General features: G+C 40.1%; 34 protein-coding genes across 83 annotated transcripts in view; 18 read left to right on the top strand and 16 right to left on the bottom strand.

Annotated features, from left to right (window-relative positions):
- The window catches only part of LOC133840876 (arginine-glutamic acid dipeptide repeats protein), a 23,837-nt gene extending 5,025 nt beyond the window's left edge, over positions 1 to 18,812 (top strand). For 7 of the 20 annotated variants that reach the window (XM_062273014.1, XM_062273013.1, XM_062273011.1 and 4 more), the window contains 14 exons: positions 7,863 to 7,994; positions 9,085 to 9,318; positions 9,388 to 14,515; positions 14,578 to 14,701; positions 14,764 to 14,908; positions 14,975 to 15,135; positions 15,270 to 15,329; positions 15,581 to 15,664; positions 15,730 to 15,847; positions 16,361 to 16,460; positions 16,567 to 16,661; positions 16,714 to 16,766; positions 16,993 to 17,384; positions 17,515 to 18,812. In XM_062273014.1, the coding sequence (XP_062128998.1) occupies positions 7,932 to 7,994; positions 9,085 to 9,318; positions 9,388 to 14,515; positions 14,578 to 14,701; positions 14,764 to 14,908; positions 14,975 to 15,135; positions 15,270 to 15,329; positions 15,581 to 15,664; positions 15,730 to 15,847; positions 16,361 to 16,460; positions 16,567 to 16,661; positions 16,714 to 16,766; positions 16,993 to 17,008 (6,381 nt within the window). In that variant the 5' untranslated portion in view covers positions 7,863 to 7,931 and the 3' untranslated portion in view covers positions 17,009 to 17,384; positions 17,515 to 18,812. Of the gene's footprint in view, positions 1 to 7,862; positions 7,995 to 9,084; positions 9,319 to 9,387; positions 14,516 to 14,577; positions 14,702 to 14,763; positions 14,909 to 14,974; positions 15,136 to 15,269; positions 15,330 to 15,580; positions 15,665 to 15,729; positions 15,848 to 16,360; positions 16,461 to 16,566; positions 16,662 to 16,713; positions 16,767 to 16,992; positions 17,385 to 17,514 lie in introns of those variants that run through there. The other 13 variants (XM_062273020.1, XM_062273018.1, XM_062273027.1 and 10 more) reach the window with 13 other exon arrangements.
- LOC133840884 (carbonic anhydrase 7-like) lies at positions 18,374 to 21,304 on the bottom strand. Its single transcript, XM_062273040.1, has 4 exons — positions 20,910 to 21,304; positions 20,369 to 20,835; positions 20,079 to 20,309; positions 18,374 to 20,023 (listed from the first exon to the last, which is right to left on the bottom strand). The coding sequence occupies exons 1-4, from the start codon at positions 20,965 to 20,967 to the stop codon at positions 19,790 to 19,792; spliced, it is 990 nt and encodes a 329-aa protein (XP_062129024.1). The 5' UTR covers positions 20,968 to 21,304; the 3' UTR covers positions 18,374 to 19,789.
- A 2,262-nt stretch (positions 21,305 to 23,566) lies between these two features.
- LOC133845162 (carbonic anhydrase 1-like) lies at positions 23,567 to 25,865 on the bottom strand. Of its 2 annotated transcripts, XM_062279531.1 has the most exons (4): positions 25,665 to 25,863; positions 24,427 to 24,890; positions 24,146 to 24,373; positions 23,571 to 24,091 (listed from the first exon to the last, which is right to left on the bottom strand). In XM_062279531.1, the coding sequence occupies exons 1-4, from the start codon at positions 25,699 to 25,701 to the stop codon at positions 23,834 to 23,836; spliced, it is 987 nt and encodes a 328-aa protein (XP_062135515.1). In that variant the 5' UTR covers positions 25,702 to 25,863; the 3' UTR covers positions 23,571 to 23,833. The 2 variants fall into 2 exon arrangements, with proteins under 2 accessions (XP_062135514.1, XP_062135515.1); XM_062279530.1 differs by having other exon boundaries at positions 23,567 to 24,373; positions 25,665 to 25,865.
- A 2,008-nt stretch (positions 25,866 to 27,873) lies between these two features.
- LOC133840057 (carbonic anhydrase 1-like) lies at positions 27,874 to 28,958 on the bottom strand. Its single transcript, XM_062271712.1, has 3 exons — positions 28,441 to 28,958; positions 28,160 to 28,387; positions 27,874 to 28,110 (listed from the first exon to the last, which is right to left on the bottom strand). Exons 1-3 carry the CDS (start codon positions 28,831 to 28,833, stop codon positions 27,874 to 27,876), a joined length of 858 nt encoding a protein of 285 aa, XP_062127696.1. The 5' UTR covers positions 28,834 to 28,958.
- Positions 28,959 to 30,876: 1,918 nt separating this feature from the next.
- On the bottom strand, positions 30,877 to 35,438 carry LOC133843096 (carbonic anhydrase 2). Its single transcript, XM_062276488.1, has 4 exons — positions 35,199 to 35,438; positions 32,086 to 32,552; positions 31,658 to 31,885; positions 30,877 to 31,595 (listed from the first exon to the last, which is right to left on the bottom strand). The coding sequence occupies exons 1-4, from the start codon at positions 35,236 to 35,238 to the stop codon at positions 31,326 to 31,328; spliced, it is 1,005 nt and encodes a 334-aa protein (XP_062132472.1). The 5' UTR covers positions 35,239 to 35,438; the 3' UTR covers positions 30,877 to 31,325.
- Positions 35,439 to 38,772: 3,334 nt separating this feature from the next.
- On the top strand, positions 38,773 to 50,811 carry LOC133840880 (opsin, ultraviolet-sensitive). Its single transcript, XM_062273034.1, has 4 exons — positions 38,773 to 39,618; positions 46,613 to 47,139; positions 47,915 to 48,231; positions 48,292 to 50,811. The coding sequence occupies exons 2-4, from the start codon at positions 46,883 to 46,885 to the stop codon at positions 49,173 to 49,175; spliced, it is 1,458 nt and encodes a 485-aa protein (XP_062129018.1). The 5' UTR covers positions 38,773 to 39,618; positions 46,613 to 46,882; the 3' UTR covers positions 49,176 to 50,811.
- A 519-nt stretch (positions 50,812 to 51,330) lies between these two features.
- On the top strand, positions 51,331 to 59,646 carry LOC133840886 (uncharacterized). Of its 2 annotated transcripts, none has more exons than XM_062273044.1 (3): positions 51,331 to 51,682; positions 56,477 to 57,060; positions 57,122 to 57,445. In XM_062273044.1, the coding sequence occupies exons 2-3, from the start codon at positions 56,626 to 56,628 to the stop codon at positions 57,221 to 57,223; spliced, it is 537 nt and encodes a 178-aa protein (XP_062129028.1). In that variant the 5' UTR covers positions 51,331 to 51,682; positions 56,477 to 56,625; the 3' UTR covers positions 57,224 to 57,445. The 2 variants fall into 2 exon arrangements, with proteins under 2 accessions (XP_062129028.1, XP_062129027.1); XM_062273043.1 differs by lacking the exon at positions 57,122 to 57,445 and adding an exon at positions 57,974 to 59,646 and having other exon boundaries at positions 51,345 to 51,682.
- A 63-nt stretch (positions 59,647 to 59,709) lies between these two features.
- Positions 59,710 to 70,374, bottom strand: LOC133840878 (neurexin-4). 3 transcript variants are annotated; one of them, XM_062273030.1, is made up of 12 exons: positions 69,896 to 70,374; positions 67,771 to 67,887; positions 64,437 to 64,633; positions 64,154 to 64,295; positions 62,918 to 64,096; positions 62,726 to 62,851; positions 62,462 to 62,665; positions 61,474 to 62,403; positions 61,235 to 61,414; positions 60,833 to 61,177; positions 60,636 to 60,773; positions 59,710 to 60,574 (listed from the first exon to the last, which is right to left on the bottom strand). In XM_062273030.1, the coding sequence occupies exons 1-12, from the start codon at positions 69,990 to 69,992 to the stop codon at positions 60,384 to 60,386; spliced, it is 3,846 nt and encodes a 1,281-aa protein (XP_062129014.1). In that variant the 5' UTR covers positions 69,993 to 70,374; the 3' UTR covers positions 59,710 to 60,383. The 3 variants fall into 3 exon arrangements, with proteins under 3 accessions (XP_062129014.1, XP_062129013.1, XP_062129015.1); XM_062273029.1 differs by lacking the exon at positions 64,437 to 64,633 and adding an exon at positions 64,919 to 65,115 and having other exon boundaries at positions 69,896 to 70,373; XM_062273031.1 differs by lacking the exons at positions 67,771 to 67,887; positions 69,896 to 70,374 and adding an exon at positions 64,919 to 65,057.
- On the bottom strand, positions 66,176 to 67,568 carry LOC133840885 (L-aminoadipate-semialdehyde dehydrogenase-phosphopantetheinyl transferase). Its single transcript, XM_062273042.1, has one exon. It carries the CDS (start codon positions 67,419 to 67,421, stop codon positions 66,540 to 66,542), a length of 882 nt encoding a protein of 293 aa, XP_062129026.1. The 5' UTR covers positions 67,422 to 67,568; the 3' UTR covers positions 66,176 to 66,539.
- A 442-nt stretch (positions 70,375 to 70,816) lies between the features above and the next one.
- LOC133840879 (eukaryotic translation initiation factor 3 subunit L) lies at positions 70,817 to 73,027 on the top strand. The gene is made up of 4 exons (XM_062273033.1): positions 70,817 to 71,031; positions 71,177 to 71,655; positions 71,720 to 72,692; positions 72,755 to 73,027. Exons 1-4 carry the CDS (start codon positions 71,002 to 71,004, stop codon positions 72,887 to 72,889), a joined length of 1,617 nt encoding a protein of 538 aa, XP_062129017.1. The 5' UTR covers positions 70,817 to 71,001; the 3' UTR covers positions 72,890 to 73,027.
- A 102-nt stretch (positions 73,028 to 73,129) lies between these two features.
- Positions 73,130 to 77,604, bottom strand: LOC133840881 (rho GTPase-activating protein 68F). 3 transcript variants are annotated; one of them, XM_062273035.1, is made up of 6 exons: positions 77,477 to 77,604; positions 76,380 to 76,474; positions 75,156 to 75,284; positions 75,029 to 75,064; positions 74,769 to 74,967; positions 73,130 to 74,712 (listed from the first exon to the last, which is right to left on the bottom strand). In XM_062273035.1, the coding sequence occupies exons 2-6, from the start codon at positions 76,414 to 76,416 to the stop codon at positions 73,692 to 73,694; spliced, it is 1,422 nt and encodes a 473-aa protein (XP_062129019.1). In that variant the 5' UTR covers positions 76,417 to 76,474; positions 77,477 to 77,604; the 3' UTR covers positions 73,130 to 73,691. The 3 variants fall into 3 exon arrangements, with proteins under 3 accessions (XP_062129019.1, XP_062129020.1, XP_062129021.1); XM_062273036.1 differs by having other exon boundaries at positions 75,029 to 75,061; XM_062273037.1 differs by lacking the exon at positions 77,477 to 77,604 and adding an exon at positions 75,378 to 75,424.
- Positions 77,605 to 78,014: 410 nt separating this feature from the next.
- LOC133840887 (NADH dehydrogenase [ubiquinone] 1 beta subcomplex subunit 5, mitochondrial) lies at positions 78,015 to 79,051 on the top strand. The gene is made up of 4 exons (XM_062273045.1): positions 78,015 to 78,183; positions 78,282 to 78,511; positions 78,573 to 78,679; positions 78,742 to 79,051. The coding sequence occupies exons 1-4, from the start codon at positions 78,099 to 78,101 to the stop codon at positions 78,878 to 78,880; spliced, it is 561 nt and encodes a 186-aa protein (XP_062129029.1). The 5' UTR covers positions 78,015 to 78,098; the 3' UTR covers positions 78,881 to 79,051.
- LOC133840889 (autophagy protein 12-like) lies at positions 78,364 to 79,651 on the bottom strand. The gene is made up of 3 exons (XM_062273047.1): positions 79,440 to 79,651; positions 79,241 to 79,377; positions 78,364 to 79,182 (listed from the first exon to the last, which is right to left on the bottom strand). Exons 1-3 carry the CDS (start codon positions 79,522 to 79,524, stop codon positions 79,060 to 79,062), a joined length of 345 nt encoding a protein of 114 aa, XP_062129031.1. The 5' UTR covers positions 79,525 to 79,651; the 3' UTR covers positions 78,364 to 79,059.
- A 272-nt stretch (positions 79,652 to 79,923) lies between these two features.
- LOC133845776 (protein KRI1 homolog) lies at positions 79,924 to 83,120 on the top strand. The gene is made up of 4 exons (XM_062280337.1): positions 79,924 to 80,117; positions 80,175 to 81,661; positions 81,721 to 81,884; positions 81,946 to 83,120. Exons 1-4 carry the CDS (start codon positions 80,000 to 80,002, stop codon positions 82,802 to 82,804), a joined length of 2,628 nt encoding a protein of 875 aa, XP_062136321.1. The 5' UTR covers positions 79,924 to 79,999; the 3' UTR covers positions 82,805 to 83,120.
- A 183-nt stretch (positions 83,121 to 83,303) lies between these two features.
- LOC133845779 (differentially expressed in FDCP 8 homolog) lies at positions 83,304 to 84,860 on the bottom strand. Its single transcript, XM_062280341.1, has 2 exons — positions 84,087 to 84,860; positions 83,304 to 84,031 (listed from the first exon to the last, which is right to left on the bottom strand). Exons 1-2 carry the CDS (start codon positions 84,784 to 84,786, stop codon positions 83,304 to 83,306), a joined length of 1,428 nt encoding a protein of 475 aa, XP_062136325.1. The 5' UTR covers positions 84,787 to 84,860.
- Positions 84,861 to 85,182: 322 nt separating this feature from the next.
- LOC133845777 (zinc transporter foi) lies at positions 85,183 to 95,993 on the top strand. 2 transcript variants are annotated; one of them, XM_062280338.1, is made up of 6 exons: positions 85,183 to 85,699; positions 92,519 to 93,130; positions 93,199 to 93,535; positions 93,601 to 93,770; positions 93,834 to 94,877; positions 94,939 to 95,993. In XM_062280338.1, exons 2-6 carry the CDS (start codon positions 92,720 to 92,722, stop codon positions 95,107 to 95,109), a joined length of 2,133 nt encoding a protein of 710 aa, XP_062136322.1. In that variant the 5' UTR covers positions 85,183 to 85,699; positions 92,519 to 92,719; the 3' UTR covers positions 95,110 to 95,993. The 2 variants fall into 2 exon arrangements, with proteins under 2 accessions (XP_062136322.1, XP_062136323.1); XM_062280339.1 differs by lacking the exon at positions 85,183 to 85,699 and adding an exon at positions 88,809 to 88,853.
- Positions 95,994 to 97,172: 1,179 nt separating this feature from the next.
- LOC133845778 (protein ERGIC-53) lies at positions 97,173 to 100,193 on the top strand. The gene is made up of 5 exons (XM_062280340.1): positions 97,173 to 97,415; positions 97,662 to 98,383; positions 98,537 to 99,030; positions 99,093 to 99,218; positions 99,291 to 100,193. The coding sequence occupies exons 1-5, from the start codon at positions 97,208 to 97,210 to the stop codon at positions 99,325 to 99,327; spliced, it is 1,587 nt and encodes a 528-aa protein (XP_062136324.1). The 5' UTR covers positions 97,173 to 97,207; the 3' UTR covers positions 99,328 to 100,193.
- Positions 100,194 to 109,863: 9,670 nt separating this feature from the next.
- LOC133845653 (talin-2) lies at positions 109,864 to 146,184 on the top strand. Of its 7 annotated transcripts, none has more exons than XM_062280156.1 (17): positions 109,864 to 109,964; positions 124,138 to 124,344; positions 132,132 to 132,378; positions 132,446 to 132,844; positions 132,911 to 133,102; positions 133,166 to 133,244; positions 133,306 to 133,809; positions 133,873 to 133,961; positions 134,540 to 134,628; positions 134,911 to 135,027; positions 135,318 to 139,908; positions 139,967 to 140,157; positions 142,437 to 142,553; positions 142,616 to 143,131; positions 143,549 to 144,220; positions 144,425 to 145,038; positions 145,102 to 146,184. In XM_062280156.1, the coding sequence occupies exons 3-17, from the start codon at positions 132,243 to 132,245 to the stop codon at positions 145,361 to 145,363; spliced, it is 8,568 nt and encodes a 2,855-aa protein (XP_062136140.1). In that variant the 5' UTR covers positions 109,864 to 109,964; positions 124,138 to 124,344; positions 132,132 to 132,242; the 3' UTR covers positions 145,364 to 146,184. The 7 variants fall into 7 exon arrangements, 6 of the variants coding, with proteins under 6 accessions (XP_062136140.1, XP_062136144.1, XP_062136143.1 ...); XM_062280159.1 differs by lacking the exons at positions 109,864 to 109,964; positions 134,540 to 134,628 and adding exons at positions 112,547 to 112,715; positions 134,816 to 134,841 and having other exon boundaries at positions 145,105 to 146,184; XM_062280158.1 differs by lacking the exons at positions 109,864 to 109,964; positions 134,540 to 134,628 and adding exons at positions 112,547 to 112,715; positions 134,816 to 134,841.
- Positions 146,185 to 146,613: 429 nt separating this feature from the next.
- Positions 146,614 to 172,487, bottom strand: LOC133844862 (isovaleryl-CoA dehydrogenase, mitochondrial). Its single transcript, XM_062279137.1, has 4 exons — positions 172,356 to 172,487; positions 147,932 to 148,173; positions 147,749 to 147,874; positions 146,614 to 147,672 (listed from the first exon to the last, which is right to left on the bottom strand). Exons 1-4 carry the CDS (start codon positions 172,434 to 172,436, stop codon positions 146,751 to 146,753), a joined length of 1,371 nt encoding a protein of 456 aa, XP_062135121.1. The 5' UTR covers positions 172,437 to 172,487; the 3' UTR covers positions 146,614 to 146,750.
- LOC133844861 (uncharacterized) lies at positions 150,594 to 172,290 on the top strand. The gene is given in 10 exon segments (XM_062279136.1): positions 150,594 to 150,941; positions 151,474 to 151,607; positions 153,802 to 153,921; positions 158,124 to 159,166; positions 159,228 to 160,738; positions 165,669 to 167,652; positions 167,654 to 167,674; positions 167,839 to 168,050; positions 168,150 to 168,422; positions 168,778 to 172,290. Coding segments are annotated over 9 exon segments (7,890 nt in total). The 5' UTR covers positions 150,594 to 150,941; positions 151,474 to 151,504; the 3' UTR covers positions 171,401 to 172,290.
- LOC133844863 (negative elongation factor E) lies at positions 171,430 to 173,587 on the bottom strand. Its single transcript, XM_062279138.1, has 3 exons — positions 173,396 to 173,587; positions 172,646 to 173,333; positions 171,430 to 172,584 (listed from the first exon to the last, which is right to left on the bottom strand). The coding sequence occupies exons 1-3, from the start codon at positions 173,474 to 173,476 to the stop codon at positions 172,508 to 172,510; spliced, it is 846 nt and encodes a 281-aa protein (XP_062135122.1). The 5' UTR covers positions 173,477 to 173,587; the 3' UTR covers positions 171,430 to 172,507.
- Positions 173,588 to 174,644: 1,057 nt separating this feature from the next.
- Positions 174,645 to 175,774, top strand: LOC133840331 (large ribosomal subunit protein eL14; the record flags this gene model as incomplete). Its single annotated transcript, XM_062272103.1, has 3 exons — positions 174,645 to 174,785; positions 175,036 to 175,230; positions 175,472 to 175,774. Coding segments are annotated over 3 exons (537 nt in total), but the record flags the coding sequence as incomplete, so codon positions are not given.
- LOC133840329 (LETM1 domain-containing protein 1) lies at positions 175,470 to 177,608 on the bottom strand. Of its 2 annotated transcripts, none has more exons than XM_062272102.1 (4): positions 177,354 to 177,608; positions 176,661 to 177,284; positions 176,310 to 176,598; positions 175,470 to 176,253 (listed from the first exon to the last, which is right to left on the bottom strand). In XM_062272102.1, exons 1-4 carry the CDS (start codon positions 177,437 to 177,439, stop codon positions 175,900 to 175,902), a joined length of 1,353 nt encoding a protein of 450 aa, XP_062128086.1. In that variant the 5' UTR covers positions 177,440 to 177,608; the 3' UTR covers positions 175,470 to 175,899. The 2 variants fall into 2 exon arrangements, with proteins under 2 accessions (XP_062128086.1, XP_062128085.1); XM_062272101.1 differs by having other exon boundaries at positions 176,661 to 177,287; positions 177,354 to 177,606.
- Positions 177,609 to 180,090: 2,482 nt separating this feature from the next.
- On the top strand, positions 180,091 to 184,367 carry LOC133840328 (uncharacterized). Its single transcript, XM_062272100.1, is given in 5 exon segments — positions 180,091 to 180,402; positions 181,265 to 181,426; positions 181,736 to 181,931; positions 182,078 to 182,273; positions 182,334 to 184,367. Coding segments are annotated over 5 exon segments (1,479 nt in total). The 5' UTR covers positions 180,091 to 180,210; the 3' UTR covers positions 183,067 to 184,367.
- On the top strand, positions 184,274 to 186,282 carry LOC133840327 (cytosol aminopeptidase-like). The gene is made up of 2 exons (XM_062272099.1): positions 184,274 to 185,933; positions 185,986 to 186,282. Exons 1-2 carry the CDS (start codon positions 184,434 to 184,436, stop codon positions 186,124 to 186,126), a joined length of 1,641 nt encoding a protein of 546 aa, XP_062128083.1. The 5' UTR covers positions 184,274 to 184,433; the 3' UTR covers positions 186,127 to 186,282.
- A 392-nt stretch (positions 186,283 to 186,674) lies between these two features.
- On the top strand, positions 186,675 to 188,723 carry LOC133846048 (cytosol aminopeptidase). The gene is made up of 2 exons (XM_062280757.1): positions 186,675 to 188,362; positions 188,417 to 188,723. The coding sequence occupies exons 1-2, from the start codon at positions 186,860 to 186,862 to the stop codon at positions 188,555 to 188,557; spliced, it is 1,644 nt and encodes a 547-aa protein (XP_062136741.1). The 5' UTR covers positions 186,675 to 186,859; the 3' UTR covers positions 188,558 to 188,723.
- On the bottom strand, positions 186,795 to 190,571 carry LOC133846051 (TBC1 domain family member 13). The gene is made up of 5 exons (XM_062280771.1): positions 190,396 to 190,571; positions 190,256 to 190,329; positions 189,728 to 190,191; positions 189,046 to 189,569; positions 186,795 to 188,989 (listed from the first exon to the last, which is right to left on the bottom strand). Exons 1-5 carry the CDS (start codon positions 190,413 to 190,415, stop codon positions 188,875 to 188,877), a joined length of 1,197 nt encoding a protein of 398 aa, XP_062136755.1. The 5' UTR covers positions 190,416 to 190,571; the 3' UTR covers positions 186,795 to 188,874.
- A 414-nt stretch (positions 190,572 to 190,985) lies between these two features.
- Positions 190,986 to 205,368, top strand: LOC133846049 (PDZ and LIM domain protein 3). Of its 12 annotated transcripts, none has more exons than XM_062280758.1 (9): positions 190,986 to 191,189; positions 193,754 to 193,902; positions 193,966 to 194,272; positions 200,872 to 201,072; positions 201,137 to 201,216; positions 201,749 to 201,820; positions 203,766 to 203,925; positions 204,666 to 204,704; positions 204,772 to 205,368. In XM_062280758.1, exons 1-9 carry the CDS (start codon positions 191,001 to 191,003, stop codon positions 204,856 to 204,858), a joined length of 1,284 nt encoding a protein of 427 aa, XP_062136742.1. In that variant the 5' UTR covers positions 190,986 to 191,000; the 3' UTR covers positions 204,859 to 205,368. The 12 variants fall into 12 exon arrangements, with proteins under 12 accessions (XP_062136742.1, XP_062136743.1, XP_062136747.1 ...); XM_062280760.1 differs by lacking the exon at positions 190,986 to 191,189 and adding an exon at positions 192,683 to 193,026; XM_062280759.1 differs by lacking the exon at positions 201,749 to 201,820 and having other exon boundaries at positions 190,988 to 191,189.
- On the bottom strand, positions 197,647 to 200,215 carry LOC133846047 (cell division control protein 6 homolog). The gene is given in 3 exon segments (XM_062280756.1): positions 197,647 to 198,527; positions 198,586 to 199,744; positions 199,746 to 200,215. Coding segments are annotated over 3 exon segments (1,914 nt in total). The 5' UTR covers positions 200,082 to 200,215; the 3' UTR covers positions 197,647 to 198,108.
- A 2,109-nt stretch (positions 205,369 to 207,477) lies between the features above and the next one.
- Positions 207,478 to 211,020, top strand: LOC133844464 (putative mediator of RNA polymerase II transcription subunit 26). Its single transcript, XM_062278466.1, has 3 exons — positions 207,478 to 207,912; positions 208,188 to 208,361; positions 210,426 to 211,020. The coding sequence occupies exons 1-3, from the start codon at positions 207,607 to 207,609 to the stop codon at positions 210,771 to 210,773; spliced, it is 828 nt and encodes a 275-aa protein (XP_062134450.1). The 5' UTR covers positions 207,478 to 207,606; the 3' UTR covers positions 210,774 to 211,020.
- Positions 211,021 to 212,926: 1,906 nt separating this feature from the next.
- LOC133844294 (uncharacterized) lies at positions 212,927 to 214,146 on the bottom strand. The gene is made up of 3 exons (XM_062278212.1): positions 213,382 to 214,146; positions 213,194 to 213,314; positions 212,927 to 213,128 (listed from the first exon to the last, which is right to left on the bottom strand). The coding sequence occupies exons 1-3, from the start codon at positions 214,098 to 214,100 to the stop codon at positions 213,060 to 213,062; spliced, it is 909 nt and encodes a 302-aa protein (XP_062134196.1). The 5' UTR covers positions 214,101 to 214,146; the 3' UTR covers positions 212,927 to 213,059.
- A 553-nt stretch (positions 214,147 to 214,699) lies between these two features.
- Positions 214,700 to 219,059, top strand: LOC133843008 (peroxisomal targeting signal 2 receptor). 6 transcript variants are annotated; one of them, XM_062276348.1, is made up of 4 exons: positions 214,700 to 214,813; positions 217,505 to 217,617; positions 217,783 to 218,526; positions 218,587 to 219,058. In XM_062276348.1, the coding sequence occupies exons 2-4, from the start codon at positions 217,526 to 217,528 to the stop codon at positions 218,744 to 218,746; spliced, it is 996 nt and encodes a 331-aa protein (XP_062132332.1). In that variant the 5' UTR covers positions 214,700 to 214,813; positions 217,505 to 217,525; the 3' UTR covers positions 218,747 to 219,058. The 6 variants fall into 6 exon arrangements, with proteins under 6 accessions (XP_062132332.1, XP_062132338.1, XP_062132336.1 ...); XM_062276354.1 differs by lacking the exon at positions 218,587 to 219,058 and having other exon boundaries at positions 217,783 to 218,166; positions 218,286 to 218,418; XM_062276352.1 differs by lacking the exon at positions 218,587 to 219,058 and having other exon boundaries at positions 217,783 to 218,202; positions 218,286 to 218,364.
- Positions 214,815 to 216,575, bottom strand: LOC133843007 (phosrestin-1). Its single transcript, XM_062276347.1, has 3 exons — positions 215,592 to 216,575; positions 215,339 to 215,533; positions 214,815 to 215,279 (listed from the first exon to the last, which is right to left on the bottom strand). The coding sequence occupies exons 1-3, from the start codon at positions 216,445 to 216,447 to the stop codon at positions 215,125 to 215,127; spliced, it is 1,206 nt and encodes a 401-aa protein (XP_062132331.1). The 5' UTR covers positions 216,448 to 216,575; the 3' UTR covers positions 214,815 to 215,124.
- A 30,681-nt stretch (positions 219,060 to 249,740) lies between the features above and the next one.
- Positions 249,741 to 253,829, top strand: LOC133841653 (protein hairy). The gene is made up of 3 exons (XM_062274282.1): positions 249,741 to 250,336; positions 251,570 to 251,665; positions 251,959 to 253,829. The coding sequence occupies exons 1-3, from the start codon at positions 250,238 to 250,240 to the stop codon at positions 252,841 to 252,843; spliced, it is 1,080 nt and encodes a 359-aa protein (XP_062130266.1). The 5' UTR covers positions 249,741 to 250,237; the 3' UTR covers positions 252,844 to 253,829.
- Positions 253,830 to 279,401: the final 25,572 nt, after the last annotated feature.

The raw sequence follows: 279,401 nt of genomic DNA, 5'->3' as shown, positions 1-279,401 counted from the left end.
GACCCATAAACACTTGAAAAGACCCAACAACAACAACAATAACAACTACAATAGGGAACAAGAGAGCTAAGAAAGGGCAAGCGGTCTCTTTTTACATGCCCTTATTCTTCGTGTGTATATTGCCTTCCCCTTCCCTTCCATTCGATACGTTATGAGCGCCCCTTCCGTTTTGGGCAAACGGGCGACATAAGTAACACGAAACAATTTCCAAATGAAGCGCGGATAAGCCGCAAAATCCTTAAAATACTCGATAAAATTACATAAAACTAATCGCACAAGCACACGCACACAACCAAATCGCACACACAGACACAGTGAAGAAGATAAAGCGAGAGAGTGAGAGAGAGGAGAGAATTGGCTGTATGACTAGCTGACTGGCTCTGCGATGAATGTGGCTGGGACAGACAAACGGACAGACAGAGAGACAGACAGACATGCAGAGAATGATGAAGGTATCTACACCGACAATCTGTTTAACAACTTCATGAGCAGCAAATCCAACAAATCGTATAAACGACACAACGACGATGGCGATGACGACGATGACGATGACGCTGACGATGGCAATGTGGAGAGACGAACGACAGCGAACGAAGCGAGCTTCGGCTTGCAAACATCGGGCAGACGAACCAGCCCCAAATGTGATGCACACACAACAACACAGGTTAAGCACTCTGGGCAGCGGCGAGTGGAGAGTGAAGAGGGGAGACGAAGCGACGAAGTTGTTGTAGAGTCGTCGTGGGTCGTTTATTTGGTTGTGTGTTTGGTTTCGGTTTGGCTTTTTGGAGCGCCGCAGTAGTCTCTGAATAGATGCTCAATCGTTCGGTTGAATGAAGAGCAGCAACAGCAGCCGTATGCGATGGAGTATTGATGATGCGAGATGCGAACGATGTGACGGAGAGGGGAGAGTGAGGAGGGAGAGCGGCACTACTATGAATGGAGGGAATGTGGCATAATGTTCTTGTTGATGTTGAGTAATGGGCATAACAACTGTAAGCTGCCTGCACTCGAAAATCTTCAGTTGCCCTCACTTACTCACACACTCGCACACACGCACACACACTGTGATTTCCATGTGGCCCCCCAAAAGAAAAGAGAAATTTGTTGGGTTATTTATTTTTGTTAGCATGGGGTTAAACGCACGATATGCCAGCCAGCAAGTTGAGTGCTCCAATGATGTCTAACTGCCTCCGTCCCGTCCCGTTGCTTCTCCTCCTCTATCTCTCTTTCGACTTTTAGCCAGCTACTCGTCCTCCGTTTTTGCTTTGTTTCATACGTTTTTTGACTTTTCGGACGTCTGTTTTGATTTGTTGTGAAAATTTGGCTTTCACAACAAACATACGCTCTGTGCCAGATGCTATATACATACATACATACGAGTGTATTTATGTGTGTGTGTGTGTGTGTGTGAGTGCCGTTGACTGGCCTCGGGGCACTTTCAGGTGCCTACAAACATTTAATGGGGTTTCCGCACTTGACACCACACAGAAAACTGCCCAGACATTCCAAGCTATTGAGCTCTTTATCTACAAAACTCTCGCTCTCTCTCTCTCTCTATCTAACTGTCTCTAGTTAACTCGAAGCTATTTGAGTGGAGTAGGGAAAGAGTATTATGCATATAATGCGCTTAAAGATTTAGCTACAGCTTCCCAGAAATGTTTGGAATTTATTGGGAAATTAATTTCAATCAAGCAAAACGTCAAAATAAATTAATGATAAATACTTTGAGCTATTTTAAAATATTAGGTTGGCCAAAAAGTCTTGCGGTATTTCCGATAGGTGTCTTTGCAAGCGCGTAGTTCTAGTTCTATTTATCGAATCGGTTCATGCGATACCTTTTTGGAAAGCTCTTTTCCCGCGCTAACACGTGTTTGATTTATTGTTGTTTGTCTTGAGTCGTTCGTGAGTTATAGCGTCACAAACATGGAGCAAAATAAAGAGAAAATACGGCATATTTTACAGTACTACTACGATAAAGGCAAAAATGCAACTCATGCTGCCAATAAAATTTGTGCAGTTTATGGACCCGATACAGTTTCCATTTCCACCGCACAACGATGGTTTCAACGTTTTCGTTCTGGTGCGGAGGTGGTCGAAGATGCGCCACGGTCCGGAAGGCCTGTCGTCGAAAATTGCGATAAAATCGCCGAATTGATCGAAAGAGATCGGCATAGTAGCACCCGTAGCATCGGCCAAGAGCTTGGCATGAGTCATCAAACCGTTTTAAACCATTTGAAGAAGCTTGGATTAAAAAAAAAGCTAGATGTATGGGTGCCACACGACTTGATGCAAAAAAACATTTTTGGCCGTATGGATGCATGCGAATCGCTTCTGAATCGCAACAAAATCGACCCGTTTTTGAAGCGGATGGTGACTGGCGATGAAAAGTGGATCACTTACGATAACGTGAAGCGCAAACGGTCGTGGTCGAAAAGCGGTGAAGCTGCCCAGACGGTGGCCAAGCCTGGATTGACGGCCAGGGAGGTTCTTCTGTGTGTTTGGTGGGATTGGCAGGAATCATCCACTATGAGCTGCTCCCTATGGCCAAACGCTCAATTCGGACCTGTACTTAACCGCTTGAATGCAGCACTCATGCAGAAGAGTCCATCTTTGATCAACAGAGGCCGAATTGTCTTCCATCAGGACAACGCCAGGCCACACACATCTTTGGTGACGCGCCAGAAGCTCCGGGAGCTCGGATGGGAGGTTCTTTTGCATCCACCGTATAGTCCGGATCTCGCACCAAGTGATTACCACCTATTTCTGTCCATGGCGAACGACCTTGGTAGTCGGAAATTGGCCACAAGAGAGTCCTGTGAAAATTGGCTCTCCGAGTTTTTTGCCAATAGAAAAGCGAGCTTCTATAAGAGGGGCATTATGAAGTTGGCATCTCGTTGGGAACTCGTCATCGAACAAAACGGCGCATATTTGACTTAAATCGCATTATTCTAACCAATTTTATGAACAATTGAAAATTCAATAAAAATACCGCAAGACTTTTTGGCCAACCTAATATCTATAAATTGTTGTAGCAATGTTTCGACGAGAAAAGATTAAAGCAACGAAACGATTTATCAACAACATTTTCTCAGTTCATCTAAGAATGTTTTGCTGGGAATTTATTTTGCTGTAGCTTAAAGGGGTTCATTATTAATGGATTAAAATATTCATAAATTGTGAGAGAGAACTGAACGGGCAATATTTCAATGAATACAAATTGTTGGAAAAGTTGAATTTGATTACTAAGCAACATTTTTTTAAAAATGTTAATCAATGTACCATTGGTTAATCACACTTTGAAATATTTAATGTATTTTAGAATAAATCAACATTATTTGGTTTAACACAATTCTAATAATAGTATAATACTATAATGATATTTTTCTAAAGACAAAATGACTTGATTGACAGAAGTTATTGGGGAAAACGTAATTTATTCATCAAAGCTTTATAGATATTTAGGTTTTACTCTTGAATAGTCCGCAGTAATTTTTGAATAAGTGCAACTAACTCTAAAAAATAAATTCTAGTGAAAAATGTTTCGAAATCGTGGAATTATAAATTAAATTTCATAATGCAAACCACAAATTAGATAGCTTTGGTCGCACATTTATTGATTGGAGGGTCGCAACAGCTTAATTGTAATGCACAGTATTAATGACCCACTTGGTGTTGACCTTTTGGCCAAATGGAGGCAAACAAAAGTGTTTACACATTTGCATTGCGTTAGCGCATTTAATATTCGTCTACCTGACTGTCTCATGACCCATGCAATGAGTTGGCTGGGTGACTGGCTCAGAGTGCCCAGTAGATTATTAACATCCAGTTAATAACCACCCTAATGTTGTACAGTTGTGTGGCGGCGCATTCATCAGCGACCGCCGAGCAAGCTAGCTAGCGAGGCATTTTAAGTTGTCTGCTGCTCTTATTAACGCCGCATTTCTCGTTTGCTGCTGCTGCTGACGTTCGCTCGTTTGCTGCTGCTGTTGTAGTTGTTGTTGTTGTTGTTGTTGTAGGCTATTTGTCAGTCAATTAGTCAGCTTATTGGCAAGCGATGATTGCAGAGAGAAAAAACAAGCTAAATACAAGCACAAACAGGGGCCAGAGCCGAGCCACCCAACCCCACACACACACACATACACACTTACGCACACATCGACTGACTGACGACGACAACCGACAGCTTTTCCATTTCAAAATTACGCTCACACAGCTACAGCTACAGCCACAACTACAGATACAGATACATTTACAGATACAAGATACATACACACAACCACACTCGAGGGAACGTGTGTGCGTCGACGTCGCCGTCGTCGTCGTCGTTTAGCCGCGTGCGTACACACAATTTTCCGCTACTCATGATACAAATTGTTTATTGGGATTTCCTCTTGCCATCGCCGTCGTCGTCGTCGTCGTCGTGCTGCTTTGCTAAGTTTTATTTTCATTTACATTTCTCGTTTTGTTTCTTTTTATGTTTATGGGCTGTTTAGAAAACAATTTGCGGCACCACCAGCCCCACACTCTTGCTCCCCCTCCTCGTTCCGTCTCTCTCTCTCACTCTCCATTTTTCTCTTTCACACGCACGCTATATACAGCGTACATATCTATCTGCTTTGGGATTATGTGCGTGTATTTTGTAAGTTGATAAAGCGCGTGTTGACATTAATCGAGGGAACGCGCCGTTTGAAATTGACAGCGTTATTGGCCTTAAATTTTGTTTGGCCTCAGACCAGCGATGCGACCAGACCCAACCAGACCCGAACCGATCCGACCAGCAACCACTGACCATAGACTCCAGCTACATTTGGCGGCTGTGCTGACTCACAGAGTGCAGAGCTCGGGCACTCGAAACTGGCCAACACAGTTTGGTCACGTACCCACAGCGATGTACAGAGCAATAACAACAACAACAGCAGCAGCAACAACATCAACTGTAACAGCAACAGCAACCAACGCCCCATCATCGAGCTGTTGCTGCTGCCATAATTTGTGGTCTTTTACTGTGAAATGTTGTATGTGTGTGCGAATGTGTGTGTGTGTTGTTGCAGCCGCCGCTCTGCTCTGCTGTTTGCCCATTGTTGTTGTGCCGCAACCTCAGCGCAGGGCATTATGATACGGCTATTAATACATACAAACACACACACGCAGTAAATGCAAAAAGGGAAGAAAGGAAGAGGGGCGAAAAAGGGGAAGGAAAGGGAAGGGAGACTGTATCCCGAAGGCGACGGCATCACTTTTTTGGTGGTGGCAAAAATGTTCGAGCCTTTCATTTTGCCTTTTTAGATTTTATGGCTTTTGTGCGTTACAACGGCGCTTTTTGTAGTACATTTGTTTTATAACAGCCACCGCAGAAGCAGCAGCAACATCAGCAGCTACAGCAGTAGCACCACTCGTCCAGACCGCGAGGGGTCGTTGTAGTCGAGCAGCAGCAGCAGCGGGAGGGGAGAGAGAGGGGAGGTAGGACTGTGCACACACAGCTTAGCACATTGCTCGCAGTTATTACACAATTTTCCCCAAAGCGCCAGCAGCCACTTGGGCCATTCGGCGTGTGCCCTGCAAACGAACAGCAAGCAACAGAAAGTGAGAGAGAGAGAAAACACGATAGAAAGAGCGAGCGAGAGAGAGGTCGCAGTGTGGCTCACCTTCTGTTTATATGAAATTTTTCCACTCACGACTTGGCTCCCTTTGCCTCATCGGCTTGCCTCACCAAGCCTTGCCTTGGTTTGCTTTGCCTCGTAAAAAAGTTGCTAACCAAGCAAGAGCAAGCCAAAGCCAAAGCCATGCCAAAACAGCCGTTGAGTATACCCAAGCCCAAACAACCAACAAGCCAGGCAGGCAGACAGCCAGAGTCCGACAGTTGGCCAACGCCAACCAGGCCAGGCTAAGTCGGTGTTGCTGCTGATGTCGCTGATAAGTGTTGGAGCCCCCCAAACGCAGCCAGTCGAGCGTTGCACAGTGGAGAAAACTCAATTGGTTAATTACATACTAAATCACACTTGTACTTTACAACCACTGCAAAGTTGTTAAAATGAGAAGGAGGATGAAACATTACAAGCTTGAATAGTAAAGGCAGAAATGCAGTAAAAAATATATGTGATTTGAATATAATTAGTGTGTAAATATTTCTTGCAACGTTATCTTACTAAATTAGAGAATGCTGAAATATAAATATAAATGACATTTAAAATTAATGTATCTTAAATAAATTTCTATATTTAATTCCTTAGTGTTGATAATAGAAAACTTTGTTAGAATAAACGGAAAACAAGAGTAGTAAAAATAAAAATAATACAGTCCAATTTTGTAAAATATGTTAAAGAAAATACAAAGTTAGAAATATAAAGCATATACGTTTTTTTTAGAGGAAAAGTATTTACTATCAGATGATTTAAAATTAAAGATTATATTTAGTATTCGAACACAAATATTACATTTAGAAATACTATAATGATGATTGATAAAACTTTTAGTATTTGAGTTATATATATTTTTCCTATTAAATCTAGTATTAAATACTACATTTGATTATACAGACTTCGTCTCCTTTATTAGAGTTGTATTCCTCATATCATTTTAACAAATTGTTTGCACCTCAAAATGCAATTTAAATAGCTTATCGACCACTGTGAAGCTCAGGCAGCACTCCGTGCAGTCGTGGCCACAGTCCAGGAGTCCGTTCGTGCGACGAGACCCCCGACGCCTTGTCGTCGTCGCCGTCAGTCATTTAGGCGGCGTGTCGTGCCTTATTGAGTGTAAATCTGTCGACAATATTTCCCTTTTTCCTTTTCCTTTTTTTTTTGCGTTTTGTGCAGTATATGTATGTATTTTTTTTTGCGCCTGAGCAAAGCCGAGTCGAGCCGTAATGCTTTTTTATTTGCGTCGGCATCGCTGCTGCTGCATTTAATTAATTGATTTTAATTGCCATAATTTGTGTGTCGTTGCCACACAACCGCAACCGCCGGCATTCGATTTCATTCACTGTGTGTGTATGTGAGAGAGTGCGTGTGTAACTGTGTTTGTGTGGTTGTCATTGTATTGGCGATGTGATATTGATTCGTAAGCAAATTTAATGATAATTCCCCTGCTGCATGTTTGTCTCGCAGCGCTGCTGCTGCTGCTCGTTACAGTTATTCGCCGAGTTACTTGAGCGGAAAATCTGTTTACAGCTGCACGCACACTTGAGAGGCAGCCGAAGAAAAAGCACAAGCTGAATCTGTACTTCATTCAGTTCCCCCTCTTCGGTCGCCCTGCCTGCCTGCCTGACGAACGTATTATAGCATATGTACGAGTGTGTTTACGATTAAGTGTCCAGGTAGTAACTTCATAGCCTCATCTTTCATTCCTCCCCTATTTCACAGACTGGCACATTATCCATGACCTTTTATTCATACGCTCACCGAGTAAATATACTGCGTGTGTCCGTCCCTCCGTCTGTCTGTCCGTCCGCATGTTTTTATGCAAATTAGTCGCTGAGTTGGGAATATATCTCGGTGAAACTTGGTAGGGATATTTCTTATTGATAAAGCTGACACATATTTAAGTGCGGTTCGAATGCATTTACTATTTTTTGATGATTTTATAGATTTAAGTGCATTTCAACTTTATCCTTCGATTGCTCTCTTTGAATGCAATTACAACTTATATTGCATTTAATATATTTAAATAATATTGAGACGAGAGTATTTAAACTTCCTCGTAACGATGGCACATTTTCATTCTTATTTATTTATTTAAATGTTAAATATTTACGCTTTTTTACCTGTCATGTTTGATTGCCTTATTGTTTCTCTTTTGTCCTTCGACCTTTCGCTGCAATCACTCATGAGTTTCTTTGTCTTTTTTCTTGGTATTTTTTGCAGTTGAATTTTCATATCATAGCGGGCATAAAAAGGCTTAACACTGGACCGGAAGCGTGTTTTTAAAGGGTGATGGCGGCCTCCACTCAAGGAGAAATACGAGTGGGTCCCGGCCACCAGGTAAACGATGTCTATGTACGTACATAACTCTCACAATTCAGAAATTCAGCTCACGGTAACAAAATAAAAAAAATGCAAATGAAAAAAGTAACCAACGTTTTTCTTTTTGTATTGTAATCGTAATGTTGCAAATTCTAATTGTAGTCCACCCCTCCCAGAGTCCTCCCTTCCTCTTCCTTCTTTACCTTTTTAATTGAGTTAAAACAAAGCTCTAAATGTTTTCCCTAGTTGTCCATGAGAGGAGTAATTGAATTAAATACTTTTGTGCAAATATCATAAATAATTAATTATTGAATGTGTCATTGACAAGAGTAGTGAATAATTTAATACCTCTTCAATGCAGCTTCCTGCTGCATTTTGTTGCTGTAATAGCTTTAATTAAATTACAATTAATTGTCAGTTGCGATAATTGAATACTTTACGCAAACAAGTTTAACTATTATTTCTATTGATCAACTTCTCTCAATGTGGACAACTGTGTTTTCAATCGTTGATTTGTAGTTTGTTAATCGAATAATAACCAACCGTTTTGTAAATAATACAACAATTGGCCTATCATCGTTTGTGTAACTAACGAGTAGCGTATCATTTGCAACCTTTTGAAGTAATTTTCCCGATTCCTCAACCCAACTCGAATCGAATTCCTATTCGCAATTTGCAGGGCTTTGCGGTCAAATTGTTTACATGACCGAAAGTCCTCCGCAAATTGACTCTTTATCCTGAATTCCCAAATTCCTGAACTCCTGAACGTCTCCTTTGCTCCCAAACACATACACGCACACCTTACATTAAATACATTGTTCATACATTTCATGCATTAGTTGTTAAGTTGTGTGTATCTTGTTGTATATCGTTGTGACACCAGACAAACTGCACAAAACACACTCGGCGTATACATAATCTACGTTGTATGGCTTGCTGTGTGTAGTCACTGTTTTGTGTCTTGTGTTCTGTGTGCGTGTGTGTGAGTGTGTGAACTAAACTAATCCAAAGAAAGAAAAGTGAAAAAAGAAAGATTTGATGCGATGATGTTTGGTGTGTTTGAGTTTTTTTTTATCAACTAATACCGCAACTTCTTCTGTCTTGTCTTGTCCTGTGACTGAAGGCAAAACTGCCCGATTATAATCCAATCTCAAGCTTCCCCGTTGACAAGGAAACCGATGAACGTGAACTAGAGGAAACAAGATGGAGTCCAGGCGTTGTGGCCGATGGCGACTTGTTAATGTTTCTGCGTGCCGCACGCTCCATGGCTGCATTTCAAGGAATGTGTGATGGCGGTTTAGAAGACGGTTGTTTGGCTGCCAGTCGCGACGACACAACAATTAACGCACTCGACGTGGTGAGTAACCACCCTCAATTATAACATTTAACTCGATGTTAATCCTATTATTACATTACTTTTTTATAGCTACACGATTCTGGCTACGATCCAGGCAAAGCTCTACAAGCGCTCGTAAAGTGCCCCGTTTCGAAGGGCATAGACAAGAAGTGGACCGAGGACGAAACGAAAAAGTTCATCAAGGGTCTTCGCCAGTTTGGCAAAAATTTCTTCAGGATCCACAAGGACCTGTTGCCGCACAAGGACACACCGGAGCTGGTCGAATTCTACTATCTGTGGAAGAAGACGCCCGGCGCCAACAACAATCGCCCCCATCGGCGACGCAGACAGAGCGCATTGCGTCGCAATCGTGTCACGCGCGCCAATAATAGCACACCTCCCAAAAAGGAGGACACCCCGGAACCACAAGCTGCGACGACGGCGACGGCGGCGGCGTCGGCTGCAGACACGGCTGCGAGTCGCTCATCGCCCGCTGTCTCCAAGGAGGAGAACAGTTCTCTCACCGAGGACGACGCCAGCGAGTGTGACAGTGATTCGAGTCTGACTAACAAAAGGGATGAATCACCCTCTAGGATGAGGACGCGTAATAAACAACAGAATAACAATAACAACAACAACAGCAGCAGCGCCAGCAATGCAACCGGTGGTGGTGGCGTTGGCGGTGGAGGAGGTGCCTCCGCTGCTGCTGCAGCTGCCGCTTCGGTTAATGCCTCTGGCAACACTGGCAGCGGCGGCAAGGATCAATCCTCGGGTGGCGCTGGCAATGCCAACAGCAGTTCGGTAGCCAACGGCAAACGGCCCAAGCGTGGCTCTGAGACCCCAGACGCAGCGGCAGCCGCCTCGGTCGATAGTCCCAAGACGCCAACCAAGAGCGTGGCGGAGGGATCGAGCAATAAGCGCAAGGGCGGCAAACAGGATACGCCGAACAAGAAGAAGCGCACCGAAACGGAGACGAACAGTAGCAGCGAGCAGACGAACAACAGCAACGACGACAACGCCATCAAGGACACCATCAAGCAACGCAAGCGTCCCGACAGTCCGGTCGAGAGCATGAACTCCGATTCACGTCCGGATTCGGTGCTCGACGATGGCGAATCGAATACAACGGACACGGACGGACGCACAGCGGAGCAGCAGTCCAGCAAGGATGGCAAAGAGCTTAACTGCAAGGAGGAGAGCGCTGTGACGTTGACGGGCGAGTTGGATGCTAAGTCAGAGCTGAACGAGAAACCAATCAAAATGGAAACATCCTGCGCCGACGACAGCAAAGACACCATCAAGAACATGGACGAGGAGACGAATATTCAGGCGCCGACCAGCATTCAACCGCTCAGCTTGAAGCCCACACATGTTGATGGGCTGATGAAGGAGTCCAGTTCCTTGGAGGCGCCACCAGTGATCGCCGCTGTGGCGCCCATTGCCATGAAGGTGCCCACAATTGCCACCGTTGAGGCGTTAAATGCGTCTGTGGATCGTGATCGCAAGGAGGCCATCGAGAAGATGGACATTTGCGAGAGCGATGCCGCGCGTGATCCCGAGCTGCTCAAGAAGCTTGCCAGTATAAAGCAGGAAGCGTCACCTCAACAACAACAGCAGCAACAGTTGCAGCAGCAGCAACAACAGCAGCAGCAACTGCAACAACAACAGCAGCAGCAACAACAACAGCAACAACAGTTGCCCATTGTGCCGCCCGTCTCGGCAGCAGCGGGACCACTGCAGGAGCCCGTCTACATAAAGAAGGAACCAATGGAGGACTCCATGGACGCCACATGCAATCAAAACAGCAACGAGCCCCAAGATCTCAAGGTGAAAATTGAAATCAAAAACGAGGATCACAAGATCAACACCAGCGGCATGCCGCCCACCAGCTCAGCACCGCCGCTGCCCAATTCCCAGCTGGTTGGACTGCACCACAGTTCCGCCGATGCCCTCGGCGCTGAGCCGCTGCATCTGCAGCACTTGCAACATGGTCCACCACCACAGGCGCCGCCTGGCTACCTCATTGAGGGGCAATTGAAGTACGGGCCGCCGGGTTCGGCGCCGCCACAGCCGCCGCCGCAGCTGCACAGTGATCCGAGCAGCGCAGGACCGCCAGTGCCGCCCCAAAAGTATCCTGGCGATATGGAGCTGAAGTACAACGAGGCCGCCGTCAAGTTTGAGGCCAGCGGCAAGTTTGCGCCACAGGAACTCAAGTATCCGGTGCCGCCTCCGCTGGACGCCCTGAAGTACAGCCAAGAGATGCAGGCAGCAGCTGCTGCAGCGGCCGCTGTGGGCAAGTACGATATGAAGTACATGATCGAGCAGCAAGGCAAGTATCCGGTGGAATTGGCGCCACCCAAACCTGGCTACCAGGAGGCCCTCAAGATACCCGACGTCAAGCCGGGCTTTGGCCACTTGCCGCACAACATTGGCTCGCCCTTAGACGGCAGTGGTCCTGGGCCGGGACACAAATATGCACCCGCCGGCCAGCCTGGTCCGCCAGGCCCTCTGGATCCGCAGCAACAGCCACCAGGAGCGACGCCGCCACCAACGATTGCCATGCCCAAGCCGCACTATCAGCACGATGTCCAAACACCGCCACTGGGACGACCCTTTGAGCCAGCCGGCCTTATGCTCAAGTACGGTGATCCGTTGGCAGCCAAATATGGGCCGCCACAGCCGCAGGATTTGAAGTATCCCATGCCACCCGTTTCCGCTGCCGGCGGCGAGAATTTGATCAAATCTTCGCCGTATGGTCCGCCGCCAGAGAGTCCCATTGATGCATCGGCACGCTCGACACCTGGCCAGGATAGCCAGGGCAGCAATAGCAACAGCAACTCGCAGCCACCGACGTCACAGTCGCAAGCGCAAACGCAGCCACAGCAATTCCAGTCGCCACATCCGTCGCCGCATATGCCTTCGCCCGCTGGCGGCGGCCTGCCACCCGGCATGCATCCACAAAATCTCATCTCCCCGCACGGTCACGGACCACCGCCGCCCAATACATCCGGCGCTGGTCCCGCCCCCCAGCCGCAGCCGCCGACATCGCTCCATCAACCGGTGGGAGGCAGCTCGGTGCCGGGCCAGGGACCGCCCAGCCTGCAGCATGGTCTGCCCCCAGGCGGTCCAGTTGGTGTGCCGCACTCGCAGATGTCCTCGATTGCCTCCTCGCTACCGGGCGCGCTCTCGTCGCTGGGCGCACCCACGCTCTCGACGATGGCACCTTCGCATCCCATGCACCCGCATATGCATCCACATCAGCATCCGCATCTGCAAACGCTACAGTCGCTGCATCGTCCACATCCCGATCTGCCGCCCGCGATGCATCCGCATGCACCGATGCCAATGTCGCTGCAGGCCCCAGGACCGCCGCCACCGCACAGTCATGCACATCCCTTGGCGCCCGCGCATGCCCAACCATCACAAGTGGGTCCGGGACCCGGCGGTCCTGGCCCAGCGGGCACAGTGCGCACGCCATCGCCGGCTCAGCAACAGCAGCCGCCGCCACGCAGTCTGCACGAGCCGCCGCCTACGTCTCGGGAACCGCCTTCATCGCACACATCGACGGCGCCATCGATGGCCAGCGCTGTGAACTCGGGGCCAGGCCAAGGACCCGGACCGGGTCCGGGACCAGGACCATTGCCGCATCAGTCACCGCATGCGCATCGCACATCGCCGCTGCCCGGTCTCGCGCATCCGGCTGGCCTCATCGGTCATCCCATGGCCATACATCCGCATTTGCCGCACCTACCGCCAGGTCATCCGGCGCACGCAGCTTTGGCGCATCCCGGTCACCATCTGCTCTCGCATTCAATAGCCGGTCTGAGTCATGGCGGTGGTCCCATTGCTTTACTTGCGGGTCCGGGCGGTTTGAGTGGCTTGCCGGAGTCGGCGCTGAGTCGCCGCACGCCGCCCAGTCATTTGTCGCATCCACATGCTTCGTCGGCACCCACAACGCCTCACTCGGCGGCCATCTCGACGAGCATGGCGCTGACCACCACACCCAGCACGGTGCCATCGTCCGCTTTCAGTCGCGCCAGTCCCAGCGTTCAACTCACAAGCGGCTCCGCTCCCGGAGGTCCTGGTGGACCCGGTGGCAGCAACAGCAGCACACCGAACAACTCCTCCTCCGCCGCGGCAGCTGCTGCGGCCGCTGCAGCAGCGCATCGTGCTGCCTCGCCAGCATCGAGTGTAGGCAGCCTGAGTCGTCAGAGTCCGCTGCATCCGGTGCCGCAGTCCCCGCTGAGTCATCATCCCTCATCGTCAGCGCTGTCCGCTGCAGCGGCCGCTGTGGCCGAGCGAGATCGCCATGCGCTACTGCGTCAGCAGTCGCCGCACATGACCCCTCCGCCGGTGTCAAGTGCCTCCGGTCTGATGGCCAGTCCGCTGAGCAAAATGTACGCACCGCAGCCGGGTCAACGTGGTCTGGGTACCTCGCCGCCGCCGCATCTGCGTCCCGGCGCATCACCGCCAGTTATACGCCATCCACAGATGCCGCTGCCATTGCCACTAATTGCGCCGGGCGGTGGCATACCCCAGATTGGTGTGCATCCTGGACAGTCGCCGTATCCGCATCCTTTGCTGCACCCCTCGGTCTTCTACTCGCCACACCATCATAATCCATTCAACTCGCCCTACGGCTATCCGGCCTACGGACCCAGCTTCCCCACCTACATGAAACCGCCACCGCCAGCCGGTCCCCTTGATCCGGCTGCCGTCATGGCTGCCCATCATGCTGGTCTGCCCGGTCCGCCGCCCCAAGCGCGTCAGGATGAGCAGAATGCCGCCGCCGCAGCAGCTGTGGCTGCGGAGAAGCAGCATTCAGCAGCAGTGGCAGCGGCCGCAGCAGCAGCGGCACAGCAACAACAGCAGCACAAACCCCCTCAGCAGCCGCAGCAACAACAGCAGCAGCAGTCGCAAGCACAGCAGCCAGGAGGTCCGCCACAGAACAAGCCGCCCACGCCAAAGACGCCACAAGGCCCGGGTGGCGTGGGTGTTGGTCTGGGAGGTCCTGGCACGCCTACTGGTCTACCGCCTGGTGCATATCCAGGTGCGCATATGCCGGGTTATCCACCGCCACCGCATCCGTCGCCGTTTGCGCCGCAGGATGGACAGCCGCATGGCCTCAAGCCAACCTCGCACATGGATGCGCTGCGTGCCCATGCGCATTCTGCCAATTCGGCGGGTCTGGGCGGTGGACATCATCCAACCGAGCCATGTAAGAGTAGAGAACTCGATAAACTCTTAGGAGTATCTTTTAATATAACTCTTTTCTTATAGTGCCCATTGACATTGAGCCGGATCCGGAGCCAGAGATACCCAGCCCCACACACAATATACCGCGAGGTCCCAGTCCCGAGGCCAAGCCCGACGACACCGAATGTCATCGCTCGCAGTCGGCCATGTATGTCAAAAGTTCCCCTATAACTTAAGGAATTATCTAAACATTTTTTGTTTTGCTTGCAGCTTTGTGCGTCATATTGATCGTGGCGACTATAACTCGTGCACGCGTACGGATTTGATCTTCAAGCCGGTAACGGACTCCAAGCTGGCGCGCAAACGCGAGGAACGCGATCGCAAACTGGCTGAAAAGGAGCGTGAGCGACGTCAAGTGAGACACAACAATAATAAGCTTAACTTGAATAAACTTTACCAACAATATTTCACTTTTTCTTAGCAGCAGCAACAACAGCAGCAGCAGCAACAACAACAGCAGGCCGCAGCCGCACAACAAGCAGCGCAACAAGCCAAGCTCAAAGCGGAACTGAAGCCACCATATGCGGATACGCCCGCCTTGCGTCAGCTGTCGGAATACGCGCGTCCACATGTCGCCTTCAGGTGAGTGCACTTTCTAAGTTGTTTTGCGATAATATTACTTTCGATTTGTAGTCAATTTTTGTTGTTTAGTAGTTAACACAAAGTTGTGATTATGTCGCGTACTGTATTTGTAATAATTTCCATTTCGATTTCAGTCCTGTTGAGCAGATGGTGCCTTATCATCATCCAATGAGCCCCATGTATAGCAGAGAGAGGTACAGTACCTAGTACAAGCCTGCCAAAATCCTCATCTCAGCACAAAAACCACAAACACTCATTTCTCATCTCCTAAGCCTAACTAACAACCAAACTGTATTTGCCTTATAATTTGCGCACATTTTAGTTTCTTAACCACATTCGCTTCTTATTTGCCTTGCCCGTAACCAACTCCTCGACAAAATGCATCATTATCCATTCTTCTAGTTTGACAACTTTTATTTATATATTGTCATTCAACTAATTGCAGAGAATTGGAGGAGATCAAGAACGCACAAGCGGCCGCAGCGAGTCAATCGCGACTGGATCCGCACTGGATGGAATACTACAGACGGTAAGCAAAAGTCAAATAACTAAACTTTAAAGTATCCTAATTTCGTGTTCACCTCTATTTTACAGCGGCATACATCCCTCGCAATTCCCGCTGTATGCAAACCCGGCGATTTCACAAATGGAACGTGAGCGTTTGGGCATACCGCCGCCACATCATGTGGGCATGGATCCGGGCGAGCATATGGTGCGTATCACATGTCAGCATGGCAACTTCTACTCATTGTACACCAAAACTCGAAAGACTCCAAAACTCATATTCACAAAATCAATCGTATTTGGAAACAAACAAACCAACAAATCGAAACATCTTTGCACAAAAAAAAACTCATTTGTCTATTTGTCAGCTCAAATTAACAACAAATCGAATAGAATCTCAATCATGTGTCCATGTCCAAAAAGCACGTGTGCCTAACCACACTGCATCCTGCATCTAATTAATAATATCTGGAGGTGCAACTAACCCCCGCCTCCATCAAAGCCAAATGCCATTTCAAAACAAGTCGGTGCTCGTTCGCTCGTTCGTTTTTGTTGCCATTTCTAACACGCATCTTATCTCCACTACTCAACATCAAATTTTCCGCATTTATCCACTTAACCAAATGTCGCTCAGCTGTCGCAAGCTGTGGCTCCATAATCCTCAAAAGTCAAGGCACCACTGGCTCTTTTGAAACTATCTACGATATTCAATAATTTTCAGATACGATTGACGAGAGAATATCATGCACACTCTCATACTCATTTACATTTGCCTTTGCATCCACAGCCGCAACCACCGGAGGCCGGTTTCCAACTGCCACGTGAGTTTGTATAACCATTGCGTCGCATTGCCAACAAAATAAAACTAATCAAAAATGCATTTGTTCTATTTCTATTTTTATTACTTGTTCAACCCAAACAATGCAGCGAATGTTGGTCAATATCCACGGCCAAATATGCTTATACCTAGGGAGCCGCATTCGGATGTTTTGCTGAGGATGTCCTATGCAGATCAACTACAGGTTTCCCAAATCCCAATTCATCAATCCTAATTGATTAATTACATATATACAGTATTTACAGGCCGCCGAATTTCAACGTCAATCGCTGCACGAGCAATACTTCAGGTGAGCATTCACATTCAGAGAAGATGAAAACAGAAACAAATGAAAAAACGAACAACGACAACAGTCATCAAGAACAACAGTCACATCATCTGGCTCTCATCTGCTCGCTCCATCTGTATTTTTGTCTTTGTGACTTTTGTTTTGTGTCGTGTTTATTGTTTTCTCTTTATGTTGTTGTGTATTTTTGTGTTTTGTATTTGTATCACACCCACTTCTCTCTCCCCAGACAACGGCCCAGATAAGTGGACTAAAGAGTGCTTAAAAAGAAAGAGAGAGACAGTAACTGGCAGGCAGGCAGGCTAACAGCAATTGTAGAATTCAATCCCCAAGCAACTGAACAAAGACAAAATACTCTTGGCGTGTCAACTGAGAGGAAAATGCTTTGTGTGTGATTTTTGTGTTCAAACGTTTACATTTTGCTTTTCTACTGCAAACCACCAAAACATCAACATCAACTACTACTACAACAACAACAGCAACAAAAAAGAACAATTAAATAAGCACATATTATAAACCAAAACAAGAAGCAACAAAAACAACAATAATAATGTGTATCCCCAGGCTATGTAACTAGCAACTTTAAGTTGCGCAACGCTTTGTCCAGTTTATGTGTAAAAAGTTAGTACTCTTTTGTGTCTTACATGTTTTGAATTTTCTTGTTTTGTTTGCATTTCTCATCCATTTCGCATTCATAACTCTTTCTATTCTCATACAAAATATGCTGATATCCATGTTCTTGTTTCGACAGAAATCAGCTGCGTTAAACAAAGCCTGGAAACTCTGCAGCTAAAAAACAAACAAAATCCTCTTACTGACAAGGAATCAAAATAAGCAAAAACAAAATGATGACAACCTGATGAAGAAGATATATAAGAAACTAAATGAAACAAGCAAACAAAACATGATGGTCGCAATATTTTAAGTATCGTCTTTATAGTGTATAGTGTTAACAGATGTAAACAAAATGAAAAGCGTGTTAATTATCGTTTAAGCTTACGAGAATTGATGATTAAGGCAAATGGAACAAAATCAACAACAACAACAAAACTTAGCACACAAATTTTTTAAGGTTTTCAATGTGCATAATGTGCAACACACACATTTTCAGATTGTAGCACCACTTTGACTAAATAATAAGCTCTATTCAAATCAAATTAACTAGACACACTTGCAATTAGCTGAAAAAACAAGAGCAAAACCAAAACACACAATAAGAAAACCTTGTTAGAAACATTGCAAGGACCTTTAGTATATATTTATGTATATGCCGTAGAGTTTTATGCTATCACTTCCTCAATCCGGAAGATAGAACAATGCGCCTTTTTCCAGACCAACACACGGCCCTGTATAATGGGGCTCGTTCGAGCTCTTAATTGTCGCTACCTATAAACTATATAACTGAAACAGTAACTAATTTGGCATGTATGTATATGTAATTTAAAGTTATTATACTTCCAGCCACAATTGAACTATATATATATATATTTATATTTTGTAATATTAGTACGCTTGCTGCTTATCCTGGAGTTTTTAAACCTTTTTTCTTGTGTTGGCTTTCTCGCTTTGCTTACTTACTACTCATTATTTATTATTTTTGCTATAACTAGAGTATTATAACTATTATCGAAGGAATCCAAGCAACAAAAACATGTTTGTATAAAAAAGAAAACTAAAAAATAACAAATTATTAGAGAATAAGTGATAAATTTAAATATGTGAATTATGAATGCGGTTTTCAAAGCAAACACAAAAAAAAAAACAAAGCGAGCAAGTAATTTGTAGAAATCGTCCCCCCAAAAAAAAAAAAATTCAATCCATGTACTATATTTACATATATGAAGAGAGAAGGCAGCCCCCGCATTTGTAGCAGCTGCAGTTTTTCGAGTGCTTAATTTATATTATTAGTAATTTATACACAACATATTATATAATAATGATTCGATGAGATGCATGCATTATAATACAAATTAATAAATCTATATGTCAATGACAAGGATTCTATTAACCATAGGGCCAATAAAAAGAAAAACAAAAACACAGAAAAAATGAAACCCACACATACACTGCGAAAATATAAAATATATTTAAAAGCGTGCATTATACTATAAAATGAATTAAATATTTTTAAATACAATTTTTTAATTTCACATTTTGAATATACGCATTGCATTATAGTATATATTGATACATATAAACATTATATATATAAATATAATTATACTGCGTTTATTGTAGAATTTTGCGAGCATATTTAAAATACAAACAAAACAAAAAATTAAACAAAATGAAAAAGCTGAAAACCAAGCACACAAACAAATAAACAACTTGCGCCACATCATTTGGCACAGTTATCGGTTAAGATGTAAGATTGTAAAGTGAAAATCCAGGCGTACATATTTATATATACATATACATAAAAGGTAAAAAGAAAACAAAAGTAACACATGCAGCTATATATGCATCTGATAAATATATAGTATATATATATATATTTCACACAAAAACAAAGCATATACAGAATTCGATGATAATGATAATACAAAAATAAATTATTAAAAACCTGTAAAAACTAAGTAAAGCAAAATAAAATTAGTTACATTAGTTACAAATCCAAGCAACGTTCATTCAAATGGAAACTTCTTATTTTGATTCCAAAGATTTTGATTTATTCTAATATATTGGAAGGTAAGATAAAATCCTTAAAACTCGTTCTGTAGCTGATTATTTGTTTATTTGAAAAGCACACGAAAGACTATTTAAAGATAGATGCAATAACATAAATTAACAAATACTTTTACAAACAGCGAAGTGTTTAATTTAAAATATTATTATTACTTAGTTTCCTTAAACCGTTAATGTTCACATCTAGTATTTAGTATTGATTTAAGTTCCACAACGAAAAGGACACCATAAAATAGCCGTACAAGTCCACAGGCTGCGACAAGGCTTAATTAAAATGTGAAGCATGCGAGCAATGCCTTTAACGCAAACAAAGTATGATGCGGTCTGCATCGCTATACCAATTAAAAGTCTACCAAAATATGGCCTTTTAGCAGCGCGGGCATGCTGATGCCCAGTAGGATAATCACATTTAAAGAGCTAGTCAAGGGAGCTGCACTAGGTGGAGGCATCCAGTTCGTTTGTAGATTGTCCTTGGGCACATTTTCGTAAATTAAGCGATCATTGAGCTTTTGAATTGGACGGAAATTGTTCTTCAAGTGCTCATCGCTGGCGGTGAGGTTGCGAAAGAGATTTAGCTGTGAGAGGAACATAATGAATTATATTACATTTTAAGAACTCAGTTGTGCTCACCTGGTACTCCGATATGTATATAGCATCTTGATAATCAATCCAGAGCACTTCCTCTGAACAAGGTGGCGTTGTCAACGAACCAATGTAGCTATAATATCTTGTTGAGTACGTTGAGAGAAACTTCCACAGCGGCAGAGGTTCTACCAAGTTTTTCGAGCTGTCTTTTCCTCTGATAAGGGATAACATCTCCACAAATTCGCCATAATAGGGATTCAATGGCTTTTCAACCACCTAAATTAAATGTTGATCAGTTTTCAGCATCATTTATAGTACATAATTATTCTTTTTACCTTAAAGAAGAAAGCTAATACCACAACGCCTTGTTCTTGATCTAATGCGCTGGTCAAATCTGAGTATTTTAGACTACGCATCACCACATGTAGCTCAGCGGGATATCGTTGATTGTTGATCATATCCTCACTACCGAGTGTATCGTTCTCTCCCCAATGGAAATGGAACTGCTCGAACTGATAAACAGCATCTATTATCAGAGGTCCGCCACTTAGACGCGGTTCTTTGCCTTCTGTGAAGTTCATTGTGACTAGCACAGTGTGTCCATTGTTGGTCAAGGTTACTGACTTGGGCCGTAAATCGAAGTTGTAGTAATTAATTTCAGGATATTCCATCTTTATAACTTCCATTTTATTAATATTAATTGGACTTTGGTGCTTTCCATTGCATTGTTCGTAATATCTTGCCCAAGTTCCGGGTCCTCGGTGGACTCCATAGCCAAAATCTGCAGCGATGGTAGCAGCAGCTGCAATATGAGATAACATATAAGTAATGTGCTTATTGTTTTGATTTATTCTTAGGAGTTCAATTATTATTTACCACAAACTAATAATAACATTACAGCTCTCCAGGCCATTGCAAATCGGAGCTTCCACATTTGATCTAATAAATCTTTTGACTAAGACTATCTTCGTGTTTTCAAGTCTGAAGCTAAGCAACAACTGTGACTGCAATTCAAATGGCTAATCAAAAAGCAAGCTTGCATATGACATAAATTGATTTTAAGCTCAATCACAGCTGTGCTCTAAGCGCTGCTTATTCCCAATGGACACATTAAACAAATAAATTGTTACAGTAAGTATGTTTTAAATAACGATTTTTAGATTGAGTGCATGCAGATAAAAGACATGACATCACTTTAATTGGGGATTTATATAAAAAAAAACTAATAAAATTCGGTTTAAGTGGCCCAGGAATGAACAGCTGATCGTAGCCTAAATTATCGAAGGCTACGCTTAAAATACTCGATATTTACATAGGAACATAAATCAAGCTCGATTCTAATTTTAGAAGAAAGATCAGCTGAAAACCCCAAACGAGAAACGTCATTTTAATATTTATGTAAATACTCGCATAGCGACAAAAAGTATCTAGTATCTATTTAAAAAAAAAAAATAATAAAAAACCCAATAAAAAATGTCAACAGAATAATGTAAAGTAGATCCACTTTAGTCTAATGAGATTGCGTTTCTCATTTTGTTGATAATAACTAATTGTGAGAAAAATATCTGTGGTGAGCATCGGTACTTAGTTAAATTTAATGGCTTTTCATTTGTTTTCACTGCAGATATTTATCTGCAAAGCAATTGAACGTACATTTTAGTAAATTGTGTTTCCATAATAGTTGAAGCTGATTAGGGGATATTATTTTCTACAATATTCTTAATGCTGTCTGGATGCAAATTGCTCAGAGTATTCACTGAAAAAATACAAATTTTTATAATAAAGAACATTTTTCATAAAAATTGTGATCCTAAAATGATACTCCCTTAAAAATAAATTCTTTAAGCTGTGGAACATTAGTGTGAAAAATGCCGAATTCTCAAAATAAGACCTAAAATACTAGATTTATGTTACAACATAATGTTATCTATTGAAATTTGTAAATGTTTTTATATAGCTTTGAGTGTTTTCGTTCATAGTAAAGTTCTTAACATGAAGATTTGTTTACTAGCATTACGATTTTAATGCTTTGAAGCAAGCAGTGTTGCCAGAGTCACTTTTTTCCCGTCAAAACTGTTTTTTTTGCAAATGACTTTTTCTAGAAAAAATTGCAAACAGCGGACAGCGGGAATTTTGGTTTTTTTTGTAGCTGTTCTGTCGATGCTTGCGAACATTTTTAGTGATAAATCGATTGTATAGTGTAGTTAAGCAATGTCAAAGAACATGCCAATTCTTATCGTAGCGTCACTAAAGGCAAAAGGACGACACGGATGACAGTTACTGCAAATGTACAATCACCACAAAACTCTCTGATTTGCGCGCCAATGTTTTAACCAAAAAGCATAAAAGTGCTAGGAACGGCTTTATGTAAACAAACAAAATAGATTTTGTAACTTTGATGGTCAAGACGATGGAGCTAGAAGCAGTGCTATATCTTTTTTGTGGCAGAGCATATATTGTTGGCTCAATTGGATCATTTAGGAAACCTAGTCGTTAAATAATTTGAAGACAACAGCGCTATTTATTTTTCTACTCGTTGTTTTCTACTTAAAATGAAAATACATTTTATTCTAAATCAAAACTGGATGAACATATGACAATAAAAATGAGAAGAATGAGGATAGTTTTAATGAAATTCTCCAAATATTGTGAGTATTAGAGCAGCTGCTGTACAAATTCTATACATATGTTTCAATATTTGTAAGCTCACCCTGTGAAAAATATAGAGAATCCAATGCATGATACAATTATACAAGGTAGTCCCGTCGGAAAAAAGCTTTCGTCAGTGCGCATTCGTATTTCGACGCAAGAGGTTGTCTGCGGACGAATTTTTTAGCGCAATTAACCCTTGTGCAAAATGACATTTTGCAATGTATGCCGTAGATACGGATAGAATTAAAACATTTAGAGATTTAGAGAATTATCATATATATTATTAATGTTGTTCATAAACATCTCACATTTAAAAAATATGTCAATTAGACATTAATATTAGCTTCAAAATATGTAAATATTAATATCATCGTCTAAGGGTTAACGCGCATTTCATTGCCGTCTCGTTCACACTACCACGCTGTGCCTCTTTCACTCGCACTCATTGCTAACATAGACAGGGTACCAGCTTTTTTCCGACGGGACTACCTTGTATTATTGTATCATGATCCAATGAATTGAAAAATCAGCTTTTTTATTGCATTTTTTTCTAATTTTTCAGCTTTTTTTGCATCGTTCTTTCCGTCAAAAACAGCTTTTATTTCTCAACAAACTTTGGCAACACTGCTTTGCAGCACCAAAATTCTTAGTACCAAGACCAAAATCTTGATTTTAGAATTTGTTTTCAATGTAGTATTTACTTGACGCTTGAAAAGAATTACTCTACTATTAAGTGTACGATTTCGTATGATATATATGTTAATAATAATAAAATATTAGTTAGTAGTTAATAAAAGTAAATATATTTTTCGAAAAAATCATTAGTTATTAATATACCAATTTTAAACGTAAATAATATATTATTTATAACTGCATTTAAATATTTTATAGTTATCCCAAAAACGTGCTCCCAATATTTACAGCTAGACTTAAATATTGTTTAAAATTTAATATCTCATCCTCTTTCATTTATTAGTCAAAGAAATAAATATTCTCATGATTTGAGCATAAATCAATATGGGCAATAATAAATTAAATATCATAAATAACATAACATACAAGTGTACAGATTTGTATCAATAAATCAACATGTCTCCAACAGAGCCACGAACGAGACACATGTTTTGTACACAAATTGCATTGCTTAATTAATACTGTGAGCAAAGATGCAATGAATTTATTACAAATGTGGCTAGGAGGAAAACTTTCCCCTTTCCACCAAAGCATAAATTTGTATAAGCTGCGTTTGCGACATCCACAAAAGGAATTGCGCTATATCCAACTTTAGCATAACTCGGAATTGGAGGAGCATTCTCATAGATAATACGATCATTAATTGGCTGAGGTGGACGATAATTGTTCTTCAGATGATCGTCACGAGCAGTAAGCTCTCGAAATTTATTTAGCTGCAATGAAAACGAATAAGTCTTGAGTTGAGTATGAATTCGATTTGGAGTAACCTGTTGCTCTGATATGTAAATGGGTTCCTGGTAATCTATCCAAATGACTTTTTCGGCACAAGGAGGCGTTGTCAAGGATCCATTGTAGCTATAAAAGTTAATGAGATTCATTGAAATGAAAGAGCTGAGTGGCAACGGAGTTTCCAAGTCTGCTGACATGCCCTTGCGACTAATCGTTGACAGCTTCTCCACAAATTCTGCATAATCCCCATTATCATCGCTGCTCAACTAAAACTTAAACTTTCAATAAAACATAGTGAATTATATTACAATTATATAACCTTGAAAAAGAAAGCTAGTACAGCAAGGCCATGATCCTGACCCAAGGCGCTTTTAAAGTCTTCGTAGTCCAAACTCCTTATAACAACATGCAGCTCGGCGGGAAATGCACGATCGTTGACCAAATCCTCACTGCCAACTGTATCATTGGCTCCCCAATGAAAGTGAAACTGCTCGAATTGATAGGATGAATTGCGTGCCAATGGACCGCCTTTGATGCGTGGTTCTCTGCCCTTCTCAAAGTTCATGGTAACCAGCACTGTGTGTCCATTGTTGGCCATGTGCACACGATTGGGAGTAACATCAATATTGGTATACTCAATATCGGGAAATTCTTTAACCTCCACGCTCAGCACATCGATGTCAATTGGACTCTGGAATTTGCCACTGCAACGCTTGTAATTTTCTGCCCAATGTTCTGGTCCATGTTGGCCTCCATAACCAAAATCCTGACCAGCAACAAGTACTGAAAAATAAAATTGAATTGAAATTTCCTGTAATTATATTATTTTCTATTTTGTCAGCTGATTCTGTTATCAACTTTTGTTACGAACAGACTTTACACTAATTTTCACTGTTGTCATTTCTGCAATTAGCATTGATTTAACAATTTGCCTATAAAATTATCTCATTATCTAGTAATGTATTTCTTTGTCTGTTAATTAGTAAACAACTCAGTTGGCTGGCAAAGCCTGAAATGACATATGGCTCTGCAGATGGGCCCAACAAAACAATACGTAGTTGGTTTAAATTGCAAATTAGCTAACTGCTGGCAAAATTCAGTCTGGGATTGCTTTGCAATCATAGAAATTAATTGTGTCGAAAACTAAGCTTTGGGATTTTATGTTAAAATTAATTTATCAATTTGTATGTTGGCTATTGATTCTTGTACATTCTAAGCTGCAAACATTTTCAATTGTTTTATTTACAGAATATTTATAATTTAACAAACGAAAATTTCTTATTACAAAAATGAATAATTTCTTTACTACGTTCAGAAAATATTTCTTTTTTTTTTTCTTTATGAATATTATTATAAAAAATTATATCTGCTTTACTACTTTCAGAAAATTATTTATTTTGTAGTAAAGATTTCTTAGACATTGCTTAAATATTTACTAGGTTGTCTGGGCCAATAGAAAACATCTGTTTGTTAATAATAAACATAATATTTACTCTTATAACTAATCAGTTTCCAAACAATATTGAGTAATGACATAATATGTGAACTCTTACTTACCACAACATAAAATGAAAGCCAAAGTTGCTATTTGCATTATGTCAAACAGTCGGAGATTCAAGCGACAACTTTACGTTATTTTGTGATGAGAATCTTTGTAATAACCCGCAAAGTAAACCAAAATGACAAACTAAGATAATGTCAGCAAATGTCAAGCTATTAGTGTTAACTCACCAAATGCGGTCGTAAAACTGCGGTCAGCTTTTACAAGCTGCAAGTCTTATAGACATCTCTTACCTGGTTTGCATGCAACTGAAACTCACATTTCGACGTCATCATAGGGAATTGTAAATTCAGATTGTCATAGAGTACAAAAATATATATTTACATACTCAGCGTATACGTTATATATGCGCGTATATGTGATGCAATTACGGAGAAGTTATTTACGCTTTGAGCATTACTGGCTTTACTCTCTCATTTAATCAGCTTAACGTTAATGAAGCTTATCGAATATGTGTTGCAATAGAACTTATGCCTAATTAAATGCCAAAATTAAAAATGTTTTAGGGAACTTTTTGTAATACTTAGCTAGCATTTTTATTTGCAGACAAATTTCTCTACAGAAAGTAACTCAATAAAAAATAACTTTTTGTATTGAATTTTAAATTTTTTTATACAAATAAATGAGAGTTTAAAAGAAAATTGTATTGACTGGCTACCAACGATTCCAAATAACGGAAATCACACCATTTAGCTAATGACCAATGGACTTTGTGTACAAAACATGTGTTGTATCAGTTTATCTATAAGTCGGTCAGTGGGTTATTAGAACTATCAAAACTATTTTAGTTTGATGACAGTGTATCTTATCTTCAGTGGCACACTCAGAATGATTACATTTTGTATTTATACAAAAAAAAAATGAGAGGGGAATTACAGCCCAAACTGAATGTGTAATATTTTAAAGTACGAGTACTAGCAATATTAATTTTTTAGATTAAGTTGAATCGATAGGAGCTGAACATATTTGGTTTCTGTATTGCATTTACTTTATATATAGTTGAATACTTCATGATTTATAGTAGATTGATATATCATTTATCTAAAGATAATTTTTAAAGACATTAAACTTTATAATAACCAGTTTTATTTGTCTTGGGGGATTTCTAAAACTTTGTACTACTTAAATCCCGTGACTATTGATAGCCTCGTAACACAGTTCAATCAAAAGATACTTGTACTATCAACACTCTAAAATTTATAAATTAACAATAACCTTGCAGATAGAAAGACTTTACTTTTTATTTATTTATTGAAGTTTCGAACAGCTGACGACGTAACAATACTTTACTTATCTTATAAATCAAAAGGCACATAAATAAAAATGTAACATTATATCAAAATCTTAAATGTAATACATAAATGCAGCATAAATTATTATGCTTAAAGCACCACACTTACTTTTGATGCTTAAAGTGTTAATCGTAGTCGACACGCAAGTTTTTGGGGAACTCGGTCAAGTTGCGAGTCCCGCCAAAAGAGCAAACAATGCTCAGGTGGGTAAATTACAAGGCTTAATTAAAATTGTTGAGCATGCGAGGCATGCATATAAAGCAAAACCAAATCGCGATGCAGCGTGGTGGTGCGGCAAACGATGCAAATTAAAAGCCACTGAAATATTGGCCTTGAGCAACAGCAGCAAAGCAACAGGAGGCTACAACAGGCAAAGCAGAAAGTTGCCCAGTTAAAGTTTTGGCATTCGTTTGGCATCAAACGAATTGGGAATTTGTTGTGAGGCGGATTGATTTTTAATAGTTTGTAATGTTTGCTATATTAAATAATTTATTTGAAATACATATTAAAAACTATCGTTATTTGATGTCTGTTTATTAATATTAATTATCTGGCAGAATTGACCACGTGCTACACTATTTATGAACATAAACTGAAACAATTTCAAAAATAAGTAAAGGGATGGATTAACACTGATTTTAGGAACTTTTTTGTTTTACGATAATATTTATGTATAAATTCGATAATTTTTTGATATGCGTACAAATTCATCCATTTTTTTAAATTATTTTAAAACAGAAACGTACTTCCAAAAACATTATTAGCTGTAATTGAAGTGGTAATCAACTGCTATATGATTCATCTTTACTCAATATGAAAAATGGTTGATGAAAATGTTTTTTTCATTTTAGATGGTGTATATGTATATTCTTATATAGTCCACAAAAGTGAATTCAAGTAAGTTTATATATTTTCAGCGAGTAAGCAAAGCATTAATTACAAAGCTCACTAGAAAATGAACCAGTCCCTTAGATACATTGCATGAGCTTCTATTTGGGGCACTTGTAGCGGGATTAGTTTGGGTGCCTTTCATAAATTCTGGCATTGCGGGTGAATTCGCATAGATAATGCGATCGTTGATTCGCCGAGTTGTAGGATAATTGTTCTTCAAATGATCCTCATTAGCAGTCAGCTCGCGAAATTGATTCAGCTGTAAAGTAAATAAATAAGTAAGCATTAATTTAAATCAGTTTACTCACTTGTCTCTGTGATATAGATATAGGATCCCAAAAATCTATCCAGATGACTTTCTCAGCACAAGGTGGCATTGTTAAAGATCCTGTATAGCTATAATAATTGAGTAGATTCCATGGAAGGATTTTCCTTAAGGACACAGGTTTCGCCAAATCGGCTGGCATTCCTTTGCGACTAATCGTCGACAATTTCTGCATAAATTCTTCAAGATAAGTATGATCCATTTCAGAAATCTAAAAATACAAATTCAAGTAAAATTATAAGTATTAATAAAGCTTCAACTTACCTTAAAATAGAAACCCATTACTGCAATGCCATTATCATAGCCTAAAGCTGTTTTATAATCCTTGAAGTCGATACTCCTAAAAATCAAATGCAATTCAACAGGAAACTCATGCCCACTGCCAAATGTTCCATTGGCTCCCCATTGAAATTGCATTTCTTCGAATTGATAGGATGAATTGCGTTCCAATGGACCGCCTCTCATGCGTGGTTCTCTGCCCATCTCAAAATTCATTCTGACCACCACAGAATGTCCATTGTTCGACATGTGAACACGTTCGGGAGTTATATCAATGTTGAAATAGTGAAGCTCTGGAAACTCTTTAGGTTCCGAGTTTAGTTCATCGACATCCATGGGATTCTGCAACTTGCCACTGCATTGTTGAGTATCTTTCATCGGATAATCTGTTTCAGCCTGACTGTCATAATCAGAAACTTGGCCAGAAACAAGACCTTTAAGTGGAAATTCGTTTTAAAAATATTATTATTAATTATACAAAAACAAATCAGAAAATACTCTTGGTATTAAGCCAAAATTAATTTAGTCAACTGTTTGTGCTGTCAATTCCTATTATGAATAGTCATCAGATTTATGTCATATGCAACTTGTTAAATCAGCTTTTATGGCATTTCACAATTAGCATATAGAATTATTTTATAATCACTAAAGCGCTTTGGTGTGCTATAGATGCTAATAAATTGAAAATATTTCAGTTGAATTATTAAGCTCAAAATGACAGATGGGTAAATACAGAAATTTAGATATGCTAGATAGACAAAAAAACCATATTGGCGCAATTCATGTTAAAAACATCGCTTTTGGGGGCTTATAAATTACATTAGATATTAATTTAAATATTTGATTGGTAGTAGAAATTCTTGTAATAAAAACTAGAAAAATACTGCAATATTTATACTTAATTGGATTAATTTTCTCCCAAAACCTGTTTTCCAATATTCGACAAAATTAAAAAAGTATAACTAAAAAGAGGCTATTTATTGCTAACTCCGTTTAATCATTTTGCAGACCACATGTGTATCGTATACACTTATAGTTACTTACCACAATACAAGAGGAAAACCAGATCATCGACTTGCATAATGTCAAAAAGTCACAACCAAAAATGAACTTAAATTTCATTTATTCAAGTCAAATCTTAGTGCCCACAAATTAGATTGAACTAACAACTGAGCTGAGCAATGTCAACAAAATGTCAACCGATTAGTGTTAACCCATCAAATGTAGTCACAAAACTGTGGTCAGCATTCACCAGCTGTCAAGACTTATAGACAACTCTCACCTGGTTTGCATGCAACTGAAACTTGCATTTCGACGTCATCGTGGGCAATTGTAAATGTAAATTGTCACATAGTTTATTTAGCCACACGGTTTTGATGCACTTAGAGAGAAGCAAATTTCGATATTGAGCTTTAGTTACTCAGTTCTCTACATTTCGGTTTAGTGAGCTTAAATCTAGTGAAACTTTGTAGTATTATTTTAGACTGTGTATTTATTGTGAATAGTTCTAAACTTGAACTTAAACTTGTTCAGTAACAATTTGTAAGCTCCATATCTTAAGATGTAACAACAATTATTGTTCATTCTTGATTTAATTTCTCGGCATATCGATTTGTAAGCACGTAAAATTAATACATCATTTTAATAAGTTTATATTCCACAAAAATAGTAAAGCGTATTTTATCTTCCGCTCCCAGAATTGAAATTCAAATAGCTTTAACTTATTGAATTATTAATAATGTGCATGTTGAAAATATAAAGAATTGGCTTGAGGGTTACAACTATAATTAAATATCTATTAAACGGACAAGCACAGTTCCATAATTGATGTCTAGGTGTCCACCCAAAAGAGTTAATTATATATGAAAATAATGGTCGCCATAAAAATTATTTGTCTGTCTGCTTAATAGATTGGAGTCTGCTTAATAGATTTGTTCACTAAAGGAAGGTTCACTGTACATATCACAAAACGGATATCAGAGAATCTAGGAAATATCCTCCATTGCTTATATAATAAGTTAATCCGCTGTTTTAGTATGATTACAATGTGTTCTTCTGGTTATTTAGTGCCTGGAAAATACTCAGGCTGATAAATTATAAAACAATACTCACAACGTTATTAATTTCCCTGAAGCTCAAAGCATTTCTCTGTATAACTTTATAACTATAACTTCAACAACTTACTTCAAATTTGTTATGTTTGCTTAAAATCAATTGAATCTACCATTTCTAATATCAACAGTTAGCCAAACTTGACAATGACCTGCTCAACAATTTTGTTTTGATTCTTTGATTATTTAAGTTTTGCACTCAAAGTCTATAACAAGTCCTGTTGATAAGAAGCTGTCACAACTCTGACCATACTAAAAGAACTTTTATTATCAGCGCTGTAAATTAATGATATAATAATAACCTTGCAGATTGAGAGGCTTTGATTTATATTTGTTTATTGATAGTCAACTATACGTAACAAGAAATCGACTTTACTTATCTTATAAATCACATGGTGCACTAGCATAATGATTACCATACATAATACAAAACTTATTGGATGGGTATACAAATTCAAAAGAGTACCATAAATAGTTAGGCTTATATATAAAACATAAATAATTTGAATTGGGTGTCAAGTGCAGCTGCAGCCTAATTTATAAAGTGCCACATTTACTTCTGATGTTTAAGCGCAGTTTTTTCGGTCAAATAAGCAGAACAATGCTCAGGTAGGTAAATTACGCGGCTTAATTAAAATGTTGAGCGATGCGAGCAATGCGTTTAACACACACACAAAAACAATTCGCGTTGCCGTCTGGGCTTGGCTTTGGGTCTTTACCCGCCGTTGGGTCATGACTTTGGCCTCACCTTAAACGGGTCTAATTAAGCAGCTCTGTAACAGATTCCTGGAACAACAGCAGCAGCAGACTATAAGCGGAGCCTAAGAGTGCTGCGAGACTTCCATCAACTGAGGTGGCAGCATTGTTTTTGTTTGGATTGTACTCTGGCATCTTGCCCCAACGACTATTCGAGTGATCAAATTCAATGGGATTTTGTTGGTAAACGGTGCGATTGTTCAGCGGTTGAGTTGGACGGAAATTATTCTTCAAGTGGTCATCGTTGGCAGTCAGCAGACGGAAATGTTGCAGCTGTAAAGTAAATATAGGAATATAGTTTCATATATGATATAAGAAGTGGGAAGAAAACTCACCTGGTCTTCGGAGATGTCAATGGGTTCGTGGAAATCCACCCAGACCACCTCTTCGGCACACGGCGGCGTTGTCAACGAGCCCACGTAGCTATAAAAATTAACCGGATCCTTGGATACATAACTCATTAAAGGCAGCGGGTTTGACAAGTCAATGGTTTGACCTTTGCGGCTTATGTTCGCCAACGACCTGGTGAACTCGGCATAGCTAGCGCTGCCAACGTTTTTGATCTATAAATATACAAATACCACAAATTAGTTTAAGTTACACAGAGAGTAAAATTATGTTCTAACAAAGACTTTTTATAGAATAATGATTTTGATACATGAATTTAACTACTGGTTTAAAATTGAAAAACTAGAAAAAGAAAAATTTAAATTTATGAATGTTTTTTTTTCCTCGGAAAATAATATAAAATCTTAAGACTTACCCTAAAGAAGTACGCCAATACAGCAATGCCATGATCCTGACCCAGCGCGCTATTAAAGTCTGGATAGTCGAGATTGCGCACCACCAAATGCATTTCAGCCGGATAGGCTTTGTTGTTAATGGTATCCTCACTGCCCACGGTATCGTTCTCTCCCCAATGGAAGTGAAACTGCTCGAACTGATAGTAAGCCTGTCGCTCCAAAGGTCCGCCACGGACACGAGGTTCCTTGCCCTTAGCGAAGCTCATTTTGACCAGCACCGTGTGTCCATTGTTGGTCACCGAGACGCTTTCGGGCGTCGAATCAAAGTTGATGTACTCCAAATCGGGATAATCACGCTTGACCACATTCAGATCATCGATGTTGATGGGACTTTGGTATTTGCCGCTGCAACGTTTGTATTCATCGCCCCAATGTTCCGGTCCGTCTTGGCCTCTATAGCCAAAATCTTGGCCAGAGACTGCGACAACTGCAAATGGAAATGATCAATGTGTCTGTCTGATTAAACGTGCTAATTGCTTGGACAATTGGTGTCACTGATATCGACGCCGATGATGACGGCGATGATGTTGAGTGACATCCAGCTAAAAAACAAATATTTGCCGACACTCCCGCGATTAATTTAGCGCCTATTTTTGGTACCACTAAAAATAGTCGTCAGAGACTGCCTAAATGTTAAGCTATCAGTTTTTGCTATCAATTTGTCAGCTGATTCTTGTTGTTTGCCACTAATTGATAATTGGCGTGTCGCATCGTAGGTCAAGCATTTGATTAGCATTAATTACGCATTGATTACGCAACAATTATCGAGTAAAGTTCACAAGTGTTAAACGCTCATAATAACGCTCTGAACTTTAATGAACTTCCTCTATTTACTTTGCGTTTGCTTTTGCTATACAACAATGTCATCAATTGTCTTGTCAGGCATTAACCTTATTTCTGACTAGAAGTCAATAAATATTACAGGCGAAAATTGGTAAATTTATGTGTTGCACAGCTTAAATTCTCTGACCAATATAAATAAATTATTGTCAGTGTGAAATATATATTGTCTGGTTGTGCAATTTATTATTAAATTACTTGTAGAAGCCGGAGTCGAACAAAAGTTAACGAATTTTAATCACAACTCGTAACAATTTGCATTCAAAATGTGAATGTGAGCTAATAGAACTTTTGAACTACGTATTCTTTAAGCACAATACAAAATACTATGTTGTGTTTAAGCGATTATCTAATTATATTAATTTTGTAAAATTATCTCACTTATTGAAACACTTGCTAATGCCATAAATTTGAAATAATTGAAGCGCAGCTAATTTATGTCACACCACAAGTGAGAATGGAATAGCTTAAAAACTCGAATATAAGATATTCTATAAAAAATGTAAGCGTATTAAAGCTGATATATATTGTACTGTATTAATTATTTACTTACATTTTCTTAATGAAATCTCATATATTGTACTACATATATTGCTTAATCATTTTTTTTTTAATATAATATTGAGTATTAAATCTATACGAAACAATACTGCTTATTTTGAGTACTAGCAACTTTTTAGTTAGAAATGTATCTTAAGTTTATATTACCCTAATTTCAGTTAATACCCTACACAATTCAAGCTGCTCAGGCAAACTTTTCTACAACAATTGTCTACTCTATAATAGAGTAAAGTTGGGTATAAACCCAATTGTAGCAGGGACAATAAAATAAACAGTTTAGCTAACTAAACACGCAAAATACACTTCTTTGTGAGCATTGGAGGGTAATTCCAAAGCATTTAGCTATTGTATTATTAATTTGTAAATGAGTCAAATTTTATAAGTGGATAACAAGACAATCATTTGGTGGTTTTTTTGTATTTATTTAAAGCAAAAGATTTCCGGTTAACCATACGCTATAAATATCGCTCTTTGAGTTGAGTTGAGTGACTGGAAGCGTCTGGCTCATGGCATGAGACATGAGACATGAGACGTGGGACGTGACATGATTGGATGAGTAATCAAAAGAACTCAACAGAAGTAACTATCAGCTGACCTATTTGTATTTTGTATTTAATCGTAAAGCAACCAACGTGGACAGCATGTCTGTCTGCTTTCTGTGTATAGGTTTGGGCCAGACAGACATGTTATGGACGTGTTTTTGATTTTTCAGTGAGATAATCAACCTGTTTTTATTAGACGTGTGTCGTGTCAAGGACAAATGAATGAAACTCGACATGAAAGAACCTTTCAGAGTGGTTGAACATTTCACACAATCTTCCTGTGATTGAAGTTGTCATTTATGACTAATTACTGCTATGCAAATTTTGTATAAAATATATTTAAGTTAGCAGCCACATATTCTATTTTATTTGACAGATAAATTTTAACTGCTTGAATTTATTTATATAATTTAATTTACGCATTCTAATTTGAATGAACTTAAAAATTATAATAAAATCACTTCTAATAAAAAAAAAATTGATGAGTTACACACAGCTAAGTTTGGGTGTGAAACAATTTAATTTAAATGTATTTAAACAAAATTTAAAACAATATCACTCGAGAGGAAAACTGGGAATTCAACTCAGATAAGTACCAAAAAATTCAATTAAAAAAAACTTCACTTTGTATCAAATTATTATTGAATTTAAGAAACTCTATTTTTAAATGGCTTAATAAAATTTAATAATATCACTAAAGAAAAATTTTTTTAAAAATTTCCTGCAAATTTCTTCTGGGTTTAAAACTATCTAATATAAATCAATAAAAACAAATATAGATTGTGAGAAATATCCGGTAAAATACACTCAGATTAGTTTGGGTACAAAAAAAAATAAATTTAAAAAAAAATGAATTCATTTGTAATGAATATAAATTTCGCGAAGATTGGCTACAACAAACATAAAACTAATAAAAAAGATAATAGTCTCACTCGTAACCAATAAAGAAGGAAAACTACTGAAATTGGATTGCACGTTTTGCAATAGTAATTAATAATGAAAACGTCTATAGGGTAATTTAAACTAGTGATATAACTTGTAAACTGGTACTAGACAATGTATTTGCACTCAATAAAATTTATCTTATCACAGCACTTCGATGCAATTTAATCCTCGCAATTGTTGCTCACCACAGGCCAAAATCAATGCCAGCACACGAAGATTCCACATGTTGAGAGCGCGCACAGATCAACCCACAGCTATAGCGATCACACTTTCCAAACGTAACTAAACTGTGTTAAGTTAAGGAACTACCGACCACTTTACAAATCTGTGCTTGGCTGGGAATTTGTGTCGTCGTACACTACGTATGTATATCGTCGGTGTTCACCCGCCAAATGCGGTCGCACAACTGCGGTTGAGGGCCGCCTGCTGTCGCGACTTATATCAATTTTAGCTTTTTTTTGCCAAAGGTGGCGTTTGCTTGTTTTTGTGGTGGCTGGCTGTCGACTAAAATTCAATTCAATTGAAACTTAAATAAGACCCCAGACCCATGCCCAAGCCCTTACTAGCATTATTGAAGCGACATCGACGACATCGATAACGACATTGGCCTCAGGCTGTTGGCATACGCAATGCGAACCATATTGTCAATGGTCAGCTGTGGAAATTTTTACTAGAGCTGCGCTAAACAGTGACTTTCTAAATGTCACGCTAACTTAAAAACAATGACTAAAGGGTAAACTTTTATAAAGCATAGCAAATTTAACAACCGTTTACTGCAAAACAAAGCAAATGTTTTTTGACTCATAGAAGTGCTACACGGAAATTAATGTGAAACTAATAGAAATTCCTTTAAAAATCACTTCCTAATCAATCACAGTTTATGCATATTTAACGCATCTCTAGCGTAAACCGTTACTTCGAAAACTTGTCAATGAGTAATTTATGTGCGGGCTGCAAATGTAAGCTAACTGGCTAAACACTGCTTGCAGTCACTGTCAAGGCAGTTGTTGAGTGAACTGAAAGTTCTTTAAAATCGTTTCCTAATCAATCACAGTCTATTAATATTTAACGCATCTCTAACGTAAATAGTTACATTGACAAGTTTTGACTAAGCAATTTGTGTGCGTGCTGCAAATGAAAGCTGATTGGTTGCACACTGCTTGCACTCACTGTTGAGTGACATGAAATCTCTTGACGAAATACCAACTAAACGGTGTTTATCTAGAAGGGCGATCAAACCCTATTAGATGCTGTCTGAGACACGTTCTTATCTCCATGGAATACTTAGTCTGATTGCCGTATACATATTTATCTTTTGATATCGTTGCTGCAATTGAGAACAAGCAACGTCATTGGCACTCGACTTGCAGTAATAAAACAAAACATTTCCATTATATTTAGCAGCAAACTCCCCTATGATTTAATATGGTTGTGCTATTAAAGTGAGTAAGCCAAGTGGCTTTGGGGTCAATTATAGATTCGAGACTTAATTGCTTGGCGCACAAACAAAGACGCAATTGCAGAAAACAAAAAGTCAAGAGAATGGTAATTAGTTGTTTTTTCAAGAATATGTTATGATGAAGTTTTCGGGGAGTTTTTGAATTTTGGTAAATTATACCAAAAAACCTAACTTGACGTCATCGAAGGTAACTGACAGTGACGCATCGTCTGGGACTTTCTCAAGCTCTGAAGCAGATTCGATGAATGGAAACTTTACGCATTTTTATACCCCGGTACTCAAAGGTTAACAGGGTATTATAACTTTGTGTGCAGTAAGTCTGTGCAACAGGCAAAAGAGTCGATCGTCCGTCTGTCTGACTGTCTATCCGTTTGTTGGTCTGTCTGTCGACTCGTCTGTCTGTCCGTCTGACCGTCTGGCAAAAAACAGCCGCAATCGGGTCTTAGTTGCTTTGGCATATTTTGTACTCAATGGTATATTTTAAATGTTACTGTATATTGATATTCCAAATGTAACCTTCCGTATATTTTATTATTTTATCAGTATTTTAATAAAGTATATTTTGAGAACTCTTTTGCTTTTATTTAAAATAGGTAGCGGGTATCTCACAGTCGAGCACTCTCGAATGTAGCTTTCTTACTTGTTTTTCTTTATTTTTTGGGGGGAATCTTGTTTGTCTTGAAACTGTCTTATTTACATAGCCGCCTAAGCAGATGTGTGTAAAGCAGTGCTCCGAACTCAACTTTCAAACAGTCCAAACAGTTATATAATTGTCTAACATTTATGTTTCGGAGACCTTCGAGTCATCTTCTGCTGAAAAGCACTTACGCTAACTTATCTGTGATAGAACGCTTATATTGTGGTAGCAAAAGGTAGTAGAACACAACTTGGTAGCAGCTCTTCATGTTCTTCCAAGTCACTAATTACTTTGTGTGGTTAATGGTAATGGCAAGGTGAAGAGTAAGTGCTTTCTGCTTGCGCTACAACCAGAAAAATTACACCAACACTCATAATTCGTATGTGAATAAAGCTTAGATGTACGCAAACACTCACATTTATACACATAAATAAAATTGTCGCTTAGTTTTTAAAAGCTGCACAAAGCGAAACTTTTAATTTTCGTCTGGCCAGACAACAAAGCAACAAAAAAAATAAAAATGCGATGCGAACGCACAATGTGAAAGGTGAAAAGAATGCAAATTTGAAACTAAAACATATTCAGCTTGTATACAATTTTATGTTTACCATTCACACAATTTAAATATATGTTATTTTGATCAATTTTTTGTTTGCCATGCAGACATTTCAAATAAATTTCATTTTGACCAATTTTAGTGGTTATTCATTTGAAAAAAAATGCTATTGAGGTTTAAAATTGTACATTTTATGAATTTTCGAAATATGAAAAATGGGTTGTGGCTTCAATTACACGTTTTTGTAATTTGAAATACTTTTTACTCTTTCAATTTTTATGGACAAATTTTTACTATGCAATTTAAAGAATATTTTCATTAAATTAATTCAGCGATTTAAATCTTGTAATTTATTTCTTTGGCTTTATAAGGTATGAATATTTTATTTATGATCATATTAAGTTTCTAAATCGTGCAGAATTCAAAACTTTTTCAGAAAAATTTCAAACAAAAACCTTTAAAATTACATTAATATAACAAATACTTTCTAAAATGTTAAAAAACGGAAAACAATTATTATCCTACAATAAATATTTATGACCACATTAAGTTTCTAAATCGATCAGAACTCAAAACTTTATTCAGAAAAATCTCCAAACAACATGATTAGAATTCAGATATATTTACTTTAAAATTAAAATGTCAAGAACGAAAAGCATTTATTACTATCCTATTAAATTGTTGTAAACGTCGCGAACGGAAAACTTTTATTTCGCCGGTTAATCAATCAACATCAGTAATTATCAGACCTGTTTACTTTACGATGCTGATGATGGAAGGGGGTATATTAATTCGACGATGAATTCCCACTTCACAGCTTGTGAATGAATTGCAGAAATCAAAGCGTCAATTAAACATCCAATTAAACAACCAATTAAACACTCAATTAAACTGAGCTAGTGAAAACAAGAAATCCAACGCCAACACTACAGACTACAGGGTATTTCTTGGCAAAACCAATTTCAACTATTGTTCAGTTATTTGTTTTTAATTAAAGTGCAGCAGCCAATAAGTGCGGCAAGCTTTGCTCAATTTGCGCCTATTGAATGCCATGCAATGTTTCAATGTGGCAAACACAAACCCGATAACCAGAGTCAGTGTAGGGACTCGTGTGTGGCTAGACGTGATGTTGTAAACTGCACAAATAATTCAAAATTACGTTGAAAATGATATAGAAATTCGTCGTGAATGTGGTAAAGTCGGAAATGCAAAGTGCAGAACTCAATTGCGGCTGAACGTGGCACGTATGTGGTGGCATGAAAACAGGACGACGACCAACTAAGTTGGGGCATGTCCTACTTAACCAGTCTAAGCGGATATTTAGTACGCCAGCGCCGAAAGGCGATTCGAGTTCAAGTGCCGACCAAAAGTCGCTTTTAATGAATTCCGAAAGAATAACCATAAAAACCAATAATAACAAAACAGACTCATTAACAAGCCAGCCTTCATCCTGTGGCATACTAAAGACTCAACGCTGCTACCATTTAAGAGCAGCAGAGCACAGAGAGAGAGCAAGAGTGAAAGTCTCACTCTCTCTTAGAGAGCAAACTTTGCAGCTGTGCAGCATCGGAAAACACACAGAAGTAAGCAACAATTTTCATTGATAAAAATGCTGGCAGCTGTGTCCTGTGCTTCAGTCGTACGCGAACCTTCAGACAGTCTCAGTCCCCAGTGTCAGTGGCAATTGCTCCTCAGACCCCAACACAAACTATAGTTTTTTGGCGCCGAGTTGAATCGCGGAATTTCCAATTAACATTGCGTATACGCCGAGTTAAACGTTAAAGCCATTGTGAACAATCAAATCAAAGCATAATTGCTCAAATTGTGTAATATTTGGCATCATTTCGCAAAAATCTGTGAATTAAAAATAAAAACTCTTGCGTTCCATTGGCGCCACTTAACTTTTGCTTTACTGGAAACTTCAAATGAGTTGTTGACGCCAAAGTCACACAGGTAAATAGTTGAGCAAAAACTGACCAGCAAAGAAAAAACACACTCATATCTTATATTTGAGAGAAATGTGCACAAAATTGTTTTTCAACTTTTCGAGTAAAATGTGTTTTATTGCAATTTGAAATCAGCTTTTAAAATTTAGTTCATAGTTAAGAGGCAGATATATAATATTTAATATTGACTAGCAAAACTAATGAGAAAACTTTCTAAATAGTCAGTAACCACACTTTTAAAATTCTAATAAGCTCCTTAAATTGCAAATTTAGATCAATGCATAACCTCTGAAATAAAATATATATTAAATATTGAATATTGGTTGTCATAAACTAATGGGAAAACTTTCTAAATTCAAATTTCATTTATGAAATTCATATTCTGCCTGCCTTGCGCCTTAAATTATAAATTTAAATCAATGCTGCCCATCTTTTTAAAATATGTTTTCATTAAACGAATTCTTGTATCAGAACTTTGTTACTTCCGCAATGCTGATTGCATACAATTTATGGCCATATTTACAGAAAAATGCCAAAAGGAAATGGCAAAGAAAAAATATCTATATGCACATATATGAATAGCAATTGACCAATAGCTAGAGAAAAATAAAAACAACTTTAACTGATGACCCTTGATATGATATAATTTGTTTTTGCTATGGCAGCTGAATCTCTTGATTGAATGTCTTTTCCTTTGATTCAATTTTGTAGTTGCCAAAATAAAAATTTCTTGCAACTTTGCCAAAAACTTTAAATTGTTGCAGATAAAATGGGTTATTGTCTATGACCTAAGTAAATAATACACATTTTTGTTGTGGCATTCAATGTAAGCTGCTTAAATTGTGCAGAAGACAAAACGTGTCCGGAATTTGTTAAAAAGACTAAACGGAAAGTAACCATTTGTGATGCGGGACAACAGACAACACAAAAAAATAAAGAACTGCCTCTACCTTTTGTCTGACTGACTGTCACACCTGAGTGGCTGGCTGTGCTTTGTGGCATTTATCAAGTTCTCGTAAACACGAGTCCTTGCATCAGTCAAGCGTACTGCATCAAGTGGCCGGCCGGCTTGGGGAACTGACTTGATGCCCTCAAGCAGTTAGCTCTTAGTTGCTAGCTGTTGGCCTTCAAGCAACTGAGACCTCTCCGGCCTGGCCTGGAGTACACTCCTCTTTCCCACCACATACTTGTGACCAACACACATGTGATCCATATGCTAGCGACAGATGATACTTCAGCTGCGACAACTACTTATGCTGGGGTTGCAATAGTAATGCATTCAAGCTTTTGTATCTTAAAGATTGCCGAGGCGAACTAGCGTTAAAGAGGCGATGAATGAAACTGCAAAGCAGTTATCTTTTCAATACTTTTGCATTTAGGCCTGCACTCGGTAAGTGGCTGTGGCCTTGAGCCACAACGGCGACACGTTTAAGTGGCGATGGCGATGGCGAGGGCGTTGTTCTGAGCCTCTGATGACTGACTGCATAAATTGTCGCACATAAGTGAAAAATAGTGCAATGAAAACTAGTGCAAGCATAAATCAATATAGTAAATCCAAGAATCATGAGCCACCAAGCTCGGTCCTGTTGCCTAGCGCAAAAAGTGGCATATTACATGCAGTGCCAACCAACATTATTGGCCTTAGCTCAGCACAACTGACTGCACACACGGCTAAGCACACATCTACATACACACTCGCACACACACACACACTCATCCATTGATGGTCATGCTTGTGCGACTATTCGCTTTGCGACTGTCTGCGTTTTGTGTGTAGTGAAAATTCGATTTAAAAAGCATAATGTTCACTTCAAATTACTTATGAATACATTTGTGCACTCGCTCCATAAAAGCACTTCTCACTTTGGGGCTGCCTTTAACATCCGTATATTCACACTCACATTCACATTTATTTTTCTGTTTTTTTTTTTCGTATTTTTTTATTAAAGCCATCAACAAATGGCTGACAACTGGTAACATAACTGGGCTGGAAAATATGAGGCAAAAAGCGAAACCTTCTCAGAATTTTTGATGAAAACAAAAGCCTAGCTGCTGAGTCCCCCTCTTTCTCTCTCTTTCCCTCCATCTATCTCGCTCTGCTGGTGGTTTTGTTAATCAACGTGCTTTTCCATGCAGAATCCTCGCAATTTGTTAGTTTCCATTGCAACTTTTTGCTAATATTTCCCAAAAGCTTGGCAAAAAATTTACTAAAAATATATTCTTAATTTATTCTTTCTGCACCTTTGTTAACTGTGAATTTATGTGCACATTAAAGCTGACTTTATTATATTACAAACCTCACAGCCCGAGTTTCAAACTACTAAATAGTCCCAAAATTAGTTGACAATGAAGCAAGAGTGTCGGTTAAGCTCTATTATATGTATGTTATGGTAGAACATCTAAATGAATTGCGGTTCCCTTTATTGACGAAGCTTGAAAGAGCTTAATTTGCAATTTAAAGAATTTTTAATCGTTTTTGGTATCCTTAAAATGAATGAAAACACAATTCTTACAAAGGTTAAACCTCGTAAATTAGTTTTATGTAAATAAACTTTTTGAAAATAAATAAAAACGATCAATTCTCATTACTACTCTCAGTACAAAAACTTTATATTTTTATTTAAACAAATACAACAAAAGATATATTTAAAAAAAAAAATCGAATTGCCTTGCCTAAATCAAATTCAAAGGTAGTTTATTTTTACCAGAAGTTGCAACACCTTTGCCATAAAATGACATCTGCTATTGGAATGCACCATTAATTCATTTTGTCATTCAATTTGTATTTCGATTTTTTTTTTTAAACGCTCCACAACAAATGAAATATTCAACTTGAAAAATTCGTAAATTTAATGCATTTAAAAGTCAGCACACTTTTTATAACATGTGAATCAGCAAAACCAAGATTTTTTATATTTCTTTTATTAAGTGTACACATAAAAAAAAGTAGTAAAAAGGAGAAAAAATTAAAATTGACAAGAGGAGCAAAAACGGTAGAAAAACAGCAAATGGCAAAATGGCAGAGGCGAAAGAAATTGAAACGTTATTTAAACAAATAATTGTTGCATGCTTTTAGGCGCGCATTTTTGTAATTTCCGCTGTCTCACACTTTACTCAATTCCGTTTCGTTTCCACCCGACGCCCAGTGAAGTGTGCAAGTGCAATTTAATTGTTTCTGTTTCGGCAGCCGAAAGCGTTCCGTTCTCTCTCCATCTCTTTTTCCTGTGGTTGGCTAGTGCCGTTTTCATTTTATGATTTAATTATGAGTGCAGCTGCAGCCCTTCAACTATTATTGTTAGCAAAGTGAAATACTTTGTATGAGTTAAAAACTAGCCAAAGCAGATTGCTTTCAATATGTGTGTCCAAATGCATTCGAATAGCAAATGATGTGCATAATGTAATATTTTAGAAATGCCATTACATTGCTTTAGCCTTGGCCATAGACTTCCAAGAAATTCATACAAAAAGAATATACAAGATGCATGGTAACAAACCAAATCGTGCTACAGTTTGTGATTCCAAATAAAAGTGTTTGCTTCACAATTCGGTTGAAATGCAAATGGACATAAGAGGATCACGTTGGGGTGAAAAGTAATTGGATGTCGACTTGCCAACGAAGGGCGAAGATAAGATGAAAGGGACTTCCTTTGGAGCCCTTCTTCTGAATCACACTCAGCAAGCAGCAGCAGCAGTGGCCATTGTCAATGCTGACAATTGCGATTAAAGTAATTGATGAGTTTTATTAGCCCAAAGTGAATTTTGTTTGCAAACAATGGTGGGTAATCAAACTAAGACTTTGTTGAAATACTAATTGAGAACCACACTTAAAAATTCGTGAAAAGATTAAAGTTTTCCTCCATTTAGTAAAACTAGCGCTTTCGTGTGCGCAAAAGTATTCGAATCAATATCAAATAATCCTTAAGGGAAGAACATTTGCAAGTACATAAATTCCAATTAGTTTTCACTACTTACACAACACTATTTTAAAGAAGGATCTAAAACTATTGATATAAATTATTATTGCATAAGTACTTAATTTTATTTTCAGTAGAATATTAAATGTAAATTAAAAATAATTTTAGCAACACTAGCCTTGAAATATTTTATTAAAATGTATTTGATTTGAATTACACTAGAAAATCAACTTAATTTAAAAACAATTGTTGCATACTAAGCTTTAAGTACTATCTTAAACTAATGACATAAATTTTCATTCCAAAAATATTTAATTTGATATCAACTTAATTTAAAAACAATTATTTCTTTCTAGCTTGAAGTTTAACTCGTGAACTCGTGATATAAATAAATTTGATTTCTTAAGTTATTAAAATAAATATTTGTTTCAAAGGAATTTAATTTGATTTCATTTAAAACCTATTTTTTTAATTATCTTAAACAATTGACATAAATATTTCGATTTATTTAATTTAATTTGCACTAGAATATTTTTCAAATACATTATTCCATTTGAACCTCATTACTGTTGACATTCGTAATGCCTGTTTTGTTGTCAGGCCATTCGCATAGTGATGTCAGTGAATAATTGGTCCATAAATTGTCACAGAGCTCAGAGCTCAAAAGGCAATGGCACAAAGAAGTCAGGAACAAACAAATTTGAATGCCAACAAACTGCATTTTGTACTCTCTCTCTCTCTCTGTGAACAAAAGCAGGAAAAGCGCTTTTGCCTTATGTCGTGCGTGGAGTCCATTGACAAAACTGAAAACTCAAATTGGCATTGGCCAATTAGTGCCAATTAAAGTGGCGGCAAAACAGTTGAGTAATAAATAAAACGAGCAGCTTGTCAAGAGAGCAAGAAAGCAAGAGACGTACTCCTACTTTACCTCAAAATTCATGGGGAACAAAGCGAGGCGCCACTTGGCTTGTAAATAAATATAATAAGATGACGCTTCTGTGTGTGTGTGTGTGTGTGTGTGCATGGAATGGCCTCTGGGCCACTTTCGCTGCTGAAGCAGTTTGTGTTGATGCAGTTGTTGCTGCTGCTGTGCAGTGCCACGACTATTACAACTACGTTTACAGCTGTTGCTTTTCCTCAAGAAAGTTTTCTTCGCTGTCCCCTCCTCATACTTGACTTGTCTACTTGTCTTGCCAAGAAGTTATCCTACGATGCCAAGTGCGGCTTATGTTTGAGTTGCTGTTGCTCTTGGAGTTTTGCTGCTTCCAGTTTGCAGTTTGCGTTTGGGTTTGTGTATATATTTCTGTTTGTGTTTGTATTCAAAAGCACTTACGGCCCTATGACGACTCGGATGCGGTCCGGCTTCAAGTTATTTAATAAGCAATTAAGTAGATTTAATTAAAACCGTTCGTTGCGCTAACCATTTGCATAATCAAAGGACCAAACCGAGACACTCGATAAGTGTTAAATGAGGAAATCATCTCTTAAGCAAGCGTGCATCACCGCAATGTCGACACATTGATTTCGATTTAACAGCAACAACTAAGTGAATTCATCCCAAGACAAGCTGCTAATGTAACAAAGCATTTGCATAAATCGTAGTGTTAATAAATAATCATGTGTAATTAAACGCAAATCGTATTACATTTACATTCAAATGTACGAGACTCACACAGTGTTTGAAAATTCAATTAAATCTAATCTAAATTTAATAAAGCAATTTCATGAAAGTAAAGTAAATACACCAAAGTAATGCAGGTCAATTGAATCTTAAACTAATAAAACACTTTCTACTTTTCTTGAAAGTTTTCAAAGTTTAACAAGTAAAAAAGCTGAGATACCAGATACCCATTTTAAATAAAAGCAAAACAGTTTGGTATCATTCTTAAAATACCAAATAAATATACCACAAAAATACTAAAATGTGCCATATGCTATATTTGGTATATTGATATTATAATATACCACAAAGTACAAAATATACCAGATTAACTTCCAACGCAACTAAGACCTGAAGTAAGTTGGCTTTTTTCCTATTCAAATGAAATAACTTTTACAATTTTCCAAATTTTTATAAATATAATATTACAGTATATTTTATATGTAGTGTGAGGCAGAAATCGAGATTCTTTATTAAACTATGCTTGTTAGTCAACTTTTTTTGATTCGCGGAGGTGGGCGTGGCAAAAGTCTAAAATAAAAAATTAGTGCAAACATAACCATTTTCTATCTTTTATATTCTCTGAGATCTAAATGTTCATTCATATGGACGGACATACAGACACAAGTCTTTATTAAAATTCTACCAAACATATTTTGCACTTACATTGAATTTTTTTATAATTTTCTGAATTATTGAGTTATTTGTCAAAAGTTATCAATTGGTGCAAAAACCCATTTATAATATTCATTGAAATATAAATGGAAATTTTACTTAACAAGGGAAATTTTCTTGCAATCTTTTTATTTAATTTGATTCCTACGAATGCGCATTATTTTAAATGCATATGACACTTGCACCTTAATTGCTTTTTATTTGTAAATATCATTTCAAATATTGACATTTAAAATTATATTTAATAAATGCATAAAATAAATACTTTTTGCATTGTAAAATTTGAGTGCACAAATCGAATAAAATATTGATTTTATTCATACCTCAAATATATTATTCACAACTAAAGCCTAATGGCTTATATTAAAGCCACAACTATTTGGACTTAAACACAACTACCGTTGGCCAAGTTGTTGAACAATGTTATTATTTTCACATTGCTTGTAATAATAAACTTTTTCTATTCATACCTTTTCCACCTGCTGGCTAGACCGCAAAAAGTTATGATTCGTTTATGTAAGCCAAAGCAGAAAGTTTGATTAAGTGTTAAGTGCGCTGCAGGATGAAAATGCGTTTAACTTGAATGCGAAGCTCTTTGTGGATAGAAGACAAATTCCTCGCTATTCGCTTAGATAACTCTTTAATCGAATTAGTTTTGCAGACTGTGCTTGAAATTACATTAGAACTAAAGAATGTCGTAAAATGAAATTAGTCAATTAAATGAAACTGCATTTTCATCTGTATTTTTTCAGTCGAATCGAATCGGAATTAATGAAAAGAGCCATCCATGACAATAGCCAAAGACAACATGCCAATGTTGATGCGCCAGGTTGCTGGACAGCATTACCAATTGCGGTAAATAAATAAAGCAGGTAAAGCAACCTTCAGGTGCAAGTCACGTGGCACGCCCAAACAGCAGACGCAACTGGGCAACCGTTTTGAGCCATTTCGACGGCCGTAAATTTTGGCAAAGCGACAGCGTTAATAGCGAGGCAAAGACGATCAGACGACTCCCACGAAGCATGGAGGCCATCATGTCAACATTGCCCACTTTAACAACAAACGAGGGCAGTCTGTGGATATCCAGCGCTCTCTCCGAAGTGTTGCACAGCAGCAGTCACGGTGCCACGGAGAACGCAACGCTTGCCGCTGCTGCAGCTGCCACAACAACAGTGGCTGCTGCGGCTGCTGTGGCAGCAACAGCATCAACAGTGGCAGACGCTGGTAAAGTCCATGACAAGCATCCACATCCAGTGAATGACAATGACACAGACTTGAGGTGAGTGTGGAATCATGTACGAATACGAATACGAATGCGAGCTTTTCCAGCTGGCTGCAGCAATTCAATTTCCCCATTTTTCGTTGTGGGTTGAAACATTTTGACTTTGGGGAAGCAGCAAAACCAGAAATAGTAGCAATTTGCTTGCTCCGAACAAGAAATTTGACAGCTTTAGTCGAGAATGTTTAACTGAGGAATACTCTAATATATGTGACTACAGTTTTCTTATTTCGAGTTCTAATGTACTATTTTGTTTAGTAAGTAACTTCAGTATTTCAAAAGTCAGCGTGATGAAATTTTGGCACTAAAAAAATTGTCGAACTTCAAATATTTCCCCTATTGTTGATTTTCTTTGAAATTAACATAAAACAACTTTGAAGAAATCATTCTTCCCTTCGTTTTTTTTTTGTTCTTTATTCGAAGTTTTTAGTAAACAGTACTTTCAATAGGGCAAGATATGCCGTAAAAATTCAAAAGTTCATGAGCATATTCTTGAAATCAATCAATTTATTTATATTTTTGCATTAATTACAAAAGTAAGAAGTAGGCAGTTTTAAAATTTTGTAGCTCTAGCACTTTTATTCGTTGAGATTGTCAGGTTTACCCATGCGGACAGGCAGAAAGACGGATAGCGATGTTATCGATTTTTGGATTTTTCTCTGAAGTGTTGATTTTCTAAGAAATGCTTCTAACAGCGTTTATCCCTGCACTGTTAGTTTTCTACGAAAAGGAAATAAACCGACTTTCCGAAATATCTTCATCCATTTTCTTTCAGTTCGTATCCCGGCTATATACACTATCGCGACAAGTATGATGTGAGCTATATAGCCAAAGTGAATCCCTTTTGGCTGCAGTTTGAGCCACCGCACACGAGCACCTTCTACATCATGGCCGGACTTTATTGCCTCATCTCCGTCGTGGGCTGTTTTGGCAATGCATTTGTCATCTTTATGTTTGGCAGTCGCAAGTCTCTGCGCACGCCGGCTAATATCCTTGTGATGAATCTGGCCATTTGTGACTTCCTGATGCTGGTCAAGTGTCCCATTGCCATTTACAACAACCTACAAGAGGGTCCAGCATTGGGCGATACAGGTAAATTTGCAAAAGCAAATTTTTAATCTTTGTTATTGAATTACAAATGATCTTCTGCAGCCTGTCGGATTTATGGTTTCGTCGGTGGCTTGAGCGGCACTTGCGCCATTGGCACACTCACAGCCATTGCGTTGGATCGATACAACGTTGTGGTGCATCCGCTGCAGCCGCTGCGTCGCTACTCTCGTCTCCGCTCCTATGTGATCATCATACTCATCTGGTGCTACAGTTTTCTGTTTGCTGTGATGCCAGCTCTGGATGTGGGACTCTCCGTGTATGTCCCCGAAGGTTATCTGACCACCTGCAGCTTTGACTATCTCAACAAGGAGACGCCGGCGCGCATCTTTATGGCACTGTTCTTTATGGCCGCCTATTGCATACCGCTCACTTCTATAGTCTATTCTTACTTCTACATCCTGAAAGTGGTCTTCACCGCCAATCGCATTCAATCGAGCAAGGACAAGGCCAAGACCGAGCAGAAACTCACGTTCATTGTGGCTGCCATCATTGGCTTGTGGTTCGTCGCCTGGTCGCCGTATGCCATCGTTGCGATGATGGGTGTCTTTGGCCTGGAGCAGCACATCACTCCACTGGGATCCATGATACCAGCGCTCTTCTGCAAGACAGCCGCCTGTGTCGATCCCTATCTGTATGCGGCCACGCATCCAAGATTTCGCGTCGAGGTTCGCATGCTCTTCTATGGACGTGGAGTGCTTAGACGAATGTCAACTACACGCTCTTCGTATATGACACGTTCCCGCTCCTCGTTCACACATCGTTTGCGTCCCGCTCCAGCTGAATGTGAGACGGCACGCAATGAGCCCTACATGTTGAACAACAATCTGATGATGGTGCCCGAGGAGACCGAGGAGAATGAGGAAATTATCGTTGTGGCGGAGATAAACAATGCAAATCGCATCGAGATGGAGCAGAGTAAGTTTTAAATTAGATATTTAAGGAACGAAAAAAGAGTGTTAGGGAAACGTGATACAATGTTGAAAAGTATTGAGCTTAGGTCAAGTACAAAATGTTTGTAAATAACTTAGTTATTACTATATTGAAATGTATCTGCAAAATAAATAAACTTTCCCCTAAAGAATCTTGCAACATATCTAAAATCGTAAGTAAACGCCAATTAAATGCAATTTGGCATTTCCAACATTATTTCGCTTTCCGTTGAATGTTCCAATTAAATAAGAATACAAAAAAGAAATAAGATACATTTGCTATTGTATTTTCCACAATTGAATGTCTCGATTATGTATTATTGTTGTGCTCACCTGAAGCATAATTATGGCTGAATACAATATATGTCTGTATGTACTTGAGATACTTATGTAGTTGGCACAAGCAAAATGTCAAGAGAGAAAGCGAAAAAGAAGCTTAAGAAAATATACGTAAATCGTCAAGTGAGTAGCACTAGATTTATAGTTATTATGCGAGAAATGTATCTTGTAGATACGTCATTTGTAATTTCAGGGAAAATAACAAGAATTGAGGACAAATTCGTATGAATAAATACTTAATCGTATTTGCATAAATCTCTGTCACAATATGAATTCATCTCATTTCATAATTGAAATCCTTTCTAACAAATAAGCCTATTGACATTTTGATGTGCAAACGCATCAAATCGAATTAAATCAACAAAACTAAGCTATTTACGACTACAACTAAAAATAATAATATAATATTTATACACAAATTTCTATTTATGAAAGCTAAATTTCTTGACATTATTGTTGTGCTCATTCCATTTTGTATACTGATTGTGTCTATGTTAAACTTTGTTGATCGCATTGCGGAGGGAACTTGACCGTACCCAAAAGAGTACTTGTACCTAACACAAAACAGAAAAAAATAAAAAGAAAAACCAAAGCATATATATTATAAAACCCAGAGCTATGCCAAATAATAAATTTTAATATTTATAAGTGCAAGTATCATACGAATTTATACTCTTTAAGTGTTTTGTGCTCTTAATTATCTGTATATAAATGTCAATAAAAAAAATAAATGTAAATACATATAAATATATGTATATTCTGTGTTTGTTAAACAAAGCAACATTCATAACAATAGAACAATAGTAAAATATACATGCTAAAAGAGACCTGGAAAAATTCTAATTGCAAATGTAAAAGCAAATTAAAGCTAAGTCGATGTCTAAATACTCTTAAAATAATTTTACAAACTACATTAAAATTTGAAAAACTATAAATATGTTTTTGCTTCATTGTCAAAATTAAGCAGCAAACTTGAAAACATTTGTTAGTTAAAAATATTTCCATGAAATTACACCAAGTGTAAGTAGCATATTTGCTTAAGTTCTAATTTGTCACTCAAAACAAAGGAAAAGCATGATGAAAAGCTACAGCGCAAAATGTTGTGGCCAAAGAAAAACAATGTGAAATCCAAATACAAAAGTAAAGCAAAGAGAACAACTTAATTAACATAGTATTTAAAATGCACTGTCGGCAACATTGCAATTATAATTTAAGTATTTTTTTGTAACTTTGTTTAAACTTATTTATACTATTTACAAATGTAACTAATGCATTATTGTTTTCAACGTGAGTAATAAAAATAAAAATGTGTAACACTTTGTAACATTAAAAGAAGACTTTGTAACTGAATTCCCATTTATTTAAATGGTAAGTAAGCTAAAGTAATTTCGTGGTAATTAATTAGCAGAAAACACTTAAGACTAAGCGTTACCATGGCTAAAAACACACACGGGACAAAGTTGTTGGCTTCAACAGGTGCAAAGCGCGCCAAGAAAATAGTTGTGAAAAACTGACTCGCAAAAAAAGAAAACAAACCATATATGTAAATACTCTATCTATGTATTTGGCCTTTCACTTGACGCTGTCTATGCAATCGCCGTTTGCCTGACCGGCAGCAACAGTGCGTATACTTAATACCGTCAACGAATAATTGCATTTCCCTTTTCAGCCCAGCATTTCCCAGTATTTTATACAGAGAGAGAGAGAGAGAGAGAACAGTTGCTAAAGAGAGAGCAGCTGCGGAAGTTAGGGTGTCATCAGCTGAGAGCTGCGCGCCCAGTATTTTGTTGTTGTTAGAATCCATTGGCCAGACAACGGCAACAGCAACAGAAACGGCAAACGACGCCGGCGCCGGCGCTAGCCATGGCCGATGGGTTTTCGCAGTCATCGTCGTCGACGCCGTCGTCGAAGTCGAAGCATCGTGCTCAAGTCAAGAGCAGCAAAATCACACGCAGCCAGCATAACAAAAATTTCAGTCGGCTTTTTCACGACGCGCCCGCGGTTGTTATTCAAACCAGAGCAGAAGTTTTTTTGCCTGTTCACATATTAAATTGCATCGCTTTGGCCTGTTATTTAATTTGCAAAATATAATTCAATAAAAACTAATTGTGCAATAAGTAAAGTAAAATGTGTGGCAACTAAAGAGAAAAGCGTGGCAAAGGAATGTAAGTGTTTGCCTCTTCCAAAGTGTGTGTATGTGTTGTGGGTGCCAGCATCCCATTCAAAGATTGAGCTCAGTGGGTGTCATATATATATGTATATACATAGTTGTTACTGTAACCCAAACTCCGTTTTGTTTTTTTGGTAACTTAATTTTATTTCGATTTTTCAATGTGTGTACCCGCATTTTTGTTGCCCTTTTATGCGTTGTATTGCTATTGCCTTCGTACAGACGCTTCACCGGCTTCCGATTGCGTCTCTCTGGTTCATTGTACTTGTGTACTTGTGCGCAGGATGCAGTGCTCACTCGGTCCGAGCAGCGGCAATGGCAACGGCAACGGCAGCAGCTGAAAGCAATTTGCCATCAACAACAGCGACATTGACAGCGTTACAATTGTATTGCATTTGCTGCTGATAGTTTGTATATGGACTTTGTATAGATGTGGCTAAGTGATAGACTGTGTCTGTGTGTAAATGTGTGTGGGAGTGTAAGTGTATGTGTGTTGGAGAGTGTGTGTGTGTGGGAGTGTAAGAGTGTGTGTTAGTAACTGAGTGTGTCTGAGGCGCCGTATCGTGATTGAAGGCTGAATAAATATTGACCAAACAAACGTCATGCATAGGCAGTGGCAAATATTCTTATTGCCAGCGATTTATCTCAATATAAACGTCGAACACTCGCACACACACACTTACATACACGTGCTCGTTATGCGAGTGGGTGTCGTGTGCCGAGCTCATCATTCAATGCATGCTTAATATCTCATTTGCGAACGACACGCGTCGTATACGTAATATTGTTGCATATCAAGGCAGGCCGGCTTTAATGCTCGGACTCTTAAATGTTGCATATACTCGTATGTAAATCAAAAACACTTTTATGGCCGCTCCAGCAGGAGCAGCAAGCAAACAACAACAATAAGCCGCTGGCGCCGAGACAAAGCGTCTGGCGTGCTAGAAGGAATCAACAACAACAACAATAACAACGACAGCAGCTGGCAACGACAATTGAAGAAGACACAAATGAGCATGCAAAGAACAGAACTCAATGGCAAACAACCAACACACACACACACAGTGCCTAGACACACCCAGTGCCCAGACATTAACAAGCCCAGCGGGCGCAGTGGGCGTGAATGTCACCCTCGCACATTACACATACGACACGTTGCCTTTGCCGTTGCCATCGCAGTGGCACGTTGCCTACAATGCAAGTCAAGTGATGGGCGCGTTGACTGTTGACGGTTTTACTGTCACGAGCATAATTATTATTGTTGTTGTTGTTGGGGCTGCAGGAGGTGTTTGTTTACATGAAGCCTTTAGAGAAATTGTGACTGCGTGCGAGATTGAGAGAAGGGTTTTGTGTCCTAATGCTCAAGCTTCACGACATCGCACAACGATGTCACACACAGCTCAGACATTTTGCATTTTATATGCATTTTGTGTAAGTAGCACAAAGTTTAATTCGATAGCTTGGCAAACAAAACTTGAGGGAGTAATACGACTATGTGGCATGAACTCGCGAACATCTTGATAGCCGGTTAGTGAATTGCCAATGGAGTGTTTATAGAACACTGCGAAAAATACTTCAAACTGATTGCACTAAATAGTAGGAATGCTCTAAAAAGAGTTGGCTAAAGTTGAAAAGAATTTGATTACAAACTTTGACAAATAGTATCAAAATCAACTTTTTAGTATCAAAATCAAAAATTTAAAACGCCAACTGCAATGGGGTCCTAGTTGCTTTGTCTGCCAATCTTGTATATTTGTACTTTATGGTATATTGAGAATGTATTTTTGGTATATTTGAATATTTTTTTTTAATTTTTGGTAAGTTCAATTGGTATATTTTAAGAATAATACCGCACTTTTGGGCTTTTATTTTCTTTCTTTTATTAACTTGCTGTTAATTTCTAAGAATAACATAAATTTTTCTGTTTGTACTCAGGAATACCTAATACATCGAATTAATTTTTTTTATATTTTTTTATATATATCATATGCAATTATTTATTTAATGATGCTATATAATCATACTCATAATTCTCAATCACATCAGTGTTAGCAATATTTTTAAATGTACTTTTATTTTTTGTTCCACAACTATAAGAATTACTATTCATTTTTTATACTTGTGTATATTTTTGCGTCAGAACCCAAAGCTTATATATTATTTACTATAAACTTCAATAGTTCACCATTATTTGCACATTGAGCCTTTTAGATACATAGTTCAACGGAATATGCATTTCAATTTCAAACCATCTACATTCTATAATATTGTATCACTCATCAATGCGCTAAGTAATTTTCCCTGTTCACTCTATTGACTATCTCGTTCATCGTGCATTTACCACTTGCCACAAACACACAGACAGTGAACCCTGAAGTAATGTGGTATCATTAGAGCTTTGGAAATCCAGCTGCGGTTATTGGATTTCGATGGCGGCTAACATTTTAACATAATAGGCATCGACAGATAATGCCTGAAGCAGACGCGGTGTGCAATTTCCATACAAATGGAAAATATTTCGCGGCATAAAATGAAATTGAGGCTGATTTAAATTAAATATTTCAAGCACTTTACTTTCATGCCCAACTAAGTTTCCGTTCTCGATTCGGTGAATGTTAATTTGTTGGTTGCGGTAGATTTTTTGTTGTTCTGTTTGCTTGCTCCCGCATTTCATAACTTAAACACCAACAGAAAAAAGTCTTCATTGAAGAACCATGACGTCAATGTGCACGTTGCGTTTGTTTTTGTTTGTGTTTTAATTTTTTTGTAGTTGTGGCGCAACAGCAAAACAAATCGAAATACTTTTTTTCAACTAGCAGCTGCAGATTCAGATTCAGATATAGCGGCATCAGCATTAATTAAACTGACGCCCAACTGTTCGGACTGTGCGGCAGGGACTGGGCCAACACTTGTGTACATTTTTATTCCTGTTACCCCTAGGGTAGAAGAGTATTATAACTTTGTGCCTAGAGGAAGTGTATGTAACAGGCAGGTACAATTTGGTTGTAATCGAGTACAAATTATAGAAGTTTTTCAAAAAAATGCTTTTGAATGTCAAAAACGACTACTGCAATCAGTAAATTTTGTACTATATACCCTTTGGAATATTTAAGTATTTTTAGTATTTTATTAAGTATATTTTTAGATTATGGTTTTAGTGGTGTTTGGTTCTATATGTTAAATTTTGAATATAGTTCTACATTGATATACCGAATACTAATTCGGTACATATTAATATTTTTTGTATATTTACTTAGTATATTATGTTTTTGAGTGTATTACTATATCGATATACCAAATATAGTCTTTGGTATATTTTAGTAAATTTTGTATATTCATTTGATATATTTATAGAACATTGTATTAGTATTGGGTAGCAGGTATCTCACAGTCGAGTACACTCGACTGTAGATTTTTTTGCTTGTTTTTCGTGTGCCTCCTCAACTATGATATTCTTGCCTCAAATCGTTGCCCGCACCCTTTTGGAACAATGCTGCAGCAGCCACAAGCCGTTGCAGTTGGCATCGTCCACATTGTGAGGCACTAATGACCGCACGTTTGACGTCGCTTGTGTCTTTCTTTTTTTGTCTTTTAATTTTTTTTTGGCAGCCAGGCCAGGAGGATCGTCGTCAGTGTGAAATGCATGCTGGTTGTGTCTCACTGTTCATGTTCTGCCAGCGTATGAATTTATAATTGCTTCAATTCTTCAGCCCAGTGACAACACTCTCGGCCTCCGAGTTACCTATGTATACTCTATATAAACGAGCTACGAGTACCGTATAGTATTCGAATTTGTACTCACACTTATGAATTGGAATACTCAAGCACTTTTTGTGCCAAAATGGTGAGGTTTATTTATATACGAGAACATATATAGACCATATTTCGACAATTGAAATGCGCTGATTGTTAATGTTCTGTGCGCTCTTCTGTTTATTTTCATAAGTAGAGCAAATGTTTGACGAGTAAACAGCAACAATTTTATGAAAGCCATTCAAAAAGAAATTGCAACATTTATTTTTTTTTTACTTTTCATTTTTCATGTTTGGAAAATGAAGAATGTAGCTAGTAATTACCTTTGATTGCAATCAATTTGTTATTTCACTTTAAGGTGCAGCTCTTTGAAGCATGCAAGGAAATCAGACATAAAAATAGAATATAAACAAGCAATTGAATATTTGAGACTACTATTTTTAGTTAAACACGTATCGTTGGGCTAATCGAAATGTGTGGAATCTAAACTGAATGTTGAATGTTGAAAAATTGAAAGTTATCCATTATGAGATTATTTTTTAAATGACAAAGAAACCCCGAAAAATTGAATTGAATAAAGACATCTGAAATTACTATCTGTAACTTTAATTTTATAAAGCCAACTTCAATCAGATATTGCTATTGAATCCATCAATTTCGAAGGCTTTTTGAGTTAAGTAAAATAAGAATTATAGTTTAGTTCAATCAATCGAGATCCGAATTAACTTATATCGTATACTTGTTTGTATGTATTTACGTCAGAAAAGTCTACAACTCAACTGTGATATATACTATATAATATTTTAATACAAGGGAAGACTTAAATGAATATCTGATAAATTTATAGATTTATAAATTAATCATTTTTTATATTTTGCCCGAAAAAATTTGTCAATAACTAAAGTTTTAATGAAGCAATAACATAGTTTTTGAATGAAATCCGTTTCATATTTATTTCTAAATATTTACATAGTTTTTGAATGAAATCCTTTTTACATTTATTTCTAAATATTTACTATCCATTTTCCAATTGCAGTTTTAAGCTGTTGTTGAGCATGGACTAAGAAGGATTACCAGCACAGCAGGACATTGCCAGGCGACAAGTGAAGGCCATACACACAAAGCGCCAGACTACATCTCACAGACAGTTCAATTCAAGTTGAACATTGACAGCAGGAGAACAAGATGTTTGATGCAACCTGGTTGCCCACCGCTTGCGGCTCATTGGCGCCCGCATTGCTGCCACCGGCTCACATGGTCATCTTGTGGTACTTTTGGGAGAACTATTCACGCTATGTGGACCGACATTTCTGCAGTTGCTCATGCTGGGACACGGTGTTCAAGGGTCCCTACGAGTCGGGAGTGGCCGCCTACAAGCACATGTACTTCAATGCCACGCCCAACAGCTTCAAGATGTGGATACTCACAGTGTTTGCCGTCATTGCGTTCTACGAGTGCATCAAACGTCTGATTGCCCTGATCCTACAACAACGTGTGCGCTACTCGATGTTGTTCCTCTTCCTGTTGTCCATCTTCTCGCATTACTATGCCTGGTGGGCGTACATCAACTATTACAACGATGACTACTACAAACAATGGAATCACCAGCTCTTCTTCACGGTAAGTTTCACCTGCTTCACATGTGTATGTCTGTGGACAGTGGCCATCCATAATTTATTAGCAAAGTTCAGTTGAGTTGAAAATGCCGATGCTTAAAACTTGCACAATATGCGCCGTGTTCATGTTCGTGTTCGAACTTAAACTTTGCCCATCCGATGCTTAACTCGTGCTTCACGTGCAACGTCACTTCTAAACTTGCAACGCCTCCACACGGCCACAACGATTACGAGCACTCAAGATATATTTAAGGATAAGTCATGCGCCTCTGCTGTTTCTGCTGGCCGTGTAAAATTTGTTAAATGGCCAAGGCGAAAGTTTCGAGAGGTCTAAACTGAAAACTTTTGACCACGTTAATGAGCGACTGCAATCGGCAATCGACCAACGGATCAAGTGCACTTCATGGGAATCCCAAGTGGCCAACGTAAAAGCACAACAAAAATCGAGAACAAAAATCATTGACTAACAATCTATGCTCTAATTCGATAGTTTTTTATTGTAATTCAACTTTAATTATTAATTTCATTTGAAGCTACATCTAGGGCAAAAAATGATTGACAACAATTTTTATCTAAGACAGAAAATTATATTTATGTAGTTATTATGTATTATATTTTAAATAATTTTGATTCGAATCCAAATTGAATTTTATTTAGTCTTTAAGGGAAAGAAAATCTTATAGCAAAATTTCCACACACAGAAAATTAATTTTTGAATTCAAATTTTTTCTATCTTTAAAATCTTTTTTGATAGTAAGCTGAAAAAAACATAAGGGAACTCAAAATTCGAGCATCAGTACTAATCGTGTTTGTCAATATAATTCTTAAGTGCAATTGAATTCCATAATATTATATAGCCATTATAAATTTTCAATTTGTTTACTACCTTACTGACTCCTTCGCTCTACTCCTTTCAGATAACAGAGTTGTTCTCCACTGTGCTGGTGATGCATCTGGCTAACACCACGAATGTGGTGAAGCCCAAGAAAGTGTTCTGCATCGTGGGCATCGCTTTGTTGCACATACTCGCCGGCAGCTTCGATCAGTTCTTTCTGAATGTGGTGCGTGGAGAGGGAGCAGCTCATCAAGTGGTGCGTGATATTGGCTTTATGTTTCCGGATCTATTGCATTTGTTTGTGCCCCTTTGGCTGCTGCGCAAGGCACGCAAAGAGAACTTTGCCACACGTCCCTTCAACCGAGACCGAAAGCTGCATCGCGATATTGTGGCCATGTTGTGCATGGTGTCGATCATGTTTGGGATCTGCTCGATTTTGTGAGAACGAATTCTGATGGGCGCCCACGAGGAGATGTATGGCAAGATAAAGCCCGCCCAAGATACCGCCTTGATGCTGCTCAATCGCTATCGCATGCTGGCGAACAACAATGTGCACAACTAAACAACGAGAACGAGAACCCGAACTGTGGACAATATAAGCTACACTACTTGGCAAGTCAGTAAGTGTGTGGAGCGCTAAAACACGCTCTAATTGCTTCTCATTTCATTGTTGCTTAGCGATTTTTGACGATTTGTGATAGTTTATCATTTTTGGGTCAAAAAAAAGTATAGAGAAAAAGAATATCCAAAGCATATATACTAAGTAGTATCAACTAAATACTAATCAAAGTACATAATCAATATGGCAAAAAATTGTTGGCTTCCATTTGTAGTAACGTTGACCGAAGCTCTCTAACTGTTAAAACATATCCAAAAATCCCCAAAAACACAATGGCACTAGGCACAATTAGCAGATGATAGCATTATCCATCTTTAACGAACGAACGCTGGCTGGGTGCAGCTAAACAATCAGTAAAAAATAAAACGAAAACGATTATCGAACATTTGAAAATACTTAAAAAATAAGTACAATGAATGAATAATTAGCATAAGCTATGGCAACCGGCATAAATACGTATTGAATAACGACCTCAACTCGACATACTCAACATATATAGAACACATAGTATATTGCCAAGTATTTGCATATTTTGTAACCCACCCAGTGTTATTTCTACATACATATAACATTTAGTATCTTAGCGTTAGATGCGATTTAGACTGTTGTTGGATAATATAGTATTATTATACACAGACACGAACCGAAATATTCCAGTACCATAGTAGAGAAGAAAACGTAATAAATCTAAATAAATTACAACAAATCATAATAAACGAATACCCGTAGTAATCAAAACTAGCGTTAAACGATATTGTTATACATATTATAAATAAACTACATGGAATAGCCTATAAAAAAGAACACAAAACAAAATTATGTATACACCCATACACACACAAATACATATACAAAAACATTTACATATATTTTTAGTATACAACATTATATTAAATAAACATTAAGAGACTGAAAAAAAAGAGAACAATCATCAAGTAGTTCTAATATTTAACCATTCATCCGGTAAGTTCATAAAACAATTCCACTCGTCGTCTTGTATTTATAATTAATTTTATTGAAATTTGAAAATTCTTTATTATTATGTCAGTGACTGTGTAAACACACAGTGTATAGATGTTTTTGCAGTAGTTCTATCCATATATACATATGTTATAAAGTATATTTCAAATATGCAATTGCATTTTCCAAAAATACAATTCGTTTTTGTTTTTGTTTTACTAAATGTTTAAAACTTAGCATTTTATTGTACTACACAAAATGATTCACTTGATTTGTTTCAATCATGTTTGTGTTTTTATATTCTTTTTTTTTTGTAAATTAGAAGACATTTGAAATGATTTACATTATACAATATATAGAGGAGAGGAGAGAAGTGTGTGAACATCGTATTAATTATAATGGAATGTTGTCGCTTATGTGGTACACATTCACAAATACACATAAACGTATTTGGCTGGATTTGACCGAGCACTTAAAAGTACAATCGTAACTTAATTTGGTAAACAAAATTGTGTATAAAAGTTAACTAAACAAAAATGGACGGTTTTGGATGACTATTGAGAGTTTCAAAAGATTCGAGTTACACAAATTAAAATAAAATGCCATAAAACAACAAAAATCAAAGGTTACAGATACGTCACGGTAAGTGTTCATATGTAATAATTTTAGCAACCAATTGTCAACCAAATTTAAAGCAAAAAACTTGCCCAAAATCATTGGCAGTGTGTGTGTACGTGTGTGCGTGGAGAAAGCCTTTTGATCATCTATAATATTTATATCCTAATTCGTTTGATTGAAAGTGTATAGAAAATTTTGTTTGTTTTTTTTTTGGGTTTTTGTGAGTTATGCTGCTGTTGTTTGTTTAAGGCAATTGATTTTCAACAAAATGGCGGATCTTCGTTTTGGTTGATATTTAGATGAAAATCTCCGTACGCTTCCTGACCTGGTGACCCGTGGTTGAGTGGAGCACAGCATCATCGGGGTCATCAGCACCATCGGCGCCATTATCCTCATGCGTCAGATAATCTCCTTTGTGACGGTGCAAGTAGCGACCGATGAGGAAGAACATCAGACACAGCAGCAGGAAAAGTATTGCGAGTAAGACTATAAGTAAGAAAATGTGTATTAGAAAGGAATTCATATAAAGAACAACATAAATACTTACATGCCAGCAGCACCGAGTTCACTTCGTTGTATGCCTTGCGCAACTTCTCCTCATCCACCAAAGGTGGTGGGCGAGTTTCTATTTCAATGGGCGGATGCGTTACCGGCTCCACGCCGCAGAAGTCTTCAGTCAAATTTGCTAGAAGACAAACACGAAATTGAAGTAAAGTATTTATAATTCAATTGGGAATCACTTACTGCCCAGTGACTTGACATTGTTGGGAGGATTCTGCTGGAACATCAGTTTGAGCGGATAGATATCATCGAATTGCACGCGTGACACACAACCCACAAAACCATCCGTCATTGACAAGTTCTTGCCAATGTACATGTATTGAATGTTATTGAACTGCGCATCCGCTGAAGCCTTAATGTCAAAGTGATACTCAACGGGCTCGTAGTTGTCCACTTGCAGCACCACCGTTGACCCGCTGTTCTTGCGCATGAAACGCACGTCGTGGTATTGACCTAAGCCGAAATGCTTTTTGGGGAATATAATTTCCTGCCGCTCGAAACCAAAGTCAAAGACACAGCGCAAATGACCTGAAATAAACAATATTTTAATGCAAAGGTAAATAAATAATAGCTTAATCAAGTTACCTGAATTGGAAATCTGTATGGTCAAATATTCGCCAGTCAGATTCGAGGTGAAGCCCAGCAGGAAACCCTTGGGTATGGTGGTGGTGAATCCCACGCGAATGTTCTCGGCTATTGTGGAGCGGAAGGAGCCCTCAAACTCATAGCGAATAATCGAAGCGGAACGCAAGTTGACGCCAATTTCTGCAAAGAAGACAAACAGTTTATTAACTTCCCAAAGTGTTGGCAATGTCGTTACTTACCATCTGCACAAATGGGTCCCTTAAAGGCGCTCCAACGGCAGTCACAGCTATAGCCATCGTAACGTTCAATACAGGTGCCGTTGTTGAGGCAAGGACTCGACTCGCAACGACCCACGCAACCCGTGCTAATGCCGTACAAGCCACGCTTAGAATAGTCCTTCAGATCCACCATTTTTCCATTAAGCAACAGAGCACGAATGCAACCCACATATCCATCACGATACTCTGTGGTAGCGCCAATAACCAGATCTGAGGTCAAATGCAGAGCACGTACTGGGCCTGGGGGTTCACGCACTTCCGCCTTGATCGAGCCATCGACAACCAGACGCGCCTCCTTACGATTGCGCTCCACGCTCACCGTATGCCAGTTGTTATCATTCAGATGATAGCTGGTGCCCACATTAACACCAAGTGGACCGCTGCCAGCTTGGTATTGGAATTGTAGTTTGTTGCCGCCATTCAAGCTCAGCTTGATGTAATCGGTGGGTCCGGTGGCGTGGAAGATGACAGCGTTCTCTTGTGTGGTGCGGAATTCCAAGTAAATATCACCCGAATGTCCCATGTCAAACGGCGGCAGATTAATCGAAGCATCGGCAATGCGGAACGTAACAACGTTGCTAAACAAATCGTCGCCTTCACAGCGCATGGGTCCCAAAGTGTACCGACCATACTTCTCATCAAGCGGCGTGCCAGTGTCACCAAATTTAACTGCACGCACCGGCAAATGTTCCTTTTCACGAATGTCACCGCCATCCTCAGTCCACTCTAAGCTATTGGAATCACAGTTGCACCACTTGGTGGGATCATTACATTTGCCCAGAATACCGCATTCGCATTTACGGGAACCGGGCAAGGCGCCTGCCCAGTAATCCATGGGTTGATTGTTACGCGAGATCCACCAGGCGAATGGACGGAAGTTGCCAGCCTCAGCTATAGAGATGAAAGTGTTAACAAGGTGATAAATGCATTCACTGAACTAACTGCTTACAAGGTGAGTTGAAAAGACGCGAGGAATGACAAGAATAGCTCAGACGCTGCCAGCAGCTGTGTGAGCGATTTAGCAACGCTTCGATCTGCAGCTGATTGGCATCGTACATAATTGACTGCGCAAAGGAGCCCGGCTCCTGGAAGCCGTCCACAGTGGTTGTGTGCTCTTGACTGTGACTCAGCGTGGTGATGACGCGTCCATCAGCTGCAAAAGAAAGTGATAATTAATTTTCTGCTGGCTCAAACTATAGAGGGCGACACTTACAATAGAACTCGCAGGTAACAGGGAAAGGTTCCAGCGGACCGCTGCCATCCACATCGATGTTGAGGTTGACGCGCTGCTGCACATGCTGCACATTCTTCAAAGCCTGACAGGACAATGGATTGTTGGCTGTAAAGCGAAAGAAAAGCAATGAGTTGGCATATAAATTAAAAGGTATTTTTTGTGACAACTTACAGGTGTGACAGACAGCGCCAGCATAGCCAGTATGCGCACAGTCGCAGAAGAACTCCATGCTGTTCTGATGACAGACACCCTTGTGCTGGCACGGATTGGGATTACAGCGATCAATCATCTGGCAGGCATCGACCACAACTTCATCGCCACAACAGACCTCTTCGCCCTGCACCCAATCCTGGGGCAACTTGTAGTTGCCATCCACCGAAATCAGACGCATGCAGCCCACAAAACCATTTCGATCTAAGCCGCCAGCAATGTAATACAAACTTCCCGTAGCAATCTGTATATTCTTGGTCGTTGTCATAGGCCGTTGATCGATGTTGATAATCAAACGATTGCGTTCGATCGAAAGCACAAATGAATGCCATTTGCCATCATTGAACTGATCTTCATAGTTGTCGAGTATAATTCGTGGCCTGTCCTTCATACTCAAATCGATTTTAACCTTGCCAAACTCCAAAAAGACTTTAACATAGCCGCCCGAATAGAATTCATGCTGCACCATGACGCCCGTCTCCTCGTAGGTGCGGAAATAGAACGACACATTCAAACGCTGCGAGTTCTCATAGCCCTTTAGCTTGACAAACGAGCCACGCGTCGTGAAGGTAACTGGATAATTTGAGGGCGACGGGCAGGCAAACAGACTGTTCACTTTGGTGTACAAATGGGCTTCGTTCAGCTCGTAGCTGTCCTTCATGACGCGAATAAAGTTGGTCGAGTTGAAGTAAATATTCTCCAAGCAGCCCGAAAAGTTCTGCTGCACTATGAGACCCTCCTGCACATTGGGCACACCGCCCAAATACAGCTGCTGATTGAGATTCAAGCGTGTATAATCACCACTAATGCGACTACGAACAATGACACGATCCACGGAAAAGATAATGTCCTGTTTGTTACGCGAAACGACAACATCGTGCCACACATTGTCATCCAGCAGACTGCCCACTGAAAGCGATGCCATCGAGTTGGTTCCCAGTTTCACATTCATCACCATCTTATTGTCCTTCAGCTGCAGCGCATAGTAATCGCCTTGACTACCGCGTGAATACATCATAATGCCATTCGCAAAGGCTGTTTTGAAACGGAAGCGTATGGACTCGCGCAACGATGCAATGGCATGTTCCTTCAGCTCATAACGCACCAGGCCAGTGCCATTGAAGTAAAGGTTCTCCGCAACTGCCAGAAGAATATTAATATTAGTAATTTATCTTGTAAAATGTACCCTGAACTTACTGTATTCACAGCCGTAGAGCTCGACACGCATTGAGATGCGATCGTGCCAGCGTGTAGGATTTATGCGCACCCATTGTGCAATGATGGGCACTTCAAAGATATTGTAGTGTATGTTATTGCCATCAGAGTTGCCCTTGAACATCTGCACAATACGTAAAATTACATTAGTATACAGATAAAAAAATTACAGATTTGTAATGCTGTCACCATGCAGTGAGTTTTAGTTATGCATTTTGAATTAGTTACTGCTTTTAATCTATATTGTTAGGATTAGTCACAATACCTGCGGCTCACTCGTGGGATTAACATACGAGCGCCAATATTCGCCATCATCCGAGTACTGAACGATATACTCCGTGACAAACTCATCGGTGTGCATGCGTCCCATGGTGGCGATCTTGCGCACCATGATCGCCTCGCCCAGATCGAGTGTTAGAAAGTGATTATAGGTATTCTCGACGGGCGTCCAAGCAGAGTTACCTGCACCGGGTGCAATTTAGTTGTATAGAGGTTAGAATTCAAGAAAGATTGTGTGTGATAATCAAGCATTAACTATTAGTTACCAAATAAATGAATACATAAAACATGCCGTAAACCAAGAAAAAAGTAAAATAAAGCTCAAGCCAAAATACAAATAAAATAAAATGTTAATAAAAATCATAATCTTTTGCTCAGTTTTGTAACCAGATGAACCACCACCACATTTAGATGACATTTGTACACTGGGAGGATTAGAGATTGGGCGGGTGGTTGAGTCTCTCTTACCTTTACGTTGCCGCCGGGCTCTTTATAGTCGGCAAATTCGAGGTCTGTGATGCCGTAGCTAATGGTATATTCGGTCACATACTCATTGCTGTGCGGTCGTCCTTGCAGCGCAATGTGCGTGACATTCCTCACCAGACCCAAATCAATAATCAGACGCTGATCAAAGTCCGAGTGCTTGGCTGACCAAGAGGTGCCAGCTAATAACCATTTAGTAAGTCAAGTCATCGGGGGTGGGTTGTTGGGTTGTCGGTTGGTTGGGGCAGTAAAAATTAATGATAATTTAAAAATCAAAATAAAAACAAAATAAAAATTGCCAACTCGATTAGCTACAGACAAAATGTTGGGCAACCAACAATAAATATAGCAATATAAATTGCCGCCTGCCCGCCAATTAAGAGAACATAATTTAAGACCATTTTCGTTTGACAGCTGCAAGTGGTACAGAGCGAATATAACAAGCAAAGGTCCTTCAATCGATTGTCAAGCAAGGGGTGAGATCAACCCCTCGCACAAAATTCGCAAAATGCAGCAGACTGCAGTGGGAAAAATGGTTTAGGGGTGAGCCAAAGAAAAATACCAAAAGTGCTGGTGTTAACACTAAATGGACATGGCACACGGACTGAGCATAAACAATTGCCACAGTCGGATTTTCTCCTCTGTTCCATTGTTTCCATTAATGGGCCCGGTGTGTCCAAAGACTGTGTGAATTATATTGTGTGTGTTTGTGTATGTGTGTATATTCTGGATCGTCGAGGATTATAGTTTGAATTGAGTTGAATTGCGCTCAAACTTGGGTTCAATGCCATCATCAAACTTGCCATCGACAAAACATTGGTAAACAATTCCGAAAAACGAGGCGAAACACAACCAAAATACACTGAGTATAACTGCCTAACAAATCGCTACCCTTGACGGTTCTCTATGCTCCCTCCTGCTATTTAACAAACACAGTTGTCTGGCCCATGTCTGGGGTCCATTACAAGAGCGGGCCATGAGCGCCTACATTTCTGGGTTTATTGCCTTTTAATCATATTTCCGGCTTACGTCTCTTCTAGCTTCCTTTTTCCTTGCTTTGTTATTTTTAGCAAGCAAATCAAAATTTATGCCGACAGCTGCATGGAGCTTCATCGTAAAGCAGCAGTGAGCTATCACAAATTCATGTTTACCAGGGCTGAAAGTCGTTACTAAAAGGTAAACTCAATGAACCAGTTCAGAATTTAAAGGGATTTATACATAATTAAATAGCATTAATGTTACTTGAAAAATAACATCCCTAGTTGAACACCTTTTAAAAATCGATAATAGGCAATAAATAATAAAATTAGAAATATTTATTCTACAATGGTAAATATTTTAAAATGCAATCAATTTTACAGGTTTATATTTAACTTCGGAAATAAACCTTGCATTCTAAAAAAAAACCCTTCAAGTAAAGAAACTTCGTTAAGCTTACGGGCTCAAAGCCTTGAACCGAACCCAACCCAACCAAAAACTTCCTCGTTTTGCAGCCCTGATAGTTACACTAGCTGTTGCTACTCGTCATTTTTGCTTATCGTTTATGTAAAGAGATTTATTACAGTATCAAAGATTATGCTAATTTCTATATGCTATTGTTTCTGTGCTAGGAATGTCGTTTCTGCGGCTTCAGCAGCGCCTGTTTGCAGTATTCCACCACCTCAGGCTGCTCAGCAATTGCACTTGGCTCTATCAGATCCTGGAAAGGCACAAACTCAAAGCGCGCATTCTCGTGCGGCAAACAATTGCGAAACGCAATTGCCGCACAGTATTTGTGTGCGATTAAATGCTCCTCAAAGTGCCATTGCGTCATGGGTGTGCCGTTGCAACGCAACGTGGTGGCGCACAGTGGGGAGACGGCCTCCTCCAGTGGATGCGTGGTGTCCACGGCAAAGCTTATCTTTTCGAGATCGACAGTAATGCCCACGCCCAGTTCCTTGACGTAGGCCTCCTTGAGGCACCAGTGACGCATGAATGCCTTGAGCTGTGCCCCCTCCGTGTGCTGTGGTCGCCCAATGTAGCTCCACTCCTGGGGCGAGAATTTGCTCTGCATGAGGCGAAAGAATTCTGCCAATGGCTTACCGCCACTATACTCGATCTTCATAACATCTGTGCCAATGCCAAACTCAGCGTCATCCCGACTGCCTCGAATACCCGCTAATAGCACCAGGCTGCCCTGATGCGAGACATTAAAGCTGAGCGTTGAGCTGTTATCCTTGGCGGACTTGGATGGCACCCAATATGGCTTGCCACGCACATCACGCTCAAAGTGCACTTGATGATACGGCTCGTTGGTGCACGTGCTCACAAATTTGCGCATTAGCAGACGGCCAATCAGCGAGGACAGAAAGTCATCGATGAAATGAAATTTCATCAGGCGTGTCCGCTCCTCGATTTGTATGGCAGCCACCGCATGCGTCAGCTGTGGCAGAGTTGGCGTCCATGTGTTCAAATCGAATGCCCAACGTGTGCAGATGTGTTTGTTCATTTGGATTGTTGTTGTGTGTGCTTGTCGTTTGCAAACTATTTTACGTATTTCTTTAACATTCCGTTTTTTTCGCTTAATCAACTAATTTGCTAATACGCTGCTGCTTCTTCTCGCTTGGTGTCATTCAGCATAAAGCAGCGACAAAAGTTTTGTGACGAGTTAGCAGGGCTTGTTAGCGAGTAGAGCTGTCAACGAGCTTTGCAGAATAATTTTAAACAATATGGCGGCTAAGGGGAGCTTATTACGCAAATTACTAAACTAATCAAAACAACTCAAATAAGTAAGAGTAACAAGTAAAAAAGAAAAATAACTCAACAAACACTCAAAAATAATAAAAAATTGCACTCACCATTTAAACGCGCTTTGTCCGGACCACGTTCGGTTAAAGACGAAGTGGCCGTTAAAACGGCACGCTCCATCAGCGGCTGGTTGCATTCGTAATCGGAAAAGTAATCGCTGAAAGAATCTGCAAAAACAATAAAGCAAGAAAGATATAATCAGTAAAAAAGTAAACCGCAAGTCTGACCTAAATGTTCAAAAATAAGCACAAGTTTACATATATAAACTGTCACAGGCGTAAATAAATTAAGTTGAAAAATTCCAAAACAAAAACAAAAGTTTTACGCTTTGGACAGCAGCCAATACAGTTCGAGTCGCCTCGTATATAAAGATTTTCAATTATAAATTTTGAGTGGCATTCATTATATTCAGGGTGCGCAAAGTCCTTGGTTTTTTTATGAGCAATAAATAAGGGCTTCGAAAGGATAAACATACGGCATTTGTCTGTCGCTATTGCAGTGCAATCTGTTATCGGACTGATTGTTTGTGTGTAAACACTGTTGGTCGCCATGACATTATTATTATTATTATGCGACTGCATGCAGTAGAAAAGTGCCCACTTAGACAGACGCAGAAAGAAGCGGCAAGGCGTGATAACAGGTCCCCGGAAATCCTCGCCTCCACAACAATTGTCTGTCGTCCCACGACAACATCCCCCCAAAAAGGGGTTGGCGTCGCTGTCGCCTTTGTGGGTGCAGTTTATATGTAAACAGTAACAACAAAAACAACCCTTAGCAAGCAGGAGACAGACTAGCAAAGTTCATGTGCACTTGGAAGTTCAACCAGTGACTTAAAGGGGCGCAAAAATGTAGCAGATTAGTAAAAGTCAATCTAGATATACCGCTGCACCTATACATATATACCATATAGTATATATATGTACGCCCAACCCAATTTAGATGTCCTGTGACAGGTACCTGAAATGGAATGAGTTCTAACATAAACAACTGAAACACGCACGACATTTGATTTTGAAAAATAATCAATAGTCAAGCAAGCATGTAGTTTGAACTAGTTTCTTGATAACTCAACTAAAATCCAAGAAATACAATTTACTTTTTCTGCTATATAAATCGACAAATTACACGCAATTTCAGCAGCTTTTATTACTATACTTGGCAATCACAATGTAGTTTTTTTGAACAAGACAAGTATGTACTACACACGAAAATACATTGGAAATGTATAATAAAACAAAAAGAAAATGAGAAAACAAATCTGGCTAATGTTCTCAATGAAATAAATATGACGTGACCGATTTTGAAAAGTAATTTCCGCCTCTCCCCTGAAATTGTGAAGTGCGGATGATTTGCGCCTTGGCCAAGAAATAATTATAAGCATTGGAAATAAATTAGCAAAAGAGTCTTGCGGTCCAGCTGTCCGCTATCTGTCTGTCTGTCCAGCTCTTTCATGGCAATGAAAAGCGATGAACAATTTTTCGGTGGAAATTGTTTATTTTTAGTCATAAAAATGTTTGCATATGAACTTTCAATGTTTACTGTTGCACACAGCGTAAAATTATTCGTTTGGAACCCCAAACGTAACATTTCAAAATATTTGCTCATTTTGTTTGGTTGACATATGGAGCAGGAAGACACGTGTAAAATGATTTTTATGGCATTGCATATCATTCAAATTATTCAATATGCAATATGTTCTTTTTCCCCGCATGCGCATTGCAGCTGCCGGAATCAAAATATATGCCGGCAACAGCAAACAAAATAAGCAGCCAATTTGAATTTTCTACTAACTCCCAATAAGTTCCCAAAAACGAACGAGTAGTAAAAAAGGCGTTGTTTGTTGAGTTTTGTTTTGCCAACGCTGTTCGTAAGCAGTGTTTGGATCTCGTGAGCGCCAGAGAGACCGAGAGAGAAGAATTAGGGAGTAGCGAGCGCGATCGTCATATTTACAGAGCAAGAGAGCCGCAAACACGCACACACTGACAGTGTGGGAGAGTTGAGTTATAAACGAAGAACAAACACAAAAAAGACGAGGAAAATGACGAGTCTTCTCGAGCAACGTTTGGGGAACACGCCCTAAACTTGGCTTAATCTAATTCTACATTTTTACACAAAAAAACTGATGATTTTGGGACAAAATCTTTATAAATCTTATATTTAGTGGAATTTTATTACCTGCTCGTGCAACTCCCACGTTGTTGCTGCCCAGCAGTAGCAAACAGCAGCAAATGGAAGAAATTGTTAAAGTCGTCGCTTTTATGGCTTGTCTCATTTTGCTCTTATTTCGTACACACAAATCAGCCGTAACAATGATTTAAAGAGACATTTATAATTTATTTCACAGATCTAACTAGCCACAATAGGTTAAAACACTTATTCCAACTGCTGCAGACAAAAAGTCCACAACAGCGGGCAACTTTTTGTTTTGCCAACCCCGCGGCACTCTGGCGTCGTCAACGTGAACACCAAACGAATTTTATTATTTAAAACGGACTATTATCAATGAAAACGCCTATATCGAAAGAATTACACTCGAACACACGCACTAGTAACTGCAGCGCCTGCTGCACGTTCGATTATTACAAAAAAATACAATAATTAACTCTTCTGCGGGTTTCGATGACACACACACGTCTGTCTCGTTCGTTTAATTTTATGTTATGGATGTTTTTAGCTTCGAAAAACTTTACAGTTCCAGACACTGTTATTAACAGCGAGTGATGAATGTGCTCTGCAATGGCTGTTACTTTTAAAAGTGCATTCAAGTTTTGTAATATATTTTAATCTATAGCAAAATATACAACAAAAAATAAAAATGTTATCTAGTAATTAGGCCATTTAAATGCGGCATAAGATATTCACAAACTTAGTAAAGCTTGGTTTTGAACTAGCCGCTGTTAATTCTCTCCAAAGGGCATTAACAGTGCCATATTGAGCCGATATGGATTACTCACATCTAATATTAAAAAGCATAAGATGTCTTGTATCTTCAATGACATAAATTTCAAAATACAAAATAATATAAATCGGTATTTATCTAGTTTTATTTAAAATTTCATTCAATATAAATATTATTGCAAATTAAAGTAGGGAATAGCATCTATCCACAATACGTTTGCACTTTTGCGTTAACGTAGCGCATATTCGCTTCACTTATACTCAGTTGCGCTTACGTTACGCTCCCTTTCTGCTACGCCAGAAAAATTTGTTGGCGTGTTTTGTCAGACGTTGCAAAGTATTTCGCATTTTGTGGACCAGCAAGAGTTATTTAAATTGCCAAAATGTACGGTGGTGAAGACTTTGATAATTCGGTGAGTGTACACAAATTGCATTCAACACCGCTTGCGAAAATTGTGCGAAATCACATCCGGGCAACATAGTAAAAACATAACCCAACTTTTGTTTGTGTTTCGCTGCCGTCAACAACAAAATAAAATGATTTTACCAATTTTGCAGGACTTTTACGATGATTACGCGCACACCGGTGATCCGCAATTGGATCTGGAGTACGAGCGTAGCTACTACGCAAACCGCATGCCCGAGAATGTCAAGTACTTTCTCATGAACTTCTGTCAGGCGATTAAGGAGGGGAATCTCTATGACATACAGAACATGTATGAGAATACATTCCCGCAAATCAGTGATCATCATTTCGATAAGACGGCATGGCCCGAGGAGCAGGAGGTGGGCGCCATTGTGGACAACGATAAGGTGTTTCTGATTTTGTACAAGGAGTTGTACTATCGTCACATCCATGCGCGCATTCCTGGTGGCCCTAAGTTGGAACAACGTATCAATTCGTTCTTCAACTACTGTGATTTCTTCAATCTAATCATTTCGGCCCAGAATCCTGTGATGCTTGAGTTGCCCGACATCTGGCTGTGGGAGTTGGTCGATGAGTTTGTCTATCAGTTCCAGAACTTTGCGCAATACCGGTGAGTATATCAAGATTATGTGGTCATCAAGTCGAACTTAACGTTTTTCTATTCACCGCGCCAGTGCTCGTCTGACGGACAAATCGCAGGATGAGATTCAGCAGCTGTGCGTGAATCACAGCAACGTATGGAGTATTCTCTGCATTCTCAATGTGCTGCACTCGCTCGTGGACATCTCCAACATCAAGAAGCAGTTGGAGGCCATCTCGCAAGGCGTGGATCCCCAGACAGTTGCCGGTGATTTTGGCAAACTGGGCTTCTACAAGATGCTTGGCTATTTCTCGCTTGTCGGTCTACTGCGCGTCCATTCGCTGCTGGGCGATTACTATCAGGCCATTAAGGTGCTGGAACCCATTGAGATCCACAAGAAATCTGCCTACTCGCATATACCCGCCTGCCAGATCTCCACATCGTACTATGTGGGTTTCGCTTATATGATGATGCGTCGCTATGCCGACGCCATTCGCACTTTCTCCGACATCCTGCTGTACATTCAGCGCACCAAGCAGCTGTACAGCACCCGCTCGTACCAGAACGATCAGATCAACAAGCAGGCGGAGCAGATGTATCATTTGCTGGCCATTTGCTTGGTGCTACATCCGCAGTGCATTGACGAGTCCATTCAGCAGGTGTTGCGCGAGAAGAACTATCACGATGCCATGTTCAAGATGCAGTGCGGTGATCTGGATGTCTTCAAATCGTTCTTTGTGTTCGCCTGCCCACGATTTGTGAGCCCTTGCCCCCCGGCGGCCGATGCGCCCATGGAGGACTATGTCAAGGATCCCATGGAGCATCAGTTGCTGGTCTTTATGGATGAAGTGCGCCAGCAAAAGGATCTGCCCACCACCCGCTCGTATCTGAAGTTGTACACCACATTGCCGCTAACCAAACTCGCTTCCTTCATCGATCCCAATGCCAGCGAGGATGACGTGTCCAAGCTGCTTATTCGTTTGCTCTGCTTCAAGCACAAGATGCGCAATCTGGTCTGGAGCAAGGGACCCAGTGGCCTCGAGGGCACCTTCAAGTCTGGTTCTGAGGTGAGTTGCAAATTTAAATAACCTGAAGAATTAAAGACTAATTTGTTTACTTGACATTGCAGCTCGATTTCTACATTGATGATGACATGATCCATATTGCTGACACAAAGGTTTCGCATCGTTATGGCGACTTCTTTGTGCGTAAGATAATGAAATTCAATGACCTAAACCGCAAGCTGAAAAACATCAACATTTAAACCTAGAAAGCAACAGTACACAACTATATTGTAATCGTTCTCTAACTAATTAATATTTTCCAATTTGGACTCCATTTGTTTTGATACCAATAAAAAAACACAAAATGCGTCGCAAGCGCAGCGAGAGGTCGAAACAAATATGTGAATAATTCTTATTACTCATAAATACTTTTTAAGGTTTCATCAATGGCAGAATTTAAAACAAGTTGTCCGATTATTAAGATTTTAACATGTACTTTATTTTTGTTTTTTTTGTTTAACAATACCGTTTTGTTATATAAAATTTGTATTACTATAAGGAAATTCAATAATCTACACTTATCATGTTTTGTGAATTTTCTACAAAACCCAATTAGATGCCGCTTACATTTAGTGTTTTTTTTTTTGTGTTTTTAGTTTTGGAATGTGCGTTTCGTATAAATAACATTTTATCGCATCATATTCGTTTCTTAGTTTTCCTTTTTTTTATATATATAAAACAAAGTACAAATTTCTTTGGTAAATTAACAATTGTTTGCATGAAATGAGTTATAGGGTTGAGATACAGAGTACAGAATACAGTTAAAAGAAAATGGTGACAAAGATCAGAGATAGTGGAGAAGAAAGAACCTTACATACAGTATTACAAGGCGTTAAATAAAAGAGAGTAAATTGTTGTTGTAACTTAAGATTAATACACTTTATACACGAAAGAACGCTTGCGCTTTTTTCACTGTGCTCCACTTAGCGGGCTTAAAGGCTAAACACTTAATGGAAACAATTTACAAATTACGGACTTGATTGTGGTGGTATTAAGGATTGGTTAATCGACGGTCACCGTGCGCTGATTGACATCGATCAGATAGATGGCTTTGTGATTCTGCAGCACAAAGTCAACAAATGCATTAATCGGTGCAATCTCATCCAGGGATGTGTTATTGCGACCGGACCACAAGAAGTTCGGACCAAACACAATTGCCAAATTCGATGAGGTCATTTTGTTGAGGTCCGCACAGTCGACGACTCGCACCAGAAAGTCCACAATATACTTGAACAGTTCATAGTTCTCCTCGGGCAGTTTTTCGCGTATCAGCTGGGTGACATTGCGCGAACGCTCCTCTTTGGGCCAGTCCAGAAACTTAGTGACATCATCGTACAGGTCAAATGTTAACAACGGTTCGGCCAGATCACGTAGGAAACTTTTGAGCAGACCCGCAATAACATGCACATTCACATCGCTGAGATCCACGTCCTCGCCACGATTGACACGCTCCTTAAGCGCCATAATCTCAGAGTGATTGCCAGAGCGTCGAAAGATGCCTTCCGTATCGATGACACCAGTGATCGAGAGCGAGTCCACGCACTTGCGCACAATTGGCGGTATCGAGTTGAGGCATGGACTGTGCATAACGATAAATTTCAAGGGCACACCAAACTGCATCGTTGTCCGCCCATTGGGGGTTGCTGATGCTGATGCGGCTGCTGGATTCGCACGATTGCGACTTGGATTCAGTTTATCGTCGAAATCGCAAATGGTGTCGGGCAGCTTGAGCTTGTTCAGGCCCAGCGCCTGACGCAGCTCATCGAGGCTGGAGATGTACACTAGCTTTTTGCGAAACTTGTCGCTGATAAAGGGGCTAAAGAAGTTCCAGATGACGCGTATAAACCACGTCGGATGCACCACATACAGCGTCTTAAGATTCTTGCGAAAATTACGATCCAGCTCTTTATAGGAATTCCACAAGAATTGCGCCGATGGCTTGTTATCCTCTTTAAGTCCCTGATGGAAATAGACGAGTATATAATCGTTCTCCACAAAGGGTTCAATCTCTTTGATAACTTCTCTGTAAAGAAAATCATTTAATTGTTGATCTTAAAGTAGACAATTGCTTGAAGTTACCGCACAAAGCCTTCCAGCTGGGATTTTTCTGGAAAACGCGATGCGTAAATGCCGAAAATGTGACGTCCTTGCTTGTCAGTGCCCAGGAAATCACATTTATTTTGCTTGAGAACCGATGGAGTGTTCTCCGACTGTTCGCGCAATTCCTCGAAATCGTCCTCTAATGGATTGTTGGGTTCTTCGTTCTCAAGATCGGAATCTGAATAACAATTACAACATAATTAGCCACATATACAGAAACGTCTCCACACTTTACTTACCATCGGCTAGCACAAAATCACCAACCATAACATCTTCTATGAACAAGAAAAATCAAGTGTTTAGTCATTCAACGTTTTCATTATATGCAAATAATAATAATGGTAATGTAGTAATTGTAATTCTTACTCTCAAGTGGTGCTGAGGTCAACAGCTCTGTATCATCAAACTCCAGCTTTGGTTCGCAGTCATGCAAATCGGATAGACTTGGCAGAGGATCCGATTCCGAGTTCTCCACAATTGAGCTAATGGCGGGCCCTTTATTGTGCATGTGTAAGAGAATACAATTTATTAATTTCTTAAGATTTTTTTTGGAAACAATTGGTCAGAATTTCAAAGAGTCAATCTTACAAGTAATGCTTTTCACTTAAGTAGTAGTAGAGTAGTATTTTGACGGCCTTAGGCAACAAGTTAGTTCGGATTTGTTTTTTGTGTGTATTTTGTTTGTTTGAGTAAGTGAATAAAACATGAATCAGAATCAGAAAGAATTTGATGAGTTATCGGGCTTAAAACGTAATCGTCGTTTCTTATCGAATTTCGAATTAATTTTATATATTTACATAGAGATTTATAAATAGAAATAGAGAGCAAGATGAAACGAGCGCAAACGAACGAACGAGCGAGCGAAACAGAGAGAGAGATAAAGAGTGAATTTATACCATATATGTACATTGTAAATAGTTATTTTATAAACCACACAACAATCACAAAAAAGTTTAACAACAAACAGCAGCTACTGCAAAAATGTACAAAAAAAAAAAAATTGAAATAGGTTAACGATTTTTACAATTTTATTTTATTCATTTTAGTTTTAAAGACCGGTTTCTCATGATTAAGTTAAAGCGAGAGTTAAATTTATATCACAGTTACAAGCAATACGATTTTCTCAATTTCAAATCAGTAATCTGATACCCGATAACATTATTATCATCTCATTGAGCTGACAAATTGTTAGATGTACGGTTTTTTTTAAAGGTTAACTTAGAGTTAAGTTAAAACCGTTGAGAAAATAAAATTCTTTATTCCCACGAGGAGAAACCGGACCTTAATAAAGTAGTTTTTATTTACAAAGGGAAGGGGAATCACCAAAATAGGCATACTTTTTTTATTTTGTTGTTACGTTTTGAATTGAGGTTAGTAGAGCGCAACTTGGGGGCAGTTAATTGTTAGTCTACAGCAAGGCAAGAAAATTGGTTACAGTTACGTTTAAACGATTTAATTCTTAAGCGAGGCGCAAAAGCATTCAACAAAACATATATTTTTTAAGATATAGCTACACTAACGAAAATAACGGTCATTTAAGACAGTGGATCTCTTTGTTTGTGTGTTTTCATCGTGTTTTTTAGCTCTTACCTGGCAAACGCGCTGGAAAACGTGAATTGGCATCCATCGCCCTAGGAAACGAATGAGTCGCTGCTGTTGCCTGATAAAAAAAACGACGACGACAGCTGTAAAACAAAAATAAAATTACATTAGCCAAATACAAAGAAAACTACAGAACTTTCGATGACGTCACATTTCACTTTGACTTTGACAACAACAAGAGGAAGAACGTTCCCCAAAGCAAGCTTATTTTCTTGTTCTTCCTTATCGCGGCTGCTGTCGCTATTGATGATGTTGATGAACGCTGATTCACATACTCCAACGTTTATCGCTAATGCGCCACAACAACAACAAAGGCAGAACAGGAATTGCGCGCAGTAGCGATTTATTTACATTGAATAAGCAATAGGTTATTTCTTGCTGCCATCGACAGCGACGTCGACATCGGACACGGCAATTGGTAAAGTTCAAGTCAAGCCGAGGCCGAAGCTAAACACTTGCACGCAACGCGCGCGCAGAGGTGGAGAAGAAGTAGGAGGGGGCAGGAGGAGAATGGCGGCGACGCCTACGCCCACCACCAAAACAAACTACAGTATTTGCATATATACACATACATACAACACACACGTAGCTGTTTACAGTGAATGTCAAATTGCTGTTTAAAAGTTGAGCTTGCTTAGTTATCTTTGATTTTTACCACACACTCATTCTATTTATGACTTGTTTTATTATTTATCGAAAGCCTGAGTCCCCCCACACATTGTTGTCACTTTTAATATGGTTACATTATGTGCATACTACATACATATACATAAAATATTTTTAATACATGAAGAAGGATGAATTGTTTTTTCTTTTCCACTCACTAATATACTAAGTAATAATATAAGACAGTGTCAGCGGTGCAAATAGAATTTTCATCATGGAACTGCGCATTTACTCGAGAATTGCCAAACAGACATATTGTATTATTTACTTTATTTTTGTCAATGAGCTTTTTATCAGCAGCAACAGCGCAACGGTGTTTTTGCCGTTTGGGTACCACAAAACTTCTGCAGTCTTGTTTAAAATATTATAATGTTCAATTACACAATTTATTGCTGTCACTTTTCACATATGTTATTTACCTATGTGCCCTTCAGCTCTTTCACTATTCTACAAAACAAATTACGTTAAAATCTTTTTTGTACGCTAGACGAAAAAAACTTTGTGATTAATTTTGCATCAGTGTGACCGCAAGCTGGAACTTCAAATATAATTTTTTACTGCGAACATATGACAAATTGAAGTATTTTTATTATCGTTGTTAAAACTGCGAGCTTTTCAGCAGCACCACTTTTTTGTTTATTTTGCGCATATTATTTTACTATGCTAAATAAGATTTCAAGAACATTAAAATATAAAAAACTGTTTTATTGAGTAACGGAAAAATAAAAACCACTGCAGTATTTTGCTCCTCAATTACGCCAGTGCTGCCCAACTCCTATGGGTGCCAATGAATGGACTATAATAAAATAATACCAATATTAATACATTTTTAATATTTTTAACATCCATATTGCATTTTTAAATGTTATAATTTTCTTTTTCCTCGTCTGTCATTATTACTAAAAACGATCACATATTCGATATGTGTCATCGAATGTTACTATGAAACAAAACAAAAAACATTCGCCAGCCCTGGACTGACCGACTGTTCACGTTATTTAGGCAAAAATCAGAAATTGCTTAAATTTTGTATAAATAAAAATGGTTGGTTGGAGCCGTTTGCTATTGCCAGCGGCGCAGGTCGTCAAAAATCGTGCAGTGATGCTAACACCCGAGTGCCGAAGCGGTAAGCATAAGTAATGGGTTTACCAAAACAAACAGTAAACAGACTTGTTCCACATTACGCAACCGTAAATTCAATACATATCCTTCAATTACTTGCAGCGCTGCAGCAGCAAGTGCGTCGCATGGGCGGTGATCATGGACATCATCACATGACCATCAAGCCATCGCGCTTCCAATGGGACAAATTCAAGGATCTGTTGCACTTTTACGTAATGATTGGCGTCATTCCGATCACAGCTCTCGTCTTCTACGCCAACGTCTTTGTTGGACCCGCGCAGCTCGCTGAGACGCCCGCCGACTACGAGCCCAAGCACTGGGAATACGAGAGGGTACGACCATGGGTGATCAATCAGTTAGACACCGATAATAATGTGTCCTTTTCTTTTGTAGAACCCAATCACTCGTTTTATTGCACGCTACATTTTGAGCTCCCAGCAACAGGAATACGAGAAGGCGTGTCACAATCTCTTCGAGGAGAACGAGAAGGCACAAATTCGGTAAATAAATAAGTAGAATTCTTTCTTGATAGACTATTAATATCAATCTACTTTCTCTTAAGTCTCCTCGAGGAAGAGGTGCGTCGTAAGATGTCCGAACGCAACGATTATCAGGCCTATTATTATCGCCCAACAGTTGCTAAATATCACAGGGTTTCCAAGGAGGCGGCTGAAGAACTGGAAGCTCTGCGCGGCGACTAATTCAAATTATATTTGTTATTATTTTGCAAATATGGTCGTTTAATGAGACTTGCAACGGGGCGTAAAATAAAAGTTGTGAAAATTTATAAGGTTTTCACTGCATACAATTAAATAACATAAACATTAACGCATAGTAGAAATAATAAATACTTAAAAATGATGTTATCCAAATATCGATTTTAGCCCCACGCCTGATTCTTGCAATAGTAAAGAACCAATTTGCCATTGGTGCCGTGACAATCATATAGATTCTTTATGATCTGATCTGGAGCAGGCGCAAATGTTTGATTCACATACAGAAACTGCTTAAGGAGATATAAGTTAATACATAGTATAGAGCATAGAATATTTACTGCTTACGATTTGCTCATTTTGATCAAGCTTTAGATATTTGTGTATAAACTTTTGTATCCAGCTAACAGTCTTGTTGGGATCCACCGTCCACGTGCGCTTCTTGATGATGGGCACATTTCCCGTGGCATTTAGCAGAACACATACTTAAGGCAAGAACATAAACAATCAATTAGCTAAATAATCTAATCATATGCGATTTTCTTACTTTTGGCTGCGTCTTTGTCATTGGGCGTTGTGGAGGTAATCGATGTTGTGTTGGCAGCAGACTGTGTTTCCTCAGTGTCCGTCATAGTAGTTGTTCTTGGAATGTTTAGTAAATCACGCTAAATGTGCTTTATTTTGTAAATAAATTATCTCCGCATTTGGTGCAAAACCTTTGTTGTATTTCTCTGCGAGGGATGCACGCTTGTTCCGAAATAAATACAATTATGTTGTTGGTATATTGAACAAGTTCGGTTCGTAGCAGCACAAATAAATACACTAACTAAACTTACCAATGGTAAGTTACCATTCGTTCTAGGAAATATATTTTGGAATACATACGCAAGTTTTTAGCTTAAATAAAGTTATCAAGTATAATAAATAAATATGCCGTAGTTCTGAAACTAATAGCAGTATTATGAGTCAGTTCAGCAGTAATTTAAACACTTGTAGCTAAAAATACCAAAACATGAAGGTTTGTATTTTTAGAAATTGAGTTTGCGGTTACACTACATCAACCACACGTGCAGTTTTATTGTTTAAAACGGTGCAAGTGATTTAATAATGAATAACAATCTTTTTGATGGATCTGACGAGGATGCAGATGATCTGCAGATATCGACAAATCAGGACTATGCCAAGACATACAACAGCTTGCGCAAGAAAGAGTTGCTGCAGAAATGTAAACCAAACAATTAATGTTTCTATGCAATGAACTCAAATTAAATTGTTTTTGCAGATAAAGATCGAGGCCTAGATGTCTCCGAATCGGAGTTGGATAGTGACAGTGAGTCTTCTGAAGAGGAAGAAGTCGATGTTAAGTTTGATCAAGAGTTCTTTAAGACGCTAGCATCGTTGAAGAGCAAAGATCCCAAAATCTATGATAAAGAAACACGTTTCTTTAATGACGACGAAAGTGAAGCCGATGATGATGAAGAGGAAGGAGCAGCAAAAAAAAAGTCAAGCAAGGCCAAGCCGGTAACACTAAAGGACTATGAACGCAAGGTAATTCTCGAGCACAACGGCAAATTTGAGAGTTCCGATGATGAGCCAGAAGAACGCGCCCAGTCTCCGACCGCTGTGGAGGAAGAGCGTCGCCTAAAGGCCGAGTTTAGGAACGTAATGAACCAAGAAGACGATGGCGAAGACGAGGAATTCGGTGGCATCTTCAAGAAGCGCACAAAAACTAAAGCACAAACCGATGCCGAAGAAGCAGACTTTGCAAAATGGCTGGCGGGAAAGCAGGCGGATGCCGAAATCGAGGCGAGTGCCAAGCAACAGTTGGCGCCGCTCAAGCAGTACTGGAATAGCAGCAAGTTAACGCAAGGCGAGAGCTTTCTGCGTGATTACATCTTGAACAAAGGATACGCAAACACAGATGCCTCAGAGATTCCTACGTACGATGAGATTGTGGGTGATACGGCGCCTCTGTCCGATGACGAGCAGGAGCTAGAGAAGCAAGCAGAGTTTGAACAGAAGTACAACTTCCGTTTCGAGGAGCCAGATGCGGAGTTTCTGAAGCGTTATCCCCGTACCATTGAGCAATCGATTCGTCGCACCGACGACAAGCGTAAGGAGAAGCGCAAAGAGCTCAAGGAGCGCAAGCAGCAGGAGAAGGAGCAGAAGATGAAGGAGCTGGATCTCATCAAGGACATGCGACGTAAGGAGATTGAGGAGAAAATACGTAAATTGAAAGCAGTGACGGGCAACGATGAACTCGGTTTTAAGGACGATGAACTCGAGGAGGATTTCGATCCTGAGGCGCACGATCGACGCATGCAGGAGCTGTTTAACGATGACTACTACAATGTAGACGAGGGCGAAGAGAAGCCCGAGTGTCCGTCGGACATTGAAGAACTCGCACTTGAGGACTGGGATAACTATGATCCTGGGCAGCATCATGAGTACGATGATGATGACGCACATTGCGAGGACGATAACTTTAACATGGACTGTGATTACGATCCGGCCGCAGCGAAGCAGCAGATGCAGCAGGAGCTTATCGAGAGCTCGCGTGGTCGCAAAGGTCGCAAAGGCAGACGCAATAAATTCATGGAAATGATTCAGGCTGAGAAGCCAGTGTTTAATCCCGAAGATGAGCAGACCTACGGCGACTACATTGATGAATACTATCAGCTGGACTACGAGGACATTGTGGGCGATCAACCATGTCGCTTCAAATACGTGGAGACGACACCCAACGATTTTGGTCTAACCATCGAGGAGGTAACTAAAAACTTGTTTAAACTTTTGTTAAGCATTTACTAAGGCCTATTCTATTTTAGATACTGCTAGCTAAGAATAAGGAACTGAATCAATGGGCTAGTTTAAAAAAGGCAGTGCAGAATCGTCCGGATTATGTGGAGAAAAAAGAGCAACGTCTGTACAAAATGAAGGCCAAGAACGAGGATCTCAAGCGCAAGATCTTCAAGAGCTTGTACGGCGATGGGTGAGTGGAGTTGGCAACGATTTCAATTGCTTTTTGCTTTAATTTTGTTTTGCTATTTTAGCTCTGATGATGAGGAAAAGACAGAGGAACAAGCTACAACGCAGCTGGTTACAAATGAGCCGCCAGCTGCTCCAGTGGTGGAACAAACTCCCGCAGAGCCGCTGTCTAAATCCAAAAGGAAGCGTCTCAAGCGCAAGGCAGCTGCAGCAGCTGGAGCAAGTGCAACAGTCACAAGTACAGCAACTACGGCAAGCGCAACAGACACAACAAGCGAAGCACCCACTTCAATCGAAGCAGCCACTTCCAACAAACCTGATGCATCAACTGAAGCAGCTGCGACAACGAATGGAAATAAGGAACAGAAGAAACCAGCACAAAAGTCGCCTAAGCCAGCAATGAAACAGAATGAACTAAAGAAAAATACGCCAGCCAAGCCGGCAAAACAACCGAGTTCGCCATCGAAAGCTGCACCGCCGCCAGCGAAGAAGCAAAAGCTGGAAGTAACAGAGCAAAGTGGACAAAAGGATTCGGGCAAAACGAACGCCAATAATCCGTTTGCCAAACAGAAATATCCACAAAGCATCGAACCCTTAAAGGCAAAAGGTGGCCAAAGAAATGGAAGGAAACCAAATGCAACAGCTGGCCAACCATTTAACAAACAAAATAGGCAAAAGCCAGCTGGAGTGGGAGCTAAAGGAGGCGCAAGTACTGGAGCAAATCCCTTCAAGAAATCTGACTTTAAGGCAAATGGACCACGTGAAGGCGGCGACTTTAAAACGCGACCCAAACGCGATTTCAAAGGCAAAGCCAAGTCGAATAATGCCAATCCTAATGGCATTACGGACGATCGCCTCAAGGCTTACGGCATTAATCCACGGAAATTCCACAATCGCCAAAAGTATGGCAAGAAGGAGCAGTAAGATTGGCAGAGAATTGTAATATTATTATTAACATATTTAATGCGAATCGGTCTTATGTACATAAAATATTAAAAACAAATTTTCACACAGTTATGAGTTTTGAAAAACAGTTAGAAAATTGCAGTCGAGTGTGCTCGACTATGCCCGCTAACTTTTTTAGAGAAGTTAAAAACATTTAATGAGTTGTTGCCTCGATTGTAAATCCTAAAGATATTTTAGGTATGTCTTTCCTTGTGTTTTTAAATTCCATGAAGCATTACTTAGCTTTTAATCGATTTAAAGAAGAAATCCATGCTTTCTAGTTTGCAGATCAAATTCTTAAAAAAAAAAATATCACTTTAGTAGCTTCCAAAGGCTGGTTAACAACTTAAATGCCTTTAGCTCTTATAGTCTCAGAGATCTAGGCGTTTATACAGGACGACAGGCAAGCAGACGGACAGCACAAAACACTCTTCTTTCTTAAAGAGTAGCGGGTATAAAAACAAATTAATCGAGTGGTCTAATCGATTTCTGTTGCCTGTTCTGCATCAGCGGAATCGGAGTTGGCAACGTCATCGTCCTCCTGCCTGCTCGTAGCACGATCCAACTGCAGTCGACGCTCCTGGATGCGCACGCATTTGGGGCAGATCATATTCTTGCGGGTCAAGCAGACGCGATGGTAAATCGAGTTGCATTGATCGCACTTGATGCAACCGTCGTCAAAGGGAAATATCACCTCGTTGTTGCTGCAAATCTCACAGATGTACGCCTTGGCCAGGCACATGTCACAACTACGAATATGTGAGTTAAACACCTTAAAGACTCCTTGCAGAAACTCAGCCAAGGCGCCCGATTCCGCCTGGATGAGATCACGCAATGAATAGAATTCATTGGATTGTGCTAAATGCCGACGACCGCCCAGCTGTTGCTCCACTAGCTTCTGTTCCACGGCCAGCTTGCAGGCGGCCAAATAGTGTCGCATGTGCACCAAGTTCTGACGCAGTTTCTTGACGGCGCACAGCTTCTCGAGGAACACAAACAGCTTTGGATTCTCCTCTTCCAAACGTATCAACGGTTTGTTGAGGAAGAGTTGTATCTCCTGTAAGGCGGTGCGTGAGACACGACGTGGTGTGAAGTCCCAGTTATGTACGATGCGGGCGGGCACAATAAAGTTATCGTTCCAATGGCACGAGGGGCAATAGTAGAGACCTCGATAATCACAGAGACGCGGCTCTATCCAGGAGTTCTCTGCAAGCAAGGCATGTTAATATGTTTACTAGTGAAGTGACTCATTGATACTCACTGAAATTGAGCAGCGTGGAACACTCGGCGCACTTGTAACGCTGCTCCGATAGTCCAATCTCTGGACAGATTTCGGCGATGGGATATTGACGCTCCGAAACAAGTACATGAGCGCACACACGCTGCACACTGTCGATGCACTTCTGATGCACCAAATAGCCGCAATCACTGCAGATGTACGCAGCCTGCACAACTCTCCAGATGATCCCGGTGCAGTGATCGCAATAGAAACGTTTGGCTGCTGCCTGTAAACGATTACGTGCGCTGGGATGATGGGGCACAAAGTGATGACCGACCACAGATTTAATGGCATTCATTACGACCACATCGTCCATGTTGTTAGCCAGCGTCTGTGCCTCCTCCAGCTCCTGCAGCGAATAGCGCAAGTCAACCAGATGTCGCACCAGCCAACGACGCTCTTCGCTACATTCATCGCTCAGCAGCACAAGATCACGGCAGTGAGCAATAGCCGCCTGTAGATCCTGTATGTTGGCATCTGAAGTGAAGATCAGGCGCCACTGTTCCTTCACCAGCGAAGCGGGAATGGGCAACGCCTTGTAATCCGTGTGTTGCGGAGCGCTTTCCTCAGACCCCGATGTCGACTGTGGATGCAGATAACTTGACGCTGTTGATGTACTTTCATTCACAAATTGCGCCACTGCCCCGGGTAAGCTAGTGAGACTCTCGCGCCAGGAGCTCATCTTAATTATTTCGATCTGTTTACAAATTAGTTTTTTGCGTCTTCTTTGTTTGGCACTGAATCAGTGTTGCCATAAATATTTTGGACGAAAATAATATTAAAATTAAAAGTTAAAATGTAAAAAAGTAAAAATAATTATTTCAAATTTTATTTTACATTTATTTTTTCTTATACTGTGTTTTTTATTTACATACATAAATTTAGTTGTTATATTTAGTTATTAATACTCTTCATATGGCGCATTTTCCAATTTTGAAATGCGTACTGTAAATGTTAAATAACATGTGACTGCCAATGTTAGTTTAACATAGCTCTTTTGCGCTCTCACGCATCTTTCTCTCTCGTAGTTTCGATTGCCATGTGAATGGCATTATATAAGAAGAAGCAGTCATATTTTTTTTATAATTGCGAATTTTTTGTTGGAGCGTGCGTGCAATGTTGTACTAAGTCGGCATTTATTATTAACTATTTTATATACTGCGGTGGTGTTAATTAACGCGTATCGCCAATCAATTATTAGAGCCTGTCAGCCAAAGGAATTGTGTGTGCGCGATCAACGTGTGTTTTTGGTGCTATTTTCGTGCGGGATTTTCCTCTCATTTCTCCACCATCACATTCACATTGCCCGCCCTGTTTGTCGCAGACGCCGCTAAATGTTAAATTTTATGTGAAGAAAGAAAGATTATTATTTGTTGCTGCGCAATCAACACTAAACCAATCTCGCGTTATCAGTGGTCAATGTATTGCATCCGCATCCCCCACATCTGCAACCGCCTTCAACTTGGAACATCAATAATAACGGCAACAATCGTTCATTGTTCGCTTACAATTGCAATAATTTTGGGAATTGATAATACAAATATATGAAGTAGAAATCAGCTTTAATACGAAGCATTAAACATAGGGCGACACAGGTGAGTTTCATACATAAATCAAGCTGCTGCTGCAGTCGACCGCATTTTTCTGCAAGCATGTGAGTGAGTGTGAGTGTGTGGGTGTATGAGAGGCTACATGTGTGAGTGAATATCTCGTGTGTCGGTCGTGTGTTTGTGTGTGTGTGTGAGTGCTTGTTGATATGCTGCTGCTCTGCTACTAACTTTTGGTTAGATTACGTTGTGCTGTGATTCTCTTTTTCGCACCAATAATAATGACAGCAGCAGCTCAGTAGCATGTGCAGCCGACACTATAGCAGCCTCATTCCCCATTCCCATTCCTCTTCCATTCATCACTTATGCATGTATTTATAGCGCTCGGTCGCAGTCCATGTGCGATGGATTTTTTTGCCTCTTTCTGACACTTTAACGTACCGTATGTGTGTGTTTGTGTGTGTATGTATTTCACATGTGTATAAGTTTAGACAACTTTTTATTCGATACATTTTGATTTGTTCTCAAATATATAATTCACACTTTTGAGGCCAACACTCAAAATATTCGTTTAATTGGTAGATAAAAAAAAGAAAACATGTATAAATATAGTATCTAAATAACTGTATTTATTTGTGTATCTTATCATAGATTATTTCACTAATTTGGTAATGTTTTTGTTGCGTGGGCGCTTAATAAAATTCATCCACACACACACACACACACGCAGACATTTGGACATATGTATATAGCCTACATACACAAACAAATATAGAATATGTAGGTGCTTATCGACAATGACACATATATGGTATCAACATGTGTTTTTCGTTTCGTTCCTTTTTCAAAGCAATAACAAAAACAACAAAATAATGATTGTACTAGTTTGTGCATTTAATAGAGTTTGGCTTTTATCAATTGGCAATGGTTATGGTCCGGTATAAACAATTGGCCATACGATGCAGCGAATTCATTTATTCTACGACACGTATTTAAAAGTGCCAGCTCTTATCTATTAGTATTTCTCTCACACTCCAGCATGCGTTTGAATGCAACCTGTTATCTACAATATATACATATGTACGTATGTGTGTTGCTCTCTTTCTCGCTCTCTTTCCCACTTTTGCTCCTCGTTCAGAATGAGGAAGCATAGCATTGGCAAGGCGATGATTACCGCACCGATTATTTATCGTTAGCCCTTCGATTACATGTTGTGTGTGCGTGCTTACAGTGGGTCATAGTTTATTTTGTACAGTTTGACTAATTACCCACGCGAACGTTAAATAAATTACTTCGCTTGCTTCTACCTGCATTCGCCATTTTGTTACACAATTCCCCGAAAATTGTCAAAGTACGAAATGTGCTGTGTTTCACTGTAAGCACTCGTAAATCTCGTTATATTAGTTTAGTAGTATATGAGAATGTTCGACAGTAGCATATTAAACTACTATAGACCATCGTAATTCACTTGTTTGTCATGAGTACAGCGTCGTCGACAACGGACATGGGAAGGTCACAATTAGCTGACAGCCATGTTGGAGACGTGACTCTGAAACCGGCAAAAACTATGCTTGTCAAACCCTTTGCTTTGTGTGAAATTCAGAATTTCACATCTCCACATGTTCTCGACTTGGTCACATGATGTTGATGACGAATTCAGTCAACGAGCTGAAATTTCATGTTGAACTCTCCATTTACTTCAGTTTCTTTATTTTTGCCTCAATGTGGCGTGTCAGCGGCTTTACTTTGAGCCCTGAGGCGAAACGATAACGATGAAGCTATGGCGGACATTTTGAATGTGCTGCGAGCATGTGTGCGTAGTTATGTGTGTGTGTGTAGTTATCGCTGGCGAAGCTTTACGTATGAAATTTCAGTTTTGGAGAATGCCAAATTGGAGATTCAACGATAAAGCATGAGTCAGCACTGGGGTTTATTGGCATTTCGGTCGGAGGTTTTGTTTCGGTTTAGCTTCGTGTGCAAAATTTGGAGGTATTTCGTCAGCACAACTGAGATCAACATAAATCTTCACAAAACTGGTATATGGAACCTAGACGCATACATAGGAGAATGTACTTGTAAACCTGCCACAAGACGATGTTCTGTTTGAGATAAAAATATTTGATAAAAGTCTGCAAATAAACATTATTATATACTTAAACAAATTGGAAGCCGTTGCGAATAGTTGTCTTTGCTTGTTTATTTGATTTTTCTATTTATTAAACAGCATTCTGAAACTCTTTTATGTGATTAACAAAAAAATATTGCTCTTAGATAGCAATAATGGTGATGTGGCAATCTAGCATAGACATAACTTAAATACATATATGCAAATAAATAATATGATTAAATTGTTAAAGGATGGTATAATAATGGAATCTGATTATGTAAGATAAGTTTGTAATTCGTATTTCTAGAATGGTAAAAAGCTTTGCAATCCTGTTTTAAAAATTGTTATTTCTAACTTTCATTCAACATAAGATCATTCATAAAACCTGGATCCTTGAAATCTACTGTCCAAGGACAGATTTACAAACTTATTACTTAAGTAACTAATGATGAAATTAGCATTTAATCCTTAAATGATTGTAACTCAATTAAAGAATAAAATAAATATTAAAACAGGAAATTCTTTTATCATAAACAACAGATATACCAAGGTTTTGAGCAATTAATATACTTCTTGTAATCAGAAAAAGTTTTCTGTCGTTTTTTTTTGCTTTGAATAGCTTTTCCTATCATCGAAAAGTAGCTTGATAAAACCTTTCGCTTTCAAGTAAACGTTTAAATCATCATATTTTCCGAATTAAGTCGACAGCGCATCAAAGTCGAAGAGACAGATTACATAATGGGTTACAATGTGTATCGGACCTCAGCACTTTTCAATATAACTATAGCTTTTAAACTTTTTACGATGATCGTTGAGTATCGCCCTGAGTAAAGTGTCCAGCGATGGGCGCCACGCCCCACGTTCCAGATACGATACTATGGATGGAAGATTATCGCATTGAACTGGGCGCGACGACACCTTTGTAACAGATCGACAAACACAACCCACACAGCAACAGCAGCAACAACAACAGCAATTACAACAAAATATAATTCAAAAGTTGACTATAAAAACAAACTGAAAGCAACGCGCGTTGTTCAGTTTTAGTTGTGTTGTGCTGTGCTCAGGTGGAAAGCGCGTCCGAAGCTCATCGAGGTGGGTGGAAGTTAATGGTACTATATATTCGATATAGTACACTGCTGCATTTAATCTCCATAAGTTCACTGAAACGTGTAATACATAAAACAAAAATTAACTGCTTAAAATTACTGATAAAACTAACTGCAAAAAATGCGATAACGATTTGTGTGTTTTTGAGTATTTTTTTTAATGTAGCATTGAGTTCAATTCAAAGGCTACCGCAAAGTGCACGCAAAGTATAGGCAGTTTTTCGCTCAGTGTTTTATTATGTGTGATTTCATGAGAATCATGCAAACTGAATTTAAATGAGGCTTGATTACAAATACAAAAACGATTGGCGGTCAGCACTTGACCAATTGACTGAGTTGTTGTCTTGATTGGGAACGACAAATTGAGGAATTGCAAGAGCACAAAAAATAACCGCAAATAACAACAAAAAGGGCAGTAAGAAAAAAAAGATATGTTTCTAAAATAAATTTTCGGGTGAGATTTTTGCATATCGGGCAAGATTTTGATTGATTTTTATTGTCAGATAATTAAGTGTTATTGATTGAATTGAACTGCAAGCAAGAAAAGTGTTGTCAAAGTCGGTTTGACTTGACTTGGCAACAAGTGCCGTGTGTCGTGTCAACCTTTCACCTTCAGGGAGGCGTGTCCTTGCCAATATGTTGAAAGTGCAATGCCAATGGCAGGCACCGCCCACTTCCTGTGTGACCTTCACGCGCCCAACTTTATGCAACACCACGCGGCAACTGCCACGCGGCAAGCAAAACGATGACGTTTCGCTTTTATTAGGTCGATGATAGCCTGGCTCACAATTGCGTAGGTTCCCGCTCTCTTTGTACCTTCATCAACGGTATTTGCCACCCACACACGCCCCCTTCTTGTGCTTCATGTGTCATAAATATTTGTACCCAAAGTTTTATCAATAATTGGTTTCGCCCGTTTTGCTCGTTTGCTGCAGGAATAGAAATTCAAAACTAATTGCCCGGTAGCTCGCTTGTTCACTCAGTGCGCAATTGCGAAATTGTTCAAATCAAAAAACTAACAACAACAACAACAACCACAACAAGTGCAATAACAAAGCAATTTGCAGTTCGGTTTTTAAGGGGCACGTTGCTTGTTTGTTGTCTTTCACTTTTGCCACGCGCCATTTGCGGTTGCAGCGGCAACTGGTGACGTCGTGGTTTCCACAACTTAACTAACTATATATATCTGCAATGGTATAATATACGACACCCGCGTGGTATCATTTTACGTAATCTCTGCAATGGTAATTAGCTTTTCTAACGACTTCTTACGACTTCTTGCCTTCAAGAATCACAAATATCGGGCACAAATGTATTTTTAATTGTTGTTTGAAGTGTGCGATTAGTGTGCAAATTAACTATATAATAAGATATCGATAAGTAACGTGAGTTCACTTTAAGTGTTAAATAAATAAATGACAATAATTGATTAAACAACAACATATTTAAGGCAAGCGCCCAAGCTACTGCGATTTCTATATAAACATTTAAAAGGAAACTATCTCTTTCAAAGCTGCCTCAACTGTTTATAAATTGCGCCCATTGAGAAGCAATAAAAGCGGGTATTGTTTGTTTGTGAAAGAGTGTGTAACGAAGAGCCGCTTCTTATCTATTATAGTGTTTAATTGTGACCTGCATCAAGTGTCATAAAGTGGTTTATGTGATGTCCGTCTGACTGTCCGTCCAGCTGTACTAACGCATTTATCGTAGTGTTCATACAAACTAAAATCTTATAATTTGGTATGTGGGTATCTAGGTTTTAAACGTAGCTTGAATATATTTATTTGCTATAAGAACTCACGTCTGCTTCTTCTTCTGGATATTTGATATAATAAGTGTTTGGATTACTTAAATTTAAAAATATAATTAATATTGAAATTAAACTTAAGAAGAATTTAAACAAAATTCGACCATAAAACTATGGAACTACTATTATGCTAGGAAATAAAATAAATAAATGTGTAAACTTGAAAAAACTAATTAATAAATATAATTAGGCTTAAAATAAAACTGAAATCAATATGGCACAAAATTCAATAGTACATTTTTAAAGATTCTAGTAAATAAAATCTATAAAATTATTTTATTTATTATTTAGTGATTAGAAAGTTGATCAAGATTTTTATTTTGAATCTGTATGAGTGGTTATTAAATTGATAGTCTTTTTGAATTATTAATTTTCCGAACTACACCTGGCCCTCGCTTTAAAACGGACTCTTTTAGCACGAACTCGGTCTTACACGGTTACAAATTTGCTCTCATCCCCCTTTTAATACGCTAAAAACCTCGTTCTTAAACGATTTTTAATAAGGAGCCACCAAAATTAGAAAAAATGTTGAAGCAAACTGCCTTAAGCTATAAATGCCACCAAATGCATTTCAAACTTGATATGCATATAATCGCATATGATCTCCTTACTTTTTAACATTTTTAAGTTTCTATAAAGATTAACCTGTTAAATTATTATATGAAGCAACTTTTTTAACTAAATACCAACTTTTAGTTTTGAAAATATGAACGTTATGCATTTATTAAAGGCATATGCATTAATAACTTTTGGTTAATTTTGAACAAATGTATGTATGTATTAATAAAAACATACCAAATTTGAACAATAAAAAAATATTTTTGCTGCCAATTTTGCGAATCCATGTTTCGCTTAACACGATTTCGTTTAACAGGAAGATTTCTAGGAACGAAACACCCGTGTTAAGCGAGGGCCAAGTGTATATTTTTAACATGAAATATGTATATTTTGGTATATATGTTAATAGGAGAGTTATTAAAGACATACTTTTGAGTGGTAAAAAAGTGTACTTACGGGTCTTAGTTGTTTGGCTGACAATCTGGTATATTTTGTACTTAAAATATAGTACTACATAAATATACCAAATTTAACACTTGGTATATTTAAATATTTTTGCGGCATTTTAATTTGGTATATTTTTAAGAATAATACCGCACTGTTTAACTTTTATTCAAAATGCAGGGTATCACACAGTCGAGCACACTCGACTGTAGCTCTCTTACTTGTTTTATGATTTATTAATAATTGAACTGATTTAAAGCTGTGGAGTTCTAATAAAGCCAAGCCAATTATGAATGCTACTTGCTGTCCCACACGGAATTAGAACAAAATAAGCGGAGCTTATAAAGCAAGCAATTTTACACCTACTTTAAACTGATTGATTGACTGCTGCTTGTTACCTCTCCGCTTTTGCTGCTGCTGACCAAAAAGAAACGACGACCAACAAGAAATGCAATCGAAACGCGCCTTTTATGGGTCATCTCGAAACCCGGCCCCATCGAGTGTGTGTGTGCCAAAACAAACTGTGACCATATTGGGGAGGCAGAGAGCGAGAGAGAAGCACAGCGATCAAGTGGCCGCCAAATGAACTTGAACTTCCGCCCGCTGTCAGTGTTTTGTTATTATTGTCTCGTTGTTTATTTATTTATTTGTGTTGTATACAGCATTTAGTTATGCAATCGTATATATGCTTGTAATTGCGATCGAGGCACATGCGTAATGAGTGTGGGGGTTTTACACACACGTCCAAATGTGTCCCATACAACAACATCGACAAGCACACGCTTCACTGAGCCGGCCAAAAGTTTGCTAATTCCGTTTCGCCGTTTTCGTTTCATTTGCAGATCCAACAAAGCGCGCGAATTGATGAATATATAATGAGCAGATCGTGGCACAACAAAACTATACTATAAAGCCAACACCAACCCAAAACGACAGCCGTAGGCAGTAGTAGAAACTGAAGCTGAGGCTGACACAGAGGATCGAACAAGGTTTTTGATTGAGTGTGTGTTGAGAGAGCGAACGATCGCGTGAACCGTGTCGAGATGGCACGTCACATTATGGCCGTGTGTGTGGTGTGTCTGCTGTGCGCACAGCGGCTGCACTGTCAGGATCACATCGAGGATCTGCTGGCCACACAACGCACCGAAGAGCAGTTGAATGCGCGACTGATTTATGGCACGCTGAATCCCTCCAGTGAAATAACCACCGATCAACGGCAACTGGCCGACGAGGATGATACGCAAAACTACAGCACAAGTCCGCCCTACAGGAGACACAAACGTCATGCCGGCCATGAACACGAACATGGCCAGTCCGCCGCCCACAAACATGTCCCGCAAATCACGGAGTACTTTTTGCAGCAACTGATGCCGCAGCAAGTGCTCAACGCCAGCAGTTTCCAAAGCCTGTTGCAGCAACTGGGATTGCAGCAACTTATCAACAGTAATGGCACCGTAAGTACAACAGGAAAATGTAAAAGTTTAATAACTTTACTAATTGCAATTGCATTCAAAACTTTCAGTGCGTGGCAGCCGAACATCTGGTGCATCATGTGCAACCGCATCGTCCTGGTCATCACAGTGAAACAGCTGCTGAGCAGCCGCTGCTGTTGACCAACTGCACACTGTCACCAAATGGAACCAACACAAACGTAGCCTGCGCACCATTAGACATCGCCACGGAGACAACGACTGCGACACCGAAAGCACCACACTATGAGCTCAACGAACAAGACTTGCTGCATCTGTGTCCGGTGCTGTTGCACGGACTGACTAGCAACAGCGGTGGCTGCATAGAGCCAGCGGTTCTGGCTGAGATTGACACCACCGAGCTGGAGCAGAAGGGCGACATCTTATATGGTAAGTAGTTAAACTACATATATATTAACAATTTATATTAAAACTAATTTGCGTTGCTTTTGCAGTGTGGATTTATGCCTTTCTGACGGTGTTTGCCTGCGGCTTACTAGGCCTGGTGGGCGTGGCCATTATACCATTTATGGGATCTCGCTATTACAAGCACATAATACAGTATCTGGTGTCATTAGCTGTGGGCACCATGACGGGCGATGCGCTGCTGCATCTGCTGCCGCATGTAAGTGAAATTTTGTATAGTGTAAACCACTTTCCTAACTCAAATTTTCTTTCTCCTTTTTAGTCTCTTGCTGGCCAGGACGAGCACGGCATGATCATGAAGGGTCTGGGCTGCTTGGGCGGCATTATTTTCTTCTACGTGACGGAGCATGCGCTGACCATGATATCCGAGTGGCGCAAGAGCGTCGAGAAGAAGGAGACAAAGAAGCCATCACGCGCTAAAGTTATGCGTGATCCTGACTCATCGGTGAACAATTCAGTGGCCGGCGACAAGATGTGCAAGCAAAAGTATAGCTCGTATCCGTATTGCTACGATGAGATCACCATGAACAACAAGCAGGATGTGTGGATGCATTTGCCCGATGAGGGAACACCATCGGCAGCAATTGCAGCAGCTGCGGCAGCAGGCGCTGGTGGCGATGCAGCGTCTGGTGAGTGCAGCAATCGGCGCTGCGACAAGGCGGCAGACAACGAAGGCTCAAGTGAGGCGGCAGCAGCGGCGCAATCGTTGCTCTCCACTTCGCACAACAACTATGCTGAGATGAATAACCATCACCACAATCACAACCACAACAATCATCAGCAGCAGCATCAGCATCATCAGGACAGCAGCAATACAGTGACCACAGAACTGGATAGCAACACAACAACCACGGCAAATGGAGGCAAAGATAAGAACGATCATGTAACAGTAATTTTGCGAGAACATGAATCCTCCCATCATGGACACAGCCATCGTCATGGACACGTGCACTCGCCGCCGGATACGCTCAGCGCTGTTGCCTGGATGATTATTATGGGCGATGGCCTGCATAACTTCACCGATGGCATGGCCATTGGTGCCGCTTTTGCCGAGAATATTGCCGGTGGCTTCTCCACCTCGCTGGCCGTTTTTTGTCACGAATTGCCGCATGAACTGGGCGACTTTGCCATCCTTATGAAGGCGGGCATGTCGGTGAAATCGGCTGTGTACTACAATCTTTTGACTGGTGTGCTTAGTTTCATTGGCATGATCTTTGGCATTGTGTTTGGACAGTCGCAGGATGTGGCTAAATGGATGTTTGCTGTCGCCGCCGGTCTTTTCATCTACATTGCTCTGGTCGATATGGTGAGTAGCTGGAGCTTGCTCAGAATTGAAGAGATTTATTAATTTTTTGTGTGTTTTGCAGATGCCTGAGATATCGGCTGCTCACAAGTCGCTGACACAGTTCATGCTGCAAATACTGGGCATGCTCAGCGGTGTGGTCATTATGCTGCTCATCGCCTTGTATGAGGGACAATTGATGAACGCCTTTGGCACTGGACCAGCAGGTGCAGCGCACCACCAGCATGTCCACTAAAAAGAACGGCAACTAAGGAGAAAAAAATGTGAAAGGAAAAACAAATCAACAAAAAACACTTCGGCTGAGAATCTTGTGGCGTATTATGTGTCTTTCGATTATAGGTTTTTATAGCATTAATTTTTGTATAATTGTAGTAGTTATGTTATATTATTTACCTCAGCCTCACTCACACACACGTATACACCTGTAACACAACCGCGCCACAACTTACACAGAGATCGCATCCAAATAAGAGTCGCATTTGTTAAACAGTTTATGAAACACACACACTCACACGATTTGTTAACTGCCACCTAAAGCATTGTCAGCAAATTGATTTTGTTCCTAATTCTCTCACCCAATTTGCTTTCGTTTTAGCATCAGTTCAATTAACATACAAATCTAACACACAACCTTACACTTATTTAATGTAAGTAAGAAACGTCAATGTGCATAAGCTATAAAGTGATTATGAATTTAATAACCATAAAGAAAAAGCAACTGATGAATTTGCTTTCAACAACAAATAACAACCGCAACAATTAGAGAAAACAACAATTTTGAAAAAGAAAAACTTGCACTGATCAAGAGATATGATAGATAGGTTTAAGAGCAGCTCGTATGTATGTTTGCATATGTACATGGAAAACAATCTTACATTTATGAATTGCGATTCAATAATCGTAGTGTATATGTATATAAACAACAATTATATATACAGATAATTTTTTGTATTGTATTTCACGTAGACCGTAGGGTGTGCACGTTTATTTCACAGACGTCACACGATCACAACTTAAAAGAGGATAATAAGGAGAACTATAAAACTATAAAATAACGTAAACGAAAGAAAACCAAATTAATTCAAATCTACACTGCACTCTTTCATACACCCCCGAAAAGGAAAACCATTAATGACTTCTTTTGGCAGTACTTAACATCATGTACTACTTACTGTTTGCAGTCAACCACATTATTGGAACTTAATTTATTATTATTATTATATCGTAGTACGATTAATTAAGGCATGCTCATATTACCTCCTTTTTGGCACCTACGTTTAATTATGATTTTTTGTAATAAACAAGGTTTATAAATATACAAATACACATATGTAGAACCTATATATGTTTTTTGCTATCAGAGCGATTTTGTGTTTTATTCTTTGTTTTAAGACTCGCACGCACACTCCACTAAAACAACACACACACTCTGAACTAAATGTAAGTGATTGTGATTAAAATTGAGTAACTAACATTTGTAAAATGATATGAACCCCCCGGAAAGACTATCAACTGGTGGAGAAGGAGGATTTTAGGAGGATAAAGCAGTATCACCCACATAAGCTGAGCAAACTAACAATACTACTTATGTTGTAATGCCCCACACACTATATATGTATATGCTAACGAGGCAATAAAACCTATTTAATTAGACTCTAAGCTCTACACAACTATACGACACAACATACTATGATGATGATATGAACGTAAAGATAACATTTTTGGAAAAAACAAACTACTTTGGTGATATCAAGCAAAAGGCAATTGAAAACGAAATAAAATGTACGAGTACTATAAATAAATAATAAACTTAAGTCTATGCGCTAGAGCCTGAAATGCATACAATACATTCTTTAAATAACAATTATCGGGCTCTAGTTTGCACTTTCACGAATATGCTATATTTTTAGTTACATTTTCTTACCGTATAACGTGAACCACTCTTTTAGAACATCAGAATAAATGTTTCCACTTCATACGACTTCATAAAAAAAATAAACAATTCTTTTAAATGTTGCGCGCGCAGTGTTGGGAACAGCGTGACCATAAGTTCAGAAAAATACCGAAAATGTACAATGGTCTGCCTTGCATGGGTACATTTTATTAAGCGGCGGAACTATTCTAGAAATTATAAATTATTGCTGATGTTCTACTTTTTGATATCCAGTTTTTATTAAAACAGAAATGGACCCTATAAAATATAAATTTAATATATTTAATAAATGGCCACACTTTCGATAACAGCCTCTTCTTTATTTAACGGCATCTTGACAACCCTTGCTATGTTATTGGTAGAAAAGGCCAACAATAGTCGCGCTGTCAAACTGTGAAAGATGCAAGCGACCGGGTCGAAATTACTGCTGCCAACGATTTGCAAATTCCTGGCCATATTCTGCATAATTGTACAAGCAAACTATGTGGCGGCCAACGTGAATCCCAGTGCCATTGGTGTGCATAGACGGTTCGAGTACAAGTACTCGTTTAAGCCGCCATATTTGGCACAAAAAGACGGCACCGTACCGTTTTGGGAATACGGTGGAAGTAAGTAACGAAGCGGGGAGATGGGGGGACAAGCTCCACGTCAGTTGTTTTGGCCGTCTCTAGTGGCAGTTAAACGAGTGCGAGCAAGACGGCATGCGAGGCCAGCATCAGCAAAACGCTGAGTGAAACAACTTGACACAAAATCGCTCAACACAAAATTGTACACGCAGGCACTTTGTTATTGAAATGCAAATCAACTAAAAACTTAACTTAACGCCAACCAACTGTTGCTCGCAACAATTTCAGATGCCATCGCTAGTGCAGAAAGTGTACGCGTGGCGCCTTCATTGCGCTCCCAGAAGGGCGCCATCTGGACCAAATCCCAAACAAACTTTGACTGGTGGGATGTGGAGATTGTGTTCCGTGTAACGGGACGTGGACGCATTGGTGCCGATGGTCTGGCCTTCTGGTATACAACCGAGAAGGGTGACTACAATGGCCCGGTGTTTGGCTCGTCGGATCGCTGGAACGGCTTGGCCATCATCTTTGATTCGTTCGATAATGATAACAAGCACAATAATCCTTACATCAGCGCTGTGCTCAACGATGGCACCAAGCAGTACGATCATACGAACGATGGCACCACGCAACTGCTGAGCGGCTGTCTCAGGGATTTCCGTAACAAACCATTCCCAACGCGTGCCCGCATCGAATACTACAACAATGTGCTCACCGTGCTCATCCACAATGGCATGACGAACAACAACGATGACTACGAGATGTGTCTGCGTGCTGACGGCGTTCAGCTGCCCAAGAACGGTTACTTTGGCATCTCAGCCGCCACTGGCGGTTTGGCCGATGATCACGATGTATTCCATTTCCTGACCACATCGCTGCATGCAGCTGGTCAGGTGCAAGAGCCACCGAAGGTTGACAACCAGGAGAAGCTGACGCAGGAGTACAAGGAGTATCAGGAGAAACTGGAGAAGCAGAAGCAGGAGTACAAAAAGGAGCATCCCGATGAAGCGGTAAGAATATCACGACAGGAAACGTGCCAAGTTGTTATCGCAACGCTTGTGTAATCCACGCTGACATTTAATTTGTGCTGTCGTTATCTGACACCGCTGATAATGCGTATGATTTAAAACAGTTTTACCCTTTTGTGGCACTCTATTTTGCAGCACAAAGACGAAGAAGAGTGGGAAGAATTCTACGAGTCGGAGAATCAACGCGAACTGCGTCAAATCTGGCAGGGACAAAGTCAGATCGCTGAGCATCTGCGTGAATTATCGCGCAAGGTGGACGAGATCATTGGCCGCCAGGAGAACACGTTGTCACTCGTGTCGCGTGGCTTTGCTGCCTCTGCTGGCCAAGCGCTGCCACCTCCAGCGGCTGGACAAGTGCCCGTTCAACAGTTGCCCGCTGTCACAGGCGCTGTGACTAGACAAGATGTGGATTTGCTTATTGCCAATCAGAATGTATTGCTGAGCACCATACGCGAAATTCGTCAGCTGGCGGGTGATATCAATGTGCGCACTGATAACATACAAATCAATCAGAAGAATGCGCCTACGGCCCAAATTCAATCGACGGGCTACGATGTACAAACGCTGATCGCTGAGATGCGCGATGGCATGAATCAGGTCAAGCAGGGCATTTCCCATGTGGGTCAAAGGTGAGTTCATTATGAATTAGGCAACACAACTATATTTAATACATTTGTTTTTTGCCATACAGATTGGGCATGCCTCAGGGTTCGGCGCAGACAGCTCCTTGCCCCACCGGCAGCTGCGTGGGTGTCACGTTGTTCCTAAGCGTAACCGTTGTGCAACTGCTGCTAGTATTTATCTACAATATATTCAAGTAAGTGGTGACAGTAACATCCATCTTCATTTGAAGTTGATCGTTAATCATCATCAATTTGTTGTATTTCAGAAACCGCAGCGAGGCGCAAGCGAAAAAGTTCTACTAAGCTTTAAAGCTTAGTCAACCAATTGGCAACACAACAATGCACTCACACATATATACACACATGCAACATACACACACTAAAACACACACCTGACTAGGCAGCAACTAAATTTAGTTGAAATGAAATACTTAAGACTTCAGCGTAGTTTGCTCTACAATATTGTATAATTGTTTTTTACGTAGACCTAATTGATTTCTCCCTTGTAATCGATCGTGTGACTTAAACTGAAATGAAAGTGAACAATTAATCTGATCAATGCAGCAACAAAAAAACAAAAAAAGCGAAACAAAAGCCTCATGACAAAAGCCACAAGACAAATAATGTTTGCAGTTGTAGTTCAACTAAATAGAGTCTATTATTATTTCTACTTATGTGTATGTTAACCATCATCCCAAGCATCTTGTTTTTTCGGTCTACTCTCAAAAACTGTGCATATCATCAATGTACAGAACATGAACTATGAACTCTGCATTTCACTAAAAAAAAAAAGAAACAAAAATGTAAAATCTAATGATAATGCATAATGAATTCCGTAAATTTAGCAAATAATAAATACTTGTATGTTTTTTTATACGTTACATCGAGCTAGAGCGTCTGAGTCTTCAAGTTAAATTGGCTTCAAGATCTTCCAGACAAAAAAAAGATAGATAGAAAAAAACACCAAGATAAAAAATCCCATTTCATGTGCTGTACAATAGACGCGACACATTAAACAAGTTTTTCAGCTTTTGTTATTAGCATGAAATTTAATTTAACATATGTGATGAATTTCTCACACTTTGTATGTGTAGTTTTTGTTTTTCTTCGCATAGACGTTTTATACTGAATATTATATAATAATTATACATAATAATATAAAAGGAAAAGCGTGTTTTTATATGTTCCATTCCAGTCTCAATGTTTAAAATGAAAAATATTAAAAACAATTTATAGAAAACAAATTTGAAAATATTAAAACAATGTGTTTTATTGTTGGTTTTTAAAGATTTTATTAAATTTCCTATGACCCTCAAATACCCTTCTTTAAGGATTTTGGGGGAAGTAATAGCAAAAGAAACAATCGCTGTTCCCCTCGACAATGCGACAAAAATGGCGCCAGCGTGGCGACATTGCAACATCGCCAAGAGGAAAGAGAATCCAAAAAGTTTGCCCATAAAATGTTACTGCCATTGGTTGGGTATTTGTGGACAGGCATCAAGAGGAGGTCTGGGTGAGCTCCTTTTACCCAACCGAGCACAAAAAAACCCCAGTCAAAAGATAAATGGACAGAAGCCAACAGCAGTCGCGGTAAAGTTATAAATTTTGTTTTCGTTCCTCGGGTTTGGGTTGCGAGTCTGGTTGGATGGATGCTGCTGCCGCCTGCCAAGTATATAGAGCCATCTCTTATGTAACCCCAACTGGGTATTATGTACAAGGAAACGCTGACATTGCGCAGGACCAGTAAAATGTTTGCCCCTGGCCGGGGGAGTTGAATGGCTGTTATGTTTTTATAACAGCCAATCGGCATCAGGCATACAAAATGGCTGCGTTTTGTTTTCGGGGGAATCTGCTGAAGCAATCTAATATAACTACAACAATTAAAGGCTTTAAGTTATTTGAATTCGTTGATCAAATTGTCGAGTTAAACTAAAAAGTTATGGGACAAATATAAAACCCACACAATTTGACTTTTAAATTTGCACATTAGAAACTTTTACGCTTACATTAAACTACTTACAAATTGCAAATGCCTCCATGCCTACAAAAAAAGAAGAAATATGTATTCTAAAGCATTTAAACGTAAATTTATCTAGCAAAATTAGTAGCTATTAATTGATTTAAAGTATACAAAATAATCAGAAGATTCACAACAAATGATAAATAAATTACTATTTAAGGCAATTTCAGTTTTTAAATGTTTATAATTTTATTACTTTGTTAATTATATATATTAATTATAGTGTAAAAGTGCTGACAAAGCAACCATATCAGACTTGATTACATTTTGTATGTTTTTGGGGGAGAGTTTTAAATTTAAAATCATGAAACCTTAACGAATGTATTGAACCAAAATTTAGTTAAATAAAATATAAGCCAAAAGTTTTCTAAAATATTTATCACAAAGAACCCAAATTACTTAAAATATAATAACAAAAATATGTGTATATTTTAAGTTATGAGAAAATAATACACACATTCTGAATATATCAATTTTATTATTTAAAAAATTAAGTATGTTTAGTATTTTGTTTTGGCAGATTTTAAAACTATTGGTTAGTTCCAATTTTACTAATTTTAAACTTGACTTCTGCATTTAGTACGAATATCGTTCATCTTTAATCTTAATGTCAAACTAAGGCATCAATTTCCAATCGTTCCCCCTACTTATTTGAAGTTTGGCTTTAATAATCCATAGCGCATATTTACACATCTGTGGAATTTGTCGTTCACCACAATCCATTAGTAAATGAAATTCATAAATCCCTAGCATTGAGTGAGGACAATTTGCAACATTTGCCCAGCATTTGCGAAAAAAAGATATAAAAACCCAAGTCAAAGTGATGTTACTACAATGTTACGGGGTGGATGACTGTTCAGTAATATAAATGGGTGCTAAGTGATTCTCCTCTATATCCGCATCCATATCCATATCCTGCATCCTTTCGCGACGACAATGGACGAGGCAGCGTGACAAATGTTGCGTAAACAAATGGATTACATTGCAATGGGATATGGGTAGCATTTCCTCGGGCCCAAATACATGATAATGAATCACAAATTTCCATAACTGTCATACGATCCCCACCAGCACATCTGGATTAAAGCAACATTGTCAATTATCGGCAACTGGATTCAATTTGCTTTTCTCAATTAGCTAATAACTTCCGACGAAATAAGAGTTTTGATTGTTTCTAAAAATATGCTTCTTAAAAATGCAATTCAAATTGTACTTAAATTTATCTATCCTGGGAGAATTACTTCTGCCGATATTAGAGTCTTGATTATTTCGAAAAATATTTTTAAGATGTATTCCCTGAAAGAAGAGTAGCTGATATTATATTATTTATTTATTTCTTTCTTAATACTTTCCATAATAAAGGAATTGATATTCTGTATTTATTCCGCCAAATATGTTAATAAGCTGTCTTTCTAATCTATTTTAATAAGAATATTCGTCTAATAAAATTTATTTAAAATAAATGTATTAAAGGCTCTAACTTTCATAATAATTTTTTATAATTTGATAACTTCTATAACATTTTCCAGATCAGTGTCTTTAGAGATAAACGCAGAAAATATTATACATTTTCTTCTTAGCTTCATTATTTAAAAGCAAACATTGTAATGGTATCATATAAATGAATAAATAAATAAACTATAAAGTCTGTCTGCCAGGCTGTCTACATTAATTTGTTGATGATGATGACAATGCGTTATAGCTGGATTAAAACTAATTCCAAACCTTAACATTGTAATCGTTGAAAACATACATGAAACTATTTAAAGTGAAAATATATTTTGAGTGGCAGCAAAGTTCCCGAAATGTTGATAAGACTAAATTGTTTGATAAGGATGGTGAGTGCAGAATTAAATGGGCTTTGACAAGGTGATGGATGAACCTTTAAGTCTCAAACTATATAAATAAATACTTTATCGCAATTTCATAAATTAAATTTTATTTGAATTCTGTTGCTATTGTTATGCAGAGAAATTACTGAAATATTTGAGTTAATTTCTATTTCTCTAACTGCTTGTTTAGATAATATTGTACTTTATCGCTAAATATTTGTATGTTTAAAAAATTTGGGTAAGTTTTTTGCGAAGCAAGGCTAACCCGCTTAAGATAAGGAAAGCTTAAGTGTTTCATTTAATTTCAGGTTTTATTTTCTTGCTGATTAAGTTAACAGTTAAACATATGAATACAATTTTTACCAGGAATACATTTTTAAGAAATTGCTGCTGCATTTTTTGATGATTAAATATTGCTAAAACAATTGTAAAATGTTTTTTTTTTCAAATACTTAAATTTTCAAAAGTATTTTAATTGTTGTATAGCCTTAGTTTTGCAATGGAATATTGAAAGAAAGAAATTCCCGTCAGATGTTTAATGTTTGTGCAAATGCTTTAGTTTCCCATGCCATTATGTCGCGGAATCGGGTAAATAACAAAGGATAGCCCATTAGATACGAGCACAAGTGACGGTATCGTTGCCAAGGAAGAAAAATCACCCATCCCATCCGACCCTTTGTGACTTTTGCGAAAAACCAGAACAAAACCATCGTAGCTGGATAATATTTTGCGCTTTTTGGTATGACGAATCCACATGTCACACTCTGCACTTTCCTACATGGAATTCCATTCTCATTCCCATTTCGATCTCTTTCCCCTGCTCTTACATCCGTTTAGCGGGCAATCAAGCGTGTAGTGCAATTCAATAAGAGCACAGTGGATAGAAAAATCTGAGGATGGGACGACGAGAGGATGGCGGATGGCGGCTGACGGCGGCGGCGACTTGGAGAACTTTATCAACACCCATGTCGGCATTAGTTTTGTTTACAAACTTTCCGTTGCCTTTTTGACAGCCATTGGCAGCGGCTGTGCTCGGGGTGGCATCGAAATTGGAGTCGGGGTCGGAGAGAGAACTGTCAGGGGTTGGCCTGCTCGACTGGATTTTTATTTATGACCACTTAAATCGAAGCGCAAACTACAGAGAATTGCAAACACATTGCATCTACATAAATATGCAATTGCGGGCATGTGAAAATGTTTCGGACAAACTCCCGCTGATAAATGATGAAAAAATTAAAAATAAATACGCGAGTGGCAGATAGATAGATACATGCGGAAGGCCAGACATCAACCCCCAGGTTGACAGTGGGACCCCTTCAAGCATTTTCAGATGACAGCTCCCGATAATGGTGACATCAATTTGAAACTCAATTGAGCTTGCTGCTGTTGTTGTTGCTGTTGTTGTCGATGTTGTTGCTACAAGTTGTTATTCCTTGATAAATGCTGCGCTATCAGCGACGTTTATCGTTGAGGGCCTTTTGACTGGGTGCGACAAGCCAGCGAGTTGGAAACTCTCCTCTCCGCCCACTAGGTAATGAGTCCCCATTCCTCCTGTCTGCCTCTCGGTCTGCTTGGGCCAACCACATGTGAGCTGAGCTCAGCTCTGGGGCGTTGCAAGTAGTTACATGTTAAATGCTTGCTTAATTGCTGCGACCGGTCAGATAAATGGCACAAAGATAGCCGCAAACCCGGTTAAGATGAACTCAGATACTAGTCAGATGTATCATACTATTATGAAAAGTAATGTCTTGTTCCATGGTTCCAAGTATTGTATTGTTGTAAGACAGGCTCAATAACAAATTTTAAGCGTTAAGCAACAAAGTAATGAAGTTAGCTTGACTACGCAATATCCTAAGTCAGCATTCTTCATTTTATTTGCTAGCTATTACAATTTTCTAGGATCGAACGCTTTTGTATATACTGATAGATATGGAAATCTATAAGGAATCCATCAAAGTTTAAAGAATATTAAGCCGATATGTTTAGAGGTATTTTAAGCTAAAAACTGAATTTTAGACATGCAAAACATGTTTAGAAAAATAACGAAAATAATGAGATATCACTTATTATTACTATCCACACTTACTCCAAAGGCTTACAAAGAGAATTGAAGTGGGAAAAATATACATATAAAATTACGTAAACTATGATGTGTAACAACTTTAGCACGTCCATAATGAATCAGCCTCCTAGCTCTTAAAATGTATGTTCATGGTTAAGTCTGTGAATCAGACAGTCAGAGTAAAAACTTTGTTTATACAAATAATTAATCAGCTTCGTAGGTTTTGCCTTTTCACCAAGAATCATTTGGGTGAATCACTCTTACAGGATGAAAATCTTTATAAATAGTACGTAGATAATGAATCAGCCTCCTTGCTCTTACCGTCAAAAGTCAAGTCAGTGAATTAGTCACTTTGTGAATAGAGGGTTCTTTTTCAGATTTTAAAATTCCTAGCCATTTAACTGATGAAGAATTTACAAATATTTCTTAATTTCTTTAAGGTTCTGAATTGTCTCTCAATTCGTGGAACAAACAATTCCACAAAACTATGGTAGAATACCCTTTATGGTCCATTAATGGGTATGCTCATACAAACGAGCACATTTGCATAGGAGCATAAAAAATGTGATTATATTGAAGAAAATAAAAATTTATGAAAAGCCATTAAGTGGCGTTGGAAAAACAAGCTAACTACTACAAATTGCTGGCCGTCGTTCCAGCTCAGCTCTACCCTGCACCCTTCTCCTCTACTCTCTACAGCCCTTACTTACTTTACCCCCTTAGAAAGTGAACTTTTTTGTGAGGCCGCAAAATTATTATGATAGCTGTGCTTGATCCCAGGCAGAATGCGAAAGAGGAAGAGAGGGCGAGAGTGAGCGTTCAGTTATGCGCATTATGATGGGCACACTTCATAACTCTAAAATCTTCTAAACCCTTGGCTCGACTCAAATCGACGTCTGGGTCGTAAAAAGGAAAAAGTGAAATGCCTCGGAACAATGGGAGAAACGACCAAGAACTTATGCAATGTCACTGTCTGGCTCACGGTCATGGAAGAGCACAATTTTAATTGATGACAATTTCATTAAAATTTTGCGCAGAAGGCTGGGCAGGCTGCAAACGTATACTGGAGCAATAAAAAATCAAGTAAACAAGCTAGACAAGCGTGGGCGATTGTCAACACACCGCACACCGCTCTAGATCCATGCTGATGAGGCGATTGCTCGGATTTTGGGGAGAAAACTGGAGTGAACGAAGCGTGAAGGATGCAAAAAGTTAATCGCTCAGGCGGTCGGACACACGCTTCAAGCTTTACACTTTGTAGCGGGATCTGGACAGATGTGTTAATGTCTCTCGCATCGAGTGCCGGCTGGGGTATTTTTTATTGCCCTGTTCTCAGAGTGTTGGCCACCACAGCCACAGGATGCTCTCTCGGTGTGTGCTCTGGCCAAAGTCTGTTCGCAATAAGTAAATTGCGTAAATTTATAGCTGCGTAAATTGTTTAATGACTCAACACACAGTCTATTTATCCGGGCCTTGGCATGCGCTGACATGGTCTAATGGCTGTTGAGGTCGGGCAATTGTGACTGGCTTTGGATAGGATTCTGAGCGACAAGTGCTGCAAATAGTGCATGTCGAACTATAAAATCGAACGCCTTTCAAATGGCCTCGTATGCAATTAAATAAGGAATTAAACGGTCCTTACTATAGAAAAACTTCAGACATGAGAAAAGAGTCGTAAATCTATAACTTGAACATTTTATATTCATTTTAAAATTCCATGGGATAAATCCCATATTCATAAATCTTATTCATTGAATAAGAAGTTTTCTGGGATAAAATGAAATAAATATATATTGCGAAAATATCAATATCTACTATATAACATATTTCGTTCAAATATGAAATGAAATACTAAATTAAAAGTCATTCAATATCTGCAATATAACATATTAGGTTGGCCAAAAAGTCTTGCGGTATTTCCGATAGGTGTCTTTGCAAGCGCGTAGTTCTAGTTCTATTTATCGAATCGGTTCATGCGATACCTTTTTGGAAAGCTCTTTTCCCGCGCTAACACGTGTTTGATTTATTGTTGTTTGTCTTGAGTCGTTCGTGAGTTATAGCGTCACAAACATGGAGCAAAATAAAGAGAAAATACGGCATATTTTACAGTACTACTACGATAAAGGCAAAAATGCAACTCATGCTGCCAATAAAATTTGTGCAGTTTATGGACCCGATACAGTTTCCATTTCCACCGCACAACGATGGTTTCAACGTTTTCGTTCTGGTGCGGAGGTGGTCGAAGATGCGCCACGGTCCGGAAGGCCTGTCGTCGAAAATTGCGATAAAATCGCCGAATTGATCGAAAGAGATCGGCATAGTAGCACCCGTAGCATCGGCCAAGAGCTTGGCATGAGTCATCAAACCGTTTTAAACCATTTGAAGAAGCTTGGATTAAAAAGCTAGATGTATGGGTGCCACACGACTTGACGCAAAAAAACATTTTTGGCCGTATGGATGCATGCGAATCGCTTCTGAATCGCAACAAAATCGACCCGTTTTTGAAGCGGATGGTGACTGGCGATGAAAAGTGGATCACTTACGATAACGTGAAGCGCAAACGGTCGTGGTCGAAAAGCGGTGTAGCTGCCCAGACGGTGGCCAAGCTTGGATTGACGGCCAGGAAGGTTCTTCTGTGTGTTTGGTGGGATTGGCAGGGAATCATCCACTATGAGCTGCTCTCCTATGGCCAAACGCTCAATTCGGACCTGTACTGCCAACAACTGGACCGCTTGAATGCAGCACTCAAGCAGAAGAGGCCATCTTTGGTCAACAGAGGCCGAATTGTCTTCCATCAGGACAACGCCAGGCCACACACATCTTTGGTGACGCGCCAGAAGCTCCGGGAGTTCGGATGGGAGGTTCTATTGCATCCACCGTATAGTCCGGATCTCGCACCAAGTGATTACCACCTATTTCTGTCCATGGCGAACGACCTTGGTAGTCGGAAATTGGCCACAAGAGAGTCATGTTCTTTTAGGAAAACCGACGAGAAAAATCAGTCCAAACATATTTCTTTTATTCGGCTAAAATACAACTTTATTTAATTGAAAATACTGCTATAATGTATGTATGTTATATATAATTGTTTAGAATTTCGAGTAATTACTATAAAAATACACATATATGGGTTTTTGTTAATAAATGTATTCTTTATTTAGGTTTGTTAAAAAAATATTAAATAAATAAATTTAGAGCCTTAAAAAGAATAATTTTTGCCTACTTCTAGAATACTCATTAATTGCATTAAAATTAAATTGGAGTATTCATCATCAGATTTCATATCGCAAATTCAAGCATTTTCCGGTGCTTTAATGATATTAATTATTATGTATTTTCTTAACGAGTCTCTCTAGTGCAATAACAAATAGTGTGGACAATTGGTAACTTGAAATGCAGGCGGCGCAATTAGATGGTCATAAATCTTGCAATGGCCAACGAAAAAACCCTTAAGTTTTGGTTGATAAAATGCCTAAATTATCGCAGCTATGCAACGAGGAAGATATATGGGCACAATTCGAGCACTTTTAACCCATTAGCCAACCGGAAGATCACTCAATTAGTGCTGTTGTTGGTCAGTGTCCCAAGTGGGTCACTTGAAAGTCCACATGAGAAGAGAGGAAAGGCTTTCTGCTTTCGGCTTTCTCTTGGTTTTGCTGTTGTGCCAACAAAGTGACATAAATCTTTTGTGCGCCGTCAGAAACTCAACCGGAACTAAAGCGATGACGCAGCAGGACCTCTTTCTATACAACATGCATACGAGTACGAGTCACATGTCGATGGGTTGGCCAGTCATAACAGAACGCATGCATGCCCTGAGATTTATTGGCAGGAGGGCGCGCGAACGATGAACGTCGTTCGTTTGGGTGATTGTCTATATATTTGTCGCATCTTCGATATGGGATCACAACTGAAATCGGCCAGAATTCGACATCGATGCCGGATGCACAAAACGACAGGCGTTCGATTGAAATTAATTGAATTTGCGCCCTACATGAAAGCTAGCAAGCGCGACTACAACTTGACTTGTCTTCTTGGATGGACGATGGCATCGACCATATACCATGTACTTCCATGGCTTGCTTCCTGTTTATGCTCGAGATGTTTTCTAGCATAAATTACGCATATGATATGGGTGGAAAATAATCGCAGTAGTAACGTTGTCGTCTCAGTTGTCGGCGTTGTCGAAAAACAGGAACATTAAATTTATTTTTATTTCTGCCAAAACTGCCTTCAGCCTTCAGCCATCAGCCAACCCCCAATGGGAAAAACAACAACAAAACATGAATGAACAACACTAAGCGCTTAGTGAAATTCGCTCCTTCCATTCTTGATTTGTCGCACGATATGCGGTCCGTTGAGTTTTTCGCCAAACTCATGAATTTTCCTTATTTTTATGATTTCTATTACATGTATTTTTGCTTGGCCAAGATTTTAGTTTTTGTTTTGGCATTGAAGCGATTGCTATCATCTATTTCGTTACATTTTGGGGGGGTTGAATGTGTGCCCGGTAAATGAATACACAGAGCTATAGCTAGCTGACTTTTAACGGCGTGGCAGCCAAAAGCACAGACTCATGCCGGAAGTGCTGATCGCTGGCAACAGCTAAGCCAGGAAAGGCAGACAAATTTATCACACAGCCATGTGGGGGTGCGTACCAACGTCTTGGACATATCCATTAATCATGCTCTTTCGGTGTGACTTTCAACAACAAGCCAACAGCCGCCAAGTATTAGAACAATAAAAATCTTTAAGTTATGCAACAATTTAAATTCTCCTTCGTACCATTAATTAAATTTGGCGCCTAGCGTCCACCTGCGCAAGCAGCAGTGCGCACTTATCGAACTATCGGACTGCGAGTTCATCGCAACAAGCAGTAGGAGTATCGATATGAACATGTGTGCGTTTGGGTCAGTGTTGCACTGCAAGTATCGATAACCGCGACTCACTCTATCGCCCTGTTTTATTGTGTTATTTTATTTATACGTTTTTAACTATCTTCACACCTGATTTTCAACACAATTCTGTAAGTTTAACATAATTAAGTCATCCAAGTGTCGTGTGCAATACAAGAAATCTTGAATTTCGTGTTCGGTGCAAGCAAACAAAGCGAGTGCAAATTCAGCTGCAAAACTTGTGTTGTTGTTGTTGCTGCTGATGATGATGATGGTTGCTCCCTCTTTTGGGGTGGTCAAGCGGCGGGCCCAGTGTTCCCTTTTTTTTTTGTATTTCTATATTTGTTATGGTGGTCACGCGAATTGTGACCCGTTTCATTGGCGCCTCCCAGCCATTTAATGCGTTTAAGCAACCAGCTGGAGTTGCCAGTTGTCCGAAGCAGCCGCTGTCATTGCCACCCGCATGCCGCCTGCAACTGTGTGTGTGTATTAGTATGCGTGTGTTTGTGTGTGATAGTATGTGTGTGCTTGAGTGTTTATTGTTATGTTTGGCGTACGCTTTATGCTAATTAAGTGCAACTTTACATTTTGCGAGGCAACATTGTCAAGTAGTAAAGTCTCTCCCTGTTTGACTGCGGCAACAATAAAATACTCTTCTCTGCATGTAATTCAATTAACACTAAGTGAGCCTACGTCCTGTCGCTTAACCCCTTGACGACCAAGAGTGTCTCGTGACTTTAACCTTGATAACAATTGAGTTGAGCACCGCAAATCATTAAAAAGATATTTTTACTATCCACAAATTTGGAGTTTGCTTCTGTTGCTTTAAAATGGTATGTAAAGAAACTTTAGTTTGCTTTTAAAACGTTTCTATTTACACTTTCACTTAGCAGGAAGCGCGTAGATGGTCTTTAAATTGTTTGAGACTTGAAGATATTGAGTTAAGACACAGTATTTTGAGCTACAGTTTCAGATTACCCTTAGAAATGTTATAAAATTTTTATAAAGTGAAATAATTTCTAAAAGATGAGTGGAGAAATCGAATAAATTATGGTCATTTAAAAAAATTCAAAGTTCTTAAGAAGTCTTATTAAATATAAAATAATTCCAATTATTTAAAAAACTTCAATGTTAATTTCCGGAAAATTCGAATTCAGAGTATTGGCATTTATATGTCTTCAATTATACACAATAAATCAATACCTTAACCAGTTCTCTCGGAGCGTCCGATAAATAATCACAAATAAGTCTACCAATCACAAAATAACGAAAACAAATCAATATTTAAACAATATTCGTAAAAGTAAATGCGGGCAAATAAATTTATAAAATACATTTTCAGTTTTTGTCTGAAATGGATTCGAAATGTATTTCTGGAGCATTATTTAATTTACGCCAGGCAACAAACTCAGAACTCATATTGTATCAACATTATTGTTGTTTCAATTGTTCATGTTGGTTTGCTTCTTGACTTGTTTATCGCCTGCGCGCCGAGTGATTGAAAAGCCCACGAAGAACGTTCCATATGATTATAACGCGCAGCAGACGATAAGATAAGTCAACGTCTTCAGTAGTATATACTACTCATAAAGTACTATACTATATTATGAATGCCTTTCTGACTTCTCACCACTATCAAGAGGAGCGTCAACTGATTAAGATGTTCCCGCTGCCCGATGACACTGCGAATTGCTTTAATTAACTGCAATTGCAACCCTAAGATAAAAATCCCGTTCTCTAGCTCCCGATGTTGAACGCGTGTGCAACTCCCGCTGCTTTAAAGATTTCACTTTTTCAATTGTTAAAAAAACAGCAGGAGGGCAAAACGCAAAGGCAAAAGGCGCAAGCATTTTGTCAGTCAGTCAAGCAAACTGGGCATCATCAATTGCCTAATGACTGTGTCAATAATTGAGCATAATTGAAAAACAAGGGGCGTCGTCAACATTCAGAGCGTCGTCATCAGCCTCCCAAACGAACTGTAAAGAAACTCGTTTATGTATTTTTTTTGTTGCTCATTTGCTTACACACTTTTTTGTCGGAGCGCATTTAAGTGTATATATATTTAAACTAAGTACGTAATGCATACAAGAATGCATGGAGCTCAGCTCAATTTATTGCCTACAAAAGTGTCGACAGTGCGTTCTAATATGTTTTCTGCCCGGCTCCCTAACAATGCTATTTGTTTGTTTGTTTATTTTTCCAGCTAATTTTAAAGTGACTCAACACTTCTGTGTCGTGGGTTAAGCGGCAAGCTGTGACTATTCATTCAACTTCCATTTCCACTTCCACTTTGTCGCTTCCTCAGTTTGCGTCTTGCAATAAATTTGTAAAACAAAAGAGTAACAACAACAAAAACAATTGGCCATTGCCTGAAGAAATTAGTCATCACGACATTCGTTGTGTTTGCTGCTATTGTTGTTGTTGTTGTCATGCACCCACTGGCATGGGTCCATCACCTTGTCTTTGGCGCTCTTTTCAGCACTCACTCTCTCTCTCTCTTGCTCTCTTTGGCACTCTCTCCGGTTGCCTACTTTTTGTTTTGTTTACATTTGCTTGCCATGGCGATCGAGCTCCAAAGAGCGAGATGAGCGTAGCAGGTGCCGTGAGAGAGTGAGAGCACGAGACCGAGAGAGAGAGCACTTTTGGGGGCTCTCTGAGCCGCTTGCGTTCGGCGCAAGTTGTAGGCGCACGACTCAGTTGAGTTTTAACCGTCGTCGGTGCCGATTCGTGCCGTGGCCGATATCGATAACTACAAAATACGAATACATACATACAAATATATATATAATTTGTGTTGTGCGGGTGTGTGCGTGCGATATTCAAGTTCACATATCAAAAAGCAATAAATAAATTTAAAACGCCAGAAAATTTTTAGCAAAAAGGTATAAATACATACGAAGTATATACGCTGTATGCTGCGCCAGTTATCGTATATGTATGTGTGTGTGTGCGAGCATATGTATATGCGAATGTGTTTGTGTGCTGCGGCCTTTGCGTGTATTAGTGCGTGACATATGGCGTTATTTTTACGGATAAAAAGCAAACAACAGCCACACAAATAGGCAAATTAATTGTGTAATCTCTGCTACTGCAACTTCATTCATTCAACATGCGGCTCCCACGCGCGACCCCCGTGTTCAGCGCCTGCGCAGCAGTCACATAAAAAAAACACCCAAACCCAAAAAAACAAAAGTTGCAAAAAGCTTGCGAGTCCTTTGCCTTTCTAATCAAATTTTGTAGCAGCGCAAAAGTGTTTTTATTTTTTTTCGTCAAAAGTTAAAAACAACCAGAGAATTACCTCATCGCTTGTGCGCGCTGTTGACGGCGACGCCGACGCAACCGCTGACGTAGCTTCTCTGCCCCTGACTTTATATTAGTGTTATTTTCATTCTATATTTCTGCTATACGTATGATTTATGTGTGTGTGAGTGTGTGTGTTTTGTATGCTGCGCTGCCAGCTTGTTTGCGTAGCCAGCTGCTACTGTGGTTCTCTACACGTCTCTGCCCCCCTACTCCCCCCACTCTGCTGACCGCTTTTTATATTTCATGAAAAAAAAACTATGTATCTTTGAAGATACCTGCGACGACATTTGTTTTATTTGTAAGTTGAATTGTTATTTTTTTCGTCTTGTTTTTATTTGCATTTCAATCTGGCTGCGCTCGTTTCGAGCTTTTTGTCATAATCCATTAGCCACTCACTGTTTGCTGCCCGCAGTCGCAGTTGACTTTGACGTCGACGTCGCAGTTTACGTTTTTTTTTTGTGTGTTGCTTTCCACACGTTGTTTTGTTTGATCGTTTGGCGAAATTCGCTTTGTTGCTTTTTGTTTTGTTTTGTGGGCGTATTTCGGATTTCAATTTTTGTATTCCCTATTATCATCTGTGTCGCTCTCTCACTCGATTGTGTTTTTGTTATTTTTGCTTTATTCAGTTTGCGGTCGTCTGCATCTCTTCTTCTGTCCACAAAAGAGCTTTTGACCTTATTTGAGAGCTTCGTTTGCTTGGCTTTGCTTTTGCGTTTGCTTTGGTTTTATGGTATGTGCGCCACATAAACAAATCAGACATAAAGAAATCAAAGCTCATTTTCACTCCATGCCATCGCTCTCAAATTGTCGCGCTCTCGAATTGTTTTGTCGCTTGTGTGGGCTTAACTTGGACTTGGACGTGGTCGTTGCGGTTGTTGTAGTTGTTGTTGTCTTTGTTGTAGTTGCATCCGTTCCACACACAAACAAACACACACACACACACACTCAATAAATTCATTCAGTAACAGACTTAATGCAAATGACAAGTCTACTCAGATTTGTAACTTGGCCGATTGACAAAGTTTCTTTAGTGGGCGTTTGTTACGCATTAATCGGTTTTTTTTTTCTATTTTTTTGCATACATTCATTAATTGACTCGACTCCATGCGGTTTCCATTCATTCCGTTTTTCCCCCCTGCTGTCCCCTCCCAAAAAAAATTGAGTTGTCGCACAACTTTCGAATTATTTTCGCGGTTAAGCCGCACTTTATTTAACGCGATTTAATGGAGATTTTAATTAATTGAAGATTTACATGCGTAATACAGTTGACGTTTTCTCCTCATCCCAAAACGAGTTGATTTAAAAGCTTTTAGCTGCGATTTTGTTTTAGATAAATTTCAATAATTGGGTCAAGAGAACTACATACAAAATTCCGAAATTATTACATTAATTTCGAAATGATTTACACAGATTTTTCGAAAAACTGTTGACAGTTGTTGGAACTGCATAAATGAAACCGAAAAAAAAGAACGAAACAAATGTTTGCCTCATGTTTCAAGCTCAATTAAAACAAATTAAGCAAGAAATTTGTAACGTTGTGTGTGTGTGTATTGGTGGAATATCAAAATTCAGTGCTCCAAATGCTCGAACAGCAATAACAACAAAAACAACAACAACAATTATAAAAACAACAGTGTTGTAGACGAGGCAATAACAATTAAGTACAAAAATAACAACTGTGTGTGCTCTATTTTTTTAACGCCTCAGCATTTTCATTTGTGCAGTGCACAAACTACACAAACACACACATATGCACATACATGAATGTTTACATATTTATGCAGATGTATGTATATCTGTACATAGATACAGATACAGCTATAGATACAGATACAGATACTTGGGCCGCCTTTCAAACTGCTGCCGCACACATGTTTCATTCTTTTGAGAAACAACAACCCAAACACAAAATTCAAAACTCACAACAGCAATAGCAACAGCAAAAAAAACAAGTCAAGTTGCACTACTCAAGAGTGATAGACTTAAAGATACTGCGTATTTAAGAATTAGATTGGATATCTACACAATAATAGCATCAAAGATACAAGAAACATGAAAATTTCCAAGAATTATAGTAATATAACAAAAGAAAAACCTATAAATTAAAAAAAAAAAAATACCTATAAATTGTGGTATGTAGAATTATGGTATATTTAAAAGACAATAGTATGAAGATTTGATTTAAGAGATATAGATATATAAGTTTAAAAAAGAAAGCTAATAAAATGTTTGTGATAAGAATGGAAATAGATTTTGATAGTGTTCTCTAAATAAATTATGTAATATAGTGCTTTTATATGCTATAAAACGTGCAGTTTTTACCACTATTATTTATGACAAGATTTCAATTGACTAAAGAAGCATCGATTGAACTTTGAAATAATAGATAAATCTTAAATAATTTTTCAAATTGCTACTCAAGTTTCAGCTTTAATTAATATGCTCTATTCTACAAACTTCAAAGGGTATCCAAAAAAAAAAGCGCAAAATGCCCAAAAATACGAGTTTAATATGAGCCATAACCAGAATCAGAGCAACAACAACAACCATTTGAGTTTTTCCTATTGAGTTCGATAGGCTTTTGCCATATTACGGCATAGAGTCAGACAGACAGAAACAAACACATTTGTAGCTATGCATATTTATATATAGTTTATTGTTTTGGAATGTTTCTTAATTACGCGGAACTCAAGTGGCAAGTGGAGGTGGCTGCCATTGAAGCGTGCCCCGCTGTTGCAGGCGAACCAGAAAAAAAAACAAGAAAAAAAAAATAATATTACAAAAGCAAAGCGAAATCAAATCGATGCAAGTGGGCGACCTCAATGGAATTTCAAGCATTTCCTTTTTGACTTCGAATTCCGTTTTCTCAAGACGAAGTCCAATTTTGATGATTCCTCTGACCATTTTGCACACTGTGCTCAAAGAAGAGTCAGACGCTTGTTCGCTTAGTCATCGAATTGTGTGTGGAGAAAGAGGGAGAGAGAGATAGAGGGAGAACAAGAGGAAGCCATGTGGACTATTGCTTCCCTCTGGCTTGATAAGGACGATTATAATTATTATTATACATACTTGCTTTATTTATTAATGTGTGCTCATATGCATTTGCCCGTCGTCTTCTCTATATATAGAGAGAAACAACGTCGCTTGTCTTTCTCTGCGTCACAAAGTCGCAGTCGCTTGTCAGTTGTCGCCTTGTGGGGGAAAAAATACGCGAATGAATGAAAAGATTTATGCAAAACGAGTTTGGCGATGTGCATTTTTATTTTGATTATTTACTCACAGTTACTCACAAAATTATACGTGCACATAAGCATTCGAATTTATATTTATATTTATATTTGTTTTCTTTATCTGTCTTTTATCTGTTGACAATGTTTTACCCACAAAAGGGGTTCGGCTGGACGTAAAACCTTTGCTTAATTACGTCACTCTTCCGATTAACGAGATAGCTCAACTGTCGCTTCACTTCGAATTGCTTATTTACTGCAAATATTTTTCGCACAGTGGGCAGTCGGAACGCTCTGTGTATTCGAGTAATCGAGTAAACTGATATGCTGCAAATGTTTTTTTTGGCTTCTGAGATTGTCTTTTTGTTTATGAAAATTGTCAAATTGCTTGTTGGGTTCTTTTGAGCTAGAATGCTTTATCAGGAATCCAAACGCAGTGTTCTATTAGATTTGATTGGCAAATTTTGCTCAAGTTGTACCAGAAATGTATTCTTATCTTTATACAGATAGTATTTATTAAAAGAAACTTTTGTAGACGTCTTCCCTCTAATACTGCTGGGTTCAACAAAGCTATTCATTTTTTAATGTTAATCTATTATTAAACAATTATGCCATTACGCTGCCAAGATCGATTTTTAGCTTCTGTGAATTGTTTTGTGTTGTTCCAATTATTAAACACATATTTTCTGTTACTATATGACACATTTTTGAAATCCTGTATAATAGCAATTTGTTGGTACACTTTAATAAACATTATTATTCATTTAAAATTTGAAAGTGAAATTGGCGAAAGTCACGTTAAAACTTTGTTTTTAAGTTAATTTATTATATCAAAATGAAATGGATCGATTCACTTTATATTTTTGTTATAATTCCTTATATAACAAGTGAGAAAGCTACATGAGAAATACCCACTACCCATTTTGAATAAAAGCAAAAATATGCCGAATTGATATACAAAAAATACTAAAATATACCGAATGATATGTTTGGTATATCGATATACATACATTTTCTATCGACACAAAGTTATAATACCTTTTTACACTATGGGTAGCGGGTATAAAAATGTCATGAAATATTTTTTAATTTGAAAGTCAATTAAGTTCTCAGCCCAAATTGTTGTTTAACATTTGCAGATTGTTATAAACTTTGCAAATAATTAACATACCATTTAGATGCATGTTCATATCACATTCATCTTTCTGCGTTAATCAAATTAATTTTGAGTCAATAAGAATTGTTTGAGGTCATCTTTCGCTTAGCGATTTCCAGTTCTATTTGCATAAAATTGCTTAATCAAATTAAGTTCTATTCGGTAATAATCTTCAGCAGATTGTTGTCAGTTCTTGAAACAATTGTCAAATGTTTTAATCAGCTGCTGATTATACCTAAACTTTTAATCAGCGATCCCAACTAATTCTAGTGCCTTCTTAATGCTATCAATTTCAATCAAATTAAGCAACACTCAAGTTGAGTACGATAAACTGAGACGCTACCGCACCCAAAAGCGGGAATGGAATGTGTATCTTGAGTCCCTCCTAAAGTGAGTTGATATCTACAATACGATGAGAATTCGCTCGTCCATTCTCATGGCGTGTTCATTGGCAGTTATCGCTAGTTTTCTCGCCTGGCCTTGGGTGGGTGGGGTTTTTTCTTTTCCCTTTGCACAGTTGTTTGTTGTTAATCAATGAACAGGTTTTATGTGTAAAAAGTGTATTTCGCATTTAATGTCTTTATTCGCATTTAGTTTATGGATGCAATGTGGCATTCTCTCCGTTGAGTACTTCTACGCAAATCGCATGCCAAACTCAACTCGGCAACTCGGGAGCCGCCCCAGGGCTATGTATATAAATTGAGTATATATATCTCTGTGTATATACATATATGCGCTGTCTCTTTTGGCACTCACTTGTGCGAAAATCCATTGGAGCCCGACTGGCGGGAGCCTAATTTTTTTTCTTCTCTCTGCGTTGCCAACGACTGAGGAGGAGCAAGAGAAGGAGGTGGCGAAGCACTTTGCTTGGAGTGGCGAGGCGCTTGGCAGCCAATCATAAAATTGCTTGGCAAATGTCTCTTGGCTGGCAACTCGGGGAAAGCATTTGCCATTTGCTTGGCTTGGCCGTGGGAAATGCAAACTCAAGGCTGAACATTTATCTATTGCTGCATAAGTGCGGCTTAATTAAAGTTAATCAGATCGAGGAAAGGATTAAAACACACACACACACTCGATGAATGCCCTTTTAATTAGCTCGAACTGATGTCTATCTGTTGACATAATTTGTCCACATTATGTGTGGCAACCACCTTGATGCAGGCTAATTGAAAATTACAAGCTACTCAACCACCCACACACACTTCTACACACACACACACTCAGTCAATGGGTACATCCCCCTTTTGGGAACGTCATTCGATTTGATTTGTTTGTTTGCTTTTGTTTGCTGTTTATTTATTGTGTATTTTGTTACTTTTAATGCATCTTTTATCTGGATTTTGCCATCAATAAGCCGCAGAGAGAGAGCCAATGGATGCTCATTGTTGCTGCTCCGTTGTTGCCGTTGCCATTGCCAGCGACTGATAGTGATACAAAATTTGTGCCCCATTGTGTGGCAGACAACGAAGAGTTGCCCGAGTGACGACATTCGACGTCTTGTTTACTCAAATTACAGCTGGGGTTATCGACGCTGCCCATCCACAAAGTGCCTGCCACATTCCCAACCTCCCAAAGCCAAAGTTCGCTTGGGTCCCGGCTTGTCTAGTTGACCCGACCACACACTTGTTCTCTCCCCCTATCCTCTCTCTTAACTCTTGCTCTTATTTGGCTAAGCATTTGGGTTTTATTTATCTCGTGCTCTACTTTGCTTTATAATTTGCATTTCGTTCGAGAATCCCGGCGAAATTTTATCTGCAATGCATACAGAAGAGTAATTTTAATGGTAAACTTTTTTTTTGTTATTGTGATCAGCTGCTGCTGTGGATCGTGAGTTGATTGACCTGTAAAGAGAGCGAGAGACGAACTTTACAACGGTAATCTAAGTATGCGTTTTATTTTTCGTTGTTTTCTCAAAAGTTATCAGAGAACTGCGATAAGGCAAGTTGTGTTCAGGGAATGCGATACTTTCTTCAAAATGAAAACGTGCTGTCAAGTGCGCTGATATGAGACACGATACATTTCTTAATGAAAACAACTTTTAGAACACTGCAGTGGAGAGTGATTGAATGTGAAATTCTTTAGGGAACTGCAATTTATGAAAAAAAGATATTTGTGCTTTACCAAATTTTATACCCGCTACAGTATTTATGATTACTGAAAATTTTGTTGCAATGAGATTACAATTATAGAAGTTATTTTAGAAATAATTTTATGTGGTACAAAAAAACAATAAAACCGAAATTCGGTCTTGGATGCTTTTGATGACAATCTGATATATTTTCTATGGTATATTTTGAATTTAGTACTACATCGATATACCAATATAGCCTTCGGTATTTTTAATATTTTGTTGTATGAATTTGGTATATATGTAGAATATGGTTTTATTGACAAGCACAATCGACTGTAGTTGTCTTAATAGTTTTTATTTTTTTTTTTGTTTTTATAAATTTATTTTTTTAATTTTTACTGACTCAATAAAAGAAGGACACGTAAAAAAGGTATGACTACATTAAATTTTATATTAAAGAAGTCTGTATTCCTAATATTAAGTCTGCAGCTTTTATGAACTCTGAGATCGATGGGTTTATACAATCGGACAGACGGACCTAAGAACTTTGTGCCAATTTTAAAACAACAACAACTACATATATCTGTACATATTCCTTTCTTATAGATACCTACACTTATAGATAAATACTCTTATATACATTTTGTATTATTCGCCAACCGCTTTCCTTAACAGGTTGCCACTTAAGTACCCAACGCCAACCTTGAGTTCCCTCTGTCATGACACATTTTAGCTAATGATTTTTGGGTTACAATTAGACCCAAAGCAAAGCAATTCAGTCAGTGCCCGGCAATTTCCGCTGACATCAATTGTATTTAAACGCTACGCAACATCATCATCATCGTAATCATCAGCATTCGGGCGCAACTAATAATCAACGAGCGAGTTGAGTCTATGGTCGGACCATCTGGCTTCTAGCATTTGGGACCTCTAAACTGAGTCGCCTCAATAAACGAGAAACATATCTAAAAATTGTGCGATGACTCATTCGCGTAAAAATCAAATTAAAGACCACCCCAACCTCTCTATCTGGCAAAAAGCAAATCGTCGTCAGACGTTGCTCATATATATAATCTTCTACAATTTGTTTTTCGTATGGAAAGGGGAAGGGGATGAGTTGAGGAGATCTCTTTCGAGATGTGCCCCTGGTATTACACAAACGATTCACCGAAAGTTTACGTCGTCTCTCACACCTTTCACTGCTGTTGACTTTGCCGGTGTTCTGATCTTGCCTCCTTAACCTCCTCCCCCTCTTGCTTTTCTTTTGCTGCGTTCTATTTTCACACTGCCATGAAAATTGTGACAGCAGTGGGCGGGGCTGCTTTTCTTTCATTGATGCGCCCAACGCTTCAATTTGGAAAATCCATTTTGGATCTACTCACACATTCGATTTATGCTACGCTCTTCGAATTATGCTTTGTTTACCTTGAAAATTTCGACTCGATTTTGGTGTGTGTATTTTTAGTAAATGTATCTCTACCTATAAAGCTTCAGTGTGTAATATATCTATATGCATTGTAGATATATAGAGAATATTACGTCTGGCTTTTATGTGCTGTGTGCTGCGTGTTGTTTTGGGTTTAATTAAAATCTCTGGGGTTTGCGGATTCTCAATTTTTCAACACATTTGACATTGTATTTTCTTGTCGTGTCTTCTATTTTTTATGTGAATTTTTATTTGTATTTCTTTTTATATTTTGTTCGTGATTTATCTTGTGCTGGGTGATTTATTTTATTGCGTCGACAGCTTTTGGTTTTAGAAAACCGCTTTGAAATAATGACAAAAAGACAACTGCAGAAAATTAAAATCATTATTTTATTCCCTCGTCACGAACTTTTGAAACTTAAAAGAGAAAAAAATAACATTTTCAAAATTGATTTTGCTCAATAGAGAGGTTAAAATTATATTTATTGCGTTTCCTATCTTTAAGTGGCTTAATTATTTTAATCAGCATAAAGCTTCTTAAAAAGCTCTTTCTCTCTGGATTTAATTTTATGATTTTTTCGTGTTTGTAGGCGATGGTGGAGAATTAATTATCAATTTGCATGATAGCTTGAAGCCTTTCAAATGAATATGAACAAATTGGAAAGTTCAACACACTCTTCAAAAATTTAAATCAATTTGTGAGCTGTTTTAATTATAGAAAATCGGTTTAAGTTGGTCTTTTCATCGCTATTAATAATTAATCTTTTTTTGATATCTTCAGTCTGACAACTAATTAAAGAGTTTTTTTTATGTTTTATTCTTAATTATAAAAGACGACCAGTTTCCGGATGATTCATTTCCCAGATTTCTTTATTCTTTCAATGCAATTCCAACTGCATCTGATTTTAAATTGAGTTCCTGACATTCCAAAGTTGCTTTAATCAAGCTGCTTAAAGCGTCTCAGTTACGCTTTAATTGAGCTTTCTGATGTCTGTTGTCGCTTGTCAAGATGGGCAATCAACTGTTTAGATATACAAAGTACTTTATTGCTATCCAATTATGCTGAACCCTGCCCACGGATCGCCAGTACGTGCTCCAGCGCCTAGCCAGACGACGACGACGACGTCGATGATTGTGAGAATCGTGCCAAGGTCTCAGATTGTGTTCGCTTTAACTACGTGCCGTTATCGGGGCATAAGAACAGAGTTTGCCATCATCATCGCGATGCGATGGGCCCAAAACAACAATCGGCCTACAATCAGCGGGCCAATTCGACGACCAGCCAAACAACTTGTCGAGTGCAACGGCAACTTGCCACCTTCTACACCTCCTCCTCCTCCTCCTTCACCTTTGCCGCCTACTCGATGCAACAAGCCGCGCTCTCAATTGGTCGCATTTTCGCTTTCAGGTGGCCGCCGCCAACGTTGTTGCCACTTTGAGATCGTTGCCTTCACCCACGCGACAAAACAAAAATGCTGGCACTCGAGTTTAGATTGCGGCTCTGCATTTGGAATGCACCTGCTGTGGCAAGGGAATCACTGGGCTGGGCTGAGCTCGTTACTAAATATGTCATTGGTACTCAGACAATCTTAATTGTCTCGCTTATTAGACTAAAGGGGTATAATAAAGAGATAGGCAAGAAAATTTGAAATTTAACAAGCAGAAGAAAGCATTTCGACTTCATAAAGTTAATTTTACATTTTTGTGATATTTCAGAAAACCAATTAAATCATATTAGTAGATTTATTTGTTGTATATTCCCTCAACTAGATCTTGGATACTGCTAATAAAACTGGGTCCACTATTTCTGAGTATTGCACATATAAAAAACTCAATTTATAACTTGCTTACGCCCTCTCTTTATTTTTAACCCATGCGGCAATAATTTAAAGCTGCTGCGCGCAACGAGTTTAGTATATTATTACACCACAAATACTCTAAAATTGTTCTATAAGAAAAAACATTAACCGAACAAAAGGAAAACATATACAAGTATTGTATTTCTTATCAGACTTTTATGGTTATTTGTAATAACAAGTATTTAAGGAACAATTTTTATTAAATTAATTGTATTTACAATTATTGTTTCAAATATTGAGTAATAAATTAATGTCATTGTGACATTAAAAATTTACTATTTTATATTTAAAATGAAATATATCAAATTTCTTCAATAATTTCGATAACTATGCAATAGTAAGAACTTTTATTTATTTTATACCGTTAACAAATTCTATCTCACGCAAAGATATTTTGTTTTGGTATTAAAAAACAGTATTTTTGGTATTTACTGTGTAGCTAGTATATCAAACTTAAGCACATTTGTCTAAAGCTTTAAGGAGCAGTATTTTTGGAATTAAAAAAAAACTAACAGTTAGTATATCAAATTTTATCACTACAACATAATTAATTTATTCTGTTAAAAAATTCTGGATAAATCAAACATATTTTGGTTTGGTATAAAGGAACAGTAGTCTTGGTATTTCCAAAATACTGAGTATATCAAACTTCAACACATTCTATAACTTTCTCACTTGTCTTCACCTATTTGTTTGCTGTCTTGTTAATGGACAGAGCAGAGCAGAGTTGCAGTTGAAGTTGAAGTTGCAAGCAGAAAGACAACAAACACAGCAAACACAACCGCAGCCGCAACCGCATTCTTGGCCAGCTGCAATGGCTCCTGGTTGGCCCCTTTTTGGTCAGCAGCGTGTTACACGCTTTTGTTCAGCTTTTGGGCTTTTGGGTGTTGATTGATTTTTATATAAACATAGAAAACCCGCATGCGGATCGTGCGCTAATGGAAAAGTCTGGTGCCACATTCTTCAGTATGTGGCAACAACTGAAGTTTGATGCAGTTGCAACAGCAGCAGCAGAGAGTTTCTTGCTGTCTTCTTGGTGGCATTAACCACAATGCCAAGCAAATTGCCATATATGTGCATGCCGCATGGATTCTTGTAGCTGTTGCAACTGCAACTGCAACTTCTTCTGTGGAGGTCGCGTATTTGCTAATATGGAAAATGAAAACAGGAAAAATGCGTTGAGTTTTCCCGGCTGCTGTTGAAAGATTTATATTACCAAGTATTCATACTGATGCTCTCTTCTGCTCACTTTTTATTTACAGATTTCTTAAACAAATACTAAAACGACAACTGCAACATCAACAACAACAACGAAGGAAAACACACATAATAAACAACGACAACAATTAGCACGAAAACTTTCTAAAAACGCATAAATCATTTATTTATCAACTACTAAAAACCAACTGCATCACCGACCAAATTTGATTCATCGAAACTGGCGCTGTTTTCGGCAACTGCGAATTGAGGTGAGTGAAAATTCTAAACACATTTTAGGGGTGGGAAGGAAAATTGAGAAATTTATTCAAAACAAATGATTCAATCACTCTACGCAGCAGTTTATAAACATTCTTTGCTGATGACTGCATAAACATAATAATATTCTTTAGGTTCCATAAAATGCACACAACTAAAAGTTGTTTAAAAAAGTTTACGACTTTTTCTCCCTCCCTCCCCACTAACTAACTTATTGGGCTGTTAAACTACCTAAGATGTAGTTTGATTAACGACTGACTAACTACCGAATAGCCCAAGGCTATAAAAGGAGGGAAAAATGGTCGGGCTTTTGGGTTTTAATAGCACTTTGGGAACAGCGCAGAAAGTGGTTAACAAAATGATGAATCACTTTGAAATTATGGATTTTGGAAAAGAAGAATATATGATTTGAAAGAATTCAAGTTGCTTTTTGTACGTGATTCACAAGCATGGAGTATGTGATGCATATGATTAAGAGATTTGATATCCATCAATTAATATGAATCATATAGAAATGGAATATGATTTTAATAATTTCTGGTTGCGTGCTTTTGGTTTAAGATATTTAAATGTATGCAATCTTCAGTTCTAGAGAAATAATCTTCTTAGAAATTAAATAGAGTTGATAGTAGATTAATATTGAATTGATATATTATACATTGAAGTGTATATATTTTATTTAGATATACATATGTATTTAAATTCGCAGTTTTTGTATCATATATTAACCAAACCTTTCCATACAATTAAAAGGATTAAAGCTGATTTCTATTTACAACCATTTAAAGGTATTCAATCTTCAGTAAACATAGTTTTTGAGTTATAAAAAACAATCTGTTAAGAAACATTCATGAATAATTAATAGACAGCTTCATACATTTTCATTTGTTGTTAAATTTCTTTAAATTTTCTAGACATTGAAGTTCATCCCGATATTAAAGGTTTGAATACGATTTATTAATGGAAGGAACTCTAAATTATGTATTTGAATAAATTAAATCTGAACAAAATACAATTTAATACTTAGGAAACCTTCACGATTTATTATTACACAACTTTAGATATTTGCCTTTCTTACTCTTTCTTCATCGAGTTCATCTCGATATTAAAAGATTGAATACGTTTTATTTATGGAAATCCAACTAAACCGAGTTTCAATTTAATTTCTTGAGCATCAGCATCTTTTCTAAATTCCAGTTTCTTCTCTCATTATGTAACAACTTAATGTTGATAAGAAAATATAGTTTCCCATTCCCCTTTACACACTTTGGCAGGCATTTGAGTTACTCAAGATATGAAGACATGACAGCGAATATAATTTTCATATTGAATTCCTGCTTTTATGACAAGCATTTCTTTGCCAAGCGTTGTCAAGCTGGATTTGTCGAATAAATCAGCAATTTGAATGGTTGGAACTTTTATTATTTACCATATATCGACCTTATACATAGTAGGCTGTTTCTGTATCTGTATCTGTGTAATTTTGTAGCCCCTTCAATTCAATTGCGAGAGTTGTAGATTCGCTAGTTTTATTTTATGCCTTTGCCTCTGGCTATTTATACGACTTTGACGACATTTTTTTTCTGCTGGTCGCCAACACAAATAAAAATTGTAGAAATTACATAAAAGGCTCCACATTGGCGCAGCCTCATGACATTTTGTTATCCTCTTGCCGCTACAATCTTCACCCACAACAGCAGGAACAAGAGCTAAAGCAGGAGCAGGATAAGGCACAGACAGAGCGCAAGAAAAGCAATCAGCAAGTGGTGTGTAGAGGTTTTTGTAGGTGACGCAACTTTCAGATACCCGATAGAATAAAATGGATAAGACTTTATTCAAGTTTCTTAAGATTTTTGTTAAGATATTTTGAATGGAAATCTTGAAAGTATTGATTCTGGAAATTGAAATTTATTATTTTAAAATGTTTTGATGGTATGAATTTTGGATTTGACTTAATAATACACAACAAACAAAATTTAATATAAATGAAATATTGGCATTCTTAAATAGAATTGATAAAATATTTTTATGGAATATAAATTTTATTGCAGAATAGATATGAGTTTATGTTGAAATATATTTCATTTTATAAGGTTGAATAATCTGAAATTAAACATTAATTTTATTAAAAATATCTTCTTTTTGAGACAATTTAACCATGTAATATGGGAAATTTTTATAAATGAAAGTGTTAAAAATAAAAAAATAGAAAAGAGACCAACTTTTTACTAGAAAAGCAACAAAAAATTCTATAGAAGTGATTTTGATTAGCATCTATTTTAGCAAATAGAATAGATCGTAGATGGTATTAAATTAAATGATTGTAAAATTGCATAATAAATTCGATTTTATGTGGAATTTCATTTCATAAATCTTTAATATAGACAATTCAATGGTTTGTTGTTAAGAAATGTGTACTTTAATGGTTAGATTTCTTGGCGTTAGTATGTGTATCTAGTTAAGTCGTGTATACCCCATTTGCGCATTTCAATTAGTGGGTATCAGAAATTTTACTTTATGCTGACTGTGTGGAAACAGGACGAGCAAATTGTAAACTGTGCAGATTCCTGAGCGCAGGACTCCTACGCACACGCGCCAACCAACACACACTCTTACACACATTCGCACACACACATACACACTCATGTACTGTGACCAGACAAAATGGAGGCATTGGCGCCATGAAGTCGCGCCAGTTGAGTTTTTTTCATGGCGGCTGCGTTGACTTGAGTTTGCTTTTGCTCTTTTGTAGCATTTTGTCTGTTTTACTTTTGTGGGAGGGAAGGGGGCGCGATTGCCAGCTGCAGGAAGAGTCGACTTGTAGGGGCAGGCAAGCAATGCGGCGTATACTTAATCTGGCAGCTAGGCATCGCATTGGAAACGTTAAGGCAACGCATCGCTGCTACAATTAATCAGCTGACACGCTCGGCTAATTAAAACTTTCGCTGCGAAAAGTTACCAGATTTTCGTGTTAAGTTTGTTAACTTGTGCACAGAGAAAAGAACAACAGCACAACAACAAGTCACTCAGCAGCAGCGAGAACAAAATATAGAAGCTCTGTTTGTTGTACATAAGCAGCGAGGCAGCAAGACAGCGGAGCAGCCATTGGTGGTCATGGCCCACCCATTGGGCGGCACAGTTGGTGGTGGATTCATCCTGCGGGGTTGCCCAAAAAAATACTTATGGAAAAGCCAAAGTGTGCTGGGTGCTGTGGTGTGTGGTGTGCACCCCTTCCCCGCCCCTTGATCTGCCAGCTTCGCATCCCTTTTACTCACATCAGAGCAAAGCAAAAGTGCGTGGCAACAGCAAAAGCAGCGCAGCTTCAACTGTGTTTTGGAGCATGCGCAGCACAGCATCCTGTGGTCCAAGTGAGGACGCGTTGATTTTCATAATGCTTACGACTTGTGGCATGAATGATGTTTGCGTCAGAAGCGCACGATGTGTGGCCGGCGTAGCACATCATTCTAGGCCTAGCCTCCGATCCGGGCAGGACACGCCACCAGCTACTGATGCTGCTGCTCTGTGACATCATCTGCAACAAACAGAACAGAAAAAAGTTGCAAAGTTATCAACTTCAGCTACAGCTTCAGTCTCAGTCTTCAGCCTTCAGCTTCAAGTTCAAGTCAAGTCAACGCGTTTTTAGCCACCGTTTTGTGCCTTGTGTTGTAAAAAGTTGAAACCCAAACGTTGTTAAGTTTTACGTTAAAACAGTGCCTTATAAAAGTATTTCGCGACTACTTTGATTTCATCGCCTGCCTTCGTTGTTTATGGTGTGCCTTAAATATAAACGTAACTCTTTAATTTTTGTAGAAATATAAATAAGTAGGAATTAGGAGCCTTAGGCTCAAACACACTCAGACTCTGCCAATAATTTGCCTTAGATGACAGTACTCCGTGTTTGTTATAACTATATATATATATTATATATATTCTACACAACGTTTTTAACGAATATTATATACACAGTATACAACACCAACAAAAAAAAAATAAAAGTTATTTGTTAATTGCGAGAATTCGTTGCGTATTCGCGTTTTTGGAAAAAAAAGATACGTTTTGTACATCGAACTATTTTTAGCTAGTAGAGAGAATCCTGTTAGTGTATTTTCTTACGTTCCCCCTTTTTGAATTGCCTCAAACTTTCGGTTCCGTACAATTTCTTGTACAAAAACGGGCTGGACGCGTTCCGTGTCGCCGTTTCAACAACACCACAAACGTGCCTCAGAGCTCGGCGTTGCAGTCGCCATCTCAGGTTGCCATCTCGTCTTGGCTTCCGATCGTCGTGCGCTGCCGTCGTAGTCAACGATTTTTAAAATCCCTTCACCCCGTACGCCTTCAATAAAATGTTATAAAAAAAAGAAAAAAAAAAAAAAAAAAAACAGCTACATTTTTAAAACTACACTCAACAACACACACACACACAACATACACCACACAACACACGACAACCGCTCCGAGTGTGCCTTTGTAAACGTATTACGCCTAAGCCAAAAGCCTTTTGTGCCTTTCGAAACACTTCTGAAACAAAAAAATATAAAACACCAAAAAAACCGATTAAAATTAACGTAAACTTAAACACAAATAAAAATACTTCGATGAGTCGAAAAAAGCGTACGAAGAGTAAGTAAAATTTATTTTTAAAATACCTTTTATACAATTTTATTTTGTAGTTGATCATTAGATATTTTGTAAACAGAATTTTTGCCTTAAAAGAATTTATTATGTGAATTCTTGACATCATATTGAATTACGGAATTTTAATTCGAAATTCTAAACTTGATATGGAAATGTGAAAAGTTTTCTAAAATTTTATAATCCTCTTAGAATTTTCTGTGATACATTAAGTTGTTCATTGAAGAGCTTTAAATTATCGAACTGTGAATTTGTATAACCTGAAGAATACAAAAAAATGTTAATATATAATTAGTTGTAATTATTGATAATCAGAGTTGATTAAATGGAACAAAAGTACAGTGAAATGCTTTCACAAATTGAAAGTTAATAGCAAACATGCAATATTAATTTGCTGTGCATGCTTTCCAAATAATTATTACAACTTCGATAGGAAATTGCATTCACTTAGCATCCACAAACACACACACACACACTAACAAACTGAAACACTGCAGGTTGCAGGAACTCGCAGAGTCAATTAATTAGTTAGACCCATAGCAAAACTTCGCTGGCCGTAAATTGCGTCCATTAGCAGCACAGTGTGACTTCCGAACGAAAAGTGGTTGCCAATTAGTGTGAGTTCGTGCCGCTTTAGCTGAACCTTAGAGTTTGCACTTCAGAGAGCGATAGCGAACCATTTGCATTAGAAGTAAATAAAAGTAGTAAAGCGATTGCGATCCATTTTTATGCGCCATATATTTTTATGCATTTCGGACATTTTATTGGCCATAATTGAAAGTCATGTTGAAGGCGGACAGCAGCGTCATCAATTGAAACCTTAGGCAGCAGCTGTAATGCAATACGATGCCACAAGATGAATCCATTGTGGCTTCAGCTACATCATTTATTTAGCTATCTTCCTTTATTCATCGAAACTGTGTCGCACTGTTTGCCTTTGCGCTCTATGAAATCCATCTACATTGCCTGTCACATCCTGCACACATCCTTGTTCAACTCCCCATTTCCTGAGACCCCCCCTCTAGTCAGTGCGAGGATGTGTTTATTTTGAGGTTATGTTTTGGGGGGAGACTTTGCTTGGCATGCAGTTAATTGAATTAATGGACAATATTGAATTACATGGCAAATGCTCTCATATAGAAATTCAACAAAAACGACAAGTGAAAAAATGTCCTGAAAACTAAAAAGGCGGAAGTAGGACAATTAGAAGGCAAAACTTGAAAACAAAATTAATTTCGTGCTACTTTCGTTGAAGTATATGGAAAATATGAAATTTATTAAATTGTCAAATATTTATAAGGAAATTTCCAATTATGTATAAAGAATATATGCAATACTCTCATAAGTATGCTACATAAAATGGGCTTTTATATTTCAACTTGTGGGGAAATTGAAGTATGACGAAATTTGCAGCTTAAGTGTGAAATTGTCTGTTTCCTTCATTCCCTCTTCTATTTCTCTATTTCATCACATTCTTCTCAACTAGGCACAACGCATGTGTCAAGCATCAAAAGCGCTGCGCGCAGCAAACTCCATTAGTTGTGCCGCAGTCTCCACTCAGGAGCGCAGTCGAGTGCTTTTCGCGCAGTGCAATTTTTGAAACTCGGGTCAGATTACGCTCCTGAGCTGTCGCTTAAGCTGCGCAAAACGTTGGCAGCACTTTGCCGGCTGGCGCCAGTGAGGCGAAGTCTGCGTCGTAAAGTCTACACTAGCCAAAGAGAGCATGACAGTGAGAAAAGTCTACACACGCAAATGTTGGGGTTGCACTGTGTCGAGCTCTCTTTCGCTCTCTCTCTAGCGGCTGCACCCTTTGAGTAAACTTTCTCAAGCCATGCGCAGGCGTTGCGCCGCTCATTATCTCTTGTGCTTTCGCTTCGCTCTTCGTTGCGCTCTCTCTCTCTGCTGCGTTGTCTGCTGTCACCCCAAAAAAATTAAATAAAGCACAGCGTGCAGACAGACAGCAAAAATGCGGTTAACGTCGACCGCGACGTTGGCAGCGGCAGTAGCAGCGGTGTCGCAGCATCCCCTAGGCTGGTCCAATTTTGAGGTAACCTTTTTCAGTTACGTGCCAGATTTCGTGGCCAGCAGACGTGCCTATCTTCTTCACTCTCTCTCCAAAGCTAAAGCCGCCGCCAGTGTTTGTTCGATGCCATCAAGAAGCCGCCATATGGAGCAGGCTTTGATAAAAAGTAAATTTTAAACAGTGCTGCAGTGTTTAAGAGTGTGTGTATGTGGGTGCAAATATATGTGTGCTTTCCTGCTGCTGTGGCCATGTCAACGCCGTGTCTTTTTGCCGGAAATTTCAAGTGATTCCGGCAGAGTGAAAAATCACAAATAAACCAAAACATAAGTCAGTGCAAAATTATCGATTTTTACATAAGCAAATAATGCTTATAGTGTTTGTGAGAGCGGTTCCGGCTGCTGCTGCTGTTGAGGGGGAAGAAGCTGACACAGTTTGCTCTGGTCTAAAGCTGCAGCAGGACAGAAAATCAATTACAAAGCAGAAGGGGGCAAAAGCACTGAGGCATTAACTGAATTTAGCTAAAAATCCAGGCATTAATGTCGCATAAAATGACGCAGCAACAACAATAATCGACGTCGCAGTCGACGCCGACAGCGCTGCTTGGCATAATGACAAGAACTACAAGAGGGACAGTCAAAGGGGGAGTGGCGGGGTGGGGAGTAACGACAAGTCACCCCAAGCTACAATGGCCTGGCTTTGATTTGGAAACTGAAGTGCCCACAGAGTGTGCAAGTGTGTGAGTGAGTCAGTATCTAAGTGAGTGTGCGAGTGTGTAGTTGTGTGTGTAGAAGATTTTCATCATCATCAGCAGCAGTAGCAGTAGCAGCAGCAGCGAAGCGACTTTGTCTGGTTTTTTGGGTGGTGGCTGCTCCGGCTACAACTCTGGCTCTGGCTCTGTCCCCGGCTATCTCTGCTTCGGGCTTTGGTCTTCGGGGGTGGTTTTGGGTATTTGGGACTGAAAAAGGGGCTCAGAGGGTTCTGCTCTGCTCTGCTGCTCTGCTGTGGTGTTGGGTTGCTGCTCAGTGTGCGCTATTTATAACACTTGAACGGCCATTTATTTCATGTTTATAACGCCTGTTCTCAATGGTTCTCTCTCCTTCTCTCTTTCTCTTTGTGTTCATGCAGTGCCTTTTACAATTTCTACACGTAATACACTAAATTTAAGACTAGCACTAGGAGCTGAACGAGTCAGGCTTAAATCCAGACCGAGACGAGGACAACGACACAACAACAAGGATGTCCACATTATCGCTGCGCATACAGCTGGAAGGTGGTCGGGTGACCAAGACCATACAATTCCAACCAAATACCACAGTCTTCGATGCCTGCAAAATCATACGCGATAAATTCGCCGAAGCGGTGCAAGGACAACGTAAGTAGAGACAAGCAGCTTCTTTATCAACTCTTAGCTAAGTGCTTAATCTTGCTAATACTTTTAGCCAGCGAATATGGACTCTTCATTTCGGATGAGCAGAATCAGCAAGGCGTCTGGCTGGAGGCAGGACGCACTCTGGGCTATTACATCCTGCACAATCAGGACACGCTCGAATATCGCCGCAAGCTGCGCACGTTGCGTGTTCGCATGTTGGATGGCGCTGTCAAGACCATTTTGGTTGATGACTCGCAGCCCGTGTCGCAGCTGATGGTGGTCATCTGCACAAAGATTGGCATCACCAATCACGAGGAATATGGTCTGGTGCGTGAGGACAACGAGGCCCAGAATGAGAACTTGCCGGACAACAAGTTTGGCACTTTGACGCTGAAGCGAAAGTTCACCGAAAAGGATCGCGATGCCAAAATGGAAAGCTTGCGCAAAAAACTCAAAACCGACGATGAAAGTGAGTTGGAAATTTGTTAGCACTTTAGTTTTCCCAAATATACAACTTTCTCTTGCTTTTCTCCAGTGAATTGGGTTGATGTGGGTCGCACGCTGCGTGAGCAAGGCATCGATGAGTCGGAAACTGTGCTGCTTCGTCGTCGCTTCTTCTTTTCGGATCAGAACATTGATTCCCGTGATCCCGTACAGCTGAATTTGCTGTACGTACAGGCCAGAGATGCCATTCTCGATGGCACACATCCTGTCACACAGGATAAGGGTACGTTACTTAGCTGTCAGTGATTTGAATTAATTTTATTAATCATTCCCATCATTTTTATAGCTTGCGAGTTCGCTGGCATTCAGGTGCACATCCAATTCGGACCGCACAACGAGGCCAAGCATAAGCCCGGATTCTTGGAGTAAGTTAACAAGTAAATACTTTGCCAACATAACCTCTAATCTCATTACTCCTTTCCACAGCTTGAAGGACTTCTTGCCACAGTCGTATGTGCGCGTCAAGGGCATTGAGAAGAAGGTCTTCTTGGAGCATCGCAAGCACTCGGATCATTCGGAAATTGATGCCAAAGTGTTGTACACCAAAACAGCGCGAGAGTTGCCCACTTATGGCGTCACCTTCTTCTTGGTCAAGGAGAAGATGAATGGCAAGAACAAGCTGGTGCCACGTCTCTTGGGTGTGACCAAAGATTCAGTGCTGCGTCTGGATGAACGCACCAAGGAGATTCTCATCTCTTGGCCACTGACCACAGTGCGTCGTTGGGGTGCTTCGCCCAACACTTTCACCCTGGACTTTGGCGACTATGCGAATCAATATTATTCAGTGCAGACGACAGAAGCCGAGCAAATTGTGCAACTCATTGCGGGCTACATTGATATCATATTGAAGAAGAAACAAACCAAGGATCACTTTGGCATCGAGGGTGATGAGGGCTCCACCATGGTGGAGGAGTCTGTGACGCCATCACAGTGAGTTTAGAAAGAGTTTGCTTGTTTTGAAATCATTTTACTTATGTTAAAAATACTTTTTAGAGCCACCTTCTTGCAACACGAAACGAATCGTTCGGAGAAACTTAACTTGGAGAGTCTTGCTCATCCCGGTATTATGCGGACTGCTGACGGTAAGTCGACTGGTTTCTTTTTACAAAATATATGCACTTTGGCTTCAGCTTTTTTAAAGTATTTAAATGTATTATGATTTCTGTATGTAAGATGTTAATAATTAAAGTTGGGAATAGATAAGGATAAGGAGTTATTAGGGATAAGTATTTGGAATATTTTCTAAAGAATTTTTAAAAGTTACCGATAAGTTCATAATTTTGATAAATTTTAGCCCAACATTGCTATTTTCTATATGAAACTTTAAAAATAAAATCTACGTTTTTCCATCTGTCTGTCCATCCACCTAATTCAATGTCTATAAACCTCTCAGATTTTAAGCTATTTAGATGAAATAATTTGAGTGAATTTTGGTAATGTAAAAGAGAAGTATAGGAGAAAATCAGCAAAACCGAATCAACAAATTTTATAGCTGCCATAGAAATGACTCGTCTAAAATCAAGATTTAGTAGATTATAGTATTGAATACTAGAACTTTGCTTTAATTTTAAATTTCTGTTTTGCTTGATTGCTAATTTTGTTTTCCTACTTTGATCCTTTCTCTATCTCTGCGTGTGCATATTAAATATGCGATTAATAGGTGAACGCACCTTTATCCAGAACGAGGTGCAGACCGTGCAGTACGGCGCCTTTGTCGGTCAGGTTAACCATGCGCATCAGCCGCCCACGGTAAGTAAAAGAGTCGCCGTCGTCGCCCCCATTACTATCTCTCTATCAATTTCATTTCATGCGATTTTCTATAAGTTGCCATTGCACCATATAACCTCAAACATTTTCTAAACATAAACATATTTACAACTAAATCTAAGTAAATTTTCGTCTCACTTTTAAACATGCTGCGTTAACAAACATTTAGAAAATGGTCATGCCAAGTTTCACAAAGTATGTGTCTCATCAAGAAAAACCTAAATTATCCTTGCTATACTATATTTTTGTTAACTTTTTCTTTAGACTAAGGAGGTACGCATTAGTTCTGTGAATCTGACGGAGCCGCAACGCGCCCTACTTGGCTATATATCAGCTGGCCAGGATGTCTTGATACGCGCTGACGAGGAGCTGCGCACTAAGGTAAGCTTGAGGGGAAATGAAGCTTCTAGGTTTTGTATAGCCAGAAAATGACTTCATGACTTAGTTGTTAATTAAAAATAATTGCTTAAGATACCATAGTTTACCAAACTTTTAGTTTGCATATTATTAGATTAAAAATAATAATTTCCTAATTTTTGTTGAATTTTACGCACAATTTTTTTTGTCTTGAACAGTAAATGAAAATTTCAACTTTAAACTTTTAAAGTAAAATGTTGTAGCAAACAAATATAAAAAGGCGTATACTTAATATTCAACTACTTATTTTGCAGGCACCCATTCAAGAGCTGGGCAGCGATTTGCGATCGATTGAGTGGCGTGAGAATACGCTGGACACCTCGAAACAGGCAGTCAGCTCGCATGTGGCCACGATGAGTGCAGCCACCGCCCAAATCATTACGGCATCCCAACCCGATGAAGTTGACACCGAAGCCATCTCGGCGTCTGTGTCGCAGATTGCCCAGACCATACCCGAGGTGACGAAGGAAGTGCGTCTGATTGCAGCACTCATGGAGAATGATTCGAATGGCGATCAATTACTGGAGGCAGCACGTAATCTCTGCAATGCCTTCAGCGATCTGCTCAAGGCAGCTGAACCGGAGAGCAAGGAACCGCCACAGCATTTGATTAATGCCGCCAGTCGTGTGGGAGAGGCCACAACGCATGTGCTCAGCACCATTGCCGAGGAGGAGGCACCCGAGAATCGTGATCTGCACGACATGCTCTTGGCTTTGGCCAAGGCGGTGGCCAATACCACAGCAGCTTTGGTGCTGCGTGCCAAGAATATTGCTGCCAGTTGTGAGGATGATCAGGCACGCAATCGTGTGATTGGCGCAGCTAGTCAATGTGCTTTAGCCACCAGTCAGCTGGTGGCTTGTGCCAAGGTTGTGGCGCCCACGCTGCACAATGCTGCTTGCCGGGAACAACTCGAAGCCGCCGCTCGTAATGTGGCCAGAGCTGTTAATTCGCTGTGCGAGGTGTGCAATGAGGCCAGCAATGATCCCAAGCTGAAGGATGATTTGTTGGCTGCGGCGCGTGATGTCTCCAAGTCGCTTATGGAGATGCTGGAGCACGTGAAGCTGAGCTCTCGAGAGCAGGCGCATCGCACCAGCCAGGAGCTGAGTCCCGTGGAGAATGTCATCATTGGCACCGACATTCTGGTGTCCACCAACGATCCCCAGGAAATGGTGCGTCATGCACGCACCTTGGGACAGACCACAGCTCAGCTCATACAGAGCATCAAGGGCGAGGCGGATCAGCAGGAGGATGCGGATATGCAGCGTCGTCTGCTCTCGGCTGCCAAGCAGTTGGCAGATGCCACAGCCAAACTGGTCGAGGCAGCACGTCTGTGCTCCTCGAATCCTCACGACTCGGACAATCAGAATGCGCTGCGTCGCGCTGCTGAAGAGCTGCGTGAGATCACCACGAGCACAGCGAATACGCCAGCCATGAAGCGTGAGCTCATCCAACGCCTGGAGTTCTGCTCCAAGCAGGCGGCTACAGCAGCCACACAATGCATCTCGGCTGCCCAGAATGCGGTACAGCACAGTCAGGATCATCAGACCAAGGAGCAGCTGCTGCAGGATTGCAAGCGTGTCGCCGACACCATTCCACGTCTGGTCACCTCGCTGAAGACAACACGCGCTCAACCAGACGATGCCAATGTGCAGCTAAATCTGATTGAAGCCGCTGAGCAGTTCATTGAACCGGCTCTCTCAGTGTCCAAGTCTTCGCGTGCTTTGCAGCCAACAGTCACCGATATCCCATCGGCCACGCAGCTCTCCAAGTCCGCGCTGCATTTGGGACAGAGCGTCTCGGCATTGCATTCGGTGGCGCAGCGTGCTCGCGATGCCTGCGGTGGTCAGGAGCTGGAGTCGGCGTTAGAGGCAGTGCGTAAGCTGCATCATGTGTTAGATGACACACGCCAAGCGGCGTTGGCGGGTCAACTGCGTCCGCTGCCCGGCGAGACGGTGGAAAACACCGCCGATGAGTTGCGCAAGTCAGCCAAGAATGTGGGCATCGCTTTGAGTCAATTGCTCAGCTCGGTGCTGCAGGGACAACGCAGCTATGCTGGCGCCGCTGGACGTGATACAGCCTTGGCTCTTGGGGACTTTACCAAGAGCGTGCATGGTGTGGCGGCGACCACACAGAATCCGGCGATTATCGATTGTGCCGATGATGTGGTCACGAGCTCAGCGCAACTCATTGAGCAGGCGCAGCGCACGCTGCAGGGCGTCTCCGATCCTCAGGCCTTGACTCAAGCTGGACGCGATGTCACTGGTGCCTTGTCACGCACTGTGGACTGCATTCCCGGCCAGCGTGAGGTGGATGCCGCTTTGCGCAATGTCAGCGACCTCAGCGAGATTTTGTCGGTCAGCGAATTTCCCCCTTCGAATCGTCCTTACGCCGAACTGCAATCGGAGCTTAAGCAGGTGGCCGAGCAGTTGAGCAGCTCTGGTGGACAGATTGTGCAATCCTATGCTAGTCCTGCATTGCTGGCCGACAGCAGTCAGCATTTTGCGGCCAACTATCGGGATCTGTTGTCTGTTAGCATGCAGATGGCGGGTCAAACGCAAACCGATGAACCGCTGCGCTCCCAGATGATTGAACGTCTACGCAACGTGTCCACGCAATCGTGTTCGCTGCTCTCAACGGCCAAATCGATTGCTGCTGATCCCGGACAGCCGAATGCCAAGAATCTTCTGCATGCAGCCGCTCGCAGTGTGACGGAGAGCATCAATCAGCTGGTGGATGCCAGCATTCAGTCTGCCCCAGGACAAAAGGAATGCGACAATGCGATGCGCAACATTGAGGCACTGCGTCTGATGCTCGACTATCCGCATGAGCCGGTCAACGATCAGGGCTACTTTGATTGCGTCGAACAGGCGACCAACAAGTCGAGGAGTCTGGGCTACGCCATCTCTGATATGATCAATAATGCTAAACAGTCGCAGCACGTCGAATTCAGTCAGTCGGTGAACAATGTAAACGACTCGATCCAGGGACTCATGGAGAGCTCTTCGCAGGCGGCCTATCTCATTGGTGTCTCGCATCCCAGCAGCGTGGCTGGACGTCCCGGTATCATTGATCAGGCACAACTCACCTGGGCCTATCAGGGCATACGCCAGCACTGCGACATTGTGAGCAGCGCGCAGTCCACGAAGCCGCAGATGATCTCGGCACTGACGGTGATTGCCAAGCACACGAGCTATCTGTGCTCGATTTGCCGACAGGCTAGCATGAACACCAGCAATCCGGTGGCCAAGAACGAGTTCATTGTGCTGGCCAAACAGGTGGCCACCGCCACCTCGGATCTGGTGCAGGACATCAAGGCCATTGAGGAGCACCCAACGGGCGGCAGTCGCGAACGTTTGGTGGAACCACTGCTCGAGGCTGTCAAGGCGGTGCGTCAGTATGCATCCAGCCCCGAGTTCATCTCGATTCCGGCGAAAATCTCCGCAGAGGGACGCAAGGCACAGGAGCCAGTTATACAAGCGGGACGCGGTGTCATCGATGGTGTTGTTGAGATGGTCAAGGCAGCCAAATCGTTGGCGTTGCAACCCGACAATCCACCCGTATGGCAACAGCTCTCCATGCACTCGACGCCAGTCTCGGAGTCGGTGAAGCGTCTTGTGGACAACATACGCGACAAGGCACCAGGACAGGCACAATGCGAGCAAGTGCTCCACACGCTGGGAACTTGCACCCGGGAGCTGGACAGCTGCGCCTTGGCGGTGAATGCTCAGGGATTGAGCCGACGTCGCGATAACAATCTGCATGGTTTCAGCGGACAGACGATGAACTCCGCAGCTGAACTTCTCGATAAACTGGAACCAATTCGCGTGGCGGGCAAGAACAATGCCGAGCAGTTAGGACATTCGGTCGGCGAGATCTCCAGGTATGTGGTGCCCATGGTGAATGGCGCCATCGGCGCTTGCACGCACATTGTGCACAGCCAGCAGCAAATGTCGCTGATCAATCAGACCAAGTCGGTGGTGGAGAGCGCCATCACGTTGGTGCAATCGGCCAAGGACTCAGCTGGCAATCCACGTGCCACGAACGCTCATCCACGTTTGGATGAGGCCATCGATGGCACACGGGAGGCCATTCAGGAGTTGCAGCAAACCGTGGAGAAGATCAACGCGGAGACAGGTATTGTTACCGGACTCATGGAGCAGGTAAATCGTGCCATCACTCGACTTACCGATAAGCGGCAATCGCTGTTGAATGCCTCATACTCGGACACCTTTGTGGACTATCAGACACGCATGGTGGTCACCGCCAAGGAGATTGCACGTCTCAGCAACGAGATGAATGCCAAGAGCAGCGTCGAACCCGCTGCACTGCCTCAGCTGGCTGTCGACATGACCCAGCACTATCAGCAGCTTACCCAGGATTCGGTGGGTGCGAGCACAACAACAACTTCTCCGGACGTAGCCATGCGCATACGCACCACGGTTATTGATCTGGGTCGCTCGGTCAGTTCCATGATTCAGTCGTCGGCTGGTGGCGCCAGTCCCAATGATGCCAGCGCCCAGAAAGAGATTGCACGCAATACACGTGAAGTATCCGAAAAGGTGGCCCAAGTGTTGGCTGCCCTGCAAGCCGGTTCTCGCGGTACTCAGGCCTGCATCAATGCTGCTCACACCGTTTCCGGCATCATTGGAGATCTGGACACGACCATTATGTTTGCCACCGCTGGCACATTGCACTCAGATGGCGATGGTAGCTTTGCTGATCATCGCGAGCACATTCTGCAGACTGCCAAGGCGCTTGTGGAGGACACCAAAGTGTTGGTTACAGGAGCTGCAGGCACACAGGATCAGTTGGCGAATGCAGCACAAAATGCCGTCTCTACCATAAGTGAGTAGTGCAAGAGTAACTTATACTTCATGATAGTTATTCCTAATTTCCATTTCAGCTCAATTGGCTGAGGCTGTCAAGCGTGGTGCCTGCTCCTTGGGCTCCTCGCAACCGGATTCTCAGGTCATGGTTATCAATGCCGTCAAGGATGTAGCCTCTGCGCTGGGCGACTTGATCAACTGCACCAAGTTGGCCTCAGGCAAGCCCATACACGATCCCTCCATGCAGGATTTGAAGGAGAGCGCTAGGGTAAGTCTACAATTTACTATATATTTCCCCCTCTTAGACTCTTTTTGAAATTCTCTCTAGTTTTTTTTATACACTCTTGTGCTATAAAGCTTTTGTTGTTGTGGCTTTTATTTAGTGTATAATATTTGTAGGCATTATTATTATGGTCTAATTCATTTATTTCGTATTTTTCTTACCACCTCACTCACCAAAATCTTGTAACTTAAATTAATTGTGGTTATGGACAAGCATAAAATAAGAAAGTTAGACTGAGACAACTGTATACTATAAGTATCGATAACGAAGAAGCAGGCATAAATCGATAACCAAAGCGATCCTGCCTGCACCTTAAAAGATTAACTTTAAATTTTATTAGCCAACTATCAAAGCTTAGTTAGGGACTGTTTCTTAAACTTTTTGCTAATATTATCCAAGTGTATTTTTTTGTACCCAGACTGATATGCATACATAAATGTTGTGAATCCTTTGAAAGCAATAACTACTTAAATCGTACTGGCTTTGGCACTCATATATGAATATACATATTTACTTATAAGTCAACAAACAAATAATTCCCCAACAATATCTAAAACTTTTTCTTCCTCTCTTGCTGTTGTTGTTGCACAAAACGAGCGCAAAACGAAAAAACTCATCTCAGCTGCTGCAGTTGCTCGATTCTCAAACTCATCTTTCTCTCTTCTCCCACTCGCTGCTGCTGTTGCTGCTGCTGCTACTGATGTTTGTTTTAAATGTTATTAATGTTTTCAATGTTTAACCAACACAAACACACGCACACACACTCGCATACACTCACACAAATGCAAATACTTGTGTACATTTTGTATAAACAGCCCCCAAATCTGTGAGCCACAAAATTTCTCATCTTCCTTTCTCGGTCAAATCATCCACCCACCCTGCCTTCCTGCTGCCGCTGCTCTGCATGCATTTGCTGCGCCCGCTCACACACTTCCTCTCCCACTCTTCAATCTCTCTCTCTCTCTCTCTCTTCCTTACTCTTTTTCGTCGATCCACCACCACAGACACCGTCACCCATCTACCCCAGAAAAAAAGAAGCAAAGAAAAAACATTTGTACAAAGAAAAATCCATAAATTTTTGTATATTTTTCATTTTCGTTTTTGCTAATTTGTGTGCGTTTGACGTCTCTGCTCTTATCTCTTCCCATACACACACACACAACACACACATACACAAATTACTCTCATGAAATTGTACAAAAACAAAACAAAAAACTGCTCTCCACGCTCTCTTCATGCGCTGCGCTCGCTGTGGAAATTTTGCAACGATCAAAAACGACATATGCCATCCAAATCGATCGTTATCAAAATCGATATATTCAAACCAAAAAAACACGTACTACATTCACATTACAAATTTGATAATGCCAACCTAAAAACAACAACAAGCAGACGCTGCAAGATGTTTGCCAATCGACAGAAACAGAATCAGAATTTGAAACTAACACATACAAACAAACGCCCCCCTCAGCATCAGCAGCAACATCAGCAGCGATGGCAGCCCACAATAATGGAATCATGAGTCATTAGGGGGAGGCTATTTGGAAACTTTGTCGAAAAATTCTTATTTAACATTTTACATTAATCATTGCACAGAACAAAAATGAAATCGAAAACAATTAATTCCATACTTTTTGCCACTTTGAAATCAAAATTAAGAAAAACTTTTGTAAAACTTGTGGATACGTTGGGGAAGCGAATAGAAGATGAGAAATAATCTTAAATACACCCCAAACAATTTGCTTTTTTGTTGAAAAGTGTTTTCTGAGCAGTATTTACGAAGAACTTTAGTTTCATTGAAGTTTACTGAAAAGTTAAAAATCAATTCCAATGAATTTCTATTACAAGAAGGGAATTTTCATTTCCAAAACCCAAATTTAAATTTTTATGTATTTTGGTAAATCTAAAATTTGTTTGCTGTCCCAAAATATCTGCAAGTTCCCCTTTTTCGTGAGTGTTGTGAAGAATTTATTAACTTTGTCCAATTTCTCTCGAATAAATAATTGTAATCGCCAGTAAAATTGTTGTCCACCGACTTTGTTTCAATTATATTATGTTATTTCTTTAGTAGCTTATGCCAAACAAAAAGCCATCGATATGTAGTTTGTAGTTATTTAATTTGTAGTCTGTAGTACGTAGACTTTATGCCTAAGCAACTTTATCAACCATTCTCATGCTTTCTATTTAAACAAACACTAATCACAAACATTTTACTTCCCTTCCTCCAAACTGAAAAAAAAAACACTTTGTAATTGCAAAAACAGGTTATGGTGCTCAATGTTTCCTCGTTGCTGAAGACCGTTAAGGCTGTGGAAGATGAACACACTCGTGGTACAAGAGCTATGGAAGCCACTGTGGAGGCCATTTCACAGGAAATACGCGTAAGTTGCTGAAAATGTTCTTTTGATTTACAGAAGTGCTCATAATGTTCTTCCTTTTGCAGGCCATGCAGACACCTCCTCCAGTTGGTAGCCCCCAAGTGGGTCCCGAGGATCTGATTCGCGTCACCATGAATGTCACAGCTGCCACTGCCAAGGCTGTTGCCGCTGGCACCTCCAATTTGCAAGCAGACATTGTTGCCGCTGCCAATTTGGGACGTCGTGCCATCTCAGACATGTTAATCGTGTGCCGCTCTGTGGCCTGGAACTGTGCCGAAACCGAAGAGCTGCGTGTCCGCACTCTTGAGGCAGGCACTGCGGTCGCGGAATCCTATCGAGAGCTGCTCAATGGCATTCTACACAATTGCAGTGCCGATGATCGCATGCATTTGTCGCGTCGTGTAGCCAAGTGTGTCACAGATCTCGTGGCCATGGCACGTTTGCTGAAGGGTTCCGATTGGATTGATCCTGAGGATCCCACAGTGATTGCTGAGAATGAATTGCTGGGTGCAGCTGCGTCCATTGATGCGGCTGCAAAGAAGTTGGCTTCGTTGCGACCACGTCGTCAGGAGGATGTTACGGTGAGCGTTTAATCCAATCACTTAATTTTTTTAGTTTTAATGGTGAATGTGAATGGTGAAATGAAACTAACTGAATCAACTCGTTAAAAATTCAAAACTGCACGCATCGCATATGCAACTTAACTCATTTGAAGTTTCGAATCAAATCCCCAAACTACCAATACCAAAACCCAACTACTCATCATAATGATTCCAGTGAGATATGTTTGATATTCTTGGTTGTTACATTCAAAAGTTCACCCAGGAATCAAACATATTATTACTGTGATCGTTGAAACTCTACTAAACAACCAAACAATCGAAATTAAATCAAAACTAAAACTACAATTAAATGGTGTTTGCTTTAACTACTTATTTAGACATTAAGCTAATAAATAAATTCCCTAAACACATACTAATTTGTATTTCTTTTCACAGATCGAGCTGGATGAGAACATGAAGTTCGATGAGATGATTCTGGAGGCTGCCAAGGGCATTATGGCTGCTTCAGCTGCTTTGGTGCGCGCTGCCAATGCTGCTCAGCGTGAGCTCATTGATCAGGGCAAGGTGGCACGTCGTCCACTCACCAGCTCCGATGATGGTCAATGGTCCGAGGGTCTGATTTCAGCAGCTCGTCTTGTCGCCGCCGCCACACACAGTCTGGTGGAGGCTGCACAGAATTTGGTGCGCGGTGCGGGTACCGAGGAGATGCTCATCTCAACGGCCAAGCAGGTGGCTGCTTCGACAGCTCAACTGCTGATTGCTTGCAAGGTTAAATCCAATCCCAATTCGGAGGCTGGTCGTCGTCTGCAGGCGGCTGGTAATGCTGTCATCAAGTCCACCGATAATCTGGTGCAAGCAGCACAGCAAGGCCTCGAAGATGAAGAGGTGCATTCGCTGAAGATCAACACATCGATGGTGGACGGCATGGCGCAGGAAATCAATGCGCGTTCCGCAGTGCTACGCAAGGAAAAGGAACTGGAGGAAGCGCGTCAACGTCTCAAGCATGTGCGCCAAGCGCGTCGCTATGTTAAGAACCCACAAGGATTTACCACAGATGAGAGCGACACTGAATACGCCTACGGCACAGTCAACAAGAGCCAAAACAATGTATGAACAGATTTCCATAATTTATGATTAGTTTTTTTAGTTGTGCACAACAAAATCAAATTGGCATTGATTTAGAACTGACGAAATTATCACTTGATGGTGTTGGTCCAAATCAGATTGTAGATTACTTATTGTGTAACCCAATCTAACCCTAATCTAACCAACCAAAATTCTCTTTTACTTTACTTACGCTAACCATGACAGACTTTGGGTCGCGGAGCTGCCTACTATGGATCACAGTCGGGTGATCTGCCCAGTTCGCCGAGCTATTACTCAGGCGGCAGCGGGGGTCAGCAGCAGAAGCATCATTACAGTTATGCCAGCCCACAGCCACAGCATTTCCATCATCCGGGTGCGGTGTCGCCACCGCCAGCAAATTATGCGCCTCTGGATGATGCCAATGGAGGAGATTTTCCACCACCACCGCCACCGTTGTCCCAGACCATTTCTAACATGCAAACAGCAACGTCAACTCACAGTTTTCGCTCTAATCCCAAATTAACCGCCAATGCTGTGCCACGCCCATATCCAGGCAGTCCCGGAGCCGGCGTTGGCAGCAATGGTTTCACATCCGCATCGGGCACACCCACTAATCCCAACAACTACCAGCATAGCTTTGAATCGTCCAGCATTAAAACGAAGAACTCATCCACATCTGCGCCCGTTGTACCGCCGCCGCCACCACAGAAGCCCGTCAATCGCAACCTGGAGGCGTGTGTTCAGGATCTACATGACAAAACCTTCGGCCAGGGCGGCGTTGTCCAGCTCACCGGTGGCAATGCGTATCCTGGCCAAAACTACGAGGGTTACACATCCAGGTGAGTTCATCTATTGAGCTGTTAATTTATTTAGTTTCTAAACTAAATGTTGTGTTTCTTTAGCAGATATGAAACACGCAACTTTGACAAGTCGGCGAACAACAGCAACATCAGCAGCAGTGACTTGGGCGTCATTCAACCACTGGAGTCGAGCTTCACACAGATGACACTCAATACGGATGGTGGCAAGATCAGCATTGTGGATCAGGGCTCGGAGCGTTTGACATCGATGACACAGCGCGTCATGGAGCGCAAATCGTTTACGACCACAACGGAATCGCGATCCGAAACGAAGACGGAGAAGCACAGTTTTCGCCTTGAATAAGTTGAATTAGATGCAGTTGACGGAATGAAAATAATGATGTTTGCCAAATGTGCTTTTAACATTTACATACATACTAATAGTAATAATTTAACATTTAATTATAATTAGCCACTAGCAAAACTATGTCTATATATACATACACATATATACTAGTAATCGTATATCCCCTAACTTTAACGTAATCAATCGCTATCGATTTCTACTTTTCATAAAACGAAATGATTTCTTTTTTGTGTATATTTGTTGTTAGTTTTGTGTATGTGTTTATCAGCCAGATTATTGCCAATATCTATCCCCACATTTATAACCGTAATGCCGAATCTAATGCACTAATAAGCCATACAAACACAAACACAGCACACATTTAATTAAACAAACAAAAACTTTGTACTAATCAAATGAAACCTAAGCAAATAATATTCGTAACTTGTAACCATAACACACAAGATCGTCATTCGATTTGTTGTTAGATCAATGCAATTTATTACTGCGCACCCATGAAAACTAAATGTTAATCGAAACTTAACGAACATTTTTTTCTTTAGTTAATTCAGCGCAAAAAATCAATGTTGAATGCGCATAAACATTTTGTTGTTCACATATAACTTAGTTTTTAGTTCTTAAATAATCTATGTACGCAAAACATTGTTCTATGCGTCTTTTATTGAAAGGTTTTCTCCTTGCTGTGTAATCATAATTTCTGATTTCGTTTTGTATATTCATGCGAAATACGTACGATAGCGAGTCGATGTGTATACGTATTTGCATATATGAATTGTGTATTTTTTGTAAATTAATAAAAAAACAATATCTTAACAATATTTGCTGAAAACTTTTTTAATGTCAGCTGGGGAATGGTTAAATAATATGGTTTATATTCCAATATCATTATACGGTAGAAAAATAAATCAATGCGGTAAAATTCTTGCATTTTAGCAATTTAAGTTATTAATGAATTCGCATTCTGCTGGTCCGCTTCAGGTTTTGCGAGGGGCTAAAGTCCAATTTACATACACCACATGGAAATTGGCAAGAGACTAATGAAGAAAACGAATTAAATTAGCAGCTAAATTACCAGGCGCGCAGCAATCAGCAGAAAGTAACAATTTATTCGACTATTTGTCGTGCGAGTTGTTTAATTAGGCGTTCGCTAAATGAATGCAGCGTGTGTCGAAGGGAATGCAAACTTCTGCATACATTTTGCTAACTACAAAAATGTAATAATTTTTATGAAGAAAACACAAAACAAGTAGTATAACATCAAATATAGAATATATATATATTTACGAAAAGATCGTATAAAAAATAAATGCATGAATTAGTCTGTCAGATTGAAAAGTCCATATCAAAATATTGCCACGTTCCGTAAAGTCGCTAATAAAGTCGTTTACTTGTACTCGTTGTTCAACTGGCGTCCAATTAGCCAGCGTCTAATCTCAGAGGTTCCAGCGCCAATCTCATACAGTTTGGCATCACGTAAAATGCGTCCAGTGGGATTCTCATTGATATAACCGTTGCCGCCAAGAATCTGAATGGCATCCAAAGCCACCTGGGTTGCCTTCTCCGCACAGTACAAGATCACGCCGGCACAATCCTTGCTACTGCGTACGCCCGAATCACTGGATCTGGCCACAGCATACAGATAGCTGCGACAAGCGCTCAATGTGGTGTACATATCGGCCATCTTGCCCTGAATAAGCTGAAACTCGCCAATCAAGGTGTTCATCTGCTTGCGTTGATGGGCATAATCGAAGGCCACGTCGCAGGCAGCCTGCATAAGGCCAACTGGACCAGCAGCCAAAACGAGACGCTCATAATCCAGACCGGACATCAAAACGTAGACGCCCTTGTTCTCTTGTCCCAGTATATTCTTCGCCGGCACTTTGAGGTCCTGGAAGACCAGTTCACAGGTGCTGCTCCCACGCATGCCGAGTTTATCCAGCTTCTGGGCAACGCTAAATCCCTCCCAGTCAGTTTCCACGATGAAAGCAGTAATGCCGTGTTTGCCGGGAACACCGCTACCACCAGTTCTGGCATACACAATCAAGGTCTGGGCATCGGAGCCATTAGTAATCCAGAACTTGGTTCCATTTAGCACATAGTAATCGCCCTTTCGCTCTGCGCGCAACTTCATGGAGACGACATCGGAGCCAGAACCTGGCTCTGACATGGCAAGGCCACCGATATGCTCGCCACTGCAGAGCTTAGGCAAGTACTTGGCCTTTTGCTCAGGTGTGCCGTTCTTGGTCAGTTGATTAATGCACAGATTAGAATGGGCGCCATACGACAGTGCAACACCACCAGCCGCTCTGTTTGTGTAACATGCAAATTGCGAATGTATAATTAATATATGCGTACTTTAAGTGGATCAAGTTTGAGCTTCACCTGGATATTTCCTCCATAATTATGCAATGATCCAAATAGCTACCGCCAGTGCCTCCGTATTCCGGTTCCGCCGTAATGCCTAGGAAGCCTAATTCACCCATTTTGCGCCAGAACGACCGAAGATCCCTGTGGAAAGTATATCTTTTAAATATTTGCTTCGCTTATTACGTAATGGAGTCTCACTTGAAGTTATCCAGCTTGTCGATCTCCTTAGCATGTGGTGCCAGTTCTTTTTGAAAGAAGTTGAATGCGATTTCCCTCAGCTTCTGGCGGTCCTCATCCATACCAAACATCGCATCGTTGATGGGATAGTGCGATAGCGTACGACTCCATTGCGATGCTGCTGCTGTGGTTGTTCCACCTCGTTGCAGCAAACTGGTGCAAGCTTTCCCCACAAAACGAAACGCCATTTCGATATTAGAACACTACGACAAAAGATTGCAAATTATCTAACCAGCGATCAGCTGTCAATGAGAGGGCTGCCCTATCGATGGCGCAACAGGTGCTGACCAAGTGGCAACGCTGGCGCGATCACAATTGTGTTATCGAAATGGATATATCGATAATCAACGATTTAACGTAACGTATTAATGAAAATTTCAGTTATAAACGTAATTGCTATAGTTTGAATTGGCTTTCACGATAAAACGTTATTTAATTGCATATTTGAATTGCGAAAATGTTACTTAGCGTGTTCAACAACCGTATGCTCAGTGCGCATGACTCAACAATGGCGAACGGCTTGAGTGACAATGCAATGGGTTGTGCTTTTGCCGTGCGGCGACCGCATCCTCGACGACGAAAAATGCCGACATCAACAACAACAACAATAGCGACATCGGCAAGCACAACAATTGGAATGAGAATTGAACGCAGCGATAAACAAAAACAGCGTCAGTGCTATGGGCTCCTGTAATGGGAATTAAAAAAGCCAGACAGACCCATCAAATCAGTCCTGTTGTTGCCCGCGGAGAGCGTGAACGTCAGAGCGTTGTGTGTGTGTGTGTTGTTGTTGTATACGTTGTGCGTAGTGCTTGTCCTTGTTGCCGTTGTTGTTGTTGATATGTTCAAGTGGAAAGGATTTTCGTTTGCCAGCAGCTGCTTGCCACACAAAATCCGTATAATAAATTGTCAAGTGGCACTCGGCTCCACGTGAAGTGCATAACGTGTGCAGCGAAACGCTGGGAGAGAAAGCAAGCATACTACAATCAATAAGAAGTGAGCAGAGCATATGAAATATGCATCAAGCATTTTAGACAATTCGGCAGGCAAATCGATAAACGGCAAAACACCCAATCATCATCTAACAACGGGACAGGCGGGGCAGAAAGAGTGTAATAACAGTAACAGTAATGATTAAGTTGCCTGCACACACGTGTACGCGGCGTTCGATTAACGGCAGCCCAACAAGGCTGGCGCATAAGTCGTTTGTCGGCTCGTCTATATATCCTGTCAATCAACTTTACTTGTGCGCTCTCGCTAAGGACACAGTTCTTGTATTGTAGGTACAATCCCCGACTCCAGTTGATAACAATAGTTGCCGTTGTTGTTTTTTTTTCCTGTTTTTTTTTTATTGTGTCACGTTCCTTCGACTGAAGCTATTGTTATCCCTATTGTTGTTGTTGTTGTTGCTAGCACGCTTTTATATGTGTTGCCATGTTGCTGTAATTACTGGCTCAGCAAACTCACTTCATAGCGCCCATCCCACAATTCAAGTCACGCACACTATCATCATCAAAGGTCAAATATCAATGTACCCAACGACGAACGGGACATATGCACATTAATATTACAAATAATTGTTGAAGAATTTATTAAAAATTACTTAAAGTGCGATTGCAGTGCTGGTGGCCAAGGTCGCGCCACGGGTCGCATGATTGATATGCGTGTCGTATGCGTAACCTGAGCTAGCGCAGCGCACTTAATTAGCCAGCTACTGCGACGTGAACCATTAGAGTGAGCGCCAGAGTGAGTGAGTGAGAGAAAGAGAGAGGGAGAGAAGCACTTAAATGCCGACTGGCTATAAACAGATTCCCCAACTCACTGTCAGTGCCGCGTCGCTGCATTCTTGAGATGTTTCTTTGCCGCGCTTTGCTTAATGCCAAGTGGAATGAACTTGATGAGCAGCAGCAGCAGCAGCAAGCAATCACAGCCGCAGCCAGCGCACACAGCAACTTGACCTACCACTTCAGCATCAGCTAGTGCACACACAATGGGACGACTGATGAGGCACCACCCTGTGAGCTCTGTGCTGATGTAGTGCCGACAATTGAACTTTGTCTTTAGGCTTTGCTATGTTATGGCTCATTCTCCCTTTTGCTGCCACCCTCTTGACGTAAACATGTCTGACATGCAAAACATGCAGTTTGCCCAGACTTAAAACTTGTACAAACTTATGATGAACTTTTGCGCCTGGATCATAGAGCAGCAGATACATTTGCGGCTGCTTTAATTAAGCATTTATTGTGGCCCGTTTTTTATTACGTTTGCCATTTGGCAGGCAACCAAATGAAGCGCTTACATCTCGAACAATGGTCTAAATTTATACGCGTTGCGTTGATAAGCCAAATGCATTTTCCAAAGTAATAAAATGGCAAAAAAATAAAGCGCACACGACTCGCGAGTCTGTATAGAAATATATAAAAGCCAATTACAATTGTGGCGAACGCGAGAGCTGGCATAAAAAAATATACTATGCATATAGTACGTATCTATCCAAACGAGCGTGTGACCCAGCACCGCCAGTGACAGTCCAAAAAGTAAAAGCTCTCTAGCCAGCCAGCTAGTCAGCTAGCCAGCGAGTCAGTGGGCAGTGTCGCCAGAGTCGCCACTCAGTCATTTAGCCATTAGTCGCGCTCGGCACGGCAAACGATCGACGACAATCGACGGCGACGACCACGACGACGACAACGACGCATGGACGCGGCGGACTTCCGTGCGCGATTTTCATTCAATTTTCAACTCATTTGAGTTCTAAATACTTGACAAACACAAGCGCAAAAAAAAAACGAACCCTACACACCACATTAAACGACAGAGCGCGCCGGCAACTTCTCAACGGCGCTGCCAAAACAGCAGTTGACGAGCAAACGAGCAACAGCAACAGTTGAAGCAGCAGCAGCAACCACGACAGCAGCAGCAGCGGCAGCTGACGGCGGGCAGCAGCTCGATAAAAATCATATACAACAAAAAAGTTAGTTACTAACTGGTAAACGTTAGAAGTAGAATATGCCGGGTCGTCACGTAATGCAAATTAATAATATACTGAAGCATATCAAGTATACGTTCGCAAAAAAAAAAATAAAATATAATAACTCGAATATACTTTTTTTTATATGAAAACCTTTTGCGAAACGCAAGTAAAAAAGTGTCTGTGTTGGTGTCAAAAAAATTAAATCACCGCATTAAAAATAACTTGAGAAAATCTTAAATTTAAATATATAAACATATATTTATATATACGTGAAAATATATGTGTTATTTCGTGTGTGTATTGCAGATGGATATAGATAGATATATATCTGTGATTTCAGAACGCGCCAAGTAATCAAAGCGACAAAAAAAAAGCAGAAAAAGAGTGTGCGGGTGTGCGAAAGTTTGTGTGTGTGTGTTGCCAAATGTCACTTGTGGCGACTGTGCGTCATTCAGTGCATGCGTGTGTGTGCGAACATAAAACATAGATATATTATATATATTTATTTCATTTACGCGCGTGTCTTTTGTAGCTCTCAAAGTTAATATACAAACGGCCGACAAATGGAGTCCAACAACAACAACAATAACAATGGCAACGGTAAACGCGGCAAAAAAGGACGCAAAGCGCGTAACGCAGCCTCACAACATCATCCCTGGGACGAAGGTAGGCAGCATGCCCCACCCCCGACAAAAAATATGAATGATTACTTTACGCAGGCATTGCGCATACGCCGCGTGGGCGAGCGAACAACAGTACTGCTAGAGACCACAAACGAGTGTTTCTCATAAAACAGATAGATATAGAATATTATTACTTATTATAATTAGATTCGTCTTTCACTAAATAGTATATTACTTATTATAATAATGATTGGTCTTTCACTGAACTGCGTTGCTCACAAATTTGAACGACAGCCAAAATGTCTCAGGCTTGAGTTGGCGCCGCAAGTGCATCGCATTTCTTCTTCGAAATATTCAATCGAAATTTCAACGGCAGTTGAATGGATTATTGCCTGATTAAACTATGCATTTATGTAAAGATCTTTCCATTCTGAGCTGCAGTGGGGCGATCGTTTATTAAGATAGCTGCAATTTATTTCCAATATCTGACAGATTTCCACTTTCAGGTTATTTTGGAGTTTATGAATAACTCTTGGCATTTGTTTAGACTGAAGTCAGAAGGTTAAGGGGTGTGGCAACATCTTCTCAACATCTCCCATGAGCGTGTGTCGCGCCATGGGAACTGACAAACGGGTTTCATTGTTTGCCTTTGTGTGTTGTGAATTTGCCGTTACATCAATCAAAATTCAAATGAGCTAGAAAAATGAATGTGATCTATGTATGTGCTTGGCCCGTTCGTTCGCCAACGAAAGTGAAAAGCAGCCGCAACAAATTGTTTGTGTGTGTTGTGTTGTTTGCCACAAGCGTCGACGTTGATAAAGAAGCAACGACGCAGAAAACTGCAGCGTTCTGATTGCCACTTGAAGTGAGATAGGAAAACAGCTGTACTATGTATTGTATATGGACTTCCATAGTGTGAGTGGGATCGACTTGAAGACAAATTGCAGTGCAAACTCTGGCCAAAGCACGTAGACCAGCTGAGACAAGCGTCATATGAGCTCACACATTTTGCGGCATATGACCACAGACTGTAGTAACTCTTATCTTATCGCAAATATTCTAGTACAAACATGAGCCCTATCTATTTGCCAGACTTTGAGATAAGATATGCCGAGTAGTATTGAAATATTTGGTTCATGTTGCGCAATGCTTAACAAGCGCTATTTTCGATAGTGACGTTTTTGACAGGGGAAAGCCTTAAGTTTTAGATATGATTTAATGCCGCAGCTTATTTCACCAATTAATTAAAAGAAGACAAAGAAATTCAAAAGACCTCAAGCTGAGTGACAGCTTATAACTATCAGATATTCATCGCGAAGTCACAAAGGAATACTTTAGTTTGTTTATTTTTATTGATGACTGATTAGATATGGCAGGGAAACAATTGCATTTTATAATTATTTATATGCCCCATTGAGCACAAGTACAAAGATCAACAGAGGCGCAAGTGCAATTTATTTATAATACTATTAATTTTATTAATAGAAAAACCTTAGCTGATACAAAGTGACTTTGACTTTGAATGTCTTCACGTGACTCTTTGACTTCTGTTGACGGTGGCAAAAGCTCTAAAGAAGAGTTTCTTATCTTAGTCGAATTTAATGTTAAGAACTTTGCCAAACACAAGAAAATTAAACACTATTTATAGAAGAAGCGATTGATATTCAATTGAATTCTCAACTGAAAGAAATTAAACATTGTTAGAGTGTCACAACTTTAAAGAAAAAGTTCGAAATAGTTAACTGAAAATTTTCCATAGCAAAAGTATCTTCTTCCAAGTCTTAAATGACACTAACTGGCACAAATGAAATGAAAATATTCGCCTTTCTCAAGTGCAAATTCAAAAGTAACATTGTTAAAAGAAGAGTCTTTAATATAGAAATTCACATTCCCATTAGCTGTGTACGAAACTACGCTCAAAGCTAATTCAACGTTAACCAAAAACGAAAAAAAAAAATGTGCTAAAATCTCTGGGGCATTGTAATGCTTCTAATCAACTCAGCATTGATTAGCAGCCAACAAAAAGATGACTCAGGTGGGAGAAGATCGTTCACTATGAACGGGACAACTGCGAGCAAAAAAATGAAAAAGAAACGAGCAAAGAATCAATAAGAGACTCCGACTAATGGACATTTGATTGATTTGCAATTAGCATCAAATTACAGAGGGTCGCATCACATGAGTCGATTGATTATCTAAAGCCCCCAAAAAAACTCAAACTATTGACCTAATTGCAGGAGCAGAAAGTGGAGAAGCAGCAGCAGCATCTGTGACACCAACAGCAACAACAATGAGACGCAGTGTCTGCACGGGGGCAGCATTAACACGATTTCTGGTTTGCATGGCACCTGTGATTGGTATAATAGCAGCAACGTTTTTATATTTTCTGGGTTCTGGCTGTATTGTCTCTCGCATTCGCATTCGCATTCGTATTCTTGTTCACTTCCATTCATGAAATACTAATACGTGTTGCTGGCAACATTGCGTGTAGCGTGTTTACAAACATTTTGCAACCGAGAGATAACAGAAAAGAGAGCGAAGAATGATTTTTGCCTGCTCCATGGCATCGCATTTGGGCCATCAACAACATAAAATATTGTATTTATGTGCTACGTTTACTTGTCATTGAATGCATTATATACACATCTATATCCGTTCACATACACATTTATTTATACACATTCAGTGTGTGTTGTCTTTGGCGTTTACTTTAGTATTCGTCGTGATTTTCATCTACATACATATGTGCTGAATACTCGGCGTATACGTTATATTCGCTGCTTGTTTGATTTTTGAATTTTCATATTACGTCTCGTTTCCTCCGCCGTTTTTTTGTCGTCGTCGTCGTCAAAGTTGTCGTTGTCAATTGTCGTCGCGTGTTTTTCTTGTTGTTTTTATTATTTTCAGTTTGGAACTAATCGTCAAAAATATGACGTAAATAGAGGAAAACATTCACATCTGTATACTTTTACATACATCCTCTGTGGGTGTGTGTGTGTGCAAGAGTTCTTTCGCTTGCCCTGAACTATATTTATAGGTACATAAATTAAGAATGCCAACAAGTCCAGTCAAGGTCAGCACATATTGTTCAAGCATTCGTTTAGCCATAAAGCGACCATTAAAATGCACTAAAATATAATTTAAGAATTGTCTTAACTCGTTGAGAAACAAAGTGCAAACAAGTTACAGCAAAACCAAAAAACGCGAAATAAGTGAAAATTACAATAATTAAGCAGCACAATACAGTCGAGAACGAGACGAGAGACTCTCGAAACCGTTGTAATTGCAATTGTGTCACGAAAAATTTATTTTCAAACAAGCAAAAACCGTACGCCGGTCATTGTCTGGTCTGCTCTGGTCTGGGCACCGGGCCGGCCACATAACGCATACGCAATGTGTGCCAGTTTGAGATCAACACCTCTCGCAGTGCTCGCTCGCTGCTCCAATTCCTGTTGAATAATGAATAAGCCAAGCGGCTGAGTGAATAATGATTGATGCGACTCAAGAACTCGCTAAAGTTCTGTCTGCCTTCTTTTATATTTTGGCAATTCAATTCGTATCGAATTTGAATCGAAGCCTTGATAGCGCCCTGTGCGTTATGCTTAAATGATTCTAAATATAACGACAAAAAAGAGGTTTACCCAGCTGAGGCAAAGACGACCTTGGCTTGTTCGCTCGCCGGCACATGCAACCAGTGGCGAAAGTGCCAGCCAGCTAGCCAGTCAGCCAGCTAGCTGCATTCGCGTATATGCAAAATGCGTTCGGCTTGGCCTGGTCTCTGTGCCTCCCGCTCTCTACTTGCTCTTGCCTCTCTGTCTTGCCCATGGAGCTGCGCATCTGTTAGAGCGAAAACGGCAATGTTAATGACAACGTCAAACGTCGTCGACGTCGTTGTCGCTCACGTTGCCGTTTGTCGTTTTCGACATCGACGCTTTGCTTGTTTTGTTATTATTTTCTTTTTTTTTTGCGCTGGGCCGTAGTATTCCAAGCGCGATTAGACGTCGAACATGTGAAGCTTCGAGAGGCTGTCGCTGAAACGCCTAGTTAATTTTATTATTTTAGTTTTGTTTTAATTAATTTATTCATGTTTTTTTGTTGTTCCTAATTCTATTGATTATGGTTTATATTTTTCTCAGTGTCGTTGGCAATTATGGTGAGTTATTTCTGTCGTTGAAGCCGGCTTCTCTCCATCGATTCGTATTCGCAATGTTACGCAACTCAGAACGTAACGTAATCAATCCGACAATCATTTTTTTGGGCAAACTCAAAGTACGACAAGGGCGAGTGCGAGTGTAATTACATGGCTCGACATGGGACATGAACTATTTTTAGAGTTGTTATTATGCGCACGTGTTATGTATACGCCACGTTGTACTACACGAATTAAATGATTGCCTTCTTGGGAGGGCTCAAAAAGAAAGAAAGAAAAGAAAAACAGGAAAACAACAGAAACTGACACTCGTTGCGCTCTTGAACTTGTCTAGCACATTTGCATTGACTTGTGAAACACAAATCATTCCGTGTTGGCCCTGGGAAAAATGTCAATTTTCATGCTTGAGCAAGTTCCTCAAAGAAAGAGCAATCCAGCAATCTAGCAATACAACAATCCAACAATCTGTAGCTTTAGGTGGCGACCATGTAAGTCAAGCATGTCTGATTCGCTCGAATTGTGTTGAAAACTTATTTAGAGATGAGAAACCCACAAATAGATGCTGATTTCAAAGTCTCTAGTACTTATATTCAAAACGAATATATATAAATTTAAAAAGTATTTCCACAAACACCCTTAGTGATATCATAGACAACAAAAACGTGAAGTAAGCTATGCAAATAGCCAAAGTAAAAGTGAAGTCATGCCTACTTGACTTCGCAAATCAATCAGCGACAAAATGTGCAAATCAAATAAATGCTTTTGAGCAACTTAGAAAAATATTAGCGAAATAAAGCTGATGCCATGCTGATGCCTTGGCTATATATCATCAGCGTATTTATATCGTATATCGCATAGTATGCAACGAATCATTTGAAATAATTATTCACTCTCTACGTCACAATGGCACCCACCGACAACCCATCGCAGCAGCAAAATATTGTGTGTTGTGTATATAGTATATACAATATACTATATATGAGCGCCTCTATCTCTGGCTCTCGCTGATGTGTGGCCCCATTCATACGTACGAATCGAAAGGCGTAACGAAACAATTTAATTTCGTGGATCTCTAATTTTATGTGATTACGTTAGACATAATTACAAACAGAGGCAATTACACAGTGAGCACTGTAAGTAAGACTATCAGCTACTTATAGACAACCGAAAACAAAACATAAAATTTATATAGACAGCAACAATTGGGCACCCAGCACACTGAAAGGGATAAATAGGGCATATGGGAATGCAGAAGAAACTAGAGAAGCTTGAAAAGATTTTTGCATTCCGCAGGAAATTAATAAATTTCTTGACATGTTGCCAATAAAATAATATACTTATTTGATTTCCATCATAAAATGTTTATGCATAAAGCCAGTCGACTTTCGCAGGGTATCTAAATGTAGAGCATGGTCAGCAGGTTGGGAGCACAAACAAAAAACAGAAAAAAATGTTAACTATAATTGTGTGTTTAAAAATTAAACACAAATTTGTTTACGAGCGAACGTTGCTTGTTGCTTGATTTTTCCAGTTGTTGTAATTGTTTTGTCTGCAGCAAGTTCTTTAACGCGGCCAAAACCAAAACAAAAAGCGCAGCAATAACAGCAACAACAACAAGAACCACAACTACTGCAAAGGCGAAACAACAGGCAAAAAGCCAAATTCGAAATGAGCGCAAAATGAAAAACTAAAACTAAGGCAAAGGCAAAGAGCAAAAGCAGAACAAGACAAAAATTTGAAAAGCCAAATGTTGTTAAGTATTGTTGTAGCATTTTTGTAGAAACCCCAAGCAAACAGTAGAGCGTAAATCTAAACTGTTCAGTTTTCAGTTTTGTTCAGTTCAGTTCTGTGTTGGGTTGGGGCCTCTCTGGGGCTTTTCACTTGACGCCAGTTGGCCCCGGACAATTTCAGTGCACGGCTCGCGTACGCGCAAGTGCAAAAGAAATAAAATAGAAATATTTCAACTACATTTCAATTTCGATCAATTTTTATTTGTGAATCAACTTTTTGAAAAAAAAAAAAAAAACAAACGAAAAACGAACTATAAAAACGAAACATTTTGATCAACTGCTAGTTGAACAATTGTGGTAAGGAATAAAGTTTATATTAGTGTGCAAGGTATTTCGATGGATTTCGTAATTGCAACATTTTCGAACATCGTTTTCGAATCCTCATCCAATTCATATCTCTCGCACATTTCTCGTGTTCTTCGTGTGTCTGTTGTGACGCGTCTTATGTAATTGTCATTGTGTTGCAGAAACTGTTGACTGTCTGTTTGTCAGTATTTCGCAAATTCGAAAAAATGCTGCGAAAATGTCTTGTTATTTTTAGCACCTGTTCTCTGCTTCTCTCACCATTGGCATTGCAAGTAATTTGTGTTTGTTTTTATCCCCTTCTCCCGCCACGCAGTGTCGCTACCTGGCGCTGGAACTGGCCCCACTGAGCAGCCGACCATACTACTGATCAACGGCATCAACGACGATCCTCAACAGCAACAACAACAACAGCAGCAGCAGCAGGAGAAACAGAAACAGTTTGCCAAGACAGCGCTGAAGCTTGAGTTGGATAATAACAACGATAGCGAGTCAGCGAGTAGTCTGCCCAATCCCACACAGAGTCACGTGCCCACGACACCGGGTGGATCACATCTGCTCGACTTGGAATCTCACCTCATCGAGGACGTTAACGCGGAGCAGAGCGGCGTGGGCATCAATGAGCTGCCGCCCATAGAACAGGAGCTGCAGCAGGGAACATCAAAAGTAGAGGCAGACGGAGCAGCGCATGTTATCGAGGTAGAACCGGCGGGTGCCAAGACCAAGCAGCCAGTTGAGACTCTCGCACCGTCGCATCAAATAGCCGAGGTAGACGAGACGGCAACCAAAACAACAACGACAACGGCTGCAGAAGTCGAAGTAGACGTAGACGTAGAAGCAGAAGTAGCGGAGCAAGTGCGTCAGACTGCCGAGCAGCTGGTGAATGAAATTGAACGTGAACTAATCGAGAGCCTAAGCAAAGATGTAGAACAGGCCAAGGCAGAGCAGGATAAAGAGCTCAAGGGAGAACTCAACGAACTCAACTCGCTTACCAAACAGGTGGACGCTCAGCTGAATGAGCTGACGAGCATCCTCAAGAGTAAGCCACAGTCGGAGATTATTGTTGAGCAGCTAAACTGGGAGCCAAAACCAAAGGTCGAACTAAAACTGGTTGAGGTGCCACTTCCCAAGTCCGAGGCAGAGGAGCAGGAGCGCAAGGACTTCATTGATTCACTGCCACAGATCGAACAGGATCGCCTCTCTACAGACACGGATGCGGATGCCAAGCGACTGTCGGCGGACTGCAAGCGCGAGTATTACCAGTCCCTGAAGAAGTATCTGCTGCAGGGTAGTCAGGATAAACCACCAGTGCCTTTGCAAACCTATCGCTGGGAGGATCTCCGACGAGCTAAGGATCGCGTAAGTCCTCAATTTTTGCTCTGTTGAATATGATTATAATTGCACGCATTCCTTTTCTCAGGGTGGCTATCCCTGGACACATCTCTACAAGCGACCTTTGGGACCCGATGAGGAACCCGAGATTGTGCTTCTGCTACGCAAATCGCAGGAGCTGCGCTTCAAGTCCGAGTCCCCTAAGTCCCTGAAGAAGGTGCGCTACGACGAGCAAGTCTTGGTCAAGGAGACTGAACGCTACATACAGGATCTGTCGGAGGACGAAATACCTACGCACACAGACGACAGCAGTGACGAATCTTCCGACTCTGACAGCGACTCGGAGCGTGATCAGCACAACGAAGACGCCATCAGTGAGTGCATTTCTTGCGTCTCCGATTCAGTGCTCGCAGTTGGCGGTCGCGCCAAGCCAAGGAAGACAAATCGTCTGGCCCAAATTCGTGATATCATCCGACGACGACGCAGTGGACGCACACAGGACGACGCTCAGTCGCTGCCCGGCAACTCGGCGAATCCCAGCAGACAGAACAGTTTACACGAACTAGCTCCACCGCCAGGACCGTTAGTCCCAACTCCTGGGAGCACAGAGAAACCCCCAAAGAAGTCCAAGCAAAGTTTCGACATTATGAAGAAGCTAAAGAGCTTGGCGGAACGCCAAAAGAAGCGTTTGAATATCAAGCGCATAACGCTCAAGAAGGACGACAAGATTGTTCTAGGCGAGCAGCAAAAGATCATGAAGCTTAAGGCTTCACCAAAATCGAAGCGCGGTGAAATTCCACATTTCATTGAGAAACAGGACTCGGATGATATACTCGAGCTGGTCGAATACGATGAATCACCGTGCAGAAAACGCAACAAGGAGGAGGATCAAGAAGAGCTACCCAGCACGAGTGCAGCAAGCGTGCCGCAGCCAGACGAAATCATTGAGCTGCCCGTGGAACAGACCAAGACTGAAGCAAGCACACCCGCTCTAGAAGTCACAGAGCCTGATGCAGAGCCTGTGGAGGCTGCAGAATCTGCAGCCGCTGTTGAGGTTGTATCAGAGCCTGTGGAGCAGTCTTCAGAGGTCGAATCACCTCCTAAGAAGACTCCAAGGCTGCGTCGCGAACATGTCTATGAGGAAATAGGCCAAGGTGAACCTCAGCCCCTCATGGAATTGGATTCCCTCAAGAAGTCGTTGATGCGTCAAGACAATCTTGCCGCTGATGATATCGCGGCAGCTAAGCCAGTGCCTTTGGATCGCATGGGTAGCAGCGAGGAGGATCAGGTGGCTGCAGCTGCCGCTGAGAAAGCAAACAGCTCCTTGTTGGCTCCGATTTCATCCATAGACTCCACTTCTTCGGACGAGGATCGTGCACGTCTTGCGCAGCTCTCGCCAGTCGTGGAGGAGAGCGATGAACCCACTGAAGTGTCCGAATTGCGCCCAGTACTAAAGAAGGAAGCATCTCCTGCACCGTCTGATAAAAAAGTGACCTTCTCCCACGTCGAGGATGAGGCCGAACCACATCGGGAGGATATTGACCTGCCCGAAGAAGTGCTGGAAGCGGTCACGAATGCGGCCAAATCGAAGAGCGATAGGTAAGTGTAAAAGCAATCGCAGATCAGCAATGCTGATCCTAATACCAAGCATGACACTAACACAGAGCACAAACACAACACTGCCCATTTGACGCGGCTTGTTGCCTCATCATCCTCGTCTTGCAGAAACTCTAACCTTATTGACTTGCTTTTGAAATTGTTACTAACCCTCCTGCCGGGCGACAGCAAAGGCAACGGCAACGAGAAGCGGTGGCGATGGCGTCTGCGCCCCCAACGAAAGCCCTACTATCAAGACTACTACTACACAGATAACAACACCATCACAACCACTGCACCCAATCGCACTCGTAAGCACACAGTCTCGGTTGCCACTTGGACGCTTTGTTGCTGCCGCAGCAATGGCGCCACTAACAATTATTGGTAATCAAACATAAATATGGGTAAAGGTTTAACCTGGAGACGGCTCTTTAGGTGATCTGTCATGATATAGACCCAAGGTAAGACCCTATCACATAAATGGCAATTGTGCTCGTCTGTAAGCGTCTACTTGTCCACTTTAAATGCGGTGTTGGTAACTCACAAATTCATTGGTGAACGTCAAAGGGAAAGATAAAGCTCTCAGGGAAACTAGTTCAATGAACTCCGTAAAGTTCTTGTTTGGTTGTGCTTTTTAGCAAGCGAATTAGAAATGTTATTTGCAATTACACTGCATAACAAAGAATATACATGTAAAAAATTCCAAGTTCGAATATCATCTTTGGAAATAGTAAAAATTACTACATTCTTTAATGAATTTTCACTTGTGAAAAAGAATAAAATATGTTGCTGTTGTTAAAAAGTTTTTTCCTAGATCTTCAATAGGAGTTCAAAAAATAAACCTACATAACATATTATAGTATGTATGAAATCAGGTTAAATGGAAAAACATTCTATAAAGTCGAATTACTTAGTTAATTAACTAAATTGACAGTTTTATGAATCTAGTGCAATTAATAAACTTTGTTTTAAGCCAAGTTATGTAATTACACCAGTAAATAAATGTTGAAATATTACTCAGCACATAAACTTGTTATCTGTAGCTAGAACATTGTAGTTGTTGAATATGGTGAGCGAAAGAATTTATCAAATCTGGTGTGAAATTATTGTGACAATATTGTAATAATATGTTTGACATGGGTTGGGTTAAAATGCTAATTGTTAGAACTAACTTGACATCCTATAACTTGGTAAAAGGGAAAAGTACTTTTGCAATGTTTGGCATTGTGTCAAGTGTTCATTTTGTTAACTAGTGTAAGCGTTGTAGTGGCCTGAACTCAACTGATCTAAAATGAAACGCTTTAAAGGTCAACGAATGACAAGAAGATAATTTCCGGCAGCCAGCGACGCACTGCCCAAAATAGAACCACTAAGTGCAGCCATAGCCATAGGCTAAGCACGATCAACAATTGTTGTTACTCCTGTTTTGCTGCTCGAACCGATCTCAATTATGAACAAGCAGCGACGTCGCAGCCGACGCCACAGTTGGCATCGCTGTCGACGCAGCATTGGACTGCGGCAACCATGCAAAATATATAGAAACAACAAGGAAACCAATACAAATGCAGAACAAATACATGTCACCACTGTCGGTGTACATTTATGTGCATGTGTCTTTCTGTGTGTGCGTGTGCCTTTTGCTAATTTTAAAAGAACAACATTTTCATCTTTCGAAAAATTTCGTAAAATTTGTGTCGCGCAAAATTGAACCAAAAGCTCTCAGTCCTGGCCGAAAATCGCAACGATGTAGACACGCTCGCGCTCTACTACGACAATCGGGGGCCTCACAAGTGTAATCGTAGATCCAATCAAAGGAATCGATAACGCACAAAATCGATAACGAGAATTAGACAACAATATCAAGCTGAGCTGCATGCAAATTTTTGTTAGCGGTTAAATCCCATTACTAAACCACTGAGCAAAGGGTGGAAAGGGAAAAAGCTCTAGAAAAATTTTTGGTAGTGCGAAAAAGAAAAATTAAAAAAAAAGAAAAGCAAATTAAATTCAATGTCCAATCGCGAAGACGACGGCGGCGGCTGCTTTGGTGATGCTTAAAAATAGCCAGCGATCTCTCGACAAAAACGACAACGAAACTAAAACGAACAAAAGCGAAAAGACAAACCACAAAAACAATAACAACAAATACGTATATAGCGAGTCAGTCGGATACGGATTACGGACCAGGGCCAAGTAAATAGGCATCAGCTGCTGATCATCATCATCATCGGCATCATCATCGTCGTCTGATTCAGTTCTGCCTATTTGTTTTGGCCATGCTCAACTCACGTCGCTCGGCCTCGGTGGGAGCGCTGCCCGCCGAGAAAAAGCACTTTGTATCGCGCGTTGAGAGTGCAAGTGGCGCTTCCTTGGATGTGCGGTGCGCCTGTCAGTTCTTTCAATGCGATTCACTGCTACCGGAGCGTGTCAATCCCGTGGACTCCAGACCCGGCTCCCGACAGAGTCATCATTGCGATGAGCACTTTCCTGTCGATGAACTATCGTTGCACAGCTTCGAGGTAGTCAGTCATGCAGATGTTGCTCCCTCTGTGGACCTAAGCTACATGGAACGCTTTCCGGAGCTGGAGCAGACGGCCAAGACACGTGGTCTGGTCGTGCGTAGCATCTCGGATGCTACGGAGCCCGGTGCAGAGTTGCCGGGCAGCCATGGTGGCCTTTTGGCCGGACGAAGGCGTCAGCTCTCGATGGGAGGAGTGTCTTCGGGAAGTGTAGGACGTTTTGGGGACACCTATTCAATGCGCAGTGGTACTTCACTACGTCGTATCTCTGCTGGCAACTCCAAGACGGATTTATATTGTGCAGACATCAACATACCATCAACGATGGGTCGCGCAACAGGTGGACAACGTTCGGCGAGCGTCAGTCGTCGCACTTCCAATGCGGATCTATTTCAGGCGAGCATTGTACCAGGTTCAATGCTGCCACCACAGCTGAATCTCATTGCTGCCACGCCCCTGCCCGGAATGGGAGACTTGCCACCACAATTTGGATCCCATCAGCCATCGCCAGCACCATCGAATCAAGACTTTCGCAATGCTAAGCCGCCATTATCGCCGGATTACATGCGTCCAAGTGCGGCCAACAAGGAGAATCAACAGCCTGAAGATACGTTGCCCCAGAATCGTCCGATTGATGTCTCGCGCTTTGCTGGCGATGCAGTGCGTCCCACGTCGCTCTACGAGTCTGACATGAAACCGTTGCTGAGTCCTTATCAGCCCACAGTTACACCAATTGATCCTTTGGCGGAGACAGTCGCCGAGCTGGAGCAAATTGCCCAGGAGCACAATATTGTCAACATAAGGGATAACATTCAAACGCAGACCAGAAGACCTCCATCAATTGCCAGTGAGTTGAGCGCCAAACCTCTACAGGTGGATGAGTTGACCAAGATTGAAATCATCAGTGAATTGCCTGTGGTGGACATCGAGGCCATGGTACAAATTGAGGAACAAAAGGCCGTAGAACATCGTAGTCGAAGTCCTCGACCAGCCAGGCGTCCTAAATCTCCGCCAGCTCCACCTCCTGTTATGTCCACACTGCAGCTACCTTCGAGTCGTCCCTCTAGTCCTACTCCAACTACTTCTGCTGTTAGCTCTCCAGCTCAAATGCTCAAGCGACAGCACACTCCGGAGCGCCAGCTTTCGCCGGAACGTCCCACCAAGTGGCAGCCTATGATAGTGTCTCCTCCAGCTACAATTGCCGGGGCCATTACCATGCCAGCAGATATACCGGAAGTTAAGAGTGCCTCCTATACCTCACGTTTCAAGTCTATGTTCTCATCAAAGGCTCAGGACTCAACACGTCAAAAGTCCCCATCTCCCAAACGTTCTCGTACACCTTCTCCTTTGATGGAGAGATCACACTCTCCATACCGGGAGAAATCACCCTCTCCCAGCAAGATGCTTTCTGTGTTTACCAAGAGCAAGCCGCAGCCCATGTCGATTGTGAGCAGCACAGCGAATGTGATGAAGCGCCAGGAAGCAGAACCACTATCTGTGCGTGTGACGGAGACCTTCTCTTTGAAGGTTGATGATATGGATCAATATAGTGCACGCCCAGCGAAACCACCGGCACCGCCACCACATGCGCAGACGATGTACAGCAGTCGTGAGGATTTTGCCGCCTCCGAACGCGCCTCCGTCGACATCAGCGAAGCCTTTGCGCCAGTTGTAGTGTCCTCTGTTCCCAGAGGAACAATAAGTAGCATAGGCGCCCCTAGTAGTAGTTTCATGGCGGGCAATAGAAATCTATACTCCAGTGAGATTGAGATGCCCAGCATCTGGTCGCAAAGCGACTCCGAATTTCGCAGCTCGGCCAGCAAGGATCCATCCGTGATTAGTCACGGCAGTCGCCCCCTAATCTCAGTTCCCATTCAAATTTCCGACAGTCATATTTATCGACCGTTGCGTGCACCATCAGAGCAACGTGGCTATGGGTTGCAAAGCAAGTCATCATTTGGGGAGTCACAGCGCACACAGTCGCAAGATCGTAACAGTCGCCTGACGGGATCGCAAGATCAGCTGCTGTTTGGGTCATCGGCGGCCCGCATGACAAAGACGGTTAGTTTTAATTTTGATGAGCGTAAATCGCGTCTCGCGGATTTCGAGTCTAATTCGCCCCTAACCCAAAAGCAAAACGAACACCAAGACTTCCTCGAGCGGACATATTTCTCTCGGTAAGCAAACAGCTACCCCCAGGTCGATAACCGTTACCTGATACCCTTACTCCGAACACACATCTATCTCCCACGACATCTCTCCAATGACTTGGAGTCCAAGTAGGGTGGCGGCTTCTCTAACCTTGGCTTGCAACAAACAGCTATAAAGGCCCACACACAATACGATCAACTCACATTTTCTGTTGCAAATTTAGTCTTAACTGTTGCAGTAATATCATTTTGTTTTTCTTTTTGCAGTGATCATGACTACGAGCCTGTGGGCGTGTCGCCGGCACCAGAAATGGATACACTGCCGGCGACGACATCCGCCCAGAATGGCAGCAGCCTCCAGCAGCAGCCACCGTCGCAGCCCATGGATATTGATATTGATATTGACTTCAGCTCAACGGGAACCACACCACGCACTGAATCTCGCACAGACTATGAAATCCACACCAGCCAAGTGGATTCGAGCGCCCTCGAGGAACTTCCTCTGCAACCGGAGAATCGCAAGAAGAGTTTTATGGCATCAGCACAGGATCGCACCAAGAAAATGCAAGATGGAATTCGCAATCAAGCGGGCAAGCTGCGCACCAAGCTACGCACACAACAAAAACCGAAGCCTGTCTCGGGCAGTCCCAAGGCCAAGGAACGCCGCCGCTTTGCTCCGGAGTTCTCCAAGATCAAAATGCCCGAAATTAAGCGACCAGATATGTCCAAATTTAAAGATTTAAAACGTCCTGAGTTCACCAAGTTTAACAAGCCGGACATGTCCAAGTTTAAGCTACCTGAGAAGTTCTCAACTCTGAAGCTGCGACGCAGCAAAAGCTTTAAGGAGAATGAGACTGAGATGCCCGAAGAATCCACGGAATCACCAGCAACAACAGCAGATGCAGCCCCTGCTCCACAAAAGAAGAAGTTCGAGTTCAACTTCGGTACCTATCCGAGGGCTTTCCGCAAGAAGAAACCTGTGGAGGAACCTCTTCCCCCCATGGAATCCTCGTTGGGTACAGAGCGTCAGAGTCTAAGTGTTATACCAAGCACAGAAACTCAGCCATCACAGACATCGACGAGCTCCCCACAAGGTGATCGAGGTCCGGGCCCAGTGCGATCCCGCTGGGCGGATAAATTCTCCGATGTCAGCTACAATGACAGCGAAGGATCACGCTACAGACGCTACGGTAGTGAACTGGAGAGTTTCGATCGAGAATCCTCGCTAGAACGACGCATGAAAGAAGACTTGGAGGAGGACACAGCAAGCGAGGCGGTGCCACAAACCGATATGGGTATCTTAGGAGGCGTTGCTGATAGCAAACAGTTTGCCGAATTCGATGAGGAAAATCGTGCCATACACGAGATCTCTAGCCAGAGGACACGTGAGTTTAAACGCAGACCCATGGTGCATCAAGACTCGGATCTGCGTTCCGAGGATAGTCGCGATGCCGAAGGCTGGACCGAGAAGGACATACAAAAGAATAAACTATTGCGCAAGGCCGAACTGGATGCGGAAGCCAGCTATTATAAGTACCACGATCGCCAGGATGCCCAGTCCACAGCCAGTTCCGGCAAGAAGGTCGTCATGGAGCAAATCGACGATGATGAGTTCTTCTTGCGCAAGCGCGGCATTTCCGAAGACAACATTCAGTTGCGTCAGTATATTAGCGATGCCATTCGGGAGGGTTACGAGGTGCCCAATGCACTGCAACATGTTGGTTATTCCCACTCCCACCCGATGGAGCAGCAAGAGTACGGTGACTACGATGTGCCTCCACCAAAGCCACGGCGACTCCATCGCAACTATCGCCCGGACTTTGAGGATTCGCAAGAGTTTCAGCGCAGCGAATATGGCGATGATTTGTCCATGTCCCAGAATGGCAGCGACTTCCTGCCCAAGCGTCCGCTGCGCAAGGCACGCAGTCGCAGCAAGTACTCCATAGAGGGCAGCCAGGATATTCCTATGGCCGATGGCAGCAGCAGCATTCAGTACTTTGACGACGATGAGGAATATTTGCGACCTCCCATGCACGAACAGCAGCAGCAACAGGCAGTTGTCGACCCTCAAGAGGCGGTCAATAATCTGAAGTTTGCTGACGGTATAGCGTCAGAGGTGTCACCCCCACAACCACAACCTCGACCACAGGCACCAAGACGCCAAAAGAAACGCACACGTGAAGAGAAATCGCAGGAAAAAGATGCGGACTCGTTCATTAATGGTTTTGGTGGTAGATCAGTATCGAACACCTTTTTTGCAGCCACAGGAAGATGTAAGTGGTTTTAAATATAATTTTTACGATTATCTAAATTTGATTCCAATATTTCACTCTATTTATCCTTTTTTCAATCTTGAGGCAAATTTTTAGGTTGAATGTATAGCTTTTTTTGTATTAATGTAATTAACAATGATCGCTTATCTCTTCCAACTCCTTAGGTAATTGTTTATCGCACTGAGCACGAATATCATCATCATATACCGCTAGCCACGCCCGATAGGTTTACGGATGCGACCTCAGCACGCACAGAGCGCTCCGAGGACGAACGCACCTCTCGTGGTGCCGAATCACTGAGCCTGGATGCGCACCGATCAATTCCACGAGCAGAGAGCAAGGAAAAGTTTGTCATCGATATGCTGGAAAGTGATGGGTAAGTTAAGAGGTCGCATTAGGGGTCTCGCTCTGTCTCTTTTCTCTTCGTTGTGCTCAAATGCTTGGTGTTGCGCTCTCTGCTTTCCACACACTTTAGCTATGCCGTAGTGCGCAAGGAACCAGTGCCCAAGCCGACGCCGCCAGCACGTCGCAAGAAATTCGCCCGCTCCCCTGGTGAAAGATTCGCCACATTGCCGAGCATACGGGGATCTCGAGGCTCCCCGCCACCAGCTCGGCCTCCGCCTCCAGAGCAGTATACGCCCAGTGAGGATTCACCACTGGTGCCGCGACGCCGTTCCGCTGGCAATCTGGAAGAGTTGCCCAGCAGTCACATTCACTCGACAACTGCTCAAGTGCTACTCAAGTCAAAGTAAGAATTCGCCGCCTGCCGTTGCTTGTTGCGTTGTCTCCAATTTTGAGTTGCGACTTTTATGCGATCCTGTTTCTTTATCTTGAACTGTCTCGAATGCATTTTGTTATCAAGTTGCTTTACTTTTCGTTGTTAAGTTGTAGGCTTAAGACGCCCTAAGTTAAGACCCAGCTACCAAGATACTACTTAACATAATACACCCTAGACACTTAGACACAAACAAATAAAAACATAATCCTTAAAACACACAGTTGCACTTCCAAGCTTTTATTTGCCAATTTTTGTTTTTGCCCAGCCTTTGCTTGCCGCAGACCACGTCCAAGTATCTAATGCTCCTTAAAACCCTATTCCCTAGTTACGCGACATTGCCGGCCGCGCTGCCGTCACGACAGCAGCTCCAGGAGGAGGAGGATGACTACGAGGAACCCGGCGAACTGCTGCGCCCCGACTCGCCACGCTCAAATCTGCAGTCGGGTGAAGTCATTAACAAAATGAAGTTCCGCCCATTGCCACCGCCACCGCGTCCACCACGCGAACGTCGCTCCGCTCGGGGAGGCACCCTGGAAAGCTACGAGGACAGCGAACGCATTGCCAGCTCATCCAATGCTGATAGTATGGATCAGGGCGAGTTTGAAGTAGAGGTGTCTACCCAAACGGATCCGTTACCTGATGATTTTGTGTGTGAAGAATTTGAGATAACCGATGATATGAAGGTCATTGAACCACGTCGTTCCTTGGGTTCGGGTGGCAAGACAACGTTGGAGGATTTGCTGCGCAGTGTGCAGTCACAAGAACCAGATGAGGTGGATGGTGCACGTGTGCTTACCGAAGACGAACAGCTGGCCAAGGGATTGGCACGTTTCCGTGACGCAAACCAAAGAAGCATGTCCGAACGTTCTCGTGCATCTTCGCAGGCAGATCGCTCCAAGTCGCTGAGTCGTCCACAGACGCCATCATCGGCGGTGATCATTGAGCGCCGTGTGCCTACACCCAGTCTCAGCACTGGAGAAGCCGATGACACTGTGCAGGCTTCTCTTATAGTGCGTCCCATTAGCACCGCTGATCTGGAGGATGACGAGCTTCGTCGCGAAGAGGAAGAACTCCGACGCGAAGGACTGCTTTCTGATAGCTCGGTGCAAAGCAAGTCTGATGTGGAAACAGCTGGCGAAGAGGAGGAGCATGGTGAGATTGCATTCAGCGATTATGCTGCCAGCTCCGCGGACTTAGATGCAGCTGTGGAACAGCTGCAGCAGGCACATCTTGAAAGCGACTACGACAGCAAGCTGGAGGACGATGAAGTGGAACGCACACTACGTGACAGCGAGTACGAAGAAGACGAAGAAACTGGAAAGTACTCGGACCAGTATGACGAAGAGGACACTAAAGAGAATCAAGAACGCATCGACCAAGAGCTGGATGAAGCTTTGGAAAAGGAACTACAAGAGGAAATGGAAAAGATGCTCAAAGAGTACCGTAAAACAGAAGTCATCGAGGAGCAACCACTGTCTGAAACAGAGTTGCAACAATCTGAGGGTGAGCAGGCACTGTCTGAAGTGGAGCAAGCACTCTCCGAAGTCGAGCAGGCACCATCTGAAGTGGAGCAACTCTCTGAAGTGGACCATCCGCTTTCCGAAGTGGAACAAACTCTCTCTGAAGTGGAGCAAGCTCCCTCTGAATTGGAGCAACCTCTATCTGAGGATGAACACACATTGCCTGTCGTGGAATCACCACAAGCAGTCGAGGAACCCATCATTACCAAAGCTGTCAGCAGCAAACCGATCGAAGCCGAAGTCAGCCTCAAATTCGTAGCCACATTACCCACCGAGCCCGCTATCGACTACAGTCAGACTGAGGAGGAAGTAGAGGCAACTCCACTACCGCCACCGCGTCGTAAATCCACCACTGTGCTAGAGCCCACCTCAAGCCACACACTGACCATAGCAGAGCAAATCTCACGCGAAGTGACACCTGTTCAATCGCTGCAATCCGCACCAGCTGACCAAGAAGCTCAGTTGCCCAGTCACCTCAAGGAACTGGAGGTAGAGCGTCTGCGTGTGCATGCACTGCAAGCTGGACAAATACAAGTCTCGCAGTTGCATGGAGCCCAAGTCAGCGCCGATGAACTGGCTTGCAAATCGGGACAACTGGTAGTGCAAAACATTGAATTGCCACCAGGATTCATCGATGACATTGTGGAACGCGTTAAGGAGCAGCGACCATCGCTACTGACCACCGAGACACAGACGAGTCGTCAGCCCAGCAGTGAACCCGCTACAAGTGACGTGGAGCCACCCGTCAAGCCGCCACGTCAGGTCAAGGGCATGGAATCGTCGCAAACTGCTGTCTCCCAATCCAATCTGGATGAGCAGACACAAACAGAAGCTGCACTACTGCCCTTGCCACCACCACCAGCTGTGTATCCCAGCGTAGAGTATTTGCAATCGTTGGCTCCTTTGGCCTTTTACAATTTGCAACGCAGCGGCGAAGCAGAGCAAGCGGAAGCAGCCGCATCTGCAACCGCTCCAGCACGCGCTTCCAGCATAGAGCGCAAGCAACCACATAAGTGCCGACGTCGTCATGTGCAGGAGCACCTGGACTCTGGCGACTCTGAATTCGAAGAGCAACTGGTGGAACGACCACGATCGCGTTCAAGACGCTCGCGCACACGCAGCGCCACACAGCCACTCGAGGAGTACGACGAGGATCAGCCCAAGACGGTGGTGCAGGCAGGCAGACAGTTCATCTCAGCCTGCAGCTTGGAGCTGGTCAGCATCATCAATCAGCTGACGAACTTTGTGCGTGGCGACACCATGGAACCGGCTCAGCAGCACCAACAGCCTCGCAACATATCCGCACTCATGATGCTCTTCATTTTGATCACGTTCGGTGTGCTCGTCTTTTTGTTGACGGGCCGCCAGGTGCATACACATCATTGGGACTACTTCAATCCGCCAGGCAACGAAGGCAGGCAAACGTGAAACGGGAAACATTATTTTTGGAACATCAGTACCGCTGAGTTTTGATTGATGGGATGCCAAACGATGATGATGATGCTTGGAGCATATGCAGGCAAGCAGACAGGCAGCAGTTTTGCATTTTGGAGCGAATTTGAAACGAATTTAAAAGCGGCCCGACGTGGACCGCTCGAAACCAAAGGCCTTAACCTTAATGATATATAACTAAAAACATACTAACAAAATACACACAACAATCTATACTTTAGGCAGAATACGAAATGGGCGGCGAAAGGAGGCGTTGCCATTGCTACTAGTCACAGACACACAGTCATAAAACAAAGTCATAACAAACAATTCAATCGAACAAAAGATATCCCAAGTTCAATTCAGTTCAGTCATCATCAATCGCTGCATTAAAGAAGTATCTTGTAGTACTATACATCAATATCCAAATACATTTTACATCAGTACCAACAACGATAACAACAACAATAGTAAGAACAGCAGCAAAGATTGTGTATTATGTACTTAAAAATTAAGTAAAAGTTAATGTCATTTCTTGGCAACTTATTTATGAATTTTGTATTTTAATGATACAAAAAATAATGTTTTGCTCATTTTTCTACTGCATAAGCGACGTTATATATTTTTGAGAATCAAATGAAGAAATGAAGCAAGTCAATTGTTGTTTAATTAAGACCTGGCATAGAAGGTAACATACAAACTATATATATTGGAGATCAATTGTTTTCAATCTGCACGAATTGATGATGCAATCGTTTAATTTTCGTTTTATTAGCCATAATTCATTTGAACCACAAGTACTTAGCGAAAAGAGATGGTCAACGTATGTAAGTACATTATATATACTTATAGAAGCGTATTTTCAATAAAGCAACAATCTATTTAAATACGATCGTGTTCGGTGTGTTTCACTATTTTTAATATAAAAGGATATGAGAAAAAAAAAACTTACCAATTTGAGGAAGAAATCATGGGAAAATAAAGTAGATGCAATGAATGAAATCATGATGACAAAATAGTTGAAATGATGCATAATGGTTGAAATGATGATAAAGTGTTCGTTTAAGTATCCCTAACTACAGATGTGTTTAAAGTCTAATGTGTTTACGCAAAGAAATCCTCATCGTATTGAACCATTTGCCGTAAATCCTTGTGGCTGCCCTTTTGTGATTTACTAGCAGCTGCAAGAAACAAATTGAAATAAATAGAAAACGCCAAAATAAGTACATATTGACTGTTTACCAATGGAGGACCACACGGCAGAGGAGGAAGCATCGTTGATGGGTTCAATTTGTGGTTGGCGACGCGCCAGTTGCACTTGCAAAACAATGCCATTAACGCTCTTGCCATGCATCTCAGCAATAGCTCGATCCGCTGATTCTGGCTTGGCGAACGAAACAAAACCGCGACTCTTCTCAATTTCCATGGAGACATTCACAATGGTGCCGTAGTCATTGAAGGTTTTCTTGAGGAATTCCTCGGTGACCTTGTTGCCAGACACAAAGATTGTGTTGCCAGCACGTGGTTTCTCAGGCTGTGCTGTGTCCAAGGTTGCCTTTTCCGTCAAGCCGCGTTCCTCTCGATCCCGTTCCGTTGCAAAATGCTGATATAAATTTTGACGGCGCGGTTCCTCTTTTATTATTTCGCTAATTATCGTTTCTTGAGCCACATCGTTTTGGGTCGACGAGAAGGGTTGGTAGGCGGCCACGGTTGTCTCCGATGTGGAGCGTTTGGCTCTTTCTTGACCTTTCGGGCGCTTGAATGAAGTTTGATCCTGTTTCGTTTGTTGCTTTTGAATAGCGGGAATGGCGCCACTCTTGATGAGCTTTCGAGCCACTTCTCGTGCATCTCGCGCATCTGTTGGTCGCTTTAATGTTAATGCACTCTCGGGCTCTTGCTTGGGTGCTTTGTGCGCTTGTAATGCCTTTTTCTATAAATCCAATATCAAACACGAAATTATAACGAAAAGGCGGCAAATGACATTTGGCAAACCTTTTTTTTTAATTTCTGATACTTGGCTTGCAGCATCTGCTCCTCCTCCGTCAGATTGGTTGGAAAGTGTATGTACACCATTTCAAATAGTTCTTATTTGATATTTGCACTAATTTTCTTTGTAAGTAAAATAATTCACAAGTAAAACCTAATAGTAAACGAACGCATTCTTGATAGTGGTGGAAAAAAATCGATAGACAACGGTTAGAGGTTGAGAAACATCGATGATTCTAGTTTCTACATCATAGTAACTATCGGAGTTTTTCATATACATAATCTATGATACATAAATATTATATATTCAGAGAATGTATACTTTTTAGCTTTCTTAAATCTATTTATTTAACATGTTTCACGAGGTATGACTACAAGCCTCATTATGATGTTCGCATGTCGATGAGACAAAACATGCGATAGTTTCCACTTCGCTCGATGTATGGATTACCGTTGATAAATAACAACGAGAGCTGCCAGATCAATAAAAAAGGATAAGTATAGGCAAATGACATTGTTAACATTAAATATGTTATAATTAAATAAAATTACTTTTTTTCCAAAAATATTAAAAGTAATATAAATACATCTTTCTGATCCATCATAAACAATTTACTCATAATTTATAATTAAGATTTGTATTTACAAGGGCGCTGTCAAGCTCAATTGGTTCTACTAAAATGGCTCCCAAGAAAAGAAAATAAATTCAACTTTGTGCTTCATTATAAACAATTAATATATGTTTTTCCAGGGCGTTGTCAAGCTCAATTGGTTCTGCTAAAATAAAATAAATACAATTTTGTGCTTCATTGTAAACAATTTACACATAATTGTATTTGTTTTTACCAGGGCTCTGTCAAACTCAATTGGATCTGTTAAAATGGCACCCAGGGATACCACAGAATTGCAACACTGTGTCGGCCACTCTGTTGTCGCCATGTTGACGCTAAGCTGTCAAAAACTTTTCGTTCCTTCTCTTTCTTTCCGGTTAGCATCATGGTAAGAGACCACAAAGTATTTTTCGCATTTGGACGAAAAATGTGAAAATTAAACGGTTTAAAGTGTGCGTAGTGAATTAAATGTTGCGTAAAATAAGCAAGACCTGCGTGTTGATACTGCCGCTATTAAGAAATTGACTGAAAATCTAAAAGCGCGTCGGCACAATTAAGTTGAAAATATTTCACGTGGTGAAGAAGTCGCTAAGGCAAACGCAACACGCTGTCGTCGAAACGCTTGCATAAAAATATCTTGGTGAATTCCTTCTTACAAATGTTATTACTCTGCTTCCTTACAGCCTTTCGAGAGATTCGTACAAACTGGTCGTATTGCCAAGGCCTCTGCAGGTCCCCTGAAGGGTCGCCTGGTGGCTATTGTCGATGTCATTGACCAAAACAGAGTAAGTGCCTCTCTCCAATAAGTAACATAGGAACAATGTTGTGTTTTCGCGTTGTGGCTGCTGCTGTTATTGCACATGATGATAATTTGTCTTCTTGATAGGAAGTGCCAACTGACACATAAATGAAGCTAATTTTAACTTAACTGAAAGCAAACAAACGACACACAAACGAGAAACACAATCGTTGCCTGTTGCTGTAATAAATGGAAATATTAGAATAGCAATTAATGTGGCTAATTACTTTTTACAGGTCTTGGTTGATGGTCCTCTGACTGGTGTTCCACGTCAGGAGTACAGATTGAGCAATCTGCATCTGACCAAATACCGCATCAAGTTCCCCTACACCGCGCCCACACGCATTGTGCGCAAGGCTTGGGTGGACAGTGACCTGAAGGCACAGTGGAAGGTCAGCCCCTGGTCCGTCAAGGCACAAAACATTTGCAAGGTGTGTATAATTGATTTCAAGTGTGATTTGTTGCAGTGAATTTGATAAACTCGTAAGAAAGGAATGCAAATTGACATTTGTTATTGCACATGATGATAATTGAAAGTTCTTGATAGGAATTGCCGGCTGATACATACATGAAGCTAGCTTATTTATTTAACTGAAAGCAACAATAATCAAATATGTAGTTTGTTTACTAAGACTGTTTATCTAACGTATATACTATTTTATTTACTTGCAGCGTTCTCAATTGAGCGACTTCGACCGCTTCAAGCTGCGTTATGCCAAGCGTCAGCGCAACAAGTTGCTGACCATCGCCTTCAACACACTGAAGAAGCGCACCAAGTTCGATGGCACCCCACGTGTCCTAAAGAAGGATCGCCGTGAGCGCCTGCGTGCCGAGAAGGCAAAGGGTGGCAAGAAGGCAGCGGCCAAGAAGTAAAAAAAAAAAATAAATACACAATAACGAAAGTAACTGCTTGATGAACATCCAACACAAAGGAGCAAATAAAAGAAGTGTTATTTTTAGGAAAAACACATGAAAGCCCGCCTTTTGTTTATATATTTTGTTAGATTTGTTTAACATTTTTATTTGCTTTTTAAAAACAAACGAAATACATTTTCAAATTACAAATTTGGAAACGTAAAAAACGTAGCACCAATTTTCCCCTAAGAGGCAGCATCTTCAGTTGTTGACTTGCAGTAGATGGTCTTCCAGTTGCGTGGATGATTGTAGCCCAGTAGAATGGGCAGATGAAGGAACAGCGTGATATGCTCGCCCTGTATTGACGTCGACACCTTGACCCAGTTTCGCAGCCATTCGATCATTTCCTCGCGGCTTAAGTTATCCGGATTCAGGCCGCGCAGATAACAACAATAACGCATCGCATCTGTGCGCAAATTGTGAACGCCGCCTTCCCGATTGATGGCCAGGTCCATGTAGTGCACCAGGAATGCGTGCTCATGCAGGCGATGGCGTTTGAACAAACTGTTTGGCAGTCCATGCATCTTGACTAGACATTTCTGCAATCAGATACACATTAATTAGATGAAAGTAAACAATAGCTGCGTGTGCCTACGATGTGTTTACGTGACATGCCCAGCAGTGAGTAGGGCCCCTCGGCAAAGATGTCTTTAACGGCGATTAGAGCGTCTGCTGTGGGATGCGTACCGCTGCCCAGCTGACCCAAGATGCTCTCGAACTCGGCATGCTTGTGGTGCGTCTTCAGTGACTTGAGTTTGGCCTGTAGGCAGCGGAAAACAGACTTGTTGCACTGCAGCCGGCGCTTCATGTAGTAGCTCTGGAAGTCATTGCGCTGCTGCTCTGTCCAGAAATGCGACGTTAAAAATGTGCGTGGATACCAAAACCTACGAAGGATGGTATAGAGTAAATGATCACTGAAATAATAATTAGTCGACAACAAACTTACACCAGTGGAAAGAAGGCATATCCTACCATGGGCAGTGAGCAGCCAATTAAAGCGGGCGCCACTTTCATCATGTCTCGCGGCATTTGCATGTAGAGTTCCAGCTCTTGGCGATTCAAAGCACGAATGCCCTGTGGCGCATCATTGGCAATGCGAGCAATCTTGAGGAAGCGCTTCATGTCGGCGAAAAAATCCTTGACGCCGTCGAAGAAGACGCGATAGAGTTGCATGGCTTTTGGAAAATTCTTCTCTAGCACTTTGTCATAGTTCTTCACGTAGTTAAAGTAACGCGTGAATATGTAATCCTGCATGTTGTCACGCATCTGCTCGCGCTTTGACCTCAGGACCTCCATGTTGTCTTTCTTTTTGTCTTTGTCATGATCCCCGCCAGTCTGCTGTTCAGTTGACGTGGACATACTGCCGGCACTTTGTTGTTGTTTTGATGTCTGCTTGGCGTCCCACCGTGCCTCATAAATGGCCTTGCCCACGCTAGTAATCTCGGAGGCAACATTACGCTTGATTTGGGGCGGTGTCGCTGCCGCAATTGCCTCTGTTGGTTGCGGCTTTGGTTGCTGTTGCTGCTGCGATGCGTTTGTGGTGTAATGCGATTGCTGAGCGATAACAACGCTGCTGTAAATGAGTTTTTAATGCCGGTTCGATAAACGCGCTGGTCATGTGCTTGTGTTTGTGGTTTACCTGCGTTTCAGCTGTTGCAGGCAACGATGCTCCTGGGGCCATTTGATCCTCCATGTAGAGCAGGCGACACGTAATGCCAACGCCATGGCTGCGCTTGCAATGCGAATATTACACACAGATGGTGCGCGTAATTACGCAACGACTGCAACTCCGATGCAGGAGCCACAACACACACAAGCAGCCCACAACAATGTTTCTTAATTATTTTAATCTTTCCGAGTTTGCTTCTTCTTCAAAATAGCGGCCGCTGCCAACTTCACGCGGCACAAACTGTCGGAATATGTTGCTGAGCGAGCAGCAGCATGTTGCCAACATGCCGATAGCGTGTTGCTCTGAGTTGCCACCTAGCACTAAATGCAAACAATAATTGTTGTTGCATACATTTAGGCTTTATTTGTAATAAGAATATGTCTCAAGAAAGATAATGAAGCATTTTTCATTGAAAAATCCAATTTATAATGTAATAAAATTGTTAGTAATAAAAATAATACAAATACTATGCTGACGTCAGAGTGCACAGGGAGCTTGCGCACGATGTTACCTTAATTTTGGCATGATTCATGCGTTTTTGCACTTTTCTCTTCAGTCTACCCGGAGAAGTGCGTGTTGTAAGTTGTTTGCACGCATGTTTTGCTTAACTTTTCGTTGTCCGTTTTTCCTCGTGCTAAATACAAAATTTAACAAACCACAGCGACTAATAAAAATTACGCGTTTGACGCATTTATCGTTTGCTGCTCACTTGATGGCAATAATTAAAGCGTAAATGTGATAAAGAAAGAGTTTTAATCGTTTTTTGTGATTTCAACCGCGAGTCCTTCGCACGTGTGTGCGTGTACGTGTGTGTGTGTGTAAAGACCTTCAACAAGCAATATGTAAGAAAGCTAAGCGCGTGTTCAACTTACTTTCACTTGTGCAGGAGCCGAACAGAGAAAGTAAGGCAACAAAATATTTGGTGTGTGGGTGTTTTTCTCGTTAAGCTTTCGCAACTCTCCAATTTATTTATCTGTTGCAGTAGTAACTGTGTTACACACACCATCGCAACGCGTCGCTAGAAAAGTTTCGGTTACATTATTTACACAGGCTCACATAAGCATACTTTTAGGCTGCGACTTGAGTCATTTTTCTTGTTTTCTTGTTTGCCTTGCAATTGAAGCTAACTGAAAGGTAAACTTGGCATCATTCCACCACGATGCGATGCCAATACAAATAGAAATAACCACTGGCTATAAATAACGTAGCCGGCCTTTTCCCTCCACTCGATTTCAGTTCACTTCACTGCGGAGGCGACTCAATTGTGCAAATTGTATTGTGGTTGTTCACAGAGTTATCCCCAAACCCGATGTATCTCAAAACATGACAAGCTTAAGGAAATACAATGAAACGAGGAAAAGTTGCTTTTGTCTACCCAACATCCTTGTGTACATGCTAATATTAATTTATGTATGTGCAGTCGCCGGCAACAATGCCACATCATTATGCATAATTGATGAGCTTGATTGTAACTGACAGGCATTTTATTTGATCGCAAATTAAGCGCTATAAAATTAAGAGTTAAACTGTGGGTATACTATCCGCATTTCCTTTTTGTTCTGATTCCTGTAATCCAAAAATTTAAATAACACGAGTCTCACAAAGTCGAAAGTCAAAATGTCCTTGAGAACTTTTCGCCCATTTGCTCGAATTCTCATCACCATTTTATCGTTTTACGACTAATGCAGATACCCAAAAAGGGGGTGACAACGACACCGTTGCAAACTATGTGCCAAGTGTTACTGCAGCGCGCCAAAAGTTTGGGGTAAAACTATCTGGGCGAGGATATGCACCGTCTTGGCATAGCTGACACCATGTCAATGTCTTGGGGCAGCAAATTGCCTGCAATGCCACACTGCAACAACAGCAAGAAAACACAAACACACACACACACTTTGTATGAAAGTGTGCGTGTGTAAAACACGTTAGCTTCTGTAATTTAAAAGGTGTTTTAAGATGGCCTTACGACGCCGCAGGTGTCATTTTAATGAATACGACCCGTTGACTCGCAACCGCAGCTGCTGCGTAGCATACTTTTAGGGGCATTGCGAAAAGTTATTTAAATTGTTGTTGGACATTTGCATTTTATGTTGCTTTCTGTTTGTGCATTATTCTTCTTTTTCGGAACTGTTTTGTGAATACAGCGCTTTTTTACAATTCATTGAAATATTCATCTATAAAGTTTTAACATGAATATCTTATATTAAGATAGCTTTTTGTTATCATTAAGAAGAGTTAACTAGTTTAATACATAAGCAAAGGACTCATATGCCACTATATGCAATTTAGATAATATGTACTTATATTACATGAGTTTATAAATACATATAAATGTTGATTTTATATAAATTCATTTATATTAGTGGTTTATTCGACTTATTTAATATTAAAACTATTAGCCATTTTTATTTTCGCCTGCATTTCTTATCGCCATAAAATTATGAGTTAATCATTAATGAAACTTCGCCTATATCAAGTCTATTAATGGTTGGAACAAGTTTTCAAAGGCAATTATCTTAATTTGAATAAGTTTACCCCACTAATTGCAACAGACTCGTGCTTTTAATGCTTGCAGTGCACAAAACTTTGAAAGAAAACTTTGCTGTGCATAAAATACATAACACATATAATCAAAATAAATAAATTATTTTTTATATTTTCAGACAGGGTGCAGTGACGAAATAAATAAAACTATGCAACGACAAAGGATCAAAGAAAGAATGGAATATAATGTTAACTTAAAACGATTTGAAATTTAAAATCTGGCAGATTAGGAGTTGCTGTTGATTGCTGAATATAATAGCCAAATTAAAAATTGTTCATTACAATGGCTATTACAATTTTTGGCTTGGATCACTTCGCCATAAGTGCTATTGTGATTGTGAGCATGCAGTTGGTGTTCTTTATAATCAACTCAATGCTGCACTTGGACAAGCTATCGGACTTTGCGGGAGGCGTAAATTTTATTGTCGTTGCGTTGCTGACCTTTTTTCTGGGCCAAGTTGATCGGCCATCTAAGGTAAGTGACTGAATATTTAATGCTCTTAATTGAGCTATAAATTAAACGCTGGGACTATTAAAGCGAGTCCCAACAAATCCCCTCCTGCTGAGGGTGTGCGAAGAAGTGAAGCATGGAGGATGGAGGAGCACTGTGTCGACTTTAGTTACTGACATTGAAAAGCGAATTTTCCACACACTCACACACTCAAACACACACTCACCGAGTGAGAGAAAAATGGGGAGATTCTGCAGTAACGTGGCTCGCTGGCAAACAACAAAAGGTTACGCCCAATTGGCCCACATTTTGATGGCTGTTGCTGTTGTTGTTGCTGTTCAGCTGCATGACCTTGTCTGGCTGGCAGGGGCCAAGGCCCTTCAGTCAGTTGTTTGTCACAATGTCTACCCAATTGTTTACCACTCTCTCTGCCTCTCGCTCTCTCTCTCTTACACTCTCGCTCTCTGGCTTGCTAACACTACGTTTAAATACTTAATGCTAGTCTTTAATTTTCATGCAATTTCCCCACTAAAGTGCTTGATTATTAAATCTGCGCAGTTTATGCGTTTTTTATGAGCCAGCTGGCATTTGTGTCAGGCTTGCATTAAGTGCATAAATAAAGTGCCTTGTTCTGATGTTCTTCATACCTCAGGGAGTTGTACTCATTTCTTCCTTTTTATGACCGGAAACTGCCAGAAGAGCAAAAGTATTTGCATTCATTACGAATGCAGCGCAAAGAATTCAGCAGCACAATGAAATATTGATTGTAAAGTGTGCATTCAATTAGTCAGAACAGAATCACAGCAAAGTGCTTATCATCGCCATAAAAAACTTTACTCCGTATTATTTAACTCTTGTCTTTTCAATTTATGACTTTTCTCTGCAGGCCTACGAAAGTCGTCAACTGATGGTCACCGTTTATGTGTGTTTGTGGGGTGCCAGGTTGACTGGATATCTGCTGTATCGCATCATTAAATTGGGGCGAGATAAACAATTTGAGGATACACGTAGCAACATCATACGCTATGCTGTCTTCTGGACGTTTCAGGTGAGTTTCGCTTCTCATTCGCATTCCACCTCAGCTCATTTGGTATGCAAGTCTAAATTGGATTTGTGGTTTCATCTGCAGTTCATAATCAATGAATCTGCCATTCTCGGACATTTGCCAAGGTGTTTTGCATAATTCAATACTTGTCGCCAGCTAAGGGATTGCCAACAATTAAACTGTGACACAATTGAGTGCCATTTGCTAAACGTTGGGGGACATTTTCAGCCTCGAATTGATTTGATTGCGAGCTGCTCATTTACATCTCTCTCCCCCTTTCGCTCTCTCTCTCTCTCTCTGTATGTTTTTCAGGCTGTTTGGGTTTACGTTGTCTCGCTGCCTGTCATAATTATCAACTCCCGACCACAGACAGTCAAATGGATGTCCACGCTAGACTCCACGGGCACAGCTATGTTTCTGGTTGGTCTCCTGGCTGAGACTTATGCGGACTTGCAGAAGTTCTCCTTTCGCCAGGACCCCGCGAATCATGGCAAATTTTGCAACGACGGTAAGGGAAAACTATTCAAAATTAAACTTAAATTAAGAAAGAGTAAACTTATATAAATATATTTATTTGTTTATATATATAAAATTTGCTTTAAACCTAAGTATTTAAAATCATTTAGCATCTTAAATAATACCTCATTCCCTTAGGACTTTGGAGTCTCTCACGGCATCCCAATTACTTTGGCGAGGTCATTGTTTGGTGGGGCATCTTTGTCATATCGGTGAACGTGATCAGCGGCCTGGAGTGGATAGCGATTGCCTCGCCCATCTTCACCACGCTCATTATTTTATTTCTGTCTGGGATTCCGTTGCGTGAGCGCAGCTCTGATGAAAAGTACAAGAAGTGAGTGTAGCATAAATTTTTGCTTATCTTTATTGTATTTATGATAATGCATTCCCTTAGTCAAGTGGAATACCGCAAGTATAAGGCCTCCACATCACCGCTGATACCCATTCCGCCTGCTGTCTATGAGGAGGTGCCCGGTGCTCTCAAGTTCGTGCTTTGCTGCGAGTTTCCGCTCTACGACACGATGCGACTACACAAGGACACGAGTCCTTACTCGCTCTCCATTGCGCGTTCCCACTCGCACATATAGCAGTCAGTGGCTCACTCTAGCAGCGCTGCTGCTGGCGTGGGTCAACAACACACACATCCACACACGCACACACATGGGGCGAACCAAGCGCATCATCAGCACAAAGGACACTGCTATGGTGCAGATGGCGGACATGCAGAGCATCATCACAATTGTGGCGGCAGCTGTCGCAATGTCCACGTCAAGTCCAATCCCTATCAATGCGAGGCAGGATATGGTAACTATGGCGTGCGACACATTGACGATGAGGATACGGATGATGGCGTAATTTACTTGGCTGGTCAGCATTGCACCAAAGCCAAAACACACTATTTCCATGCCTTGGACGAGGATGAAACGCCGCAACGCAAACAGCAACCGAAGTGCAGCTATTTGGCTGAGGAGGAGCTGGCCTCCGACTACGATGAGGATATACCACCCATAGGACTCAGCAAGGTGAACAGCGTGGAGAGTTTTGAGCGAGAGAATCGCGTGCAAATCGCCACTGAGCGATCCGTGAATGCCGAGGGAATGCCCGTGACAGTGACTACAATATTGTGATTGCCAGTTTAAGCGCCTTTCGTTCGCTTTGATCTACTGTAATCCATATCCGTCTGTTTTTGTCTGTCTTCCTTCACTTTGAAGCAGCTCCTATCTAGAACTGGGAAAAGCTAAGTTCAAAGTCCTCTACTCACGTAACGATTTTATTGCAGAAGCAGACAACTCTGATACGCTCAAGATCTTGTTGGAAGTATGTCAGTCAGACTATCCGTCCTTCTATTCTGGGTAGAGGGTAACTCCTAGTCGACCACTCGCGACTAGCACATCATTTGACTTGTTAAATCTAGTTGTAAACTTTGTTGAATGAGATGCTTCAGTTTTGTTTTCCAAGAGAGAAACAAGTGCCAAGCATAAAAACCAGAAAATGATCGCTTAGAACTCAGCCAAGCTTTTGATCCAAATACATATAATATATACACAATTATTACGATATTCGTTACCAAAATCAAAAATGTGCCTATTCTACATATTCTTAGAATGTTGCACTCTTTCAAAGTTAAATTTGCCTCTTTGTTGATTAGAATTCTATTAAAATTGTTACAAATTAAAACAAGAAAACACAAAAAAAGTTTATTCCAACTTCTACATATTTTCTTATCAATGACATACATACATATATCGTAAGAAGAATACACCCCACCTACAAGAAGAATATCTATGAAAATATATGAAATGATGTAGTAACTGAAACTATAAAAACAGAAACATATCCCAAGCCAACCCACGTTCGATATTTTTTCGACTTACATACAATACATTTAGAATAATACGAACTCTGAAGTACAAGAAGCTTGTTGAACAGAAAATACTTCTAAGCTGTTGTTATTTTATACATGTACAACATTATATTATAATAATAACTATGAAAATATATTTAAATGTATATAAACTATTAATGCTCATCGGTGTATGATCCGTGTCTCGTTTGTCTCAAATTTAAAACAAAACAAGAAATACAGTATTATAACAATTAAAATATTTATAAAGCATTGTACCTAATTACGTATCTAATGAGCTCTGATAATAATAAAAGCAAATGCATAGAATAACAAAACGCAATTATTACTTATTTAAAAAAGAAATACAGTTTACAGTACTTCAATTTTTCTAAATGAAAATCTACCATAGTAGGCTTTTCAAAACCTCCGACCGCATGAACTAAACCTAATATCTTAAATCCATCAGTTCTCATAAATGTGTCGTATAGTAAATATCGGTAAAAAATTTGTAGTCTCCAAACAAATTAAAAATAGAAAATTTTGACAAAAATACAAATTGTTCAGGTTTTTACCTATAAAAATTTCAAAGTGAATTTTTTCATTTCATTGCTTTATATTTGTTTTGTGCAAGAGAGTTAAGATTGCATCATGTTTGGTCTAGCGCGTCGTGTTGTATTCCGAGTGACCAAACAGCGACCACTATGTCGCCAATTTGCCTCGCAAGCCATTAACCAGATGCTGATGCTGCAACAGATGGACATCTGTGCGGATCAGCCCTCTCGCGGCCTGATTATTGGAGTCTACGCAGATGAAGAGGACAAGAATGACGCTGGCATCCTAACGCATGCCGGCTGGCGATACAACGTCCAGAAGACCAACGGTCGCCTCATCGAGGTGCTGCGCATGTCTGGACCGATGCCCAAGCGTGGCGAGGCTCGTCTCCTGTTCGCCATTGAGCCCGATCGTGTTCCCTACTATTCCGTGGTGGCCGTTGTTGGTCTGGGCAAGGAGTGCCTGGGCTACAATCCCTACGAGGTGCTCGATGAGCAGAAAGAGGCCATCCGTCGTTCCGTGGCAAAGGCCTGCCAGATTCTGGCCGAACTGGACACAGATCGAATTGAGGTAGAAAACTGCGGACACGCTGAATCTGCGGCGGAAGGCGCTGCCTTGGGCATTTGGGCGTATCAGGAAATGCGCGACCCCAAGACGCGTATTTCTGTGCCTTCCATTGATTTGTACGCTGTCAAGGACGAAGTCTGCGACATTGAAGGCTGGCGAATTGGCCTACAGAAAGCGGCTGCTCAGAACTTGACCAGACAACTGCAGGAGATGCCTTCCAACTTGCTGACGCCCACAGCATTTGCACAAAATGTAGTCGAGGTGCTTTGCAAGTCTGGCGTCAACGTCGAAGTCAAGGTGGAAGGATGGGCTGAGAGCCAGTCAATGCACGCCTTCCTGGCGGTGGGCAAGGCTTCTTGTGAGCCTCCCATCTTCCTGGAACTGAGCTATTATGGAACTTGTGCTGAGGAGCGACCCATCGTGTTGGTTGGTCAAGGCATTACCTTCGATGCTGGTGGCTTGTGCCTGAAGAAACGCAAGGAACTCTACCACATGCGTGGCGACATGACTGGAGCTGCTGTTGTGGTAGCTACTTGTCGTGCAGTTGCTGGTCTGAGATTACCCGTAAACATTCGTGGTCTCATTCCCCTTTGCGAGAATGTGGTGGGATGCAACTCTTTCCGTCCTGGTGACATGGTTAAATCTATGAACGGAAAGACCATCGAGGTGGAGTGCACGGATCATGAAGATGTGCTTGTCTTGGCCGATGCTTTGTTGTACGGTCAGAACTTCTGTCCCAAGTGCATCATTGATATTGGCACCTGCTCGGGCTACATGCGACAGTCCTTGGACGAGGCTGCCTGTGGCGTCTTCACCAATTCTGAGATCCTCTGGCAGCAGATCAAGCATGCTAGCATGCACACTGGAGATCGCGTGTGGCGTTTCCCTCTGTGGAACTTTTACAGCAAGGCAGTCCGTGCTGGAGGCCGTTCTGATGTCCAGAACTACGGCATTGGACGTGGTGGACGTCCCTGCAAGGCTGCTGCCTTCCTCCGCGAGTTCGTGCCTTGCGGACAATGGATGCATATTGTAAGTATTCCATCACTATTTGTAAATTTAAATGCAATTTTTATTCGCTTAGGATGCAACGAATGTGATGACCACCAATGGCATTGACTTCGAGTACTTGCGACGAGGCATGGCTGGTCGCCCAACCCGAACACTAATTGAATTTATCGCTCAAACCATTTGCAAGGACACTGCACCCAAGATGGGCAAATAATTTTAGAAGCCATTGACCATTGATCAAATCAAATCAGAAAAAAATCTTAAAAGAAGACAACCGGTCGTGTTATCGTTTTTGCCCAAATCCTTAGTCAAAAAACTATTTTCGTTTAATAAAAATTTTCATATTTCATATTTGTTAATGTACATAAAAGAGTTTTAAATTAAAAGCATGTGTTAGGAATGAAAATTACCTAATTGAAGAATGGGATTATATACTTGGGTATTTTTTACTATGCACTTGAAAGAATAGTGTATTAAAAATAGTGCTGCTACATTCTTCAGTAACAGTAACGGTGTTCTAAAGAACAAAATTGAAAAATATGTCTGTTTAGTAATTAAAGTGTGTATTTTTAAGGCAGTTTAGTATGTAGACAATGATGGGTTACTACGATTTAAAGTCTCAGCTTCATTAATATATTAATATTGGGTGCGTATATACGAAATTTATGGAATTTGAAATATTTTGTTAATCTAGTTACACTAGACAAAATTGTCAACTTTACATAATGCTTTGTATTTGAGTAGAACTCAATTTTGTAGTATCATTTCATTAGTTTGGCGACAGAACACGAGACTATTTTACATATTCTCGAAAATAAAAAATCTTACAATTTTGATTTTGTAAAAGTACTGAAAAGTAGTTTATTTATATTATTATTTACATATATTTAGGTTTTTTCAATTTTATTTTCTTTTACCGGTGGTTGATAAAAGATAAAATAGACAAAATGATTCGTGCAACGGGAAAACTTGCCAGCCGTGCTCTGAAATTTAAAATGCCAGTGGTTAAAAGGAATTACTCGCAGATGATCAACCAAATGTTGCAGATTCAACAAATGGAAATATGCGCAGATCCTCCCTCACGTGGTCTCATCATTGGTGTCTATGCGGACGAGGAGGACAAGAATGATGCTGGAATTCTCACCCAGGCGGGCTGGCGATACAATGTCCAGAAGACACATGGACGACTCCTCGAAGTGCTGCGTATGTCTGGTCCCATGCCAAAGCGAGGTGAAACGCGAATGCTCTTCGCTATTGAGCCGGAGCGTGTGCCCTATTATTCAGCTGTAGCTGTAGTGGGATTGGGCAAGGAATGTCTGGGCTACAATCCTTATGAGGTGCTCGATGAGCAGAAAGAAGCAATCCGTCGTTCGGTGGCTAATGCTTGCCGTATCTTGGCCGAGCTGGACACTGATCGAATCGAAGTCGAGAACTGTGGCCACGCGGAGTCTGCTGCTGAAGGTGCTGCCTTGGGTATTTGGGTGTATCAGGAATTACGCGATCCCAAGAAGCGTATGGCTGTGCCTTCCATTGATTTGTATGCAACCAAGGACGAGGTTTGCGACATTGAAGGTTGGCGAATCGGCTTGCAGAAAGCGGCTGCTCAGAACCTCACCAGACAACTGCAGGAGATGCCTTCCAACTTGCTGACGCCCACAGCATTTGCACAAAATGTGGTCGAGGTGCTTTGCAAGTCTGGCGTCAACGTCGAAGTTAAGGTTGAAGGATGGGCTGAGAGTCAGTCTATGCACGCCTTCCTTGCGGTGGGCAAAGCTTCCTGTGAACCTCCCATCTTCCTGGAGCTGAGCTATTATGGAACTTGTGCTGAGGAGCGACCCATCGTGTTGGTGGGCCAAGGTGTGACCTTTGATGCTGGTGGCTTGTGTCTTAAGGAGCGTGACGAGCTTTTCCATATGCGTGGCGACATGACTGGAGCTGCAGTTGTGGTAGCCACATGCAGAGCTGTTGCTGGACTGAGATTACCCGTAAACATTCGTGGTCTCATTCCCCTTTGCGAGAACGTTGTGGGATGCAACTCCTTCCGCCCTGGTGACATGGTTAAGTCGATGAATGGAAAGACCATCGAGGTACAATGTACAGATCATGAGGATGTGCTTGTCTTGGCCGATGCTTTGTTGTACGGTCAGAACTTCTGTCCCAAGTGCATCATTGATATTGGTACCTGTTCGGGATACATGCGACAGGCCTTGGACGAAGCAGCTTGTGGCGTCTTCACCAATTCAGAAATTCTGTGGCAGCAGATCAAGCATGCTAGCATGCATACTGGAGATCGTGTGTGGCGGTTCCCTCTGTGGAATTACTATAGCAAGGCAGTTCGCGCTGGAGGCCGTTCTGATGTCCAGAACTACGGCATTGGACGTGGTGGACGTCCCTGCAAGGCTGCTGCCTTCCTCCGCGAGTTTGTGCCCTGTGGACAATGGATGCATATAGTGAGTATTACAGATTAAGTGATTACAATTTACTTACTTACGTTTTTATCAAAGGATGCAACCAACGTTATGGTCACAGAAGGCAAGGAGTACGAGTATTTGAGACGAGGCATGGCTGGTCGACCGACTCGCACTTTAATAGAATTTATCGCCCAGACTATTTGCAAGGATACTGCACCCAAGATGGGAAAGTAAATTAGGAACTATACAGAATGTTCTGTTAGGACGATGCTACTTATTGTGCACAAGATTTAATTTAAGTTGACATGATTTTATGAACTAGATAACTGATACGTATACGTTAAAAATTCATTGGTTTATTGACGAAAAACATTTGTAAAATTAAAAGTTATCAAAAGCATATGTATTAATATAGAATAGTTTATAAGAGTTTACAGAAAGTGCGTTTTTTTTTTTCGATTTGGCGTCATTTGATTGCTTTACGGATTGCTCATCAGACTGTAGAAATCTCACGTGGCAAGCGGAGGCTTAAATTCGTTCAACTGAAGATGCTACGCCAGTGAGACTGCGTGGGTCAGTACAACATTAATATCAATTGGAGGATAGTTCTGAAGCAGCTTCACATTCGAGGCAAAGTCATTCTCCAGGATGGCTTCCCTTTGAATTCTACAGACAAAACATGTGATTAACTAATGAATATGGAAATAGTTTGCTATACTCACAATATCATTGAGCAGCAAATTTTAATGAGAAAATCAAACCGATGCTCATCTGAGAACACAGAATCCCAAATACGCAGCACATCGGGCAGTGGAAATTCCTGTGAAAGCAGGAGATTGATCCATCGAAAGCTATAGTATTGCGGATGCAACTCTTGGCTTTTGAGGTGATCGTATATTCCAATATCCTTTGCTTTCAACATATTTGATAGCTTGGACATCATGCACTTTATGCCGCCTTCAGAATCGTCCAATGTTTTGATAAAAAAGTCGCGTATCTCACTCATTAGGGCAGTGAAGCAAAAAAAGCAATCCGCTTCGGCATATGTGCGATTCTCAAGATCAGGATCAGATGCCATCACATAGTAAATGGGTCCCACTATCTCGTTCATTCCCTGTACATAACCCTGGCCAGGATTGAGCTTGGCATAGATGAACAGTATTCGCTGGACAACTTCCCAATGTGCTTCCTGACCCTCCTCCATGGCGGCATAGTTCTCCGCCGAGCGTTTGGTGATCAAGTTGATCTGCAAAGGTAAGCGATATTAGTATTAAAGTGAGTTAATATTGAACCAACTTACTTGCTGTTAAATTCCACATTGTTTGCATGTTTCGGAATGTATTTTTTTTTGTTTTGGTTTCTTGAGCTCTTTATCCTATGCATAAGTGACTACATTGGACTTACCTTGGTCATGCCGAGACCTTTGCGCTCAACATTTGCCGAGCTGAGCACCGAGGGTACCACTCGCTCGTGCAGTCTTCGACCATGTTCCCCTTTGCTGTGCACCACAATTTCACAGGGATACTCTGTTGGCTGTTGAAAAAATGATATGTCTGGGCACAAACGTCTCACGTCTTTGTCGATTTGCAGCAGAAATTCATTGTCACTGAAGAACGTATTCCACGCACTCTCTGGTCCCTCGCTCAGCGGATGATCTTGCAGACCAACGCCCCTTGATTCATTATCGCCATCGCCGTCATCGTCGCCATTTTGTGTGTGTCCCGGCGGCAGAACAAGCTCCACAATGAATTGATTGTAGAGTGCACGCTTCTTGGCTAATGTGGCAGGCCAGCTGCTGCGCTTGGAGCCCAGATAGCCCAACAACATCTTCCAGCTGATCGCCCGAAAGCTGTGGACATCTGGCACACCTGTGGAATTTATTGTTTGGTTTATTGCAGCCGAGAGCTAGACATTTAATAATTTCTAGCTTACCATTGAATGTGTGGCGACGCAACTGCTTAAGATCGATCACATCCTGAGCGAATAAATCCTCGAATTCCTTCACACTGTGAGGTAAACAAAAACATTGGCTTGTTTACTTTCTCCAAAACGAATGTTCCATAAACACTTACCGCGCTTTAAACATTGACATTATTTTCGCTTTCCCTTGTCTGATCCATAGATAGCTTATAAGTGAGCATATATGTATATGGTATATATATGTATACGCTATTGCTTTGTTGTCATTTAAAAATTAATAGTTAACAGGGATGTAAACGAAATGCAAGTGCAATACACTAATTAATGTTGTGCAACGGTATGGCAACGCTGGCACTCGCGTTAAGTTGGCTGTGCGCAATTTTTGACTCACTTGAAGTGAGCTGCGTTACGATTTTCAAATGGCTTAGCAATGTAGCAGTTATTTTAATCAATGAGTAATTGCGGTGTGTTCATTCATTCATTCATAATCGGCGTGCACTTGATTCTCTATGTATTCACCTGCACATTTGTACATTCCGTATGCTGTTTCGGCGTGCTCTTCGTGCGTGCTCTCTGTTCTGCTAGTTTCATGTTGTTTGTTTGTTGCTTCGACCCATTTATACATATTACTCATATACACGTTGACGTGAGCAGACGCATCGACGTCTGTTCGTTTCGGCCGCAAAACAGAGCTAAAGAGAGCATTCCGAATTGTTTATAGCGTATTCCATTTGTTTACTCTAGTCTTTGGCCAGATATGACGACCAGCAGATCGTCATACTATCGACCGGCTTTTTGGAAAGTGCCTAGTTATGTGAATACCGTGGTACCCAACGGCCCCACGGTCACACTGGCTGCGCCTTCGCTGCCCTCTCGGCTAACGCAGCGACGTCGCAGCAGTGGCATCAAGAAGCGAGTTCATTTCGCTGACGAACTGTACGGTGGGGTAAGTGAAAAATAAACAAATCCCCGCCTCCGACTATATCATGTCAATCGTCGATGGTGTGGCCCCAATAGACAGTCCACTCTGCACCCACATCAAAAATCAGTTCAATAACATTTTGCACTTGGCGGCTCGTAAATTTGTCGACCACAAATTTAATTAATTGGCCACTGCTGCAGTTTTACTTTAAATTCTCAAACAGAAATTGTATTTAATAAATTTATTGCTCAGAGCATCGATGAATTGACGTAATCGTTGTGCTGCATTTGCCAAAAAGCAATTGCTAAAATTACGAGTCAATATTTTGGAATGTATTTAATGCTTTGAAACATTAATATGCAATATTCGTTTATCTAATATCTAATTTGAATGGACCATGTCGAAATAGATTTAAATACTTGCAGATTGTCAACTATTTCTACATCGCATTAATCATGAATTTAATGAATCCCGACTAGAAGTCATCTGAAAACGATTCAATACGAAACAGTAAAAATTTCAAAACTGAGCCAAAAACGAACCCAAATAAATATGGTGCACAAATAAATGCTAGTCCCTATATTGTATACGTTAAGTATGTCTATGTATGTATAAAATATATAGCTGAAAAACGTTCGAACGACGGGAAGCGAAATGATTTTTCCGTTGTAAGAAGTAAAAACGTTGCCAAAAACAAAAGCAAACAATTTCGATTCGATTTCTTTTGGCGTTGTTTTGCAGCGATTTCTCGCATTTGTAAGCTCGAAAAATTCCATACCGGGAATAGTACAAGGTAAGCATAAGCATCTGCTTGTTTAAAGGGAAAAATGTCCCAGGCAAGGCCACTCGACTGATACTCAAAGTTGTAGACTCTGCACATTGCGCATACGACTCGTCGTACATTGTTCTATTGACTAATGGCGCAAACATTTGATTTGTTTATTTAAATGGGCGAAGGGGACTGTTATTATTGCTATTTGAAGCGTGCTAGTGAATAAATTAATTACAGCCTCTCATTTGCCTCGCTGCAAGAAGCAGAGAAAAACTAATAAAACTGATGAAAATATCTGAAAAGCCATATGCCACACGCTCGACGTCTTCGTCTGAAATGATGATGAAAACGTTGTGCCACCAGACGATGACATGTGGCGTTTAAATTCATGGTCAATTTTGGCCTAGTATGCAACTGGATCAAGTGTTGCCGCAAAACTTTAATCTTTTCAGATCATAAATGCTTTTATACACTATTTATATGCAGAGAGTATTCAATTTTTTGAATTTGTCTAGATTAAACATATACTTTTTTCCTAGAAACGATCCCAACGAAATAGAAATAGCGCGATGCTCGTGGGGAAAGTGTATGTAGAATGAAAATTATTGGCATTTGGATTGAGTTCATGTTTCTCAGTCGCTGACTACATGATTGTAGCGCAGAGTACTCGTAGATTCGTAGTATACCACGATCCGTTGCCGATGCTTGCAAAAAGGAATACAAATTGTATTTTAAAATTAGTACTTGAGCAGCATTGCGATCGAATAAAACGCTAAAATTGCGCTGCACGCGCTACCTCCGCCTCGGGTTCGAGATCGAGAACTTGGCCAATAAACAATTGAAAATTCGCGAAAAAAAAGAGTGAAGCAGCACAAGAAGAGAGTGTGTAACTGTGCAAAAGGCCAATCGAATATGTTGAATTGAAACATCAGCAGTTGTGACATTTACTCAAACTAATCAAAACCAAGAAGCATGAGTCCAAAGCTGCATGAGTTTGCTGTGGTGCTCCAGCGAGATGGACAGGCGACGCCGTGGGGCATCCGTTTGGTTGGTGGCAGCGATTTGGATACGCCATTAATCATAACCAGGGTAATGTGGGTTGCCCAAGGCATTATGTAACTAGAGCAGCTGCAGCCGAAGCATCGAAGAACTAAAGAGCTAGAGAGCTTGGCCACAGTTTCCGACTTGTCGCTTGTCGTTCGTCGCTTTGTGGTTAATGTCGCGACCCATTCATCACAATAGTTGCACCGCAACGACAGAGAACTGTCCATTATCGTGCCAGCAATTTGCAAAAACTGCTTTGGCCTTTGAGTTCTGCACTACTTAATGGCAAAATAAACAACAACAAATCAAAACAGTGAGGGCTCAACAGCCGGCTGGCAACGACTGCAAGATACGCTGTCTAGCAAATTCAAATTATCCTAGGGGAGTCTTTCACTACTTAGTTTATCGCAGTGAAATAATTTAGCAACAAAGTAAATAATCATGTATGATAACCAACATACCCTTCCACCCTTTTCAAGTGTAGGGTATCGACACTGAAACTAGAACACGCATACGCAGTGTAAGACGAATGTAGCAATTGCAACGGTGCCAAAGATTTTTGCAAATTCTGAGACGCCAGTAAAACTAATTGAGGCAAAACAAATAAGAGACGACGACGACAATGAACGCATGTAAACAATAGAAATGGGAATGGGTCGATCATAATAATGATGTCTGTGCATCTAGTATGTCAAGGCTGCCAGCAGTCCCGTCCTAGGCCCCTGTCAAAACTTTTTAGCAAACATTTCATTACGTCGACCTTCGTCCACAGGTGCAAGTTGGCAGCCCATCGTATGGGGAGCTGCTGCGTGGCGATATTATAGCCAAGATCGGTGAATACGATGCACGCGACTTGAGTAACGCCGATGCTCAGCAGCTGTTTCGCGGAGCGGGCAACGAAATCAATCTAGTCGTGCACAGGTGAGTTGTGACACATGAATGTATACTAAGAAATATTATTTCATTTCTACGTTTGCATTGAAGGGACAACAAAATCGCGTATACGCAGGGTGTCAATCAGGAGGCCGGTTCGCGCCCCAATTCAACCTTGCCACCGGCAAGTCCTGAGCCATCTCAGCATCCCCATCGCGGACCTTCGCCCTTTCTTCCCGGTCCCAGTCATTTTGAGCGTGCGTTGCAGTTGCCGGTAGACACTTTACCGCAAACTGTGTTTCCGCAATTGAATGCTTCGGGCGGTTATGTGCCATCGTCATCGAGTGTTTTTTCTCCAAAAGCAACGCGTGATCATCAACAGGATGTGGCCGAGGAACATGCAGCCATTATTAATCAGGTGAGTGAGAAGAAAATATTTATTCAAGCATTTCAATTCCTGTGGGTGTGTTTTAAATTATTGCCCATTTCCATGAAACTATTTGTTATGCTGCGCTCAAAAGTATGCTGCACAAAATGTGCACGACAATTTGCATGTATGCTGAGAAGTAGGCAATGAAATATGTTCTGAAATAGATATGGATTTTGTAAAGATTTTTGTGCGCCATCCGCTGACATCAGAGGATAGACATTTTGTGGTCAAGGCTCTGCTGTTTACAAAATCTAAATATAACTTATGTATGCGAATAAGTATTAGCTGCGAAAACGTAGGCGTTGAACAGGAAAGTCTTGTGACGCAGTCTGCGGGTGGATAACTGGCGAGAATATAAACAAACATTTCAAAAGAGCTCTTGCAGCCCAACGAAGAGATCTTGCCCTCTTCCCAAATAAAATCAAAAACAAAAAACAAACAAAAACAACGACGTAAATCTTGAAAAACATTTCGAATATATTTTCTTGGCCACTTTGCCTGCCTGCCTGCTGCATGCAGGTGAACAACGTACTAACTCATAATATATATAGAATGTATGCATGGGAAAGGCGTATGCCAAGCATATCTGTCTATGTGTAGCTATATAGTTGTGTATTGCCTGCTACCTTGTGATCTTCAATCCTCAGGCAATGCCAATGAAAGTGCTTTGCCTAATTCCCCCTCACCTGACACCTTGCGCTTGATGACGCTGCTAATGAATCAAGACAACAAAATTGCCACTCGTCAAGGTCGCCAATTTATTCGTCAATGCAGCACTAAAATAAAAATCAAGGTTCTGATATGTTTCTCTTTTATAGTTTGTTATGATTTGTCATCAGTTTTACAAAAGACAACTTTTTTGTAAAGCTTTTGCTGATCTCCATATTAAAGGACACAAAAAATTAACTTCTCTTGAATTTCTTTATGAAAACTTGAGATAAAACTGATCATGCTTATAAATAGCTGCCTTATTTTTATTGCGATGAATATAGCTTTGTTTTTCGAGCAACTTTTTGATCAACCCACTCAACGAATTCTTGAACACAAATGTGTTCCTTTGTAAGATACACAAACAACCTTCGCGATGGTAAAAAACAAACATATTCAAACGTAAATTATTGGCTCCTTGGATTTTTCCGTCGATCTTGGAGAGTTCTTTGACGCCCCAGGCCTTTGTGTTTATTTTAGTTCTATTGAAATGGGTGGGTGGGTGTCTAGGCAGTGGAAGGTTAATTACACCTGTCCCCAAAGCCCATTCCAGTGTCAATTTGTTTTGACATCAATTATGAGATTTGAAACTGTCAGAAGTCATGTGTTGGCAATTTTCAATTTTCAGTGTCAGCACAAATCAAGCAGAGGAAAACCGAATACATCAATAATGTTGTTCGGAAAATTCATAAATATTTGTATGCATTCTTTATGTCCAATTAATGTTTTTGCATTCGAGCACACTACAAAATAACCTCGACACTGTTCAATTTTGTGGCTAATTTTCAAAACGAACAAGTGAAAAGTGCGAGAAAAACTCAAATTGCTCCAAAAAGAGCAATTAAAATATATGTATAGATGAATTCTATATACTTGTCTATATAATAAATAGACAGGACAAACAAACTGACAGCATATAGATAAATTCATATAAACATGCTATATACAAACACAAATATAAATGTCGTTATAAGGAGGGACTGGGGGCGTGCTTTGGTGGTCGACGCGTGGGCGTAAATGAAAGAAAGAAAAAAATGCTCACGACAATATAGTCCAAGTTTATATGTAAGTTGTTGTTGTTCTATATATTTTTGTTGGCTTTACGCTCTGTGAATAATCTATTTGCACAAAACATTTAGCCTAACGTATACGTATGTTTAACAAATTGAGAGAAAAATGAGGGAAACTTTGTGTGCGGTGGTGTGCGTGGGTTTGGACGGCCTCTGACCGTCAGCACTGCTGCTGCTGGTGATGATCTTGCTGTTCTTGTTGTTGCTCTCGTATATGGTCACACGGACACAAACACATACATGGGAAATCAACAACTCATATATAGATCTCCTATATAGACGGATTGGAATTCCGCGCAGCCGAAATAGCAATAATTCGCCAGCATTTGAAATTTTCAAATCAGTTGCGTTCGGAATATTGAAAAATAAACAACTAGATTCAAGTCTAGACGAAACACATCCCTCCGAATCCCAGTGAAGCGATCTCCGAAAGTGGTGAAGAAGAGCAGCGTTCATTAAACGTGCATAAAAGCAAGTTGACCAATTCAAAAAAAAAAAAAAAAAAAAAATACATAAATACAAAAAAAAAAAAAAGATTAAACAAAAAGTATAAAAGAAGAAGAATATAAATATTGAAGCATTAGTTGTGACATTTTTTAAATTGCTTTACTACGCTCTTACGTAAGAGTTATTTTGTAATATTTTTGATACTAATTTGTTTAAATTTTGCGCATAAAGGAGTTTAAATCCAAAACCCACACACACACAAAACACATAAATTCTAAAATGGAGTACGTTCAGTTCAAAAACGGATCCCCCGTCTACTACAAGGAGCAGCCAGACCTTAATGAATGCATTCAATATCAAGTAAGCAAACACGATTAAAATAATCCGATATAGTGATGTTTAATATCATAAAAACAACATGCTTGGATGCGCATTATTTATTTATTGAATTGTCAATGCGAACTTCACCTTAAGTGTCAGAAATGTCTGTTTGAATTCAAGTTCAAACACAAATGTCAACTTGAACGACAGTTCAAAAACGTTTTTCCACTTTGGTTTTCATAAATTTGTATTTCTTAATTTTTTCACACTGCATATAGATAAGTGTAGTATATATAATATGTGCTCTCACACTCTCACTCTCTCCGGCGATATCTGCTTCTTATATACACCCGCTATTTAGCTTATTATTTAAACATATTTGTTCGTCTTTCGTCAATATGCGTCGAAAGCAAAAAACAAATTTTTTGAATACATTTTGGCTAAAACATATTCACTGCTCTTTTCTTTGGGTGCTCAATGTAATTCATACCACCTCGTTGGATATTTTTAGAAAAAGCGCTGAGCGAAAAGCCAAAGATTCAGCAGTAGCAGCAAAAACAACATCAACAGCATTTTGCAAAAGCAACAAAACAAATATACAAAATGATTATAAATGAAATTAATTTCAAAATGAAACCAACACTGACGATAATTAGGCTTTTTCGGAAATTAAATTTAAAGGAAAGGCAACAACGAAGAGAAAAGATTTCCGCCTAATGTCGACACATGTTGCAACGTTTTGGCATTGCCTCAAAAATACTGTGGCACAGCGAAAGTGAACAATTGTTGTCACTTTTCAAAAACAAATGCTAAACATTTCACACAATTTATGTACTAATTTATTGGTTGGGTATTAACATAATGTTCCTAGGTTCTAAAAGTAATCAGTTAGGAGTTTACATTGGTCAATTGTCAACGTTTGTAGAAATATAAAATAAAATATGTTTTTTTTAGAGGTCGTAAAATTGTATCTTAAATTTATGATGGGACAATAAAAGCAAAAAGAAAGATTAAATTCAATTAAATATTTCGAAAGTGACCCTCAAATGATATTTCAACATATTTCTGTGCTTGCGCCAGCCACGAATTTTAAATTTAGCATCAAAAAAATGAACGTTTTCAATTTATTTATATATATCTAAATATTGTATGTACGTCTGTCGTCTGTTTTATTCTATGGCCAAGGTGAACAGAAATTGTGAGAAATGCGCAATTAGCCAACAAGAACATAAATAATTATACTAAGCCATAAATGTTTTATAAAGGTAATGATCGTAATTACTTGGCCAAGCAGGCGGTGTCGCTCAAAATCGATGCAATCAACTGCTTGTCACTCAATGCCGCATGAACTTCTTCCTCGTCCCACTGCAGCAACACTTTGTTGAGACGCGGCTCCTTCTTGCGCATCACTCGCAATATGCCACGCGTCTCCACGAGATCAACTGTGCCTGCAAATTCCGCCTGATCCAGGGCCAAGATGTTGCGTTTGCTGCACACTCTACGATACACTTCATGCAATCGTCCAACACTAATGTCTTTGTTCCGCTCGTTGCGCAGCATCAAGACCAGTGAGCACAGCATTAGCTTCTGTTGCAGTGGAAAAGCCTCTTCAATGTCCTCCTCAAGGTTCTGTGAGGCGCCATAGACCTTGTTGAGCACAGCAGCCACTTGGCTCACCTGCACAGGCTTCAGTGTTTCTATAAATAAGCAGAATGTCAAGGATAGGCAATTGTTTTTAAATAGTTTACAACTTACCCTCAGCTGGTGGTCCATCCAGCTCAAGCGCCTTCATGTTGAACTCCTTTTCACCCGCACATTTCTGCTGCTCGGCAATCTCCACAACACGTCGCCCAATGTCCAGAGCACGTCGGACATCTCCGCTGACCGCACTCACTTTGGCCGCCAGCAGCTGCAATGTGACGGGCGGAAAGACATCCAAGACTTGTGCTTCGGCCAGTCGCGATTTGAAGATCTCCACGATTTGTGGCTTAGTGTAGGGCGGAAAGTGCATCAGTCTTGGTTTCAGTTCGCAACGAGCATTCAGTCGCATCAATGCTCGATCCGTGAGATCCAAACTATTGGCAATGCCAACTAGTAAAATGCGTGCACCCGGCAACGCTGGCCACTCGAAGATTGTGTACAGCACCTCTTGTCGTGTGGTGCACAATTGATCGATCTCGTCCAGCACCAGCAACAACATGCGTTTGGCCTTCCGCAAGTGTCGCTGTATGGCCTCCAAGTGGTCACGTTCAGTGCGTCCCGCTGGCTTCAGCTGCAGTTCCATGCATAGCTTCTTATAGACAGCACCCACGCTGGCAATGCTCGTGCAGTTGATGTAGACACGTTGTAAACGCTGTGCATACTCCGGGGCACGTAGCAACATAGACAAACAGGCAGTTTTGCCAGTGCCTGGCTGGCCAGAGACATAGAGACTGCCGGAGGTTTGCGTGTCCAGATGACTGCTGAAGAACTCACGCAGTTCTTGCAACTGTTCCTCCCGTCCTGGCAGATTGAGTGTCTCAGCGCTGTTTAGGACACGCCGTGCATTCTGATATTTGTTTCTTGGTGGCGATGGCAGCGGTGGCTGTTCCGGCTCCTGTTTCAGTTCTTGTTTCTCTTCCTCTTTCGGCTCTTTTTGCTTTTCCTGCTTCAGTTCCCGCTTTGGCTCTTTTCTAACCTTTGTTTCAGCCTTCTTTGGCTTTTCCGCCTGCTCCTCTTCTCTCTCATCGATGCTCAGTCTGTCTAGCAGTCGTGAAGGGCTTATTAAGTGTTGAGGCAATGGTTGCAGCTTGCGCTGCTTAGGTGGCGAAACATGTGCCGTATCATCCAACTCCTGTTCCTCATCACTGCTGCACTCATCCATCATTTTAACTGCCCTTATGTTGGTCTCAATCCGCTTGGCCATGCTGTCCAATGCCGCAACTGTTGTTTTTTGTCACAGTTGTTTTCTTGCTGCTGCGTGGCGTCTTTGGCTGCTCAGCGTGTAGTTTTGTTGCAGCGCCCACTTTACGTCTGTTGCTGCTCACTTTGTCCATTTTATTCAACAGATTGCTGTTTTCGTTATTCTCTGAAATTACACTAATAATATCATCCTTATCTTCGTCGTCACTGTCCAAGATCTGCTTGGTTTGTCGTCTACGCCAAACTTCTGAGCGTCGTGGCGTTGTGGCCATTGGCGACTGCGGCAGCGCTGCTGGCGTTGCAGACTTGCTAATGCTGCTGAGGCGTGTGGAGCGGCGTACTGCGGCCATTTGTTTAGCTTTTGTACGTTAGTTAAATCACTTTTTTAAGTTATCTTATTAATTTTAAAAGTTGTAGAATATTGTGGAGTAGTAACAAAGGAAGTACGGTATGTTTAGTGGCAAAGCAAAAGTGAGCAAAAGGCGCGAAATTAATGTCAGCTGCGCGCCACAGTCAGCTGTTTGAAATGCAGTCTGGCAACTCTACCCAGCGTTGCATTCTACAAGTGCGCGCACTATTTAAAAATGTCGCTACGAATATTGAATTACTTACGCGTTCGTGCGGCTGCGTGTGGACAGACAGCGTTTGCTAGCAAAAATAAGACAGCGAGAAAAACAAATGAAAAACTGTTGCTGGACGATGGCAGAAACGCTTACGTAAGCGTCTATAAATATTAGACTTGCTACTCTGAGATATTTTTAAAGTATATAGGCGGGCGGGCGCGCTCACGAGAGTGTGTGATGAGATGGAATTTTGGTAAATAAAGTTTATACAAAATTTAAGATACCAATACATGCACACAAATACATGGACATACATCGAATGATCAGTGTCTGTTAAATAAAGCATAACGAAAATGTTCTAGAAACATGGGAAATCTGCGGTTGCTCTAATGTTCACATAATGTTAATGCGCCCCACAAACGGACTTTGTACATAGGTTTTATTTATTTAGATTGTACCGCTTGTAGTTTGTAAGTTTGCCAAATGTTTGCACATTGATTTGATTTTTTGGCATAAACAAAACCATAAAATTATCACACATTTGACTAATTATGCGCAATTTGCTTTGTTTTCGTAGCCATACCGAACAACTCCACTGGTTCTGCCCGGTGCTAAAGTGAAAAAGGATGCGCCCACCACAGAGTCATACTTGAGACACTACCCAAATCCCGCTGTGCGCGCCCATCCCGGACACGACTACCATGACAGTATCATGAAGCAACGCGTGGCCGATACCATGTTGCACAAGGTTGTTGGCCAGGATGCCGATACTGGCAGAGTGAGTGTTGAAGAGAAACTGTTATTATTAGATATAATATTATTATTATGGAATCACATCCTAGGTTTTCCACAAGCAATTCAACTCGCCAATTGGCCTGTACTCAAGCAACAACATTGAGGACACCATCAGAACAACAGTTCCGTAAGTTTACCACTCACTTGGAAATCTTTATGCTAATGAACTGACAAATATCAAAAATGCTTAGTACCAATACAATACACTAACAATGAATTAAACAAAATTTTTTGGATATCGCTGTTAACAAACAAATTGAGATACTTTTAAAAATTGAATAAAATAATTTGATTTGCGTAGTATTTTGTGAAAATTTTAATGCAGCTGAAAAGTGCGCCTACATAGATAGCTTGAAACTAATTGTAAAGCGAGACATGATTTTGAGTAGTCCAAAATTTTGAATTCCATGCGGATCGATTGTTAGTTAAGATGCAGTCCTAATCCACTAACCCTAGGCCAAAAATCGAATATCAAATTTACTAAACGAAGGCAAACACAAATACACCCAAAAACAAAACACAAGACAAAGGAGTTCATAGATGTTGTATGTCTACTACTTGCTCTATGTTACACATATGCTCTAAACTACATCACATACATACATATTTCTCTATATACTCGTATATATATAAAAAAAATTCTATGTATATTGTTGTAGCTTTGCCACAAGCGATAGTTATCGCTTGAAGGAAAGTCCTTTGCATCGTCCTTTGCCAACAAAACTTGACGGGTAAAAGTAATCATATTTTGAGCACAGCCTGATATCTATCTATACTATAATTATACTATATATATATATTTTTGAAATGGATTGATTGAATTTTGCATCACTTGGAAATCGTATATAAAGAAACGACGCATTTGGTTTCTCTAGAAACTTGATTTTGAGGATTATTGGAAACTTGAATGAATCTTGAATATACACATTTCCTATATCCTTTATCCCCAAAGTGCATTTATGTACTATTCTTGTATGTTATTCCGTTATTCTGCCTGACGAATCAACCCTAACCGAATTGTTGTATCCCCAACCACAACAAGCGTAACCTATGTAAAGTCTAAATCCATATATTATATCAAATCCAAAGTGCAACTTTGATGCAATAAATATTCGTACTCCGACCCAAAACACAATACAAAAGTACACCTTGCATGTGCTCCTTTTATATGTATGTACATAAACATATCTAAATGTTCCCATATCGTAAGAATCAATGTATAGTATGTATTATTATCCCCATCGCAAGTACAAACTCCGGATGATCTGGTTTGCGACGAGGTGCACCCATGAATCTCTCTAGAAACCAGAGCTTATTATTGTATCCTCTTATTCTTAAGGGCTTTTGTTGTTGCCGGCGTATATTTCTCCTTCAACTAGACAATATACCAATATCAATATATGACAAAATATTTATCAGAATGGCAAAGGTGGCGCAATTGAAAGGTAATGGAAACATTTAGGGCAGACGCTGTATTCACTCTCTCGATATTCGTTTAATACAACATTTAACTTATAAGAAGCGAAGAGATTAATTCGATCTAATTTGGATAAGATGCCTAACAAAAAAAACCACCTACAAAAACACAAAACTCTAGCCAATATACAATTTTAGACATAATGTTTAGAACTTAGCTGCACGATTAATGTTAGAATTTTCATCGATCTATCTTTCCTGGAACAAAAACGTAAAATACTGGAGCAACAAAAGCAAAAAGAACAACTTGCAGAGCAACAGCGTCAACATCGTCAACAGAAACTGCAGCTACTCTATCAACAAAAATAAATGATCACAATACTCTCTTGATAAAGCAATAGCAAAAAAAAAACCAAAAACAAAAATTATAGCATAAATTCTACTAGAGAAATGAATTCCCAGCCCTAGCTCCTTTCCATATCCATGCCCACTGATAAGCTACCCAGTCCTTAAACGATCCTACTATAACAAGTTCCTATTATATATTAACTTAATATTTAAAAGACGTTTGCTGAATTTTATCCCCGAAACGTGTCAAAGACAACACAAAAGTTCCTATTCCAAAAGCAACCTCGTATTAACTTAATCTTATTAACTTTTATGAACATGAAGACCAAACTAACAAAAGACCTTAACACTCACTTTTTATATCTTTAATTAATAGTTTTTATTAATTTTCGACTTTTGTTATGCAGTTTTGTTAAAAAAAAACAATTACTTTTAATAATTATGTTTAAGAAATTTGTTGACTTGTTTAATGGTTAATTAAAAATTGTTTGAAAAAGTGTCGAGTTCGAAGACAACGAGAACACTATGCCTATTTGATTAGAAGATAACTACAAAAATCAAAATAATTCTAACGTATTTTGTGCACATCCTGTTTTTTCTTTCTATTCTCTCACTACTCTGTCTCACGCTACTCAACCGATGTAAAAAAACCTCTAAATATTCATATATGTTTATACACATATATATGAATCTAAAATTAACTTAACCAATACAAAAAAACAAAAACCAACCAAAAAACAAATAAAATTTTGAAATAAAATAACGTTAAAATATTTCAAAAATCTCATAACATCAAAAATATTTTGACAAATAATGAAAAAACAAAACGTATAATGGCGCTTTCAACGATCTCAAAAAATGAAAATCTCGATAAATAATTATTATAAAAACGACATGCGCGGACACGTACAGTTATAAGAAAACTGTTGTTTACGATCCAAGGAATAGCGACACCTACAGAGCCATCCAAGAAGAGGGCGGCTACAGCAGCTATGGTCAATCTTCGCCTCAGGAAGTAACCATACCTGTGCAGACTAAGGTCTATCAACCAAATAGATTGGTTCCAGGAAAGGTAAGATCGCGTCAACTGTCACATCGCGCCTCAACCTCAACAAATGTTTTCGATATCAGATCAACCAACCAAAATATATATACTTAGATCAACACTATATGTGAGATATGTACTTAATATCAGACAAGATCGCTCGATTGTCAAGTTCATTTTGCGCTCTATCTCTATTACTCTCTATACCGCTCTCTATCTCTCTCTTTGTCTCTCTGTAACTATCTCAGTGTATTGTATTGTTTTCTCACGTACAGTCGAACATATCCAATTCTTTTTTTTTTGTAGTACATACATAAATATGTGTCCTATCAATGTGTCCATGTCTACGCTATGCCTATCAGAATGTTAAGCGCTCGCTTTAAGTCGTACAATGTTAATGTGCTGTTAGGCAGTGTAATGATTACTAACAGTGCCAATGTGAATACTAATTTGGTTTTTGATAACTTGTCATGGAAATTTGCAAGTCGAACATCGATGCATCATTTTAAACCCCATTTCTGTGTATATTTTCCAATCAAATCATCAGCAATTTTTTAAGCATTTTAGCATTATGGCATTTTAACATAACGGGCTACTAACCGGAAGCACGCTCATAACATTAAAGTAATGCGGTAAACAACAAACAAAAAGTGGACTATATCGAAATTGTTGCAAAAATTACGAGAAAAAAACTTGTTACTAAGCTGGCAATTTTCTTTTTTTTTGTTTTTCCTGCAATTCCTTCAATGCATTGCATTACTTTACAGAAACCAGTATCAGCGCCAGTATCCCGGCCGCCGTACAATGTGAGTAACGCGCTGTTAAAGCACTGTTAATGTCAATGTTAATCGATTGGTTTTGTTTGCTCTACAGGTGGTAAACACCCACGATGAAAACATACGCCAGAGCGGCTCTTTCAATCGTCTGATGTACAGCGTTATTGGTGCCACCGACTATTAAATCAACAACACCAACAACAGCAGCAGAAGCGACAACAACAATAGCATCAACAACAACAACAACAGTAACAGCAGGAAGCGAGCAGCCAGCGAACAACATCAACATCAACAACAACAACAGTTGCTAGTTAAGGAATTACTTAACCAAATTTAGTGGATTTTTATGAAATTCTGTTTAACTTATTGATTAATTTATATAAAGAACGACACAAAAATATGCAACTAACAAAAACCCTAAAATATTACGAATCGGCTCAGAGAAAAATTGATTGGAGATGAAATAAATTTATTATACATTTAAAAATAAAACAAAAAAAATACTCATAGAGTTAACTGTTCTCAGCTTTAAATGAGAAAAAAGTACTTTCATTTTAGTTGACGATTATGTATCTTTTATGTTAAATTCGATTTAAAGTTAACAGTGATTGTTAACGGCGAGTGGTTCTAGTCATCCTAATTGTATAAAACACAACAACAACAACAAAGAACTTTACTTTTTTAATCCAATAAACAATAAAAATTATACTACACATTAGCAAGCTGAGGCGTTGAAAGATTTTTAAGTACACACACACAAAAAAAGGGGGAAATAAAAAGCAATTTATAAAAGATTTCAATTACAGCATAATGACTATAAAATTAGGGATTGCATTCAATTGTTTGCCCAACCCCAAAAAAAATACAACAATACTAACATGCTTTGCATAACATGACGCTGCAAATATAGATTTCATTTGGAATCCATCAATCACGTCGGCAATTAAACGCATTTATATTGAAATTATATGCAAACATAGCTCGGCTTTAGATTTGACTCTAATTTGATTGAAATAAAACACTTGTGAGTACGTGTATGTAATCTTTAAACTCTGGCTGGCAGCCACAACATAACAATTGTATTGTTACACATAATGTGTGCGAGTACTTTCACTTTACGGCTAAGTAAGCTGTGATCAGACAATGTCGTATCGCGCCCCCATTAAACGGTCAACGGCTGACGAAAATTGCATAGCTCAATTAAGTAGAAGAAGTGAGAGAGGGAGGCAAGGGGGTGGAAAGATTCCGGTGACCTTGGCGAACAGCCTTCTCTCTCTTTCTATCCTTCGCTATAAATCTTCCATGAAAAATGCTTAAATATAATTTTGGGGCGGTGCACACACAATACGAATGAATGCTCTTAAGTAATCGCATCAGAGACGAATATCAAATGTGATGAATGTATAGATATGTACAATATGTTGTGGGCGTTTGGGTGCCTTTTGCTTTATTGAGGTTTAATGGCTGCGATCACATGGCAACAGCTTGTGGTACTTGCATCTGGTGTAAAGGGCTTAAATGCAAAGATTTGGCAATCGGAGCAGCGCACACTAACAAATCACATCAAAGATCGCTGGCATACTTGAAGCTATTCAACCGCAACGTGGTCGCAACAGATACAGATACATAATACACTAGATACATTTACAGATACAGATACAGATACAAGCAGAGATACAAACTGTGAATGCGAGTACGCGTCGTAAAACAAAGCGACGACGACGACAACGGCATCGAAAAACATTTGTCGATTTTGCGATTTGGGTCAAACATTATAAACAATAGACTTGTGTACTTGCCAAGCAAACATTTCATAAATTTCGATGATTTTTTCTCGGGGGGCGGAAGCCTTCTGCTGACCTCTAACAGTTGAACTCTGCTTAATGTTAATTAGCATGTCATTAAGCCTAGATGGATGGATGTGCCAGTCGATGATCTAATGCCAAGTTAAGCTAAGCGAAACCCACACAAGCAAAAGAAAAAAAAAAATTGCATAAATTCGCACTCGTAATATGTAAAAACCGACAAAATAAAAATGCAGCAACAAAATTAACATATTCAAGCTCTTTGTGCGATTGCGTGTTATTGCACTAACTGTAATTAAATTAATTGAAACAGCCACTCTTAATTTGTGAAAGTTTTGCACAGTGCCGAAAAATCAATCAACAAAAGCTTAAAAGAAACTGACAGTTAACAGCAAAGTCAAATAAAAGCTGTAAGCTTAAGGCAGAACAGAATCTGATTAGAACGCTGTTAGGCAACAGAAGGGCTTAACAGACAAGCGTTAGCTGCTGTTGTGAGCTTAATGTAAACTTAACAGCGGCGCACGCTGTTAATTGAGGATCATTGAATGGCGCATGTAATGTTTGTGTATGTAAATGATGGCAACTGTAACTGGAGCAACAATTTTCACTGAAATAACAATGACACACAGGTCGCGGCGAGGTGGAAAATCAGCTGAGAGACAAATACACACACACTCTCACACATTGGGGGTGGTTGGAGGCGGCAGGCGGGGCCAGAGACAATGCTAGCCATGATATAATGGCAACGGAAATGACAACTGCTCGTAAGGCAACTGCTTGCAGCCAAAACGGCCAACGGGCCAACAGCTGTTGTAAATCAAAAAAGAGGCTACCAGCAAACGCTTCACTTGGTCGTTAGAGAGAGATAGAGAGGGAGACCGAGAGCGATAGAGAGAGCGAGGCTTGTAACTAGTTGGCGCTCAACGCAGCTCAAACGTTCAATGTTCAACGTCGCGCTATTCCGATATAAAAGTGCAATTTGGGCTAGCAGCAATCGCAGATACATTTGTGGCTTGGAGTGGGACGTGCGCGTTGTTTATTGTCGAACCGAAAAAAGTGAAGTGTAATAGCAGCAAACAGTAAATACTACTCAAATAGTATACAAGCAATCAAACCCGTCTATAACAATGCAACTTTTGCTCGTGGTGGCCACGGTCGCGATCTGTGGAGTCGCTCAAGCGCAGCAGGGCGTCGATCCCGCCTATTTGCGTCAGTATTACCAGCAGTTGCAACAGCAACAGCACCAGCAACAGCCTTCCGATGGTACGCCCATCTATGAGCAGAACTCCGAGCAGACGCAGCAGTATGTGAGTGCGGGTCAGCAGATCAGGCTCAAGGATACGGTGTCGGAGCAAATACGCGCACAGCAGCAGCAGCAACAGCAGCAAGGATATGTGGCGCCAGCGGTCAGAGATTATCTGCAACAGCCGCAGGTAAAGATATAATTACAAAATATATAATTTAATTTTGATTTTGACAAACCTCTTAGACTCTTTTTTCACTTAGTACAAGTGAAGAAGCTAAGAAAATTAAAGGAGCACATAGTAATCATAAATAAATTAAAAGAAAATAAAGTTAAAGAAAATAATAGTTAAAACTTAGAGATCGCTCTTCACTTTTATATTTAAGTGAAGGGTCTACAAATATTCTAGTATTTAAATATTCAACAGTCCGCTTTAACCCTCAATTTTTAAATCCTTTTCTGCAGTATCAATCGCAGCCACAACAGAGCGCCTATCGTCCCCAGCCTCAGGCTGCTCCCGCGCCTCCACGTCGCATTCAGCCTTCGTATCAGCCACAATCCTCGCTGCTGGGCAAAGGACAACACAAGCTGCAGTCGCATCCACAGCAGCAGGCAGAGGAGGAGGAGCAATACGATGATGTAAGTTCACCATAACAAGTTCGAATTCGAACTCGAATCTACAGCTTTCGCGCTGAGCAGCACACTTTCCTTTTCGCTTGAGTGCAGCAGCAATAGCAGCAGCCTAAGCAATGTGACCAGCAAACAATGTTGGCTGCTTGCGAGTGCATAATTACAATTGAAGCATGCCAGAGCGAAAAGAGGAGGTAGAAAAGCAGGAGGAGGAGAAGGCGGTGGTGGTGGTAGCACAGTGTAAGCCGAGACTTTTCTCATAGAGTTCATTAACCACCTTCCATCGACTGCAGTCCCGCGGGGCCATCTACAGTTGCAAGCTCCCAACTGCAGCTTGATCGCAGCAGCTACTTGACGTTGGCAAATAGCCATGACCATAAGTTTCTGCCATGCATCAAGCATATGTGTGTGTACGTTTGTGTGTGTGTGTGTGGCTGCCCCCCTCGTTTATCCCGTTGTCTGTGGTCTGTTGTCTGCTGTCTGGTCGCTCTCTAACAGCTGTCGACATTTGCTTTATGGGCTTTTGCACGCGGAAACTGCAGTTTGTCGTTATCCATGCGATTGGCCATTAAAGACGGCACATTAAGGAAACGACGGGTTCATTAACGTTGATCGGAGGTCGTTGGGTTGCCTGCCACTTTAAAAGAGAACTAAGGAAATGACGTTGCTCATTTCTTGAGTAGAGTAGGATGTGGGAGCTATGCAAAAAGGGAAATGACGATCACTTAAATGAAGTTGGGTAAACTTAATCGGAGAAAGAGAATGCGTGTTCAATCTGAAACTGAAACGGTAATGAGAGTGACGGTTGCAAGTTAGTTCTGGGAAAAGAAAAAAGAAAAACTTAAACATATTTGTAAATAAAAGATAAAGTTTATGTGCGGATTAGAATGTGACACTTCAAAAAGAAATCCAAAAATTTTATGTATTTTCTTCTTAATTAAAACAATTTCTAATTAAGATTTGGTATTCAGGTAATAAAGATCAGATAACTTAGCTCAAAAAGCTGCTCTATTCATGTGCAGATCAGCTGCCTGCAGTTAAACCACCTTATTTTTTCAGATGTAGATAACTGGCTCACTTTTTTTTGCTATCTTTATGAGCTTACCCTCATCCCACAAGTGTCCAAAAGTGGACCCATTAAATGTCACACTGCATGTCATGAGCTCATGCTCAAATTCGCAGTCGCATTCGCAAGCTACAATCACTTTCAAATGCGACCCATATACCGCAAATACTCGACTGGACCTCAATACACCAAAGCAAATGGACAGTGCACGCATTAGAACCGGCTCTTGAAACTAGCTTCGTTTGGCCAATTGCCTTTCCAATTTTCAGCTGCACGTTGCAATGCAGTAAAGTAAAGTAAAGTTTATTGATTTTTGTTTCTTTTTTTTGGGGCCACGTCAGTCGCCGTTGCCAGAACATTTGTTCTGCAGACGCGGTCACGTCTTAGGCCCAGATGCAAGCCCAGTGTTTAGCTGCGCTTTACCTTAACCCAGTTAGAACAGTGCTGTGGGATTGTCTGAATGGCTGACTGACTGATGATCGCAGTTACTTCCTCGCCATTCACAACAACCTTGTGCTTGTGCATAATTTATGCGCCCGCTACCCGGAGGCCAAAAACAAAGAAATAAAGAAACGAACCTGGTCAGGCCTCATTGCGCATTACGTGCAGAAAAAAGAGTATCTACGGAGATACGATACGAGTTGAGTTAAGCCGCTTCTACTGCCGCCCAAAAATTGCATAAGTCTCATTCATGCGATCACCTGAACGATCGACAACGGCAGCAGCAGTTGCACCTTAATTTCATGTGCCTCGGCCATTAAAAATATGCAAGCAACTCCGCATTGCTTTCACTTGTGCGTGTTGTTCAGGCTTCATTCCGAGAGGGGGGAAGGCGAGAGGGGTTTCGATTGGGCCTGGGATCGAAACTGAGACACCCCACGCATGCGGATTGGGCAATGAACGTGATGTAATCGCCTTGCGTGGCCATAAAAAACTGGGTCACTCTGTGTGCCATGCATTTGAAATGATCGCAAATGATCGTAATTCGGTTTCTCTCTTCTCCACAGCAAAACTCCTCGTATCAGTTTGGCTTCGATGTGAAAGACGATGAATTCACCAACTATCAAAATCGCAAGGAGGTTCGCGATGGTTCCGTCATCAAGGGCAGCTACTCGGTTGTCGATTCCGATGGTTTCATTCGCACCGTCAAGTATACCGCTGATCCCAAGGAGGGTTTCAAGGCTGAGGTGATTCGTGAACCCACCGACATTGTGGTGAAGATTCCCACACCTCCTCCACCAACGCAGCTGCTCCGCGCCGGCGCTCACAAGGCGCCCCAGGAGTACAGCTCGGGCAAGCAGCAGTATCAGCATCAGCCTCAGCAACAGCAGCCACAGTACCATCAATACCAGTAAGATGGCCGGTGGGATGAGAGAGGCTAAACAGTTCATACTACAAGTACTTCTTGAAAGTTCCGCCAAGTCCATGTGACTGCTTGTAACATACATTCCGTTCATCGTTCATCGCACATGGCATCAAAACATACGACTTTCCTTAGTTTGTAGTAATATATTTGTATGTAATAACATAATTATGCTTGCGATCAAAATTTCTTGTATAACTTTCTGGCTTAGAATATTTAATTAAAAATTTATAAACAAATTGCGTTTGATTTGAGGGAGCTTTGTTTGGCGATTCTTAGGTGTAAGGTAAGGTAATTTTGAAAAGTGTATCTTCTGTCTATGCGCTTCAATTTCTCATTTTCAAAAACTCTAAAGATCTGCTTTAATGAAGTTTAAAATACTCTACTTCTACTGAAATAAAATACCTAAAAAATTCCTTTTTAAATATGACCCGCATTTGTAATTTGGCCAACAACAAATGTTGTTCAATTCATTTTAGAGATTCTGGAAGTTTACGTCGGAATTTTAAACTCTATTTTAATTGTGAAGATTTTTTGGTTTTATAATTTTCATTTTTTTGTTTTTTATTTTACTTGTTTTCTTTCATTATTTTTCACCAATTTTAATATATGCTTATAAATTTCATGCCGGAGCCAACTTAACTTTTTAGTTATTTTATCTTTCTCACTAGGAAATTACTTTAAAGGGATTCTTTTTGCTAATTCTTATTTCAAAGCACATTACAGCCTCTTAAACATTTTTTTAAACATTAATCTCAACACTCTGCCTCAACTACTCAACCGATCTTGCCCAAAGCTTCACTGCAACTAATTTGCTGAATTCAGCAAAGTCTATTCACTTTTCCGTCGGACTCTCACAATAGCCTTTTTACCTCATATCAATCCCTAGTCTCCATGGCCATTTTAACAACTCGGATTACAAGTAAACAAATTTATTTGTGCATTAATCAATGTTCTATACCTTAAGGTAAATGGCAAGGAAAGACAGAGAGAGATAGCGAGCAAGAAAGGAGAGTAGCAGCTAGACATAGACTAAAATAACCCGTTCGGCCAGTTATTTGCTTCTTGTATGTTCGTTGGGTGCTGACAAAGGCCATCTAATTTAATGTGGAAGTTCTCACAACAACGAACGATGTCGTGGTCACCCATAAGATGCTCGCCAAGAGAAGCCCAGCGAAAAGTTGAAGTCCGGTCAAACCGGTTGCTGGGTGTCGGAGAAACTGGAACTCACGCCACATCAATCGCAGCAATAGTGTCCTTTTGCAATGTCCTTGCATAAATTACATCAGTGTGTGAGAACCAAGCGAGCCAAGGGTTATCACCAACAACGACGTCGGCGACGCAACAACAACCATGATGACCTTATCGGCCATAAGAAACTGTGAACCGGTTCTGGACAGCAAATGACTACAAGGACCCGCATGGCCCATTATCTTGGCAGACACATTTACATACGTTATGCTTAAGACTCAGCTATTGATCTGCTGTCGTACTGCAGTTCTTGTTGTTGTCAGTACTGCTGATCCTTTGGGTTTAAGGCCCTTGGTCAGCTGCTACAAATAATAACTGGACATTGCTCGTGGCATTTGTGTCACTTTACGAGTGTATGCAAATGCCTTGCAACCCCCGAGGTCACCGACTTACAAGACGATCAGCTAAGTCCCGTCGACGTTGCCGTTGCATCATCTCAACCCCTTTTTCGGAATGTCCCGCACTGTCTTCGCATTTGCATATGACCCGCATTTACCTTAACGCCGAAGTCCTGTTGTCTGATGGACTGTCTATCGGCGTTGCAACTATGTAAGTGCAGGACAATATTTTTTCTTTTTGGGGTCACTGACTAGAACCAGTTTCTAGCATTGACCTTTTTCCAATGGGCCAGCCAGACTAATAGCCCAGAGGCCAAAAGCCGTGTAACCGGACTGTCCACTTTTCCGCAGACAGTGTTCGAAGTGTCTTTGGCCTTTGCTCTGATGCGTGAGAAAATATGCTGAGGATTCCCAAGGATCGCAGTGTCTTGACCTACGGCACAAGAATGATTCGGCTGTCTGCTTTCGTATGCAAATCTTTGGCAAGCACTTTTCACATTTCACGCCAAATCATTGTCTTTAAATAAATAATACGCCAAAATTATGAAAAGTCACGATTTATACAAGTACCGCTAAATAGAAGAGAGTGTGCAAGAGAGGGAGAAAGAGAAGGAGACAGAGGAAGAGGGAGGGAAGAAGAAATGCAGTTCGAGTTAAGGAAGTAAATTATGCAAATATGGTTGAGCATCTTAGAGTTTTCCCTGCGCCATGTCCCAACGATGTTCGCCATGTGCCCCACGACGATCCGTCCAAATGACCTGGATGCAAACAGAGATTTAATTTGGCTAACAAAGTATTATAAATCAGAGTTTGCTTAACTCACCTCCCCCTTATAACGATTTGTGCCGCGCTGTGATTCAAAGCGACGCTCTTGTGCATGGGGATGCTCCACCACATGGCCACTGCTGCGTCCATGGGGTCCATCAAATCTCATGAAAATGTCACTGAATTGAGGATGGTTTAAGTTGAGTTTAGAGTGTGGAAAGGTAAACAATAAAATCTGCTGCTTACTGAAAGTATTTGACTTCTTTGGCGTGACTTGGCGTAGATTGATCGGCGCGGGATTCGGCAGCCACCGCATCCGCTGCAAAGCGTCTCGGACGTTCCGCCTGCGCTTGAGCTTGAGCCTGAGCTTCGTGCTGATGTTGCACTGCCGCGGCACGTGATGGCACCACGTGCAGCACATCGCTGGTGAAGAGCGCCGGCGGTACATTGTACAACTGATCCTCGACGCGACGCGGCGCAACTGCCACACGCTGCTGTATGGGCAGATAGTTGCCCTCGTAGCGATACTTGGCAAGCTCCGCCTGAGGAGCAGCACGCTGCTGATACTGCACACTGGACTGCGGATAGAGTGAGGGCAGCGGGGGAGCTGGAGCAGGAACTGGCACCGGAACTGGAGCAGCAGCTGCTTGTGGTGCCACAGGTGGCTGTTGTTGTTGGTATTCCAAGGCGAGGGGTTGATAGCTCGGACGATAGTTGATCAGCTGAAAGTTGGGCGTCTGTTGCTGATAGTGAACGGCAGGTGGCGCCACATAGCCAGCCACAAATGGATTCGGAACGTACTCAAAGCGTCGGAGGCGAGCGGGCGGTGAATCATAATAGAGCTGACGATGCGCATGTGGATAGTAATGTTGCGATTTGGTGGCAGGCAGCAGGAGCACAAGTTGCAGCAGCAGTGTGGCAAGTGCAATTGGTAGAGATTTAACGTTGTCCGCTGGCAGCTTCATCGCGTTGCACGCTCGTCAAAATTGTGGCTGCATTTTGACAACAACATTGGCCATTTATAGGTTGCCTGCCACGATTTTGGGGCTTGGCCGGAAGTTAAAACGTAGCTGCTGCTGCTGCACTAACTAAGCCCTGGAGTCAGCGATGTGTGAAATCGATCGAATGCGCTGCCCCAGTCCCTCAATTGTGCAATGCTCCAATGCTCAATGTAGCTTGAGCTACTCGCTGTTTTGTTGTTACGAGCACAATTTTGTTGTTTTGCACTATTATATAAGCAACAAAGCAAAATAGTCTAACATGGTAGAGAGCCGAAGGGATCCATAGAGATCTGATGACATGCCAGCTGGCCTTAGCCATTATCAAGGTCAGTCGCAAATAATAATAACAAGTTCAAAGCTTAAGCAAATTTTGAGCCCGAAACCGTTTGCTGATTGGCCGAAAGAGCCTCGCATTTTAGGGGTTACTTCGCGCCCGACTCGACCTATGGCACCAAGGTGCTTTTGCAACCCTTCTTCCTTTCAACCCCTAAAGTTGCCTCGCTTTTCTTGTCTTCCTCGTCGAGCTGCGCAGTTCGTTAGCTCATTCGACTTCTGAAGTTGAAAGCCACAACTACTAGCAACAAAGAACTCCTTGAGATCTCAACGCTAAAAAAAAACGAAAAAAAAACACAATACGATTTCTTCAAACCATTTTGGATTACTCAAGTTCAAAAGCTGTAAGTTCATATAACACATTTATCGTATATAAGGACAACATTTCAACACATAATAGTATAACATATATATAGTATAGTATAATATATAACATAAACTCCAGATCCACTAAAGTTTGTTGGAGAGAGCGCGCTATAGATTTACGGTTACGTTTATACGATTATAATACAAAGATTGTGGCCCCCGAATGAGACTGCTGCAACAAAGTTTTCTATTCAATTTTCAGTGCTTTCGATACGTTCATCTTCTTATCATCTTATCATTCACAACAATGCCAAGTGTGGGTATTAAATAGAGAAAGATCCGAAATCTTTTAGTCGGCCATATTCACATTATTCATGCGCATCTTGGCAAAGTCCTCAAACACAATATTGTCATCGTCATCCTGGTAATATCCCTTGACATTACGATGCTGCTCAATGGACTTCATCTTCTTCATGGCATTCGAGCGCTTCTTCTCAATGGTGCCTGAAAGCGAAAGAGAAGTCTTCTAGCAACTGGATAGCTGAGGAGTTAGACCAACTTACCAGGTGCTGGCTGCAATAGCTTGAAGGGAACATCCGTTTGCATCTCACCTCCCAAAGTGCCGCAATTCAACTTGATGCGCACCGAGTACGAGATGACAATACCACAGGCATCGCCAGTGGACTTGCCCTCCTGCACCATGGTCGAGGATGCCAGGTTGACATCCTCATCCTTCAAATGGCCATCGAGAGCAATACCTAAAGTCGAGAACGGATTAACATTAACCAATTCAATAGTGTTCCCTTCATAACCCACCATGACGATCCTTGTTGTTGGCTGCCAGCGGAATCAAATAGAAAGTCTTGGTCAGATTGGCTCCCGGGGTGATGGGGCAACCCTCCTTGGTCTCCAGCTGTGCCACATGCTTGCTGAACTGCGCATTCACCATGGTGATCTCGGTGTGCTGCACAATGAAGCACTTGATGCTCTTCACCGACTTCTTCGAGTTGTTGGACACCTGCACGGTGGCTGCCACCTTCTCGCCATGATAGTAGATCTCACGATCCAGAGTCACTTCCAGACTAATCTTGCCGTTCGAGAAGGTGAATCCCTTGCTGACCAGAGAGCTGGGCAAACGTTGGCCACGATTCAATGGAGCATACTGCAGCTTCTTGATCACCAGACTGACCATGCTGCGCTTGTGCTGACGATCGTCCTCGGAGTCAGCGACATAGGCACGAATTGTGTACTCCACACCCAGGGGTTTGCCCATGTCATCACCCTCCTGCTGCAGTGTCACAGAGCTGGGCGAGTTGGGTGGGAAGTGGAAGGTGAATGGATGCGCATTAGCGCCCAGTTTGCGCACCAGTTTCTCCTGCATGGGTGTCATTTCCATGTTCGGGTTGGTCATGGGCACAATCTGTTCCCGGGAGAGAATCAGCTCCTTGGAGAACTTGACACCCATGACTTCGTCCTCTTCGCGGCCATAGCGATAGGTGGTGGCCAGTTGGCCAAATACTTTGCGATTCTTGAGGTATTCAGGTTCCACAACGATGACGCCATCGACAGGATCACAGTAATCCAAGTGATCGATAAAGTCGCGGCGGCCCAAATAGAAGGTAACTTTGCCGTTGGGTGTAGCCTTCTTGAAGACCTTCACGGAGACAACCATCTTGGCAGCTGAAGATTCACACACAATTAGATAAAGAGAGTAAAGAATTTATTTTATCGCGACCGAAGCTCGATTTATTTCGAAGCAGTTTGCAGTTCTTCGTTGATAGAGGAAAATGCAAGACGACCCAGCCGTGCAACCTGCTTATATACCTTTGGCCTGGCCCTGTCCGTGGTGGTCCGTGGGGTTTCATTTGCGTCCGACTCGACTCGTCACTAAATGGATTTGCTCGTTATGCAGTTGCTTGTATAAACGCAATGCTCAACACAACATGTTTTGCGCAGTTTCTATACCCGGATTGTTTAGGGTAAGAGGCTATAACCGTAGCGTGATAAAGAACAGTGATGAGAACAACCATTTCCGATGTCATAAACTAGAGGAATACATTCCGATGTCATAAGTTATGTATAATGTTAATCAACATAAAGAGTCTAAGTCGTTTCATATCCTTCTTACATCGTTCATCCTTCCGTCTTTATCTCCCTAAAGGTATCCAGAATTTCTTCCTCATTATTAACTTTGTCATTTCAAATATATGGCCATAGTCTCTACTTTTGCTACTCAGTATAGATATTGTTGTGCTGGAGACTTGGAAATTATTCCTCGAATGGTTTTTAGGATAAAAAAAATTAAGAATTGGAAATACTTGTACCTAAGTCCTATTCATTCTTCAAAGAAACTTACAGTTTTCTAAGCCAGGTATTTCAAAGTCATATATAGTCTATGCCTTTCCTGCTTGTTACCGTCATTCCCTATTTTCTATATGCCGTTTGACCAAATTGGCTAATGTCAAGAAGCGTTCGCGACCTCGTGCGAGGTCAGTAAATATTTTGCTGTCATGTACTTCTGTTGTTTGCTGGCGTTGAGGATTAGGCGTTTGATTAGCTATTACCACATCCATTGGCGCAGTTCACAGCGGTCTGCATGTGGTTAGACATTTCCATTTCCAGGGGGAAACCTTAGAAGTTTCTAGAGCAACGTGTTAGCAATTAAAAGTCAATATATCGATTCTGCATTTACCACTTATAACTTACAATTTATTCTTCATTCATTGCAGTTCTACTCTCAAACAAAGCAAATGGAGACACAGACCCACACCACAACCGACCGACATGGCTATAGCCTGCGCTTTTCTCCTTTCGAGTCAAATCACATGCTGCTGGCTACTAGGTAAGCTTCAAAAAATTAACATTTAATGCTTAACTATAATCTGTGGTTCAACAAATTTCATTGTCTTTTTCACATGTTTTCAAAGATCAATATTTAAATACTTTAACTTTAACTTTATTCGAAACCCTTTTTAACACTTTCAAATTTCTCTTCATTTTCTTGCAGCCAATTGTACGGTCTTGCTGGCGGTGGTTCGCTCTTTCTGCTTGCCCAGAGCTCCCTGGACGAGGTCAACTCACAAAATCTCACAGAACTGTGTCGCCTGGAGTGGTCCGACGGGTTGTTCGATGTCGCCTGGTGTCCATATGCCGCGGATATTGCAGCCACAGCCTCGGGCGATGGCTCGCTGCAAATCTGGTCGGGATTGGATGTGGAATCGGCGCTGACAGAGCAAACACCCAAACAGCCGCTGCTGTGTCTGCAGGAGCACAAGAATGAGATCTACAGTCTGGATTGGGGCGAGAAGTGGAACTATCACACACTGCTCTCGGCCAGTTGGGACTGCACTCTCAAGCTGTGGGATTGCAACAGGCAGAACTCCATCACGACGTTTGTGGGACACAATGATTTGATCTATTGCGCAAAGTATTCGCCACTCATAGCGAATCTCTTTGCCAGCGTAAGTACCGACGGACATTTGAACTTATGGAATTCTCTTGATTTTACAGGTAAACCACTGATGAGCATCGAGGCGCATGCCAGCGAAGCTTTGTCCTGCGACTGGAGTCATTTCGATCGGAATGTGCTTGTGACTGGAGGATCGGATGGACTGATTAGAGGATGGGATTTGCGCAAGATGCGCACACACATCTTTGAGCTGTACTCGGGAGAGTTTGCGGTCAGACGTTTGGCTTGTTCGCCACACTCGGCAACGGTTCTAGCTTCAGCCAATTACGATTTTACAACGCGGTAAGTGATGATCAAATCATGCTATGAAATGTTGTTCTATAACTTGTATTTTATTTATAGCATTTGGGATCTGGAGCGTGGGGAATCTGCACAAGAAATCAATGCCCAACATACCGAATTTGTCTGCGGTCTCGATTGGAATCCACAGCGTGTGCATCAATTGGCCGATTGTGGCTGGGATTCGGTGGCCAATGTCTACACGCCAAAATGTTTGGCTTAAATGATGATGCCTTTAAAATTAATGCCTAATACTGGCCTTACACCCAACTGGAAACTGGAACTGGTACTCCAAATGCCGAAACATATATGTGATATGGTGCAAGTGGCGCCAAAATAGCCAAGCCACAGATTGGTTAACACCTGGACACCTGGACGATACAACAGATAGCCGAGCTATCTACCTCTAAGGAATAAAGATTTGTGTGTAAATAGATTGTGATCGCGTGAATGTTCGCATAACCGTTCAGCAGGTGCTTGAAATGTCAATAAAAGCTTACAAGATTATTTGATTATAGGAAACGAAAATTGTTGAGTGTTTTGCGCCTTCAGCAAGCAGTCTTAACAAGAACTTAACGGCATTTTGAGACGAGTCAAGGGTTTTGAGGTGCCAAAAATCGGCAGTGCGTTGAATTGGTCCCTTTTCCGGTTGGATCCGCTTCAGCGTTTCTTTCGTTCGTCCGAAAGCCAAACAAACACGCAATAAAGCGTTAATTTGGTGCAACGTTTTATTGCCTGGCTCCTCGCTGTCAGTGGTAAGAAACAAAAACCCAACTGACATTCCCAGAATTGACACAGTCAACAAGAGCTGCCACAGAAGGTGTGCCACATCGCACCCTTCTCTTTGCTGATGGTGTGAAAAAGAGTTCGCTACCCGCTGGCCATGTGTCTGTTTTTGTTAGCTGCTGTTGCTGCTGCTGCTGTCGAGGATCATCCTGTCATTAGCCATTGTGCCTGCCCGCGTTGAGCTTTTGCTTTAGCTGCCACCTCGGGCAAATATTTGTTTTGATGCCAATTTGCGCTGATTTCTTTGGACAGCTAGCCTCCAATCTCCAACACTGAGGAGGCTGGCCAGGAACCAGCTGCTGCCACTCCAATTATGTATGTGGTTCGCGTCCGAAAATCAAGTGAAAATAAATTTGATATTAATGCTTGTTTGCGTTAATAAAAACCGAAATGTATTCACGTATTTTTGATAATTTGGTACCGAGAAATCAGTAACGCGAACTAAATCCCACTTATTTAGTTAATCAGGCAGCAATTTCACACAAGTAGCGTTAATTTTTCAATTTATATACTTTTGTGCAAATTATTCGATTGCTGTAAATAATTGTTTATGCATGTTAATTTGAATTTAACGACATATGGTTAAAGTTTCATAGCAACCAGCTTGCGCATGTGCACTAGCAAAGTTGCCAGACATTCGTGCAGCACCAATTCGAGTCATATAGCAACCAGCTTGTGTTGTGTAGCAATTAGTGTTGGCGAATGACGGGAAGTAAAGTGCGCGCGAATATTTTGAAATTCAAATTTAAGAGCTACAATTCATTGACGTAATATAAGAAAATAAATAAAATTAATTTGTACCATGCATTAACGTTAACATAAATAATAGTATAGCTGGACTGTTTAATATTTCGCGTGCTCCGACTCAAATTGCATTTAATAATTCCCACAAATGACCAGCGGCAACTTTGTGCTAAATGCATACAACAACCATAAATTAATATCACACCAAGAGCTGCTCTAACATAGTTGCAGCCTAGACGCAACCTTGACTTCTTTCGCTTTGCCCGTGGCGTGTTCTTGGCGTCGTCCGCGTCCACGGTCAGGCCAGACTATGTCAGCGAGAGAGACTCTTGTTATAAATAACAGACGAATGCCAAATTTTTCAACACCCAGCACGCGAGTGACAGCCACAGTCGCCACAGTCTCCACCTTCGTCTCCGTCGCTGTTTCCTTCTTACTCACAGTCGCTGTCTCATTCTTGGTCTCACACTCTCGCCTCGCTTTCTTCCCCCCTTCGTCGCTATTTGCCGCGACTCTTTGGTAGCAGGTTCTGGACAACGAATTTCGAAGTGCACGCGCCGCAGCAGCGGCTACAGATTCAACGCCAGCTTCAGCTTCAACTTCCAGCTTCAGCTTCAGCTCAGCAATTTAAATTGCCTCCACGAGCATTTTGATGGCGATCACGCGCCCCTTTTGAAATCTGGCTGCTCAATCTGCAAGGCGACGGCTGCTTCGTGCGGGGCCATAAAGGATCACGGCGTTGGCCACTTTTTGTTTCTTACTTTTTGCTTTTTGTTTTTACGACTGCTGCCTTTGGTATTAATTTTGTTTTAGCAGTTTTCTCTCCCTCTTGTTGTTTTAGTGCCTGGACTTTGCTTTAATCGTCACTTTTGTGCCGACAACCAGAATCGTGAGTGTTCTTTCGCCTTCGTCTCCGTCTGTGTATGTGTGTGTGTGTGTGTGCGTCATTCTCGGGATACTGGTGGTCAGCTAACACGTGTAGCTGACTCCGGCTCGCAGTCGTTACACCCCCCAACGTGTTGCACAGCTGGACTGCTGCTCTCTGCATCACAGCAAACACACCGCAAACCCAAGACGCCTAACTAGATGCCAACGAAATGATCGTTTTGGTTACAGATTTTCTTCTCTTGAGTGGGCGTGAACCCGAAGGCAATCTTGATAAGCATCCATTTCTTTTGAAAACCGACAAAAAGACGAAATGAAAATAATACAAGAAACGCCGGAAATAATTGTCAAAAGGGAAGAGCGAGCTATCAGCTACCTGTCTTGCAATTGCTAATGAACTCGAAATACTAATTTCAATTCTATTTCAGTTTTTTTGTTTTCGTCTTCTTGTTTTTTGTCCTGGCAATTAAATCATGTGATGAATTGGACAGACGGATGTAGCTACCGTTAGCATTCGAGTGTATGTGAATGTGTTGTGAATGGTGTGAATATGTTCACCTGCATTTATGCATGAGATTTTTCGAGACCACAGGAAACTGTCTCGAGGTGTTGAATGCTTTCGATTGCCATTTGCCATAATAATGAGAGAGACCCCGAGAGAAAACGAAGACACATCTGAGATTTACCTAACAATGCGAGACTTTAGATTTACTCTCTGCTCTGCTCTGCTCTGCGCACGCTTTGCCAGCCAAGTTTTTATGATCCATCATCCCTAATTCCAGTGTTTGGTCCATTGTTTCACCGTTGCTCTCGCTTATGATATAATTTTGCGTAAGGTCAAAACGCTGTGCTACTCGAGAAAACAGAAAACAGAGACAGACAGACAGACCAAAAACCCAAAAACCAAGCTGAGCCGAAACGCAATGTTATGCAATAGTCGCGACAGTGGCTCGACAGGATCATAAAAATGTGACGACAGGCAGCAGCAGCATCGGTATCGGCAGCAGCCCTGAGATCTAGGTCTTTAATCTGGAGTAGCCATAAAAACCGAACCAAAAACCTGCCTGTTTACCTAAAGGAAATTGGGCATAGCAAAAAAAAAAAGAAAAAGTAAAGTAGATTTATTTGTTTTTCATTGGGAAAAATGTTCAGCAAATAGCTGCCTAACTTTGATATACATATATATATATGTATCTATAGTATTTACAAAAAATCAACCAAGTGTGTGTTAATAAATTTTATTTACAGCGCTGTGGTAGAGAGCGTGGTGTTGAGTGATTCGAGCGAGGGTGGTCATAAAAATGCCACACAATCAAACACATTTGTAGAGCACTTTATTTGATTTCACTTTGATTAGAAATTAGTCAAATGCGTATTTCGCTTTTGGCTGGTAATTAAGGTGGGATTAATTAATTCGATTCTTGTCCTGCTGTGACAGTCGATTTATTTAAGCAACCCACCCGTAAAAAAATAATCATACAGAATACAGTGTGTGGCTTTGGTATGCGCATATTTCTGTTTTGGCATTTATGGCCGTATAATAATTGAGGGTGAAGGACGTTTTGTGGCGTGCTCCAAGCGCCGTAACAGCAACAACAATCAAGAGCAACAACAACAACAACGACAACGACAACAATAACAACAAGGTCGTCTCGCAGCCATTTATAAATAATTCCATGCGATTTTTGCGTATAAATAATTTGTTGGAAAAATAAAACTGTCCGTTCCGTCCGATCGTTCGTCCGTCTGTTTGTTCGCGCTTGTTTTTGAACTGATGACCAAAATACTTTAGCGGCTCGTCTCATGACTAAAAATAGTTGGCCAGCAGTCGCCCCCACACAGCACACCACACAGCACATCGCTTACTATATATTAACCCCCCCTTTAACTCCCCCCTTTAACCACCGCAGCCCCTGCTTTGCCGTCGATCATTGCTCTGATGCCAACGACGGGCGACTGACGTGCGCCGATGACGCGTTTAACCCGACATGATTATAAACAGGCCAACAGCATTAGCACATCCAGAGATCTCCAGAACCAGGTGATGACGATCACCCCAGGCCGTTGGGCTAAAATTGGCAATAAGCAGAGGCCGAGCAAGATCTCTTATTATTTTTTTTTTTTCCCCTCACAATTGCTTTTGCTGATCAGGCCCAAAAAGATCTGGGCCCCAGACTCTATACAGAGAGTGCGCGAATATGAATACGCGAATACGAATTCGTGAATACGCGACTACGAGTATTATGTATATTATGAGTACGCCTCAAAGGCGTCAGCAGACAAAACCTGAACAACAGAATTTCAAATGATCTTACGTTATTTCAGAGGCAAAAGGCACATACGATATAATATATTATGTATGCGATGCCAAGACATTCCCATCTACAAATATTTATATACTCTTACTCTCTAATAATTTATTGCAAGACATTTTTGGTAATTTGTTGAAATTTGTACTTTCTTTGTATGCAAGGTATTGTGGAATTTATTATAACATAAAGATATATATTTATTATAAATCTACATATATAATATATAGAGTGCAGATAGAAACTGTCAAATTTGCTAATAAATCATTATTATTATTCATAAAACAGAAATTACATAGTAACGAAAAGGTGTTTACATTTTTATAATACTTTTATTATACATTAAATCTTAGTATGTTGGCGTGTTGAATATATATTTCAAATTTAAAAGAATATTTGCATACAATTAAAAATGCAGTTATCAATTATTACGAAATTATGCAAATCAAATGTACTAAATTTTAGAATTGTATACGTAAGACACATTAAATAATTTTTTTAATAGATAGTAACATAAAAAGAGATTATAAAGAAACAATAAGAAATATTTGTATTGATCTATTTAATTGAAATATTTATGCTCATAAAAAGCAAATTCATTTGCAAAATATCTGTATATAATTTTAGGCAATATAGTAATGATTACTAAGAACTAGTTCAATATTATACTACAATATTTTTAATTTTTTTTTTAAGAAATCTTTCAATATAAATACTAAGAAATGTTTTACACCATTAAGTAAATGGTTCAGTATTAAAACTAAGAAATGTTGAATTTTTCTACAAAAAATGTTTCAATATTGCTACTAGGAATTGTTTAATCTTATTAAATAAATGGGTTAATACTAATACTAAGAAATGTTTGATTTTATTTAAGAAATGGTTTAATATTAATACTAAAAATGTTTCATCTTATTAAAGAAATAGTTTACTACTAACACGAGGAATTGCTTAATATTATAAAATTAAATAAATTAATTCTGGCAACTATTCAGTTCCAAAATTTCCTCCATTTAGATCACGTGCCATCAAAATATAAAACAATCTGTCGAAACTTTGGCTAAAGCACACGCAAAGACAACTGCAAACATCATAAAAAAGTCATAACACCCAATTGCTCTCTATAATATGATAGTATAATAGTCAAATGTGTGTGTATTATAAAATAAAAGCCGCAAAGCGCGCAAATATTTTTCACGAAAAACAAATTCTTTTGCAGCACGTCAATGACGTCAATGGCGTCAGAAGGCAAGAAAGAAAATAACAACAAAATAGAGAAAAACGAAAAGACGCCGCCAGGGGAAGCTATATATCTGATCCGCAGCGTATCAGAGATCAGATCGGAAGGGGGGCGAAGCAAAAATGTGTGTGTGTAAAGCTAGACGTGGGCGTGTGTGTGAGTGTGTGAATGTGTGTGTGGCCTGCTGGCGATGACGCGTGAACTTGCCTTTGATTTGTTTTTCGATCTGATCTTGGGGTGCTGCTGTTGCTGAATTGGCCAAAAATAACAGGCAACAGGAATTGTTTTTCAATTGTTATTGTTATGGGGCACAGCACACGCTCCCCTCCCCCCTTTTGTAGGTAGTACTTGACTTTGGTAGTCGGTCAACAGCTGTTGGCTGCTTGCTTTTTCCCATTGCATTTTGCAATTTCCGCTATTAGCAATTTATGTGTCAGCCATGCGTGGCAGCAGCACGTGCTGCTGCTGTTGCTGTTGCAGTTGCACAAACGAGCTGCAGACACCTAAAGAAGATCCTTTCGGTGTCATTTCCGGCTGATCAGGCATTAAATTAAGCATCATTAGAGGGGCAGCTTCAAATCCAAATCGCCGCACAATCAGCATCCAATTTGGCACAAATGCCGCCGCCAAAAGTAGTTATAAAGAAGTTATAAAAGAAGAGTTTGAAGCTGTTAAGGAACGTGGTTAAATGAGTGGCCACCTGTTGCCATTGTGTTGTGTCCATTGGCATAGTGAATACATTTTATACAGCTTCGCTTTTGTTGTCGAAATCGCATAAACATAAAGGTAATTGCACAGACATGCCAAAAATTATCCAATGTATCTGTGGCTCAAGCCTGCATCTGTATCTGTATCTTATCTTTAACTGTAGCTGTAGCTGTCGTTGTTGCTTCGCGTTGGCTGTTTGCTTGTGCGTAATGTTGTAAAAAGCCATCGATGCTTGGCATTTATTGTGATCACCGCTTATTGCCGTCGCCGTCGTCATCGTGATCGTCGCTGCTGTCGATCCCGCTGACGATGCTGATGCTGTCAAAAGAGAGAGAAACGTGCGCCGGCGGGAGTTGCATGTGGCTCGTTCAGCAGTTCAGCTGGGTGCCAAGGATAGCCACAAAATTGATTAGCTTCGGCTATGCAGATCATGCCAATGAGCTGCACTCCTGGAAAACTACTGTCAAAGTCAAAGCATGTCGATAAATTTGTTACTACTGCAAACAGCACAAACTAGGTTGATAATTTTAGCACCATATTTATATTATAAATTACTACATCTGTATTTATTAATACCAATATTTAGAATTTCAATTACTGGATCTATATTTATTAATACTAATAGAGTTTGCTATAAATAGAAAGTTTTATTTGCTGTCAAAGCCTACAAAGCCTACTTTCACAAATACTACATCAAATACTATAGAAATTTGTCAAGGCTTACTTTTACAATAAATATTATTACTTTCTTATTTATTAGAATTTTTCAAATTTATTATTTTTGTCACTTTTACTATAGAAATCTCAAGTTTGTTAAATATTATTTTAATCCTCAAAATTTTAACAGTCTAACACTTCTTATAATACAGATCATTTTAATTACTAATCTATTTAAATGAACTCATAAATAAATCCCTTAAATTCTTGAGACTTAGTCTTTGGTACTATGAATCGTTATAAAAAAAATTTATAGAGCCTTTTCCGTTTTAGTTTTTAAGTGAAGGTTCTAAAAAGAATGAACATAAGTCAGCAGGGCTGCTTTAGACTTATAAAAGAATCGCTGATCACCAAAAACTGTTCATTATCAGTACCTGATTGTAGGTATTAACCAATTTAGCTCAATCTAGTATGTTCGATTTGAAATTGAATATTTTTTATTCTTCTTAGATAGATTTGTCATTGTTATTTTAATTTATTTAAGTAGAATACAACAAGGCACTTCTTCATGTCTCTAATCATTCCTAAACACGTTCACATTTTTGTACCCGCTATCCATAGGGTAGAAGGAAGAAGTAGGCATCTTTGATGAAGTATATAAATTCTTGATCAGCGTTAACAGCAGACTATATAGACATGTCTGTCTGTCCGGTATATTTCGAATGTATGTATCATAATATACCAATATATTCTTTGGTATACCTTTAGTATTTTTGCAGTATATACGAGGTGGTATCTCACAGTGGAGCACACTCGACTGTAGCTTTCTTATTTATTTTCATATTGAACAGTTATTTAGTAATACATTTTCATCATTTTTCTCTCTCAAACTAATATGCAGCATCTTCCAAAGTGTAGCGTCCCAATCCCCAAATAAAAGTGATTGTACTGCAGTGTCGAACCCACCAAAAAAAGAAGCAAAATTAACAGAAAAGAAACGACACAAAAAGCAGTGCAACATTTAGGCGGCTTTTCAGCTGCCGCTGCTGTTGCTCCCTCATCCTCCCCTCTCTCCGCTTCTCCGCCCAGTGACTGCATCTGCGTTTTTTGGGGCCGTCTGTTTACATGGGACTGCGGGACGCCTCCAACCACCAACCTCCAACCTCCAACCACCAACCTCCATCCACCAACCTCCATCTTCACCGTCTGAGGCTGTGACATATGCGAAATTCATTGTCGCGTGTGTTGGTTGCATTCTCAGCTCGCAATTCGCAGTTCGCATTCGCGTTTTGCCTTCGTTCGCCTTTTGCTTCTCTTGGCGTTCGTTCCAAAGCCAACGACTTGTTGTGTCGCTGGCCAATGCCAAGCAACCTTGACGCGTTGCCCCCGTCCTTTTCTTGTTTTTATCTGGCAATTCATCTGGCCGACGAGCGCGAGACTCAGGTGGATATTCCCTCCCCTGCCTCCCTTTCCACCTTCCTCGACTATCCTCCAACTCAGACTGCTGCTGCAGTGAGAGTTGATGCCACAGAGCCAGTGCCATATCGTGGACATTATGAGGCCGACATTATCTGTTCGCGCTGATCGCATTTTAAGCGTTGTTCGCATTGAGAAATTGCCAAAAACCAAAAAAAGTGAGTAAAACAAAAATATGTGTATAAGCGAAAATGGCTTTAAACGATCGCTTAACTACTGTTAAGCCAGAGTTAAGCTGCGGGCTGGGATTGCATCTCGTGTGCCTTTAATCCTCAGCGAAGGTTAAACGCCATTTCGTGCGTAAGTGCAATTAGTGTAAGGCATTTTGAGCGATGCTTTTGCCAAGTGGCCGCGTTATGGACCCAACAAATGTCAACATCAGCGGAGGCCACGCGTCTCCATCTAAAGAAAGACAGAGAGATAGAGTGAGGTGGAAAGTGTTGGGGGAGAGCATCGAGTCGACGTCAGCCTGACGCACGTTTCCGTTCGACGTTCCACGTTCCACGTTGCCGCTGCTATTGCGTACGCCTAATGAGTGTGCTGCTCATGTGACTGAAAATTCACTAAAAATCGCAAAGCAGTTGCCACCGCAAACGCAACCGCCCCCGTTTTGCCGCCTTCGCAGCTGCTTTGCGAGTCGAGTCGCGCCCATTTGCCATTCATTCAACAAAATTTTCCCCAATTCACACACAACAACAATAAGAACAACAAGAAGAACAGCAATAAAAGCAACCACAAACTAAACTTAAGGAACATCAACAGCAGCAGACAGAGTGCAAGGGGCAAAGAAGCTGCTGTGTTAATCAATGGGCTCGCACTGACAGCCAAATTAGCAGCGACTACGCGGCCAAATGCTTGACGTCAGACGTGTTTAGGTTTCTGCGAATACATTCAGCATTCAGCATTCACATTCACTCTCACACACACACACTCAACGCCAACTGAATCGTTTGTCTAATTTAGTTTGTGGCCCCAAAGTCGCAAGAAACGTGACCAAATATGGTGAAGCAGCCGCTTGCGAGGAAATGAACAGACGACCTTGAACTGGGGAAAATCCATTTCCCAACTCCTAAAACTAATTAAAGAAAAAAACAGCTAATAGTGTATTGTGGTTTTTAAATAGAAAACTGCTACTGCTGTTATTTGTGTAAGGGAAGCTTTATTTGTCGTCTTTCTGTCTTTCATACTTGCTATATGAAAGCGTCGATCTTAAAGATCTAGTAATATTGAAACTTTAAATTTGACATACTATATATTCAATTATTTTAAATTTTTATAATCATTTTATGATTTGGCTTGTTACGACAAAACATAAAATTCACAACTAAATGAATCTTATTGAAACTTGAAACAAAATTGTATGCTATCCCAAAAAAATGAATACTGTATTACTGTCGATAAGTGTAACTTTGTATTGTATCTTTAATTTCAAAATGAAAATTATACTTTTCATACTTCTTAACAAATTAAAGTAATCCAAAAATAGGAATTTACAGTGAAAATGTAAAATGAAAAATGTGTAAAATGAAATATCGTTACTTATTTTTTTAAATGAATTTCATCACCTTCAAAGTAATCCCCTCTAGATAAAATGCACTTACTATATGCCAAAGTTCCATCAAATTCTCTAAACATGCGAAATAGTTCCTTCCCGGTATTGTCATTAGCGTCTTCTCCAAAATTTTGTCTAGATGTCATTAACAGTCCTGCCAACTAAAGAAAAAAGAACTGGCCTGAAACGTTAGGCCAACGAAGCTCAAATTAAGCTTTACTTCTTTTTTAAGTCCAGAGTACTATTTAAGTATAAACCACAGATTAAATACAAATCAAAGTATTGTTAGATACAATTTTTAAATATTTTACCTTGATAATATATATTTTATAACATTTTGGACAAATTCAAAAAAATACAAATTCTTTTCAACTTTGTCAAGTCTCTCAAACATTTAATAGTTTGAAAAATCTGCACATAAATTATATACGTTTGCTTCATTAGCTACATGATAATTACCAAGGATTTTTCATTGAGTAGTTTAATGACCTTTTACTTTTTTAATATATATGTATATTTATTTTTTTTAGTTCTTTTAGTTTATTTAGTAGACTTTCTATGATTTCCAACCAATCAGGATTATGTTGAATGCCACAATTGAAAGTATTCAAAATTCAAATTATCTTACTAATTATATTTGTATGTCTATCGTATGCCAAGGATCCATTCAGTAGTTTAATGACCTTTAATTTTTAATATTTAAAGTAAAAGCATTGTCATCTCTTTGGCAGCGATGAGCAGACATAGAGAATTATTTTATGTATAATGATATTTTGGTTCAAATGAGCCAAAACAGTTTAGAATAAGAGCTGTTGTTGCCTTCAAAGGTCGCTCCTTTATTTTTTTGGTTTTTTTGACTAATCACAGATGCAAATTTGTATATCTCACTTGAGTGCCAGACTGACTTGACTATTTTCCGGCTGCCCTGCGCAAGACAAACAAAGGCTAAAGGTCAGCACGTCGGTACACCCACACACAGACACACACACGACTGTCAGCTGGCCACACACACAGAGACACACCCAAAACATTGAATTCTACAAACAGAGACATAGAAATAGAGACTGCACTTGCTGCTGCTGCTTGCTGGATGTGGTAGCTAATGGATCTACACCTCGGACAACGACTTATGGGCTACTTAAGAGCACACACACACAGCCACAGACAAAATGCCGATCTCCCCAGACAATTGCCACATCACGCTTGTTTGCAGGCACATTAACGCTGACGACAGACAAATCCTTTTTTGGCTACTTAGGATGAACAGCGACTGCTTCAGCGTCATCTTGCCAGAGGCATCTCTTGTATAAACATTTGCACAAAGCCAAGAAGATGGGCTGGCGAAGCGAAGCGCGTGATCGTGATCGCACAAACACATTTCCACAGTAGTTGATTCTCTCTGTGTGTTTGGCTAGTTACCAATTCAGTTACCCTGGCCATTTGGGTGGGCTGAAACGTGTAGAAAACTATTTGGATAGCCACCGTTTTTGGTGGCAGACGGCGTCAGAAGCGATCTTGCCGCGTGTTCCTTTTGCTTTGCCTGTTGGCTGTTTGCTTAAAACTTAAACAGAAAAGTGATTAATGTCAGGGCTCTCAGCCTCCGCAGCAGTCGAAGTCGCAGTCGCAGTCCCAGTCGCAATCCCATTTCCATTCCCATTCTCATTCTCAATCCCAGCAGAGCAAACAACATAATCAAGCGTACATCCGTCGTGGCAAGTTGCAAGTCCCAAGTCCAGGGTCTGGTTGTTATGCTAATGGAGCGGCTGGCTGGCAGCGTTCGTCACCAACCGAGATTCCTGGAATTTAAACAGCAGCTCGACTCCGACTCCGACTCTGACTTCGACTGGCATTAGTTTTGTGTGGACTCAGTGGCCACGCTTTGTAGATAAAGTCACGCATCGTCGCAGACACTTGGCAGCGGAAGTTGGAGCCACGGGCACGCGCTTTAGCCTCTGGCTTTGGCTTTGACTTTGGCAGCGAAGCTTCAGCTCCCAACTATCTAACAAGAGAATTATTCAGGCGCAGCTTTGTCAACAGTCTCGGTCTTGGGCCAGTGGCTTTACCTTGTTCCTTCTCTTCTCTTGCCCCCTTCTAGCTAAGCATAATTTGCAATTCGATGCTCTCTTTGCATTTCTGCGTGTTGGCATTTCATTTGTGGTCACCACAAGATTTGCATATGAATGAGCCAAACGAAGCTTCGTGAGTGGGAGCGAGTGAGCAAGAAAGAGAGAGAGCGAGAACGTGTGCCGTCGTGCGCCGCTCCTCCATCTTCCATCATTGTGATGAACTGTCTTTGGCTTTGGCTTCAGGGTGTCTTCTACTGTCTTCTCCTGTCTGCTGTTTGCTGTCGACTGTCTGTTGTCTCTGTCTCTGTCGCCGTCAAGAATCGTGATCGTGTCTTTGACCGTCGCCGCAATTAGCATTTGAAGTTGCATTTGCAATTTGCATTTGCGCATAAATCAATCCGCAACTTGGCTTCACAAAGAGCCTTGACAATCTTCTTCCCTCCCCTCTGAATTCTGACTTCTTCTAGCCACTGTGCGGTGGGGCGTGGCGGGGGCGAGAGCGGGGAACTGTCGATGACACCTGTCGCTAGTTACTTTTACTTTTGCATCCTGTTGGCAGGGGTAAACTAATATTTTAGACTAGCAAAGCTTTCAAGCATGATTTCTGTAAATTCTTTACGAAATCTGAAGAAGCATCTTCTTAAAGACTTTCGATAAATTATATAGTGGAAAATTTCTTGATAAACTCAACAAGTTCAAAGTTTTTTTTTTCAAAATACTAATACAAAATAATTTGATTTCAATAATTTTTATCAATAGCCCTGAACATTTAAATTTCAGAAAAATTCTTTCCAATTCTTTTTGAAATGAAAAACATCGATAGTATTGTAAAGTGGTAGTTATCCTACATCAAATTAAAGAATTTAAATTACAATCCATCAAATAATTTAAAAATATATTTAAAATAATTTTAGGATAAACCTTTCAATATGTTTAAGATTTTATCGTTATCCCTTAAATAATTATTATTAGTTGATCAGTTTTTCGTAATAAAATATAAATTTTTTAAAGAAAATTTCCACAAATTCTTTTAATTTTTTCTCTCGAAAATATTAAATAATTTTAAAAGAGAAAAGTCCACAAATTCGTTTTAAAATCTTGCTTAGTCACTTGTTTTTGTTTAAAAACATTTTCAGATTAATTTTATGCACACTTATATAATATATTCGCTACGTTTGAAATGCCAAGGATTTTTCTATATTTTTAAGACATTTTAATTTTTAATATTTTAATGCCTTGCACCTGAAAATTCTTTTTGAAATTCAACAAAGGAGAGATATCCCCAAGCATCTGTTGATTTTCTAAGTCTTTCAACCAATCAACATTATTAATGGTATGACAAATAATATTTTTGCCATTTGCTGAGAAAACATTTAAGGTTCATGGCTGCAAATTCTTGCTGAAATCTGACGAGGCGCATCTCCCAAGCCAAATGGTCGCCAAATATTTTCTAGACGCCTTAAGGTACTTATTTATAGCGAAACGATTCAGAAGCTGAGGCTGAGGCAGCAATAAGTACTACATTGAGTTAATTATAGAAAATATCTAAATAAACAATTTTATGAACATTTTAACTGCAGATTTTTATTGATGTTCTCACTTTAAACTTTTCATTCAGCTTTAGTGCTTTTCACTCGAAAAAACAATGAAACGAAATGAAAACAACAATTAGTTCTAGACGATCGTCGGTTATCAATAATATTTAATATATGCACATAAATTTCTGTTGTTGTGTGTGCATCATCAAAGGATGTTTTTAAAAATCAAAATTGAATTGCCCAGCGATTTAAGTTGCGCCCCATTTGGCACCTGCTCTTTGTTGCATTCTGTGTGTTGTGTGTGTGTGTGTGTGTAGACCGACACTTTTACTTTTATATCCTGTTAACAACCCGTAATTTGGCCAATTTAACACTTGTAAACGCGCTTTCGCCGCTCTAATGAGGTACAAAACGCTGGCCACAAAAGAAGTCGGCACAAAATTAACATATAAACGGGGATGCGTCAGCTCCTTCTGACCCAAAATCAAATTGCCTGTTGACCGAACCTTATAATCAGCCATCCAAGGTTCGAGTTGTAGTCTTTTTTATCTGTAGATGAGCATTAAAATCTCCCGAAAACTCCACGATTACAAACAACACGAAACAAAACATAAGAGATTTTCAGTTTTTCGCATTGTGCAATTACACAAATCTGTTGGCAAGCCATCGCTCCATCTGCAACTACAATTCCGATCTCTGGAGTCGTCTCACTGGTGTTAATTTATGCGTTGGGCATAAAAAATCGCTGCCAATTACCAACGGAATGCTTCAATTATGGCCTGCAAACAGCTGCTGCTTTTTCTCGCTCTCTCGGTGAAACCCTTTTTAGCACTTTGGCCCGAAATGTAAATGGAAGCAGCAACAACTCGAATTCCCTTGAATTCTCGTCTTTTGTGCGGTTCTCGCACACAGTTCTAATTCGATACAGCTTAGCATAGCACGATCCAATCTGGGTCTGTTTTATCCCAAGGTCAGGCCAACATAATTAGCTGCTGCTAGGATCCTCTAAATCTTTAATTTCCTGTGGTTTTTATGCAAGACGAAATTTTGAGCAGAATTTTAAAGCGTTTATGTCTTCCAAATGTTGGTTGATTACCTCGCGAAAAGGAATTATAATATAAATGTATTTTTTAAAAATATATTACTTTTAAATATAGAGCTAAAAATATAGTATATGATTGACGAATTAAAGTGAATACTTGAAATTATGTGCTTAAGTATAGAAATCAAAATAAAGCAGCATTAATAGCCATTTGATTGATGGCAAAAAAACAGCCAAGTATTAAGAAAACACATTAAATTTTTGGCAACCAAATTATATTGATTCGAGTCTGCTCGACTTTGAGACAGCAAACATTTTTAACAAAATCAAAACAGATCGGTATTATTATTTTTTAGATTTACTTTATAAATAGTCCAAAAAGATACTCTCAAATGGCGGCGTGTATATTTGGTATATCCATATACTATAATATTCAAAATATACCATAGAGTACAAATTATAGACGATTGTCAATGACTATATTTGGTATATCGTTAAACTATAACACTTAAAATATATCATAGAATACAATTTATAATATGTATATATAAAATTTTGTCAATCTTATTTAGTAACTTCTACAATTTTTCTCTGATCACACGCACATTTTTAGGAATACTAAAAACTGAGCTATTATTGTAAGTAACAAAAATCATGGAACAATAACAAGTGTTGTCAAACATAAATTATAAACATAAAACATTTTATAAATTATACTAAAATTTAAGTATAAATATAATTTTCAATACATCGATGTCAAAATAGTAATCATAGAGTTGTTAGTTGTTCCACTATGTACTTGTTAGTTCCTTAAATCCAGTAGTAAACAATACTATATATATAATATTCTTAGCTAGTCAATAAATACGTTTTTAGAAAATATGTCAATAAACACACCTGTTCGGAGTTTAATAGAGAATAAGACATCATCGAATTTGGTAGCATTTGGCTAAGCAAATATTTGCTCAATAAATGAGTTAAGTTCAATTGAGAATACTTTTGATGTTCAGGTGTTAACGTCATAGTTAAATTTCAGCTCAATACCTCATAGGTTTCATAATTTTATTTTATTGCAACGGATTATGAAATACAATCGAATATTCTCGATGACATTTGCTATGGGTTTCTATTTTCGCTAGTTATATAAAATAAGCATTAACCCCACTTGACTTGCAGTTAGTCAGAAAGTCAGTAAGTCACTCAGTCAATTAGTCAGTTAGTCAGTTAGTCAGGCAGTCAGTCAGTCAGCGAGTGAGTGAGTGAGTGAGTCGATCTCTGTACGTGCTGCAATGTGCATGAAGTGTGCAAGTTGTGTGTGTGTTATTTTTCGAGTTGCGAGCATGCGATAAGAAGTGGGGCGCACACAACACGAGGGGCGTCGAGTTTCAGTTTGATCCAAAACAAAGCGGCGCATGCAACTGACATTGGCCAGAAGCGTGTCATCAAAGCGCAAAAGATAAAGAGAAGAGAGTGAGAGAGAGGGCGAAACTTGACAACTGGCAATGCAATTCAATTGATGACACCAAAAATTCTGTCACCACCTGCGATATGGATAAAAAAACTTTACTGACTTGTCGCCTGTCATTAGCTGCAGCTCCTGCATGAAGCCATTAAAAGCCATAATAAATAATTGGACACTGGCTGTGAAACCTTGGAATTGAATGGAGGAGCCTCACATCTCGACAACAACAATCGGAAATTTACATATATTTTTTCGTAATCAATGAGCTACTCGTTTCACGCAACTTCAACTCGATTTGTCCGCCTGATTAATGCAGCCTTTCAACATCCCAAACAACAGGCAACGCTTTAATAACGGACTTCAACTTCTCGACTTCGACTTCGACATCGAAATCGACTCCGACCCCAAAGTTTTTGGGGAATCTGTTGAAATTGGCATTGGGTCAAATAAGAGCAAAGCAAAGGATCGCATCCCATTGCATTCAATTCGTTAATTAGCGACAATTGTGGGTTTCGTTTCTTCTTTTTTTGTTGTTGTCTGTGGAAAGTTGCTTGTTTTTTATGCGTCGCAGCTGTTTGCTTGGGAATTCTGTTCATTTGGCATTGTTTTTTTTCTGTTTAACTTTCTTTGGCTTAATAATCATACAATAAACAATTAATTAAAGCCTGAGCCTGGCATTATCATCAGCTTAATGTGCCATCGATTTTGCAGTTTGATAAGCAATCTCCCGAATCGCATCTCTGTCTCTCTACCTGTGTGCAATCCTTTGGGTCGAGCTCTTAACTTTGATTAATTGAGGGGAAACTGGTTGCCTTCTTTCTGACTTTCTGGCTTTTTTCCTTGGGTAGCTGTCGCCAGTTAATGTTGCCAACTTAATCGCATTTGGATGCAGCTCCCTTGATAATGTTGTTTACGACGCTGGGCAAAACGCTTTAGAGAGAATCTCGAAACTGTCTGCAGCGGGGATAATTAATGATGCTGACTTACGTTATTATTAAAAACTTTTAATTACAGGCCAAGGCGAGTGGCCTTGGCAAAAATCCAAGACAGGACATCTAATGAGCCCAAATAAAACCGAAACAAAAAAAGTCAGTCCAAAAACTATTTCAACGATTTTTGCGTAAACCGTCAAGGTAAAAGGACATGCGTTAAAAAGGACACTGCGAATTTCTTACGTAACGTGGACGACACATATTTTTATGACCTCCTCTTGCATCATAAATATTATGCATACATTGCGATTTTTCTTTTTCTTTCTCTTTTTATTTTGTAGGTTCGTTTAACAATGAGAATGAAAACGCGCTCTCAATGTTCTGATCTCGTTCCAGAATCCGCTGCGCGGCATGACATAATTTTGCCTAATTTAATGTTGCAGCAGCAGCAACATTCCAAGGACCTCGTCAGGACAACAACAACAACAACACAGAGGGCTGAGGGCACGCACAGCACGTGACAAAAAAGAAAAATGCCCCGTAAAATGTGAGCGAAAAAAAAATAAAGCAATGCTATAAAGAAAATCTGCGTCGACCTGCGTGCAAATTTTTAGCTTGAATTTCGCAGGTCATCTTCAGATCATTTTGCGAAAATTCGCAAATTTTTTCCTTTTAACTATCGCACAGACATTTTTTGGCCTAATTATTTTTTATGAGTCCACGTGCGGACTGCAAAAATTGTCGCACTTCTCTGTGGCCAGCCGCATCTCTCTCTATGTTAAATCTGAATCTGAGCGAGATCTTTTTGTTCTCTCTCCTGGTTTTTGGCCCGATTTTTTACTTTGTTCTGCTTTTTGTCTTCGGCCTGCTGTTCTTTTTTCGCATTGTGGCTTCGTGACACAGTTTTTGTCCTTTGTCATTCATTGTTTAGAGCGGCGCAAAAACGACCCAATTTTTGTGCAATAATTGTTTCACTTATTGTGGTTTGCTTGGCGCAGGTTTTTTGTCCTGTTTTGCATAGATTTATGCACTTTGTGTTAGGTAACTAAACCACAAGAAGTGTGCTAAGTGTTCTAGAAAAAACGTCTCGGTAGGAATCAATAAACTTCATTGAGAAGACACTGCTATTGTGGTCATCAATTTCACAGTTGGAGAACTAATTATTACAAATAATTGGAAATATAAATAGTAAAAATATATATAAAAAATACTTTTGTACTGCAAATTACGCCTACTGTTATCTGGTATATTTTGACTTCTATCGTATATTTCGAATGTAGTACTTCATCGATATACCAAATATAACATTTAGTATATTTTTGGTATTTATTTTGTATATTTTAAGGAAAACGCAGCATGGCATTCAGAATATTTTTAGTATGTATTCAGTATAATTCAAGGAAAATACCGCACAGTTTTGCTTTTATTAAAAATGGGTAGCAGGTATTTCATAGTCGAGCACTCTCGACTTAAGCTTCCTTACTTGTTCTTACCAATATCTTCAATTTATTTACTTAAACTATTTTTAGCAAGCTATTATTAATTTACCCAATACCTTAAATTACTTAAATTCATAAATTTATTCATTTCAAAATCGCTTTAAACACTTTAAAGATATTTATTATTTTCAAAATTTTTTTTACTTCAACAAATTCGATTTCTTTATGTAAAGAACATTTTCCAGTAATCTAGAACAAGCAGCCAACACTTCTCAGTAAATATAACAAAGTAATTATTTTATTTCCCTGTTACTTTTACTTTCAACTCTGAAGCTGCTCTCATTTTTGCCTTTTCGGCTGCGGCTAATGAGCTGCATCGAGTTGAGAGTTGACCTTAACTAATGACAACTTAGCAGTTGTCGCCAGATCCTGAAAAACAAACTCTCAACTCGTTGACCACCAAGCAACAAAACCTTAAGCCAGGAAGCAACCAAACCAAACCAAAATTTGTCAACACTTTCGCTTGGCCATAAACAAAACGAATTTGCACCAAATACTCGTAAGCAGGCAAGAGGAAACGAGAGTAAAAAGGGGTCATAAAGTGTAGGACTTCTCGTGCTGCTACAATTAAAATGTTAAACAGTAAAATGTCATAAAAACCTCAAAACACTTAAGGTGAAAAAAGGTTAAAAACGTGGAAAAACGGGTTAAAGAATTTTTCGTGAAAAATTCCGCGTACGCGACGACAAAAAGTTGCCTCAAATCAAAGCAAAACGAATTTAGAACAAAAAAATAAAAGAACACAAAAGAAGAGAAGGGAAGGAAAAAAGAGTTGACAGAATTCCGGGAAGGATTCAACCGAACTAGAACTGGGTCGAACAGACAAAAAAGCGACAATGCGGCATCGTTAAAAAAGGAGAGCGCAACGTGCTGCGACATTGTGTTGCACAGAGAAGGAAGGTTGCAACTTCGAGTAGAAAACCCTTTCGGAATTCTAGTTTTATGTCATTTTTTTTGTGTGTGTTGTTTTGCTAGAATTGTAGCAAAAAATTGGTGCAGATGCGATTTACATAGAAATGACCTTCGCTTAAGTGACATTTCATTTAACTTTTGATTCCGGCATTAAGGGTTTGCCTTTCGGGTTTGCCAGCAGAGTTTGGGAATCGAAGGAATTCTCGCTCTCAGGCGGGTTAAATGGCTTTACAACTTGTTGTCTCTAATTATGGTCGAAATGGGCCGTAATCCTTTGCTAAATGCAGCAAAACATTCAACGCCCACGCAGCGCGCGCATTTTAGCCAGAAATCGTCGCAGATCGTCATGGTTAAATGTGACTAATCCTTCCTTAGCCAACTCCTTCCAGCCCTTCTTCACTCAGAAATCGACTGCTGCTGCTGCTGTTGACCTGCAACCGATGGGCGTTATTGTTTATTTTCGAAATCAAAATATTGGCAAACACTGGCGAATACTGTGGAAACTGAACTGCGCTGAGCTGAGCTGTGTGCAAGGATTAGCGTCACATCCTTTCGCAACCTTGGACTCGCAACAATTCGCGCACACGCTCGCCTGATTTTATGACCTATTCTGTGCGCTGCCTGCTGCATGATGCATGCCACATGCCAATGCAACAATCGCTACAATATCCTTCTATACATATCCTTCTTCTTCTGCTTAGTCCTGGCTAATAATGTGCAATGCGTGCGCTGCTTTTGTCAGCGACTCCTTCGTCCGAAATTGACTTTCGTTTTTTAACCCGTCTGCGTCGCGTCCTTCGCATCCTTTTTTATCCTTTAAGCAAGCCTTTTCCCTTTCCTCTTGGCCAAACCTTTTGTTGCGGTCGCATTTTTTACGGGTTGCCCCTGCACAATTGCATCCTTTTGTTGCATTGTCCTCGACCCGCGCACACACTCTTGTTTTTTAGTTTTATTTTTATGGTCAAACCTTTCGTTTTTTAAGCCTTTTTGCTCTGCTCTCAACTCTTTTTGCCAGACCTCGAGTTCAACTTCTTTTGGGTTGTAAATATCGCTAGAAGAATCGCATTTTTTATGCATTTCGCGGAAAGCGAGCTGCATTTTTTTTCTAACTTTTACTGCTTTATTTTTTATGTGCTGCTAGATTTTTTTTAGCAACGGGTTAAGCGGAATCACTTTGCTCTTTTTTCTGCGGAATTTCAGTTTTTAGCATGATTTTCTTTTTGAGGTTTTCAGTTTTTTGTAACACGAGAAAGGCTTAAAAAACGCACAGCCTTGAGTTTTAATGACAAACCCGGAAATAATTGGCATATTTTTTACTTTTCTTGTATATTTTTTTTAAGTCGAAAAGCCAAAAAGTCAAACAGTTTTTTTTTTGGTGGATAACAACAAAGAAGTCTTTGGGCGCGTGAAGAAATCTGTTAACGGAATTCGCTTGTGGCTAAAAGTTAAAGGCTTACGCACAGTTTGATCATAAAAAACCCGTGTATTTAGCCAAAAGTTAATTTTCCACAAGTGAAAATTCAAGTGAAAGCAAAAGTACGCACATTGTATTAACAAAAGTCGAAAATGCTGAACAATGTCTAATTTCAGTTAAAGAGATAAAAATCCGAAGGGTTCCCACTTGGTAAAATAATAAGAAAGTGAAGGTAATAATTAAAGACGTGTTTTTTCGCATTTACAAAATCAATTTCATTTTCGAAGATGCATGCTATTTTTTTCATTAAAAGTATTGCCATTTATCAGGTATTTTACTCATTATTTGATGATGATGATATATATATTTTTAATACATACTTTATTTGCAATCAATCATGCAATAAACATACAATGTATGAAGAAGATATGATTTTTGTTTATAAGTGTTTCGAGAGAGTATTTAATTTAGATGTCTTTACAAAGTTAACGATAATAAAATACATATTTTTATTTTATTTGGGAGTTTCTTTTGAAATATAGTTATTACTGTCTAAAAAGCTTTAAACACAAATACATATTTTGAAAAAATTTTTTTTTTCTGCTTTGAGATAGTTTCCAAATTTAATCTCCCTACGAAGTTTCATTGAGAATTGTAGCTCAATTTTTATTTCACAGATCCATTTTTCTCATCAAATATACTTAGATTTTTCACTGATGAAATAGATCAATATTCTATTATAAATTCTATTAATTATCGTCTATATTACAACACTTTCTTATCTTCAATTTCACTCTGTCTCTAGAAAGCAACACACTTGCTTGGAGATTCGGATGATTGCTCCATTTTATTTTGACATATTTTCTTGTCTTCAAACACCTTTAAACATAAATTTCTCTTTATGCAGCTCCATTAAAAGATTGCTTAAGCAACTCTTGTTTAATTCAACGGTCTCATTGATTACTGTCAAATATTCTCTCTCACCAAATAGATTCTTTATTCCATTATATCCCCTCTATATGACAACAGTCTCTTGTCCTCAATTTGACACTCTCTAGAGAGCAACACACTTGCTTGCAGATCCGGATGATTGCATCACAGTCTTCCCTCGCTACAATAACTCAGAGTTTGCGTCCGTCAAGCAATTGGGGCATGTCGAACATTATCAGTTCCGAACATTGCATATTTCAAACAATTCCCAGGCGTGTCGCCGCCGACGTCGCTGCCGTTGAAGCTGAAGCTGCATCCATAAATTGAATTCCAATTTTCAGCAACTCGATCAATTTCCATGCCTCCCCAAGCAGCAGCAACTCAAGTAGAAGCCACAGCAACAGCAGCAGCCACAACAGCAGCAGCAACCATAACACCAACGAGGTTAATTATCGGCATATTGCCCAATGGGGAAAAAAATTAACATTTTTGTATGTTCGGGCGTGCAGTCGTCAGTCAGTCAGTCAGTTAGTCAGTCATTCAGTTGGCCAGTTAGTCAGTCAGGCAATGCGACTTCCTTTTGCAACAACAGACAAAAGAGAAGATCATAAGCCTCAGTCCCGGTCCATGGAGTTGCAGTCTCCATCTGAGTCTCCGACTCTGACTCTGACTCCGTCTTAGCCAGCTCATTACGCGGGTCGTGACTTGCCGAAATGAAAAACAAGTCAAATCGGTAAGGGAGAATAAACAACAAACCAACAAAAAAAAAGAGGTGAGAATATAAGCTGTAGAAATGCTGCAGTTCAAATACCCTCGAGAAAGGGAACAAGATAAGCAAGGGATTAAGATAATAATATATAATACAAATAAACTATTAGAATGAAAAATAGAATAAAAATACTAAAAAGCAAATTAATAAAAGAATTATTATTCATCCATATATAAAAGCACCTCTAATTTTGCATTCCCATTTGATAGTATTTAAATGTCGACAAGTATCTCAATGTTGCTTCCCAATATCTCAAGCTAAAAGTAGAACTTAATTTAAAGAAGTTTCCAACAAAAATATATCTAATATATTATAAAAGCCAGGAAATTTATATCCTATGTATTATACAAAATGTATTACAATATATTCATCATTCATCATTCATGTATTACAATATATTCATTAAGTTTTCACTATTCATTTGAAACTATTTTCATATTGTAAATAAATCCCAATTTCTTTGCGTAAAATCTCTATCTAAATGATAAACTTTATTTACCAGAATCTCTTATATTTAAAAATTAAAGTATTATATCATCTATCATAAAATTAACAACTTCAAATATTTTTGTCTGAAATTATATCTCTAACTAAAATCAATTGTATCTCAAAATGTATCTCAATTTGCAGATGTATCTTCTCATCAATATCGCTTAAAATGAAACGCCATTTAATGCTTAATCGAAACTCTTCGTATATCTCCACATTGGCTAGGGTATAAACTCTCATCCAGCGGATGCTTGGTTGCTTGTCAGATGCTGATATCAGTCGCAGTTGCAGTTGAAGTCGCAAGTCGCAATTCGCAGGCGGCGGCGGCGTCGGCGTTGGCAGACGCAGAATGTTAATCTCCATAAAATGAAAACAATGCGCCGGCGCGACGACCACGACGACGACGAAGCACACACACACCGCATACAAACATACAACACACAACGTGCCACGTTTGGGGGCACAGAGACTAAGTCTTGGCTGCCATGCTTCGTGGAGCGCGCTTTTTGCGCAATAAGTGTGCCAGCAACATCAGCAACAGCAACAGCACAGCAGCAGCCACAGAGATCGGCAACCGGTCAGCCCCTCACATTATAATTTATGCAGCCGCAGCTCAAGGATCTCTATATATCTGCCACCCGCCTGCCAGCTGCCCCCGCTCTCCTCCCTCAACTTGTGGAGATGGTCTCTCGGTTGTGCGTTTAGGTAATCGCCAGGCATGATCTCCAGCAACTCCAACGCGCAGCGCAGCTCAGCGTTGTTGCTATCGTCACAAGCTGCCCGCTGTGACGTTGGCCACCTTCCTCTCCTCTCTCTCCCTCTAGCCACTCTTCTCATCTGTGGCTGCTGCTGCTTAGTGGCTGCCAAACATCTTCGGGCAACGCCACCCCAGCGTTGAGGAGTGTAAATTACAAGTTGCCGTTGGGCTCACACAAACGCCTGACTTGGCCATGTTGTTACCTCAACGTTGCTGCTGCTTCTTTTTCTTGTTGTTGTTGCTGTTGTTGTCTCTTGGCAATGTTATTGTTGCTGCTGCAGCTGAAGCCTGCCGGTTTCATTCAAAAAGTTCAATAGTGCATGCAATGCCAGTCGAGGCTGCGATTCAAGCCTCGGCTTATGGCCACAATTCAGTTTCTGTTTATTCCCATTCTCATTCCCAGCTTTCCTCTTTCCCCTTTTCCACACCCCTCTGCGCTTGGCGCATTTATGATCGATGCCACAGTCGATTTCTTTGGCCTGACTGGCAATTGTCGTTGCAGCTTCCTTTGCACGCGATTCCCTTGTTCTTGTCCACAGTACCCTAAACATTTAAGGAGTATCCTTTAACTTATTGCTGAAGGCTGACAGAATAATCTGAGTTAAAGACTTATTTGAATGACAGCTCTATTAGTTATTTGGTTAGTGACATATTTATTTCGTATTTAGATTAGACTAGAAAAAGATATTTATAGTTATCAAAAAATTACACTAAAATACAAAATAGGAATTCCTGACTTATAATTTTTGGTATATAATAATACTAAATGTGTTTAAAATAAAAAATCAATCCAAAGAATTTCATAAAAGTATGGAATTAAAGAAGGAACGAAATGAAAGGAAATTAAGATGAAATAAATAAATAAATAAAAATACTTTCATACTTAATAAAATAGTATTTCTTGAAATTAAAAAATTAAAAATGAAATAAAATACTAAATTATACTATTTTAATACTAAATTATAGTATATAATAATTCTATATGTTATTAAAATAAAAAATCCATAAAATAGCACTGAAATTGATGAACATAGATAGATAAATCTTTCTATGTATAGATATATGTAAGATAGATAAATTGTTCTATGTATGTATAAAATAAAAGTTTGTTGTTTAAAATAAAATAAAATCCACAGCCAAATATATCTCATAAGACAACTAAAAACATGAAATTCTTTCAAAATTATCTTTCAAAAACTTCACCTCACGCAATATCTTTTTTGTTATTTAACATAGAAGGATATTAATAATTCGTTGGCTTCATAACTGCTTTATTGACTTCTTCTGTTGTTTTTTGTATCGCTTTATATGCTCAACACCTTCTGTCTACGCTTAAGCGTTTTCTACATGCTCCCAGGGTCTGCAGTCTGGAGTTCTTAGTCTGAGTCTCTGGCTCTTTCACAGGGAGTTCAAGTCCAAGTGGCAGTCAGAGTCAGAAGAGTCTCGAGTCTGGTCACGATTTGTTGAGACTCGTAAAACATTTTTAGCACCTCAACGATCTATATACATACAATACTATAGTATGCATCGTAGCACATCTTTTTAATGGCATTTTGCATTTGCTGTTGTATTTTTATTTCTCCTCCTTTGTGGCTACTACCAACAAAACATGACGCCCACTCGAGAGAGTCGGAGGCTGTGGGAAACCTGTGTGAAGAAGACATCCTGTCATTAGGCAAATATTTATGTAGATTATCGATCGAAGTTTTTAAGGCAGCTGCCGTCTAACGGTGAAATTAACTGACCCTCAAATTAGCCTCGCAAAAAAAGGAAATTAGTCGGTTTGCCTTTGAGGAGCCCAAAAAAAGCGATTAGGGAAATTAACTGCTAAAAATTTGCACAAGCAGCAGCGCCCTCTGGCGTTGGCTAGCGGCAGACGGATTGAACCTTTTTGGGTGTATTAGGCACGCAAATAATATTCCCGGAAATTGGCAAGGATTCAGCGACTGTGGCGAGTCGTAAAAACTCTTTGCGAATCGCGTGACGTCGACTGCGGCAGCGACTGCGACTGCGACGGTGACAGCGGCTGCGGCAGCGATTCACACATCAAGGACATGCGGCACATTAGCGTGACGATCATAAAGACAACCCTCTAGCTAATCCGTGGAAACTCTAAACTCTATCTTCGACCTCTTTCGGCGCGAGTCTCTTTTTCGCCTAGGTAAGCGCGAACTCTTTCGCCCTGTGGCTGTCTCTTTACTCCTTCGAGGCAGGTAGCTGAGATGCTGAAGGAAGGATGTGTGTCGGTGTCTGTGTGGTAGTAGCTGAGAGAGGCTGAGTGAGAGAGCGAGTTGACGTTTGCACGCCAATTGATTTGGCATTGAAGGGAACCGTAAATAACCCTAAATAAAACCATAAAATCCTTCTGCATGTTGCGCTTTTGTTGTGTCCCCGAACCCATCCTCACCTTGAATCCTCTCTTTCTCACTCGTTGATGCTTAGACACAGCGTTGTTTTTTATTTGTCATGTATTTTCTTCTTTTTTGCTGTCTTTTTTTTAGCGAACTCGTAATCATAAATGATGTTGTAAGTGAAGAATCATTTTTTATGCAATTTGTTGTCAACCAGCAGCAAGCTGGCAACAAAAAATCCAATATTTACTTGGAACTACGTTCGTTTTTTACGCAACTCCACGCAACGTTTTTTTGCTGCTTTGTGTTTGCAACGCGTTTTTTACGATTGCCGAGTTGACTTTTTTAGTGAAAAAATTATGATACGAGATTGTCAACAGACAGACAGAGAGACAGAAAACTGCGCACGTACCAGGAAAAGTCAACAGCGATGATGGTTGGACAAGATCAAGACGAGTTAAGGGAGTTGGAGAGAGAAAGAGTAAGCAGGAGAGACAGAGATAGGGAATATACAGAAGGGATTGCTGCAAGGGTTAAGGGGCGTGCGGCGTTGTTGCAACGTCTCGACGGCAGAAGCCTTTACCTGCCCACGCCCATAATCCTTTTATGGCAAATAAACAAACACGCTGGTCACGCTAGTGGAAATCCTTTGCACAAACTCGATCCTAGGTAAAAAGAGGTTCGTCCTCAAAGGGTGCAATAAACAGAAGAGTTGAGTGAGAGAGAGATGGGAGATACAGAAAGATCTCTGCTCTGCACGCGTAGCCCTTTGTTGCACGGACAGTTTTATGGGTGTGTGGTTTTAGCCCTTTGATGTGCATGATCATCCTGTTAATAGAAAGCCGCGTTACCTGGCCACCGTTTCACTCACCACTCACTCACTCACTCCGTTCACTCCGCGCTTTAATCCTTTCACCAAACCCTTTTCGCCATGTCGAGCGTGTCCAAAGCGATTTAATTAACGCGGTTGCCACTAAGCCCAGTGCGCAGAGAGAAATAGCACAGCACAGTGGCAACAACCAGAAGCAGTTTCAATCACAACTTCGCTTAAATCCTTTCGCTAGACGAACGAGGAGGCGTTGTTGCTGCTAAAGGGCAACTAGCTACTGTTCCAGCATTCCAAAGCGGGCGAAAGGGGTTTGCACTTCCAGTGAAAGGATTTAATGCTGAAACTTGTCCCGGAAATTTCGCGATTATTTACCAAATAACCAAGCAGTTGACTTTATAAAACCTGACTTTCAGCCAGGATAAGTCAACGAGTCGAAAAGTCAAAGGGGTTTGCATACAAAATAAGAGAACGACTTGACAATGGATGAGCTTAACTGCAAGTGCTGATCTCTTAAATGGAAAGTAATTTAAAACTAATCAAGATGCTCGGTCATAATCTTTTTCTTATATCCTTAGTGTTTTAGTTGCTCTTTTGAGCTGCGTACTTTAAGTGCGTACTAAATCCTAAATTGCCTGTTATGTATTAAGAGCACCTAATGAATTTTCTCTTTCAACTAATACTTCAGCATATGAAGATCTCAGTTTGACAGATTACCTTGTATGTCATACAAAATTAAAGGGAGCTTTAGGCAAATGCCTAAAGAGAATCAATTCAGTTCATATGCACTCATAGCAAGCATTGCATTCCAAATCAAAGAGAACTTTTTACAGTAGCTATGCTTAACTGCAAGTGCTTACTAACTCGAAAGCCTCTCCTCAAATAGAAACTAATGATTTGCTTCTTCGCCATGGAGTTGCCGTAGTTTCTAATCACTGGACAGTTCTTCAACGCATTGTACTCGAAATCAAACGCTAGCTAAGCTTAGTAGCAAGTGTTTATTCCTGTTTATCTCTTAAATGTAAACACGTTGGAGTGCCACCCACTAAGAGATCGTAATAAATTTGCGCATTTGATGACATCAAAGTAACGGCACCGCTTGAAAGCTTGCACTTTAAATGCATTTGCCATTATCTCTCGCACTCCCCGTTTGTTGTTGCTCTTCCGCATCACGAGATGTGCCCTGCCCTTATAAAGCGGCGTCTCCACCCGAAAATGGCAGCAAACAACATAAACCGTTTGTTTTGAGCTTTTACCTGTTGCTAAATTTAGAACGTCTGCCGTTGTTGCTTTCTTTTGCTTTTCGCTGACGCTGGTGCCGCAAAATAAAACAAAAAAAACAACGAAAAACAGCTGCCCACCTGCCACCTGTACTTCCCCCTCTCTTTTGGTTGACCACCCACCGCATTGAACTTTGCTGCGACGTCAGCGGCGCCGCTTGGCAGTGGTGGCTACGGCCTGTTGGCCCAAAATGCGTCGTTACGTTAATGAGTAATAAAATACTTGCACAACAACAATAACAACAGTAGCAAATTGGGTAAAGATTTGTGTCTCTGTCTGGCGGCCTTTTGCCAAATTGCACAGCGCCATTAACAACAACAACAACAGTTATAATAGTGTAATGCGTTTAGCGGTGCAATGCGTTGGCGATTTTTATGGCATTTTAATCGCGAGACGCGCGCACTCACGCAGACCAGCAAGCAAGCAAACATACATGCATGCAAATGGCGGCCTCATCTTGTGCTCTCTTTGGTCATGCTGATCGGCTGCTCTCTTACGCGTGCGCTGGCTCTCGCTCTGCGTTGCTTATTTTTAGTTACATTGGGGCTGCTGCGGCGCTGTTGCCAGCAGGGCAGCGTCTGGCGCGTGGGTGTCGCTGCCTCTCTTACGCTGCCGTCGTTTGCTGTAACACACAGCCTCTTAGCACTCCCTCTTCCCCTTTGCGCCATGCTTGTACCATCTGTTTAAATTTAGACGCAATTAGCAATGCGCGCACATTTTTGAGTTGTTTTTGTCTGTCTGTCTGCCTGTTGTTGTTGTTTTATTTTTCGGGCGGACTATAAATTTTTGCCACAGTTTATTTTAGACGCTGCATGTGATCGTCTGTCTGTGTGTGTGTACGATACATCCTACACCTTTGCCAGCCAGTTGCTGTTTTTGGCCAAAGGCACATGATGTAAACGTAAACGTTGCAATTAAATTGGCATGCACAAGTGCCGCAGGCGGCAGCCTTTTGATCGCTTGCCAAATTGTAATTGGAACGCGAAGGTGTTGCCTGTTGTCGTTGTCGCGTCGTCCCAAAGCCTTCTAAGCAACAACGCAACGCCACTGAAAATTGACCCATATGCAAAAACACATTGCGCTCTCTTTCTCATGTCAATGAGCTTTCACTTTGTCTGCGCTGAGCAAATATTAAGAGCAGAGCTTTGCTGCTGCAGTGCAAGCTTTGCAGTCAAGCGCAGCTTACAAGCACACTCTTGCAATGTTGCTCTCTCTTATTTGCGTTTACTTTCGCTCTCGTTACGTTTAAAGTGATTAACACTTGTTTGCGTTTGGCTATGTGTGCATGCGTAATGTTATCTCTGTGATACGTCGCTATGACGTATGCAAAAAAAAAGTGCTTAAGATTCCAATACCCTTAGAGATTGCGTATGTTTTTCACATTAATTTGACGCCACTTGCTGTTGTGAATGTGTGTGTGCGAGTAAAGTAACAGCCTTCGCCCAGGCGATAACTGAAACGTGAAAGTTCAGCACTGCACGTAGGCACCATAAAAATGAATCTAAGCGTCCCCCGACGCACGTGTAACGCCCCCATTAGCCTTGCCCAAAAATCATTGATCGATCGAATATATGTACAAACACAATTAAATTCACGAATGTGCCTGTGTGTGTTTATGTGTAAATGACCTTCACTTAATTGAGCTGAGCGGCATGCGGAATGGGGGGTTATGGGTTACATGGCGCCGTGCCGCAAATACCAACAAAAAACCACAACACATAAATAAGTTCATGAATAATTTGGAGCATTTTGTGGGTTGAGTGGGTGACGCAGGTGTTGCCGCCGCTGCTACTGCTGCTGCTTCCGCTTGGCGTGCGCACAGCCCCAACAGCAACAGCAGCAAAAGTCCGCCCCAGCAACCTTGTGATCTTGTTTACTGTTTAGCGACCCCACCGATCACGACATCATCATACATACCTACATACATACATACAATCAAACAGCGCACAAAGAGAGACAAACACACACAGACACACGAACCTGTCGACGCTGGGGTGGCGTCATATCAATGTACTACGTTAAGTCTCTGCAGCAGCGACTGCGGCTGCCGTTTTTGCTATTTTCACCTTCTATGGGACGACGAAGCGTCGCGTTGGCCGCCGCAATGAATCAGCACAACCGACGTTGCTGCTCTCACAGTCTGTCGCTGTCTCTGTCTGTCTGCGTCTATGACTGTGTGTGGTTTGCTCTCGCGTCTTGTGAATCCCGCTCGCACACGCTCACTGGGGGTTTTGATATTTCCAAAAAGGAAGAAATGCTACGTTAGAACTTGCAGTGCTTTTTTCTACGATTGAGAGCGCGGCGCGCGCAGAGAGCACGGAGAGGGGGCGTATGAGTAACTGTGTGTGCGCGCTCTCACAAAGGCCGCGGCTTAGGTAAACTGACAGCAGCAAACACTCACACACACACACATGCACAGGTAGCTTCGTTGGCTACCTACACAGTGACAGCCACAATATGTGTGCATGTGTGTGTAGGTATGCCGTCGCCTGGTCGTGTGGCTCGCGCTGCCTGCGTCTCGCGTCTTGCGCTGCGGCAATTTCGATTTAGCCAACGAACCTGTCGATCAATCGTCAGTCGTCTGCTGTAAGCCCAGCGATAAGGTGGTCGCCCAGCACACACAAATACCAGCAACACACACACACACTTACAACTTAACGAACGATCGTCATCGTCGCTCACTTCGTTCGTAAAATTTCGTTCGGCTCGCTCGCATTCGTGAAACGTTTAATCGCAGCGCATTCAGAACCTGACAGCCATTCGCTTGCCGTAACTTGTAGCGTGCGGTTGGTTTCTCTCCCTCGAGCGGAAGAAAAGAAAAATATATATTTGAAAAGAACTCAACAAGCAAAATATCTTGCACGAAATTTACGTAGTTTCGTCGCGTAAAAGTGAACTAAAGTGATCATCAACAACACAAACTGAAATAACAACAATTTGTTATAAACAAGCAGAGCAAAAAGAAAACTTCAAACAACAAAAGTGCGCAGCAAATTTTGTACATTTGCTGCCAAGTGACAAAAAGAGCAACAGAAAAAGCTATCAAACTGTGTCTAAAACTGCATAAACAGTATATAGCCGATATCGAAATGGTTACCGGCGTCACAGTCAACATGAACGCCAACGTTATGGGCGCCGCCGCGGTGCCCGCTCAAATCAAGGAGACACCGCTGAAAAGTGATCGTCGGGTAAGTGTTCAGAAAACGCGAATGAAATGGGAAGCAGAACTTTCCACAACGAGCCGTCAGCTAACTTGGATTAAACACAGCTGCGAAACAAAGAATTTCAAATTGAAAAAAAAAATTACAATTCTATCTTTGGGAATATATACTTAGCACACACTCTTATTTATGTGTTACAAAAAAGTCCAATACAAGTTAGCTGTCTCCCACTTGCTCGACACATAAATAGAGTGAAGAGAGGCCCACACAGTTTTGGCAACACACGGTCGGGTTGTTGTCTGCCCCCAAATGCATTTCCTCTTTTGGCCAACATATCGTCGGTGTCGTCGGCTCCCACATGTGCCACAAGCCAGCCATATTAACAAAAAAAAAACAGCAACAAAAAATTACAAAATATAAAGAAAAAAAGCCGTCGGCTCGCCAACACATAAAGCGGCGACGTCGTCGTCTGGCGTTGGCGGCATTTACGTTTCGGGCTTCATTCATGGAGCTCGAAAACAAGCAAAGACATCGGACTGAGTCCATTCATGAGTGCCACCCAAAATTGGATTTTTGCTTTGCTCGCTGCTGCCCACTTGAGCGGCTTCCATTTGGCGCGTGGTTTTTTACTTTGGCTCTGTGTTGCAATTGTCGGTCATCAGCTTCTTTTGGCTCAGTCGTTTTGGCCGTTTTCGGCTGCCGACTGCCAACTGCCAACTGCTGATTGCTGACTTCATTCATACTACAAGTGCGGGCGTTTTGCTCTGAACCAAATTTGGTCAGCGAGCACCACACACACACACACACACAGCCAACAAATATAATTTAATGCCCGTGCAAAAAAAACAATTTTTTCTGCGTCGTCGAATTTCCCACGACGACCTTGTTGTTGTTGTTGTTGCAATACCTGGCTATGGCTATTTATTTTTGGCCGCATCGGCTCGTTGCTTATCGTAATTTATAACCGCCAAACTATTTTCGGCATCATCTGCTGCGTCTATATAAATAGAGCACGCGCCATACCGCTGAGATTTGGCCCCCAGCCAGATTGAAGGCGACAAACGACGACAGCGAAGACGACTAAGTACAATGTTGAGAGTCCCGTGTCCAATTAAAGCCTCACGCAGCTTCCTCCATTTTTGTTAATACTTTTTTTTATTTTTTTGTGGCGCTGCATGAGGTCAAAACTCATTGCTCGTCTCAATTGTTACCCTAACCACATGGCTAATCTCGAATCTTCTTTACCTTTGTCTCTTGCAGTCGAACAAACCCATAATGGAAAAACGTCGCCGAGCACGCATCAACAATTGCCTCAATGAACTCAAAACACTGATCTTGGATGCTACCAAAAAAGACGTAAGTATTTTTATAGTTCAAAAATAAGGGTATTTGACAAAATTCTAAAATTTTTAAAAATTTTAAGAAATTCAGTATTCGAAAAAATCTAAACATTTTAAGAACTTAGAAAAAATCAGTATAATAAAATACTAAATATGAAAACAAAATACTAAAAATGCATTTATAAGCAGTTTGAAAAATCAGTACTTTAAAATACTAAATGTGAACACAAAATACTGAAAAAATACTTGAAATTTCCTTTTTAAATACACTCAACTAATCAAGTTCTTATTTGCTTCCTCTACTTGCAGCCAGCGCGTCATTCCAAGCTGGAAAAAGCCGATATCCTGGAGAAGACAGTCAAGCATCTGCAGGAGCTGCAACGTCAGCAGGCTGCCATGCAACAGGCCGCCGATCCCAAGATCATCAACAAGTTCAAGGCCGGCTTTGCCGACTGCGCCAACGAAGTGAGCCGCTTCCCCGGCTTGGAGCCCGCCCAGCGTCGTCGTCTGCTGCAGCATCTGAGCAACTGCATCAATGGCGTCAAGACTGAACTGCATCATCAGCAGCGCCAGCAGGCCGTTGCCCAGGCACAATCCCTACACTCTCAGGTCGTGCTGCCCTCGCCACCCAGCTCACCCGAACAGGAGCCACTCACAGCGACGGCGACGGCAACAGTTGCTGGCAGCGCAGCAACAGCCACTCCCTATCTCTTTGGCCAGATCCAACAGAATGCCAACGGCTATTTTCTGCCCAATGGCATGCAGGTGATACCCACAAAGTTGCCCAACGGCAGCATTGCCTTGGTGCTGCCCCAGAGCTTGCCCCAGCAGCAGCAGCAACAGTTGCTGCAACAGCAACAGCAATTGGCTGCCGCTGCTGCTGCAGCCGCTGCCGCCGCCGCGGCCGCTCAGCAATCACCGATGCTGGTGTCGATGCCACAGCGCACGGCGAGCACAGGATCAGCGAGTTCGCACTCCTCGGCGGGTTACGAGTCGGCGCCCTGCAGCAGCAGCAGCAGTGGCAGCTATGCCCCGCCCTCGCCCGCCAATTCCGCCTACGAGCCGATGGACGTGAAGCCCTCGGTCATCCAGCGTGTGCCCGGGCATCATCATCTGCACCAGGAGCAGCAGCCGCTGTCGCTGGTCATCAAGAAGCAGATCAAGGAGGAGGAGCAGCCCTGGCGGCCCTGGTAAATCGGCTGTTTTGCTAAGCCAGGCGCAGGCGCTTCGAATCTCCCTCCTTCCCACACTCACACACACACACCCGCTTTAAAGACTGATGGGCGTCGCACACACACACGTACACACCCTCCGCACACACCACACACACACACACTCTCTCACTCACACATCTGCGCAGGCGTTGAGAGCATGCGCAAAATACATTTCACCACATTTCGCCAGGATAACGCAAATGTTGCTTCGAAGTGTTCCGAGCATGCGAAACTCCTTTTTTTTTCCACCCAACTCAATTCGCGGCGCAACTTTCCACTGGAAAATGCGCAACGAGCTGGTTGGAGGATTCATCAACACACTCACACACACACACGCAAACACAACACATTTTGTTATAAATTATTTATTATTATTATTACATTAGTTTTTGATTGTGAATTCATTTCTCAAATGGTATTCTGCATATCACCAAAACTACCTCACTCCAAGTAGTACTTGGTGTTGAATTTGCCTCATGAATCATGTATTAGAATTTTCACGCTCCGTTTGGAAAGCAACAACAACAACAACAACAGCATCCAAACAATGCAAAAAGCAATGAAATCTTCAATGTCTTCCACCACAAAGCGCGTAAAACGTTTTGTTTTTGTTTCAACAAGAGATGAAGAAAAACATAATGAAGTCAGACACAAAAACTTAACCATAATACCATAATTATTATGCCTTATATCTCTCCATTTAAATATAGTTTTCATATAGTCTATACACATACATATATAAAAATTCACAAACATATATATTTAGTTGTCTTTAAGGTTTTCTCTTGTTTCTAAGTTTAAGAAAGTATATATATATATACGTATATTTTGTAAGACAACGTGATATAGTAAACATAATGAGCGTCTAAGAGAATGAAGAAGAAAAGAAAAAAACAAAACAAGAATTTGAAAACAACAAAAGCAAAAAAACAAACAAAAAATTGTTGAACAAAAAATCAACAATCAACTTACTAAAAAAGAATAAAACATAAAAATCTTACTAAAATTTAAATACACACAACGTTTTCTTTACTCTGGGGAAGGGCTCAAAAGGCAAAAGAAAAAAAAAAACAGATTTGGTGAAAGTAACATCTCACAAGAGGGTGATTGTAAATCTGCGAGAGACAGACCCTAAAAAAAAAAGAGTTCGCACCTGTCACGGAAATTGCCATGACTCTTGTGAAATTGATATTCAGTATAGAAATGGGCGGAATTATGACCGTGATATGGGATAAACACATACAATACTATGCGAGTTTATGGACACAAGTATGTTGTGGATTGTTTTTGATGATTTCACATAATTTCCGTGCGATAAGAAGTCTCCTCCTCCTCCTCATTCTCCTTCTCCTCTTCCTCTTTCACATTCCGCACATGTTGATAAACTGAGCGCACTTCACGTTGCGCACTAAAATATCAAAATATTTTGCAACACGAGCGCAGATATTAGATTTCCACATAAAAAAAGAAAATATGTAGTTAGATTCGAACATTGTATAGAAATTTTAAGTATTCCCCAGAATTGTTTGAACAAATATTTTAACGACATTTTGACATACGGGAAACAAACAAAAACAAATGATTAAATTCTTCGCAAGAAATTAATTGGAATATATGTAGGTGTTATTTGGAAAAGCTTATCGGATATGGCATGATTTGTAAACAATTCTACTTTATTATATATCCTACATATTCCCAGGAATTGTTTGGTCAAATAGTTTATCGATACTTTGACATTTGCAAAACAAATGATTAAATTATTCGCAGTAAATTCATCAGAAGTAATATATGAGAATGCTGTATTATAGGTTAATTCTGGATTGGTTTAATTAGTAATAGGAAAAAATAATATTTATGACCCGATATAGCAAAAATATATATCCCACAGATTCCCAAGAATTGTTTGGTGAAATATTGATATTGAATGATTAAAATATTCGCCGGAAATCAATCAGAAAGTCTGCTTGTATATTAATAAAGTGTTAAAAGCATTACGGCGATATTTAGGATAGCTTATCGGAATTATAGCTTTTCTATGGATTGGTATAATGAGTAAAATATAACTGTAAACAATATAAATAGTTCGATGAATGTAGCAGGAAATGAAACCAGAACTCTACTTAAAAATTGATGACGATATAAATCAGCTAATTGATACTGCAGGGAATACACAAGTGATAACGATTATAAAGTAATATATTGTTCAGGATATTGTGTCAAGAGATTGCGCGACCTTGTGTCTTCTCTCGTTGAACAGAACAGAACAGAACAGAACAGTAAACAACATTGTGCTATTCTATATTCTTGTCATTATTTGCAGAGTTTCTAGCACGATCGTAATTTTCCATAATCAGATTGCATCAGATTTGTTGGCATCCACTAAATACTTATTCATCTCGTGATGTGAGATCATGAGAATAATGTATGACGATATTGCGAGTGACACAGTTAGGGCTCTCAGCTGAAATTCAAACTGAATCTGAAACTGTAATATTCCATTACTAAGAAGTATTTTGCACCCCCATTTTCTTCAGATTTTGTTGTGCTTGGTTTCTCTCTAATCTGCGCAAATCCCCCTGCAATTAAGCGTCATATTCTCTCGCGTCAAAAGTTTCCGCGAAGTCTGCTGCAATCGGCGCAGGGTGTGAAAACCACCAGCAACCCAGAATACTGTCAAATCATGCTGATAATATCACACGATATACATAAGTATAAGTAAGAGTAAGAACTATTTTTTTTTTAAATAAATAAACAAGCAACACGTATAACTGGTCCAATAATCTGGGAGGTGACTCGATTCACAGACGTTACAAACTGCAAGTATGCATATAAAGTATTTATATATGTGCATATCTTAATGAACTCATGTATATATATATATATATACATATACATATATATAAGATATTCACTTATCAAGATCGTGATGGCAAGCGCGTCGCCGTGTCTGAGATTAAAAACCCGTGCGCGGTCATAAAAGAATCGCGCGCGACAAAAGTCCAAGACACTGAGAATAATAACAATAACAATAATAATAAGCATATTAAGATACACAATTACACAGAGTCGTACTTTATACGTTGACTATCTTTTGATTGTTCCAGAATGTTGTGTTTTATGCGCTAGCCCGCAGACTGCATAAATTGCACTCGATCGTACCACGTCTCGGATTAGTCATTCCAAAAAAAAGCAAAAATAAAATAATATGAATCGAATCAAAAACCTCAACTTCATTCAGCAAGATATGCGTCAGACACGAGACGATGGTTACAAATGTATGATTTTTTTATTGAGCATATCTAGCAACAAAGTTCAAATGGGCAATTCGAAAAAAAAGTCCATCAAAACTGGACAAAAGTCACAATAAAACGCCAAACAGTTGGGCGGTGATTTTAGTCTGAGTCATCACTAGATTTCGCATATTAACTAAATGTTTTTTTTTTTGTTTTATTACAGTTTATGATAAAACAAATAACAACTGAAACGGCAAATAATAGTTTTTATCATGTGCAGGAATTTTCTCGTTGGGAAATTGCCACAAAACTATTACTGAGAAAAGTAGGAATCATTTTTTACGAGACGATAGGGAAAGTGACATACATATGAAAATAAAAATATACAGATAAGAAATGAATGACATATAAAAGCGAAAAAAACATACATATTAGCTTCACAGATATCCTTTAAAACAAAACTATGAGAAATAGTTTTTCTAAAGAATAATAGATAATTAATTTTTATTCTATAAGCATATATATTCTTTAAAAGAAAACTATGAGAAATAGTTTTGCTACAGATTAATATGTATTCTAAAAGTATAAATATTCTTTAAAACAAATCTTTCGAAAATTATTTTCCTTCAATTTCTCTAACATAGTTATAATATTACTTTTAAATTCTTTAATAGAACATCTTTAACAATTACTGAAAAATATGTTTAGAAAGTTTTAAGCCTTAATCAAATTCGTAGTTTCATTTTTGGTTGAAATTCAAATGCAATACACTTATAGACTGCATAGTCATTGCTGAACAATTTCACTTGCAACACAAGTGTTGACTTTATTTAATCAACAAAAAAATAAAAACCTCAAAATTTAGACCTGCGTCATAAGGTAGGGACTGACTGACTATCAAGCGTCATTCGCTTGGATGATTTGGCTTTAGAATTGATTAAGTGGCGTCCATTTTGGTAGCTAAAAGTCAAATGATTTTAATATAATATTTTAATATTATTTCAAGTGATCTTCAACCAGCTACTGCTCCATTTATAGCTGCGACACCTACCAGACACACACCTGATCATAACTGCGCCATACATTCCGCTAGATGTACTCCAAAGTTCTTAAGAGTGGAAAAAAAATTGCGAGTCGGCGAATTGCGCGTGACAAAAAAACGTGATTTGTTTGGGTTTTTCTTTCAATTGTTTTTCTCGTCTTTCGCTCTTTTTGTTTTGGCTTCCAAAAATAAATTACTATATTTAAAAGTTAATAAATACGTATACGTATATACATTATACATATGTATATATGGGATATTTTTCGCATTGCGCTGCATTTTTCAGCTTGTAAACGGATGCGGCAAAACAGAACCGAACAGAAACAAAACAAAAACAAAAGCCAGAGAAAATATACTTATAAGAAAGGGAGCAGAACGAATCGAAAAACAACGCAAATCAAATTGCAAAACGATAACGAGCTGACGGCGGATGCCAGATTCGAAAGATATGCACAACGTTTCTTCTTCTTCTATAGGACAGGAGTTTACACACATGCAGACTTTGGAATTTGCATACACTCACACACACTCACAAACATCCGTACGGTACAAAGTCCCGTTGTTTACTGCTCAAACTAGCTCCCCAAAAAGGATTAAGAGTGTGCTTTTGTTTTGATCATTTTTTGTGACATGCAGAAGTAAACATTTTCTACAGCTGACTTGCTACAGTTTAGTCTGTCTGTTCATTCATAAATGTTAATCTCTGGATCTACATGTATTGGATTAAATAAAATTCTTTGTAAAACTATATTTACTAATGATTAAAATAAATATTATGTGCATTTTAGAATATTTATAGATACTTGGTTTCTTTTCGAAACAAAGGTAGGATAAAAAAAGTTATTGGTTTCGAGTTTTTAATAAACTATGGTTTTATTCTAAAATATCCATATTGATAAAATAGAAAAAAACAGTAATGCTCTAAAAGGCAACTAAAATTATTTTTGGAATAATGAAATCATTCAAAACTAAACTCATATCAGATAGAAATATCCTGATTTATTCCAAAACTTTTATATTAATAAACAAATAAATCTTTCATTATTCAAGAAACAGTTAAAATATTTTTATATTATTATTTTTATAATTTTTAAATGATTATATGTCCTTCGGTACCTTTAAAAATTTATTGAATTTACTAACATAAATGGTTTTTCATCTGATATTTATTCTTACAAAAACTTTCATATTGATTCTATAAAAACTTTATAAGTATTTCCGGACTATTTGTAAGTACATCGTAACCTTCAAAAAACCAATCATGGAAAAAAAAAGACACGACTCTGGAAGAAATCTAATCTTAATTAGTCCTAAAACTCTAATTTTGTAATGAGTGAAGAATAAATTTCAGTGCAAATATCTGTGAAAGTAAGTCGCAAGTATTATGCCGTCGAGTGTTCTCAGCTGCAGCAGTTCTTATTTATATATTGTTTTTGTTTTGTTTGCCATGATATCGCCGGCGATTCCAATGAAGTTGGCGCGCAATATAACGACGCCATAGCCACTGTCCACCGTCCAAATGATCAGGTTGCCCTGTCACAAGCCACGGGGCAAGGGCGACGACGACGTTGACGGCGATTCTTTTACTTGAAATTGGTGGTCACAGTAGTCAGTAGTAGTCTTGGGGTCTGGTCTGGTCACGTGCCGCACAAGGTGATAATGTGCGGTGTCGGCGTCGCGTAAGCTTAAAGCAAACAGAATGCCAGCCACTAACCAAACCGATGACATGCTCCTATCAGTTGCAGCGATACGCTGTGCAAATATCCTCACTATATGTATATATTTTTTATGGCGCAGTCGCTATAAAAATAGTATAGTTAGTGTAACTGGGTGAGGGAATGACTTAGGTTAGTACTCGGCCCATTTTGTAGCGACGAAGCGAAGCCGTCGATGACGACCTTGGGCACGCCTCAAGTGCCACTTGAACTACCGCCGCAAAGTTGAATGTCAAAGTCGAATTCGAACTCGAATTCGGATGCGGAGTCGTAGCCCGACATTTGTCTATGCCAAGCACGTCGATGTGTTTGTGTGTGTGTGCTTGATTTAAAACAATAACAACAACGTATACAACACAATGCCGCTCGACGACGACGATAGACGAACGACCTTGAGGCGGGGAGGGAAACCAGCTGGCAAAGCTATTTTTTTCGGGTTTGTTAATGTGTTTAAGCCTAGTTTTTTTTTTGTTTTTATTATATATTTAAAGTTTTGTTTTAGTGGAGCAGCAATTTGTTCAGCTTGAAACCGAACTGAACCACAATACAATAATATACTATATAGAACCAGAATCGAGATAATCTGGAACCATGAACTACCGTGTGTTTAACACCAGCTCGCGCATTTCCTATTGATTTAATATGCATAAGCCTCACATGAAAAAATATATAGAGCCGAAACCTCTAAAACGGCTCTAATCAAAAGTCAAAAAACGAGTTCAATAAACCAAAAAAATATAAAAATAAAAGCAAACAACAAGCCGGGCGCATTTTGTGCGACTTTTAAGCCAAGTAATTGGCATTGTTGTTGTTGTTGCTTTCAGAGGTGGCCCGATGCGGGTGTCAAGAGCAGTCAACAACAGTGTGCGGTTATTTTATTTTTTTTTTTGGCAACACTCAAAAGTCATTAAACTTGGCTCGCATTTGACATTGCCAAAAACTGTGGAAGTGACTAGACATAGACATAGACGTATTTTCGATTTCAATAGACAAAATGGCAAACAAATATTTTTGTTTGTATTTTATGTGGTTCATTCAACTCCAATGTTTAGTTGTTGATTTTTGTTATTTTTTTGTGCGAAAACTTGTTGAATAATGTTTCCTTATCGCTGCGATTCTGTGGAATTTTCGTTGGTCACATGACTTTGAGCTTGAATTTCTATGAATGAAAAATGCCATGTGCCGCATGCCGCATGCCACATAAATAATAAACACTGAGTGAGAACAATTCCATTCCCATTTCCATTTCCATTGAATGCTACCCGATTCGCTTGTGGCTCGTTCCACATCAACAGCAAATAAGCACACACACACACATGCAGAGTGTAAAGTGCGGAGACTTTTTCTACGTATGAATGTACATAAACGAAAACAAAAGCAACGGCGGCGGCGCACTGTGGTCTCTTCTCCACAAAACGTTGGGGTCATTTGCCAGAGCAAAACGTGACAACTGCTATATGCCGGCATTCCAAAGTGGGCAGCGCTCGCGCGTCTCTTTGATTTGCCGTAGATTCAAAGTGCTGTTGCTGCTGCTACGGCGCTGCCCACAACGGCAGCGACGTCGACGTAACACGTACGAGGCGACCGCCTTGGCCCTGAGAGCGCCACGCAAGCGTATGAATATATAAGTGCTGTACTTACAAATGTATGTGTGCTATATACTGTAAGAGGAGTTCTACTTACTTATTACATATGTAGTATGTAGATATGTACTTCTCTGCGCTTTGTTTTGAAAAAGTTTCAATTTCATTTGTGCACAACTGGAACTAATTTTTGGCGGCAGCAGCCGCAGCCAGACGACATGCTGACTGGCACTCTTGGTATGCAGACGAATATGGCGTGAATATTACAATTTTCACAACACTTGCTTTATTTAATTTCTTTGTTTTTCCGACAAACAAATAACCTCTTAAAGAATTCAACACTTTTTGCGCACTTGTAATTAGACAACTGTAACTGGCAATTCGTTTACCATTCACATTTGGCAACGCGCAGGCTTAACGGCAGCTTCAGGAGGTTGCCACATTTCGACAATATCAAGTGAATCCTTGCTTCAACGATAAATATACTAAAACTAAACAGTATGGCATCCTTATGGCAAAATACTAATCAGTTAATTGCGCCAAAAGTTTGGTGCAGAAGTGCAAATTGTACTTGCAATTATTAAGTGCAGAAATTAAGTGATTGTGTTGCCAAGCTGCTGTGCATTTATTGGTGCATGCATTTTAATTGCTTCTATATTTCATCTTTTTTTTTTGTGTTTTTGTTTAAGTGCGTTGTTAAAGTGTGTCAAGTGGTTTTTCAATATGAGTGTATTTGCTTATCAACAGCAGCAAGAACAACAAAAAGACGACGCGTCGAGTGCAGTTTGTAAGTATTAATATAGTGCGATTAAAATGTCTTAAATGGTTTCTAATCAATTCAATTTACAGGTGGGTAAGTGCAATGACAGGACTTAAGCAATCTTATCTCATTTAAATTCACACAACACAAAGGCAAAGCGTGCCAGAGGAAAATGCCAGCGAAGTCAATAGCAGAGCAATGGAAAATTTTTCGTGATTTACACCAAATAATTTAGCCGCGCTCACAATGAGATATATAAATATGTATACGCTTGATTAGCACCCATCTGCTGGATGGAAGGGGAAGGGGGGCGGTGCTGGTGGAGACATTGCTGTCACGCCCACTCCAGGCCGGAAATTAGCACTCATCAACAGTTTAAGTTTTTTTTGGAGATGCTCACACACAGACACGAACAAAGCTGTACACTCTACTCTACACTCTACACTCTATACTCTACACATGTAGTGTAGAAGTCTACAAAGCGCAGCACAATTTGGCAATTTGGCACGCCGTTTACCAGTTGTTGTTTTTGTTGCTGTTGCTGTTCCTGTTATTGTTATTGTTGACTTGGCACATTTTTCTGATTTATTTGCGCGGCGCTTTTGATTGAAATCAAACAGCAGCAGTTGTTTGTTGGTCGCCATTTGACGCAACTGTGGGAATATTCCACTGCAGCTCGCGCGCGCAACACTGTTTACCCAACTGTCCTCATCTGCCATCCCTCTGCTTCCCACCTGCCCTCTACTGCTCAGCACCCAGCCAGCATCATCACTATCATCATTATTATTATTTGTTTGCGGCGGATCTGCAGCTAAAGCTCGAAGCGCACGCCCGAAATGTGTTAATGTAGCAACAGTTTTGTGTTAGTTTTTTTTTTTTTTGGGGGTATTTTTGTTGCGGTTTGGGGGAGGTCTGTAAATTGTTTTGGCAATCTACTCTTATGTGATGTGGAGTACCCCCAAAACAGCTGCCCGCATGTTTGTTTGTTACTCCATTGATCGATCGATTGCCGCTCTAATCAGTTCGTCGTATCGCTTCGTGCCGTGTGCGGCGCCAGTTTTGTATGTGTGGATGTCTCATATATCAGCCGGCTTTTTTCCATGAACTCTTTTTATTTTTCTCTGTGAAGTTGTTTTTGTTGACGCTGCCATTTAGAGCGTGCGAAAGGCTGGACCGCTTTTATACTGCTGTCCTCCTTCAGCTTTAAGCAGATCCCCCCACACACGAACACACACACACACACATAGTGCATGTGCATGTCATTTCGTGTATGCATGTTTGTATGGGTTGCCATGTGACACGGCTCTCGCGTTGCTTCAAAACGTGACTGGGCGCAACTCTGAATTGCCCACTCTTTTAATTGTTTGCCCATCGCACCTCACACTCGCACTTGCAATGGGTATTATGACTATGGTAATGTGGTTGGCAACACCATCATTTCTTTTCTTTCCTCTTATTGACTCAAGTTTCATAACAGTCAGCTTTGATTTGTCTGCGTTTGTTGTTCTAGGGTATTTGTGTGTCAGCATTAAGCACCAACGATTTGGTTTGTGGGCCAACAACATTATCCATCATACTCTATGCTATGTATGTGTACTTAGTATATTATATAAGGCAAGCACGTGGCCTTTTTTTTATTTTGTGCAATCAATAACAATTTTTTTGGGGACGCATGCCAAGCCTCGTGCTATATAACTTTATTTATTTTTTATTTTTGATTGTAGTTGATTATAAATTTTATTTAATTAACGATTTAAACTTTAGACATACAATTAATTGATACTGTGAACACTGAGTTGATTATTTTGCTATGGGAACTTAACTTTCTAACATTTTTTTTTGATAGTTACTAGTTTGAATAACAAAAAAGTAAAAAAAAATCCTAAGAACCAATATATGATCATTAAATATGAAATTTTTTATGATAGTTAATAGATAGATATAAAAAAATATTTGGTCACAATTCTTATAAATTATTTTGATAGTTAATAGTTTTAGAATTAATTGAAAAAAGTTGAAACACTTAATTTTCTTGTATATTTTTACTTTGATATCAATTTCACATTTTTTAAGGAAACCCCACAATCTTGAAAAGTAAGCTACTTATTTCCCTTTTAAAAGACTGCAAAACTCGTGTGCAACTTCTCATTAATTGTCTAGGTCAGAGTTGCAGTTAGCTGGAATTCGCCTTAGCGCCATGAAATTTACGCTATGGAAAAATCGCGTGTGACTAAGAATAGATGATAAACAACAAAATGTGTGCGACCTTGACTTTGTTTTGTAGAAATGCGCTTCAAAGATTAATAGTAGCAGGCACTGTGGACCCGACTCACTTAAAAAAGGGGGGATGTAAGTGTAATTGGGGAAATACCGAGCATTAACCCCAGAAACACACCCCACAGACCCGACTTAGTTGTTAGTTAGTTGGCATCTCACAGTTTGGGTCAACAGCGACTCCAATGTGCATGGCAAATGTGAGCAATGGAAAAACAAATAACAAAATACCAATTGATGACGGCATCAGAGTTTTGCTAAGTTTTTATTTAGTATTTTTGGCCATCAATCAAATGGCAATCGCAACGATTGATAGCAGCCGGAAGTGGGCGAATACCACTAACCCACTAGCCAAAAAAAAACTTTAGTCGCAAACCCGAAGTCAAAACATGCGATGCGATGACTATAGCTAAAGTTAAAGCTAAAGCTATTGCCTGTTGGGCGACACGTAACACGCTAACGACATCTCTCTAAATGCTTGATTAGCACCACAAATTAGCGTGTGCCGAAACTTGTGACGTCACGTTGTTTTTTGTGGCTCAAACAACAATGTCACTGTGTGTGTCTGCGTGTGTGTGTGTGTTTGTATTATTTTTCATGCAATCTCCAAACAGCGACAAAGCTTCGCACGCGCCGCTGTCGATTGAGAAAAAAGAGCGAGACAGACAGAGAGAAGAAGAAAAAAAAAGACTCGCGCATTCAATGGAAAATTTCAGAGCTATGAAAATACGAGTAGACGACGACGACTGCGACGACTGTGATGATGATAATCAATGCACTATAAATCGATTAGCACTTTTAAACGACGACGCGTCGATGCTGAAAAGCCGCGTGCAGAAATCACAAAATCACAAATCGAATGTATGAAATCGACCAAAATCAAATCAAATCAAATCAAATGGCTTAATGAGCCGCACATGTGTAGCAAAGTAGAATGTCTCGACATTGTCTCGACACCTGCCACCCAACTGCAAGTGTGTTTCTTGCTGTTTCGTGGAAAAGATAAAGCCATCTGCCTAATGTCTGAAGTCTGAAGTCTGCCTGGCAACTGGGTTATTTGGTGTTTTATGAGCGTCGATGATGTGGCAAAACATTTCTGCAATGATAAACCACGATGATGCGTCACGATCAGAGCCACGATCAGCCACATGATCTGGCGCAGTGATCTTCTGTTTTGATCTCATCTGATCCCATCTGATCTGATCTGTGATCCGTGGCTGTCTGGGGGCTTAAGACCAATTAGCACGGTGTCTGCGTCTCGATGTCTCGTGCACACACACTTTTTGGTCTTTTTGTCTTGATCACCTTCGCTGATCGGTCTGTTGTTATTATTATTGGTGTTTATTCCTGATCGTGCATTGTTATTGTTGCCGTCGTCTGCGTTAGGTGCCATAAGCAACACGCTCAGAGATCAGCTTAGCGCGTCGATTGCGTCAGTTTCTAGTGTCGCCATTGGATTAGGATTAGTCTTAAGCCGCGACTCGAAGTGCCGCAGATTGCGTAAGGATTAAGCCTACGGTGCCTAGAAGAAGCACTTACTTTTCGATGATTACTTAACCATTTCACCTGTAAGCTGTCTTACCACAACATGTTGCACTATTTTTAGATTTCCTAAAAATGGTCAAAACAAATCGTAACAACCGCAATATTTTCGCCTGCCGAATAGTTAATGCTCTGCAGAGTAAAGCAAGGGAAAGTTTTAATATATTTTATCATATTTGTTTTTATTAGTACAGATTCAGTATGTTACATAGAAAACAGTAATAGATGTTTAGTTTTAGTTTTTTATCTTTTATTTGATTATAAAGTGGTAGCTTGGGGAACTTTTAATGTATTCAAGAAAATACTGAAAGATGTTTTATATATTTTAATGCAAATTTAATGTTGTACAGAGAAATATAATATTTGATAATGGTTTAATATCAATAGTTTACTATCAAACATATTTCAGACAGAATAAAAAATACTAATAATAGAAAATATCACTAAATATTTATTTAGTAATATTATAAATTGTTAAAATTATAAAGTATGATACTTATTCTAACAAGTAAGAAAGCTATAATTGGTATATTGTCATACTACTATATTTCAAATATACCATAGAGTAAAAAATATTCTAGATTTTTCAATTAACAGCCGATATTACTAATGATAGAATAGAATACTAAATATATGTATTTAGTATATTTATTAAGTAGTTAATATTTATTCAGTATTATTTTCTATTATTAGTATTTATTATTGAATTTATTTTTTTTATCCGTACTAAATATTTCTTATGTATATTTTCAGTTTTTCTAAAGCCACTGAAAAGTAACTGTAAGCAATGAATTGATTAACTTAAATACTTTTGAAGGCTAGATAAGCTATAAACTGTTCAATCATATAAATTAATCTTGTAATTTGTTTCTACTAAAGTAGAAGCCTTTGAAGTTAAGTCTAATAGATTCTCTGATCATGTTGCTCAAATGGACCACCTACAAAGCCCAATCGGCTTAGTTTAAAAATACATTTGTTGCAACTAAGTTTAGAAACTCGTCTAGGCCTCAATGGCAAACTTCTTGAGGCAGTCGCTATACCCCATTACGTTTTGGCTTAGATGTACTCACAAGTATCATACACAACTGGCCTTGAACGCGGCCGGTTCAAGTTCAGCGGCATCATGCACACACAGCGCAATACACTACACACAATACACACAGTACAGAAACAATAACATATACAACAACAAATATTAACAATAACAAAAACAAAGCTGTTTCGCTGTTTCGAAGCTGCAAGCAAGCAAGCAGCCCGCTCGCCACCCGCATCAGACACAAGTCCAAAAGACCAAACAGAGACTGTCTCCATTCCCCAGTTCGCAGTCTCGATCGAAGTCTCAGTCTGAGACACAGCCACAGTTTCCAGTCCAAACTCGGCCAGATAGCGATTTGCTGTCTGCCTTTGTTGCTGCTGTTGCTCTCAAAGTTCCGGCTGAGGTGGCGTGCTTTTAATTTCTGTATTTTTGTTTGTGGGTTGGTCGCTCTCAGTGTGTATGTGTCAGCATTTGGTATTGCGCATACGCCGCGTGCGCCGTTACATTCATACGTACGCCTTTTTTGTGTGTGTGGAAGCCACACCCACTTAACTGAGCCACAAGTGGTGCAGCCAAAACAAAATAACAAATTACACTTTGCCAACATCCATCCATCAAGTGGGTCACTGGACTCCAGCTAAAATACACGTCCAACGTCTCGTTGAACGACCTTGCGAGACCTTGAACCGCTTTTTCGTACAACGTTAGCTAAAAAAAAATAAAATTATCGATGCTCTCCCTGTTAGTATATGGCTATTATGATTGCAGTCGAACAAGTCTTTTAATCGCATCGATTAGGCAGAGCTCTTCTTGATTTATTGCCCCAGCAAATGCCAATATCAATATCAATTTTGTCATAAATTCATTTAAGAACGCTTTGCAATTACCAGCATTTTATAATTGAGCTACATTCATCTACACAACTTTGTAGATTGTACAGAGTATATGCTGAGTGTTTGTGACCCAATTATAATAAAATCATGCACCTTAATTTTTAATTGCATAGCATTGACATTATGCATGTGTAGATTATAAATAAACAATGTTAATTTAAGCAACAGCCAAGTGTATTTATAAATGCAGCTTATTGACTCAACTTGATTGTTTTAAAGTGCCATATAACAATGACGCCCACAAAGGGTGGTCAGGAATTTCCATATTACAATCATGATCTTTAACTAGCTGAGTAATTTCTTTGAACTGCTTGGCAAACAAGGCATTTGACGTCCGTTATGCTAATTTGTTATAATTAAATGCGATAGAGGATTGTATTTACACTTCTTGTGGAAAATGTTTAGTGTACTTTACGTCGGGAAAAGGAGCTTTTCAAGTGAATTGCATTTTATCCATTACATTCGATTATGAAATCTTGAACTGCATCACAAACAAGGTATTTGACGTCCGTATTGTTACTATTAAAAGCGATAGAGGATTGTATTTACACTTCTTGTGGAAAAAATGTTGTGTACTTTACATGGGTAAAATGAGATTTTCAAGAGAATTGCATTTAAAATCTTACATTCGATTTTAAAATTTAGTAAAGTGTGGCAAGCATTTGACTTCCGTGTTGCTAATATGTTATTATTAAACACGTTAAAGGATTATATTTACACTTGTTGAAAATGTTTCGTGTACTTTACATGGGGGAAAATGAGCTTTTCAAGTGAATTTCATTTTATGCATTGCATTCAATTTTGAAATTTAGAAACGTATGGCAAAAAAGGCATTTCACGCCCGTTATGCTAGTGTGTTATTATTAAAACCGATATAGGATTGTATTTATACTTCTTGTGGAAAAAATTTGTGTGCTTCACATGCGGAAAAGAGCTTCTCAAGTGAATTACATTTTATACATTATGACAAATATGATTTTGAAATATAATTTACAGCATTCTAAAAATAAGCAAGCTATACTTGGTATATTGATATACTATTATATTCAAAATATACGATATAGTATAAAAGATACTAGATTTTCAACCAAAGAAATTAAAAGCAGACTGCAGTTGACTTGTTTTACCATATATATTTCAAGATCAAGAATATACATAAATACTTTATAGGATCAGAAAATGCTCCTCTAGTGCAAGGCTCCAAAGTTGTATTGAAAACAAAAATTGATATACCGTAGGACATGATCAGCTAACGTACTTTTTAGTAATTTCTTAAATATATGTATATCAAATAATAATAATATTTATATTAATATAAATTTTGTGTATCTTAGGCATGAAATATGTTAAATATGTTATGATAACAATAACTCTAATAATATTCATGTGCTATATCTTTCAACTGAATCATCTTGCTCACTTCTTCGTAATTTTTATATGAATATGTAATGATAATATTTATAATTATAATAATTAGCTTGCCCACTTCTTAATCACTTCTTAAATAAATATGTAATGGTAATACTTAAAATTAGAAAAATAAATATTAATATGATATATCTGAATCAGTTTGCGCACTTCTTAATCATTCCTTAAATAAATATTATGAATACAGATAATGATAATAAATACTATGATTCTTCAGCATTATTTACGATATGAATCAAAACAAATTCTTGAGGCATATGCGTTGCTCATAAAGTTTCAACTTGTTTTGTTGTCATTTTTCTATTTCTTTTTGTTGTTTTTTTCTCTCCTCAAATAGAATATATATTTTTTTGGGATCGTCGTCGGAGTTTTGTTTGATTTGGCGCTAGGGCGCTACTGTTTTATACGCTGGCTGGCAAAAGGCAAACAAAACAAGCGATTCCAGTTATTTTCGACTGATTTACGGGGAATTTCATGTGCGTCAGCATCTCAGAGACAGGTCTGTCTGTCTGTCTGTCCATCCGTCCGTCCGTCTGTCCACATAGTCCAAAGTGTCCGCCAGCGATTCGATTGTCAATTTTGGTTTCGCCAGAAAAATGCCAGCGAGCTAACAGCAATGACAAACAGCGACTCCAATCTATCCCAGCATCCAAGATATATATACACTCAAGATATATACTTACTCGTATGTAAATATATGTATATTTTTACTATTTAAATTCGAGTTTTATTGTTATGTGAGTTATAGCGCTAACCTTTTTTTATTCCTTTTTTTTTGTTTTGTTATTGTTGTTGCTTCGAGCGACAGCGAAATTCCATGCAAGGTGACTTTTTTTGTCAACGGCTTTCTGGGTGCAAATTTGTAATGCAAATTTGAGTGCGGGCATTTGGGATTTTGACGATCATAAAAAAACCACAGAGAGAGAGACATACCAACATATGAATAATATACTATATACATACGCACATTCATATATATCATACACATAAAAATAAAAGATATTAATTAACAATAACGAAAACTTGACTGGGGGCACGCTTTGGTGTTATTTCATAAAATATTAAACACAAAAAAAATCACAAAAAAAATAACGGAAAAAGCGAATAAAAAAAAATCATATTCAGAAAAAACAACAACTCGTCAGCAGCTACTATGGCATCAATCGTGAAACTCTTTGTTATTTGTTATATTTTTGGCACTGTGTGTTTATTTATAAAGCAGCCCGTCGTCGTCGCCATATGCATTGTTCGAGTATTTCATATATTTATTTTTTTCTCGCCTCTGTCGCTCAGCGCCTCGGTTCGGCTCAAAAGCCAAAAATAATATTTCAACCGCAAAAGTTTTGCGCCTGGGGCAACTGGCGGCGACATCGTCGCCAGTTCCACATCCCCCTCCCTCCTCCCCTTGAGTACTTCCTCCCCATGTCGCTGCCCTGCCCCCCAAAAAAATATATGACGCAAATAACACCTTGAGATCTCAAGAGACTAGATTGAAATTGAGACTGCGACTTAAGCCTCAATCCGATCGTGAGAATGTTTAAGTTATTTTTTTTTGGGGAGTTATATAGTAAATCACAGTGGAAGTTTTTTTCTGAGTGGAAACCAGTGGAAACTTGTTCTAGTTTCATTCCCCATGGAAAACTACAAAAGTTTCTAAGTTGGGCCCTAATTTCGCCATCGCCTCATCGTCAGCATCAAGTTGGTTCCCTTTCGGATCTCGCATAGCGCTAAATAGCGATCATATCAACATAACTATATACTCACACTCCCTTCATGAGACAGTGAGACAGAGAGAGAGAGAGAGTGTGCATAGGAAATTATCATTATTTAAGTTGGCATTTTGGGGTTTTAACACCTGATAAGATTTCATTATGATATCTTATTTAGCACATGGAAAAATTGTCATATCTGTGCGGGCTTTGCTTGTGCTTACGCGTATTTTTGAGTTTTTTTTTGGTTTTTTCGCTTGCTTGCTTTTCGACAATTGCAGTTTATTTTTGGCTACCACATGATCTATATTTAGGCACTTGATATAATAATGTTGTTTGTGTGTTGTTCACTTTTTTTTTGCATTCTCCAACTGACAGCCTAATTATGGTTTTTGGAGTCGTTGAAGTGAGAACAAGTGCGAGTATTTTTGGGCTCTAATCACATGATTGATAACTTAATTTCATCCTATCGTAATGTATTTTTATTTGTGTTGGTCTGAGTGATAGAGCGCCGAGAAAGTCTGATAACTGAGGACAAGTAATTGACGCACTGGCACACATTTTTGTCATTTTCGTAATTTTGCTGTCACTAATCTTGATCGTCGTTAGCGCCAATTTCCTTTGGGATTTCTTAAGTCAACTGCGAGTGTCATAGCAATCAGCAAATGTCAGCAATTGACTAATGTCATAGCAATCAGCAATTGAACTGTTTACTTCTGTGTCCTTTGAGTGCAGTAGTAAATAATAAAATTCATAGCAAACAATCTTGTCATTATATATTTTTCTAAGTGGAACATCATTTCCGTTTGGTTTATAATCTTATAATCAACATAGTCACCATTTTCATTTGGGATGTCTTGAGTCAACTGCAAGTGTCATAACAATCAATTAATGTCATATCAATCAGCATGTGAACTGTTTCCTTTTGTGACCATTGAGTCCAATAATAAATTATGAAATTCATAGCAAACAATTTTGCAATTATCTAATAATAATGTTAAGCTTATACATATTGAATATTTCTAAGTGGAAAAACATTTCCGCTTGGTTTACATTCTTTATCGTTATGGCCACCATTTTCCTTTGGGATTTCTTGAGTCAACTGCGAGTGTCATGGCAATCAGCAAGTGAACTGTTTACTTTTGCATGTACCATAAGTGTCATAGCAATCAGTAAATTTCATAGTTAACAGACTTGGTCATTATGCAATTTTCTACAGAAAATATGAAACTTTTGAACTCAGTATATTTCCAAGTGGAAAAGCATTTCCGTTTGGCTTATAATTTTATCAGCTGTACTTGGTAATTGCAATGCAACTGATTTGTATGGAAATTCCTTGAAGAATATATCACTGTGATGGAATACATTATCGTTGTGTTTTTGAATAACATTAAGTTTCTAAGAACTAGAAGCCAAGTAATTATCACAAAACGATTTTCGCGTTCTGCATAATTCAACAGGAAATAAGTCGAGCCCCCCTCAGACATTCTACAAAGAAATATTACTATAAAGATCGAGAATGTTCTCTGCTTAAGTGAGATTTTTAGGACAAAGACAGAAATAAACTTTTAATGGTTTAATGCTCAATATAAATGATATAATAAGAACAGTTATCTAACCTTGCAAAATCTATTTTTACAACCGTGTGGTACATTATATTTTAAAGTGTTCGTGTAAGTAGAATTTCTTGGAATTATAACTGACGTAACAATTGTGCAATATAGACGTGGTCTGCATAAGGTAACCGCAAATGAGTCGAGCCCCCACTTATTTCACTAATACCGTAAAATTCCATAGACAACTATTACTAACCATATCAAAAGTGTGGTAATGACATATTACTACGACAACTACATATTATATACCATATCGAAGGTGTAGTAATGAAATAATACTTGAGAAAAGTTTTGATGACACAACTTAAATACTGATATTTAAGAAGTTCATAATTCATATAAATTCATCATCATTCATTCATTCATCATATAAAAGTTCAAATTCATAATAATTCGGAATATATTCTCTAAAAATCGGATATGAATTTATTTTCTTAATGCCAAACGATGTATTTTCAAGAAGATGTAGATAAAGAATTTCGCGATAAATCATATATGAATTTATGTTTTTATAATAAATCGCAGATTAGTTATAATTCTACTGCAAAAACCTTTTATGTATAAAAGAACTATTTCGAAATTTTAAGAAAATGTCAATTAATTAATTTTAGATTCAAAGTCACAAAGTAAGCAAAAAATGGAACAAAGAAAATGTACTATATCAGTTTCTACCGTCTAGTTTTAATCATACTATAAAAGTCTCTGTCTACAACTGATTAAAGTGAAATTCACTAATAGTATGTCAGTGTGTTGAAATATATTCTGATGAATTGTTTGTGTAACTTGAATTTCTGCGAATTATAAGTTCAGTAATAATCGTACAAGAAATACGCAGTCTGCATAATGCAGTGAGAAATGAGTCGAGCCCCCTTGTAATTTAAAATAAGAGGAAATACAAAAAATACTTAGTATTTTAATACCAAAAACGTGCTAAGAAAAGGTGTAAAACTGTTCAATAGAATATTTACTAAAGAGCAGAGGTAACTTCAATTATTCTGTTGAACTGAATGATAAAAACAATAGAATATGTAAATTTAGATGATCAATTTTCGTAGAAAAATTAAGAAACAAATTGTAGCAAGTCTATTTTAATACTGATTAATAGAGGAAATACCATAACTTATAGTATAATCTATTTGTTTGCAAAACTTCTGAGAAATTGCGTTGTAGTAATGCAAGTCGCACGCGATATCCGAGCTCCGTTCTCTATATACATAATGCATCCGGAAATGAGTCGAGCCCCCTTAAAAATTCCGTACTGCTCCATTATCGGTGACAAGATCTTATCTTGCAGTGATTAAGCGTCGACGTCGCGTCCAATCGAATAGGACTAGAATAACAGCTATGATCACATGCATCATACGATTGATCACGCCAATACCCAGAGGTTCCGGAACACGACGCCGGGCTTGACGTCAGAGGAATCTAATCGAAAGTAGCACCGTTGACCCACATAGAAACATATACGAAACTAAAACAGACTTGGGCCCTTAGGTAAATGCTCTAGCTTCAGTTCCAGTTCCAGCTGTTGCTGTTGCTGCTAGGCTGACTAAAATTTCAAATCGCAACTGATAAGCGCGAGTAGAACCCATACGATCATGTGTACACGTAGACCGCCCCGAAAAAAGCTGAGAATGGTGAAAGAAAGACGTCTACGTGCCGCTGCAGTATTTCACCACACAAAACGGTCTATTGCTGAGTATATATGAGTATATATACGGAGTAGTGATAAGGCGGGCTTGTTATGACTGATTGTCTGCCGTTGTTGAAAGTCGACGTCGTCTTATCAAAACCCCAATAGCGACGTCGTCATCATCATCATCAACGCAGTCGAAAGTTAAGTGGCAAAGTACATCGACGACGTCATTGTTATGACCACAAAACCGTAATGACGTAATGTCACCTTTATTTTTTGTTGCCAATTTCAAAATTTCCAAATTGACTGCAACAACGTTGATCGACGATGATTCATCGAACAATGCGCAAAGCCGTAACACTGATTTCACGTTTTGGCAAGTGGTTGAAAATTCTTCGCTTGAATTGATAAAACCCACACGATTCTTTTTGCATTACTTTGATTCCTCGAATTCAACAAATTTCAAACTAATTGATTGTTAAGAGTTGAGTTGGCCTCACAGCTCAAACTGGATTAAATAGTTACGTTTCACAGTTGATCATCCCATGAGAATAGTGGACTTTATCATCCTGATGATGATTCACGCAAATGCGAAAAAAATATAAATTTATATAGTACTCTGAAGCAGAGTATAAACTACAGTCTAACTACGTTTTGTGTATACTGAAAACGTGAATAAAAAGCGAGATTAAAATATGCAAATTGCTTTGCCTGAGATGATCGTATCGTATGATTATAAGTATAGGATAACTTTGATAGGTGTAAAAAAATAAATTATTCCTGAGAATAAAAAATGACAATTCACAAAAGTTGACTTTATTAGCGTTTTTGTTATTGTATTTTGTCAAATGTGGCGCCGTTTGTCATCGGAATTCAAACTTGAATTAATTCAAATTTTAGCCAGAGCCTGAGTTCGTGTCTGGTTCTTGTTTGGTCGACAGCTTAGAAACCACAATACAAAAAAAAAAGAAAAAAATGTGAGCTAGACGTTGTCTGGAATTCCCCCCATGAAAAGAAAGCCAAAAACACAACAACAATTACAATAACAAAAAAAGCAACAGCAATATTTGCTAGGCAGCAGACGCGACGCGCGCGTGTGCAAAAAATAAAACTGAAAAAAAAAACGAAGAGTTAAAGTTGAAGATAAAATAAAATTAAATAAAATACAGCAACAAAATGTACAAGCCAAGCTGAGAGCACACAATGAATAAAATGAAAACCAGTTAGTTGGAGACGTCGCGCCGTGAGCAGCAGCAGCCACAGCAGCAACAACAGCAACAACAACAACCACAGCAGCAACAACAGCAGCGGGCGGGGCACTTTGAGCCACACACGCGCCACTGGAGCAATTTCCAGCGCGTGAGCTTGGCGACAGCGCAGTCGCTGTCATTGTTATTGTAGTTGTTGTTGTTGTTGTCGGCAGCGGCGGCGGCGCTTTTGTCATAGATTGTCATTGTCCACGCGACTGCAGCAGCTGAATTCACACGGCTCATTGTGGTTTTTTTTTTATTCCGCGGAATTTGTGGCGACATTCCCGGCGAGTGCCATATTCGGTAGAAATGTGTACGGCTACAAATAGCTACAGTGGATACCGCCTAGAGCGGATTAGAGTACAGAGTTAGAAGTGCCGACAATCGAGTATGCACAGTATAGAAACTTTGATATCATTGAAATCTATATGAGTTTGCATATTTTATAAGCCGTTAAATGTTTCTAGCATATTTGCTAAGCCAAGCACCCAGTGTGGTATATGTAAGTACTATAAGTACCATAAATCTTGATAAAACTGATTGATAAAGCTCTGTCAGATAATTTAATCAAATATTTGGTGAATTTAGATTGATGGGTATAAACTTGTTTGTGATAAAATATTTTCATAAGAATGGGATTTTTTTTCGAAATACCCATTTCCTATTAAAATATATATTCAACTTCATTTCTTGAATAGATATTCTTTAATTTAATGATTTTGCTTATGAAGAAAATGCGCAAATTGTAATTTAATTTGTTTTGTTATATAATATACAGTTAAAGTTTTGAAAAGTTTAACTAAAAAGTAATTTATTTCAGTATATTATATTGACCAGCTAACAACAGAACTTTTCTGAAGTACTATAATGTAAAGCCAAAATAATAGATAAATAAGAAAGTAATTATATACTAAAATCTATAACAATAATAATAACTTTAAGAACCTCACGATCATAAAAAGATTTTTCCTTCAAAAGATTTTAATTTAAAAAAAGTTCATAACTCAAGATTTATTTATGATTTAAAGTGTAAAAATCTTATTTAAGAATATACATTTTACCAAATTTAAACATTTTATTCTTTTTATTTTCTAAAAATATAAAATTTGTGCATGATATCAAAGTAAATCTTCTAAAAGGTGGTATCAGTATCAAATTGGTTTACATATGTACATACATATATGTATAAGAAATATTAATATTGAAATTTACTTAAATTAAAATTGAATCCCAAAATAATGTTAAATGGTATTTAAGGTAACTACACAGCGAAGCATTTGCATTGAGACGTTTGGCCAAAAATAAATGCATGACGTTGTTCGACGCAAATCAATGTTGACTGCTGATCGATATCCTCAAGAGGTGTGCGAAGTGTGTGTGGCATAGGCAGCCTCAACCGTATATAGAGCAGTGAAAAAAATATTGCCACAACTGTCACGTTGAGTTCCAATTTGACGCTGACGTTCTGTCAATTAGTGCGCCACCATCACAAACAAACAGCAAGTGCTCTGGAAGTGGGTGTGGAAGTGAGTGTGAATGTGAGTGTGAGTGTGAGTGTGGGTGTAGAAGTGTGGAGGTGTGGGTGTCTGATTGATGTTAAAGTCAAAGCTGCCGCTGTTCTCCTGCACCCACCTTCCACCTCCCACTAACACCAAGGCAAACACACACACATGATACACAAACAGGCAACAGGTGCCACCAACACAACTCAATGTTTGCACATGCTCAGGTTTTCCCCCACAAACAACAAAAAGCAGCGCACGCGGGCTTCGATAAAATGGCTCATAAATCAAACTATATACGATATGTAAATACATTCCACAAATGCGATAGAGTGTGTGTGTTTGATTTTCTGTTCTATTTTATTTGCCCAGTGAAGCTAACAAATTGAAGTCAGACTCAAGATGAATTCTTCTTATTTGCCAACTTGATTCTAAAAGCTGCACATACCCAAAAAAAAATAAGAAAAAAAATTGGGTAAAAAATGGTTAAAAAATTCGCTGAAGACGTGAATCGTGGCACGTTTTGGTCATTACGATTCATTACCCATCCTCAAATCGTTGGCCAGCTATTATTCTCGTTGTTGTTGTTATTGTTAAAACGCAGCACGTTCTTGCGCAAATGAACAATAAAAACAACAAAGAACGAAATCAAAAGCAAACATTTTTAAATATCAATTTTTAAGACAGTTTCATTATTGGTCAATGTGCTTGCATAACCCATAAAAATATCATCGTCATATATCGTTTAGTCTTTTTTTCCGTTTAGCTTAGCTTACATAAGCCATGACTATGTCACTCATTTAAAAGTGTTCTATATATATTCAGAGTTGACGAATTGCAAACCTATTGAAATCGTCATGAAAAATGAAATTCGAAGCGACATTTTCAGTTGGGGATAACCGTATTATGACGAATTTGAAAGCACTTACCTTGTTGCCAATCGAATCGATGGGCACATTAAATTCACACTATGTGATTAGTTACAAATTAATAAACAGCTAACGAATTTCGTAGAAATTTCAAGAATGTGTTGATGAGCAGCAACAAAGTCTCTAAACAAGATTGATTCTGCACATCATTTAATCATAATCATCATTATGATTCTTGGAATTAAGAAAACGAGTATCTCTCGTTTTAATTGACAGCTCGGCAACGCCCAGAAGCTATCAGAATATTTATTTATAGCTAGCTTTCGATATTAAGTATACGTATTATTATAAACTCTTAGAGTTTAGGGATTGCCAAAACATCAGCAACGAATTGCGTAGGGTGCAGCGCGAGTCCAAATTTCGATTTCGAGGGGATCAATAACTTCTACTACAAGCGATCACAAAGAAAAAAAAAATGTGAGGGGAAATTGCACACTGTCAACTTATTCGCACTGGAATTCAAAGTCAATGCAACGCTTACATAACTTACACAACACACTTTTACTTACGTAAAAGAAGGCGTGAAAGACGATGAACAGCAACTGAAATGAACAGAAAAGAAAACCGAGAGCGAAAAAAGAAATTTCACAACACAACCTCGAAATAAATAAGACTAATGAGAACGTTGCGTTCGCAGATTGATCGACACTAAGATACGCTTTAGTAAGATCTTTATCTATGGTATAATTTCAATGTGAATTATCTCTTTACTAATATATTTATAGAATAATAAAGAAAAAAAAGTAATGAAAACTAAAAACAAAGCCTCTTCTTTGGAGATCTTAGTTAAGCTTGAATTTGCAAAATATTTTTAGACAATTGTGGACTGTAAAAAATAGATTCTCTTTTATAAACCTTTTCTTAAAATGTAATTAATGTATCACAAAAATAGAAAAAGCTTCTACTTTACAATTCTTAGCTCAGTAAAAATTTAAAACTATTTTCTAACATTTCAGATTGCTTGACATTATTATAGACTTTAGTGAGATTTTAGTATTAGCTATAGTCTATTTGTTACACGATTATTTCTGTAATACTAATCTATTAAGAACACTAGAAACAAGATTTCTGCTGTGCAGTTTGAAAATATGAAAATATTAATAGACCTCAATGGACTTTAGCTTGACATTAAGATACACTTTAGCATGATTTGGATTTTGGCTATATTTTTATAAAGATTAAGATACTACAACTGCAACAGCATGGTCTATAAAGATAACTCAAAGCAAAGACTTTTCTTTTTAGCTCTTAAAAAAGTGCAAAATATTTTTAGAGCTCTTTGGACTTTAGTTTGCTAAAAACAGCTGTTGAGGCGGATCTTGTGAGCACAGAATTCCCACATATATAATCTTGAAAAAGCTCACATGATAAGCACGAGCTTAGCCCACAATTTAAAGGGTATTTGCAAAGAATTTGCAAAACTGACACGCGCTCAAAAAAAACATATACAAAAAAAAATTGATTGGAATTGAATTGGCAAAAAAAAAGCTAAGACTCATGCGAGATTGTCCAATTAAAATTGGACTACGAGCTACATATATAGCGTAATAATGAAAGTAATTGCTATAGTTGAGGAGAGTGGAGAGCATGCACAGAGAAGACAAACAACATAATGAATATGATGAGGGAAGACGAAGAAGAAAAAGGCAGAGCAAAAGTCAACGACGACTGGAAAGAAAAACAACAAAAGCTGCTTGCAAGCAAACAACATACAGACAGAGGAAGAGGGAGACGAATGGAGAGACGGAGGACGGAGAGGGAGGCGTTCAAAGATTGAACGGCACGTGCCGCGGCTAGCGTCAGCGTCGACGCCAAAATGGGGGCTAATAGTAAAGAGCACTCACAGCAACAACATGAGTAAATGAAAAACAACAACAACAGCAACAACAATAACAACTCTCATTTGCAAAACAAGGCGACGTGCAGTTGATCGCGAAAGCGCAAGCGATCGCAAGTCGTCGATCGATCGATGGGTTTTTACTTTTTTTCTACTTTTATGTTTCTTTTTTTTTTTGTTCTGTGTGTGGTTCGATGGATTGCTGTTGCTTCTGCCTGCCCTGGGGGGTTAATGGAGCATAATGGCGTGCTTAATTAGAATGTACGAAAAGCCCAAAATCGAGTGGTACTCAAATTATCAGCAGCACTGTCCATTTGACGAGTATTTCCCGCACACCCGAGATAGTATTTTGACCGTAGATTTGGACAATATTCTTTGTAGACCAAAAAAAAATTCATTATACAAAGACAATCACACTTGACTACAAGACATTTTTAATTTTAAATTGTCCCTTATGTGATGAACTAAAAAGTTTGGGATCAGAATAGTTAGTGATCTGTAAATATTTCAGAATTTTAATATGAAAATCTTAGGCAGTGCGGAATAAGTATAA

This window comes from Drosophila sulfurigaster, chromosome 3 (genome assembly GCF_023558435.1).
Source record: "Drosophila sulfurigaster albostrigata strain 15112-1811.04 chromosome 3, ASM2355843v2, whole genome shotgun sequence".
Classification (NCBI taxonomy): Eukaryota; Metazoa; Arthropoda; class Insecta; order Diptera; family Drosophilidae; genus Drosophila; species Drosophila sulfurigaster.
The sequence above is the reverse complement of the archived record's forward strand: the minus strand, read 5'-3'. Positions and strand labels throughout refer to the sequence as shown.

Bases quoted from the DNA above. Each gene is read 5' to 3' on its own strand.
- LOC133840884 (XM_062273040.1), bottom strand. From the start codon at position 20,967: ATGTGGAAGCTCCGATTTGCAATGGCCTGGAGAGCTGTAATGTTATTA. The intron at 20,310-20,368 runs GTAAAAAGAATA...CATTTAATTTAG, and splicing joins TATTAGCTTTCTTCTTTAAG to GTGGTTGAAAAGCCATTGAA. The intron at 20,024-20,078 runs GTGAGCACAACT...TTCCTCTCACAG, and splicing joins TATACATATCGGAGTACCAG to CTAAATCTCTTTCGCAACCT.
- LOC133845162 (XM_062279530.1), bottom strand. From the start codon at position 25,701: ATGCAAATAGCAACTTTGGCTTTCATTTTATGTTGTG. The intron at 24,891-25,664 runs GTAAGTAAGAGT...TTTATTTTTCAG, and splicing joins GGCTTTCATTTTATGTTGTG to TACTTGTTGCTGGTCAGGAT. The intron at 24,374-24,426 runs GTTATATAATTG...TTTAAGTTTTAG, and splicing joins TACTAGCTTTCTTTTTCAAG to TTGAGCAGCGATGATAATGG.
- LOC133840057 (XM_062271712.1), bottom strand. From the start codon at position 28,833: ATGAAAGATACTCAACAATGCAGTGGCAAGTTGCAGAATCCCATGGAT. The intron at 28,388-28,440 runs GTAAGTTGAAGC...TTGTATTTTTAG, and splicing joins TAATGGGTTTCTATTTTAAG to ATTTCTGAAATGGATCATAC. The intron at 28,111-28,159 runs GTGAGTAAACTG...TTTACTTTACAG, and splicing joins TATCTATATCACAGAGACAA to CTGAATCAATTTCGCGAGCT.
- LOC133843096 (XM_062276488.1), bottom strand. From the start codon at position 35,238: ATGTGGAATCTTCGTGTGCTGGCATTGATTTTGGCCTGTG. The intron at 32,553-35,198 runs GTGAGCAACAAT...TTCCATTTGCAG, and splicing joins GGCATTGATTTTGGCCTGTG to TTGTCGCAGTCTCTGGCCAA. The intron at 31,596-31,657 runs GTGAGTTTTCTT...TTTACTTTACAG, and splicing joins TTGACATCTCCGAAGACCAG to CTGCAACATTTCCGTCTGCT.
- LOC133840880 (XM_062273034.1), top strand. From the start codon at position 46,883: ATGGAGGCCATCATGTCAACATTGCCCACTTTAACAACAAACGAGGGC. The intron at 47,140-47,914 runs GTGAGTGTGGAA...ATTTTCTTTCAG, and splicing joins GACAATGACACAGACTTGAG to TTCGTATCCCGGCTATATAC. The intron at 48,232-48,291 runs GTAAATTTGCAA...GATCTTCTGCAG, and splicing joins TCCAGCATTGGGCGATACAG to CCTGTCGGATTTATGGTTTC.
- LOC133840886 (XM_062273043.1), top strand. From the start codon at position 56,626: ATGTTTGATGCAACCTGGTTGCCCACCGCTTGCGGCTCATTGGCGCCC. The intron at 57,061-57,973 runs GTAAGTTTCACC...TACTCCTTTCAG, and splicing joins ATCACCAGCTCTTCTTCACG to ATAACAGAGTTGTTCTCCAC.
- LOC133840885 (XM_062273042.1), bottom strand. From the start codon at position 67,421: ATGAACAAACACATCTGCACACGTTGGGCATTCGATTTGAACACATGG.
- LOC133840878 (XM_062273030.1), bottom strand. From the start codon at position 69,992: ATGAGACAAGCCATAAAAGCGACGACTTTAACAATTTCTTCCATTTGC. The intron at 64,296-64,436 runs GTATTGTGACTA...CGTATTGTGCAG, and splicing joins ATCCCACGAGTGAGCCGCAG to ATGTTCAAGGGCAACTCTGA. The intron at 62,666-62,725 runs GTAAGTGTCGCC...TTTCTTTTGCAG, and splicing joins TGTTACCTGCGAGTTCTATT to CTGATGGACGCGTCATCACC.
- LOC133840879 (XM_062273033.1), top strand. From the start codon at position 71,002: ATGTACGGTGGTGAAGACTTTGATAATTCG. The intron at 71,032-71,176 runs GTGAGTGTACAC...CCAATTTTGCAG, and splicing joins GTGAAGACTTTGATAATTCG to GACTTTTACGATGATTACGC. The intron at 71,656-71,719 runs GTGAGTATATCA...TCACCGCGCCAG, and splicing joins CAGAACTTTGCGCAATACCG to TGCTCGTCTGACGGACAAAT.
- LOC133840881 (XM_062273035.1), bottom strand. From the start codon at position 76,416: ATGGATGCCAATTCACGTTTTCCAGCGCGTTTGCCAG. The intron at 75,065-75,155 runs GTAAGAATTACA...TCTTGTTCATAG, and splicing joins GACCTCAGCACCACTTGAGA to AAGATGTTATGGTTGGTGAT. The intron at 74,968-75,028 runs GTAAGTAAAGTG...ATTGTTATTCAG, and splicing joins TGATTTTGTGCTAGCCGATG to ATTCCGATCTTGAGAACGAA.
- LOC133840887 (XM_062273045.1), top strand. From the start codon at position 78,099: ATGGTTGGTTGGAGCCGTTTGCTATTGCCAGCGGCGCAGGTCGTCAAA. The intron at 78,512-78,572 runs GTACGACCATGG...TTTCTTTTGTAG, and splicing joins AGCACTGGGAATACGAGAGG to AACCCAATCACTCGTTTTAT. The intron at 78,680-78,741 runs GTAAATAAATAA...CTTTCTCTTAAG, and splicing joins AACGAGAAGGCACAAATTCG to TCTCCTCGAGGAAGAGGTGC.
- LOC133840889 (XM_062273047.1), bottom strand. From the start codon at position 79,524: ATGACGGACACTGAGGAAACACAGTCTGCTGCCAACACAACATCGATT. The intron at 79,378-79,439 runs GTAAGAAAATCG...TCTTGCCTTAAG, and splicing joins TGACAAAGACGCAGCCAAAA to TATGTGTTCTGCTAAATGCC. The intron at 79,183-79,240 runs GTAAGCAGTAAA...CTCCTTAAGCAG, and splicing joins TTGATCAAAATGAGCAAATC to TTTCTGTATGTGAATCAAAC.
- LOC133845776 (XM_062280337.1), top strand. From the start codon at position 80,000: ATGAATAACAATCTTTTTGATGGATCTGACGAGGATGCAGATGATCTG. The intron at 80,118-80,174 runs GTAAACCAAACA...TTGTTTTTGCAG, and splicing joins GAAAGAGTTGCTGCAGAAAT to ATAAAGATCGAGGCCTAGAT. The intron at 81,885-81,945 runs GTGAGTGGAGTT...TTGCTATTTTAG, and splicing joins AAGAGCTTGTACGGCGATGG to CTCTGATGATGAGGAAAAGA.
- LOC133845779 (XM_062280341.1), bottom strand. From the start codon at position 84,786: ATGAGCTCCTGGCGCGAGAGTCTCACTAGCTTACCCGGGGCAGTGGCG. The intron at 84,032-84,086 runs GTGAGTATCAAT...CCTTGCTTGCAG, and splicing joins TTCCACGCTGCTCAATTTCA to AGAACTCCTGGATAGAGCCG.
- LOC133845777 (XM_062280338.1), top strand. From the start codon at position 92,720: ATGGCACGTCACATTATGGCCGTGTGTGTGGTGTGTCTGCTGTGCGCA. The intron at 93,131-93,198 runs GTAAGTACAACA...CAAAACTTTCAG, and splicing joins TTATCAACAGTAATGGCACC to TGCGTGGCAGCCGAACATCT. The intron at 93,536-93,600 runs GTAAGTAGTTAA...TTGCTTTTGCAG, and splicing joins GAAGGGCGACATCTTATATG to TGTGGATTTATGCCTTTCTG.
- LOC133845778 (XM_062280340.1), top strand. From the start codon at position 97,208: ATGCAAGCGACCGGGTCGAAATTACTGCTGCCAACGATTTGCAAATTC. The intron at 98,384-98,536 runs GTAAGAATATCA...TCTATTTTGCAG, and splicing joins AGGAGCATCCCGATGAAGCG to CACAAAGACGAAGAAGAGTG. The intron at 99,219-99,290 runs GTAAGTGGTGAC...GTTGTATTTCAG, and splicing joins TTTATCTACAATATATTCAA to AAACCGCAGCGAGGCGCAAG.
- LOC133845653 (XM_062280156.1), top strand. From the start codon at position 132,243: ATGTCCACATTATCGCTGCGCATACAGCTGGAAGGTGGTCGGGTGACC. The intron at 139,909-139,966 runs GTGAGTAGTGCA...TTTCCATTTCAG, and splicing joins AAATGCCGTCTCTACCATAA to CTCAATTGGCTGAGGCTGTC. The intron at 143,132-143,548 runs GTGAGCGTTTAA...TTCTTTTCACAG, and splicing joins GTCGTCAGGAGGATGTTACG to ATCGAGCTGGATGAGAACAT.
- LOC133844862 (XM_062279137.1), bottom strand. From the start codon at position 172,436: ATGCATCATTTCAACTATTTTGTCATCATGATTTCATTCATTGCATCT. The intron at 148,174-172,355 runs GTAAGTTTTTTT...CTTTTGTCGTAG, and splicing joins ATGATTTCTTCCTCAAATTG to TGTTCTAATATCGAAATGGC. The intron at 147,673-147,748 runs GTGAAGCTCAAA...TTACACAAACAG, and splicing joins ATTATGGAGGAAATATCCAG to AGCGGCTGGTGGTGTTGCAC.
- LOC133844863 (XM_062279138.1), bottom strand. From the start codon at position 173,476: ATGGTGTACATACACTTTCCAACCAATCTGACGGAGGAGGAGCAGATG. The intron at 173,334-173,395 runs GTTTGCCAAATG...TTGGATTTATAG, and splicing joins ATCAGAAATTAAAAAAAAAG to AAAAAGGCATTACAAGCGCA. The intron at 172,585-172,645 runs GTAAACAGTCAA...TGTTTCTTGCAG, and splicing joins TGCCGTGTGGTCCTCCATTG to CTGCTAGTAAATCACAAAAG.
- LOC133840329 (XM_062272101.1), bottom strand. From the start codon at position 177,439: ATGGCGTTGGCATTACGTGTCGCCTGCTCTACATGGAGGATCAAATGG. The intron at 176,599-176,660 runs GTAAGTTTGTTG...CATCCTTCGTAG, and splicing joins TATGCCTTCTTTCCACTGGT to GTTTTGGTATCCACGCACAT. The intron at 176,254-176,309 runs GTAGGCACACGC...ATCTGATTGCAG, and splicing joins GCATGTCACGTAAACACATC to AAATGTCTAGTCAAGATGCA.
- LOC133840327 (XM_062272099.1), top strand. From the start codon at position 184,434: ATGTTTGGTCTAGCGCGTCGTGTTGTATTCCGAGTGACCAAACAGCGA. The intron at 185,934-185,985 runs GTAAGTATTCCA...TTATTCGCTTAG, and splicing joins GCGGACAATGGATGCATATT to GATGCAACGAATGTGATGAC.
- LOC133846048 (XM_062280757.1), top strand. From the start codon at position 186,860: ATGATTCGTGCAACGGGAAAACTTGCCAGCCGTGCTCTGAAATTTAAA. The intron at 188,363-188,416 runs GTGAGTATTACA...TTTTTATCAAAG, and splicing joins GTGGACAATGGATGCATATA to GATGCAACCAACGTTATGGT.
- LOC133846051 (XM_062280771.1), bottom strand. From the start codon at position 190,415: ATGTCAATGTTTAAAGCGCG. The intron at 190,192-190,255 runs GTAAGCTAGAAA...TAAATTCCACAG, and splicing joins GCGTCGCCACACATTCAATG to GTGTGCCAGATGTCCACAGC. The intron at 189,570-189,727 runs GTAAGTCCAATG...TTACCTTTGCAG, and splicing joins AAGGTCTCGGCATGACCAAG to ATCAACTTGATCACCAAACG.
- LOC133846049 (XM_062280758.1), top strand. From the start codon at position 191,001: ATGACGACCAGCAGATCGTCATACTATCGACCGGCTTTTTGGAAAGTG. The intron at 201,073-201,136 runs GTGAGTGTTGAA...ATCACATCCTAG, and splicing joins AGGATGCCGATACTGGCAGA to GTTTTCCACAAGCAATTCAA. The intron at 203,926-204,665 runs GTAAGATCGCGT...ATTACTTTACAG, and splicing joins ATAGATTGGTTCCAGGAAAG to AAACCAGTATCAGCGCCAGT.
- LOC133844464 (XM_062278466.1), top strand. From the start codon at position 207,607: ATGCAACTTTTGCTCGTGGTGGCCACGGTCGCGATCTGTGGAGTCGCT. The intron at 207,913-208,187 runs GTAAAGATATAA...CCTTTTCTGCAG, and splicing joins ATTATCTGCAACAGCCGCAG to TATCAATCGCAGCCACAACA. The intron at 208,362-210,425 runs GTAAGTTCACCA...TCTTCTCCACAG, and splicing joins AGGAGGAGCAATACGATGAT to CAAAACTCCTCGTATCAGTT.
- LOC133844294 (XM_062278212.1), bottom strand. From the start codon at position 214,100: ATGAAGCTGCCAGCGGACAACGTTAAATCTCTACCAATTGCACTTGCC. The intron at 213,315-213,381 runs GTAAGCAGCAGA...TCCTCAATTCAG, and splicing joins AAAGAAGTCAAATACTTTCA to TGACATTTTCATGAGATTTG. The intron at 213,129-213,193 runs GTGAGTTAAGCA...GTTTGCATCCAG, and splicing joins CAAATCGTTATAAGGGGGAG to GTCATTTGGACGGATCGTCG.
- LOC133843007 (XM_062276347.1), bottom strand. From the start codon at position 216,447: ATGGTTGTCTCCGTGAAGGTCTTCAAGAAGGCTACACCCAACGGCAAA. The intron at 215,534-215,591 runs GTGGGTTATGAA...TCTCGACTTTAG, and splicing joins CAACAACAAGGATCGTCATG to GTATTGCTCTCGATGGCCAT. The intron at 215,280-215,338 runs GTAAGTTGGTCT...TTTCGCTTTCAG, and splicing joins GCTATTGCAGCCAGCACCTG to GCACCATTGAGAAGAAGCGC.
- LOC133843008 (XM_062276348.1), top strand. From the start codon at position 217,526: ATGGAGACACAGACCCACACCACAACCGACCGACATGGCTATAGCCTG. The intron at 217,618-217,782 runs GTAAGCTTCAAA...ATTTTCTTGCAG, and splicing joins CACATGCTGCTGGCTACTAG to CCAATTGTACGGTCTTGCTG. The intron at 218,527-218,586 runs GTAAGTGATGAT...TTTTATTTATAG, and splicing joins AATTACGATTTTACAACGCG to CATTTGGGATCTGGAGCGTG.
- LOC133841653 (XM_062274282.1), top strand. From the start codon at position 250,238: ATGGTTACCGGCGTCACAGTCAACATGAACGCCAACGTTATGGGCGCC. The intron at 250,337-251,569 runs GTAAGTGTTCAG...TGTCTCTTGCAG, and splicing joins CGCTGAAAAGTGATCGTCGG to TCGAACAAACCCATAATGGA. The intron at 251,666-251,958 runs GTAAGTATTTTT...CTCTACTTGCAG, and splicing joins TGGATGCTACCAAAAAAGAC to CCAGCGCGTCATTCCAAGCT.